The sequence below is a fragment of the Netta rufina genome (genome assembly GCF_964035555.1).
Source record: "Netta rufina genome assembly, chromosome: 16".
Taxonomy (NCBI): domain Eukaryota; kingdom Metazoa; phylum Chordata; class Aves; order Anseriformes; family Anatidae; genus Netta; species Netta rufina.
The window spans coordinates 13,765,863-14,013,069 of NC_140140.1; the positions used below are offsets into that span (position 1 = coordinate 13,765,863).

General features: G+C 41.9%; 9 protein-coding genes across 10 annotated transcripts; 5 read left to right on the plus strand and 4 right to left on the minus strand.

Annotated features, from left to right (window-relative positions):
• Nucleotides 1-48,176: 48,176 nt before the first annotated feature.
• Nucleotides 48,177-52,035, plus strand: MRGBP (MRG domain binding protein; the record flags this gene model as incomplete). Its single annotated transcript, XM_084296625.1, has 5 exons — nucleotides 48,177-48,429; nucleotides 48,901-49,022; nucleotides 49,591-49,672; nucleotides 50,446-50,520; nucleotides 51,306-52,035. 5 exons carry the CDS (start codon nucleotides 48,177-48,179, stop codon nucleotides 51,494-51,496), a joined length of 723 nt encoding a protein of 240 aa, XP_084152751.1. The 3' UTR covers nucleotides 51,497-52,035.
• A 776-nt stretch (nucleotides 52,036-52,811) lies between these two features.
• OGFR (opioid growth factor receptor) lies at nucleotides 52,812-64,544 on the plus strand. 2 transcript variants are annotated; one of them, XM_084296832.1, is made up of 9 exons: nucleotides 52,812-53,042; nucleotides 54,900-54,953; nucleotides 57,362-57,409; nucleotides 58,104-58,166; nucleotides 58,476-58,560; nucleotides 58,933-59,011; nucleotides 59,496-59,562; nucleotides 59,837-59,985; nucleotides 61,118-64,544. In XM_084296832.1, exons 1-9 carry the CDS (start codon nucleotides 52,821-52,823, stop codon nucleotides 62,469-62,471), a joined length of 2,121 nt encoding a protein of 706 aa, XP_084152958.1. In that variant the 5' UTR covers nucleotides 52,812-52,820; the 3' UTR covers nucleotides 62,472-64,544. The 2 variants fall into 2 exon arrangements, with proteins under 2 accessions (XP_084152958.1, XP_084152959.1); XM_084296833.1 differs by lacking the exon at nucleotides 54,900-54,953.
• A 1,748-nt stretch (nucleotides 64,545-66,292) lies between these two features.
• On the plus strand, nucleotides 66,293-101,481 carry COL9A3 (collagen type IX alpha 3 chain). The gene is made up of 32 exons (XM_084296566.1): nucleotides 66,293-66,397; nucleotides 67,621-67,689; nucleotides 70,954-70,989; nucleotides 71,478-71,549; nucleotides 72,334-72,387; nucleotides 76,268-76,303; nucleotides 77,591-77,614; nucleotides 78,145-78,198; nucleotides 78,862-78,915; nucleotides 80,017-80,058; nucleotides 81,459-81,515; nucleotides 83,006-83,059; nucleotides 83,527-83,580; nucleotides 84,103-84,156; nucleotides 84,922-84,975; nucleotides 86,066-86,119; nucleotides 86,946-86,999; nucleotides 87,302-87,355; nucleotides 88,015-88,068; nucleotides 88,757-88,801; nucleotides 89,246-89,299; nucleotides 89,689-89,742; nucleotides 92,377-92,430; nucleotides 93,140-93,211; nucleotides 95,023-95,058; nucleotides 95,858-95,902; nucleotides 96,508-96,540; nucleotides 96,755-96,901; nucleotides 97,310-97,364; nucleotides 98,213-98,395; nucleotides 98,670-98,747; nucleotides 100,774-101,481. The coding sequence occupies exons 1-32, from the start codon at nucleotides 66,332-66,334 to the stop codon at nucleotides 100,947-100,949; spliced, it is 2,028 nt and encodes a 675-aa protein (XP_084152692.1). The 5' UTR covers nucleotides 66,293-66,331; the 3' UTR covers nucleotides 100,950-101,481.
• Nucleotides 101,482-102,787: 1,306 nt separating this feature from the next.
• TCFL5 (transcription factor like 5) lies at nucleotides 102,788-107,855 on the minus strand (the record flags this gene model as incomplete). Its single annotated transcript, XM_084296381.1, has 6 exons — nucleotides 102,788-102,901; nucleotides 103,572-103,713; nucleotides 104,170-104,410; nucleotides 105,036-105,198; nucleotides 105,802-105,988; nucleotides 107,113-107,855. The coding sequence occupies 6 exons, from the start codon at nucleotides 107,853-107,855 to the stop codon at nucleotides 102,788-102,790; spliced, it is 1,590 nt and encodes a 529-aa protein (XP_084152507.1).
• Nucleotides 107,856-111,597: 3,742 nt separating this feature from the next.
• On the minus strand, nucleotides 111,598-130,608 carry LOC311215286 (death-inducer obliterator 1-like; the record flags this gene model as incomplete). Its single annotated transcript, XM_084296382.1, has 12 exons — nucleotides 111,598-114,716; nucleotides 117,784-117,979; nucleotides 118,613-118,702; nucleotides 119,729-119,882; nucleotides 120,416-120,959; nucleotides 121,088-121,251; nucleotides 121,812-121,918; nucleotides 122,133-122,249; nucleotides 122,912-123,071; nucleotides 123,972-124,425; nucleotides 130,123-130,401; nucleotides 130,515-130,608. The coding sequence occupies 12 exons, from the start codon at nucleotides 130,606-130,608 to the stop codon at nucleotides 111,598-111,600; spliced, it is 5,478 nt and encodes a 1,825-aa protein (XP_084152508.1).
• Nucleotides 130,609-133,368: 2,760 nt separating this feature from the next.
• Nucleotides 133,369-153,317, minus strand: LOC311215287 (death-inducer obliterator 1-like; the record flags this gene model as incomplete). Its single annotated transcript, XM_084296383.1, has 12 exons — nucleotides 133,369-136,487; nucleotides 139,555-139,750; nucleotides 140,384-140,473; nucleotides 141,501-141,654; nucleotides 142,187-142,730; nucleotides 142,859-143,022; nucleotides 143,583-143,689; nucleotides 143,904-144,020; nucleotides 144,683-144,842; nucleotides 145,743-146,196; nucleotides 152,832-153,110; nucleotides 153,224-153,317. The coding sequence occupies 12 exons, from the start codon at nucleotides 153,315-153,317 to the stop codon at nucleotides 133,369-133,371; spliced, it is 5,478 nt and encodes a 1,825-aa protein (XP_084152509.1).
• Nucleotides 153,318-154,295: 978 nt separating this feature from the next.
• On the minus strand, nucleotides 154,296-207,378 carry LOC311215459 (death-inducer obliterator 1-like). The gene is made up of 17 exons (XM_084296612.1): nucleotides 207,296-207,378; nucleotides 193,858-194,059; nucleotides 191,317-191,427; nucleotides 190,116-191,022; nucleotides 189,490-189,808; nucleotides 186,989-187,201; nucleotides 186,075-186,297; nucleotides 172,477-172,930; nucleotides 171,419-171,578; nucleotides 170,657-170,773; nucleotides 170,335-170,442; nucleotides 169,611-169,746; nucleotides 168,939-169,482; nucleotides 168,276-168,429; nucleotides 167,161-167,250; nucleotides 166,239-166,434; nucleotides 154,296-159,432 (listed from the first exon to the last, which is right to left on the minus strand). The coding sequence occupies exons 2-17, from the start codon at nucleotides 193,952-193,954 to the stop codon at nucleotides 156,077-156,079; spliced, it is 7,185 nt and encodes a 2,394-aa protein (XP_084152738.1). The 5' UTR covers nucleotides 193,955-194,059; nucleotides 207,296-207,378; the 3' UTR covers nucleotides 154,296-156,076.
• A 6,939-nt stretch (nucleotides 207,379-214,317) lies between these two features.
• GID8 (GID complex subunit 8 homolog) lies at nucleotides 214,318-221,935 on the plus strand. The gene is made up of 5 exons (XM_084296508.1): nucleotides 214,318-214,395; nucleotides 215,569-215,698; nucleotides 216,874-217,070; nucleotides 217,595-217,792; nucleotides 218,121-221,935. The coding sequence occupies exons 2-5, from the start codon at nucleotides 215,581-215,583 to the stop codon at nucleotides 218,292-218,294; spliced, it is 687 nt and encodes a 228-aa protein (XP_084152634.1). The 5' UTR covers nucleotides 214,318-214,395; nucleotides 215,569-215,580; the 3' UTR covers nucleotides 218,295-221,935.
• A 3,224-nt stretch (nucleotides 221,936-225,159) lies between these two features.
• On the plus strand, nucleotides 225,160-242,077 carry SLC17A9 (solute carrier family 17 member 9; the record flags this gene model as incomplete). The annotated part of the gene is made up of 13 exons (XM_084296385.1): nucleotides 225,160-225,266; nucleotides 232,608-232,805; nucleotides 234,333-234,472; nucleotides 235,102-235,201; nucleotides 235,945-236,075; nucleotides 236,827-236,923; nucleotides 237,714-237,810; nucleotides 239,945-240,032; nucleotides 240,330-240,364; nucleotides 240,878-240,993; nucleotides 241,351-241,406; nucleotides 241,795-241,824; nucleotides 241,914-242,077. 13 exons carry the CDS (start codon nucleotides 225,160-225,162, stop codon nucleotides 242,075-242,077), a joined length of 1,359 nt encoding a protein of 452 aa, XP_084152511.1.
• Between the last annotated feature and the right edge of the window lie 5,130 nt (nucleotides 242,078-247,207).

Here is a 247,207-nt window from a genome sequence, read left to right on the forward strand (position 1 = left end):
TGTTTCTCTATGAAATCCTGAAGAAATGGGAAGCAATATCCTCCACCTTTTTAACACAAAAATGTAAAACCACCCTGTAAAGCAGGAGCAGCCCGCTTTGTCTGCTTTCACGCTGCTGCTGCTCTGCTGTGCGCAGCTGACATGGGCGGTGTGGACATCTCAGCTTCATTGTAAGCTGACGTTACAAAAAAGAATGAGTGTGAATGTATAGCCTGGAAGATCTGCTTCAAGATCCCTTGACTCCTCACTTGTGAGTAACATCAGCACCTTGGATGCACTGTTTCGCCCTCCTTCATCCCAATAAAACGCAGCATGAAGACGGACACACCGTACTTTGCCACTGCATCAGCTTCAGTCACATTAAAGGCTGAACCAGTTAGCCTGGAGTTTCTTTGTTCCTTTCTTTACTCGTCCTTTCTCCCGTCTTTGGAAGCTATTTATTAGGAAAGATGTGTCTACCACAACTGCAGTGCAGCTTTCAGCCTCAGGCACTCAAACACACTGTAATTAATAAAGAGGTCTGATTGCTCTGCAACTCGTCACCGCTCCCCACCTATGTAATCTCCAAGGAAAGCATTCACATACAATTTTTTTCTCACAGATGTCTGAGGATTGAGCAGTGTCTGCACTAGGTCACATAGGTCCATGGTTAGTCTCCCTGCCAGGGACAAACCTGCAGAATCCCAGAGCCAGAGCTACAAGGGAGGTTTGTAAAACTGCAGGGGAAGATGCTACAGGCAGGTGAAGGCCCACATGCACAACTGGTATAAATCAGTTTGTACCTACAAATACCCTTTGTGTTTTTAAGTGACCCACTCTAGCTTTGTTTGATTCTCGTTTCTAAGGCTTATTTTTATTTTTTTTTCTAAATATCATTTAGCAGGGGGAAAATAAAGCAGTTCATTATGTTAGCAGCTCCACAGCCAATCTTAAATGCCAGAGGCGCTGATCAGATTAAAAAAAGAAATCACATTTCATAGCTGATGTCTGGAAGGAACAAAGACTCCAGCCCTGATTTTGATTGAATACAGGATGATATCTCTTGCTCATTGTATATATTACAACTGCAAAGAAGGAGACTGTTTATCATGGCATGCTTCAGTGCTTTTTAATATACTGTTTATCATATAGAGCTCACTGGCATCCGCAAAGCACCCTTACAGATTTCACTTTGTATCTTAATAAGTTTTCATGGACTTTGGGAGACAAATACTCATTGTTTCCATGCTGCCACTCTTACTCCTTTCACATGCAGTCAAAACCAGCTCCTCACCAAAGCAAGGGGGATGTCCTTTACCAAACAACCACAGTCAGTTCAGTGGAAGAAAGACACGGGTCATTGTGCACCACCCCTTCTGGTGGCTGCTGTCACTGCTACAAAACCAGTGTGCATTTTGAGCACTAAGATTCAGACACATCTTTTTTTTTTTTGCAAGAAATAGGGTTCTTTGCAGTGCCCAGTAAAGGAGAAAAATATTAGAACTAACTGGTAGAAATCCCCCTCCCTTTGCCCTAGGGTGGTATTGATCTCTGCGTTCAGTCATAGAAGAAAACAATTTGAGAAAATATTTTGAAATCCGAAATTTGCCAATCTAGAACAAAACTTTTCATGGGAGTGGCTGAGCGGTGCTGGCAGTCACAGGAAACTTGCCAAAGAGCTGCCCTGACTCAGGGGTGCAGGAGTGGCCAAGGTGCACGGACACCCACGCCGGTGCTAGCACCACGGCGGGCCCGCACCCAGTGGGGAGCCCGATCAGACTGCTGACCTTCACTTGGCTTACAGGAATCTGTAAATTTGCACTTAGTGCATTAGAAATGCACTTTGCAGATGTTTATAGGGTATATACAGTGCTGCACTGAATGGCAGTCCTGCACTTCATCCTCGGTGGGCTCTCTTCTAATCCCTGGGCCACCCACTCATTCTATCACCAGCGATTTTACCTCCAGATCTGGTGCCAGGAGAGCTCTCAGACATCAGCCCCTACTGATTTTCTTTGTTATCAGCTGATTCCTGTGGAAGAAGGGCTGGCTTCTGCTGGGAGAGCTCTCAGCACCAAGCTTGAGAAAGAACAGGGCTAACTGTGAGGGGGAACTTTGCACCCCTGGTGAACAGGAAAGTCAAAGCTACTCATGGGTGAACACCAAACCAGAAATCACAAAGGGCTGTCTGTGCTCCACCCGCTGTTCTGGAAGGCAAACACAAAATCAGTGAACTTCTGCACAGGGAGACAAAGGCTGAAAAGTTTTCTGAAGGAAGATCTCATTTTGGCCCCCAGTTGAAACTCCTGCCGGCCCCAAAACTACCCATTTTTCAAAGCTCAGCTTTAAGGAAGATTTAAGCTGCTATTTCAGCTTAAGGTGTAGGATAAAAGGGACAAAGAATTCCAACTGTCATCAGAAGGCGTGGGAGAAATGAATATACAATGCAAATTCTATTTGCTTTCTGTGTCTTCACATACATCATGTCATCAAAAGGATTTGCAGACTTTTTCCGGAGAGGAGACAGTTGTGTTAGCAACACCACCATATAGCGAAAAACACTGGAAAAGGAAAAGGGGAAAAAACAACAACCAACATTCTGCTCCCATCTGATTTTCACATATTCACAAATCAGTCAAAAGCTTTTCTCTTCAAGCAGAATATCACTGCTACTTGTTTACAACAATTCACCCCCCCTTGCTATTCATTTTCCTCACAGATTGCCTCGGGGCTCAGGGTCTGCCCATTTTTTCTAACCAGCTCTCCAGGAGGCACCATAGGGTTTGCAGCTTGGTTGTCTTGCTCACCATGACAAGGCTGTTTGATGTACGAAGGGGCTGTGAGTCACAGCAAGACTTTGATGAGCCCAAAAGACTTCCTTAGCAGCTGGCACCAGAGTAATGGAGAATTAGGAGCTAGAGGACTGAAATGAAATAGAATGGGAAAGAAGTTTTGTTGGGGTAACAAACAATAAACCTGAGGATCTCGGATATTTATTTGAAACTGAGCCTGTTTCTTGGGAGGGATAAACTGGAGCTTCTCAGGAAGCTGTTCAATTGTGCCAAGACAAAGAAACCCAGACTGGGACAATGGTCAAAATGACCTGGAGGGGAAAGAGGGATGCTCTGCACCCAGTGCAGGGGCCTGAAGGCACGGCTTGGGTACCATCCCATTCACCTGCTCAGTGAAGCATTCCCTCACCCAGCATCACAGTAAAGCATTGAAGCAGTTACATTTGTTTACATCACCCTGCAAATGCCTGCTCCCAAAATTGCTGTTCTTTTTGGAGAGAGTTCCTTTTTTTTTTTCACTTCCCCAGGTGTTGTTACACCCCAAGGATGTTTAAATTGAGGATAATTTGTGTTTCTGTTCAGAGCGAATATCTGCTCTATAAAATAAATTGAGTCAATTTTACATTTTTACTCTTTGTGAGCAGAAATATTTCTGGCTTATTGGCATTACGGACAGATTTACTCCTACCTTTGTTTTCTTTAATATGGCTGTTACTTTAAACAGATTTAAATACTGAGACTAACAGCATACAGGTTTCAGATAAATCCGTTCACTGGTCAAGGCACAAAAGAGAAAATTTATTAATTAAATTAAGTGTTAGCTTCTATCATACTATTGCACCAGTAATAATGAATTGCAATCTACAGTACAATTCAATTCTAACCATAAATATTCATAGCAACAAGTCCTTATTTTCCCTTAGACTGTTCCGTGCTACTAGGAAATGTAATGTTTCAGAAGTCAAACGCTGAGAGCTCATCACAACCAGATATACCCAGAAAAACTGTGATGCAGAAAAGTGGATTTAATCTCAAACAAATCACGAAGTGGGGTGGAAGCAATACCTTACACTGGGAGTTAATGCATGAAATTTATGCATTAACACAGAAAGCAAATCTGAGACATCCAAAACTGGGATTGCACAGCCAGGATTAGGTGAAGAAACAGATTTACAGCCAGATATTCTAGCTCCATCATGGGGATCATGAGCAGCCCTGTGGGGATCTAAATTTTGCAGCTCATTTCGGAGCTGACTGGGGCAGACCCCACTCAGTTTCATTGCTCACAACAAGAGGAGAGGAAAAGGAAGAAAGGGTGTCTTATAAACCCTCTGACAAACGGGAAGACGAAGGTAATTCAGTTACTCTGCACAATGATGTCACCAAAAACGATGAAGAACTTAACTAGATAATTGTTTATCCTTTATTTTCATTGTTGATCCAAACCTAATACAATTATTTGTGCAGGTGATGTCGCAGTTGTGATTCACTGAGGGACTTCTTGTCCCTGCTAATTCAACACGACAGCTTTGTGGCAGCTGATGCTGAGAACAGCATCAGTTATCATATGAGGTTTCCCACTTCCCCTCGTATTCATTATTTTAGTAAACACCACGTCTGGTCCTCTTTTCTATCTCGTAATTGCCATGCACAAACCATTATCATGGCACCTGGGACTTCCTCAGGATGGACAGATCATCCTGATCACCCCACCCTCGCAGACCTACGAAGCTGCCAAAGCACCAGCGCGTCCCAGAAGCCACTTGAGCCTGAAGGCCAGGGCACGGATCATGGCAGACCCTCAGAGGCCCAAAGGAACTGATTCCCAAACACAGGATGCAAAATATCCGCCAGCAATCAGGGCTGTGGGCTGCCTCTTCTCACAAACTCCTCCACTCCTGCTGCCTGCAGGTGCTGGAATAAACTTGCTCAGATATTGCACTGGAGCTTGGAGACAGAGCAGCGGGAAGGGAGGAGGTGTGGGGGCGGATGAAGGGGAAGGATTTTTTTTTTCTCTTTGCAAACATCCAGTTTCACCACTGACAAGTCTGACAGATGGAAGCCAATTAAAAGCAAAAAAGCCCTGCTTGTAGGTGCTGCGAACTTCCTCAGTTCTCACCACCCCTTTGGAGAAATCACTGGGTGCTGACACAGGGCCAGTGAGCCACAGCAGCCTCGCCTCCCCAGTGTCACCTCTTGCTTACACAGGGACTCTGCCGAGGTCCTTGTCAGCTAATGGGGTAAGGTGGTCGCAGCCCCTCTGCTCGCACACCTGATGGGAGCACACATCAGCAACTCTGCTGCCCACCGCCACTGGAATGGGGCTGCAGAAAGGCTGCTTGCAGCCTCTCGTTCCCCTTTTCCCTTGGGACACTAACGAAGTACCTCCGAAGGATCTAAGCTATTCCAGCCAGGAATTCACCAAAGACACGGACCAGCCCATTAATACGGGTCATTTGACTTCAGAATTTCATTTTCTAGCCCATGGTCAAAAGGATCCAAGTGACAATGTCTGTGTCAGAAAGGCAAGCCCTGTCAGTTTGTCACCAGAGAGCCTTGACATCAGAGCAGAAGATGAGTCCTTTCCCTTCCAGTGTCAAGTCTGGATTTAAACACACATATTCCTGGCAATCCACATCAAAGATTCTGAGCAGCTCATAGAAGCAGTATTACCACAATCAACAGCAACAAAGAAAGAAGCCACCGGCTGGCCCACAAGAGAGATCTCACCTCAGTGAAGCAGTCTGGACTCAAGCACAGGAGGCTTCTTCTCTCCCTCCCATGGCGTTGTCACAAGCTCGTAGGGTTTACTTAGGGTTTGTTCAGGGATGCTCACCTGGGCCTCTGAGGATGTTGCTCGCTCATCCTTGCCCACATGTGAGCCCATGAGAGATCTCATGCTGTGACACCTTTCAGAAGGTCTCCGCCTTAATGAGAACCACTTCTTCTCTGCAAGGAGCCACCATGGCCTGGTGACTGCAGCCAACATCCATCACCCCGGGCAGAGTTGGATTCTTATCATGCTCCCGCCTCGCTGCGGTACAAAACTCATTAATGCAACCTGCATTCATCACTGCCCATTACATGGAGGGTTGACATTTCGAAATGCCCAGCAAATCACACCGCAAGGTCCCCTAACCCCAGCTTACTCATTCCTTCCCTTTAAAAGGATCTGCAGGGTAATGACTGACACAAGGTCTTATTCACCAACGTCTCTTCATCTGCACTCACCAATTTTTATCCCGTTGCCTTCCTCACAGGGCTTTCAGAAAGCCAAACTGATTTTATTGCATGTGACAGGAGATGACAGTGCCTTATAATAATTGCTTATTTTTTCCATCCCGAAAACTATATAATGCAGCAACCTCAAGCTCACTGATGAGCAAAAGGATACCTTCCTAAGCCACAGGCTGTAATGTCAGCAGCTATAGCTCTACTTCCACTCATTATGTCCCACATACAGTGGATGACCCAGGAGGTTAGCACTGACATTCAAATTATGTTATGATTCAATTATTCCCCATATGGGCAACAAAGGAGAAATTAGGATAGCAGCAAAAACACACTGGAGAGCATCTCCCCACTGAAGATGTCCTCCTAAGATAGGGAATGAGGAAAGTGGCTTGCTCTAACTTGTTATTCTGATTTATTCCTGGAGATGGGCTGTTAACTAATGGATAATGCCAACAGGGGAATCTCCTCCATGGCCAAGGAAAAGCCTGCCTTTGTGAGACTCCAAGTTACTGTTGCTGAAAAGTTATCTGAGGCCAAAGAGAAGAATTCCACCTACAACATCTGCCTCTCTAAGATGGGCATCATTTACCAGCAGTGCAGGTAATAGAGGAGCTGGTTCCCTATGTGTGTGAGTTGTGTGCCCAATTACTTCAACTGTGTTGATCAGGCACTTAGCTGCACCGCAGCTCCCAGGAATTTCTGCAGTTCATGCTCCAAGCACAGCATAAATTGGTGGAAATGTTGTTAGAAGGAAGAAAGTCAGGCAGTGGAGACTAGAGTCAGAGCAGGAAGCATTATCACTCATGAGCTCTGCCTTTTGCACAAAGCCACTGGTACTGAGCTGCTGGTATCATAAAAGAACGCTCACATACTTCATTTCTTCCCTTCATCCCCATCATTCTCCAGTGACTCTCAGCTTGCTCCAGCCATTTTTTACTCTAACAGTAATGAAGTATATGCTATTTTCATTATCCTTCAATTTGCAGCACATTCTAATAGCACTCCTGGAACCTGACACGGAGCAGGCTCCTGCCATTTGAGAGCAAGAAATGGTTAAGGGGTCTCCAGCTGGTCCTCAGAGACAGTTCCCTGGCATAGCGCAGCCAAAATGCCAGAAACAAGGAAATAAAATTGTATTAGGAACACGGAAATCCTTCCTGCAACCTGTGGTAGCAAGCTCCAAGGAGACCATGAGACACTTTCACACGTGCACACACTGCAACAAGCCCTGTGGTGTGTACTCATACAGGCATTCTGTGGTATCATGGTACAGGTTTCACACATTTTTCAATAAATGTGCATGGTTCTTGCAAATGCACAGGGCAGATTGCCCTTCTGACCTGTGGCCCATGCCAGAGCTTTGGGCTCTTGGTGCTGCCCATTCTTTGCTTGAGATGGTAGAATTTCAGCTCAATTTCAGAAAGCTGAGCTGTGATGTTTTCTTCTCATGACAGCATTCTGCATCTGTCTGGTAAGAGTAAACCAGAGCAGAAGAGATGGGAGAAGTTTCTTAAATTTCAGCTGATTCTAGGTGAACTCATTCAGCAAGACATTTTATGATGCTGCATGTGAAGGACACTGCATGAAATTCATTGCACTATGTTTAATTAGCCCTCTGTCTCTTTTTCAGGTCTGCTACACACGTATTTCCTTTCTTTCTGTTCAACTATTTGACATTATTCTCTTTCAACTCCATTTCTCATTTAGCATTGTAGCTAATTCTGTTGCTGGCTTTTTACTTAGGGAAGTGGAACTGATGCAATTTGCAGAGGAAACAAAACCTCTTCGTGCTGCAACATGTATTTCTGCTGGTAGTCACCAGACACAGACTCTTTCTGCCTCTCCCTGTACACACCAAAGAGCTAAAACTACAGACTGCATTGTATGAAGGAGGACTGCTGCCTACCTTAGGTCTATGCAAATCCCACCTCCTTGGCAGTATTTTAAAACCAGAAGCTGAAGCCGGCAGTCTTCTATCAAAGTAAGTACAGCAGAATCAACACCTTTGGATAAAGAATATGTCTGATTAATTTTCAGTTAAACACCACACGGGGTGAAGCTGTGTTAATCTGACTGTTTGGGCACTGTATCCACGTTTGATTTAGTAGAGGTTCCTATTCCTGTGCTGGAGGGATTACTCTTGTCAATACTCATTTCTCATCTTTCTGTCATCTCCTTAAGCAGACAGAGATACCCTGGCATTAGCAGAAGCAGAAAGAAGCAACAGCATTAACAGAAATGTAACAGATCCAGAACCTGCTCTAGAAACTACTGGCAGCAGAAGGAGCAGAGGAGGAATAATCCAATGAGCATTGGCTAATTAAGGGGTTTGGATGAGCACGCTAGGTGGCTGATGAGATGATGTATGCTCTGCAGCCACGGATAATAATGCATTAACTTCAACCATCATGGCTAGCATGGTTAGCAAGCATATCCAAGCATCTATTACAGTGTCCCTGGAAGCAGCCCAACCTGCAGCCATCATCGTTGGATGATGGTGACATTGAAAACAGAGAGCAATATGCTGCCTAATGAACCGAGAGCAAGAACACGGCACCTGTGCAGCTTTGTTTTGTGTCCACGATGACAAAGAGTTCGGCTCCCCTCCAAGTTCCCACTCTGAAAAATTCACTTTAATGGGACCTCGCCTCTTTCTCCCTCCTTTTCGTTGTGCTAGACTTTCTTTGTGATGTAGATACTGCCATAACAACCAGCTGAAGCAATTTTCAGTGAGATGGGATCTAAAGCCAAGCTTCCAAAGTTAGAAATGGAGATGAGAGATTTTGAATTACCTTTCCCAGAATCTTAACTTTGATGTGTACAGGTACACAAGTGTACTTGTCAGTGAAAAAGAGAAGTGAGTCAAGGCAGCAGTACATTAAGTTGTATTAATGCTCTCTTTTCTTTGCCAATAAGAATTAAAGCTTCAGGGCAAAGGTCTGTGCTTCACCTGATTTTATTATGTGTCCAGGATTTAATTGTGAGCATCCTTTATCAGCTCTGTTCATTCCCTTCATCAGACTCCAGACACACACAGAAGAACACGAATTAGCTTTCCCCTGTTATTTCAGCGGTTCTTTACAAAGCACCGGTTTTCAGGGCAGCATCAATGGTTGCCGAGATGCCAGAGACCTGCTTAAATGAAGCTGAACAAAAACGTCCATCTAGTTAAAAAATTCCATATTGTAGCCATATTAAATAAGAGGATGTTGTGGCTGAAAGAAGAGCAAGTCCTAACATCACGGGGTAGTACAGTGAGGATTTAAGCACAGGAGGATTTAAACACGGGATCTGCTACTGAGAAGTCAGTCTGGGGAAATGATTGCCTATTTTGTTTACCCACTTTTGCCTACAGATCTTTATTTTTGCCTATTTATCACAGTGAGCTCCATTATGTACTTCCTTAGCCTCCCTGTTTTGCTGCCTATACACTATCCAATTGCTCTGTTGTGGTTGTTTCTTTTTTCTCTCTGTAGCCTTACAATCCCCTTTCTGGAGTTCTTATCATGGGCTGGAAACAAATGATAGTGACAACAAGATTTTGTAACACACAATTATGTAATGAGCTCCTTTCCCCGCACCATTTCAAGCATATTAATTCCGAAGTGAAGCCTCAAAATAGCACTACTGCTACAAGTTCATACTGAAAACCGAGGCCAGACACACAAGGAGTCTTTACTAACGACTCCCCGTAAGTGTTAGCAATGACAGCCTAAACTTTATGTGCTACAAACATTATTGTGAGAGACCAGCTTGTCATTTTGGGTCAGAGCCAGCTGAACTCAAAGGATGATTTCCTATCACCACTGAGAGGCACAGGGCATGAACCTCCTCTCCAGGAAGCCTGTTCTGTTGTTTGAGCACCATCATGGTACAGAAATTTTTCCTGGTATTTAGTCTGAACCTCCCCTGGCACAGTTTTGGGCCATTCCCACGTGTCCTATCCTAAATAAACTAAAAGATTTCATAGTTTGTGGGTTTCCACTTATGCTAGCAGCAATATGTTATAGAAAGTTCTCACGTAATATTCTTCCCTGGCTATAGTTTTGTCCCTGGATGATAAATTGTTTTCAGATAGGTTCACAAGACACAACTCTATTATAGATGCTCTGTGCATGTTTCCTGATGGCTGTTGCTACTTCTTTAAACTCCTTGAAGAAGTGCATTTTCCATTAAGTGTATTGATTTATATTTTTCAAAAGCCATATATTTAAAGGAAAAGGGCAAAAGAAGTTCGCTTTTTAAAAATAATGAAAAAGAAAAAGAAGCAGAAAATAATAGAAAATTACAGAACTTGAAGAATGTTGGAGTGATTTTCTGAGAAGGGAAGAGAGAAAATCTGTTCCAGAGCAAGCTCGGGTAGGTGGGAGCAATCACCCCTGCGTGAAATTAGCCAGTGTTTTATTTATATTAAAGATCTGTCAGAGATTTGTCTATTCATTTGAAACCTGGTTTCTGCTCAGCCCTTGAAAAACTGACCGTGCATTTGCATGACCTAATTGGCACAGAAAAATGTTCACCTTGGTCATGCAAGAGATGTTGCCAGCTGGACTACAGTATACATGGTCTCGGCTCACCTGATAATCAGAGACTCCTGCACGCTGAGAGGATCCTGACCTTACACTGCTCTTCCACCATGCTCTGCCAGCTTCAGGGCTTGGCTATTGCATTTCTTCTAAATGTTGGATGTTCAAACAGTTCCTCGGCTGCTGCTGTTTTATTGGAGTGCTGGAAACTAAACTGCACAGCTCTGGTACAGGAGGGATCAAGCCCTGTACTGTCAAGACGCTCACATCTTAGTTTGTGTATCACTGATCTGCACTTGCATTTTTCATGCTGTGATGATCATGCATAGAAACAAATGTAAGCATAAAACCCCTGGCACTCATCTAGAGAATCCAGTTTGGGTCAACAATGTGGTACAAGGTATGTAATGTATAAAATCCCCTGGATCCTAGTTAGAAAAGGCTCTCCCTACTACTCCCTCTATTTCATGTATATCTTTGGTTTTCACAGCCTCTTCCTTCTCAATGACACCAATAGTTTCTCTCATTTCTGGTTGGTAATCTGACTGTAATAAAACCTTTCATGCTGTTATTAATCTCTCATGTGGAACAATGCTACCAGACTTACCAAGCCTGTTTCAAGAGCCTTTGAAAGCAATTCTCTTGTTGAATCTGGTCCCATAGAGCAGGCTTCAAATATGAGAGCAAAATGTCAAGTTCCTGTTAATATGCATACAGACTTACTGCAAATGGTCTATACTGATGTTAGCTATGTGGTTACCAACTGCTATTATATTAATGGCACCTGCAGCTACTTCAGCTTCAGTTATATTTATTAAAGAGCACAGGCACAAAGCCAAAAGAATTGATTGCTGAATGCTATGGAAGACTTGCTTCATTTCACAAAGGTCCTCGGACATAATTATAAAGAGGCAGGTTGGCTGTAGTGGCAGATTGCATCAGGGCAATAGGCTGCCCTTTGCAATTTCTCTCATCTGTTAGTCCTGTCTCCCTGGGTTCTTGCCTCTCCCAGATTTGTACTGACATCTGCAGCAGGAGCTGCTCAACCCCTGAGCTTTCTGCCATTCACCTTCTTCTTCTGACACGAATTGGTTGAATTAGACAAATCTGGGGGAGAGTAGAGAGCAGGGAAGCAATTAGCAATTGACCCACTACAGCAATGAAACCATTTAAACTTAAGTAGCTGTGTGGAGGTGGCTGGAAGGAGATTGGTTTGTTTGTTTGTTTTTTTGTTGGTTGCTGTTGGTTTTTTAATACAGCTCCTTCTCCTTGCTCCTTTTTGGAAGGAAGATAAAGGTGAAGTGGGATATTCTTTTATTTCTGTGGTTTTGCTTTTCTCTGCATTTCAACAATGACAGCATGCGTGATATGCAGTAAGGGCAGAGATGTGCAAAATGATGTAAATGTGAAGAGAGGTCAAGCAAAAGTGTTCTTTGGAGGAAATGTAATCTCTCTGGGTTCTTGTACCTTTTTTTCAGCAACTTTGCTTGAGTCTTTTGGCTAAATGGCTGGGTCTCCTGGCACTGGTTTTCTTCCCCACTACTGGGGGGATGTTTTTCTAGGAGTAGATTGTTTCTTGGCTCTGTTCAATGTAAAGCTAGCGTCTCTCTCAGAGATCAAAGCACTGCTGTTGGCTTTGCAGAGACTTGAAATACATATAAGCTGTGGAAGTATGATGTATCTTTCCTGGCACACCTAATTAATAAGAAAAGCTAAAGTAATTCTGATGCTATGGACATCTACTTGCTGGTAGGAGTTATTGCCTGCCAGGATTATTTAGATTACGATAGTGCTGAGAGACAACTGAGTGCCTCTGGGTTTGATGTTGGTCTACGCTGGACAGTCCCTTGCCTACATTTGGAACATCTGCATTTCCTTGTCCCCGAGATACAGAGATCCAGGAGCATCAGATCCAACTTTCATTTTATTTTCATCACGATGACAGGCAGGTGGTTTTTCTGCCACCGTCTGAAGATAAGTCAATTTTTATCTGAAGTGTCAGCATAACTTTTATTGAGACTTCACAGTGAATATCCTATTGTTTAGGCAGTGTCATTGTTTCTAGAGAAGGAGTGATTGTCAGTGCTGCTGTGGACTGGCATTTTCTCTGGATTTGAATTGAGTGAAAAGTCTAAATTAACAGCTTGCTATAAAAATGGAGAGATTGCAGCAGCTGTCATAAATCTGTCTCTGAGAAGAAAAGTGAGATTTGCTGCTGATTTGCAGATGGTAGATCTGGGTCTCACACCAGTGTACAGTATGCCAAATGGAGCCATGCTGAGGTCCAATGAATTAAACAGCTGTAACAGCCTTGGTAAGAGGATACCAATCTTCTACTGCAACCCTAAAATAACCAGCCAAACTATTTCCACCTTGCTGTTTCTTATGGCTTGTGGTCCTTATTCTTAGGAGGAAGAACAGGCTGAAAGATGACTGTTTGTGTAGCTCTAAGAGGGTGCTTGGAACAATTCCCCAGATGCAGTGAATCACTTCTTCCTGGCTCCTCTGTCAGAAGACCAAGGCAGATGAGGGGGAAATCCCCCACTGTAGAGGGATGTAATGGTGCCATAGCAATAAGGACTTGCAATGATCTGCATGACAGGGAGCAGAAAGATGCCAAAACCAAGGGATCTCTAACTATGAGCACCCTGGGGAGCCAGGGGTAATGCAGGCCTGTCCCAGAGATACGGTGTGGAGACTAAATTCAGTGGGATGTGTCAGAATGGAAGAGAGAGGCAAGGCCAGTGCAGCACCCAGATTTCCAGATAGAGTTTTGCCCTGCTAGAACTTTATGCCTAGAGGAAAAGGCAATATGGGATTGAAGGAGCCATTGACAGAGTTTGGAAAACAGAAAAGCCAGGTGATATGTCAATGTTTTTCTACCAGGCCTACAACGTAGGTACATTTTGCTCTTCTTGCCCGCAATACAAGTTTGTTATTTCCTCTGCATGAGGGGAAAAAGAGTAAAAAGACAGAAATGCTGTTCTGCTGTTGTAGCCCATCTCATAAGACATCTCATCGGATGTGATAGCTGAGAGTGAAAGTGGGTCACTCTGCTACAGCAAGTGGCTTTAATTAAACTTCTTGGCAGGATCCACAAAGAAGCTGTGCTCACACCTCTCATTCAATCTTGTTTGGGTGACTGCCTAAGGCCACAAGATCTCTCCTTTCTCTCCTCTGCTGCCATCCTTCATGCCCTCTGACCCAGACAGCCCATTTTGATGTAAAAGAGGTAAAGAGAGAAGAAATTTATTGGGCTTGCTGGCAGAGGGCTGGGTTGGTGACATTTGGGGCTTCCCTTCTGAATGCCCTTCTTCCCTTGATGCCATCCTCATAGATGGCAGCGAAAGAGGGTGACACAGAAGCCAGCAGCTACCCAGCTGATACCAGCAGGTGCCAATATCAGTCCTGCAGGCCACAGACAGCCTCTGTGCATTGCCTTCGGAGCTTTTGGTGGAGAATGAGAGCTTTTAAACCAGCCCTCTGCAAGGTTTTCCAGGATGATGCATCCCGGTATGAACTAACTGAGCTGTGTCATGGTGCCTCCTACATCACGTTGTATTAGATTAAGCTCAGCTGCAGGACAGTGTCTTACACAGCATCACAGTGTATTAGCTTGAATTTGTACTTGGTGTGTGTGTGCATCATATGGTAATGGTTTGCTGTCAGCAACGGTTGTTTGAAAGAGGAAGACTATTAATACAGACATAATGAAAACAGAGAGAGTGGGAATAATTACATTTCCTAGTCCTTGTTATAGGTCTACTGGGGCTCAGGGAGTGGTGTGCACAGCCTGAACATGGCACGGAAGGATCAATTAGGGGAATTCAGGTTGAGGCAAATCTTTATTTCCACCAGAAGTTGGGACTGGGTGGACAACTTTTCTTCTTAAGTTAGGAAGGGCCCTAACTTTCTCCATGCAATGACACGCCACTGAGTAAATAACTATTCATGGTGATGCTCCTTGGAAATAGCCTTATTGAGAAGCTCTGTTCCTGCTAACAGACAAGCTTTTATTGGGATAATAGGAAGAACACGGTGTTTCTTGGTAAAGTTCTGAAGTTTCAACCACCTTATTTCTCCTGTGTCTCCTATGCTTCTCATCAGAGGAACAAAACTGGATTTAGTGCTTGATCATTGTCTGTGAGTCACCTGTAATTTAGGCATCACTGATATCAAGAGATATCAAGCATAAATGGACACAGAGGAAAAGCCAATGTGCAGCTGATATTTTTTTCAGAGATAATTTGCAATACTGAAAACAGGGCACAGCTGATTTTAAAGTTATCTCACTTGGAGAAGCAGCAAAAAAACATTAAACTCTGTCTTCTGCAGGTATATGTTCAACATGTATATATTCAGAAGACTCTGGAGGGGCTGAGAAAATACAACAGCTTTTTAGGATGCTACTTGTCAAGGGAGTCTTGTGGTAAGGATATTATAGTATGAGTTAGAACAATATGCTTTAGTCCCTGTCTGCAAGAAATGCTCCCTGAAACCTTTAATATCTCATTTGTTTTCCTCCTGTCTTCAAAATAAATAAAATAAGAAAAATCTTAATATTATTTCCTGATCTCCGAAGGGTACTATAATGATAAATGCATTCCTGCCTCTAAGGCACCAAACTAATGCCATGACTACAGCCATATTACAGCCAAGACAGATGTTCCATGCTTTGGCCCATCACTCACCCAAGGGGCACCAAGTCAATTTGTACCCTATAAATGGAAGTGGCAGTCGCACGATAAATTGCAGAGCTGTGGGAGATATGGATCTGTCATGTGTTTTCACCCCTGTCACCCAGCCTCTGACCACAAATCCATTTATTTCATCCTTCCCCATCTTCACAAGCTCCGACCTGCCAGCGTTTGACAACTGAATCTCAGCTTTGATGAGAAATATTTAGGAAACTGCTTTGTGATAGCTGCAGGAAGAGCACTATTCTAATTCAGCAGCGCTCAGATATCAGCGTAGCAGGGTGGGAAGTGTCTCCTTTCTTCTCTTTAACTCTGTCTAAATTATTGCTTTGCATCTAAGGAATATTCAAATGAAAACCCTGCAGTCATCAACAACCAATTTCATTTCCAGCGTAATGGAATAAGTTACCATGCATTGTCACTAAATGGAGGGGGAACATAATAGTTTAGAGAGAAATGTTTAAATGGAACTCAAGTAGCCTCAAATGGAATAATACAGCACAAAAAGATCATTGTGTCTGCCCCCATCAGCCACTATTTGTAGCAAGCACAGCATCAGCCATGCTACCCCAAGGCACCTGTCAGGATCAATGACATCTCTAATTAATCCAGCCAAGACTAAAGCAAAGGGAAGAAATCTCTGCATTCAATATTTTGTTTGAACGTTGTGTATGCCACAGAAATGAACTCTGGGGAGGGGAGCACAGGGAGGTATTTTGGCACCCAGACATCTGTCTGCGCTCCCTCTAACTCTGCACTACCCTTCCGAGTGCCTTGCAAGCCCCCCACGTGTCAAGTGACTGACATAGGAAATAGTTTTCTGCCCCACGGAGGGCATATTGATCTATCTTTATAAATCTCAGGCTGTCAGGTTCTAGTAATTGAAGAGTCTGAATAGTTACAAATGTTTTATCAGCACTTTGTTAAGGCCCCACCAAGCCTGGGGTGCTGCACCCTTCTCACGAGGATGTTTGTGTGTTCTCAGTACCCAGTCTCTGCTTCAGTTTCTCTGAAACCATCTAATGAAATACATTAATCTCTCAGTCCCTAGCTTTTGTTTTTCTTTATCTCCTTCACTTTGCACATCATATGAGAGGTGAGGCCACCAGAGGCTGAAATTTAATTTGGGTGGATCGTGCACCTAAACAGAGCTGATAAGCCAGAGTACTGGCAACGTTACCAGCCTGGAGACAATGCTGCAGATGGCTGCACAACCTTAGGTAGCCCAGATTGTTATTAAATATGATCTCAGAGCAGTTAATTCTTTAGGAAAGAGAAGTTTATCAGGCTCTATATTGACATTCCAATCTCCAGCAGTTAACAGAACAAGCATAAATTCATCTTCTGGCTGACTGGGCAACCCTCTGCTCCTCTCATGTTGACAGATCTCAGCTGAAGCACATTTTCAGTTTTCTTGGCAGATAAGTCAAGGTTTTTTGCCATCTGAGCTGTCTCAGTCCAAATTAATTCACTGCCACAAACATACATGCCCAGCTCAGGTCACTGGGCACATTATCTCTGTGCTGGGGAGCACACGCTAACCGACGGGTAAAAGGGGACATTTCATAACCCAGGGGACCCTACCGCACACCTCCAAAGTGAAAATGTGGTTCCCGTCCTGTCCAGCTGTTGGCACTGAAATCAAAGAGTTTTATTCAGTTTTGTTTAGGCACATGGGTATGTATTACACACTGACACACACGCATACATATGCAGGTGGTTGCTTTTGTGTGTGTGTTTGCCCACATCCACTCAAACCAACCTAAGGAGCAAACAGGGCACTGTATCAAAGTGATTGGATTATAAGAAAATGCTGTAAAGTACACCAAATTGAAAAAAAAATAAAATAAAATAAAAAATAAAAAATAGAGAGCAGTAGACAACATTCACTCAACAGATCTGGAGTCCCCAAATACCCTTCACTACTCCCAAGGGACTTTTTCATACGATGTTTGGAGTTGCTGATGATTTCTGATGGTTTCCTTGCAGGACCACAAGGGCTACGGATGGGCTCTGTGCTCCTGAGCCATGGGGTGAATGGTGCAGTCGAGACCTTTCAGGTTGCTCATATGGCTACAGACACTGAATGGACTACCAAGCGTACGGGGTAAATTGGAAATGGTCTGAGGGGCTTGAGGAGCTTCTCTGCTTCTAAACGTGATAATAACATCTTGCCAGAAGTAGCACCGTGTGCTGGGTTTAACAACACTATCTCAAAGAACCTCTTGCTACTGCCACTTCACACCTAGTTTTCACGTTGTACTGGGTCACTGTATGAAGCACGGCTCTCTTAGGCTCTTCAGTTTTCTGTGGTTTCTCACTATAGTACACAGGGAGGTATATCGCACCGCAGAGAGCTCGCACAGGAGGGGCAGATGGAGTTTCTCCTCAAGGGAACTGTCTGCTGTGTTTCTGCTGTGTTCACTGGAACTTTGTGCATGTTCTTGATAAATTAATGTCAGGGAATATACAAGGCAGGCATCAAACACTCCTCATCTTAATGGAAAGAACTTTAGAAAGCTGGGAATATTAGCTAGTCGCACAAGTGAAAAGGGCAGCGACTCCATCAGCGAACCCATTAATTATTATCACAGTCATTGTGTCTCCACTCTTCTGAGGAACCACTGCATAACACTACAGTAAAATCAAAATGCATGATAAAAGCAAGCTCTAGGCATGTTTATTGAGACTAAGTTTTTAAATTTGTATAGATCTGCCACCTCCAACACACAAAGTCCTTGTCTGCATCTCATTTCAATAAAACCCACACGATATGCAGTGATACCCATCCTGCACTACATGGGTGTCTGGCAACCACTTCAGCTGGTTCCATTTCTAAACACCTGGTGGCTGCAACAGCTTCATCTGCAGGACGCTTGGCTGGCTGCTTGATTGGGTTATTTTAACTTGTCATCCTGGTGAGATGAGGACAATCCCATCCTGCTACCACCATCTGTCTGAGGCTACAAGACCCGGTCAGCCGCTCTGCTTCTGACAGCACAGATTTGTGCAATTTGGTCAATTTGCATCTTTCCAGGCCTTGACTCTTCCAACCTTCCTCTCACCAGAACCTGAGCTCCAAGGCAGCACTTGTCTCTGGGCAGTATGCTCCCAGCATTATTCTCTGTGATCTTTTGTGCTTGCTGCAGATCTGGCAACTCCCAGTCCAGCTGAGAAGGGCTCTGGGGGTAGTTTCGGATGCCTCCAGGGAATAGCAAAATAACTGACCTTTGCATTACTTGCTGCTTGCACTGCATTCTCCATTAAGTCCCCTAGTGATAGGCACAGCACAAACATTTGCTGAGGGGCAGGATGCCCAGAAAACAGTTTGCAAGCTAAAGGCAGGTGGTAGATAGGAAGAGGGAATGCTCATTATCTTCATTTTGTGAGCAGAGAACTGGGGTTGGGAAATGGGGTCTATTATCCCATGCAAATTTAAGAATGAAGCTCATTCCTAAAATATTTCTCAAATACTAGCCAAGGGTCTTATTTGAAACCCATTTTCTGAGCCATGGTTGTGAAAGGATAATTGAAACACTACTGTTTTGGTAACTTCATCATTTTGGACCACATTCTGTTACCTTTCCCTACATCGGACAACATTTAGCTCTGTAAATCATCTCATTTAAACCCAGGCAGCTCTACACAAAGAGCAAATCACTAATCAGCTAGAGAGCAAAGACAGAATGTGGCCTTTAGAAGGGGATGGAATGAAAATGGGAAAACACAGGATCTCTAGAGAGTTTAAAGTGTCTGTCAAATACACACCAAAGCTCCAGTTAAGTGGGCTGTGGAAAGTTTAATCGGGTGGCATTATCCCAAACTGAATTCATTTGCTACTGTATAATGTTAATGAACCTCGGCTTCTCTTGCTGAAAATAGGGTATGAATGTGCATTATTTGGAGTGCATGCATTAGCCACCACTAGTTGCTTAATTAGTTTTTCAAAGGCTCTGTCTGAATGGAAATGTTATGGAATAATAAGTGATAAAGGACTCTCATTTTATTTAGTGCTCTTTCCTAATTTACGGGACATTAAAAGAATGGTAAAAAGAAATAATTTCTTCTCGTCACAGGTGTCCATGTTGTGGGCAAAAAGAAGTACGTATGTTTTCCATAAACAATCCAAAACTCTCAGATCCAGGCAAGTTCAGCTTAAAGAACTCCCTTTTCAAGGGACGATTTGCCTGCCAAAGAGGAGTGTATTTTTCATAAAGCTTTTGGAACCTGCCAGCCTCGCTGTAATCCACTTGACTGATGCTCCAATTCTCTTTAAAGAGCAGATCTGCATCTCAAGGACTTCAGATGCAAGGAAACAGTGAAATTCCAGGAACTGAGAGCCATCAGGGCACTGGCAAACGCATTGACATCCATGAAAAGAAACGGATCGGGAGCTACCCAGCATGCTTGCACAGTGAAAGAGGGCTGATTGATGGAAGCACAATGAGACCAGGGTTTTAAACAAAGACAGCGTCAAATTTCCTGTAGAAAATGGGAACCATTCTTGAAAGCAGTGGTTTTACTAGCAAAGATCTTTGAACTTTTTGAAGCCAGCTTATGTAGCTGTGCTCACAAAAGCAGAGACAGTCATTTACCTGAAACAGGAAACCCAGCCTCTCACCACGGAGCAGTCCCCTGACAAAGGCACTGAAAAACACACTTCTTCTTCCCTGACTCTGGTAGGAAAGCCCGTTATGTCCTTTATATCTGCAGGACAGGGAGAGGAGAGGGACAGATCCCCCTTATGTGGGCAAGCAGTGAATTCCCACCATCATCTTTCTCCTGGCCTTTGCTGAGGCCTCTGTGTTGCTTTGGGGTTTGCTGAGCAGGGAGCAAGGAGCAGTGAGCAAGTGCTGTTTTCTTTTCCAAAAAACCAGCCATGCTCTGCAGCCAACATCTGAGGGTGGAAGCCAAGAGAGAAATCTGAGCAGAGGCTGTGACGGCGTGGCCTGGAGTACGGGGACCCGATGTGCAGCGGGGCCTCTCCATGCATGGAAGCAGTGCTGGGCTGATCTTGATCACTTCAGAAAATGGTTTCACTAGACGAGTTCAAAATGCAGATGCCCATATGCTGGCTTTAATGTAGTTTGTAGTCGTTTTTGCTCTCCTCGGAAAATCAGAAGCGCAAGCTACACTCATGTAAAGGTTTCTCTGGATATCCACACGTCCCACTTTTACTGAGCCACACTTAAATCACTTGTTTAGCTAGATCAGGACAGCTTTCTGCACCATGCAGGCATTAAAAAGACCACTGGGCTCTGCTAAGCTCTGGCAGGAGGGCTGAGTTCCAGTTTTTAGCCATGCATGTGGCATGAACGGTTTTACCTGAAACTCTGCCAGGAAATCATCCATTCCTGGTGCTCCTTCTGTTAGGATTTTACAGGGATAGGGTGGGGTTATGTTCATCGCCTTGATGAAAAAGTTCAGATTAAACATTTTTAATATGATTTTTGGTATTTTCCAAAAAAAAAAGTTCCCATGCTGTGTCTCAGATTCATGAAAATTTGGATGGTACCTTGCAGAATAGCACAACGATCATCAGCTTCCTCTAATACAGCTTATGCCTTGATAATAAATGGCTTAATAAAATAGCAATAGTCATTTCTGTTTGTATGAACCACTTCTCTGCATGAGAGATGCTCAAGAACATCTCATAATAGCAATATGTGAAATGCAGATCCATCCCTTCTGGTATGTTGTTGCTGTCCTGTTCACATCCATTTCCTTCACCCTCATATACAACCTCTTTTACCTTCCCTTCCTTTGCCATCACTTTCTTATTATGAACCCCTTGTGAAGCAAACTGTTTTCACTGAACACATACAAAAACATGTAAATGTCTATGTTTATTCTCCACAATTGTGCCTCTACATAATTGTGCCATAATTGAGCCAGCTTTGCTTTTGCCTGTAAGAGATCCATTTGCACACAAAGGCTCTCTGTGTCTTAGCTATTTTCTTTGGCTTTATTGCTTTGAATAAAATGTAAACACCAAAGTCTCTGTGTGGTTGTGCTTTTCATTGCATCTCATTTCCATACGTCAGATTTGTTAGCTAGTCATACTCTGTGATTTATGGCATCAGAAAAAATTGAGACTAATCTGTCAGCCCTGTCACTGAAAAACCGACACGTTATAATGTCTGGAGAATTGCCCTTCATCAAACAATTAGTTAAATTGCAGTGTATTTAATTATTGGTGAACTTACTGGATACTGCAGCACAGAACAGTCAAAACCCCTTCAGAAATCATTTTCCTTGTAAAGCTGGTTCCGTGTGTCAGGATAATATTTGCCACTGCAAGCTTCTCACCCTAGTTGAGCAGAGTCTTTACTGTAGACAAGGATTGCTGTATTATTCGCAAACTTATTCACAAAACGCTGATGCCCTGCTAAACAGAAACAATATTTTTCTGAAAGCCTGGGATATATATTAAACCCCGAGGGTGACTAATGTAATTCCAGGCTGCACTGAAGATCATGAAGGGACAGTGAGGTTTACTCAGGTGCTCTTTCATTTTAACTAGAAATTAAATTTTTCAGGGGCCTAGAAACAATCTCTGACAAAAGCTTTATTAAAACTCTTGTGATTTTGTTGTTGTTGTTTGTTTGTTTCTCTCTTCCTGTGAAGGATTTCTTTACAAAGAACCTGCATTTCCCAACAAGAACAAACTTTGACCAGCCTCTGCTCACAATCATGTCCCAGATGTGTTTAAAGAAGCCAGTGGATGCCACAGGTGAAAAAAACAAAAAAACAAAACAAAACAAAACAAAACAAAAAATCTATAGCTCAATCTGTCACCCAGATGCAGAGCACCCTAAAATGCCCCAGCTATTCCAGAGTTAAGAGATGAATCACGGCCACCTAGGACTGGCAAAGAGGGAAACTGCCCCATTTAAGCATGAAGAGCCCTGCCACAGGCTTGCATGATTGCTTTCATGGTTAAAAAACAAGCCTTTTTGGCAGGTGACAGAAGGCATTGTTATTACTCCAGGCAGAAGCTCGTGGGCCTTTCAATCCTAATTTAGGACTTCAGCAGAAGACAGGAGAAAAGAGGTTGGAAACAGGAGGTAAAATGAAAATCCCTTCTTAAATTCAAGTGATTCATGTCTAACATATGATATAGGGTTTTCCTGGTTCCACCTGTCAAGTAAAATGCCAGTAGGTAGCATAAGACAGTAGACAGATGCTTTCTACCGGAGTGTAAAGACTGAGACCTGAGAGACACAGATTTAGGACCTGTGCACTTGTCTTCTTTTGCTACAAAATAGGGAATTACTGGCATAGGAAAAGTGGAATTGTCCAAAACCCAATTTGAGGGTGACCACGGTGGGTTGTGCTCTGCCAGCTATGACACCTGCTTCATACTAGTAAATAAGATTTTGTCATCTTCATATCAAAACTGGGTGTACTCTTAAACATGTATCAGCCAAACATAAACGGGTTAAATGCAAGGTAAATAGATGAAGATTCATGTCTGTGATATACCTGGAAATAAACAAGAGCAGATTTAATGTTCCTTGTGGCTTTAAACTCAATAGAGCTGTACTGTGGTACTGTGACTATAAAGCAGTCCTGGGTCAGAGTTTTTAGTGTAATGCCACGGTGGTAACCTAAGGGTTACCCCAAACATGGGGAATTTGTCTTGACAGAGGAATTCAGCTCCTTGAGATCAGGTTTGTTAGCTCCTGCTCAGGAACTCTTCTTTTCCAGAAAACAAATTTCATTTTCTAAAATATAACTGCCCTTCCTTTCTGGCATGTAATGTGGAGAAGGAAGGAAGCATACAGAAATTTCACTTAACAAACTTAAGAAGGCTGCTTTTTGGGGCTGCTCGTCCTCACTGGAATACCTCCAACTCCTCACTCAAGGCTCTTTTTGTCTCCTCGGTGGAACCATTATAGCAGTAATGATGTCCTGATGGATTAGACACAATTCTTCAATAATTAATGACAATTTCCCTCTGCAGCTTGGTCAGCAACCCACTAAATAGCACAAAACAAACAAGGTAACAACAACAAAATAGGTAACCGGTAGGTAATGCAGGGCAAGAGCTCTGAGCATCCTTGAATTTTGCCACGAACCTTTGAATTGCTGGTGTAGGAAGCCTGTTTAAAGCTGCATTTTTTAAATAGGTCATTAAAGACCATCAGGAAAGTAAGCTTAAAATCTTGCTCTCAATAACAAGTGCTGTAATTGACGTTCCTTGAGTGCAATATTCTGTAACAACTCTGTAGAGGCTTCACCACTGCAGTGCAGTACACACCGACACCATGTACAGATGGGGTAAGACTGACTGCCCGTCCCAAACACCTCCAGCAATCAGCTCACTGCTGCAGGGCTCTCGGTCGGTGGGAAGAGCTAAATCTCTCCTGAGGACGAGCTGCAGGGAAAGTCTCATGGTTAGGTTTAACCCAAACTGTGCTAGGGAAAAATCTTTCCATTTTTTTAGGAAATTTATGGTTAGGCTTCCAACTGAAGCACTGTTTACAGATACCTAAAGAGAATGTATCCCAAAATGTCCACACCATGGGAAAGGCAAAATGCAGTCATCCTGCCCATGTTGTCCTCATCTCCGTCGTTTCTGATCTCCTTTAACAGCCAGTGTACCAGGGGCTGACACGCAGATGAAGAGACACGATGTTGCTATTAGAGAGGCATTGCCTTATTAAATTATTAACGTACTGATGGTTTTTGGAATGCTATTAAGAAATTATTATTGGGAGATATCAGGATAAAATACTAGGAAAAAATTTCAGAAGCATCAGAAGCTGGTTCCTATAGACTTTGGTGATGCATTTTCACTCTTGTATTTAATTACTTGAAAATATTATTCCAACCTTTATCACAAAAACATCTAGATACATGGGATAACCAAGCACAGAGATGTATGGATCTATTACAGCAAAAGAAGATCAAATTATAGATGAACTAGAAGAAACTTGAAATATTTCATACCTGCCTTGCTATACCTGCACTAAAAACAAGGTGAAATGAGGCACGTGGTCCACTACTCCCACAGAGAGTGTGAAGTACAGGCCACGTGCAGATTAAAGAATATGTAATAAAGTGGATTAATTCAGTTTGGTAGGACCTGCAGAAATCTGTCTTGGAGTGTTTAAGGAAATGGCCAGGTATAAATATCTGACCACAGGTTATCTTATCTTTACCTTCAGTCTTTCCTTATATTATATTTATTATATCTATTATATTATATTCGTTATATAATGGAAGCAGAAGAAAATTACAAATACTGAAGTTATCAAATCCACATTGGGTAAATGCATCAAAAAAAGAGTTGAATTTGGGATTTTTTATATTCTGTTGGAACTTAAAACCTCATTCTTTATTTGTACAAAAGATCTGTACTCTGATCCTTTTCAATAGCAATCAAGAGTCTTCTAAACCAGGGAACAAACTCTGTGCTGAATGATAAATTCTGTTACCTCAGAGACGTGCGGGGCTGGAGAACAGTGCTGATTTGAGGTCTGCCTCAAATCCAAGAGTATTTAAACTTCTTATGTTGTGATCAAGTCCAGCCCCAGTTCAGGATTAAGGTTATGAAATGCTAAAATTATGTAATCAGAAATGACAGCAGCTGATAACGTACCAAGCTGTTAGGGAAAGAGTTCCAGCCAAGTCAGATGTGCCTTTATTTTAAATATTCTCCATGCAGAACTGAAAGATCTCTGATTGGGACAGGTGAGCACAACCAAAAACTGAAGATGCTAATCAAAAATAATAGGCTAGATCCTCAAGTACAGCTTGGCAAACCGCTGCTCTGAACAGAGTAAAATAGCAGAAAATGCAACTCATCTTGTGTGTGCGAATGTTGTCCCAAAGTCAGGGCACTCTCCATGACACCCAGCTTTCAGGGACACCCAGTGCCACAACAACCACACGGGCACAGGCAAAGCAATCTGTGGAAACATATTCTACTATTCTAAGGCTGCCTGCCCTTCTCCATCCTGGATCCTGTCCTGGAGCCACTCAGACAAACCAGCACATCTCCCAAAGAGCTTTTAGCATATTTTATTGCCCATAGATTACAGCTTTAGCTAGAAACTCTCACCTCGCCATCATTCTGTCCATGAGTGACCTGTTAATAGGACACGGTGGGTGACACACAGTCCCAGGCTTAGGCTGTTTAATGGGGGCTGCCAGGCAAGCCAAACCTGCAAGCTGTAGGAGGATGGCCATCAGCAGCACCTCACGTCCCACCTTGTCACTTAGGGGAACTTCAGAGCCTCAGTTCTCTCACATGTGTTCTAGGGGTCTTGTCAACCTCAGTGCCTTGCAATTTTTGCAGTACGACCACTAGAGCAGGCAGTTTGGCCACCCTTTACTAGTGGGTGAGAGATTTCCAATGGAGACAGTTACCTTTTTCCCTCTCATCTTCTCAAGTTCTCTTGTACGGCAGGTGCCTGCATTGCTATCTCATCAATAAGGAAATGGGATCACCGACTAGACCCTGATAAGAATGTCATGAGATTGTTCTGACAAAAAAATGATACCTCCAACACTCTGCTCAGACTTGGGATGCTGAGAACTTTGTAGGAGTTTAAACTGTAAGTGAAAACGTTGAGCACAGCCACCAGAAAGCTCCCTGGAGCTGCAGCCCCACGCAGCACTCGGTCATCTGCAGGTATTCTAATCAATCACAACTACAGAAAGTCTTGATCAGAATCTGAATTCCTCGATTCTAAGCGATACTCTGGCTGACAGCCTTCAAGCACAGGTGACAGAGAAGAGGCAGATCCATCTGCAGACAGACAGATGGACAGACAGACAGAGGGGAGCTGCTGCCCTTCCTGCTGAGGGTGGGCACCATTCATGAGCATGCTGCAGGAAGGCTCAACTGGTTTAAAACCTCCAGCCCAACGAGCACTGCGGAGTTCAGTGGGGGCTGGGAAAACTCCCCATGGAAATTAAGTAAGAATTTGAGCTGTCAAGTAAATTATATATTGGGGCAATGCCTCCAATTACTCCTGATTTAGCTAGTTACAAAGTAATCTGACTAGAACTGCATGACCTGACAATTTTCATAGTCTAAATTTAATTAGGCATAATTAGGAAAAGATGTCAGCTGGTAAGTATGATTTAAACATAGGTATCAGTTAAGCCCATTCTGAATAAGAAGAGGGCAGCTGATGTCAATCAGTCCTTTAATCTCTCCTTCACACTTGCTGTTTCCTCTCCATTATGCACTCATCTCTGCAGCACATTGAAATTTCATTCTCCAGTTCATCCAGTGTTTACTTTTCAAGTCTTGCCAGTTCTGCTGCAGCTAAATACATTCACAGGTTCTTGAGGCTGTCCTTAGTATAATCCTGTTGTGGACAGAAATGCTGGTTGGTAGGTGCCACCTCAAGATAAAAAAGGAGATGCTGTAAGGATCCCCCCCGGGGCAGGAGATGCAGGGACGGGCATCTCGTACAAGCCAAGAGGGCTAGAGGGGTTAATTTTTTGCTACTTCCCTGCCACCACCACTACCCCTTTAAAAAAATAAAATCACCCGAAGACTTTGGAAAGTTTCTCTTCTTCTGGTTGCTTGAGAAGTGCCTGCTATTGCCTGAGGTTAGTAAAACCAGAACAGAGCATTCTGCAAATGAGCTCAGGAAACTTTCCCCAGGACATCTCTCAATCCATCCTTTCCAAACCAGTGTTTTCAGCCTCCCCTTCTGTGGCTCTGCATTGACAAGATTTATGTGGCTTTCACTCGTCTTGGACAGATGAGCCTCTTTTGATCATTCATCACTGCTTTTCATTGAGTAGTGCGAGCAGCAGCAGTGCGTATCCTTGTGCTCGAAGAAATAATGCACTTTCCAGTCCTTCACGGTGTTAATTCACCAGATAAACTTAATGAATTCCCATAGGCACTCAAGGGTAGTCAATAGCAGCTTAGACAAAGGACGACTGTATAGAAAAGGACGTTTCTTGTGTTGAATCAATGGCTGCACTGTGCAGATAATATAAGTATTGCTTAGTTAGCCTTCAACAGTAATGAAGGTTCTCTTTTCTGCAAGCCAGCATCAGTGTTAGTACCTCCACAAAGAACCTCTGGGTTTTAGTTGTTGGGCTTTTTTGGTTTAGTTTTGGGGTTTGGGTTTGGTTTGGGTTTGGTTTGTTTCAGAAAAACTTAACAGAGTGGGTAGGCTGAATAAATATTGGCAGAAGTCAGTACAGAATGGAGTTTAGGATAAGTAAAGGTAAGGAAGAAGAAAATTACATTCTAAAGACATTCCGCCTCCTGTTTTCTGATGGGACTTGGTAATATTACAGTTCTGGACGCAGACACACATGGAACAGATTTGCTAACTACCTATGCTGGTGCCGAGTTTGCAGAAATTGTGCAATAGTATGAGTTAGCCTAGCCCCAGAAAAAAAAAAAAAAAAAAAAAAGCATGAAAAATGTATTCAAATTTATCTCCAAAAAATACTCCATAATCAGATTGGTATATCATTAATTCAGAAAGAAACTTAAGAACTGTTTTGATTTCAGTAGGGTTGCTCTTGACATACACCGCTGAAAGCAGTGTGTGGTGTTAAAACAGTCTAAGATACCTTTTTAAAGCTTCTGAAGGAATACCTTGTGTTTTGTAACATAAAAATTACACCTTCAGTGAACTTCTGAAATCCCTGATGGAGCCAAAAGACCTTATTTTCCCTCCATTTCTCCTAGTAGAATTACTTGCAATTTAGACTGATGAAGGAGATAAGAATTAATCTGCCCAGGTTGTATGCTCACGCTGGTCAAGATTTATTAAGTTAACTGTGGGTTGTTTGCAGGGGCCTGATTCCAGCCTCACCTCCCTGCATCTAGACCAGCAGAGCCAAGGTCAGAGGTGAGTTTGTCATATACCAGCAGAGCCAACACCAAGGTGAGTCCCAAGAAGAATTGCAGCACACCTGAAATGCAGCACAGGAATAGTTGTAATATTACCACGCTTTAGTGTGTTCTCCACGGACACACGGGAATTAAAATTTATGCAGAGGAAGCACTCAGTGGGACCATATTTCCTCTGAAAACGTTTCTCCCAGGAAGCCAAATCACATTTCTTTATTCAACCCAGACTAGTTACATTTGTATTTGCAAAATGAGTACCAATTTTTCCGTGATTTTTTGCTCCTCCAAGACAGATTTCTTATGGTGTGTCACGTTTCCATCGCAGGCACAAATTCCCCTCTCGGAATTGTTTCTGTTAAATACCACAGCCGTATGCACACAGTTCAGTTACTCATCTAACAGGGAAGCAGCATATGTATTATAAATCTTAAACATGCCATGCAAATATGCACGTTGGTCTGAAATTCAGGCCCCGTCTGTCCCAGGAATTTTAATGAAAACAAACAAAGGTGACCTACTTTAGCGCATCAGCTCTTCCCTGATAATAGATGGCTCCTGCAAGATTTTATTTTTGCTCTAGGTCAGAGTTTAATCTTCGTTACACAGGTGTGACGACGGATCTACTTAAGCAACTTCTGCAGCTATTGCATTGATCCCAATAAGATCTGGACTGTACGGACTTGCCCAATGTGTCAGAGTGGATTTGTGGTAGAGATGAAAAGAAAATCCATAAGTGCTGTGCACATCCTGCTGTTCTCCTCCTTACACAACACTTTGTTACATAAAGCCTATTTTTCTGGAAAAAAAAAAAAGAGGGGGGGAGGAGAAAGATGGAAAAAATAACATCGTTTTGATTGTAAGCCAGTTTTCTGTATCAAGATGGCAGCAGCGCGTAAAGCAAAGCAAGGTCTCCTTAAAACCATGTGACAAGGCTAATCAAAATAAACATCCAAAAAATAAAGAAATTAAGGGCGAGGTAGCAGACTGTGGGGAGAGCAGATGGTTATTTAAAATAACGGCAAAATTCGGCATGCCGAGTGCAACTATAGCTCTTGTCACAAAATATAGCTGTTAATGGCAAAGGAGAAGGGAGAAACATCATCAGGGTGTTTTGTGGAGCTGGAGAAAGCAGGAAGATGAAAAATATACGGGGAAAAGGGTATCTTCAGCCCTCTGCAAAATCTACCCCAAATATCAATGGCAGAGGCAGAGGAGACAGAAATGCAGTAGCTGGAAAGAACATCGCATTGATTGAATTTGTCATACAACATAAAAGGTCACAAGCCCAGGGATCAGACACTGAGCTAAAGGAGGAACTTTTGTCCCCCTAAGAACAGAAAAAATGCTGAATCTGTAGTTTACAGAAGCTTGAAACCCAGAAAAGAGGGTCCAGTCCCTGAGAAAGGAGCAGGGAAACCAACACTGCTCAGCTCAGCTATGATTCAGCTCCAGCCACTAGAACAGGTCCCATCGCCTTGCACAAATTCATGACTTGAACTTGAGCTCAAAGTCATGCATTTAGTCACGGGTTTTGCTAATCCTACCATTCTGCCTGAATTTTACTACGATAATGGGTTGTTGCCATGGGTCGGGGTTGCAGCAGAGACCCAGAATAGCTCAGCCCCTGTACCAGGGAGAGGTGTATCAGGTTATTTTATCTCATCCTGAGCTCTGAACAGCACGGGGCACAATCCTACCTGCCATCCCAAGTACTTCCAGGCGCTCTCCCACCTGCCACTCCAGCCCTGCAGCTCAGGCATTGCCCTGAGTTACGGTGCCAATGTAGATCGCCCCTTGCTTTTGCCAGGATACATAGCCAAGAGAGAGGCAGATTACTGCTAGGCTGCAAATCACATTAAATAATGAAATAAAAGCCAAAGCTGGGCCCATTTGCAGACAGACAGGGGCAGGAGCCAGTTCACAAACATCCTTTGCAGCCCCCAGCTTTGTATCCAGTGATCCACTAGCTGTTAGTCTCTGATTAGGAGCAGTACATTTCCTCGAAGAGGTTATTTCCATCTTAGAAGGGCCACCAGTCAGCTGAACATCCTCAGTTCATTTTGCAGGTACCATTCCCCGGGCTGTCTCCCTCAAAATTACGCTTGAAATATGCCTGGTTTAAAAAAAAAGAAAAAAAAAAAAAGAGAAAAAAAAAAGAAAGAAAAGAACAAACAATTTCCTCCTGCCGCAACTGTTATGACAAATTGAACCACACGAACAGAAACTTCCCCCTGCACAAACCAACCAGCTGACAACCGTGTGGGAAGGAGGGTGGGAACGGGAGGGGAAGCTGGCTGAAAGCACCCAAAAAAAAATCTTTTTCTGGGAAAAAATAAAAATAAAAATGAAACGTCTGCAGCGGCTGCTGGGGGAAGTGCTCTGGAATAAAAGCCTTCCTCTGCACATCTCAAATGATGGCACAGCACCAACCTGTCTGCTCTTGAAGTCCTGATCTTCCAATGCTCTGCAGTTGATAGGAGCCCTAGGTCTGAGCAGGAAGGCAAAGTTTATCTACATGACCATCTCTGGGCATGCCACAGCTCTCCTCGGACTCAGGAGGACATGACACTGCACTAGAAGGCCTTCCCCAGATCACCCTGCTCCCCTAGTCTCATACTTGTTGGCTCTGCCTAGGTTTTCCACGACGATCTCCGAGTCTTTCCTAGTGAAGTGTGAAAGGCTGTGGTACTCCAGTTCTGCAGCAGGGGCTCTGGGGAGGACGGTTGGCAGGCCTGTGTGATCTAACCCGCATTTCCACAGCAAAATTGGCAACTATCAATCTGAAAAAAAATGTATAATTAATAATCCTTAGATTTAAACTCCTATTTGTTTCATGCCAACTGGCCACTGCCAATGGTATTCCTCCATGCAGGCAGCTCGGTGGATGTGGGACACTTTCAAGAGCAGTGTATTCACCAGCATGTTGTTTCTGACATCCAAATTTCAATGCCTTGCAGGAATCTCAGCTAGACAGGGGGAAATGCTGCTTCCAAGAGAGAGGGACGTTGCCAGCCAGCTGCTAAGCAGCATCTCAGATGTCTCAGCTTCAATGGAAGGGATCGGGAAGCCTCTCCCTGCAGCTCCTCTCTGCCCTGGTACGTGCTATTTGCTGTTTGCCTGGTGGTATCTCTGCTAACTGAATTAATTAGTGACCCACTGGCATGGGGTGCAAGCAGGTTACTGCCACCCTACCCCCTGGTACCAGCCAGCTGAGCAATGATACCAGCTCAGCACAAGACATAGATGCTCTGCTAAGTCCACAGAAAATCCCCATTTCCTCCTGAGCCTCTACCTCTCAACCACTTTTTTACTGCGAATCCCCCTCAAAGACTGAATAATGAAAATAATAATCAAAAATCGCAGACAAATCACTGTTCAAACTCAGAAGTGAGCTGGCAGCATGTTGAGAGAATGGAAATCAGCCGGCTCTGCTCCGCGCTATTAAGTGTTTCTAGCACACCAGACACTTCAGGATCTTGGCACAGTGCGAAATAAATGCAGAGGAGCATCTTTTCTGTCTCTTGCAGAGGAGGGGGATGTAGAGGGACGTATTCTAAAGCCTCAAAAGCCAGGGATGACAGTGACATAGAGGATGCAGCTGTGGTCTATTTTCCAAGGCTGATGGGTTTCCATGGAGTTCCCACCACACATCATCTGCTGGTTTGTTGGTCATGGGTGGCAGCCACCCCTGCCTGGCCTCCTGGATGGAGGAAACCCTTCCAAGTGTGTATGTTTTAAAGATGTAGATAGAGCAACACAGCCCTTTCCCTGACACCTGTGCACTGATTTGTATCTCTCAAAAACGTGGAAACTGCCAGCTTGGATCCCCCCCAAGCCCATTTTGCTCCACTCTTTCTCCAACAGTGGCGGCACCAGATGCTTTGGAAGAAGGTGAGAAAAATGCCTGGAGTATTCCAGGCCCTCCGATCTGGGAAGGCATCATCTGCCTTACTGTCTGACTGTTCCTGTCCTTCCAGTTGGTTTCCTGCCCTAATAGAAATGGTTGTGTTTTCCAAGACTGTAAGACAGCTTTTCTAGGAGTTAATTCACAAATTGGGAAGAAAAAAAATAATCAAAAACACGTGTTTCCCGAGTTTTCCATTGAAAAGCTTCAGATCTGAAGCTTCAGATCTGTTCCATGAGGCTTCTCCTCACTCGGATATCATACTCAGTTTTTGTCTCACACAATTTTTGTATTAAAAAACACATTTAGCAGCTATCCCAGCAAGTGTTGCTCTGTAGAAAGGACAAAGGCGAAGGCTTACTGCCTGCCTAGAAACATCTGTCTATCCTGATAAACCACTGCAGCTGAATAGCAAATGTTCTTAAAGCATTTTTCTAATTCCTTTCCTCTAAGTGATCATCCTTGCAAAAATTAACTGTGTGGATGCTCACAGTATTTAAGGTCATGGTCTGCTCAAAGGTTTTTCTTTTATTTTTTTCTAAGGAGAAAGAGAAGTTTTGCTAAGATTCTCAGTCTCTGGTCACAGGACTTTATACCAGATCCTTCTGTGTTCTTATCCAGATAAATTATAACTAAATTTCCTCAAAGGTCATGCTTCTTTGAACTGGCTTTGTACACTCTTCTCATTTCTGAATTCTTTGATAAAATGCAACCATTTTATATCACCCATCATCAGCAAAGTATCTGAGCATTTCCCCCATAGAAACTGAGTGCAAATGCAAACTTCAGCCAATTCTTTGCATTTCTCGCACACTGGGGTAAGGCTTACTAGAGTACCTTTTTATTTATTTGTTTTCAATTTTATTTTTAGATATTACTATTTCTTCATTTAATATTGCTTGATTAAAAGGGATTCATTGAGTAGAAATGGGTTCCAGGGTTCTGACATGCAGGTGGGAAAAGGATGCTGGCAATCCAGAGCAGTATCCCAGAACCCCAGCTTGTTGGGGAGTTGGGTGTGTTTAGAAAGACCCAGGACAAAAAGGAATAAGGATTAGGAGAGCTGACAGAGACAGTATTAAATACACTCGCCGTCTCCTATGTGTCACAGGCAGATGCAGTAAGCCATCACTCTGCTGTTGGAAAAGCAGAACTATGGATGAATGTACATTTTACATAATAGACAATTTTCTAGTTCCTGCCAGGGCATTTGAGCAGAGGTTTTCAGTCTGTTTAATTCAGTTTTCCAAACATATCCTACCTCAGTGGTCTAATGAAACAAAATATTACAGCTTTATTGATTGCTGACGGCCTTGATATTCAGCATGGAAACTTCACTGCAGAATCAACTCACCAGATTTCATTACAGTCCTTCAGATTTAAATAATGGACACCCAGTGAGCTGCTATATTAGATTTACAAAACTTCTTGCACTTAGCAACCTTCTGAATAAGTTTCTTTGAAAATTAATTGGCAGTGTGATTAATTTTTTGTGCCTCTACTCCATACAATGATTCAAGCACCCATGTGGCTATGTAATGAAACATAGGATTAGGCTAACTATAGAAGCAGAACAGGAACAGTGACTGGCAATGTTTGCTTGGATTTTTTTTCCTCTGAAATTATAGTTCTTGCCAAGTTTTGCTACCCAAAAAATTATACATCTATGCCTCTTATACCCTAATAAGCGTTTGCTTTGAAAAACATCCAGACTTAAAGATTGAATTAATAAGTATAACCCCAGAAGATATAATGCAGGCTACTGCCATGTTTACAGGCTTTGATTTTCATCTGAAAAACAGAAAATCTCTCCATCTAAGGTTTGCTGTCTGCAGGCCCCTGGCTTGCTCAGTTAAGTACCACTCAGATTATGGGCAACCTTCAGTTTATTTTCAAACCTTCTGGTTTCAGGGAACCTGTGTGCTTAACAAAATATCTTGCCCTCTTAGACACTGCTCTTTCTTCTACCTAAAGGACTCAAAAAAAGAAGGAAATGACCAAATAAACTCCCCTCTCCAAATCAGCATGGGTTCCTCCTGCTCAGGGCCACATCACTCACCCATCCCAGTAACTATTAGGACCAAAATTAGCACGATTTTCTGAAGGGAAGTGCCCAAATTAGCAGGTACCTTACTGTGCCTGCTTTCAGAGAGAGACGCAAAAATGCCTGCTGCCATCTGGCTGGTAAATAAAACCACCTAATCTGCAGCCCCCTTCCTTGTAAACAGCACGATCAACAGTTCGCAGACATCTGTGGAAAGTCTTCAACAATTTCACTACAGTTTTGATCCCAAGGATGTGACGTGGCTGCTGCTTCTGGAATTCAGCATGCTGTGCTGATACCACCGTCAGCTGCCCGATGTATCACCAGCGTTTCTGTAGCAGCCCTTACTGCAGCATAAACGCAGATCCAAATCAGCAGTCTCAGACAACACAATAAAAACAAGGGATGTTAACTGCCCATTAAGCCTGATGAGCAGTACTTATCTTCCTGATTAAGGGAATAATCAAGTAGATTTGGATTTGATGATTTTTACAGGTTGCCTGCCAAAACCAGGCGTGTTATGTGAGCTCAGCAACTGTTGTTGTTGTCAGAGCCCAGGTGCCTGGCCTGAGCAAAGCCTCCTCCTTGTGTTTATCTCCAGGCACCTGAACTGGGAACACTTCTCCCATTCACCATCCTGCTGCCCGCCGGGATCCCCCTGCCACACTCACATAGGCACTGCAGGCATCACAGAGCTGCTGTCACCGATTGCACCCAGTACCATCCATTCAGATGTAAGAAAGCAAATGCAGAACCACTGCTGCCATGCCAGGGCTGTAGATTTGCCTACTGAGCCGGTTCCAGTGAAAAGCTGCTGCCATTAAAGCCTGCTATTTTCACAACACATCTCCAAACAGCACGATGTCATTTCCCTCTGTATACTGAACTTGTTACTCCGTGCTCCGTGTCTGTCTGATTCATGTGAACAGTGGTGTATGGTTTGTTAGCCATCGGAACAGAAAATGCAAAACCAATGTGCATGAGGCCTTTATAACCAAAACAGAAACACTATGTTCTTGGCAAAGGAAGCGAGGAGATGCAAGAATGAAAATGGGGGTTGTGGGAATACCTGAATCCTGCCTCACTTGAATACTTAGCACAGTATTAAAAAGGGCTGTTATGTGTTTTCTTCGGATTGCTCATCTATAAAAGACTGAGATGTTCTTTTCCATGAAGTATTTGAATCACATCTGTTATTATTCTGTTATGAGTTTTTAATTATTGCAATTTATTTTCAAATCCTGTAAGGAGACTTCATTGTCTACAACTTGTGATAAAAACTGGAGGTGTTTTAGAACAGACTTCCTACCAGTAACAGTCCAGCAGGATCAGAAACACGATCCATTGTGCTGGCACAATTTGTACCAAATAACACAACTCAGTATCCAGATCCAGCTCCTTCCAGTAGAGGTGTTCCTAAAACAAATCTCCAAGCAGGTTGTTCACCTTCTGGGGATGTTCATTTGGAAAATCCCTGTAGCTCTCAGATAAAGCAGTTACAAGAAGTTCTGATGCCCTTTTTGATACGGCACCACAGAGCAACAGGGAGAGCACAGCACCCGCTGTCCATTACCCAGTTCTGCTCAGAATGCAGGAAAAGGAGGGTGCAAGTGTCACCTCTGAACTTGAGAGAGCCCCCACGGCATCCGTCAGCCCGGCGAGGTGTGAGGAGCCTGTCTGCAGGCAGGCAGCACTCAGCACTGGAAAGCCTGCTGCTATAGAAACAATTGCACCTCTGGGGGCTGTTTCCAAATGACTGCTAATGCAATAAAGGACACTAAAAATAAGTGGTTTGTATGTAAAACAGCAGTCACAGGCAGTTCCACTTAAATGCTGTGAAGCCAAATATTTTCCAGTTATGATTATAGCCCGTAATGCCATTTCCTGAAGTACCTTACTGTGCTGCTGACACAAACGAAAGGTGAGCAGGGTAGTTCCAGCAAAGCCTGAAGTCCAGTGATTTGCTGGAAATCATTTATGCTGTGCGGTTCCCTGAATAGCCTGCTCTCCTTCCCAAGAAACCAGAGAGGAGCCCACCTCCAGTGTGACTTTGCTGCTCCTCTTCGTCTTGCTGTGCCCTTCCTCATGCAGCTCAGAGAAACACAATATTATTTTCTTAGTCATTCAGACAAGATTTCTGACAAATTTGGTCACAGACCTACAATTAAGAATGTGTGGGATTAATTATATACGAAAAGTTGTACATCGGGAGTAGGAGGCTTGGGGTATTATGGCAAGAAGAAAATCACAGAAAATCAGATAAATTGTTTTCATTACAGTAGGGAAGGATACCAGGTAATCATTATTTTTACTGCTCTTCATCAATGCCAAGAAGGTTGACACTAGCACCTCTCTTGCAGCTTCTATTTCCTCATGTAACCCTGCATATATTACAGAGCTGATGGACAAATTCACCCCTGCCATCTTAAACTAACCCAGAACCATTATTGCTGCTACTTCTAAAACTCAAACAACATTGCTTTTTTCCTGTCAAAGGTCCTTGGCTTTTTTTGGTCCTTGGCTCCAAAGCTCCTTGGCTTTTTGAGAAGCTAAAGAAAAATATGTACAGACTAAAATCTCAATCCAAGCTCCTTTTTGAAAGAATTTCTCTATTTTTAACATATTTTTGGGGCTTAGAAAGTTTCACTCCAAACTTTTTCAGCAATATAAGTGTTATCTCTGAGCTGGTATTTCTTCCTGGAGGTAGATTTAAGCATGAGGATTAACATCAAATCTTTCCTGATACTGAAGAAAGTTGAGTCCAAATTCAACCTGCATGACTAAAATCTATCCAAGCAAGAATATAAATCGAGTACAACTCCAGCAAACTAGGCATTTGGATTTAAACCCCTGATTACTCTTTGCACTTCAGTCTCATTCCTTAAGATCAGTGAACAATCATATTTGTGTATGTAAACCACACTGGATGGAGACTGACGACATGTAGAGAACCAAAACATTCAGGCTACAAAATACTACGCTCAATCATATACAGCGATAACAGAGGGAACAGGTACAGATAAATTCAAAGACATGCAATCGCTGTTACCAGTGCTAATTCCCCAGCCATGAGAGAAACGGAAAGGAAAGAAAATAAATGCTCCAAGAACTTTAAAATATACTGAATGTAAGGCGGTACAATGCAAGTATCCAACCACACATTATAATCACCAGGGCTGCACTTAAATTCTTGACCATTCTTAAAAGAAAACCACTTTTACATCATGAAGTCAGAGCTATGTATAATTACTTGTTAAATTACAATGAATTTTGAAAGAAGGCAGAAAATGTCACAACATAAAAAGACAAGTAATCAGTTTGCATTAAGCTTTGGTTGCCCTCATTCCCTAAGAGGACCTGAATTTGTAAGTCGTGTGAGCTCAGAAATCCATGTAACTACAGGGTCAAGCCATGTGGATTAGAGAGTTTTCATTCTGAAGCTGGATGCAAATGCACAAAAATGTAATTGATGATTCCGAGGAATATTCTGGTTTCTAGTTGTTGACACTAACAGAGCTCACAAAGCAGCAAAAAGACATCTGCTTCCATCAAACACCACCAGTTTGCCCTCTGAAGCTTGATCCCAGTTACTTTAGTTATAACCTTTCATTAACTGTCTAAGGAGAAAAACAAGTATAATATAGTATCTCTCGGCAGAAGACTCAATTCAAGAGTAAATTGAGGAAAAAAATCAGACTCGCAATGCAATAATAGTCATAATGAAAAGCTTCTTCCCTCAGCTGCCCTCTAGTTATAATAGGTCACGAAGTTTTAAAATTACATTAGCTTAAATGAACAGTGTTTTTTTGTTGTTGTTGGGTTTTTTTCAATGTAAACAGCAATTCTTATTCCAAACTGAAAAGAAAAAAAGCATTCTGTAAAACGAGTACCTCTGTGGCATGAACTGCACTGCCATGTAGATGCAGCACCTTTTTCTGTTTGCACCAGTGTGATTCACAGTAAATCCAGCGACTGCACTTAGTAGATTTAGTCCAATGTCATAATGCACAATACCATCATCATGTTTAATTGTCTGTTAAAAGTACTCCATGTTTGTAATGCAAGAGCAAAGGGAGCAGCATATATTGTATATTCATTGTTCCAATGAATTTGTGGGGTTTTTTTAATTTATTTTCTGGAACCATGTTTGTCGACAACATTTCTATTACTAGCCTGAAGATTATTTGCGCTAGAATCAAGAGTTTACAACATCTGTTGTCAGAATGAGTTTTATAAATTGGCCTGGAAGAGAAGTACAAAGCCACCTGATCAGCAATCCTGTCTAATAAAACTGATCAGAAGAGCACAGCTTTGCATGTGTCTGCCTTTGGTCACAGTGAGAGCAAATAGAAACCATTCTGAATTTGAACAATTTAGAAACAAGCCCATCAGGACACAGAAGTAAGTTATTATACCAAACTGAATGAAGGCAATACAAAATAAAATGAAAAATGAAAGCAGATTATTTTTCTTAACAATTCAGCTAAGTTGACCTAAGAAGAATTACTTTTTAAAAAATCAAAGTGGTGAATACAGCTTATTTTGTTCTTGGGTTCCTCTTCAACAACAGACTACAGATGTAGGGGCAAATTACTCAGTGCTCCCTAAAATTCCTGCCTACGTGGAAGATAAAGGACATTTCCGCATATGGGTGCACAGGCAACTACACACATTTTACCTGAAGATATTTTCTCAGGGTGGAAAGGTGCCCATTTCAACCCACCTTTATCAGGGAGAATATTCAGATGGAATTAATGAGACTCTCTGTCAATAGAAGTTAAATGAATGTAGCAGTAAGCCTCCTTATAACAATTTTAGAAACAGCTATACACAAAATGAGGAGAAACTGCCACTTTTCTTGCTGTGCCCATGTATGAAAGCCACTGCAGAACACCACAGCTGGACACTGCCAGAAAGGCAGTGACAGATCAAATGTTGTCCTACAGAAGCCTACAGCTCCTGAAGTGAGAATAACATCAAAATCACCTCTGAGGATGAAAGCCAGGCAGCTGTAACAGGACAGCAGTCATGTTAGTCCCAGGGCTAACTCATTTGTGTTCTATCACTGATGGAAATTCTTCCCTTACAAAAAACAATTATGAGAGCAGTTTAAAGGGGATCATTTAACAAAGGCAGTAAATTACCCAGCATTTTAAATTTGCCACAAATATTGTTTTTTCCACCCCTCATTTTAGATCTTTCTCCTTTTTGGCTATTCAACATTTGGCCTTCAGGCTAAGAAGTAAAACGAACAGCTGCAGAGCCAGATACAGGAAAAAAATGATAGCATGAGAAAGGCCAGCAAAAAAGGACATTTCTGAGAAATTCAGTCGATAAGCAGATTTGGTTGAAGGCTCTGGCACTCAGCAGAGCTGGATGATTTTGCACTGACCAAGGTCAGGTGGTTCTTCTAAGGTCACACAACTCTTCCTTTTAAAGCATCAAAAATCCACTGGCAGATGCAAGTCCTTTTCTAAACTTATCACAATTGTAAATATTTTCTAGTGGAGACTTAGTCATTCAATTGAAAAATTGTAGTGATTATGTTTAACATCACCAAAAGTAGGAAACACTTCAGGTAATGGCTTCCAGGGAGGGGAGATAAAACACTGGGAAGAAAGCCATCCTTTTCATCTTGTAAATATTTATCATCATTGCATGAGAAATTCAGAATTCTGTTGTGCAATGGTAATAGGACCCATTATAGTTCACCTGAGCCCCAAATTCCCTACTGTTAAAGCCAAATGGATTTATTTTTTATTTTCTTGAAGTACATTGTACTCTATTATGTAGCAAGATGTGCAGAGATTCCAAAAAAAAAGTTTCATCTGCTTCTAATGGTGAATAAAAAACTTAAAACTTTTGAAAGTCAGAAATTGATTGAATAATTCCCATCTCAGGAGTGTTAGTAAATCTAGGGCCTAATTTAGCATCTCTGAAGTTGCTGCAAACAATACATATATATATATATTTTTTAGGTTTTGATATATCTTAGCAGCAAAGAGTGCTGGAAAATGAGAGGTGTTCTGAAATACTTTGAATTAGTTCTGAATGTATAGTAACTTTGGCAAATATAAATGAAAGACATCAAATTTTCCTTCACGGGTATGCAGTCTCTCAAATACAAAGTGTGCAGATACCTGTTTCGAGGCACGTGACTTAACAAAACATCCCTCAACCAGAATGACATTAGCAGTTAGCAAATGCACTGATTTTGTGTGAAAGAAAGGTCGGCTTTGTCATTATCCTACCCAGACAGACAGAGGGACTTTGGCCAATATGAAAACTAGTCAGTGAAGGAAGATTAGGAAAAAGGAGATTTTTGTCCTCTCCAATTCTTTGCCCATACAGCAGCATCTCTTGTATGCTAAATGACCTCCAGGGCCTCAGATTTACAGCTAAATACAAAGTGGTTGGGGGAATCACAAAGCTCGATGTTGCCTAGGTAATTCTTAAATTACTTCTCTTCTCCAACTTTAAGAGGACAATATGTAGCAAACAGTAGGTCTTTATTCTCCATTCCTAATGGCTTCCTAAGGGCTGATCTAAAGTCTTCTGAAGCCAGGAGAAAGACTCTCACAGGCATCAGTACATTCTGTATCAGCAATTCCTTTGGACAGTGGAGGTCCTTTTCTAATGGGAATGTAAGAAAAGTGCGAGTAATTCACATCATCACCAGAGACAGTTTTAAGAATGGGATAAGAGCAAGAGATATTTGATTACTCTTACCTGAACTGGAGGATGAGTCAGTAGCACCAGGATGTGGAGGTGGGATCCAAAGCCAGCCTAAGCATTGTATGCACGTGAGTATCAGTCTCCCATGCCTCACATTATTGTTCCAATCTATAAAGAAATAGTTAGTGAGCTTTTAAAAGTATGCCCCCACACACACACATTGTAAAATCAAAGAGGTATTTTCTTTTATAAATTTCTCACATAGATAAACAATGAAGTTACCTACTATGAAAAAAAATGGGGCCTTCCTACCACTTAGAAAATTGCTTAAATGTGATACTTTACCTGTGATATTGTGTCAAGGAGCATAAAACCAGCGTGAATGGCTGAGGCAATTGAGAAATCCTAAATAGGAGAAGAAGCTCTGTCTCCTTCCAAAAAGCTTACTGTCGCAGCTTGCTGGGAAAAGCTGTCAAATGTGCTAACTGGCTTTGTCGCTAACATGATTATGCAAAGTAGATGATAGTAATAGTGCTACCCTGCCATCACTTACAATGACATCTGCTCTCTTTCAATTTTATGTAATTTTCATTGAATTTAGGTCCGCCAGGTTGCCCTGCCATAGAATTCATGTGAAAATGAGATCCTTATTCTAAGCAACTGATGCAGTTGAAGGAACATGAAGTGTTAAGACTGCTATCCATTATGCAAAGGAAGGAAGATTATTCCAAAAATGCAGAAAGATAAAATGGATTTAAATGTGCAAGTTTTCAGTTACTTCCATTCCTGACAAAAATTGAGGCTATTCTAAAGAAGAAGTCTGTAAATCACAGCTGGCCTCAGAATATTCTAACGTATGTGTTCAGATGGGAATTATGATATATATGTTATACCAGGCTTACAGACCTGATCCAGCAAAAAAAAAGAATTTGGTATGAATCTGAGTTGGAGTTTGGAGCTAATGCTCATTGCTGCTGGCTTTAAATAGCTAGGTATCCCCTACCTCAAAATAAATAATTGATAAAACAGGACCACTATCCATTTGAAGATGGACAAACTTAACATAACAAAACTGGACAAACTTATCACAACAAAGCAGTTGAGCACGTTGGTCAAGTCAGCATTTATCAATCCCCTACAAATCCTTCCAAGATCAAGGACAGAGTTTAATTACATAGTTCTTCTTGTAGTAGGTAACAGTGCAGAAGCTGGTTATTGAAATTTGGGGAGGGAAGTAGAAAACTACTGATCCAGTGAACAGGCTTGTACAATTAAGTCTCTCATGAAGGTAACATGCATAATTTGTCAAACTTCTTAAGCAATAGCTTATTGGCATCGTTGACATTTACATCAACTTATATCATCTACATACAGTTTATGAAATCACCGAGTTTTTGTATACAAGCAGCAATGCACTGCAATAAAGTTCTGATTTTGCCTGATGAATCAGAAAACAAAAATTCGATAAGTGTTTCACCCCATAACAAAACAAATTGCATGAATTATTACCGTGCTAATATTGTTAGTCACCCAAGGCCTTCCAGCCTTAGGAGGTGCCATGGCATCACAGGCACGTAGAGCCTGTGATAGCTGCAGGTTTCTTCTACCAATGACAACCAGAGAATGAATTCGATGACAGACTATCTTGGCTTTGAAAGATAGGATCTAAAACTGAACTCCTTGTATTTAAGTAATATTTTCATACAACGATTATCAATCACGACAATGTTGTCTGCAGCTTTTCTTTAAACCTGTTTATTTATTTGAGTTTTTTTTTTTCCCTTCCTGAGATGCCCCAGGCATGCACATGGTGTAAACTGACACTACATTGGCTGTGAAGATGGAAACACTTCCATGCTTCAAATCTAATCCAAGTACTTGAAATTATTGCTATGGTTTCTCTGGCATTTCTGTGCTGTTTTAGAAGGAAAGACTGACTTTGAAATATGTGCTGTAAATTGCAACAACAAAAAAGTAGGAGTTGCAGGCCTGCAATATAGTAACCAACTGCCTCATGTCTCCCCTTACAGACATCTCCTTAGCTGCAAAATAAGCAGGTACCAGAATACAGTCTTTAAGAAATTCCTCCTTTGTTGGTATCAATGGACTTTTTTTTCCCCCTTGACTAACACTTAAGTGTATCCTTTGCAGCTGGTCTGTTTTAGGATTCATAAAAGACCAGTGGATAATTGAAAATGGTGAAGAACTAAACTCAGACTTCAGGTAATTCCAAGTGAAGCTTCTCCTGATCCTGAGCAGTAGCGTCTGTCTGCTTGAAAGCAAGTTCTGACCTATGTTAAGAGCATCTCCTACCAACAGAAGGAATCTAATTCCTTCTCCATATGATGGACTTCACTCTATGCCCAGTGACAAACTTGGTTGAACAGGTAAGCTCTATCACTGGAAATGCTGATTCAGCCAGCATTCCCTTCTGTGAGCAGCTGTATTCTTCGCACATGACAATGAACCAAGAATTATACAGCTCTGGTTTGTTTCTGTAAATCAAACACAGGCTTGAAATTTTGGAATTGTCACAGAAATGGTTGTAAAACAAAATAGGAGAGAAGAGAGGCTTGTTTTCCATGACTAATGGGGAACAAAGATCCTGCTACCAGCAGTTTGTGGACTCTCTTGTTTCTGACACACTGGATCTAGAGACATTTCTACACATCAGACAGATTCAGACTTTCTTTGACAAACTGACTCATCCTTAATGGTGCTACTGACATTATCATTGCAAACCAAATTTCAAACTAACCCACAATTTCCACAGATTTCTGTAAGAATAGAATTGCCTGGCCTGCTGCAGCTAGTTTGTTCCTAATATGTTATTGTTTGCCAATACATATGATCCATTCCAGGAAGCACCCTTAAACATCACCCAGATGTTGTAACCTAACAGATGCTGCTGCAGGATACGTGTGAATAACCTCAAGTATTCAAAGTTGAAATGCAAAAAAGGGCCCTAGCATAATCCTCTAAATCCCTGACTTGAATATTTCCATCAAGGTTTGTATGTGCTTAAAGGAGTACGTGTACTTTGTGAAAATCTGCTGCCACCCTCCGCCACAGTGTAAGGCTGAGAAGGAAGTGCTGTTGTCATTTCATTGAGAGCTAGTCAGGTTCAGAGCTTGTCTGCAGCCCTTCTGAAGAATTTCTTTATGTTTATGCAAGCTCTTTTTTTTATTTTAAAAGTAGCAATTTTGTTTTGAAAGACGATTAAGAAATAAAGCCTCAGAGAAGAAAATGATGATCTGAACAATCCTGATCACAACAATGCAACTGTCAAGAAAGCGAATCCCTTGTAAATTTATACGGACCAGATGGGTCAGTGTGAGTTTGGTTTGGTGGACAATTTAGGCACTATCAGTAAAAATCACCCTCAATAAGGTGTGCCATGAAGTCTTCTGATGGTGGTTTGGGACAGCCAGGCATTCATGAACTGATTCTTGTGCTCACCTGGAATTGGCTCATTAAATTCATTGGTTCTTTTATGCTCCTTTGTAAGCCTGGGACATGATGTATTTATTAAACTGCAAAATCAGTAAGATGACTTTTCCTTTCCCATTCCCCACTCTGCACCGCAATGTTTTGAAGCGTAACAGCAGCACTAATGAACGCCTTTGTGCATGCTTTGAAACAATTATTTGCACTGTTTTCAATTTATTTTTCTAAGGCTTGCCATCTGATGCCCATCTAATACGCAGCCTCTCTCTGCTGGGAGAATGAGCACATCAGATCACAAGGGAAAAGTTCAGCTGAAGAACATATGTTTGAGCAAACTGAGTGTATCCTCCCGCTTCCCTCTTTTTTGCTGCTCCCCCCCTCATCTTATTTAGAATCAAATGCTGTATTTTTGCCCCTGTAAGAAGCCAGGCAGGCCCAGTCAGAGAGAGTACTCCCTGTTCCAGGTTCCTGTCTGAAACAATCAAACACACCTTTTTGCTAGGAACTTGGATAGCTGGAAGAAAGCTGGGGAGTGTCTCCTTGCCTCTTGTCTGGAAGAAGCAGTGCTGCTTCAAAGGGCTGTGTGACAGGACTCTAAGAACGCAGAGGCTTCTCATCTTTTTGGTTCTTCCTCCTTGACAGATTTCATGGGAGAAAAACAGATCTATTAAAAACTACCGTCACTGATTTATTAAAAGCTGTGTAAAAGGATCAAGTTCCAACTCCCTGTCCAGCTCTGTTAAAACAAAATTTGCCACAGATTTCAAACTGAAATGACAGATTTTGAAGGTACAGATAAAGGTTACAAATCAGATCAGAATTCTTTTCCAGAGGTCCTCATCAGTCAGTAAGGATATGATATTTGGAGATACTGAAATATGTCAAGGCACCGAGATAACTTATCTTGTAGGAGGGTTTACTGACCTCAGACTGATTTGGTGCAGGACTGGGCCCCAAGTGCATGTATTTCTGCATGTAAAAACCATGTGTGCAATGCAAATGGCATAATACTGTAGATACCTTCCCACTCTGCCAACAATTAAATACAGCTATGGCCAGTGACACACTCAACATTAGACAACAGTGACTTCTAAGCACGTACCTCAGCTTTAGCAGTGAGTCCTGTCCATGGTCTGGAGCAAGATGCAACATTTCTGCTTCTCAATTTCTGTAGAATAAAGCTGGCAATGCTCTTTAAGGCTCTCAGGAGGTTTCATTCACCTATGTGAGAAAAATTCCTTAGATTCTATACTAAAGATGTACTAAAAACAGCTAGCAAAGGTTAAGTAACTGGTTTTAATGCAAAATTGTGCAGATGATATTTGTTTTATAAATGTTCATGTGACATACCAAAAATTACCAAGTATTCTGAATGAAGTTTTTATTTTGTTACAGACTCTAACACATGGTGTTCCAAATTAATGACAGAAATAGTTGTAACCATATTGCTTATCCGAGAAATTTGATGCTTCTAGGAAGACTGTCAAAAGCTAGGCATATTTCTCACTCGTTCAGGCTTCAATGTCTTAAGAAACACCACATCGTCTCCCTGGGGGGCCACAACATGATCCAGAAAGGGCTGAGCACCCTTAGTTGACATAATACTCAGCCATGTCCCTAAGGCTGAGAACAGCCTAAACAATGGGAAGAAAAGGAGAAAAACTAAATTGTGCATGTCTCATATTGCTGATACCTAATTAAAAAGAAAAGCAAGATTTAAACCTGAACAAGAGGAGGGTAAAATTGTTAGAATCTAAAAAATCTGTTCAATTAGAGGAAAAAAATCATCTAAAATATAAAAAGAGAAAAATTTAACTTTGGTCCTAATCCATGTAGTGGCTGTTTGTGGCATAATTATATGCTTCCATATGTTTCCTAGAGGCATTGTAAGAAAAAAGGAAATTTAGACGCAGGCAAATATAATTATTTGTGATTGAAAGAAAATACCAACCAATTTATGCATATACTCTTCCTGTTGAATTAACATTATTCTACTGAATTAGATTATTTTCATATGCTATTGTACTTTCAGAGGTAGCCATATGTTTTTCACATTCGGTTTCACATGCTACTTTTTTTAATCATCAGAACTTAATGACATAAAAATTGCTATCTGAGCTGACACAGTTATTCCCTCTTGATGATAGTCTTTAAGTAGAAGCATGATGTGACAGATGAGAGTGCTGAAACTCTGTGTTTCACACAGACTTAAAAATAAAATATAAAAAAAAATCTTCCTGCAAAACTTTGAAAACTATTCTATGGGGAAACAAATTTTCTACTCTGTAATTTAGTTGCTTTTCTTTCTTCCTTCATTTTTCTAAACCTAGAAACGTGTATGAAAACAGGAATTTAGTTGTTCGGGAACTCATTTACTCCTGCTGTGCAGTCATCACAGGAAATCATAACCATCTCTTTTGATAGCAGATTAAGACTAGGTAGCAGCATAGACCAAATAAACATTGGAAGATTAAACAGGTCTGAGAGCCTTATTGGATTTAAGGCTGGATTTAATGGGAAAAGTATGCGGATTTGTATTTGAGATCAGCAAATTCTAGTCAATATATAAATTTTGCTCAAAATGAGGGAACTACTGTGAAGCCTAAGCCGTGTAAAGGCAGATTTATCACAACCAGGACACAAGTACAAAGCTAACAGCAGACAGAAAAAATATTTGTGGAGGATCCTGTACTCTTGATGTGAAAAGCCATTCCTGCAAGATCTCTGTCACTCTTAATTGAGCTCTCACAGAAACAGTCATTCTTGGAGAATTTCAGCAGTGTTTAAACCAGACTGGAGTGAGAGATTCTTCTCCATTTTGAGAGAGAAGCCTGAACCCAGGTAGAAACCAGAATTTGTATTCAGGCATGCATATCCAGCATCCTTACCACCAAACTTTCCAAGGCAGCACACGCGATGCTTTCGGTTTAACTCATTTCAAGTGTTTGCTTAATCTGTTTGAGGTATGAGCAACACATCAGGCCCCAAAGAATGACATGTGTTAGTTAATTATTTGAGTATCAACCGTACAGAAAGATTTCAATTTCAGAAAATTGCATTTTTGCCTTCCCACTTTTTATTATTTGGACAATTTGCATGAAGATAATGTGTTTTTGCCTGCGAGTTTCTGCCCCCACGGTTTTATTATTCACTTCGAACAAAACAGTTGTTCTTTACATTTGATGTCATTGTCATTTGCCATTGAAATCATTTTAATGCCACCAAAAGGATTACGATTTCAAGTGAGGAGTGAGCAATCGCACACTTGATCACCTGAGCAACCATGCCCGTATCCCCAATAATGCCTAAGAGGTCCAAAAATCAATCAAACAACCAAAAAATGTACTACAGAGAGAATGACACATTCTTTTTCTTCTCAGGTTACACATTTTTAATGCCTTAAATGACAGGCAAAGCAGGTTCTGTGTTGTTTCAACTCCTAAGGCAGAGTTACCTGTTCTGCATCAGTGCCAGGCTCACACGAAACGATGCTGCTGTAACAATGACGGGCATTTTGGGGTGCTGGAGCACCTTTCCCAAGAGAAATCTCCCATTTTGGCTGCAGCTTTGCTCCTGAGGATGGCGATCGCTGGGGTGGCCGAGGCCTTGCTGGTGGCAGGGCCGAGCCCCGGGCCCCTCTCCGACTTCTGGGCTTCCCCTTCCCCCTTGGGCTATTCCCAGCTCCCTGGGCTGGTTAATTTGGAGCCTCTTAGTGCACCTCTGCCTTCTCTTGAGCTTTCCTCATGTAAACGTGAAGTAAACGCAGTACCACTGCCTTAGGATTACTTCACACCCTAAACCAAAACCCCTCAGGGTTTTCACCCCTCAGAGGAACATCTCCGTGCCTTGCCTTCTCCCCCGGCTCTCCGCCTCCAAAACTAACCTAAAACCCCTCAAAAAACTCCCTTCTGTCCACTAAAAACCCCAAAGCGGGGCATTTCCCTTCCTCCCTCCGGCCGGCAGGAGCCGCTGCGGGCGGCGGGCGGCGGGGGAACGGCAGGGGGCGCCGGGGGCCCGGCGGCTGCGGCGCGGCCATGGGGGAGGCGGAGGGCGGCTCGGCCGCCGCTGTGGAGAAGCCGCCGCTGCCCTCGGCCGGCCCGGGGGCCGCCGCCGCCGTCGCGGCCGCCGCCGCCGCCGTCGCGGCCGCCGCCGCCGCGGCTGCCTCAGCCCCGGAGCCCGGCGTGCCCCCGGCAGCCGCGGCGGCGGCGGCGGAGGAGGCGGTGGTGGTGTGGAGCCCCGAAGTGGAGGTTTGCCTCTTCCACGCCATGCTGGGCCACAAGCCCGTAGGTGAGAGCTAGGCCGCGGTGAAGCCGCGGGCTCGAGTAGCGGCGGTGGCCGGGGAGGAGAGCAGGGCGGCGGGGATGGGCGGGGGGCGTGTGAGGGATCCCCCCTCTGGGGGTGGCACGGCCCCGGCCGCGCTGCGGTGCTGCCCCTAGTGGCCTCTCGGAGGCAGCCTCCCTTTCCCGGCCTTGGTGCCCTGTTTTTTGGGGGTTATTTTTTTCACGCAGCCTCACTAAAAGTTCTGTCCGCGTGGGGAAAGCGGTACCCAGCGAGGCGTTCTCAGCCCCTCCTCAGATAGCACCTCTAATGTAGGGTGAAAAAACGGCCGGGCAGGGCTGCCCACGTCACCTTTTCTGTGTGATTTCCCTGTAATGACATTTTATATGGTTGGTTGGTTGAGTTTTGGTGTATTTTTTTTAATTCTGTGTCACAAATAAGATTATTAGTAGCATTAACTGCACTGAACTCTCACCTCAGGTGTGAATCGCCATTTCCACATGATTTGTATCCGAGATAAGTTCAGTCAGAACATTGGGCGGCAGATTTCTTCCAAAGTGATTTGGGACCATCTGAGCACCATGTATGATATGCAGGCTCTTGTGAGTATAAAAGAGGGACATGGGCACACTCGTACCTCGTGTCATTCAGGAGTTTTGATAGGCCCTAATCACTGGACCTGACCAAACCTTCATGTTACTGAGAATTACGTGTTAGAGTGAGATGATGAAGTTTTTCTTGTATAAGAGTGTGTTAGGTGGAAAGCAGTAAAGCGTAAAGTGTTCTGTTTTTTTTTTTTTCCCTATACTGTGTTGTGACTTTTGGGAGTTTTTTTTTTTTTTATTGCCAACATGCTGATCCAGCAAACATTTACACAGGTACTTAATTTAAGTACCAAACAGGGAGGTATATGTGTTTTTATTAAGAATTTTCCAGGATCGGTTTACAGAAATGATCTCTCATGATTATGGTCTGGTGTCATGATCTCAATTATGTTGACCTTAATAATCAGTTTGACATCAGGAGCATCCTGATTCTCTAGTGTCTGAGTAACTTGTTAAGAATTATTTAGCTACTAATTGCACTTAAAATAGTTTGGGATTGCATTTCTGCATCCAAATTATTTATTTTACCAAAATCATTCATGAAAATCTTTCTTTTCTTTCTAAGCATGAATCTGAGATTCTTCCATTCCCTAATATAGAGAAGAATTTTGTTCTTCCTGATGAATTGATTCAAGAAGTGAGAGAAGGTAAGATGTGATAGCAGTCTCTTGCTTTCTGTTCTTCTCATCTTAGAACAAGTAGTTTAACGGAACTAACAAAAAAAGAACATAACATGCCAATACATGGCTATTCTTTCATTCTGGTGTATTAGGTGTATTCATGAAAAAGAGGTATTGAACAGATACAGCAATATCTCTTGAATTTGTGAACTGATGACAGAACAAAACTATCAGAGAAAGGATCACACTGCCTGTGTGGTTCATATTTCCCACCTATAAGCCTCTTTGATTCTCCACTGTAGGAGATAGGCCTTTGGTTAGATTCCATACAATATTTCTCCTATTCTTAAATATAATATAAATGGGATGTTAATATGGCACAAACTGGTTCTGCTTATACCATTTAGATTCAACTTCTCTTTCTGGGTGTAGGCAAAAGATATTTTAAACTACAGTGAAATGCTTCTCAATTATTAGGTGTAATAAACTTTATACTAAAAATGCAGTAGAGAATCATATCTAAGAATTGCAATAAGTTTTTCCTAATTAGCATTTTACTTTGTTCCTGTTATAATTTCAGTGGAACTTTTATGTTGTGTGACATGTGCCTTGCTCTTGGTATGGCTGGAGTGTTAGCTACATTTCTCTGTCACAGGACTGAAGAACATTTCTAAATTAATGCTGAATGTTGAACTGAATATTTGTATACATTGTGCACATATGCTGAGGCTACTAATCCAGAAAACCTACATGTGGTACCTCAAAATGATCTAACCATTGTGTACTGATCATTCCTGTAGGAAAAGTAATGATTGAAGAAGAAGTGAAAGAGGAAATCAAAGAAGAAATGGAAACACATGCAGGTCCAGAAGAAGGTAGATTTATATTTCTCTACTGTATAGTATGAGAAAAAACAACTACAAAAAAACTCTGAAAGAAAGTTAAGCCCAGTTTTAGCGAACATAAAGTAATCTGTGATAGGATCTCACGAGAGAAATTACTGCCTATAAATCAAAAAAAAACCACAAAAGGTTACAAGATGGTATGCTTAATTAGGAAGGAAGGAAAAGTGGTTGTTTTTTCTTCTTTTTTTCCATTTTATTTGCATTGTCTTGCTTCTTTTAAATGAAGCTTATTAAGATTTTGCATAGAATGAAGTCAAACATGAACAGTAGTGATCCTGCTATTACCATAACAGGCCAAGCCAACCGTTAACTATGTATTTTCATAATCTTTACATCACAGAAAAAGTGGTGTGTTAAGATTGAGTGTAATAAAAGATCTAAACACACATTTTAAAGGTATATTAAATTTCTTATTCTGGATGTTCAGGTGTGTTTGGTATCTATAATACCAAATGTAATTACCATTTCTGATTATAAATTTCATAGAATGGTCCTATGTTGTGTAAGTGTTCCTATTTAGTATTTTAAGTACTGTTTTATTTCACTTTTAGCCTGCCAGTATACATGCCTGTCTTTAAAGTAAATAATAAAAGCACGCTGTGCCTGTTGAAAAAGTGAGAATAATACTTGAAGTGTCTTTAAAGATGCTAAGAATTGATTGGCTTGAAAAGTTTTATGTAATATAAAGAAATATGATATCAGTTCTTGTTTACCTAGAAGTCTGATGTTGAATCATTACTTTGATTCTATTTCAGTTTTTGCACCCTCTGGAAGTTTAGGAAAAACAACTGAAAAGCCAAGCAGCAAAGAGAAAGAGAAAACTTCATCAGATTCTGGGTCCAAAGAAGGATCTGATAAAAGGAAGCGCAACAGAGTCACTGAAAAGGTCTTAAATGCAAACAGTAATCCTTCCAGTCCAAGTGCTGCAAAACGACGCAGAACATAAAGCTGTGAAAAGCAGAAGAAATTAACGATGGGACATTCAAAAACAAATAGCAGGATAGTCATTACGTCAACTTTTTCAGAAAGGAGAAGATACCTGAGCCAGGTACTCGAAGAATCTGCACATTGGCTTTATGCGTACAAGACTTTGCCAGTCTTTCCTGATTTGTTTGCTGGTTGGCACTGAGTAGCCGAGCGATGGCTACCTTCTCAGGGCGTTCAGGAAGGAAGCTGGCAGCGTTTAGTGGTTTATGCGTTTGTAACAGTTGCTGTGTTTGCATTTCCAACCAGAAGCACACACTGTCTCGGCGTAGTTCATGAAACAAGTGTCGGTCATAACACAGAGCCTCAATTCATGAGAAGTATGGGTTATTTCTGTAATTTTTGAATTGCTTGTTTTTTGCCTTTTTTATTGTTGTGAATATCACAGACCCTCTATGGGCTACGTTGTTTGGCCGTTTTAATTTATGCAAACATAGCGTTTGTATTAAATGTCTGAATTTGTTGGTTCAGTAAAACTAAAATACTTTTAAATACAGATAACTACTGTGTTGAAGTATTCTTTCACACTGTTTGCTGGAGAAATGTCAACTTTTACCTTTAGTGATGTAAATATTTTCTGTTTTTACAATTTTATATACTGTAAGTAGAGTGAAAACAATAATGCCCCTAGAGAGAATAATTAATGTGTCCTAAATAAAGCATCCAGCAGCATCACATGGTTTTGAAAGGGAGCAGTTGAGCTGTGCCTAAACCTGGGGGTGTTGCTTCATCCGTTTGTACTACAATAGTATAAAACCGGGGGGGTTTGTACTTTGTTATTTATTTTTAAAGCGGTTTTATAAAATGTTAAGTGGAATTGGTACTGCAAAGCATTAACCCTGTTCAACAATTTCATTTTTTACTGACGTTGTAACACTTACTTTTTATACGCTAGAACACTAGGATTGCAGTCGCTATTTTTGAGTGGTGCAAAGATGGACCGCGGTCACCAAAACGCCACGTGACCGGGCTGAAACACTACCAGATTTGTTCCACCGCGTTACCTGTTCGTTAATAAAAGGAATTCTCGCTTAATCTGTCCGCATTGCTTGCGCGGCGAGGAGCCCAGCACCCACCTCACCTAACGCGTCCCCAGGCCCCCCCGCAGTGCTGCCGGCTGTGAGGGGCAGGGCCGGGGCGGGCTTTAGCACCGCGATTCCTCCTCCTCTTCCTCCTCCTCCTCCTCTTTTCCTTTCCTCCTCCTCCTCTTCCTCGCCCCCCACGTGCTGGGCTTTGTGCCGGCCCCGCCGCCCCTTTCGCTTTCCCTTTCCCCGCCCCGCTCCCCCATGGCGGCCTGGCTCGGCTTCAGGCCGGAGGAGGCCGAGGCAGGGGCTGAGGCGCGCTCATGGCAGTACGACTCCACCTGGGAGGAGGACGACGACGACGAGGAGGAGGAGGAGAAGAAGGAGGAGGAAGAAGAAGAAGAGGAAAAAGAGACGGAGGAGGCTGGCGATGAAGACCGGCTGGAGGATGCGGAGGAGCCGGCGAAGGGCTCCGGGCAGGCCCAGGTGGGTCCCGGTGGGTTTGGGGGGGGTCGGCGGGTGCCACAGGGGGGGCTCGGAGGCCTCAGCCCCTCACAGCCCTTCCCTGCACCTGCCGAGCCCTCCCGCCGGGGTTTTTAGGTTATTTTCTCTTTAATATTCGAATTTCCAGTCAGCAACCGGAGCAGCTTAAACGGCTGGTAGGGAGCCGAAGGTGGTTTGGGTTGTGGTCGCCGTTCTGGCGCTGAGCAATTATTTTTAATTGCAGCTTCGTGCTGGGGAAGCAAATCTTCAGCCCCCCCCAAAAAAGATCCAGCCCGTTTGGAAACGAGCTCTGCAGGGAAAGGTTGTGAAGGCAGAGGTGTGCTGGGGCTCTGCAGCTGCTTCAGGTCTCAGCAGGCTGCGATGTGCTGGGTTCTCGTTTATTCTTTATGTCGTAAATACAAGTTCAGTGTCCTGGGGGGTGCCAGCCGGCTGACTGCACTTTGACTTTCAGACATCAGTGTTTTTCAGCAGCTCTTTGGTTTTAATCGTTTTTTGTTAGTATTCTACTCTTTCTACAGTGTCCTTGCCTACGCTCTTTCATGCCATCGAGAGCCATCACATCTGTTCACTTACAAAAATGAACTGTAAGGTTTTATTTCTTGTAGCCATTTTTTTTTTCCTAGGGAGCATGTTATAGAGCAGCTCTGAAAGTGTAAAAGATTCACTGGTGGTCTAAAAACTGCAGGTACGTGTGCAGTTGTGATGAAAAGTGCAAGCGCTTCTCCCACTGCCTTAAAATAGTGTTAATTTGATGTAAAAAGAACTTGTTAATTTTATCTAAAATTCCTAAACTTAGCATCAGTGTTCTGAGTGTCATCAACTTCTGCAACATGGCTTTGCAATTGCAAAACTTGTTCTCTGTTTTTTCAGTCTTCAGCTGAAACCCATTACTGTTCATTATTTTAACTCCTCCCCTTCAAGGAAAGCGAAACTTATCTTTTACTTTAGTTTTGTTTCAGTAAATCGTCCTCAGAATAGAAATAGGCAGATAAAGCTGTCTAATTAATATATTCTTAAAGGAGTTTAATACTGAACTTTAATCTTATTTTATAAACATTAAGTGAATAAAATAATCTCACTTATAAGAACATATATATATATATGTATATATATATATGGTAAACATAGTTTTCCAAACACCGGTGACTTCATACCATAACATGCCCTCTATACTTTGCAAACAAAACCAAAATGTTAATGCAGATGTATGTGTACATTTTCATGGGATTTACTGCAGGGAACATAGTTAGGCCTTAGCTATGTATGCGGATCTGTGAAAGGTCACAGATGTTTCAGATGGAATAGCTGTGGTACTACACAGAAAATCCTTGCTAGTTTCTATAAGTGACTTGCGTTGTTTGATGGCACACTGTCATTTTTCTTTTGTTCATGGTTAAAGCTCTGGTTTTGTGTACAAGCTCTAAAACCTCATAAGATGCCTCAAACTTTTAGATTATCCTTTTTGAATGTGTTTTGTTCTTCAGATTTTTTTTTTTCCTAGAGCAACTTCTGGACTATGACAACAGTAAAAAGCAAGGAGCATTTTTTTTACTCCAGTGAGTGGACTTTTCAAACTTTACGTTACGAAGAACGATGTTCTCCCTGAGACTTATGGAGTATTGCTCTGCATCTTTAAAGAGTTCTTCCTTCGGTGGTGAATGCGTAATCACCTTTATCTTTCAGTGCCTGATTTATTTTTTTTTTAAGGGGAGTGAGGCCGAGTACAAAAATATCTGCTATCAGTTGTGCATTTACAACCTGCCTAAGGCATGAATCAGTTTCCAACATAAGTTCCTACTTCTGCTTGTATTACACTAATTCTAATTCTTCTCCCCTCAGTCTAGCTGGTATGCTATATTCAAGAAGCTACTAAAGTGTTTTCTCAATAAGGAGGTTAGAGTTTTTTATTATTCTTTTTCACTACACACTTTCAAAGCCTTCTTCAAATTTTACTTCTGTGTTTGCATGTCACTTGTGCCTCTTGCAAATGCTCCAGATTTGCAATCTGAAATTCCTGCAAGTGTATCATTTCAGCTCTTTTGCATTCCGGTGCTTTTAGCTTCTTCTAAAATTAAGTATAGAAAATCTTGGGGTTTGTGCTCATTTTAAAAGTTTGCTTATTAGTCTGCTGTAGTGCACAGGGTTCATGCTCCATTGCTCAGAGCCACGTAACAAGCCCTGTAGTTCTGCCTTCTCCTAACTCTCCACCAACAAAAGGCTTCAATTGCTTCTCAAGGATTTTGTCTTCTTTCTTGTTCCTTTGTCTTGTTGATGCTTTGCGCATCCCCTTCAGTTGGAGTTGGTTTCTAGTTTCCAGCCAAATGCTGTCCATGTATTATTGTCCATGTTTCCAGCTGATTCTGTCCACTTACCCTCTCTAGCTTTATTCTCTGCTTTCCTCTCACTCTCCACAAAGCAGTGCAAGTTCTGATTGATGCGTGGCATTGCTGGAGAGGGAACCCCACCTAAAATTGCTTGACAGTGTTGTGAGAGAAATAAGGAGGTTGGATTTATGCATACAAGTTTGTCTCTCTAATCTGGAAAGAAAGGGCAAGTTATGTTTCTGTGTGGCTTGAATTGAAGTTTATAGAGACCCAGGAGCAACACCTCCATGGACAGATGAGGAAGTAAAGAGAGGAAAGACATCTTGATTGCTGTGCTCCAGCTTGCTTTCTTCCTGGATCTTCTTTCTAAGCCAAGTTAGATAGAAGTAACGCAATTTTGTAAGGTGCTGTTTCTGTATCTCTGCTTATTCTTCAGCAAACCACTCCTTTCTCAAAATTGGAGGCAGTTGATTGTCTTTCCCAGCTAACTGTGTTAAAGGACATCATTTTAAACTCTTAAGCATAAAGAATGTCTGTAAATTGATTCCCCTGTAATTGGTAGTAAAGTTCTCATTAATTTCACATGTATCAGGATTTCATCTGTGGATTTCAAAACCTACAATTAAAAGCATTGAATTTCGAAGTGCTAAATCCTAGTTTGTGCTTACACCTTGAACAAAAGATTAATACTGACGTTCTGGCTGAGCATATTTCTCAGTCTTGAGTTTGCAGCTGCATATTTATTTCTTTTTTCCAGCATTAACTGTGTAGCAAAGCTTTTTATACTTATGTGCATTTCTAACCATTGTATTGGCAGAACAGATCACAGGGATGGGCACTAGTGCATGGATTGCTAATCTTGTGTGGGCCGTGTGCCTTTGGGAAATGTACTGCAGTGTAGACAGGCGTTATTTTAAGACATTACAGGTTAATACATTTAAAAAAAATAAAAAATTGTTTTTCAAAATCTTGTCACCAAAATATGGGGGAATCATAGCATGTAAATAGATATTTAAAATGTAACTTTAGAAATTCTGTATTGATGACCTCCCTCTATAGATAAAGCTTTGATCTCTCTACTGCTGTGCATGCTTCATAAATTTTAACAGCAACAGGTGTGTTGAAGGGATGACTTCGTTACAAGGAGGTGTTACAAAATCTAATCCTGTTCCCACATTAATTAACAGAACCAGTGATCAGTGTTTGCTGTTCGATAGGAAGTGATTTTCTTTTTCACTTTTCTCTAGGCGAAGGAGGCTGAGAAGTATCCAATGAAGTTTAAAAACAATTCAGGAGATCATTTGCTGCTTCTTTCTTCTAAGTTTCTTAAAACACTGATTTTGCAAGATGGTGCACAGCTTATCCCTGTTTCACAACAACTGCTCCCAGTGTTGGCTGGTGCTGAACGCTGATTCTGGTGTGCTTTGCATTGGCAGGATACTTCTGTTCACAAGCAGCCTCGTTCATTTTGATAGCTCTGCCTTGACATTTCAGAATGCTTTTCAGTGGTTTTTCATGGTTTGAGACCAGATGGTTCAGCACATAGCAAGACTAAATCTGTATTGCTTATGAATTGTAACAAAATCTGAAGTAATCCACTTAAATATACCTAAACACACACATAATTCAGTTAAAATGGGTTTTAAGTGATGTCATGCTTGCAACTTTCACAAAGTTCAGAGGAAGAAAGGAAGCTGTTCTTTGTGATTTCAGTGTAGATGCTACAACTGAACTGAATCCACCATATCTGTGTAGTAAGGAGAACCTGATACCGAATTGTCAGGTGAATGTGGCTCTGCAGTTTTTTTTCTATAGGATTTTCAATTATGAATCATGTGAATTCAGCTGTAACTAGGTAAATCTGTCACTTGGCAACTAATAGGAATCATGCGAATTACTGCTCTGGGTATCTTCATCTGGTATATATTTATTTATTTGGTTTCAATGTGTTTCCTACTAAATGCTTTCTCTTTATAGGAGCAAGGAAGTTCAAATTTGTTACCGTTGTCTCATTTGGCTTTTCAGGTAGGCTTGGCATAAAGTTTTGTTACTTGGAGAGATGAGCAGTAATGAAGGTGATTGTTACGGGAATAAAATAAATATGTGATGTGACCATGTGGCTCTGTTACTGTTCACTGTCTAAATCATGATGCCACATCAGCAAGGCTGTTCTAGATGAGGAAGCAAAGATGAAGAAAGTTTCACTTTAATAGTGTCTAGAGGAAAAAGGAGTCTTGAATGATCTTTCTGCGTCTTGAATTCAACAACTTAAAGTATGATCTCTGTCGTGACTAAGGTATGTAGTGACTCAGAGACAAACAGATAAAGGTTTTTAAAAGACGAACTAAAACCTGATTTAACAAACAAAATGAGATTTTAACATTCAGAGACTTTCCAGCTGATTCTGACCATTTCTGTAGGAAAACCTGTCTGGGGTAAAAGATAAGCATAAAACGTGAAGACCCTGATTAATAAGACTGGAAATACAAACAAATATTTTGGTTCAAGGAGATGGTGTTAACTTCTTGTAATCCTAAATAGCCCTCAGGAATACAGGGGAACAACTATGGTAGAAACTGGCAGTTCTTGGGGTGCTGGGACAGCAGGGTGGAGGGTGCAGGGGAGGAGCACGCATGAGAGATGCTAAGTCTTTCCATTTATATTTTTTTTTTCAGAAGACAACTTTATTCTGGATGTCTGATCTGTCGCTTTTCTCTAGTTCTCAGGCAGGCGCAACTGGAATGCAGCAAGAGACTTGCAGAGATACAGGCATCGTTACCCGGTATGGACTAAATGATAATGCACCTCTCTTGTGGCTCTTCCTCATTGCATGCTAAGTTTAGGAACATGTTCTAGGTTTGAGGACACCCTCTTATCTTTACATCGACAGGCTCAGACCTTTAAAGGATTAGTTTGTGAGGGGGAAGGGATAATGTGCATGTGGGTGCATCAGAAACAAGCTGTTATTTCCCAAAACATTTAAAGGATTTAGCCTGTGCTGAGAACAAGAGGGAGGGAAAGTAAGAAGCATTGAAGTGAATACTGCGTTTGAAAACAATGCTACTTGTTGATTTCTTATTCTCATCTCCAGGGTTTGACAGAACCAGAAAATGAGGAGGAAGAACAGATGTGGAACTTGAGCTTTTACAAAAATGAAATTGTTTTTTTGCCTCAGGGTGAGTACCTTGCTTGATGACTGCTCAGTGCTGCTCTACTGCAGCTGTTTTAAGTTGGTGAAAGATTAGTGTGATCCATGTGGGACAACTATTTAAAAAAAAAAAAAAAAAAATACGTGCGCGCACACACCAAAAAAAATAAATCCCCTAAAAACGTTTTTGTTCCTGCTGTAAGTTCCTTAATTTTTGTTTGCTAGTACAATAGTAGCTGTTTTTTTTCCTGACTTCTCAGGATAGTTGTCTAGTAGAGAAGCTGATGTCTGTATACTGATGCCTGCTGATGGATAATGGGCCACCTTAGATGATGGGCTAGCTTTTAATTTTCATTTGGTGTTATTTCGTCTTGCCTCACTTTATTTTTTTTCTCTTCAGGTTTGCATATTGAAACTCTGCTTGAATTGTGGTGGGACAACTATGAAGTTCTGGAAGAAAACCATTCATACATACAGTGGTAAAGTGCCTGCATGAATATAATGCCTCTTTTAAGTCAGTTGTATGTGCATTGCTGAATTTGGCTTCCCAATAGACCAAGAGTTACTCTTGAGCTTTTGACTGAAACTTGTCAGGTTGTGGGTATTATTTTTATTTCATTTTTTTTCCCAAATTCTTTTGGAAGCAGTGCTCTGGAAATCCTGAAGACAGATTTCCAGTGCAGCTGTGACAATAGATCTCAGTTGTGAATGGTCTTTTGACGTACTACAGAACAAAATATTAAGGCAGTGAGAGATGCAAATAAGTATGTTGTTACAACCTGTGTGTACAATTATTTTATGTAATGGACTTGTCGTGAATTGAAGTACTTTCATGTCCATAAGTACATGAGCTCTCCAAGAGGCACCTGTGATAGCACAATTATTGGAAAGATTTAACAAAGTGGGTTCCCTGGGCTGAGTGTCACCTTTGATCACCTGGGCTGAAAACTTTTTTCCTCTTAGGCTATTCCCTTTACGTGAACATGGGATGAACTGGCGTGCCAAACCACTAACACTTCAAGAAATTGAGGTATTTAAAGCTTTTTAAAAATTTTTCCCTGAATGCCTTATATTTGAAGTCTAGCTTTTTTTCTTTTCCTTTACTTCCTTGGGGACCTAATGTGAACAGGGCTTGCTCAAGTGCTGTTAAGCAGTTGTCTGTCTTGTGTATGTCTGCCAGTTGCTAGCAGCAAATGAAGTGATGAGTGATATAATTAATCTGTGTTTAAAATTCAAAATGCCACTTAACGATGCAGGTAATTAGAGAGTTGCAGCTTGTACTCATTGGTTTCCCTTGTTTTCAGGCTTTTAAGAAGTCCACGGAAGTCATGGAAAGGTTTATACGCGCTTACCAGCTCATGTTGAGATTTTATGGAATAATTCTGACTAACCAGGAGACTGGAGAACTCAAGAGAGCAGAGAACTGGGCTGAAAGATTTCAAAACTTGAACCGGTGAGTCTCTGTTTATACTACTGGTCATTTACTACAGCCATGCACTTTTATGAGAAGAAAAAAAGTCAAAGTCAAGAAAATCTTCAACCTTTGGCAAATAGAGGCTTTTGTTGATATGAAGGCTGGCTAATTAATATATACTTAACTTGTCTCAGCCTAAGACTGTATGTTGTCACACTGTCACTTGATAAAGATGCAAGTACAATAAGTAAACCAGGTGAGACTGATTTTTCTTCTGAATTTGGTGCAACTGTTAACAGCAGGCATTTTTCTTGTTGGCTTCCTAAAGGATGAAATACAGGTTTGGAGATGCTGATATTGGCTCTGCAAGTACTTGTGTACTATAAAATCTATATTTTAAGCAGAAACTACTGGAAGAATTTTAAAGGTAGCAAAGATGCCTTTGTGTTAAGCATTTAAGCTACAAAATAGGAGTGTAACTGTGTGCTTCCCTGATTGTTTATAAAGCTGCCTTAAGCTGTGTGAAAAGCTTTGAATTCTTGGTTGAAAAGTGCCCTGCAAATCATTGGTAACATTATATTATTGCAGGGCTTATCATAGAGGTAGTGTTAACCTTTAATATTCCAGTATCTTTAGTGGTGTTAAAGTCTAAAAGGACTGGGTATACTCAGAAGAAAAATCAATTTTAAGCGTGTCAGGTATTTAAAAAAAAAAAAAAAAAAAAAAAAAAAAGCTGTTGTGTCTGGCTTAAGTCCTGAAGTCGTGAATCTCTGGCAGCATCTTTACATGGCTGTGTTCTTAAACTTCTGTACAGTCTTACCCTGTAGATCACCGTCAGGGACAGGATATTGGGCTGCATGGGCTTGTCTGTCTGACCCAATATGGGGGATTTATTTACCGGTGGATGATGCAGAATGTCAAAACATTTCCAAGCAGTTGAGGCATTTATTCCAAGCAGTCCCAGAAGGGCTAGGAAGGTACTGTTGAAGGTAGACAGCTGCAACAGATGCATTAAAATTAAGCCAGCCTGTCCTCCCATCTGTGCTGTGAAGTAGCCCTCTTACAGATCCCTGTCAACAGCACACAAAGCATTCTGCAGGTACCCCAGAGGTTCGTTATGACTCGAGGCTTATAAGGCTGTCACTTAACTTTGCTCATCTGTTTGTCTCAGGTTTAGCCACAACAATTTGCGGATCACTCGCATTCTGAAGTGCCTGGGGGAGATGGGATATGAACACTATCAAGTGCACTTGGTAAAGTTTTTCCTAACTGAAACTCTTGTTAAGGAGACGTTACCAAATGTCAAGAGAAGTGCCTTGGATTACTTTCTATTCACTGTCAGAAGCAAGCAGAAGAGAAGGGAACTAGTCCACTATGCTTGGCAGCACTACAGACCTCAAGACAGCTTTGTATGGGGGCCACATGACAAACTCTCAAAGTACAGACCCCGCTCTGCCAAGTCCCAGCTGCACCAAACAGTTGGAAGTAAAGAGGAAGAACCTGGTAGAAAACGTGATGATTCTGTGGAAAAGAGTCAGAACCCATCTCTAGAGGAAGCCCAGGAAGTGTTGCCTAAAGCGAATGAAGAGGACACGAGAGAGAGGTTAAGTGAGTGTGTTTCAGAGGGAGGAGATGGTGAAGATGAGAAGGAACCTTTGTTTACCCAGCAGGAAGAGAATGATTTCAGCAGTAAGGCTGAAGCACAGGGTACCGCAGAGAATGATTGTGCAAAGGAGAGCAAGAAGAGAAAACTGGATGCAAACGTGGCAGACAATATAAAGAGTGGACCATTGAAAAGCCCTCCTGATATTGAGAAAATTTCCCGTAATCTGGGTGAGTGTGCACTTGATGCAGAAATCTCCCCCTCAAGCTCCCTCCTGCAAACAGAAGAGGGTCAGGAAACACTGAAAGAAGACAATGTAAACGCCAAAGACTTAACAGTGCCAGAGACTGCTGATGCCACGGTAAAACGGAGGAAAGTGGATAAAAGAACACAAAGAAACAAAACATTCAACTTGGCCATAAACCTGAACATGGGGCTGCCTGCCCGCAGTGCCCAGTTGCATCCACCTGTTTCAAACGCAGAGGCTGAGGAGGAAAAAGCTGCTGAGAAAAAAATGACTGAGGAGGAGGTTAGTAAGAAGGATAGGGGTGACGCAAATGGTGGGGCTCCGAGCTGCCCAGCTGCTTCCATGCTCCCTAAGACTAGCTGGATGTCTCCGCCAAGTGATGGCTTGGAGTCAGGTGCAGAGCAAGTCACAGCAAAGAGTGACCAGCACCACTGTGATAGCGTGCTCCTGGGAAGGAAAAGTGAGGCAGATGGGATAGAACAGCATAAAAAGGCAGCAAATGCAAGTGAAGAAGAGGAAGCAAAAGCCACGAGCAAGAAACAAGTTCCAGGGAGTCTTGAACAGAATATGACAACTACTTGTCCTGAACAAGACAGTGCTGAGCTTGCAATACAGGAAACTGGTAGCTCTGAGCTGCATGCAGCAGAACCTGATGAAGAACAGGTAGCAGAGTGAGACCGGCACAGCAAACACTTGAGCAAGCAGTGATGACATTGCCCTAACTGCTGGGAGCCAGCTTTACTGATTTGTACACCACAGACACATGGAAAAATAAACTTTGTTTGGACTGATCTAGGCTAGACCCTGTGTCACTTTCACCCTTCCACACTTTTTTTTTTTATAAGTCATCTGTAGTGATTTCATTGAGAACGAGCTCTCGGTTACCCTAAACAGGAAAACTCTAAATGATTTGTCATCCTAAACAGGCTGTGTCCTGTTCCTGTTTTATATCTGATGTTCAGAACTATCGTGGAGCAACAGGGATTTTTGCACTTTGCTTTGGTTCTGGTATGTCCCTTTTTAAAGAAGAGGGAAATTAATCAGTTTCCTTGTTTGAACTAGGAAAGTATTTATTAAATATACAAACTTTACTGTAAGATAGCATGCCTGATTTGCCAGACCTTTCTATTACCGTGGCACTTCTTTATCATTTTGCATCATGTGGGAGTGTAGTTGCCTTTCCTCCTGTAAGAAAATAGGTTTGAGTTTAGACTGGGATAAAACGTAAGGCCATAATGTGTCTCTGACCAGTATTAACCTTTGAGTCCAGATACTGTCCTCCAGGGAGCAGAAACATTGGGTAACTCTTCCCTTGATCCTCAGCAGGAGTTGGCTTCTTAGTGCTTGTTAGATTTGTTAAGAATACAAGTTGTCTGCTGGTTTCTAAGAGAAACCTTCTGGCTTTGTGTAAAGCTGGCTGGAGCTCTTCTTCCCCATCTTTTTCCACCACCTTCAGGAGCTTGATAGTCTTCCACAGCTATTTATGCCCGCTGCTAGTTCAAAGGTCTTTCTTCCTCGATTGCTGAAACAGAATAAATATTTTGTCATTGCATCTCTTCAGATTTTGGTGTTGCTTTGAGATGACCTCTGGGGCTATCCTTCCTGCAGGCCTGCTGAGTGCAGCTAGCTGTCTCAAATCTCACCCGCTTCCTAGCTGTGGCAGGATCATTCTACCATTAATGATCAGCGTGTCAGACAGCGAGGGCACGTTCGAGTGCAGCATGTCTGCTAACCACTTGGGGCTTTGTTGTGGGCCGGTTAATTGAAGCTTTAATTGGTGGGGGTACGCTTGTCTGGTTTATTCATTTACAGCCCTTAAGAATTTACTTTCAGCCCTTGCCAGCTCCTTGCCTGCCTTAATGTTACTGACCTCTCTGCTAGCTGTTCTGCCTGACCTGTGCAGGATTCAACCGAGTCTGAAGGAGCACTGAACAATTTAGCACTTATGCTCCTGGAGATTTACAACAGAGGACGTGTTTCATGAAGCAGAGGAAACATTTTCAACAGCCAGAAGGTCTGGACTCGCGGTTTGCTCAGATTGTTTGTTTTAGTTTTGGGCTTTTCAGGTGCTGTTTGTTTTGTGTAGGGGATGGCTAAAGGCTTGCTTGCCTCATCAGAGAGCAGATGCAGTAGCCTGTGCAACGTCAGTGTCTCTCCTCTCTCTGCTACAGCTCTTCAGAAGTTCATCTTTCAAGGAGTTTGATCTGTGATTGGCCTTCCCTGACTGTAGGCCCTGGTGCAGCATGCCACATCCATGCGTGTGGGGATAAAAAAAAAAAAAAAAAAGTCTGCAGGCTTTTTATTTAATGCTCATGGTCACACACATGCTGGAAAAAGGCTTTAATGTTTTTTAAATAACTTTCTTATGAAAAGATGGTGTTAAATTGCCAATAAGAGTACACTTACCTACAGGTATAAATACTTGAAAATGTTGAGTGAGAATTCTTTAATAAAAGATGAGTAAAAAAAAAAATGATAATCATGGCTTTTGTACAGATTTATAGTAACTTTGTTATTTAATGAAGTTTTCAGTGTGAACGTATGCTCAGTCGGGGCATAGCTCATAAATCTGGTGTGGTGATGTGCAGTTTTTGTGTTTAATGGGGTTTCACTGTGAGCTCTAGGCTGGAGTGCTCAAAACGAGCTGTTCCCTGCTGTGGCCAGTTGAGTTTTGGCTGTAGATGTTTGCAGCGAGTTCCCGGGCTGTGTTCTCCAGCGCTCGGAGCTGTATGGCAGTGTTACATTAATGTCACCTATTAAAGCATGACTTCAATGCACACCAGTTTCCTTATGTTTTTTCACCTTCGAGGGCGGGACGTGACCATGGACCTGCTCTGCCTGCCCACCCTGTAGCTGCCTGCTGCTGCTGGGGCACCTCGAGCATTTCCAAGCACAGCTGGTAACACCGAGGTCTGGTGGGCTGCATTAACATTAACATTAACCTGCTCCTTATTCCACCTGGAGGTGGTGAGCAGCCCTCCTCCACGACCATAAAACACGGCTAGTGAGTGTTTGTAGGGAAAAGACACCTTTTCCCTTGCAGGCTCAGCTCACAGCAGCCCTCCGAGCCCTGGCTTACTACAAGCAAGGCACAACAACCAAAGGTGCGGGAGCACACATCAATTTGTGCTCATCGCTTCCTGCTGGGTCGTCACTTCAGTAACTCCTTTCAAAGCTGAAACCATCATCCTTCCCTCGTCTTGCTCAACAAAAGCATGTTGCCGCTGAGTGGAGCTGGGGAAGGTGATTTGCTTTGCCTTCCCTCTTGCTCTGCATGAAGCAGTTCCCGCAACCACTGCTCTCCCTCAGTGGGGTTTGTGGTGTCTAATAAAGCATTTTGATTTACTTTGAAGCCACATGAACACATACAGATGCACGTTCCCTTTCTGTCCCCAGCTGCCTGTTCCAGAAATTCTTGCAGAGCCTAGGTAAATGTTTGAGCTCTCTGTCCCCCATCAGAGCTGGTGGAATATTGGCTGCTGGGGAGCTGGACAGGCACTCAGTGTTTGCTCATACAAGCCTCCTGGCATAAGGATGTCAAACTGAAGTCCGGTACTTCATTTTTAAAGCTTTGCTTTTCCTTTTCTGCTCTCTTGCTAACCAAATGAGCTGCGTTATTTCAGTCCTGATGCGTATTTCCACTGTCTCCGCTTGCAAACTGCTTTGGATGAAGTTGTCTTTAACAGATGAAGTATGGAACTGTTTGTAGGAGGTGTTTCTTTGTTCTGTTTCAAATCCGCTAGCTGGTAACTGTCACGCTTCCTTCCTTGCAAATATTTCAAAGGCAATTCTTTCTTAGTTTCTTGCAGCTCCCAAGAATTTCTCCTTTTTTCTTCCTGCTCGCGTCTCTCTGATCATCTGTCCTCTGGTCAGGATTCATCGCTTCCTCAAGAAATCACCTTGGCTTTCTTTGGATCTCCATGGAGAGAAAAAGAACTGAAAAACAACCAAACAAAAAAAAATCACACACAGCAAAAAACCCCACAGATGTGAATACACTTCCAGTGCTAACAAAGCATCCTGCGAAGCAGTGAGTGCATTTAGCTGTAATTCATCTTGTACTTGTTACAGGTATATTAATTCCTCTGGTGAAATCGAGTAGCCTCAGGCGCTGGATGACTCTCCATCTGTTACTTTTTAATCTGCCCAGCACTGAGGCGGTGATGGGCTTTGAGAAATGCCCCAGCTGAGACTTAAAGAACGTATTTATGTCTCTAGCTGGAGCAGCTGAATTTTTCTCCTGTGCGTGTCTGCAAGTCCAGCCCTTCCTTAGGCTCCCTCCCTGCTTGCTGGGGCTGCCCAGCAGGGCATGAATGAGAGCCTCTCTTCTGAGGGACTGCTGCTCCCCCTCCTGCTCCCACCTCCTTGCAAAACCTCCTCTTGCCTCGGAGCTCAGCCCCTCTTGCCCGAGCTCCTGAGCTCTGCCCCTCCAGCTGGAGCCGCAGGTTTATCTGGAGGCGAGGACTTTCATTTGTAAGCTGAGACCCAGGAGGAGAGAAACCGTTTGGCTGCCCAGGAGTAACAGCGTGGGCACGATGACTGCATTCCCCACTCTTGGGCTCCTCGTCCTTTGTCAGCTATTAGCCACCACCTCAGCTCAGGTAAGAATTTTCTTTTACGTTTTATGCTCAGGAAACGAGTCCGAGGGAAAGATAAGTTGCAATGCGCATATGGTATAACTGCAGGATGAAATGTGGCAGTAGGCAGATTATTAATCTATTGGTTTATTTAAAATGTGCAAGTTGCTTGGCACTGTGTATGAAAACAGCTATTTTCATACCCACACAGATAGGCTTTTAGTTTTTATCCTTGTGTACAGAATCTGCTGCTTAAGTTTAAAAAGTACTGACCTCCTATTCAGGAGTGCTGTTACACGAGATAAAGCTTGGTGAAAGAGAGACCTGTTGGTGTAAGAGAAACAATTTTCTTTTATGATGAATAATGCGTTGCCAGCGAGACTAGGATGTCCTAATCTGGTCCTTCATGAGCCAGAGAATTTCTTATTCCTTCCCTCAATCAATTTTAAAACTTTATGAAATAGCATATTTAATTCTTATTCGCTTTATCCATGAAGCTATATTAAGCTTCCCTGAATGGTGTTAATGTTACTGCCTGGGGAAGTAGCTCCTCGGTGAGGTTTTTCGTTGTGCTAGTGAGGAATTTTTGCAGTCTGGCTTGGGAATTCAGAGCTGCCCTCATCTGCTGCGAGCAGAGCTGCTTCCACAATGGAACCTTTGTTCGCTAAAGCAACAGCAAGTTGCTCTCTGGAGCCCTCTCCATACAGAAGTCATTTGTTGGACCTTTATTTCCTTTCCCCCACATCAGACCTCCAAACTCCCAGATTTTCAAGTGACATCCTGCTCAGAGAGGAGATTTTCCCTTTCTCATTTTGTCTTGAGCAGTGTCTGGCTGGCTCCATCACCCTATCAGCCCATCAGACTGGGTCTCAATGCATTTTTAATGCCACACACTTTGTAGCTATTTTTCATGGACTTTGCCTTTCCTCCCCTGCCCAAAATAAAGCATTCCCATAGGCAGTGAGGACCGAAGCCTGAACAACCAAACTAGTTTGCTTCCCAGCAAGCAGGTCTTATTCCCAACACAGTAAATGTGCTGGGAATCCTGAGGATGTGCTCAGTCAAAAGGGTTTTCCAGAGAGCCTTGTTTGGGTCCTGAGCTCCTCCAAGTCCACCCAGGATGCTGGGGGGACCCTGCGGGATGGGGTGGCTGTGGGACTCAGCCATCGCTTTCTGATTTAGTCTGTATGTTTCTTCTGATGCAAAAACACTCTTCTCTTTCTCTTCACCCCCCCCAATCCTTCCAGAGAGTAGGACCACAAGGCCCTCCTGGACCCCGAGGACCCCCTGGACCATCTGGCAAGGACGGCATAGATGTGAGTGCCAGAGGGCAGGCTCAGCTGAGGGCGGGTGAGTGAGGGGTGGAGCAGAGCAGAGCGAGCTGAACAGAGAAGGGCTTCTTGTTCATCCGATCCCCAGCCTTTGGGCCATCCGGCACGGGTAGATGGACCTGGAGAACCAGCCCCACCTGCGAGAGACCTTGTTCTGCACGGGTCAGAACAGCGAACAGGGGTGCTGAGCGGCCTCAAAAGCTAATTTATGTTGACATAGAAGAGGCCAGAATCTGACTCATGCTTCCAGACACGAGAGGCCTATAGTGGCCCAAACAGCACATGAAACGTTTATTTCAGTGGGCAATTCCTTAGATGTACGTGTCCTGCGTAGGTAGAAGACTGTCCCACAGGAGATACTGGAGGGGAAAAAGAAAATTTCCATATTTCCATAGAAATTCTGTGCATCTGTTGGAGAAGAACTGTGTTGTGTTCTGTAGACGGCAATGGATAAGGGCATCAGATGAATCTTCAACATAACAAATACAAAAGAACAGATTTCCATTTTATTATTCAATTTGAGCAGTGCTTGTCTCTGTAAGCTGCTTATGGACTACATCAGGGTGTTTTTTTTTTAAGTTCATCCGAAGTAAATTTCTTGCACTTAGGCCTTTAGGCAGCCTTGAAAAATCCTATTCATTCCATGCAGGTCATTTTCTTTTGGATAAGAAGGTAAAAAAGATATATTAGCTCCCTGGTAAATGGTGAACAAGGAGGTTTTTTGTCCTCAGTGGTGAGCTTTCATGGTGGCTGTGTGAGCAAGGCTGGGCTGCAGGGAAAACCGCTGATTTGCAGCTATTCCCTCTGAAGTGTCCTTTCAACTGAAGGAGATATTTTTTCTGGAAATCTTACTCTGGTTTTGTAGTCGTTCAGATCTGGTACCTCAACAGCTTCTCTCCACTGTTTTTCATGATAAAAAGCCTAAGGGGGATACCCTGGAGGAGGGAAAAAGAGTCACATTCCCATTAAATGCAGGGAGCCTATGGAGTTACTGCAGCAGGACATCAGTGTGGCCAGCGGACTTCAGGACAGGGTGGCTGGTTTGGTATACCAAGAGAAAAAGAGGAATTATGGGAGGGATGAAGCTCTTCAGACTTCAGGTTGTGACCAACTTTTAGGTAACAGCAACTGGAAAGAAACAAATCCCCGTGATTGTGTTGTTCAGCAGCTCTTTTCTACAGAATATTTACATCTTATTCTGGAACTGCATCAATGTCACTTCTGACTGCTTTTGGAAACAGGAACCCAGGGAAATGTTGGTAATGTGAATCTACACCTTTTTATCCACTGCTAAAGCTTCGGAAAGCTCCCTGTGGGAAAGGATCAAATAACACCTAATTAACATGAAGAACCTACTCCTAATAAATCAAACTGCTGAGTAAAGTATTTAAGATTTGAAGTTTGGACTCCATGGGAGCTGTCTGCCATTTGAACAGACCCAAACTACATCCCTCCCACAGCTGTAGGTCAGTCCAGGTGCCCTGTTAGTGTGAGCTGTTCAGGGATGGTTCAAAGTTCACAGTTAGACCTGTAAGGAATTACACAGGAGAAGAGATTGAGAGCTGTGGCTAGTGTTGAGCACATTCAGGCAGCCTTCTTCATTGAGGGATACTGTTTTTCTGGCAGTACCTTCCAAAAAACTACACCATATAAAATCCAGCACTGAATGGAAAGGAACATGTGGAGCCCAAGCAATAATGTCAATTCTACCACTGCAAAGAATGAAACTATCAGTGGTGAGCCTTTTTTTTTTTTTTTTCAATCAAATTTTCTGGATCCTATCTATGCAAATTTTCTAAATTCTGTAACCAACTCCAGCTGGATTGTCTTCACAGATGGTTTTGAATGAATGCTGTGTGGGAAGAGTCACTGAATGGTCTCTGAGAGTGATAAATGCTGCCGAGGTGCTCAGCAGTCCCTTACCATGGGCCTTGAGACATTAAGTGGTGCATAACACGCAGCTGAATTATTCAGGAGCTCTCTGAACAAACCTTGGGTGAACCCCGTAGGAACAATTTCTAGAAGCTGCTGCTCTCATTCCTGCCTTTCAGTAGGAGCTGCAACATGAAATCTTTTATAATTATAGCCTTTAACATGCTTCACAAGCAAAATCTCTCCCTCCTAAGAATAGAAACAGCTTGTTGTGATCAAAAGAATTAGCGACGAGTTCCTGTGAATTATTTCTGAGAATGTAATTCTCCAAATTGCTAATAAGCAATTGTCACTTTTGAAAAATCAAGCTTTATTTTTTTTTTCCAGTTTTCATCTCCTGGCTTGACTTTAACACAAACTTGCTAAGAAAGAGTAAACTTCCTTCCCAAGCACCCAGGGGAACGCTTCCTTTTGCTGATGGTCTTTGCCTCTAATTCCCAGTGACGTGGCATTAGGGGTATAAACACTTATTAGGCTTTTGATTCATTTGACTGAAGTTCTGGGGCTCCTGCTGAGTGCTGCAGGGGTCCACGACAGCAGGATCAAGGTTTAAGATGGTCCCAAACAGCATTTGCTAATGCTGTGACCTCGCTGTATGGATTGCCATCACATCAGCGAGGAAAAATGCAAAGGGCTGGAAATGTAACGTGGTGAAGGAGGGGGAGAACCACGTATGCTGCAATTTCTAGCTGCCATCACAAGCCATTCATTGCAAAAGAAGTGCTCCTTTCATTTCCTTGGCAAGGCACCTTCCCATACCACGATCTTGATAGTTATTTATGGAAACCCTGTGGGTAATGGACAGCAAAAGAGATTTTTCATCAAGGCAGAGGACAACACTCCCTCTGTGCGGTGGCCCTCTGGTCTGAGCACTGATCAGTTACCTACGCCGTGTGTAAATCCTTGCCTGAGCAAATCAAGGCAGCCAGTCTTGTGGGGAGCCCACAGACTTCACAGTTGCCAACACAGTAAATGCAGAAACCTGCTATAAATTCCACGACTTTGCTTTCTGCCTTCTAACTTCTAATTATCAGCCCCCCAGTGGGGATGGTGTTATTTCTAGCCTGGCTCGGTTAGTAACTGGGGATGTGGGTCTCACTAATCTGCTATTGTGGATGTGGAAAAGGCAATCCAGGTTCATCCTGCTCTAGGAAGTGACAGGATTCAGAATATCACCTTTATCCCACTGAGTGTGGTAAAGCTTGGACTGGGCATGAAGGGGAGAAATTTTGTACAGTTGGGAGTACCGCGGTTGCAAGAAGTCATCAGAAAGGAGAGGATCATTGCTAACACTGACATCTTTTCTCTTTTGTTTAGGGCGAGCCGGGCCCTCCTGGTTTGCCAGGCCCACCAGTAAGTATTATCTGGTTGATATCATCGCATTCATCCTTTTAAAGAATAATACTGCACAAGAGCTAAGACTTAGTGGTTTGCTTTCCTCTTCAGCTACAGCAGAATTTCCATAACGGATAGGAGAAGAGGTACTCAGCACTGGTCCTGGGGACTTTTTTGGCATCGTTTTGAATCTGCTTTAGCTCCTCGATCTGTTGAGTGATACTGAAAGGTGTGCCATGCGCCACAGCTCTTTGCCTTGGGCCTTGTATCCCATCTCTTTCTACCCCTCTACTAGGAACAGCTTACGGGCAACAGTGTGTGTAAATGATCAATAGGGTTGCAGAGACCTAAGCCAAAGCACTGAAATGCATTTAGGATTTGGATATGGATTCATAACAAGTTTCACTTCTCTGGAGAAATTTTTCTATGTTATTTGGTGTAAAATTAATCAATATATGCCACCTTTCCATTGCTATGATATAAGAATTGCCTGTTTTCTGATTCAGGGGCCAAAGGGTGCACCAGGAAAGCCTGGAGCAGCTGGTGAAGCTGGATTGCCTGGCCTTCCTGGAGTAGATGTGAGTATTTTGTCATCTTCTCTTGGTGTAAATATTTCATATAGGCACAGATGTTATCCTAAAGTGTCTCATCAACTTTCTCTGTGTTTACTGGAGAAGCAAAGTGGGTACTAGGTCTACATGTCTTATGTATCAGGAGAAATGTTAAGAGTTGAAAGCATCTCTAGATTTAAATAAGCAGTGTGAGAACAATTATGTGATATATAACTGCTAGGACGGCACTGTTACAATGAAATATTGCAGTTCTTCAGAGGTACACTGTGCAGGTCTGTAGAAACATGGGTTTTTGATGGTGTTTTTGGAGCAAAACTATTGAGCCTCATTTTAGAAATGCAGTCTTGCTTATAGGTTTGAGGCTCGCTGGTCACTGCCCTGGGTTTTTCCCTGAGGATCTGGACATGTGACTGCACACAGTGAAATTTTCACAGCTTACTAACTTACTGGCATGGTAACTGAGTATGGGTGAGATTTTTGTACACTTTCTTTAGTACACAGGCTGGGAGGAAGCATTTAGGCAGCTTCCACAGCTAAGCTGAAGGACAGCAGCTCAATAAACTCCAGTAACAAGAGCACTTAGTAGTGTTGATCCACACTTAAAATGAGTAGGGAAAGGTACAGATAATTTGCTTCTAGTCCTCTCCCTTGTGCTTAATTACAGAGAGAAATAAAGTGGTTAGGCTTAGCTGAGAGCTTGGCATACGGGTGATTTGTGATAGTGACAGGGATTTGCTACAGCTCTTATTACTGTGCTTCTCCACCTTGACATTTTCTTTCATTTCCACAGGGTTTAACGGGAACTGATGGCCCACCTGGCCCAAATGGGCCTCCGGGAGACCGTGTGAGTACCACAGTAGATCTCAAGTCTCTTTAAATGAAACATTGTCATTGCCTGTGTTGATGACTTCTAATTCCTTTGTGAATTGGTGACTTTTAGGTGTTGATGACAGTGGCTTCTTTATCTGTAAACCCTCACAGAATGCTTGGACCCTTGAAATGAAGCCCCGGGTGGCTTTTCTCTAGGCAGGGCGTGATAGCCATCTTCCTTTCATGTGGTTTTGAATGTGCTTGGATAGCCTCGGTGGAAATACTGATGCAGAACAGCTCTTGTGGTATTTTGAGCATCTAAAAATTTCCTTGAAGTAGTTGATAGACTTAATTAAAAGTTTACCAAAGTGAAGCTATTCTGGCCTTTATTTTCAGTCTGAGTATGCAGCTCTGTTATGATTATAATTACTGCTGCTGTGTATTACTGTTTAAACTTCTACCTTTCATTAATTCTGGGGCTGTTGATATGGTTGACATTTTTAGTCGCTTTGGCACAGACTTCCCTAGCCAGCATAGCAAGAAGAGGTTTTGCTTGCTTCCTGCACATTACAGCTCTGCTGAGGGAACACCACAGAGATAAACTGCCTGCCTGTCCTTCAGATCATCTAAAGATGTCCTTCAGATCATCTACAATTGGACATTACAAGGAGGACACTTAGGCCTCCGTTATGACACTGAGAACAAAACCTAAGTGAGCCATTCAGCACACGTGTTATCTAGCATGGCTATCTGCTTGTCTCCCAACTCAGGGAGATAAGGATTGCATCCAGTGCTGGTCCACCATCCTCTCATCCTCTTGAACTTGGGGCTGTAGTGATGGGCTGACAAAATCTCTCTCTCTCTTTTTTTTTTTTTTTTTTTTTTTTCCCCAGGGGAGTCACCCAAAGTTCAAAACTGTGAAATTATCTCATTTAGTTGAAGGAATGTGTGGTAGAGCCACGTTTCTTTGATATGCTGCTTCCTTTCCCATGTGCAAGGCTGTTTGCTTGGCCACTGGGGAAGTCAAACCCAAATGTCTTGGTCACAGCTCTTAGCCTCCACCCATCAGCACTGCACTGAAAACCATCCCCTGCACTTCTCCTTAGGCCTACCTTTCTTCCCAGAGATCCAGGGCTGCCAGACCCCGATGCCTCAGACTGCCTGTGGCAAGAGTCCAGTATCTTCTGGGAACTGATCTTTGATTTTTGAAACAGAATGATTTGGGACCACACGCAGAAAACTGAGGAGTTTTGTGCTCGTTTCATGTTCGGTGGTAATAATTGCCCGTGCCCACTTTAGCACACAAACTCCTAGTTTGCAGGGTAATGGAGCAGATAATTTCTGGGTACAAGAACTTCCTCTTCAACTCTTTAGTGAAAGCACACAAACGCTGCTTTAGCACACAGAGTTAATGTAGCTGTGTGCTCTGATTTGACATGCTTTCCCTTGTCCTGTAACTCAATCTGTCAGCATGGGGCAAATTTGGGACTTGTCATTTATGGGAGCTTTTCAAGGTCAACGGTCCATCTGGAAAATTATTTTAATTGGTCTAATAAAAGCCTGGAAAAAGAAAAGAAGCTCTAAAAGCTCTAGCACTCTAAAAGGGCAGCATCATTATCCTGAGTGACTTTCTTCTGCCCAAGTTTAAGAACATATTTAGGTCTTGCAGGAATTGCTGAAATAAGCAGGTGTCTACTGACTGTTGTGGGATTGAATTCACACTTAACGCTATGACTTCTTCTGATAAGTATTTCTGAACTGGAGACAGAAAGAGACAGAAGGTATTTGGCATATGGAAGTGGGCTCCTAGAAGACAGGGTTTAGTAATATATTATTGCTAAGCATTTTCCTTCCTATGCATGCCACGCTTCAGTCCGTCAGTGATTCATGACTGTCCAGGGACAAAGTATTGTGCAGCTGGCATAACAAAATGGCTTTAATCTTAAATATTCTTGTCGTTCACAGCATGCATTAGCTTTTCTCGTGGTGCTGTTTACAGACTGAGCAGATCAGGCCTATTTGTTTTTTTTTAGTGTTTTGTTTTGTTTGCAATTAAAAAATACTTCATTTTCAGCCAGGAATGAGCTAGGTTTTAACCTCGCTGCTAGATCCTGATGGCTTTCATTGGAAAGTTTTCAAAAGCCATTTTGAAGTTTGATGCTTTACACTAAGAACAATGAGGCAAACATCAACAAATCAGTGGCTTTCAAAGCAACTGACAGTGCTGGTGCTCTAAAATCCCATAATTGCTCATATTTATTTATGAACTCATAATGCCATATTAATCAAGTATTTCCTGTGCTCAATCGTTGTATATTCATAAAACATATTAAAGTGGAAAATTATGGTAAGACTGTTTTCTAATCAGAAGAGAAAGAACATTGTTATCAGGAGAATGAGTTGAGTCAGACTGTTATTAAAATAGAGGTGTAAATTAGAGAGTTTCTCATTGAAACTTAATGGAGTCACAGCAGCTTGCTCGGGGACGCAGTGATCTGTTATTGTAGCAAAACTTTTCACTGCTGAATGTTCCACCCTACGACCTAAAATATATCAAAATTAAGGAGAGCAAAGTGCCAACACTTGGCGCTTTGGGTACGCTGCCAACCTTTTGGCACGTGGGCCAAAGCGAAAGGGAGAAATGCAGCTCTTTTGGGGTGGGGAGTGCAGGATTAGGGTGTAAACCAGTAGGTGCTGGGAATTCTGTGTTTTTACAGGAAGAGATCTCAGCTTGTCCTGTAGGCATCGGCGGTTATAAAGACTTCAGCCTAAAGATAAAAGTGACTGGAAGAAAAACCAGAGTAACTCGCAGCAAGAAAAATGAATGAGCTGACATTCTGAACAGAGTTGATTTTTATTGGATTATCGTTCTTTCCCCACGAGACTATTCTTAATGAGGCAGTTGGGTCCTCGGTATCTTTCTCGTTAGATTTAACAAGGGAAAACGTTTCTAATCTCATTTGGTGTGCACAACACTAGGAAAGGGCTGGAGTCGTCACTGGAATCGGCAACTTTCCAGCTCTGCCCATCTGCCTGGCTCTTGTGGCCCTAGGGATAGATAGAATTTATTTCCAGCTCAGGAAATCATGCTCAGGATGTTTTGGTAGAGCATTTTGAGAACTTTTAGGAAACAAGTTTGGTCATTCCAGCTGGTAAGAGGCTGAGAAAGGCTTTATGGTGCAACAAAGGGATTAAGGAGTTCTGGCTGGTTTATTGTCTTTGGTTAAGCAGGAATTTAGCAATTTCAGGATTTACTTAATTCTAGTCTAAGACTTAAGAACATCAAACTCTAGTCAAGCTAAAGAGAGAAAATACAAATGGGAAAAGGAGATCTGAGATTTGCCAAGGAAATTAAGTGAAAAGGCAGAAGCTGCCAAGACTGAAGGGAAATGTATGAATTAATAAAATTCACTAGAACAAATCCAAATCTTGCAAATAATTCCAGATAATTCAGTCACTGTATCTACATCATGAAAGTACTATGAATGGGAATATTTCCAATTAATTAAATTCATTTTATGAATGTTTAGATATTCATGGAGGCTCATCTGAGGCCTGCTGCAACTTGCAGAGGTGTCTATTTAGTCTTCTAGGAGCAGCTCGTGTTGTAAGCCCTATTCTATCTTGTCCCGCAAACAGCGAAGCAAGTTGTTGGGGCCAGTTTGGAGCATCCATCCCTACTATTTTACAATGTTCTTCCATCAAGTAATTAATTGGGAATGACAGAATCATGATCCATAAGTTTCTGTCCTTATATTATTTAATGCAGCTGAGCATCTCCAGTTGTGTACTGTTTGTATGAGACACTGCTGGAGCTTCCAAGCAGAGCAGACACTGATGTCTTATCAAATGGAAGCTTCAGTTTTATTTCTGATTGACCTGCTAATTTGCAGTCTGTGGTTTTGTTCCTGTAGGGTGCATTAGGACCTGCTGGGCCACCTGGACAAGCTGTAAGTAACTCCTGGAACTGCATTTGTAGAGGTGGTGTGTGGGACCATGCCTGAACCTGCACCGAGAGAAGATGGGAAGCCTATCCCAAACAAAGAGATCAAAGCCTGAATGAGTGAAAATACTGTTTAAGTATTTAAATATGTATGCTTGAGCTGCTCTGGTAACACAGAGTCTGCTCTTAGTCTCTGAGATGCTATAAAGCAACCTAGCTTGAGATAAAGACTCACATATCAAACCTTCCTTCTATTAGCTGATGTCTTTTGTGCTGTGTAAGAAAAAGGAATAGACTGTTTTGTATATTAAGCTATTTGGCTGCAGAGACATTACTAGCCATTCTGTGCTCATTTTGAAATCCATGTTGCTTTGTTAAACATCTCATTAGCTATTGGCAAGTCACATTTAGTCTTTGATGTCTGTATTGATGGAATAATAGAATACCATGTTAGGTTCATAATGACCAGAACGGATGTCTCTGTAAAGAAAGCCCCTCTTAAATCCTTTCCATCAAATTGAACGATAACTGAATATCCACATTCAACATCAAGCCTAGGGATTTCTGAATACAACTGCTCTGATAAATCTTTTTTTAGTGTTGCATCTAAAAAGATCTTCAATTAATGCTAAACAAGCTGACAGTCTTCTCCAACAATTATTAACACCCTTGTTTCTTCATGAAGCTGAGCTCAGTTGCAGAGCTTGCTGTACTGATTTAAATACTCACATTCCTCTGCTGCCATGAGCAGATGTCACCACATCTTGTTTCTTGCTAGTATAAATGTGCTCTCCAGGCAGAGGAACAGAGCAGGAGGGAGAGCCTCACAAGTCCTTCACCAGCGTGGTGCCATGGCACGTCCAGGCATCTATTCTGTTAGAAGCCTGGCCACGGCTGACTCGGCAGCCCGCTTCCTTGTCACCACGCATGGGTCTTGCATTGCACGACTTCTGGGGGTGTCAGCTGAGATGAGGTCTCAGGAAACAAAAAAATGCGTGAAAACGGGAAAAGCAGATAAATGTCTGTGTCCCACTATCATGCCACCATATGTGGCTTTCTTTATAGATGTCTCATAGGTAACGAGGATGTAAAGGGAATACAAATTATTAGAGGTAACAAAAGGATACATTAAGACTTTAGCTATGCTCTGATTGCAAATTACATTAATTGGGGGGCAAGAGAGTGCTATGAAATCTGAAGGGAAAAAAATAAGAAGCATTTTCTGAGATGCTGCTTTTCTTCCTGTATGTTCAGTTTCTAAGTGATCTTTTACTGTTTCAAATATCCTTTCCAGGGTAAAGGACTACCAGGACCTCCAGTAAGTAATGAGTCTATTTTAAAAAAAAAAGATATTTAAATTACTATACTAGCTTTATTGGATACTCTGATTTTATTTTATTTTATTTTTTAATCTGAATGTTACAAACCCATCCCAGGTCTTGGGTCCCTTTCTTCTGCTGGGCAGCAGGATATGAAGTCATGCACATTGGCAGCCTTGTGGGCTTGTTATATGTACTTTAACCCCAAGGCAGCTGGCCACTGATGTTAATTCAAGGCAGAGCAGCCTTGTTATTGCTGGAAGTGGCCTTTTCTGGAGCAGCTTTTGTTCTGCTGGGGTGTCTCAGAGCTGCCCTGAGTCAGTGGGGATAGATGCTGGCAATGCATGACAATGACAATAGCATGTCCCATGGAAAGGTGGAGTAAAAAGAAAGATGTGCATTGGCAAACCAGTTGTCTGGGTGCGGGCTCCTCTGGGGGATTAAAAAAATGGATACAGCCAGACTGTTTGCTGGGCTTTGGCAGCAGTGAGGTCGCCAATGGTGTAAGGCTTTTTTCTCTGTTCAACAGGGGCCTCCAGGACCCAGTGGGCTTCCAGGTGGAAATGGATTTCGGGGTCCTCCTGTGAGTTTCTTCCACTGTTTGATCCCCATTCACTGAACATACTGCAAACACAGAGGAATAAGGTTCATTTCAGGTTACTTCCACTGATCTGGAAGCATGAAGCACAAGGCATTGCAAGCTCTGCATATGCCCACGGGCGATGCTATTCCTTGTACGAGCTTGTGCGGTGTCACTCCAGTCAACCAGTGCCGTGCCAAAGACACGCAGCTGCTTGCAGCCCTGTCTTCTTTTATCAACGATGAGTAACAGCAAAAGAGCAGCCAATGTCATGAGAACAGAGGTCAGTCACCACTGCTGTGTGCTTTCAGCATCCTCAGTAAGAAGCTGTTGAGCAGAATGGGTCTGGTCTGAGGGAACCCATTCTGCAGAAGGATACCATCATTTTTGTATGCTCACAGCTCCACTGGAGAGGTACAGAGACAGTAGAAGCTGGGATGTAGGTACACAATATGCTCTTCCGTCCTCCTCTGTATACTTCTATTTGCTATTCTCTTCACAGCTGTGAAAGCCTCTGCAGACTAAAGGGTACAATTTAGTCCAATTAGAAATAGCTTGCCTCACATTCACAAATACGCAGTGGTATTTGGTAGCTATCCTTCCTCTTCTTTCACATTTTTATCTAAATGTTTAAGAAAATAAATGCTTTCTCTTTTTCTTTTTTAGGGTCCTTATGGTCTTCCAGGATTCCCAGGGCCTCCTGGACCACCCGGACCTCCCGTAAGTTGAGATTTACAAATAAATATGAGAAACTTGCCATGGGGAATCCAAAATTTTCACCTTGCTGCCAGCACGTGTGTGTTTCGTTTGCTGAAATTGCCACAAGCACTCCCTCTCCGGGCCAAGTTTCAGCAGTCTCTAAACACTGAGCCTCAAGGAGAGTACTGATACTTCACTGGCTGCACTTCGGTGTGTGGGTTATCCCCTGTTTATTATTTGTTCTGTAAGGGGTGGAGGAACCCAGTGATGTCCAGGCTTTATGGCATAGGGAGATCATAGGATAGCATTTTCATTCTCTCAAGTAAAATTTATATGGTTGCTTGGATCATTATGGGATTTATCTTTACCTCCTTTCAAAATATCAGGTCCTGGGACCACATTTAATGTAGTGACCTATTCCACACTCTCAAAAGGTCATGTATCTGCCAGTTTAGTACTATCTAAGCCTAGATAGCTTGTAAATTGCTATCCTAGAGCGGTATTGTGTAGTCCCACTGTGCTGATGATGCTGGGCTCTGGACAGACATTCAGCCATCTGGGCAGCATTTGTAGCCTAGTTTCCCATGTCCTTCAGAGGACAAACAGGGAAATATTTATTGCTGGCATGTCCCTTAGAGGTAACTTGTGTGCCTGAGACATCCCTGACTGGGAGCCCCTGCTACACGTACAGACTCCACCAGGAGCCTGTAGGTGTGTTCATAGGTGTTTTCTTGCAGTGCCTTACTAAGGGGTCTGGAAAATAGCAAATTTCTGTTTTGGATTTCCAGGAGTTTCTTTGGAGGGCCAAATAGGATCAGGAGGGTTTGCCCCCAAACCCAAAGGAGGGCCAGGCACAGCTGCTCTCCTCAAATTGTTGGCATGAGGCTCAAGGATCTTTCCCAAGCTCATCTGTGCATTTCCAGGGGATAGTTCATGTCTGACCATTTTGAGGACCAGTGCAGCTCATAACAGTTCTGGGACTGCATTTTACACCACATGGCTAGGTACCTGCCTTGTGCTGATTCAGCTGATCTGGGTTTGCAAACTGCATTTTCTAGAGATAATATTTCTTCCTTGTGGTTGTCTAGATATATTTAAAAGACCACATTTTATGAATTTCAGGGCCTTCCAGGCATCTTTCCTGATGGCGGTGGGGACATCCAGGTAGGCTTTTCTTTATGTAACATGAGAATATTTTTTGTTATAATCCCTGATGTGGCTTTTCATTGACATACTTGGGTGAAGGTCAGAGCTCTTAACGTGCACTGTTCAGCCCCGCAGACAAGGGTCTAAACTGCCATATCACAGGATGCAGAAGTGTTGCATGAGTAGGTGTTTGCAAGACTGAAATGTCCTTTCAAGAAGGTAGCCATGCTAGTGCTGAATTTTTGCTTGATCTTTGCTTTCCGGTTTGCTTCCTAAAGTGCAGGTTTTGCGTACATTCTGCATCTACAAAACAACTTTAGCAGTTGGCAAGTGACAACAGCTTTTCACGCATCTGTTTCCAATCCTGCTTTGCAAGAGAAAAGGTCATGCGTGTGGCACTGTTTATTTCCATGGATGGTGGCACTGGGTTCCTGTGGGCATATGCTTTGTTTAGACTTCCTTCCTTATGAGAATGTCTTGATTCCTTTCTTCCAAGGGAGAGAAGGGAGCGTTAAGTCCATGAACGATGGAAATGACATTTCCAGATTTCGCAGCTGTTGTTGTGACAGCATCTTTGGTTTTCTAATTGGCGTGCCCCAAAAAAACTCAGAGTTGGTTTAGGCTACCTTATGGCAAGTCACATGAAAGTTAATAGAAAATGATACCACTTCTGCAATTTTATTTTATGTTACCCTGTGGAATATACTAGAAAATTAAATTCTTGCTACAGACATGTAGCCTGAAGTTTTATTAAAAGAAAAAAATAAACAAGTGAAAGAAAAGCTGCAGAAGAAAATCTTGTTCCCTATTTATTCCGTTTTTAGAGTATGGCCTTTGGAACCCCCATTAAATTTCCTTGCATGCTCTGATTTGTTTCTAGTTAAATTAGAGCTCCCACCAGGGGCTCAACCAGCCCTAGACATTTGCAGACACCAGTATCTTGGTACTTGGGTTAATTTTCTATAGGTCCCCTTCTGATTAGCTCTAATGCTTGCCCTTGTTTTGGTTAGGTGAGTGACCTCATGGAAATCAATAGGGGTCAATGTGTGCACAGAATTAAATGTGTTCCTGATGATTTGCAAGGTACCCATCCAGCTTTACTGGGGAATTCTTGGCCTGTGGACAACTGTCAGCCTTCAGAATTTCTCACTGTCCATGCAAGCATGCTCAAAGTGAAGCTGACCAAGCATAAATCATGATTTTTTGGGTTATGAGGGGCCTGAGGACCTGTTTAGGATCCCCTTACCATAGGGAAATGCCAGTGAATATGTTATCCTATGAATGAATTAGTGGATTTAGAGCCAAAACCCACTAATATTTGTTTCCAGACATGGCCTTTTCCCTTCTTAGCAACAAAACCAGCTTCCATGGATGCACTGTGTGTATTTGACAAACCAGATTGCTTCTGTTTCTTGCAGTGCCCAGCCCTGTGCCCACCGGGTCCTCCAGGTCCTCCGGGAATGCCAGGGTTCAAGGTAAGAAAAATGCCATCTGCAGATACAAGGGTCTACCTCCCAAAATAAATGGGATAAAATTATATTATCAAATATATCTCCTGGGATAAAATTATTTTACATGCTGTACATGTCTCCTGTAGACTCCACACCTCTCCAAACCAGCCATGCATTTGCTTGGTTTTATGGTGTCAAAGCAGAAAACCCCTAAAGCAGCCGGGTGTGTAGCAAGAGGATGAGGGCGCCTGATCCTGTCCTTTTTTCATGCTGTTCCCTCACTCATAACAATAGCTGCTCTGCCACCAAAATAAATCCTGCAAAGTGCCAAGGCCCAACAAGTTTGTGAGTGCTCTTCCTTCAGCAAGAGGTTTTATATCCTCAAAGTACCTGCGTGTGCTTACAGGATGAGTTGTTTTGTGGCTCCATCCACTGCAGGACCACAAGCCTTTGTTAGACATGGGTTATGACTACTGATTTGGACTACTGACATTCATTCCTAAAAATTAAATTTACTGTAGCAAGATATAACTTATATGATTAAGTAAAACCTAGTTGTCATTTTATACCCAGTGTAGCACCAGTCAGCTTTCTGTTGTTTGATTCCAGTACATAAATTCCAGCCCTCAGGAAACCTCACTCAGCACTTAAACCTCTCTTTTCTGCACCCTGTGTCATGATTCCTATGAATTCCGTACAGCAGATACACTCCAGCTGAAGTAGTAGTTACTAGGGTTTTTTATCGGGTTTTAGCAGAAGTTAGAACACCTGGGACTTAGTCTCAATTCCCCGTGAACTGAGCTTTTGAATGTCTGTTTGGCCTCTTCGTTGAGTCATTGATTTCATTAGAAGCACACAACGTTTAGAGTATAACTATTCAAAATTCATAGCTTATGAAATGGAAAAAAATATGTGAAACTCTCCAATTATGATGCAAATGATGCACAGGACCTCCTGCACAGTGAGGAATAACATCTACTGTGGCTGAAATTAGTCTGGGTCTCTCCCAACAATAATAGGAAGGGAGCCAAGAAGCAAATTGAATCTGGGCTTATATAAAAGATTTCAGTGGGACGTAGATTTCATTGCAAGCCTGATGATGCCAACATTAAAGATGCCTTTAACAAAAAGAGAGGCTAAAGATGCAGAACACGATTTTCAGAAATGTCGCAGCCCCATTTTCAAAAGTGATAGAAACTGGGTTCTGGAGGCTGACCTGTAATTGAGGATTGCATCCAGAGACCTGACCCTATTCTCAAGGCATTGCATTCTTGAAAACCAAATCTGGGTATTTTCTGAAACAAGATAAATTCAGACCCACTTATATTTAAAGGGATGAACAGGAATGGTGCGTGACTAGAATTGACCTTGATTCACATATTTACAGCACGTATATAGATTATTTTCCTAGTCCTTTATGTCATGTGGGTTTAGGTCTTGCAGTTATCTAACAAAATCTAAATTTTGAGACAAGTCTGTACTGGCACGTGGATAATCTGAGCTCTTATTTCTAGGGACACACTGGTCACAAAGGAGAACCTGGTGAGATAGGAAAAGAAGGAGAGAAGGTAAACTTCAATCTAAGGGGTGGGGGGACTTTTCTCTTTAAAAGCACCGTACTAAATGGTTTCTTCAGAAGACAGGGAGATGTAAGGCACTTGGCTGAACTGGGAAGGGAAGCTGTGACTAAAATGTACTTGCTTCCATTGCTCTGCATGTATGTCTGTGTGCTAATGCTTCAAGAACATTCCCATTAATGATAATGTTAAGATCAGTTCAACAAGTTAACTCCTATTGTTTCATATGCAGTGGTGTCAGCTCAGGAAAAAAACCCTGCATTAATCACTCAGGTAAATTCCTGACTGATCCAGTGTTCTTGCACGTAGAAGAAATTGCATATCATGTAGAAGAAAAAACTGAAGCAGAAATCTGGGTGGGAGGGAGCTCAAGAAGGAATAAGATGAGAAGGAACCTGGCTTCAGGTTGGCAGGCTGATGCTGTTTCTCTTCTTGTCTAATTAATTTTTCTCTCACAGGGCAACCCTGGCCCTCCAGGTCCTCCAGGCATTCCTGGCAGTGTTGGCCTGCAGGTAACACCTATTTTAAGACTGGTTCCCATGACCTTTTTGCTATGAAATTGAATGCTGCCATCGATCATTTTGCATTGCACAAACAACTCTTGCCTCTCCATTAAAACAGATGTGAAATTTGTTGCTGATGAAAGCATAAAATCATAGTAGATTCGCTGAGCTTTAATTCATGTCTTGCTTTTGCCACGTCACCTCAGACAAAACATCTGAACAATAGCCACTGTCTTGGTACTCTGGTAGAGCCCTGGACACTTTTGGTTGGGTCTGAGGCTGAGCTCTGGGTTGGCTTGACAGCCTGGCAAGTGGGCTTGAGAGAACAGGAATGCTGAAAGCATGTTCACGTGGAGTATCTCACCAGTGTCACTTGCTCCAAGATCATCAGTGAAGGGGGAAAACTGAGCTTTCTGCTACACCTCCATGTGTCATAAGGTTTTGTGTGTTGATGAGTAGCTGTATCATTCTGTTCCACCATTTTGTGTTATAACAGTGATTATGTTTTAACTGATTTGTTTTCTTAATTAGGGCCCAAGAGGACTAAGAGGCCTCCCTGGCCCAATGGGTCCAGCTGGTGACAGGGTAAGAAAAACTTTCTTCTTATTTCTCTCCCTCCACCACCAATTTGTCCTGTCCAGATGGCAGGTGTCCATTTGTCCTGAATGAAGAGCATTGGGGAACTTGTAGAGATGCAAAGTTCAGTCTCTTTCCTGCACACCCACTAAACAAAACAACCATCCAAAGGCAGGATGAGTCTACAGACCTGAGGAATTGACAGGGTCAAGCCCACTATTGATTTAAACATTCAGATAAGGACAACATTCTGTCCTTGCAGGACTGACAGTGCTAAAGAATCTTGAAAAAAAAAGAAAAGAGAAATATATCATGAATGTTTCACTTTTTGTTTTGTCTCTTTACAACCAAAAGCCAAAGAACTGATGTACAAAGATTTTCAGGACATGGAAAGCCTCATCAGTGAGAACAGGGTCAATCTCTGTCTCATTATGGTTCTGGACATTTGCCAGGTTCCCTTGACCATTGGTCTAGAGACTGAATGGTTTTGAGTTTGATAAAGTCGTGCATTTATTTAGGAACAAGTGTGTTAGCAAGATATCAAGCCTGTGAATGATATCAGTGTATTGCAGACATAATGGTGGGGAGATCCAGAGTAAAAACCTGCTTGTTCAGAGGGGGATCTTTTTGCAGGACTGTATTACAAACTATCAAGAAATATGGGCCATCTTTCCAGGGTTTTGTGTGCTTTCTTAGACTGCGGTATAAGGTAGGGATACTGTTACCTTACCCTCTGCCAACACCAGCCTTACAGTGATGTATTATTCTTCGCAGGGTGACATTGGATTCAGAGGGCCACCTGGAATCCCAGGACCTCCAGGGAAAGCTGTATGTATCTGCTTTGCGGCCCCACCTTCCACAACCAAAGCCTAAGTTGATCCTTCCTGCACTAAACCCTTCACTGCCAATGAACAGGAAGAATATATACCAGTTCCATCAGATTATTGCTGTCACATTTCCCCCCCCCCCCCCAGTTAAAGCAGTGATATTTCACCTGACCCAGATTTCATGATGTCTTTCCACTTTCCCCATGCTAATTCTGCTAGAATAAGTTCACCACATTTCCATTGCTCTCTTTTCTTCCCTGAGCATCAGCAGCTGCAGAAGAGTAGTGAGGAAGAATCAGTAAGAATTATCCTGAGTTTACCCCCTTTGGGCCTGGTCCATGCCTAGGTACCCACAGCTCACAAGAACTTTTGCCACAGCCAGAATTAGTCAGTTGTGTATTAAAGATGCAGTCCTCATCCTTTTGCAAAGCTCTGGGAGGAAGCACAAGAGAACACAATCTGTAGACTTACCTATGGTTAGACCCCGGTACCCTCCTTAGAGTGCCCAAATACTGGCTGCAGCTCCAGAATTATGGCCTAAGAACATTTACCACTGGCCTGTCACCTAGTTTTTCTTCAGCACGGATAATGTGACATCCACTTCACACCAGTCACCTTCACCTATTTATAGCAGCCAACGCTGCAATCTGTATTGACCCAAAAGCAGTATCACCCCCTGGGGACCGTTCCCTAGTCTTGGCAATTATGGAGGAAATTCATCTGAACTGAAAGAAAATGAGGAGCTTACTGTCCATTGAACATTTAATTACAACAGGCAGAATCTAGACAGCAAACGTGAAAGTTTTTCTCCTGCCCTGTTTCTGGTAAAAGAAAATGCTTCAGTAATTGAAGGGGAAGATGGTCTCTGCCCTGTGGGATTGCTTGCAAGGCCGTTGCTGCAATTCATCTGAGTGTCAGGAATTACAGAGTGTAACTGAGAAAGTGTAGCCGAGCTCCTAGGGGAATGTGTTCGATCACTCTTCTGCTTGTGCCAGCAAACAGCACAAAAAACTTCATCATGTACACTCTTGAAACATTTGTCTTTGTCGCTGTGATGAAGATGCTTGATGGCTTTTCCCCTTTTGTCCTAGGGAGACCAAGGAAACAAAGGACCTCAAGGATTCAGAGGACCCAAAGGTGACACTGTAAGTGCAGTAAAACATCCGTCTGCTGCAGTGTTGGATGTGGCATTCAAAGCAGTCTGTCTGGCACTTCCTTATGACTTGTCCCCCTTATTTTGTTGTGTTTTTTTTTTTTTAGCACTTTGCAGTGTCCGTTCTTAAAGCATGATAAAATTTGAAAACTTGTTATTGGCTGAGAAGTTGGTGCAGGGAGATGATGTTGGCAGGGGCTAACTGGAGTCATAGCTAGGAGATTGTTTTGTGCTCAGTGTTTTGTGTTTTCTGATATTTTATCTCTCTGTAAACAGGGACTAATTTTTCTTATGTATCCTTCTAAAGTACTGGGGGCACTTTAAACAGGAAAAATTAAATAGTGGTAATAATATTCCTACATGTATTACATTTGTAAAATGAATTGTTATTTTTCTTCAAAATAGAAGATCCTTTAATTCATTCTTTTAGTTGGCTGATATTTAATCTTAGATATTTCCTCTCAAGAACAGCCTGGGTAAAAGAGATGAAAGTATTCCTCGCAGAAATGAGATATTTAAGTCTTACTAAACATGTCTAAGCAGTAAGATGCCTAAGTGCTTCTTACAGCCCTGAGCACAGAGATCAGATCTTTCATCCCCATCACTAGAAACAATCAAGAATTTTCCCAGGTGCCGCAGCCCCACCAGGGCTCGGTTTTCTGGTGCGTGCTGAAGGAACCACTGTACTTATATGAACAGGACAGGGGACTGTGCAAAGTGAATGAAATGTCCCTGAGGAGTTTGAGTATTATTTTTGTCTACTGATTGTTCGTAAGGGTTGTGTCCTGGATAACACAAGCTTTATTGTTGATTTCTAGGGTAGACCTGGACCAAAAGGAAACCCAGGGGCACGTGGACTCATAGGAGAACCTGTAAGTCAATTAAGCAGGATGTAAATCTCACTCTCTTGCTTGCAGATGACAAGATAAAACATGATAGGAGAAATCTTGCATCATAAAGTCTTTGTTATCAAGGTTCTGCTCCATGGGTCTATGTAACCTTCAGAATAATCCTGACTGGAATGAGCTCTAGGTGCACTGCTCTTAATGAAAAATTTCCCCATTTCCCAGTACAATTGGAGATGGACCCAGTGCCAAAGCTTCTTTTTTTGTGAATGTGTTTTGCAAACCAGTATCTGCCTTGTAACCTTAACCTGCGTTGTGTATGGTTGCAGGGCATACCAGGCAAGGATGGACGGGATGGAGCTCCTGGACTCGATGGTGAGAAGGTTTGTAAAATCCTACTTACACACTGTGCAGGAAAGGTTTCTGTTAATGTCCCATGTGAGTTGCAAAGCTTCTGATGCTTGTCAAGAAAAAACACTGCTGGAAAGCTTTTGCTTCTAGAGAGTTTTCCAACAGTGTAACTAGTGAAGAAGAGTGAAGTTGCTTATACTAATTAATCCCAAGGAAATTCCCTAAAGAAAGAAGATGCACATATGGGCCACAAACATATGATCTAAACTCAGTTTTGCCCCTATACTTCATGGTTCCCATTGGCTGACTTTGGGCCTTCAGAGATGCCTTTCAGAGCTGTCTGCAGAGGCATCTGTTTATTTTAATTGCCTGTAGACAAAGTGCTGTCAGGTACTAGTTGCCTGGTTTTTGAACAGCGATCCCACAGGAACGTGCACCATGTGCTGCAGAGGAATGAAAGTTCTGGGATTATTGAGGCTGGGAGCTGCGAGGGGACTTGGGAAACACCTGAGAGCTCTGAGCACCCAACAGCCTTTGTGTCCAGTGGGTGTCCACCTCCTGTAGGCACAACAGGTCCTGCACATACAGGGAGGGAGGAGATTACAAATGTCTCTATAGGAATCTGTCCCCTGCCTGTGTCAGACCACTTTCCAGTAGCAGAGGGTCCCTGCTAACCTCTCGATATCCACAGGGTGATGCAGCTCGCATGGGTGCTCCTGGAGAGAAGGGGCCAAACGGACTTCCTGTGAGTATGGCACCTCGATGGTCATCTTTTCAAAGGGCCCCTTTTAAACCAAGAGGAAATGTGCATTCCCCACCATACGGATGGGGAGCAGTGTACAAGACAGGATGGAAAAATCTGGAGTAGCATCAAATAGTAATACCCTGGCTTCTGGCCACTCTGGGCCAATTTAAAATCTAAGTCTGAATGGGATTTTCTCTTTCCCGTCCCAGTGATGTGCATCCCTTACTCAGGGAGATAAAATCTGGGGCACAAGTGACCATGATTCAAGAGTATGCTGAGCTCTGCCCCTGACTTACTTGTGCTTATTGGCAAAATATTTAATGTCTCTTATCTTTCAACTATTTAAACAGAGGTAAAGTATTCCTTTCTTTCTGTCTTACAGAATATTTTGAACACCCCTCAAGGGAGGTTTCCACTGTGGAGAATGTTATTGCTGTTGTTTTATTTGTATATTCCTCCTCTTTGCTCTGATTGTCAAGGAGCAATGTATGTAGAGCAGCTAGGACAGTGAACAAGACGAAAATTGAAGGCATCATTTTCATGGTGAAAGCTGCAGAAATGTAAATCCTCCATTGCTTCAAGCAAATATTGCTTCTTGTGTGTCAAGTCAGACCAGAATAACAAATTTAATAACTTTACTTCTTCTGACACTGCTTTTTTATTTTTTCTTTCATTTTTTTTCTTTCAGGGACTGCCTGGAAGAGCAGGTATTAAAGGCTCAAAGGGTGAACCAGTAAGTGAATGTCTCTAATGATGGGTTCTGGTGGGGAAGCCATTAGCCTGTCACAGCAAGGGGGATCGGAGCCCACAGGAATACCAGGAACCTTGCGTAAAGGTGACACAGCAATGACTTAAATGGGCACCCTAAACGTGGCTCCAAAAGAGCATCCCTGTCTCACTGGACCACATCAGCCTGAGATGGGGTATGGTTGCACTGTCCTGGAGCTCACAGCCCTCCCTGGCCACTGGTCCCAGGACAGGACATACTGGTCACCTATTCTTTAAATGCCCGTTGTTTAATTTTCTCTTCTTGTCCTGAAACTGTAAAAGCTTAAAGTTTTTCTTGTTTCCTGACTCACATTTTAACTTCTCTGTTTTCCAGCTTGTTGCCGTAGGTAGAACAGAAATGAATCTCTGAAGCTGTTCCCTAACAGAGTGTTTGCTTTCTCCTCTGCAGGGCAGTCCTGGAGAGATGGGAGAGGCAGGTCCCTCTGGAGAGCCAGGCATCCCTGTACGTATCCCCATCGCTTACATTTATCATGAGCTCGGCTCAGTGTTCTAAAGCAAACTGTGAAGCTGGAGCTGACACACTGCTGCTCTGCAGAAAGAAAGCTTTTAGTGACAAGAAAGGTGCTGTGCTGCTTATAACCCATGCAGGTCCATGGTGATGGGCACTCGCAGGCAGTTTTATGCTTGCAAGGAGCTACCCAGCACGCGTGGTCACCTCCATGCACAGATGATCACTGAGCACTGAGATCAAAGCCCACCAAGGCAGGTGGTGTAACCTACTGGATTGAAATAATTGGGATCCAAGATTTCACGTTGAGGCTCTTCAATGGGATGGGGAAGGTGGATTTGCTGCTCCCAAATGACATGTCTGACTTTGGTGTTGGTTGACAGGGCGATGTCGGTATTCCTGGTGAGAGAGGTCTGCCGGGACCCAGAGGAGCAACTGTAAGTACAACGCTGCTTGTAAACCAAACAGATACTAAAGGAGCCACATTCTCTAATTGTATTGTCCCTGGGGACTTTCAGCAGCAGAGGAATTATGATCCTGTAAAAGGGTCAGATTCTGCTCTTGCTGACAGCCCTGTGCAAATGCAAAGCGATTCCTTCAATTTCCTTTGGCAAAGAAAGCTGAAGCTGCCCAAGCAGTTAGTGAGGAGAGACTGAGCAGTGAGCAGATCCCTGATTAAACAGTGATAATGAAGTTCAGCCTGAGCTGAATGCCAGTTGCTAATGAAGCAAAACTGTTAAGCTATTTCAATGTACGTAGCCACCAACATATGAAATCTGTCCCATTCCTGTATCACTTTCCTTGGAGCAGTAGAGGTGTATGGCAAAACCAAAACCCATGCAAGCACTGGAAAGCCTGCAAATTGCCACCCTGAATGACAGGAACTTAAAACATGTTAAAAAGTTGGTAGACCTGCTGGGAATCTTTTGCCAGAAAAGCACATAGCTGCAAAGCTTTTCACAACTGCTTGAAAACACCCCGAAGCTCTCAAACATACGGTGCAAAGCCAAAACAGTTTTCAGGTGGGAATCTGCTCACACATTTCATCACCCACCCCCAATACTGCAGCAGCTTTATCTTGCTGAGAGCCTGTAGGTGTGAGCCACTAGGAAACCAACCCATGTACAGCTCTAGCAGTTTTTGTGTTTACTCTCTGAACTGACAGCTTTGTGAAACTTCTGGGCTAGAAACCAGTGTGGTCCTCAATGGAGCATTTTGTTCCCACATTCATTGCGTTTCTTGCATCAACCCAGAGCTAAAGAAATAAAAAGCCACGGAAGTTGCAATGTAAACCTGAAAATAACTGCATGGCTGCCTGTTGTGTCCCATCTGAACAGCAAGGATCATAAAAAAGTGATATAAGGATGACAAAAACTTGATTTTGTTCATAATACTGAGGATTCGAGGGTACTATTTATTTTCTCATTCCCCATCTAGTGCTGCCATTGTGGTTGGACCTGACCTTCTAGTGGTTTTGTTGGGCTTTTTTTTTATTTTATTTTCATTCATTAATCTCATTTTGAAATCCAGAAGCCTACAGCAGGTCTAACGTGATTTCTGGTATGTGCCACTTGAAAGAAATTGAACAGTATAATGATTTATGGTTTGTGAGCAGTTGCTCTTTAGATGGCCAGGGAGAGGGAAAAAATCAGCCTTAGAAATAAACTCAATTAATAATGTTTGCTTTTATGTTGGCAATTTTTCATCAAAATCACCAGCCCCACACAAGGTATTGGATTGTTATAGCTAAAGAACAAATGCAATTGAGCTGATTACGTTGTTGCAGGCTTCTGACATGGATGCAATAGCATTTGAGCCATGCTTCTTTCTAATTTCTGATTTGTGTTGGTAGAGTTCTAATTTATACGAAATGTCGTTAAGCATAGGCTGTTCTAAGAGAAACACAGGATTTGTCCAGTGTTGTGTTAAGACTGTCTGGCTCAGAAGAATTTGAATCTGTCACAGCAAATCAAGGGTTTCTTCCCATTCAGAGGCTGTCAGATTTTATCCGGTACCACAACTTTAAAGCAGGAGTACAAGAGAGTCATTTCTGACATAATTTAATGTAACTGTCTTAGAGCTCTGTCTATAATTCTTAAAGTTTGTCTTTAAACTACAAGCAGAAAACAGAAGCAGCCACAGACATACCTGAGCAGTTGTCTGGCTCATTGAAGATGATGCTGTGCTGTTCCAGCAGATGGGCTCCTTCTGGACAAACCCTGTTTCTGTTTTTTGTACAAGGCTACAACCACAGTTGGTCTCAAGACCCAGGCAGGGATAAGGGCAACTGGTTTAGGTTGTACATCGAGTCACACATCACAAGAGGATTTCCTCTTCCTCTTGGTGATGACCAGAAAAAAAAATTATGTGAAACACTGGGTGTTCAGATACCAGTGTGAATTTGTAGGGCTAACAATCAGGGAAAAAATACTTAGGGAAAAAATACCGATGCCATTTTGCACAGGGCACACCTTTGCTGCAATCCAGTAGAAGGCTGGGTTCTTGGGTACAGTGGACAGGTTGTGCTGACTGATCCTCCATCTGCAGCAGCCAGTTTGGAATTGATTTGTGTCCCTTCACACAGCAGAGATGGCTGTGAAATGGTCCGAGCAAGTGGATGCAATTGTCATTTTTCATGTCTAAGTGCATGCAGCCCGTTTTACAGCAGTTCCTTACAGAACTGGATCGACCAAAAGCAGAACATTGGGATAGCAGATCCCCTTTAATGTATATTGTTTGTGCTCTGTCGTGCCTACATCTTTTGCTGACACTGATCTGTACTATTCAGGTGTATGGTATGTTCCTAATCATTAGCATATATATAGACAAGCATTTTTATTTGGTAACAAAATCATATTTTTACTAACAGCATTATTTTTATTTAGTAAAATATAAATTTCAGTTCACACCAACACCACTGTAATGGCTGTATCAGTAACACCACTGGGAAGAGTGTTCTGCAGTACATCACAGCATGCTTTCTGTCTCTTAGAAGTGAGCCAATTTAACTGCACAATTGACACATCTGGCCCTGAATGGCTCCTTACCAAAGCTTATCCTTCTCTTTGCAGGGCCCACTTGGTCTCCAAGGCCCGATAGGAGCTCCTGGTGTCCGAGGCTTCCAGGTTGGTATGCTGATCAGGGTAATTTCACATGCATCCCATTCTGGTGGGCTGCTGCTTTCTGCAAACATCTGGCAAGGCAATTATTTGGTGGCAACAGCTGATGGGAAGAAATGTCTCACCTTGCCAGGACCAGGTTACCACCTTCGTAACATGTGCAGTAGAAAGAACACGACCAGATAAGCTGCCTGCTGGAACCAGTGATATTTAGTATTTTTATATAAGAACGGTTTGAGCTTGATCTATATGAGGACACCTTACTTTCTTCTCCACCTGGACACCCTCAGCCTGTATTTCTTCAGTGAACTCCTTTCCCCCTCTGCTGCTCTGGGGGCTCTATTTCCTCAAGTCCTCTCCAAGGCAGTGTTCACAACCACTCTCCATTCCCCTGTGAACAGACTGAGAAATGATGCATGGTGCTTGCGTCTGGGAGCATCTCGATCAGGGGTTACAGGTGTGAAGTTACCAGCAGAAGGCTGGAGCACCTTGTCAGTGTGGTCAACCAGTTGCAAACGCATGGTGGGGCAGAAGTCAAAGTTGTACCAACCATGCAAGCGGTCCCTAGGTCCTGGGGAATCAAGGAGAGGGGAGAACTGAGACAAACAACCCTTTCAGACCTTTTATTGGTACTGCTGAACTCAGGGAGGTCAAGACGTTCAGGGTTTCCTGTCACTTTAAGCTCTAACTCTCTTCTTTGTTGTTTTCCTAACAGGGTCCTAAAGGTGCCAGTGGGGAACCTGGCCTTCCTGGTCCAACTGGAATTCGGGGAGAGTTTGGTGACAGGGTAAGGAGAAGATAATATCTGTACCTAATTCCTGTGTGGGTGATGTGAAATCAGAGCATAACAGGGCCCCAGACATGATGTAGCTGGCGTCATTACATCAAGCACAAGTAGACTTGGTAAAAGGCTGGTCCACTGGGGGCATCCCAGCCCACCCTTTAACTGCTGAATGCCCAAGGCAGACCAAGATGGCAGGGAACAGAATTCATGCATCCCCTCTTTTGTCTCACTTCATATTCCTGTCCTTGTTTCCAATTAAGCTCAGGAACTCCCACTATTTTTAGACAGGATGGATTGCTTAAAAGAGACTCTGGAATCCTATCCTAGCCAGAAAAGACAATTGTTTTTTCTGCTCTGTGTGCTTATTTCACCAACGACTAGCTCCACATGGACATATGAGAGCTGATTCATGCGTTTTTGTTTTTCAGATGCTTGATTAGGGTTTCTGGATTTTTTTAAATTACGTTTTGCTCAGAGATTTTGTTCTAAACAGCAACACACCTGGGCCCCACACCTCAGAATAAATCTAACTTTTTATTTAAATGAATTCATTCTCATTTAAAAGAAGCCAGCAGAGCAGAGTGAATGGCATTTGTTCAGGACTTGCAGGAGAACAGTAGCTGTGTGTTCGTCAGCAGCCTTGACTCCAGCTTTAAGGTGAAGTTTCTGTGTAAACGATCACTGCGGCACCACGGGGATTTCACAAAGACCCTTCTGTGCAGGCTCCGGGCAGGTTTAAAAAAGCCCCTTAGTCGGAGGGACTGTGAGCCTAGAAGTGTAAAACAGGAGGGTCATTGTGGAGCCGTGGGGTCCTGCCCAAATTCATAGCTTTGCTGTGGTGAAAAATGTGTGTTCAGAGGGTCAGAGGCCCCTGCACAGAGCTGCCAGTTATCCAGAAAGCTGCTTCGAGCACAGGGAGAGAAAGTTTTATGCCTAAAAAAAGGGGGGGCCAGGAGCAAATAAAAATCTAGGCTTTATTTCTGGCTCTGAAGTTAAATGTAATTACTCTAAGATGTAATTCTTCATTGTTTCTTAAGCCCCCAGTTCTTTAACAGTTTTCCCCAGGAAAACATGCTGCAGCAAGTTAGGATAACCCCAGAAAACATAATATGAATGTTCTCAATATAAAATGAATGTTCTCATTTATTTCATACCATGAGTAAATTCACTTTCCTTCTGACATCATCCAGTGTGGAAGGCAGAGATCAGTCACCCACCAGCACCATTCGGGACCTCACTTTTTAATATGCAGATTTGTAAAGTTGCTATTTCAGTCGTGATAGCAAGATGACAATGATGAAAAACAGAAGGGCAGAAGAAAAACGGAATTCCTGCCCCAGGATGGATAAGAAAGATTAGTTTTGTGAAACGGGTGTAAAAGACTATGATGTAAAACACAGAATTAATTTTAGCTTAATTTAGGAAACAGAGGAAGATGGTATGAAAAAAGGTCAGTGTGGATAACCCACGCTAGGCAGAGGGGAGCAGTGCATTGCCAAAACACTTCAGGAAGGGCCTGGTAGGATGAGGACTCGGGGAGGAGAGGAGCACCAGGCCTGAGTGGGATCCTGCCTGGGCTGCGGTGGGATGAGGCTGAGGACCTGCCCTACAGCACGCACTGGTGACTGCAGAGTGCGCTACAAGGCTAACAGGGATGCTCACGATCCCTTTATTTCTGAGAAGTATGAATGAGATTTGATCCCTCCTACTTCAGTTAGCAGGCTCCTTCCCAGCCCCTTGCTGTGTGAATGAATGTGTGAAGGGTGAGGAGAAAAGCACTTTGAGCTCATTTGTCGTCTTTTACTTATTCTCAGGGCCCTACCGGTGTTACTGGTCCCAAAGGTAACCAGGTAAGTGTAGCTGATCTTTGTGATGAATTTCATGCTGCAGTCAACAGAGACATTCAAACCATAGCTGAGGTGCAGCCTTTGAGACCACAGCCTGCTTTTCCTTCCTTCAAACTAAAGTATTCAGGAGCAGACACCAATAAAACACTTTTTGTTCTATTTTTTTGATGCTGGCAAGAGAGATATAGTCTGTTCTGATGGAGACATAAGAAAGTGCAGCGATAAAAATGCTGGACTCTTGTTTATTTTGTAACCACAAGGCACGCCGTATATAAGCTCCTCACGTTAGTGTTCCTCCTGAGTTAAGTTTGGAAGCTCAGCTTTTCACCAGGGCTGTTCCTGTGACTAATGGAGAGGATTTGTCCTAGCCTCGGAGCTTGGCAGGCTAATAGACTAATTTAATCTTTTATTTTGTGCTGCTTAGCTTCCACAGCTGGATCCTTCTCAGTGATGAGCTTTTGAGACAGTTTTCATCAAATGTATAGCTTATGTCTGACGTTGTTTTAGCAATGCCTGATGTTGTTTTTGCAGAAAACAAGTGCTTTGCCAACAAGCGTTGCGTGTTTTGTTTACCAGCTTCAGTGCCTGTGAGGTCTGTTGTGTTGCTAAGGCAAAGACCAAGCTGACCTCTGTTTGTCTTGAAATAACTTCCTCTCTAAAGCCATATAGTCGCCATAACGATGTTCATCATCTGCTCTAATTGCCGTGTAATAAGGAGAGTGCAGTGGTTTGTGTTGCCTCCACTGACGCCTGACTTGCACGCGCTGCTGTCACCACGTTAATTCTTTCATCTCCCTTTCAGGGCATTGCTGGAGCAGACGGCCTCCCAGGTGACAAAGGAGAACTGGTAGGTGTCCTTGCATTGAATTCTCAAATAATAGAGGGGTCTGGAGAACCGTGGCTCAAGAACCAATAAGATCAGTTAGAATTAACCATCCAAGAGCTCCAACCACCATTATCAGACCACTGACTGCAAAAAGAAGGCAACCCAACCCTGTGGGTCCCTTTCAACTCGGGATATTCTATGATTTTATGATTTTTCCAGCCATAATATTCTGGGCACGTGTCAGCTCCCCTGGTCCCTTCAGGAGGAACTGGCTGGGTAGCCAGACGGTGTGGCCTTCGCCGAGCTGCGGCATGTCAGCACTTTTTGTCATTTTGCTCCTCAAAGCCACAGGGCGCCGTGGGCACTGCTCTGTCCCTGGGAGGTTTTGTCCATCTGGAGAAGTGGCCAGGCTGCGTTCAGTGCTGCCACCCAGGGCAGCCTGTTAGTGTCAGGGTGCCGGGTCCAGTCGTGTAAGGGCTGGATCAGGCCTCCTGGCCCCTTTGCTAGGGACCAACACGTGTGTAACATCGTCACTGCTTCCTGCATCTTGCAGAGCGGGAGATTTGAGTTTGGATGCATGTTTTCTGCAGGATTGTTCTTTCATATCTCCCTTTCCTTTCTAACAGGGTCCCTATGGTCCCCCCGGCCAAAAAGGAGAGGTATGTATCAGGCCTTGCAGACTTGTGCCCAGTAACATTTGTTTATAAACATGGTTATTGTATCTTTCCATGATGTATCTCCACAAACTATCTTCTAAACACACATGGTCAGCCTGATCAGTTAGACAGACTTGAAGAAAGGCTTAATTAATCCCCGTGAGAAAATAATGGACCATGTCTCGTGTTGCGTTGTTTTTCTTCTTCTTTATTACAGCCAGGAAAAAGAGGAGAACTTGGTCCCAAAGGTGTCCAGGGACCTAACGGGACAGCTGGAGTTCCAGGGATTCCAGGACACCCAGGGCCCATGGGCCATCAGGGGGAGCAAGGCGTTCCTGGCATCACGGGAAAACCTGGGCCTCCTGTAAGTATTGTTTTGTGTTATTTGCATCCATTGGAAGGGGCTGCAAGTCACAGTGGTCATTGCAAAAGTGAATTAGAAGTTTAAATATACAATTCCTAACCAGTACTTCAAATGTTAGGCTTCTGTCTCAGTCCAGAGCATGTTTAATTACTCAGGAAAGGCCAAGTAAGCCTCAGATTAAATATCTGGCCTTAAACATTAAAATTAATTTCTGCCATTAATGTTGTGACAAAGCTCCTAAATTGAAGCCATCATCTTTTGAAGAGGAGGAACAAAAACTCATCTTCATGCAGGATCCTACGCTTCTTATTGAGCTGCTGGAAATGAGTTTCATGTCCTGAAGCTTCTGGCAGTGATAATTATCAACAATGTGCTTTTTATAAGGCAACATTCTTCTGTTAATTGCAGGGCAAAGAGGCCAGTGAACAACATATAAGAGAACTCTGCGGGGAGATGATAAATGGTGAGTATTACTGGGAGAAAACTCACTTCAATTACCATATTTAGCTGAAGATGAGGAGATCCCAAACATAAGACAGCTGCTGAGATCTGTTATTTTTTCTACTTTAATTAGGAAAAATGTGCTGATGTTTAATGTAGAGAAATTATTCAGGAGGTCACCATTTGTCTGGGTTGTCTCATTATTCTGAAATTAGTGTTTTTTAAATGATTCATCAGGGCAATACACAAAGCATGCTGAAAGAATCTTTGACAGAGCTGGCAGTACACGTGGGCAAGTGTGTCCCCCAGCCTGCATCGTTCTGCGCTTCAGCTCCTACCTCCTCCTTCCAGCTTGCCTCTCCCTGGCACACTGTGCCTCCCTGGAGCAGGCACCAGGCAGGTGCCAGCTCCCAAGAAGAGGCCTTCTTTCTTTGAACTAAATGTATTTCTTTTAGAGATTACGTTCAGCATTGCTTGTTTCAGAAAATTTGTTTTGAGTATTTTTTTCCAGAACACTCATTATCTTTTTAAGTGGTTTAGGAACCAGGAAAATATTAATGGCTTAAAACACCTAGAGATTTCTGACCAAAATCTCCCTCAGTGGATATTAAAATGTTACAGATGAGCTGACAGGACAGATTCTGCAGTGTTTAGTTGCTTCCTGCCAGAAGCTCCAAGTGTGGAGGAGTGGCAGGGGGCAAGATCTGCACAAGCGTGCAGCTCTGCTTTGTTGCCAGATACCCAGTTCTCAACTGCTCCCTCAATTAAGCACATTTGAGGGTAAATGATAATTAGCTGAGCAAAGGGTGAAAATGTTGGACATGCAGTTTTTAATTTAGGTGTGTTTTGGTTTTTTTTTTCCTTTTTCAGATCAAATTGCCCAGTTAGCTGCTAACCTGAGGAAGCCCTTGTCTCCAGGAATGACGGGTCGGCCTGGCCCGGCTGGGCCCCCCGGTCCTCCTGGGGCTACGGGAAGCGTTGGGCATCCCGGTGCTCGTGGGCCTCCTGGCTATAGGGGGCCAACAGGAGAGCTCGGGGATCCTGGTCCCAGAGGTAAGTGAGGCTGAACCAAGCCCTTTCTCTTTGATGCCCACTGAAACAAAATGACAAACTTGTACTGATTGCAGCAGTGGAGAGGAATGAATCAGGCCTTTGGCAGCCTGAGTTCTGGAGGGCAGTTCTGCTCGCACCTTTTAGGATGCAATGCGAGCAGAGATCTTAGTAGTATCCTGAGGATTTTGAGTTCCTCTTCATCTTTTCCCTCCCTGTCCTCAGATCTGGCTGCTGTATACAACTCTTTGCTGAAATTGTCTGTTTGTGATTAAAGGTGACACTGGTGAAAAGGGAGATAAAGGACCCGTTGGACAAGGTATCGATGGACCCGACGGCGATCAAGGACTTCAAGGTAAGGCTGTGCAAATAATTTAATGAACCATAACTAAAGTAAAGGCAAAAGAACAGGTCTGCATGTTTTTGGCACTATGTTGTAGTCCCTTTGTCCATGTAACGGTTACAGTAGGGTTGTTTTCCTCTGGGTACAGCAGGTGCACACAATTTGAACAGTGGAATTTAACTAGTACATCCCCTCTCTGCACCATTCCCATCTAGTCCTAAATGTTTTGGAGAATGTTTTAGAAAAAAGGCAGCTGGGACAACCAGACTCCTCATTTGTTCTTGGTTCCTTCCACTAATGGCTGTGAAAGGTCAGGAGCTTTTATAGATTTGAAGGTCAGGACCTTTCAGAACTACTCTCAAGTGGTTGCCAGTATCAGCAGGTTATTATTGTCAGTGGTACTTCATACATAATAATCACTTAGCTGATATACTACTTATCATCTGGTTTAAAGGTGTGTAACACCAGCGAGGTTCTGGCTTCAGATTAGAATCATTCCTGCTGCCTGTTTCCTGCACTCTGGGTCTAGAGGGACATTTGTCTTTGCAATGCTCTGATACAGACTGCCTGCAGTGAAAACAGCATGCAGGACTAGCAGCTATAGTCCTGCAAAACTGAATTCATGTCTCTGGCTTAAACAAGTTCTGCAGAGAAATCAGGGATGTTACTTCATTTTGCGAGAAATAAATATAACTTCTTAGTCTACAGCTGTAGAGTACAGTGGTGTTACTGCTCTGTATTTGGCTATAGTCCCATAAATCCTTTATCAGAGGACTCAAAGATTCATTTCTGCAAATTAATGAATATCTATTAGAAAGTTTGAAAGTATATTTTTTATTTTGCTTGCCTATTAAAGCAGTTTTTCTAATTGTGATTACATCTTCGCAATGAATAAGTTACAAGCACCAAAACCAGGCTCTGCATCCATATACTTTCATAAAAACAGAATATATATATTCATTTCTCTCAGATTTTTCCATAGAATAATTGCATTAATACATAAATATCTTCTTTTCCAAAGCGAGTAAAAAGATGCTATTTTTATATATTAGATATTGAGAGCATTTGTCCTATTCATGAAATGTAAGATGTAGTATAAGAATAGTAGATGCAATTAAGGAAAACAGTCAGGCACCATTTCTTTATCGCAATTAAGATGAGAATGCAGGTTTATAGATCATCTGTTCATATAGCTGTCCTTCGAGGAAACAGAATCTTATTTTACAGTATTGAAAAAAGTTTCAGTAGCTTCTTGTTATAGAAATAACTTGTCAAAAAAAAAGAATAGCCCAAGTTTGCCCAAAGCAAAAATAGTTTTTGCCAATAAACAAAGTGTATTTCACCCTAAGAAAATTTTTGAAATTAGACACAGGTATACAGGAAGTTACTTATCTGTAGTACCAAGGAGGTTCTGTACCATCACTCACTACTCTCCTTCCCTTATTCAGAGTCTTAATTATGATTAGACTTTGAGAGGTGCAATGAACTGAAGCAGCAAAATGCCACTGCCTCCTACTAGGGACTGGGAAGTAGGGATAGACACGAGCGCTCCTATTGGCACAGTCAGCAAGCTGTGAGCTCGCACAGCGGGAGCATCCCTTGAGCTAACTTTTCAGAGACCCTGCAAAATAATTCTGATTACAAATTAACCATTGTCATTCATGAAGTCACACACTAAGGTAAACACACTGGTCAGCAAAAGTCAAAACAGACACATGCAGTGACAAAAGTGCAATGCTAAACATCTGCCTTCAGCTGTACTCAGGTAATTCCAGTAAACCAAAAGATACCCTGAAAAAATCCAACACATGTACTCCAGATTCAGGCCAAATTTATTCAACACCTTGCACTCAACAGGCTGTAACAAGTCTGATAAACAGACACTCCAAGTATATTAAGAACTCTAAAAGTAATATATATTTATACTACTTTTACATATGTATATATAAGTTTATATAGTTATATATGTATGTATATATCTTTTTTTAGATGAAAGGCAGGAAATATTTCATTTAATGTTTTTCCCCTTCTTGTTTAGGACTTCCTGGTGTACCTGGAATTAGTAAAAATGGTCGTGACGGTGCTCAGGGTGAACCCGGTCTTCCAGGGGATCCTGGTACTCCTGGTGCTATTGGGGCTCAGGGAACTCCAGGAATATGCGACACATCGGCTTGCATGGGAGCTGTTGGAGCATCAACTTCCAAAAAATCATAAAACAGTACAAGAAGTGGAGAAGTGACTGAATATTTAAATAAAGAGTGCATTGTAAGAAAACAGAATCTTCCTAGTGATAAATGGACAGATGTTCCTTCTATTATATTAAGTGGAGACTTTGACACAGTCATTCAGTTCTATGAAAAAGAAAGCATCAGATGACAACTGTAATTAAAGATGCTTTATGAGTATTTTTTCCTCCCCCGATTATTTTCCAGAATTTTTATTGCTAAACAACCTCACCTTCCCTTTCTCCCTTTGCTGAAGAGACCTGCGAGAGGAAGCATTCCTTTCCACCATCATCTCCCTAGCTGTCCTAAAGATCACCATGGCTATTCTGCATAAAAGTTTGAGCCTTGGCAATTGAATTCTTGGTGCTGCTCCTACTGACTTCAGTTACACAGGTTTGTGCACTACGTCTGCACCATTAAGGTATTCAAGCACCTGGCTGCTACTTACATCAGTGGCAGTTAGGCATTTAAATAGCCAGTATTTGAATATCTTAATATTCTGGGCAAAGAACATAGCTTATGGATACGCTGTCTGTTTTCAGACTGCATCTCACATAGCAAATACTAAGCCCTTGCAATCAAATTCTGCAAAAGGTGCAATGTATATATTTTAACTTACAGGGGAGAGCTTTTGTACATTTCCATATAATAATAAAGGAAGTTAAGTAACAGCATTTTCACGACCTCTACGTAAGCTATTTGCACAGTAATTGTGAATAAAACCCCAAATAAGAAAGGATGCTCTTCTAAAGTTCAGCCAAAAAAAACAACAACTGTATGAACTGTTGTAAAAATAAAAGGAGATTTTTTTTTAACCTTTTCTTTGTGCTGTTATAAGTGTCGTTATACACATCAAATGCTCAGATGAACTCTATATTACAAAACTGGTTTTACTAGGACTGTTTGGAAATAAAATGCTGCAAAATTGTCAATATCCGTGATTTAAAATAGTATTTATTTTGAGATCTTTTTGTACTTTAAAACCTGCTGGCATCATCTATTATCACCAAAATTAATAAAGCCACTTTCAGCTCACACAATAGTCTATCTCTGCCCTAAATGCTGAAGCTTATGAACAATAGAGACATATTAATCTTTAAATACTAAAATAGTTTGTGCATTTAATAATCTGCTGGTTACAATGTGCCATTTTTGGACTTACCAGTACAAGAAACTGCTGGGCAGTTGTGTGAGAGGCATTAAAGTAATGCACCACTATAAAAACAATGGTAATAGCTTTACATTACTCTTTGGAGTGATGAATGTTAAATTATGCATGGCAAACATGAACCCCATAATAGCAGCACAGTTGTAACTATGCACTTACTCGATTAACCAACATAACCTTTAAACTTTTAATCAGAAAAAAAAGGGCATTATAATATGGTACCTTTAATTCCTTTTTACATTTAAAGAATACATTTGCCTCTAGTCATTAAAATAACAGAATAGGTTGATGTTCTACAAGTCCTAACTGTACTGTATCAGCTTAAAAAAAATAAAGGAAGAAGAGCACAACCACAAACAGAAAAAGAGCAAAAAGAGAAAAATAAGGCATCACGACAATTTCTTATTGCCTCTAGTCCCAAAGCCCCTTTAACAGAACACTGATTTATATTGCTGGCAGTCAATTTTCATTTCCATTTTGAATGAAGACTGTTTTCTGTTAAGCTCTATTTATGCATTTTTACAAGTTATATTTTGAAAGTCACTCCTGGAGCATATCAAATTCATCACAATCAGATGAATCCCAGCATGTAAACAGGAAAAAAAAAAACGGGGGTCACTTATTTATCCACGCTTTCCATACAGTTCAAAGCAGTCAGTTCAAGCTACTTGGTCTCCATGCATGTTTTCCTGCAGTGGACACGTTACAAACGAGTCTGAACTTGCTATTTTTAGTCTCCTGCCTGTTTTACCACAGAACACAGTCTCAAATTCCTAAAAATCAAAATAATAAAAAATAATTATGCTTAACGTAAGTATTTACTTGAGACGTATGTTTTTGTTTCACTAGTGTCTTGAAAAGACCCAGATACACCTTCTTTGCTGAGCAGCTATGCCAGTATCTTGACAAGGTTTTCCTATACACACTCCAGCTACTCTCTTAAGATACTTGGCAGAGGCAGAATTACTCATGGGCTGCAAGTACTGCAGTAGGAACATGAAATCTTATAGTGCATATAACCCTTTCCTACTCTCATCCATTCTGAGATACCATGGGTATTCAGCTCCCGAACCCCACCATGTAGCTACCTGTTCATGCAAGCTAGCTAGATGATATCTCTGTGAACAAAAGGGGAATAGAGAAAAAGGGAGGGGCGAAAAAAAGAAAGGACTCAAGACCCTAATTCTACAACGTCCAGACAGCACAATTCCTGAGCGTGACACTAGCTAAAAAATAATCAAATTTGAAAACCCTGAGGACACCACACTACTGTACTGAAACTGTTCTGAGGGCGGCTGGTCAAAAACAAACCAAAAAGGAGAGCTCAATGATCCTTCACAAATAGCATCCAACAGAAGCATCCCATATACTATGAGCTACATTACAATAACTTTAAAATGCTTCACAGTTCTATCAATAACAAAAAAGAAACTGGATTCGAACCTGTTTCAGCGAATCGCCGTGCTTTTCCTGAATGTACTTGAGAAATGCCGTTGTCCATTGTAATGTTGTTGCTTTATCAGTATCAGCGGTACAGAATGGAACCAGCAGATTCAGTTCATCACAGCAAATCCGGATTCTGCGCCTAAAGACAAATACAAGAGGTTATCATCCAGATGGGAGAGAAGGAAGGAAAAAAATAAAAAATAAAGAAGGAAGACTACTCGCATCTGCTACAAGCCACAAACTTTGGGGACTGCATTTTGTTCTATTTTAATCTAGCTATCTTTTGTTCACTACAAACTTTACATTTGTAAATTAGTCATGTTATGTGCATGTTAGTTTCCTTATCATTCTAGAGCTGGTTAAATGTTTTAAAATACCCTTTTTGTTTATAGAGCAAAAAAACAACAAAGCAGCCCACAATTAAACATAATTTTTCTTTCCTCTGACACCAAACCCTCACCACTTGCATTGCTTTTTCTTGTGAGTAAAACAAATGTGTCAGATTTACCTCTACCTCTGGATAAAGATGGGAGTATTACAGTATCAGTATTTTAGCCTTCAAAAACTTTGTATTGCAGCCTCTCATAGAAATTACCTTCTGTCTCTCTCCATGCGGTTATGTCTTTCTCTTCGCTGAGCAACTCCTTCCTGTGTACCACTCTGCACCTGCACGCTTGGGTTGGACTGTGCTGACTGCCAGGAGCCCTGTGCAGGCGCAGCGCTCTGGCTATCACACATATTTTGAATGTCACTAAGAGGTTTGCGATCTACGTTTGCTTCCAGTGGGCTTACTCGGCTGCAACTTCTTTTGCTTAGTGCTTGCTTGCATAACGTGTCTTCTTTGCAAAACAAAGAGGAAAAGACCCCATTGAAAACCCTCCTATTGATCATGGAAAATATTGATCATTGAAGATTTATTTTTTTGTTTTATGTGGAATAATCTCCGAAGCTTTATGGCTAACCTAGACTGCCTCTTACAGTAACACGTGTCCTATGCCCCAAGGCACTGCTTGCTGTTCCAAAATCCACCTAGCTTCTGTTTTCTCAGCCAACCTCCTGAGATCATGCCTGCCTTTGGATTAGCACCTAAAGAAGTAATTTAACTGTTCTTTAGTTGGGTAACTGGATCTGTTATATCAACTTTGGGGCCAAAAATGCAGAAAGAATCCAATTACATACTCTAGGCCAAGCCTTTCAGAGATACTTTAGAGCCTCAAGTTTTCTCATTTCAAGCTAGAAGTGCTACACAATTTTGGAAGTATAGCTAAAATTACAGGTGTTGAACTTTTTTGGGTGGGGAGAAATCTAGTTCCATATTGCCTACAGTACATTTCAGACAAAGACCACAGCACATGTGAATAACTACAATCACATTAAACGTGGAAAATACACAAATTCGGGAAAAAAAATACAGATTTGGAGGACAGAGAAACCTAAGTATAAAGAAGACAAATGTTTTACCTCCAACTTTAATCCAAACTTCCTCAGGCAAAGCTTTATTCATAGCACCTACTGTCTGCTTTGTGGATTCAATTTCCTGATGGTAACAGAAAGAAAACGTTCTGGGTATCCCAAGGTCCTGATGTTTGGCAGCTTCCAAGATAGTGCAAGATGTTCCAGAGGTCTGTGAAAACCAAAAATGAAATATTTAGAGGATTACATAAAAAGGAGAATTTTGATATCTTCATGTGAATTTCTTAAGTTTTAGCTTCCTGATTCAATGGCGTATGAGAAATCTCAATTACTTCTGCATGGGATTTTAACAGAATGATTTATTTTTTTTAATACAACTCTGAGATTTCCTGAGTGCCATACTATCATTCTTGCTTCAGAGCTTACTGTGAGTTTGTGGAAAAAAAAAAAAAGTATTTTTCTATTTTTTTTATTTAAAAAAAAAGTACTTTTTAAACATCTTCTCCTCTTGAATAAGTGAAGCCAATATACTAAAATAAAATCTTTCTCTTAAGAAATCTAATGGCCTACTGATTAATATCCAATGCACACTTACAAATGACACTACCACACAATGGCTTGAATTACTTTAGATATCATTACAGATTAACACATTAATAAATTAATTAAATTATAGATCATACTACTCGTGCCTATTGAAACCAAGGCACACTTTAACACAAGACTTTAGAAGTCTATGACATTCAAAAGATTAACACTATTAGCATTGGAAATCAGGAGAGTACAACCAGTGCAGAATATATTATCTACCTACCTGTGCTTGTGAAGGATTAGCACTCCCAGAAGCAGAACACGTGTTCATAGTAAACAATGGATACGTGAACTGTAAAGAAGGTGCGGTAGGTACGGTCTTATTTTTCACCAATGTAGCACACTTGTTTTGATGCTGATGAAGAGGAACACCTATCAGTTCTGTTGGCTGTCGAATCAATGTTACTAAACTTAAAAAACAAACAAACAAACAAACAAAAAAAACATACAAGACTGATTACTTGAAAAACAAGGTGCATAGAAAAGTTTATAGCTACACATGGTCTAGTAACTATCACCTAGAACCCACTTCCATTTACTGTAAAAAGAAATCATTACTGCTGTTGTATCTCCTACCTCACCGACAAAAAAAAATAAAATCAGCTGACAAGGCATTTTATTCTGTGCAAGGTATCTTATTCTGCTTTATGGCTCAATAAAACACTTTATCAGCACACTAATACAGTTACAGGGCAGTATTATTGCTGGAAATTTTTCCTCACAGTGAGGCCTCCAAGTTATATCATTAATTATAACAACCAACTTCTCCTCGTTTTATTAGGATCAAAAGCTACCTTGCTTTCAACAAGGTGCAAGTTAAAGTAGGTCATGTTCTTCTCTCGCCTCTATTTATGATACGTGTTGTTATCAAGAATAAAGTTGTAAATTAACTAATTTTGTAACCACATTCTGAGGGGCCTGGAGAACAAGTCCTACGAGGAGCGGCTGAGGGAGCTGGACTTGTTCAGCCTGGAGAAGAGGAGGCTCAGGGGCGACCTTATCGTTCTTTATAGGTACCTCAAGGGAGGCTGTAGCGAGGTGGGGGTTGGCCTGTTCTCCCACATGCCTGGTGACAGGACGAGGGGGAATGGGCTTAAGTTGAGCCAGGGGAGTTTTAGGTTAGATGTTAGGAAGAACTTCTTCACTGAAAGGTTTGTGAGGCACTGGAACAGGCTGCCCAGGGAAGTGGTGGAGTCACCATCCCTGGAAGTCTTCAAAAGACGTTTAGATGTAGAGCTTAGGGAAATGGTTTAGTGGAGGGCTGTTAGCGTTAGGTCAGAGGTTGGACTCGATGATCTTGAGGTCTCTTCCAACCTAGAAAATTCTGTGATTCTGTGATTTATGCAATATAGGGAAGGAAGCAGTCAGAGGTCAGTGGAGTTGCAGCCACGTGTGACTGGCACAGTTTACAAAAGCCCAACTCATCAGCTCGTGTATTAAAGAAGTACTGAAGTACTTTTAGTTAGAAAAACAGTTTTCAACTCTATGAAAATACGTATCTTAATAACATAAGCTAAAATTAATTACAACACACTTGTTAAGAGTTACTCCAGATTCTTGGGGTTCTTGGCATCTGGGGTTTTCTGTCTGGATGCTGTTGAATCTGTCTTCCAATCGAACTCTGACTGCAGATTTAGATCTAGACTCTGACGGCAGTGCCGAATTTTCGACAGGAATGTTTTCTTTATTCGTCCCAACAGAACTGTCACCATGTTTAACCTTTACTAAACTGTGTCCTGCGACTTCTGCAGAGCTACTACCCTTGGGCGTTTTATCTGCTTGGTTCGCAGGGGGGTTGGACTCACTGAGTAACATCATTCTGAGCTCCTGGAAGTCAACGTGGCCCACACACGGGTTTGAACTTAGCAAATTGCCGTCGGGGGGTAATGCTGACTGGCAGATAACCGGGAAAACCGCCCGGCTCCCAGAGCTGTTTGAGGAACACCCATCCTGACCGGGGTTCGCCGAGGCCTGGGGCAGAGGCAGCTCTGCAGAGCTGCCAGCTAAGAAAGCAGAACCGACCCTGGCTTCTACTTCACCTTCAGCAGCTTGTCCCTCCGCATGTGAGTAAAGTATGTGCTGGAGCTGGGTGTACTCTATTTCTGTCATCTCCACCAGGCTGAGGTCTGTGGTGGTAAAGCTAAGGTTTTGCTCACCAAAGGCAACGTTGCTTGAGCCTCCAGGTCCGCCAGCAGCCGGAGCGGGCTGGGGAGCGCTGGCCGTGCTGGGAGGACTGGAGGTCCGAGGCTCCTCTGGGGCCGATCCTGATCCTGACATGCCTACAGCGCGCCTAACCAGTTACCAACACCTTTTTCAAACGCTAAACCGTAAAACCCGTAAAAATTATCAATAACAGCCATAAAAAAAAAAAAAAAAAAGCAATAATAGCAATACATAAACGTAATACAGATTCTGTAACTCCAGTACCACGAGGACTCAAGGCTCCAGCTCCGAGCACCCCCAGCTCCAGACACCGCTGCTCACGGGAGGGATTTCACCTGCCAGCACCCGGGGGGGCTCCGGGCTGCCTGCTCGCCCGCAGCCCCCTCACAGCAGCCCCCGCTCCGGGACCCTTGGGGGACGCCAAGAGACGGGCTCCGGCTGAGGACAGCCGGGGGGAGCCCCTCGGTGGAGGGACGGAGAGGGGTCGAGGAACCCCCGGGCTCGGTCCAGGAGGGTCCCCGCCGCCCCCTCAGCCCACCCTAGCGCTGAGGGGACCGAAGGCTCCCCCGGGGCAGCTCCAAGCCCACCCGGCCGACCAAAGAGCCGCCGCCAACCGCCCCTCAACCGCCGCCCTCCCGGCGCCTGCGCCCTGAGGGCGGCTTCGCCAACCGCCATGAGGCGGCGGCTCGGCCCCTCGCTGTCCTGCCGGGCACCATCGGGCTCCGAGCCCCGCAGGGACGGGTGCTGAGCCCTCCTTGCTGGTCCCGGCTTCGAGGGCTTTGCGTTTTGTTTCAGTTTAGGCTGTGGAGAAAGTGGCGGGGTGGGCGCGCAGAGCGCGGTCTGTGAGGGAACGGCGAGGGGAAGGCAGGGGAGTGCTGAGGGGAGAAAGGGCTGCAAAGGTTTTAAGGTTTTTTTTTTTTGTTCGTTTTTGTTTTTCTGCGTCAAGCCTCCCCATTCAATGCGAACGGTGCAGGAATGCATTGCCTAACACGAGTCGGAGAACGTCAAAGCCTTCGCTGAGGGAACCGCAGCTGCAGAGCAGGCGGCGGAGCTCAGCTGCTGAGCACAACGAAGCTCGCTCATTTCGGCGGCTGTGTGGCCTCAGCCGCTCCCGGTGCCTAAAAATAAAGCCAAAATAAAGCCAAAATAAAAATAAAATTATTAAAAAAAAAAAAGAAAGAGAGAAAGAGAGAAAGAGAGAAAGAAAGAAAAAAAAAGCCGTATGGGAGCTCAGCGGCCCCAGCTGGGGCTACACACACGGCCCCGGGGCTGCCTCAGCTGCCCACCCGCGCACCAGCCATCACGAGGGGAAATCGTGGGAGAAAAAAGCCACGATGTTTTGAAATTAACACGTGTGTTTTGTTTCTTTGTCGCAGGATGCTCTCTCCTCCCTTTCTGCCTTTCTCCCCCCCCCCCCCCCCCCCCCCCCGAGGAGCACGTCTCCGCAGCACTGGAGGCAGGAGCCTGCTACACGCAGGTACGGTGGAGGTAAACGCCTTGGTAATGCACCTGTGTGTAAAAACTTTTCTGATGTAAACCGACTCAAAAGCCCCTTTCCAGTCTTCCGAAGTTGTCAAGTGGTATTACTGCATCATGCCATGAAAATGAGCGAGGTGCATTTACGGTTCCTTAATGGTGAACAGATTCTCCAAACTAATCTGTGATAAAAGAGTGTTTCCTATAAGGAAAAAGAAAACTTTCACCCATCTATTTCACAACAATGAAAGGTCCGGGAATCTAGTATTTCCATAGCTCAAAGCCAAAATAAATTACTTAATTATTCATTTCTCCAGATCTTTTTGGTGTAAAATCTGAAAGTAACTCAAACAACAAAATCTTCCGAATAAATTAGGGCACGTGTTAGAACTGAGAGAAAAAATCACAAGAACAGACTTTCATATGTTTTTCAGAACACCTACAAGTAAGTATCAGTTGGGCGTGGTGGCATCGTGTGAAATATCTTTTGTTAAACAGATGGAAATGAAACTTGTGTGCCATCAGCCTCTTGTGGTGGCATGTTGAGAAGCTAGTTAGAAAATAATACACATGTACAGATTTAAGAAATGGACAACGTTTCACTGTAGATGTTTATTCTACTTATCGTAACAAAAACCTGTGAAGTCCCATATTTTAATGTACAGTGATATATTTTGTCATATAAAATACAATTTACAGAAATTTCTATCAAGTAAACCTAAACAAACACACTTGCTTTTTGCATACTTTTATGTGTCTTTAAATTAGAAACATCTCATTAAGAAAAATCTTACGCCATAGTAGATGTTTGCATTTAATACCGCCTCTTTGCATTTTAACATTTTGTCTACAGGTTCAGAATACAGACGATCATTTCAACCAGCAAATCCTCGATGTATAAGGACTTGTAAGACGCACCAATGTGAACTGTAAAATCTGTAGTGAGATACATGACATACTTGCTACTTGTAATGTAGACTTCAAGATGCAAATGTTTATAGGAATCTAATTTTACATTTGCAAAACTATTTTATAAAAATATCAAAATACTTCTGCAGCTGTAATTTACATGGTCAAAATGTAAACCAGCAGGGTTTTCTTTATTTCATTCTTTAGAGTTACATACTTGAAGAATACATGAAAAGTAGCAGAGTAATGTATTTCACAGTGAAAAATTTCCCTCTTGAATCACATTAAGTATTACCAATCTTCTTTTCAAACTTAGTGCAGTTTTATACCTTTTTCAGTGGACAGTCTTATATACACTACCAGCATAAGCAGGGTCTGACAACAGTGACAATTTTTTTTTTTTTTTTTTTTTTTTAGGAGAAAAACACTTTTAGACTGGAAAGTACAGGAAAATGGAGACATTTCTTAAACTTCCAGCAAAGTTCTGCGGAAAGAAAACCCAAGAAATGCTCCACATAATTAATTTCAATCGAAGAAATAAATTCAATGGCCCATTTAATAAACTTCTTTTATTTAACAAACTTCTTTTTCTTTCCTTTGGTATACCAATTCATTTGTAGTCTTAGCTCTTTGCCAATAGATGTCTGATTTTTAAAATTTTTTGCTGGTTATAAAGGTGCTACTTTTATATACTCTTTAATTGCAGGTTTGTAAAAATGTGAAATTAAAAACCCCTCATCCACATGAAAAACTAGGTACGGTTTGTTTCGTTGTTGTACACTTAACAGATGGATTTCAAAACACAAAATACCTGTATATAAAAAGGAAGATAGTGCACTTTAAGCTTATAACATTCCGTTTTCAAATCCTCCATCCAATAATCAGTAACACTGTTCTTCTGCAGCCTTCTCCTAAATACGCATGACCCTTCCATTGTAAAATAAACAAGACAGCAATATTTGACTCCTTTTTTAAAGCGTGTGCTGTAAGAACAACTTTGACACCAAAATATCACATACATGAGATGTAAAGGTATGGCTCCTAAGGTCTTGATTAAATTCTCTTATAAAATTACAATTCAAGTTACTGGAAAACATAACCTTATAATTTTAAAAAGCAATATGCTCTTCTTAGACTTTTTCCATTTCTGTACTGTAAATGGAAATTTTAAGATAAAGATGCAAGTAGAAAAAACAAAATCTCAGAACAGGTAACGCTGTGAATTTTTATAAGAAAAGCATTATGCACAAAATGCAGCAAGTGAAAGTCCAGTATGTTCTTGCCTTTTACCTACCTGAATATTTTCATTCACAGTTGTTCAAAAATTGCTAATTTGTCAGTACATTTTGTAAGGCTAGATTTACAACAGCATTTTTGTAAAGGTGAGAATATACAGTATATACTGAAGACATTGACTCAGTCCTTGCAGTGTTGTATATTATCTATGGGAAATATAACAGCAGTTATAGTTCTATGACTGATTAGTGGAAGATGAAGCTTCTGCTTCTGTTGGTTTCTGACCTTCCTTAGGTGTTTCTGGCTTCATCTCTTTACCGATCTCCCTACTTTGACTCTGATCTTTCCGATCTTTTCCTCTTTCACGATCTTGATCTCTGTCTCGATCTCTTTCTTTCTCCCTGCTTCGATCCCGGTCTCGGTCTCTGTCACGATCGCTGTCTCTGCTTCTTGATCGTTCTCTGTCACGTCTCCTGTAGGTGTTGTCTCTGTGTCTCTCCCAGTCCCTGTCTCTGTTCCAGTTTCTGCCACGGTCTCTTTCCCAAGGTCTGCCATGTTCTCGATCCCTTCGTCTTTCCTCAAAGGGTCTGCTTTGTCGATTATCTGCTTGCTGAGGCTCTGGCTGATCTAAAACCTTGTCTTTATTTCCTCCTTCGTATCTCTCTCTCTGTCTCCCTTCAAATGTCTGGCCTCTAAATTCAAGATTTTTGCCTTCTCGGAAGTCAGATCCTGACCACTGTCCTTCTGACTCAGGCCCTTGCCCAGGAATACCAGAAAGAGGTGCAGACGGCCCAGCTTCCTCCCACATCTCCTTTCTGTGGCCTGGTGGATGACTGGGAAGGTCCAGGAGTGGTCTTGGGGTTGGCTTCATGTTTTGTGGCGACTGACCTTGGAAATGAAATCTGGAAGGGGGAGGTTTGTTTTGTTCTGGAAACATTGGAGGTGTGGCTCCTCTTGGTCCTCCAAACTGAAGCGGAGCTGGACCTCTCTGGTTGGCAAACCTGGGTGGTGGACTCCCTCCTCTCCGTTCTTCAAATGGCTGTGGCAAAAGTCCTCGTGGGCCGGGTATATGGTTTGGAGCCGGACCTCTTTGCCCTTCAAATTGATTTGGGTGAGGCCCTCTTGGTCCCCCAAAATGACTAGGGGCTGGACCTCTAGGCCCTCCGAACTGCGGACCTCCTCTCTGTCCTTTAAACTGAGCTGGTGGGGGTCGCCTTTGACCTCCAAAAGGAAAAGGCGAAGGTCCTCTGTTTCCCATGAACTGAGGTTGATCAGGGCCTTCAAACTGTCCCGGAGGCCTGATCATCTCGTTATATTGGGAATCTGAGAATTCCCTTTGTTCCATGTGAGGCTCCCTATGATCTTCAAACTGAGATGGTGACATTCCTCTTGGAACACCGTGATAAGACGGAGCAGGGCCCCTGTTATCACCAAACAGAGACGGTGGTCCATGCTGTGTAGAAAACAAGGAAGGAATGGGACCCTTTTGACTTCCAAATCTTCCAGGGGCAGATCCTCTTTGTCCATCGTTATTTGGAGAACCATGCTCTTCTGAGAACTGTGGCGCTGGGCCTCTAAAATTAGGTCCATGAGGTCCTCCGGGTGCGTTGAGCATCAGTGGTGCTGGAGGTCCTCCCTTCTGCCCAGACAAAGGAAACGGACCTCCAGCTCGGTTCTCCTCAAAGTGCTGTGGGAGAGGTCCACCCTCACCCTGAACTGGTGGAGATTCAGTTTGTTCTACAAATTGATGAGGCTGAGGGTTTCTCTGTTCTTCGTATTGCACCACAGAAAGACCCCTGTCTGGTTCAAAGTGACCAGGTCCCTTTTCCTGAGAAGTAAACATTGGATTTGCCTCATTTGACCAGGATGCTTTGTGCATATCTTGCAAAGACTGACCGTCATTAGATGTGGAGAAATTAGGCTGAAAAGACGTACTTGGAGGTGTCGGAAGCAGCACTTTACGTAAAGGCTTGGATGTAGAAGGTTCTGCAGAAACTGCTTGACTCACATTTTCCAAAGTAACTTGAACAGTATTTTCAAATTTGCTATTAGGTGCCTCTTCCTGCAGCACTGCAGGAGCCTTTTCACTGGAAACCCAATTATCACCACCGTAACTAAGCTGAGTAGCAGGAATTAAAGTTTTATCTTCCTTACCAAGTGAAGTCTGCAAAGTGTTTGGAAAACTCTCTTGAGGGTCACAGCTCTGGTTTAAAACTTGTTCTTGCTGATTGGAAGGTAAATCTACTTTTTGCGCAGCCTGTTGGTCCTGATGGAACAATTCAGTCTTTAGTAGGGAAGATTTTGGTGGAGGTGACATTAAAGCATCAGACACCGAGAAGTGAGCCATTGAAACACCAACAGCTGCTCGTTGTTGTCTGAGGGCTTCTTCTTGCTCTTCTATTTGTCGTTTCGTCTCTTCTATTTGTCTGTCTAATTCTTCTAACATTTTTTGCTGTTCCACCAAGGATGAAGACACAAATAAATCTGGCACATACAAAGCAGGTGTTTCCACAGAAGTGTTTTTAGTATCTGTATACATTTTGTTAGGTAAATTATCAACAGTAACTTTTGATTCCAAGATAGATTCCAAGATAGTTTTGTCTTCCGGATCATAGGCCTCAACCTCTAGTTCTGCTGTGTTACTGGGCTTCTCCACACTATACAGTTTTTTGCTTTCACCAGTCTGCATTTCAAAAGCTTTCTCTGGATCATATTCTTCTTCGGGACCATATGGCCTGTCATCCTCCTCATCTTCTATAGCTTTGTCTTTTGACATCTGTCCGAACTGTTGTACAATGGGATCTAGCAAAGGAACAGCTGACACACCTCCATCCACAGCTGCTTGAGCTTCCTGATTTGAAGACTGGACAGTTTCAGTCTCTTTAGCAAGAGGTTCAAAAGTCTTCTTTTTACCAAAAAGTATCTGGAGGATGTGCTCAAGAGGTGTGGCAGTTTTTGAGGATGAAGAATGTGTAGCAGTAGCACTTGTAGAAGCAGTAGCTGAAACTGGTGGCGTTACGGTACTTGTGGTTCCACTCTTAATTGAGGACAGTATTACTGAAGGTGTAACTGATGAGGTTTCTGGAACGGGAAGTGGGGGTGGAGGTGGAGGAAATCCAGGTGGTGTTGTACTTACAGCTGAATCTCCCGAATACAGTGTGTATTTTGGAGTTTTCTTTTCTTGTGAAGAGGCTACTGGCCCCTTAGAGTACAGCGATGTTTCTGTTCCCTTTTGCACCTGAATTCGGCTGCGCTTTTCCTCTATTTTGACTGTATCCATGCTAGTAGCAAGACGCTTCCCTTTCTGACAGATAACCAATCCAAGAATTAAATTCGGACGTGAAGACTCCAGACCTGAAAGGAAACACAAAGATTGTATATGTAAAAAACTACTATTTTTTATCTGTGTTTTCAATAGGAACTTATCATTTTATATAATGGCAGCTATGAGAGTCATAACAGTAACAGTTCTTCTAAATTTCACGCAGTGACATTAATTCATAAGCATATGTATCTATATTTATTTACTATTTATATAAATTTGTATACAGTAACTAAAAAATATTTTAATTCTTTCCCTTGATATTCTTTAATAATGCAGTAACAGGTATGATTACTGAAAGATGTCCTTGCAAATGTCTCTAATGTTCAAAAATTAAAGTTTTCCTATTTTTGTATTATTACTTTCTACTTATTGTTGTCCACTTCCCCCCCAATCAAATATTGCCTTTCAAAATACTTTGCAAATACCTTATATACACAGAGATACTGATAAGTGAGAAAACCTGGACAAGCAATCTAACTTTCTGTAGGGCTATGTTGGAATTGAAGAACCAGAAATAAAGAGAAAAAAACTAATGCTATTAAAACAAACAAACAAACAAACAAACAACAACAACAAAATACAAACACTTCACTTTCTGTTACAAAGAAAGCACAAGGCATTGTTAAACTTAATAATTACATTTCTGTTCTAATCTGTGCTAAAATACCGGACTGACATTTACACCATTCCGTCAAGGTGACTTTTAACACTGTTGTAGAATTGAGTTTGATGCCACAGACCCTTCCCTAAGTAAGAAATGTGAGCAGAATTACTCCATTGTGAGAGGGCAGGGACGGCAAGATGTACAACAAAAGGAGGCAGGACAGGAACTAAACAAGTAATTATCTTTGGTGAATCTAAGATTATTTGGAAAGGATCAAAAATCCTTGATTCACCCAATTAAAAACTCCTTTCAACCCATTGCCTAAAAGCAATCCTAGCAATTCTGATCACTATAGTTTACTACCCCAGATGAAATTACATTAATACATAACATCAGGGCATAGCTCAAAAGACAGCTTACTTGGGAAGACTGTGTAAACTCTGAAGAGACTCAATAGTTAGGTATGATTCACTCTGAGTGACTGCTTTACATTTTTTCTTTATCAGCATGTGAGTAATGACTCCACATTTGGTCAGCATTGACCCGTGCAGAGTATCTCTCAAATCTGTGTTCACCCTAAAACTCCTCATAAGCATTCACTGTTCTTCTGTCATTAACGTATTGGTTATCTGCTCTTCTGCAGAGACCTGTGATTTATCCAACTAGTCACAACATGCATCTCAAACACTGAATAATTGAAACGAGCAGGTTTCAAAAATCTATTGGACTGTGTATCTAAAATTAACAGTAAAAAAAGATAAAAAAACTGTTCTGAATCCCTGTAAGAGACAGAGATCATCGCTAATAAAAGGACAGCCTATGTTTGCTCAAGAATGCAAGTAGGGGAAGATCACTTAAATGCTTCCCTAGAGCAGGTTAAAAGCACAGCGGAAGACTGCAGACGTAGTCAATTCAATGGCAAACTCATTCTTATATGTTACTGTCCAGAAAGGAATGTAGTTCATTTATTCGGGCTGGAAAATCTAGCCCACAGTTTAGGACTCTGTCTGCCTCCCTGTGCCAAGTGTTAACACTTACATGTTCTTGTTTTTTGGTTATGAAACAGGAATAATAGTTTTTGCCTACTTTTCAAGAACTGGGTAAATTAAAGACTACCAGGTGCTTACATTCAGCTTATAGAGACTACATGATGACTTGAGGTAGCAACAAGCCTGCCTTTTTAGCTGTAGCCTGAAAACAATGACGTAGACTGTGCACTGTTCAGGGATGGATAAGACAGGCTCAGAGTGTATGAGAAAAATCTTGTCCAAGAACACAAAGCAAGCGCCCTTTGCAATTTCATGCAGGAAAGAAGAGTATTTTCCTAGCATTACATTGCTTGTTGGTGGTGCTTTTTTGTTATTGTTTTTTAAGTTGCATGCCATTAACATGTGAAAACCTGGCCAGGCAGAACACTCATCTGTTTATGAATATAAGCCCTGAGAATGCTTTATTGAGTTTAGTCCTAAACTTGTATTTGGGTAGTAGAGGACAGTCAGCTTGTCAGAAAGGTCAGCTCCTTACGTGTTTTAATGTGTAATTATTTTGCACTGTTTAGTATTTTGCAATCCGTCCTTACAACAATGAAGTTTTGCCTTCATTGTAACCTGTAGCTCTTAAGCTCCTCAACCTGTTACTCTATATGAAAAAAGGTACTTATTTGGAAACTAAGCATATGCACCGCCTCCATCCTCAGATGAAGATGACTTCAAATTTTGTAATATAAAGGTGTTTCACGTCTGAATTCGTTCTCATTTCTTCTGTTTCCATGTTCAACGCACAAAGATGGAGCAAATTCAAGCCATACATTACTGCTGATAACTAACTAAAAATAGAAGATTGTAATATATACCAACCTATACCACCTACTGTCTGCCACCTACGCAAAAGGAATTTGCCTACTCCCAGGCAAAACCAATGTTCTGAAGTCAGGGATTTGTCTGGAACTCGATCCAGGTAGCACAGAATATTTCAGACCCCGTGTACATGCATATTGCATGCACAGCGTAATACATACCATGAGATAACAACAACGTAGTGAAACATAAACGTTACCTTTGTCTTCACAAATTTCTTGACTGCTCCGTGGGATAAGAGTCTCCTACGTGATTTAGGGGACAGCACATGGCTTGTAGGGACCTAAAACTTGGTGGATTTATGGGTTGTTGAAAGTAGGGTCGGTTTAATGTTCTGATAATGTTTGCTTGTTTGTCTCAATATAGTGGCTGTTCTATGTACTCCATTTTATGGGTAAACAAATCCTCCTAACAGCAGATATTTATCTTGTTGGAAAGGCTATGTGAGTTTCAGACCATGTCACCTTGAGATGATTGACTTTGCAATTTTTTCCTATACGCATACTTTTAAAATGTTTTTATAAAATTATATTTTTTTAATTATGCTTACATTAAACATTCAAAACCAATTGGACTCTGATTTACTCGTTTTGTAATTTTACCTAGCAGTTAACCTCCCCTAAATTTTGTGCTTACCTGGTCCCTCAAAGGGCAAGAGTTTGGAAGGAATTGGGTCCTTAGAACTCAGTGGGATCAGGTAGAGATCCTTGACATGTCTTTTGTTATTAGTTACAACACCAAAACGACCACGACTGCTAAAATAGGAGTAGAGAGAGATATAGACAAGTTCTTCTTCTTCTGTGGCAGGATGGAAACGAATCAAACACAATTTCTGAAATACAAAAGCAAAGTGGAAAAATTCAACCTGTAACATATCAGCAAATAAAATCATAAAAGTACTCAACTATTGTTTTCCAACACAATACTCAAGATTTAAGAAAATACTGTCATTCAATCGGTAATATTAAACCAGAATTAATTTTGTCATTTTCAGAAATACCAACTATTTACGTATCTCACATCAAGCTACACCTCTTTAGGTTCAGAATATTCAAATAATTATGAAAGAACTGGAAAATTCTTAGATTATGTTTGCATACTGTGCTTCATTTTTACTAAATCCATAAGGGTTTAAGTAGTAAAACTTATTACATACACTTACTAATAATTTCCTCGTCTTTTAAAATTGAATTTCTATTTTCAGTAACTGAATAAATAGATGGTTTATATTCAGTCATTAAAAAACAATAGGTTGTATGAATGTTTAACTACTACACAGGGGAAAGATGATTGGCAGCTCAACAGGCAAACCAGTTTCTTCAATAAATCAAAAATTTCAATGGAATAAGTGGTAGCAGTAGTTTTCTAGGTATGATCAACATCAATATAAATTAGTAAAAAGGAAATTCTATTAAAAGCTGCTGTATATTTCTTCCTGGTTTTCCAAAGGATTTTAAGTAAATACCTTAGAAAGTGAATATTTGAGTTTGCCAACATAATCCCAGACCGTCTTCGGTGAGATCCTCCCACCAATATGAATCGTGTCTGGTAAATCCTAAACAAGAAGCATTACATGGTCGTATAAGAAAAGGAAAGAGAGGCTACAGTTTCGAACCAGCACAGATTGCCCCATCCCAGTAGCTTAGGCGATAATGCAGTACTATATTTTACTAAACTTGCACATATACATTCCTAATTTCAGATGGGCTATTTCCAAAATGCAAGGCGTTCATTATAGCATATTACTGGAAGGCTGGCAGTACACACAAAACAGAAAAAGCACTGCCTGACGAAGATAGCAGTGGAAGGTCAAATACTTTTGTATGCCTATCAGCCGATTATATTTGTTAGCTTTGCTTTTACAGGGAACCTGTTATATGTAGTATAGCTTTTATCTACACTTTCAATTTATCTGAAATTTTTGCACCCATATGAATTCTAGTTAGCTTCCTGTCATGATGACATGAAACCTATTTTAGCAAAAGCAACAAGAGAGCCACCAACCCTCCTAAGAAAAGACCTAAACCACATGCCTGAAACCCCCAGTCACAACAAATACACTTCTTCAGAGAAGTTAAATAACTGCTCAGTTGTTTCATCACAAGCTGTCATACTACCTAATTAGTTGAATGTACACCCTCCCAAAATATAAAAGCAGTTGCATCAAAGTTAATCAAAGGATGATATTTTTAATAAATGGCCAAACTTTTCTAATAGATCACATCAGTGATCCATCTGTTTGTGAGCAGAACAAGGCATCTATTTCAAAACACTTGCTCTAGAACTTCTCGTCAAAAACTGATCTTGAAATCAAGCTATTATTCTATGTTAGATACTAACATATATATAAACATATTAACAGACGTGAGAATTCTTCACAAATATGTGAGGAATTTTTTTTAAAAGGCTCTCTCTCCTTCCCCCCGCCTCGGGCTACTGTTCCTATTACTAAAGGAGATTACTAAAGGGATGCATTTTTTTTTTGTTACACTTCCAATATAACAACATACGCAGTGACCCCAGCCTTTCTAACAACAGGAACTGCAATATAATCTAAACGCATAAACATGTCAGTGCTAACCTCACTAAGATAATCAAAGCACCCGGAGACAGGATATGCTTTAGTGACAAATTTGCCCACACTCTGCATATTAATAAATCCTTTCCAAATGGTGTTGAGGCGAGAGAGGAAGAGAGAAGTATCGCTGCCTTGAGGTGAGCGTGGCTCGGCAACACTGCAAAACAAATCCAAAAGAGAAACGTTATAGAGCACAGTAAGAACGCTTCCTTCTTCTTCTTTTCTTCCCACCTTTTATTGATCAATTACTTGCTTTTTTTTTAAATAAAGTAACAGAAGCCTTAGTAAGTGCTTTGTTAATGTTTTCCACTTTCATCCAATATAGGATGAAAGTCTGGAGCAGCTTTAAACCAACCCTCACAAACACTTAATATATTTGAATGCACGTGCAGATTTAAAGTCAAATATCTTGCAAGTTTTATTTCTTCAAATATCTTGCAAGTTTTAATTCTTCAACACATTGAAGAATTTTTACTGTCAATATATAACGATGCTCAGAAAATTTTACCAACTAGAGAAGGTAAACAAGGAGATGATGAATTAAAAATTTAAAGTTCAGGTAATCGGATTTAAAGTTGAACACGCCTTTTGATTATTGGCAGGGGAGGGTAAGAAGCAAAGGGGGACAAACAAACTGAACATAGCGAGACTAAAGATTCAGTGGCTTAGCTTACTATTAAATATACACACCTGATATTGGGTGACTGATGAACAGCTAAGTATCTTGGATCTGGTGAGGACGATGGTTTTGTCAATATTGATTTGGGGACAGTCATAACTGGTTTTGACATTTCCTGCTTTGTCTCCCCTGTTGAAACTTTATCAGATGCAGTACCAGAGCGCAGGGCTGTCGTCGTAGTACCAGAGGAGGCGCTCATTGCTGTTCTAGAGTCTCGGCCAGAAACTGTTACAGTTGTGACAACTGCACCAGTGCAAGAGGCAGGAAAAGTCGAAGGTTCTTCAGATGAAGAATCTGTGTTGTTATGGCCTTGGGTTGTAGGAATGTAAGTTCTTTCTAAGCTCGACTGGGAAACTGCTTCTGCTGCAGGTCCAACTTCGGTTTCCTCTGTGTTTTCAGAGGCTGCCTCTTTAGCAGGCTCCGCTGCTGCTGATGGTGCAGAACTTTCATATTTTGGCTGAACTTCTGGTTTAGATTTTGACTCTGCTTTTTTAGCAGAAGCCATTAATTTTATCTTCTTCGGTGGTAGTTCATCTTCAGATGCTGAAATCTGACCTACAAAATTAATTTTCAAGTGTTTTTGATTACTTTTTAACAATGAAAAGGTCTGAAGAGAAAAACAAGTAAGCAAGCAATGCTCTTAACAATTCTTTTACTTCAGACAAAGTCAACACAGTAGATACCTGTACAGATTTTGCAGTTCAGGTCAAAAAGATGGGCTCGATGTTGATTTGTTGTATCCTTCAACACACTGCTAAAAACATCTAGAGAAGGAGCACTATTTACATTTTGTACAGTTCGGGTTGACTTCTGCTTCTCCTGGAAGTGAACAAACACAGAAAACATTCTGGTTGATTGCTAAATTCAATCATAAAAAAAATACTTTTGAAACCGTTAATTCCAGTTCTTTAAAAAGATATTAAGGGCTGTGCAGAACTACTGCTCTGAGCAGCACTTATAAAAAGATAGAATTTTGAAATATTCTTCCCCTTTTGTCGTTTGTTCAAGAATATCATGTCAAACAGAGTTCTCAAATAGTATTTGTCCTCATTTCATTTCATGTAATTCTGAAGTAGATACTATCACATTAACTGCTTCCTGAGAATACGGAATTGTAATACTGATTACATTTTTTGGGGGGAAAACAATTGGCTAAGATTTTGCTGTAAACTGAGACAAAGGTCTGAAAAACACGCATCATCTGATATTTTAGAAGCACATGCTTATATATATGCCTGATACTAGGCTGTTGCATTCCTTCAAACCAAAAGGAAAATGCTCATAGCACACCTACTAGGTGATATTCTTACAGCTCATTGAAACAACCTGCATTTCTGATACAAAATTTGAGGCTCTAGTTAGCATTTATCTCCCTTGGCACCTCCACGCTAAAGCAATAGCTAATACTTAGAATCAGACACCGGGGGAGAATCTTCCATATTTACATCTGGCACTTGTTCCCGTTTTACAGCTGCTTTCTTGATCTCGTGTGATTTGGTTCTTGACTCTAACATCTGAGAGAAACAAAAACACTTTAGTAAGAAGTCTGCATACTGATTTTATAATTTTATTTTGTATTTTCTTATCAGTTGGCTAGTGGAAGAGAAACAGCTTACGTTATTCATATTTCATTAGGAAGAAAACCATATATTAATTATGGGTGGTAAGGGCTGGTGAAGTTACTGTTAGTTCATATCTAAGGACACACTGGAGAATTGTATTGCTTACCGCTTTGGCTGGTTTCTCTTTCCACACAGACAGTTCTTTAGATGAAAGTTCTTCGGGTTTCATTCTCACTAGTTTTGACAGTGAGATTTCTTCACGAAGAACACGATGAAAAAGTCCCTAAAAAAAACAAACCACACTTTGTTGCCATGCTGAATAGCTTAAGCAACTAACATGATTTGCAGTGCTGAACTGTCAAAACCCTTTCAGGTTTCTTAATTCCCTATTAAAAATGCCAGTTAATCTTAAGAAAACTTAGAATGGTGCAGCAACCAGAAACTAATGATGAAATCATCATGAAGTATGAATTTTCCATATTACCATAAAATATACTATCAATTCTACTGAACAGGAATTTCGAGAGATGAACTGCCACTCCCGTTTCTTATCTATAGTAGAATTTTTTTTAAAAAATTACGTTGTCTAGTCACTATTTCCATCTGCACCAGCTTCTTTTTCCTTTAAAAGATAAATTATCATGTACACAAGTAGTATCCCATACAAACTACAGAACGTCACAGAAGAAAACATTTTTTTTTTCTAAGAATGCCACTCAATAAACAAATATTTCACTACAAAGGCCAATCTTAATAAATACACGCGATCCAACTGGACTTCCATTCCAACTGGATTATTTAATATTTGAATGGCTTTAAAACAATTTTTTGTAGCATAATTCATAAGTCTCTCTCTTGAAACTACATATTGAGGATAGATTTTGATGTATTATTTAAAAAACAGAATATATTTCAGTACGTTTACTGTATAAGTAAATTCCAAACCTGATTTTTTGGGTCCTTGAGATTGAACATGATGCTACGGTATTTACTCTTGTATCGGTTGTCCGTAACTTGAAACAAATTAAACATCTCCTTTTCAATATTGAGTGCTACTTTCCCGACTTCACTCTCTGTCATGACCAGATCATCACTATCATTGACTCTGTTAAAAACAAGAAAGGGTATGCGCATTTACGTTAGGCACGAATTCTTCAGGCAGCATTCATAAAAACTAAATTTTCAGAGGAAGGAGTTAACCACGCTTTTATTCAGTCAGAGAGGACTTCCTTAAAACACATTTCAAAGCCAAAGTCTATCTCAGGACCTCAAAATGTCAACTATGGCAACCTTTTGCTACTGTCTACAGAAGACCACGGAAGACAGCCTTAATGAACTCAAGTCAGGTCGGTCCTTACAAATACTCCTACTCATGACACTGTAATTAGTTTTTTGTTGTTGTTTTTTGTCAGGAGCTAGTGAGGGAGCTAAAACACTTCAGTTTTAATCTTAGACCCTCCACTGTGAACAGCATTTCTACTTCAGAGACACTACCAGAGCACAGTGGCCTAAGCCTTGACAGCTGACAAGAGCTTTAATATTTGTGGGACAATGTTTCAGCTTTTTTTTTAAAAAAAAAAAAAAAAAAAAAATGAAATACAGTTGCTAACTTTGGGAGAAGAAGGAACCTCTGCCTCAGCAAGCCCTACACTATGCTTCGTACAACCCCTACATCTCCAAACACCACCATTGCCAGATATCAGCTTCAGGTCACCTGCATTATAAACATTTCTATGTTGTGATTTAATTCTTCAACTGTCATTGTCTCTCACTACAAATGGGATAGTGACGTTTTTTTTAAAGGCTTTTTCACATGCCCAATTATTTGACATCAGATTTTTTATTTTTAATAAAACTCTAATGCTAAAAATACTTGTAGTAATTTCTAGCACAAATTAAATCCCTTAGTATCACTTAGCAAGAAAGAAACAAAGCTCTGCAGGCTAACCCTTTGCTTCTAGTTGTAGCTTCCTATATAAAATAAGTGCTTTGAATTCCCACCCACCTCTTCCATAAAATTTCTTTTAGGGACTGACGAATATTTTGTCGAATCTGTGAGTTGGGCTGCGACTGGATAGGGCTAGCTTGTGTTTTTGCTTGACTACTTCCAGATGCAGTAGAAACGGAAGACAGCGAAGGCCTTTTGAGTCCTCCAGCCAAACTGGATGCAGCTGTTTTTTTGGAAACTGGCGAGTCATGAGAAAAAGCTGCTTGTTTTGAAGGAACGCCGCCTGTTGAAGGCCATGGTTTCTTGGGAATTACACCTTTGAAACTCCCAGCAGGTTTCAGTGTCTGCTTCATTAGTGATGTGCTAGAGAAGGATGGGGACTTCTTTGTTGGAAGATTTTTAGTGAGGGAAGATGCATGTTTCTCCACCATAGATGCTGAAGCAATAGCTTTCTTTGATGCCCCTATAAACTCTGTCGCTTTATCTTTCTTTCTCTTCTCTTCCTTTTGAGCTGTTAAAACAAAGAAGAAAATGCAGTATTAAATACTTAACATTGTAACTTCCTGTTTATGAAGACCAGCTGTCAATCTATAAGGAAGTCTGTGAAATACCTCTGGAGAACTACCAAGTATATAATTTAAGCCATTCATTTTTAAAGCCTTTTTAAAAGCCTTTTTAAAAAATGTGTAAAAGTTGACTTTTTTAAGAAGAAATTTGCCTTTGATCCTGCAGAGAGCACTTCTCAGAGACTGTCTGAAGAGTTTAAAAGAGTTGCATTTTGGTTGTAAAGGTTGAAAATCTTAGTCACAAGCTATGCAAGAAATTTGAAAAAAAAAAAAGACACCACCTTCAAAGATTCCTGAGTTGGACTTCATGATTAAGCTTCAAAAAACAAAACAAAACAAAACAACAACAACAACAAAAAAAAACACATTTTCACAAAGTCTTTAAAAAAAAAAAGCAACACAACCCATATCTCACATTTAAGCAGAAATCCTCACTCCAAACTTTCTACTTTAAGGAGCAAGCAAAGAGAGTCAAGTTAAACAACAAATCAATTGCTTAAAATTTTAAACGTACATTCAAGCCATTTGGTTGCTAGTATGAGTATCACACTGTCGCTATAAACTATCAGATCTTCTCATTTACTTCCCAGTTCAACTCTAGATTTAATACTATAATATTTAATAATTGAATATTAAAACCATTGCTCAAACTGCGGCTATTTAATTCCCACCAAGTATTCCATTCACAATATCCAAAACTGCCATTTAATGTTTTTTCTAACATCAATATATTGACAATACACATAATGCACAAGAAAATTTACAAATTACAAGCGAAGGCTCCATATACTGAAGTTATAATTGCACAGGACTTTAAAAACAAGCATTTCTGTAGGTTGCATTTCACCTGTCCACATTTTGGCACTGACGGGAACAATTCAGCAAAACATAATAAGCCAAAACACATTCTCCATCCAGCAAACGCAATGTGCTCCACTTCAGTTTGCCAGAAGCATCGTTTACAGATCAGAGTTACCGTGGGCAGAGTTACCGTGACACATTCATTGTGACAGCACAAAGGTTCCGAGGGAAACCAAGAAACAACTCCTGAGATGAAGTTGTTCTGATTAGGAAAGCTAAAGTTACTTCCCCAAAAGTCTTTTTTCTCCTCCTAAATCTGCATTTGACTACTGACCAGTTAGTGACTTCTTTATTTTTTTAATTATTATCTGATGTTTTCAGCTAGCAAGGTTTTGTAATCAGAATTAGTCCCACAGCCCCGTCTGCAGAGAGCTATGTGCTTCCCGGGAAGGATGCAGAAATTTAACTTCGGTTAATTTCACCACAAACCGAACGGACCCTTTTGGTCTTCCATACCTGCTACAGTGAGAGCAGACATTATCAGCAAGGGTCTAACAACCGATTTCCCTCAGACTTGAGGGGGACAAAGGTAGGGAGCACCCTTCTGAAGCCCAGTTCAAGAAATCCCCTAACAGCATAAAGCTTGAATAGAAATACACCTCAGAAAGGGGAAGATTTGGATTACCTAAGAAACAATGCAACTACTCATTTCTGAGTGAAACAGCCTTCCCACCTTTGCCTGTCGTTAAATTCTGTTAGACGCTGAGCATTTGTAGTAGGCACCTCCAGCAGCACGCAAGCTTGTAACGAGCTGCACTACACTGCCTCTTACTGCCAGCATGTTTCACCACCAATACACAAGCTGGTGGTTAAGATGAACCATAAAACCGATGCTGTACCTGAATTTTCATAAGGCTAGGCAGAGAAGCGGGTGCTAAACGTTGCCTGGAATACAAAGTGAAGTGGAGGATGCGGAAGCACTAGCTATGTGGATCCACTGTGAGTGGATGCCTTGCCAAAGGTTTCTGAGTGAAAATTATCTGAAGTGTAAGATGAAACACACTACATTAAATCATTCCAAAGAGCGTGAAGATCTTACTATAGATTAAACTTCTTGTTCACCCACTGTTCCCGTACTTTTCCCTAGGGACTGGTCTCAAGTACTGACAAACTGAACACAAACCCAGGGGGATGTTGAGCTGGACTCACACTGACTTCTCTTCTGTTTCTATTATCTCCCAAAGCCTACCCCACAAACCTTACACTATCTGTCAGCAGGCATTGAGCTATCCCAGGAAGGAGAACAGGGATCAGAAACTATCAGTGACATTTTCAGTTTGGTCAATGAGGCACCTGGAACTTAATACACTGAGGTAAAAAGCTGAACTACTTTGAATTAACAGTCTCGAAAAGCTAGAAGATGAATATCCAAAATATGCGTACGATAAGGTTGTGAGAATTTCTCTACTTCTGGTTCCTGGTTTATCTTCTGCCCAGACTTGTCTCTTCAGGCCGGTGGGACAGCGCACCTCTGTCTCACTACGGAGCAGCAGGACAGCACAGCTCAGGGTTCAAAATGACCACAGTACAATTCGGTCCTCGGTGCTATGATTTTAGTTCTTTTGGGTCGCAGCAGAAGTACAAAACATGAAATACTAAGCTTACATTCCACACTTATAGTTTGATCATCTGTTCAAATTAGTTAACAAGCACGCTGATAGAACTAAGAACAGCAGTTAAGATATTGTGTATATAAAAAATATATCCATGCCCCAAACCTTCCTGTGTTTCAATGGCAATATCACAGTAAAACTATATACACATAAAATAAAGAAATAAATAAATGGCACTAGCACAAAGGTAGATTGAAGTTCCCAGGGTTGATAGGCAGCAGCATCAGTACAGGTTCAAGAAGAAAGATGCACAAGCATCCTTTATTCTGACAGTTCACGTCATGGCTATTTTGAAATGTTTCTACAGTAGAGCACATAACTCAATGCTTCTTTAGCCAACAGAAAATGTGCAGATATTTCAGCCTCGTGGAAGTCTAACAATCTCACAAACTAAAATACTACTTTATAATTACAACTGCCTACCTAACTACTTGATGGCAGGGATTCTGCATGTAGTAAAAGATACCTACACTACATAGGCTATTCGGTGCTTCAGAACACCTGTGAAGTACTTTCTCAAATCTGCAGGACACCTCACTACATTTGAAGGATAGTGAAGTGGTGTGTGTGTTTTGACAAAGTATCGAAGGTACTTACATCCTACATATGTTAACAACCTTTGACAGAGGTACCTCATCTTAAAAAAAAAAAAAAAGAAAAAGAAAACACCCTCATATCTTTAAGTGATGCCTCCTAGAAGCACAAGATCAGGCAATTCCTAAATATCGCAAGTCAGGTAGGCGGGGCAGGAGGCCGGCGTGGCTGACCAGGAACATTCTAATGGAGATTAGGAGGAAACAGAGAGTGTTTCGCTACTGGAAGGAGGGCCAGGTGTCATGGAAAGAATACAGGGATGCTGTTCGTGTTTGTAGGGAGAAAGTTCGTGTGGCCAAAGCACACCTAGAGTTGAAGCTGGCTGTGTCTGTGAGAGAAAATAAAAAGGTTTTTTTTAGATATGTGAATGGAAAAAGGAGAACTAAAGAATACATAGGGCTGCTCCTTGATAGGGAAGGTCTCCTCACAGACAATGACATAGGCAAAGCAGAGACGCTTAACGCCTTCTTTGCCTCTGTCTTCAATGCCGATGATGGGCTTCGGGACCCAGGGTGCCCTGAGCTGGAGGGCTGGGACAGTGGGGATGACAAACTCCCAACCGACCCTGAACGTGTGCGGGATTTGCTACTCCACCTGGATCCCTACAAGTCCATGGGTCCAGATGGGATTCATCGCCGGGTGCTGAAAGAGCTGGCGGATGTCATCGCGGAACCTCTCTCAATTATTTTTCAACGATCCTGGGAATTTGGAGAGGTCCCGGTAGACTGGAAGCTGGCAAATGTTGTGCCGATTTTCAAGAAGGGTCAGAAAGAAGACCCTAGCAATTACAGGCCTGTCAGTCTCACGTCAGTGCCTGGTAAAATCATGGAGAAGATGGTTCTCAAACTTATTGAGGCGCACCTGGGGGACAAAGCAGTCATTGGTCCCAGCCAGCATGGGTTTGTGAAGGGTAGGTCCTGCCTAACTAACCTGATTTCCTTTTATGATAAGATCACCCGTATGGTGGACCAAGGGAAACCAGCTGATGTGATTTTTTCGGACTTCAGCAAGGCTTTTGACACGGTTTCCCATAGGATCCTACTGGACAAAATGTCCACCACACAGCTAAATAAAAACATCATACGATGGGTGAGCAATTGGCTAACGGGCAGGGCCCAAAGGGTTATGGTAAATGGGGCTGCGTCAGGCTGGCGGGTGGTCACCAGTGGGGTCCCTCAAGGCTCCATTTTAGGGCCGGTACTTTTCAATATTTTTATAAACGATCTGGATGTAGGAATAGAAGGTATTTTGAGCAAGTTTGCTGATGACACCAAACTTGGAGGAGTTGTGGACTCGAATGAGGGCGGAAAGGCCTTGCAGAGGGATCTGGACAGGTTGGAGAGCTGGGCGATCACCAACCACATGAAGTTCAATAAGAGCAAGTGCCAGGTCCTGCACCTGGGACGGGGAAACCCTGGCTGCACGTACAGACTGGGCGATGAGACGCTGGAGAGCAGCCTAGAAGAGAGGGATCTGGGGGTCGTGGTAGACAGCAAGTTGAATACGAGCCAGCAGTGTGCCCTGGCAGCCAGGAGGGCCAACCGTGTCCTGGGGTGCATCAAGCACGGCATCGCTAGTAGGTCAAGGGAGGTGATTGTCCCGCTCTACTCTGCGCTGGTGCGGCCTCACCTCGAGTACTGTGTGCAGTTCTGGGCACCACACTATAAAAAGGACATGAAACTGTTGGAAAGTGTCCAGAGGAGGGCTACGAAGATGGTGAAAGGCCTGGAGGGGAAGACGTACGAAGAACGGCTGAGGTCACTGGGCCTGTTCAGCCTGGAGAAGAGGAGGCTGAGGGGAGACCTCATCACAGTCTACAACTTCCTCGTAAGGGGGTGTCGAGAGGCAGGAGACCTTTTCTCCATTAACGCCAGTGACAGGACCCGCAGGAACAGGGTTAAGCTGAGGCAGGGGAAATTTAGGCTTGACATCAGGAGGGGGTTCTTCACAGAGAGGGTGGTTGCACACTGGAACAGGCTCCCCAGGGAAGTGGTCACTGCACCGAGCCTGTCTGAATTTAAGAAGAGATTGGACTGTGCACTTAGTCACATGGTCTGAACTTTTGGGTAGACCTGTGCGGTGTCAAGAGTTGGACTTGATGATCCTTAAGGGTCCCTTCCAACTCAGGATATTCTATTCTATGATTCTATGATATCCCATTTTGACTATGACAAAATGGATCGGCCCTGACAGATTTTTTGGTTTACTGACAGGATTAGTGTTCTGCCAGACAATCCAGCTGCACCAACTCACGCTGTCCTTGCACAGGTCTTGTATCCAATGCACAGGAGGGCAGGAGCACACAGCAGAGCACAGGGGAAGTAGCATGACTGCCTCTTCTGGCAGCAGCTCACCAGTCCATTGCCTCAGCTGCAAGGCAAGCATGCCCCCAGCTTGCACCATCTTCTGATGGGCGCTGTTTCTGGTGCGTGTTTGGAAAAGTTACCAGAAGTGAGTACTCTTCTCAGAGAGCAGTATACCAACATAGGAGGGTCCCACGCCGGCCCTTCAGCCCACCCTAGCGCTGAGGGGACCGAAGGCTCCCCGGGGCAGCTCCAACCCCGCAAGGCCTACCGAAGAGCCGCCGCCAACCGCCCCTCAACCGCCGCCCTCCCGGCGCCTGCGGCCTGAGGGCGGCTTCGCCAACCGCCATGAGGCGGCGGCTCGGCCCCTCGCCGTCCTGCCGGGCACCATCGGGCTCCGAGCCCTGCAGGGACGGGTGCTGAGCCCTCCTTGCTGGTCCCGGCTTCGAGGGCTTTGCGTTTTGTTTCAGTTTAGGCTGTGGAGAAAGCGGCGGGATGGACGTGGAGAGCGCAGTCCGTGAGGGAACGGCAAGGGGAAGGCAGGGGAGTGCTGAGGGGAGGAAAGGCTGCAAATGTTTTAAGTTTATTGTTTGTTTTTTTTTGCTTTTTTCCGCGTCAAGCCTCCCCATTCAATGCGAACGGTGCAGGAATGCATCGCCTAACACGAGTCGGAGAACGTCAAAGCCTTCGCTGAGGGAACCGCAGCTGCAGAGCAGGCGGCGGAGCTCAGCTGCTGAGCACAACGAGGCTCGCTCATTTCGGCGGCTGTGTGGCCTCAGCCGCTCCCGGTGCCTAAAAATAAAGCCAAAATAAAGCCAAAATAAAAATAAAATTATTAAAAAAAAAAAAAAGAAAGAAAGAAAGAAAGAAAAAAAAAGCCGTATGGGAGCTCAGTGGCCCCAGCTGGGGCTACACACACGGCCCCGGGGCTGCCTCAGCTGCCCACCCGCGCACCAGCCATCAGGAGGGGAAATCGTGGGAGAAAAAAGCCAGGATGTTTTGAAATTAACACGTGTGTTTTGTTTCTTTGTCGCAGGATGCTCTCTCCTCCCTTTCTGCCTTTCTCCCCCCCCCCCCCCCCCCCGAGGAGCACGTCTCCGCAGCACTGGAGGCAGGAGCCTGCTACACGCAGGTACGGTGGAGGTAAACGCCTTGGTAATGCACCTGTGTGTAAAAACTTTTCTGATGTAAACCGACTCAAAAGCCCCTTTCCAGTCTTCCGAAGTTGTCAAGTGGTATTACTGCATCATGCCATGAAAATGAGCGAGGTGCATTTACGGTTCCTTAATGGTGAACAGATTCTCCAAACTAATCTGTGATAAAAGAGTGTTTCCTATAAGGAAAAAGAAAACTTTCACCCATCTATTTCACAACAATGAAAGGTCCGGGAATCTAGTATTTCCATAGCTCAAAGCCAAAATAAATTACTTAATTATTCATTTCTCCAGATCTTTTTGGTGTAAAATCTGAAAGTAACTCAAACAACAAAATCTTCCGAATAAATTAGGGCACGTGTTAGAACTGAGAGAAAAAATCACAAGAACAGACTTTCACATGTTTTTCAGAACACCTACAAGTAAGTATCAGTTGGGCGTGGTGGCATCGTGTAAAATATCTTTTGTTAAACAGATGGAAATGAAACTTGTGTGCCATCAGCCTCTTGTGGTGGCATGTTGAGAAGTAGCAAAGCTAGTTAGAAAATAATACACATGTACAGATTTAAGAAATGGACAACGTTTCACTGTAGATGTTTATTCTACTTATCGTAACAAAAACCTGTGAAGTCCCATATTTTAATGTACAGTGATATATTTTGTCATATAAAATACAATTTACAGAAATTTCTATCAAGTAAACCTAAACAAACACACTTGCTTTTTGCATACTTTTATGTGTCTTTAAATTAGAAACATCTCATTAAGAAAAATCTTACGCCATAGTAGATGTTTGCATTTAATACCGCCTCTTTGCATTTTAACATTTTGTCTACAGGTTCAGAATACAGACGATCATTTCAACCAGCAAATCCTCGATGTATAAGGACTTGTAAGATGCACCAATGTGAACTGTAAAATCTGTAGTGAGATACATGACACACTTGCTACTTGTAATGTAGACTTCAAGATGCAAATGTTTATAGGAATCTAATTTTACATTTGCAAAACTATTTTATAAAAATATCAAAATATTTCTGCAGCTGTAATTTACGTGGTCAAAATGTAAACCAGCAGAGTTTTCTTTATTTCATTCTTTAGAGTTACATACTTGAAGAATACATGAAAAGTAGCAGAGTAATGTATTTCACAGTGAAAAATTTCCCTCTTGAATCACATTAAGTATTACCAATCTTCTTTTCAAACTTAGTGCAGTTTTATACCTTTTTCAGTGGACAGTCTTATATACACTACCAGCATAAGCAGGGTCTGACAACAGTGACAATTTTTTTTTTTTTTTTTTTTTTAGGAGAAAAACACTTTTAGACTGGAAAGTACAGGAAAATGGAGACATTTCTTAAATTTCCAGCAAAGTTCTGCCGAAAGAAAACCCAAGAAATGCTCCACATAATTAATTTCAATCGAAGAAATAAATTCAATGGCCCATTTAATAAACTTCTTTTATTTAACAAACTTCTTTTTCTTTCCTTTGGTATACCAATTCATTTGTAGTCTTAGCTCTTTGCCAATAGATGTCTGATTTTTAAAATTTTTTGCTGGTTATAAAGGTGCTACTTTTATATACTCTTTAATTGCAGGTTTGTAAAAATGTGAAATTAAAAACCCCTCATCCACATGAAAAACTAGGTACGGTTTGTTTCGTTGTTGTACACTTAACAGATGGATTTCAAAACACAAAATACCTGTATATAAAAAGGAAGATAGTGCACTTTAAGCTTATAACATTCCGTTTTCAAATCCTCCATCCAATAATCAGTAACACTGTTCTTCTGCAGCCTTCTCCTAAATACGCATGACCCTTCCATTGTAAAATAAACAAGACAGCAATATTTGACTCCTTTTTTAAAGCGTGTGCTGTAAGAACAACTTTGACACCAAAATATCACATACATGAGATGTAAAGGTATGGCTCCTAAGGTCTTGATTAAATTCTCTTATAAAATTACAATTCAAGTTACTGGAAAACATAACCTTATAATTTTAAAAAGCAATATGCTCTTCTTAGACTTTTTCCATTTCTGTACTGTAAATGGAAATTTTAAGATAAAGATGCAAGTAGAAAAAACAAAATCTCAGAACAGGTAACGCTGTGAATTTTTATAAGAAAAGCATTATGCACAAAATGCAGCAAGTGAAAGTCCAGTATGTTCTTGCCTTTTACCTACCTGAATATTTTCATTCACAGTTGTTCAAAAATTGCTAATTTGTCAGTACATTTTGTAAGGCTAGATTTACAACAGCATTTTTGTAAAGGTGAGAATATACAGTATATACTGAAGACATTGACTCAGTCCTTGCAGTGTTGTATATTATCTATGGGAAATATAACAGCAGTTATAGTTCTATGACTGATTAGTGGAAGATGAAGCTTCTGCTTCTGTTGGTTTCTGACCTTCCTTAGGTGTTTCTGGCTTCATCTCTTTACCGATCTCCCTACTTTGACTCTGATCTTTCCGATCTTTTCCTCTTTCACGATCTTGATCTCTGTCTCGATCTCTTTCTTTCTCCCTGCTTCGATCCCGGTCTCGGTCTCTGTCACGATCGCTGTCTCTGCTTCTTGATCGTTCTCTGTCACGTCTCCTGTAGGTGTTGTCTCTGTGTCTCTCCCAGTCCCTGTCTCTGTTCCAGTTTCTGCCACGGTCTCTTTCCCAAGGTCTGCCATGTTCTCGATCCCTTCGTCTTTCCTCAAAGGGTCTGCTTTGTCGATTATCTGCTTGCTGAGGCTCTGGCTGATCTAAAACCTTGTCTTTATTTCCTCCTTCGTATCTCTCTCTCTGTCTCCCTTCAAATGTCTGGCCTCTAAATTCAAGATTTTTGCCTTCTCGGAAGTCAGATCCTGACCACTGTCCTTCTGACTCAGGCCCTTGCCCAGGAATACCAGAAAGAGGTGCAGACGGCCCAGCTTCCTCCCACATCTCCTTTCTGTGGCCTGGTGGATGACTGGGAAGGTCCAGGAGTGGTCTTGGGGTTGGCTTCATGTTTTGTGGCGACTGACCTTGGAAATGAAATCTGGAAGGGGGAGGTTTGTTTTGTTCTGGAAACATTGGAGGTGTGGCTCCTCTTGGTCCTCCAAACTGAAGCGGAGCTGGACCTCTCTGGTTGGCAAACCTGGGTGGTGGACTCCCTCCTCTCCGTTCTTCAAATGGCTGTGGCAAAAGTCCTCGTGGGCCGGGTATATGGTTTGGAGCCGGACCTCTTTGCCCTTCAAATTGATTTGGGTGAGGCCCTCTTGGTCCCCCAAAATGACTAGGGGCTGGACCTCTAGGCCCTCCGAACTGCGGACCTCCTCTCTGTCCTTTAAACTGAGCTGGTGGGGGTCGCCTTTGACCTCCAAAAGGAAAAGGCGAAGGTCCTCTGTTTCCCATGAACTGAGGTTGATCAGGGCCTTCAAACTGTCCCGGAGGCCTGATCATCTCGTTATATTGGGAATCTGAGAATTCCCTTTGTTCCATGTGAGGCTCCCTATGATCTTCAAACTGAGATGGTGACATTCCTCTTGGAACACCGTGATAAGACGGAGCAGGGCCCCTGTTATCACCAAACAGAGACGGTGGTCCATGCTGTGTAGAAAACAAGGAAGGAATGGGACCCTTTTGACTTCCAAATCTTCCAGGGGCAGATCCTCTTTGTCCATCGTTATTTGGAGAACCATGCTCTTCTGAGAACTGTGGCGCTGGGCCTCTAAAATTAGGTCCATGAGGTCCTCCGGGTGCGTTGAGCATCAGTGGTGCTGGAGGTCCTCCCTTCTGCCCAGACAAAGGAAACGGACCTCCAGCTCGGTTCTCCTCAAAGTGCTGTGGGAGAGGTCCACCCTCACCCTGAACTGGTGGAGATTCAGTTTGTTCTACAAATTGATGAGGCTGAGGGTTTCTCTGTTCTTCGTATTGCACCACAGAAAGACCCCTGTCTGGTTCAAAGTGACCAGGTCCCTTTTCCTGAGAAGTAAACATTGGATTTGCCTCATTTGACCAGGATGCTTTGTGCATATCTTGCAAAGACTGACCGTCATTAGATGTGGAGAAATTAGGCTGAAAAGACGTACTTGGAGGTGTCGGAAGCAGCACTTTACGTAAAGGCTTGGATGTAGAAGGTTCTGCAGAAACTGCTTGACTCACATTTTCCAAAGTAACTTGAACAGTATTTTCAAATTTGCTATTAGGTGCCTCTTCCTGCAGCACTGCAGGAGCCTTTTCACTGGAAACCCAATTATCACCACCGTAACTAAGCTGAGTAGCAGGAATTAAAGTTTTATCTTCCTTACCAAGTGAAGTCTGCAAAGTGTTTGGAAAACTCTCTTGAGGGTCACAGCTCTGGTTTAAAACTTGTTCTTGCTGATTGGAAGGTAAATCTACTTTTTGCGCAGCCTGTTGGTCCTGATGGAACAATTCAGTCTTTAGTAGGGAAGATTTTGGTGGAGGTGACATTAAAGCATCAGACACCGAGAAGTGAGCCATTGAAACACCAACAGCTGCTCGTTGTTGTCTGAGGGCTTCTTCTTGCTCCTCTATTTGTCGTTTCTGCTCTTCTATTTGTCTGTCTAATTCTTCTAACATTTTTTGCTGTTCCACCAAGGATGAAGACACAAATAAATCTGGCACATACAAAGCAGGTGTTTCCACAGAAGTGTTTTTAGTATCTGTATACATTTTGTTAGGTAAATTATCAACAGTAACTTTTGATTCCAAGATAGATTCCAAGATAGTTTTGTCTTCCGGATCATAGGCCTCAACCTCTAGTTCTGCTGTGTTACTGGGCTTCTCCACACTATACAGTTTTTTGCTTTCACCAGTCTGCATTTCAAAAGCTTTCTCTGGATCATATTCTTCTTCGGAATCGTATGGCCTGTCATCCTCCTCATCTTCTATAGCTTTGTCTTTTGACATCTGTCCGAACTGTTGTACAATGGGATCTAGCAAAGGAACAGCTGACACACCTCCATCCACAGCTGCTTGAGCTTCCTGATTTGAAGACTGGACAGTTTCAGTCTCTTTAGCAAGAGGTTCAAAAGTCTTCTTTTTACCAAAAAGTATCTGGAGGATGTGCTCAAGAGGTGTGGCAGTTTTTGAGGATGAAGAATGTGTAGCAGTAGCACTTGTAGAAGCAGTAGCTGAAACTGGTGGCGTTACGGTACTTGTGGTTCCACTCTTAATCGAGGACAGTATTACTGAAGGTGTAACTGATGAGGTTTCTGGAACGGGAAGTGGGGGTGGAGGTGGAGGAAATCCAGGTGGTGTTGTACTTACAGCTGAATCTCCCGAATACAGTGTGTATTTCGGAGTTTTCTTTTCTTGTGAAGAAGCTGCTGGCCCCTTAGAGTACAGCGATGTTTCTGTTCCCTTTTGCACCTGAATTCGGCTGCGCTTTTCCTCTATTTTGACTGTATCCATGCTAGTAGCAAGACGCTTCCCTTTCTGACAGATAACCAATCCAAGAATTAAATTCGGACGTGAAGACTCCAGACCTGAAAGGAAACACAAAGATTGTATATGTAAAAAACTACTATTTTTTATCTGTGTTTTCAATAGGAACTTATCATTTTATATAATGGCAGCTATGAGAGTCATAACAGTAACAGTTCTTCTAAATTTCACGCAGTGACATTAATTCATAAGCATATGTATCTATATTTATTTACTATTTATATAAATTTGTATACAGTAACTAAAAAATATTTTAATTCTTTCCCTTGATATTCTTTAATAATGCAGTAACAGGTATGATTACTGAAAGATGTCCTTGCAAATGTCTCTAATGTTCAAAAATTAAAGTTTTCCTATTTTTGTATTATTACTTTCTACTTATTGTTGTCCACTTCCCCCCCAATCAAATATTGCCTTTCAAAATACTTTGCAAATACCTTATATACACAGAGATACTGATAAGTGAGAAAACCTGGACAAGCAATCTAACTTTCTGTAGGGCTATGTTGGAATTGAAGAACCAGAAATAAAGAGAAAAAAACTAATGCTATTAAAACAAACAAACAAACAAACAAACAACAACAACAAAATACAAACACTTCACTTTCTGTTACAAAGAAAGCACAAGGCATTGTTAAACTTAATAATTACATTTCTGTTCTAATCTGTGCTAAAATACCGGACTGACATTTACACCATTCCATCAAGGTGACTTTTAACACTGTTGTAGAATTGAGTTTGATGCCACAGACCCTTCCCTAAGTAAGAAATGTGAGCAGAATTACTCCATTGTGAGAGGGCAGGGACGGCAAGATGTACAACAAAAGGAGGCAGGACAGGAACTAAACAAGTAATTATCTTTGGTGAATCTAAGATTATTTGGAAAGGATCAAAAATCCTTGATTCACCCAATTAAAAACTCCTTTCAACCCATTGCCTAAAAGCAATCCTAGCAATTCTGATCACTATAGTTTACTACCCCAGATGAAATTACATTAATACATAACATCAGGGCATAGCTCAAAAGACAGCTTACTTGGGAAGACTGTGTAAACTCTGAAGAGACTCAATAGTTAGGTATGATTCACTCTGAGTGACTGCTTTACATTTTTTCTTTATCAGCATGTGAGTAATGACTCCACATTTGGTCAGCATTGACCCGTGCAGAGTATCTCTCAAATCTGTGTTCACCCTAAAACTCCTCATAAGCATTCACTGTTCTTCTGTCATTAACGTATTGGTTATCTGCTCTTCTGCAGAGACCTGTGATTTATCCAACTAGTCACAACATGCATCTCAAACACTGAATAATTGAAACGAGCAGGTTTCAAAAATCTATTGGACTGTGTATCTAAAATTAACAGTAAAAAAAGATAAAAAAACTGTTCTGAATCCCTGTAAGAGACAGAGATCATCGCTAATAAAAGGACAGCCTATGTTTGCTCAAGAATGCAAGTAGGGGAAGATCACTTAAATGCTTCCCTAGAGCAGGTTAAAAGCACAGCGGAAGACTGCAGACGTAGCCAATTCAATGGCAAACTCATTCTTATATGTTACTGTCCAGAAAGGAATGTAGTTCATTTATTCGGGCTGGAAAATCTAGCCCACAGTTTAGGACTCTGTCTGCCTCCCTGTGCCAAGTGTTAACACTTACATGTTCTTGTTTTTTGGTTATGAAACAGGAATAATAGTTTTTGCCTACTTTTCAAGAACTGGGTAAATTAAAGACTACCAGGTGCTTACATTCAGCTTATAGAGACTACATGATGACTTGAGGTAGCAACAAGCCTGCCTTTTTAGCTGTAGCCTGAAAACAATGACGTAGACTGTGCACTGTTCAGGGATGGATAAGACAGGCTCAGAGTGTATGAGAAAAATCTTGTCCAAGAACACAAAGCAAGCGCCCTTTGCAATTTCATGCAGGAAAGAAGAGTATTTTCCTAGCATTACATTGCTTGTTGGTGGTGCTTTTTTGTTATTATTTTTTAAGTTGCATGCCATTAACATGTGAAAACCTGGCCAGGCAGAACACTCATCTGTTTATGAATATAAGCCCTGAGAATGCTTTATTGAGTTTAGTCCTAAACTTGTATTTGGGTAGTAGAGGACAGTCAGCTTGTCAGAAAGGTCAGCTCCTTACGTGTTTTAATGTGTAATTATTTTGCACTGTTTAGTATTTTGCAATCCGTCCTTACAACAATGAAGTTTTGCCTTCATTGTAACCTGTAGCTCTTAAGCTCCTCAACCTGTTACTCTATATGAAAAAAGGTACTTATTTGGAAACTAAGCATATGCACCGCCTCCATCCTCAGATGAAGATGACTTCAAATTTTGTAATATAAAGGTGTTTCACGTCTGAATTCGTTCTCATTTCTTCTGTTTCCATGTTCAACGCACAAAGATGGAGCAAATTCAAGCCATACATTACTGCTGATAACTAACTAAAAATAGAAGATTGTAATATATACCAACCTATACCACCTACTGTCTGCCACCTACGCAAAAGGAATTTGCCTACTCCCAGGCAAAACCAATGTTCTGAAGTCAGGGATTTGTCTGGAACTCGATCCAGGTAGCACAGAATATTTCAGACCCCGTGTACATGCATATTGCATGCACAGCGTAATACATACCATGAGATAACAACAACGTAGTGAAACATAAACGTTACCTTTGTCTTCACAAATTTCTTGACTGCTCCGTGGGATAAGAGTCTCCTACGTGATTTAGGGGACAGCACATGGCTTGTAGGGACCTAAAACTTGGTGGATTTATGGGTTGTTGAAAGTAGGGTCGGTTTAATGTTCTGATAATGTTTGCTTGTTTGTCTCAATATAGTGGCTGTTCTATGTACTCCATTTTATGGGTAAACAAATCCTCCTAACAGCAGATATTTATCTTGTTGGAAAGGCTATGTGAGTTTCAGACCATGTCACCTTGAGATGATTGACTTTGCAATTTTTTCCTATACGCATACTTTTAAAATGTTTTTATAAAATTATATTTTTTTAATTATGCTTACATTAAACATTCAAAACCAATTGGACTCTGATTTACTCGTTTTGTAATTTTACCTAGCAGTTAACCTCCCCTAAATTTTGTGCTTACCTGGTCCCTCAAAGGGCAAGAGTTTGGAAGGAATTGGGTCCTTAGAACTCAGTGGGATCAGGTAGAGATCCTTGACATGTCTTTTGTTATTAGTTACAACACCAAAACGACCACGACTGCTAAAATAGGAGTAGAGAGAGATATAGACAAGTTCTTCTTCTTCTGTGGCAGGATGGAAACGAATCAAACACAATTTCTGAAATACAAAAGCAAAGTGGAAAAATTCAACCTGTAACATATCAGCAAATAAAATCATAAAAGTACTCAACTATTGTTTTCCAACACAATACTCAAGATTTAAGAAAATACTGTCATTCAATCGGTAATATTAAACCAGAATTAATTTTGTCATTTTCAGAAATACCAACTATTTACGTATCTCACATCAAGCTACACCTCTTTAGGTTCAGAATATTCAAATAATTATGAAAGAACTGGAAAATTCTTAGATTATGTTTGCATACTGTGCTTCATTTTTACTAAATCCATAAGGGTTTAAGTAGTAAAACTTATTACATACACTTACTAATAATTTCCTCGTCTTTTAAAATTGAATTTCTATTTTCAGTAACTGAATAAATAGATGGTTTATATTCAGTCATTAAAAAACAATAGGTTGTATGAATGTTTAACTACTACACAGGGGAAAGATGATTGGCAGCTCAACAGGCAAACCAGTTTCTTCAATAAATCAAAAATTTCAATGGAATAAGTGGTAGCAGTAGTTTTCTAGGTATGATCAACATCAATATAAATTAGTAAAAAGGAAATTCTATTAAAAGCTGCTGTATATTTCTTCCTGGTTTTCCAAAGGATTTTAAGTAAATACCTTAGAAAGTGAATATTTGAGTTTGCCAACATAATCCCAGACCGTCTTCGGTGAGATCCTCCCACCAATATGAATCGTGTCTGGTAAATCCTAAACAAGAAGCATTACATGGTCGTATAAGAAAAGGAAAGAGAGGCTACAGTTTCGAACCAGCACAGATTGCCCCATCCCAGTAGCTTAGGCGATAATGCAGTACTATATTTTACTAAACTTGCACATATACATTCCTAATTTCAGATGGGCTATTTCCAAAATGCAAGGCGTTCATTATAGCATATTACTGGAAGGCTGGCAGTACACACAAAACAGAAAAAGCACTGCCTGACGAAGATAGCAGTGGAAGGTCAAATACTTTTGTATGCCTATCAGCCGATTATATTTGTTAGCTTTGCTTTTACAGGGAACCTGTTATATGTAGTATAGCTTTTATCTACACTTTCAATTTATCTGAAATTTTTGCACCCATATGAATTCTAGTTAGCTTCCTGTCATGATGACATGAAACCTATTTTAGCAAAAGCAACAAGAGAGCCACCAACCCTCCTAAGAAAAGACCTAAACCACACGCCTGAAACCCCCAGTCACAACAAATACACTTCTTCAGAGAAGTTAAATAACTGCTCAGTTGTTTCATCACAAGCTGTCATACTACCTAATTAGTTGAATGTACACCCTCCCAAAATATAAAAGCAGTTGCATCAAAGTTAATCAAAGGATGATATTTTTAATAAATGGCCAAACTTTTCTAATAGATCACATCAGTGATCCATCTGTTTGTGAGCAGAACAAGGCATCTATTTCAAAACACTTGCTCTAGAACTTCTCGTCAAAAACTGATCTTGAAATCAAGCTATTATTCTATGTTAGATACTAACATATATATAAACATATTAACAGACGTGAGAATTCTTCACAAATATGTGAGGAATTTTTTTTAAAAGGCTCTCTCTCCTTCCCCCCGCCTCGGGCTACTGTTCCTATTACTAAAGGAGATTACTAAAGGGATGCAATTTTTTTTTTGTTACACTTCCAATATAACAACATACGCAGTGACCCCAGCCTTTCTAACAACAGGAACTGCAATATAATCTAAACGCATAAACGTGTCAGTGCTAACCTCACTAAGATAATCAAAGCACCCGGAGACAGGATATGCTTTAGTGACAAATTTGCCCACACTCTGCATATTAATAAATCCTTTCCAAATGGTGTTGAGGCGAGAGAGGAAGAGAGAAGTATCGCTGCCTTGAGGTGAGCGTGGCTCGGCAACACTGCAAAACAAATCCAAAAGAGAAACGTTATAGAGCACAGTAAGAATGCTTCCTTCTTCTTCTTTTCTTCCCACCTTTTATTGATCAATTACTTGCTTTTTTTTAAATAAAGTAACAGAAGCCTTAGTAAGTGCTTTGTTAATGTTTTCCACTTTCATCCAATATAGGATGAAAGTCTGGAGCAGCTTTAAACCAACCCTCACAAACACTTAATATATTTGAATGCACGTGCAGATTTAAAGTCAAATATCTTGCAAGTTTTATTTCTTCAAATATCTTGCAAGTTTTAATTCTTCAACACATTGAAGAATTTTTACTGTCAATATATAACGATGCTCAGAAAATTTTACCAACTAGAGAAGGTAAACAAGGAGATGATGAATTAAAAATTTAAAGTTCAGGTAATCGGATTTAAAGTTGAACACGCCTTTTGATTATTGGCAGGGGAGGGTAAGAAGCAAAGGGGGACAAACAAACTGAACATAGTGAGACTAAAGATTCAGTGGCTTAGCTTACTATTAAATATACACACCTGATATTGGGTGACTGATGAACAGCTAAGTATCTTGGATCTGGTGAGGACGATGGTTTTGTCAATATTGATTTGGGGACAGTCATAACTGGTTTTGACATTTCCTGCTTTGTCTCCCCTGTTGAAACTTTATCAGATGCAGTACCAGAGCGCAGGGCTGTCGTCGTAGTACCAGAGGAGGCGCTCATTGCTGTTCTAGAGTCTCGGCCAGAAACTGTTACAGTTGTGACAACTGCACCAGTGCAAGAGGCAGGAAAAGTCGAAGGTTCTTCAGATGAAGAATCTGTGTTGTTATGGCCTTGGGTTGTAGGAATGTAAGTTCTTTCTAAGCTCGACTGGGAAACTGCTTCTGCTGCAGGTCCAACTTCGGTTTCCTCTGTGTTTTCAGAGGCTGCCTCTTTAGCAGGCTCCGCTGCTGCTGATGGTGCAGAACTTTCATATTTTGGCTGAACTTCTGGTTTAGATTTTGACTCTGCTTTTTTAGCAGAAGCCATTAATTTTATCTTCTTCGGTGGTAGTTCATCTTCAGATGCTGAAATCTGACCTACAAAATTAATTTTCAAGTGTTTTTGATTACTTTTTAACAATGAAAAGGTCTGAAGAGAAAAACAAGTAAGCAAGCAATGCTCTTAACAATTCTTTTACTTCAGACAAAGTCAACACAGTAGATACCTGTACAGATTTTGCAGTTCAGGTCAAAAAGATGGGCTCGATGTTGATTTGTTGTATCCTTCAACACACTGCTAAAAACATCTAGAGAAGGAGCACTATTTACATTTTGTACAGTTCGGGTTGACTTCTGCTTCTCCTGGAAGTGAACAAACACAGAAAACATTCTGGTTGATTGCTAAATTCAATCATAAAAAAAATACTTTTGAAACCGTTAATTCCAGTTCTTTAAAAAGATATTAAGGGCTGTGCAGAACTACTGCTCTGAGCAGCACTTATAAAAAGATAGAATTTTGAAATATTCTTCCCCTTTTGTCGTTTGTTCAAGAATATCATGTCAAACAGAGTTCTCAAATAGTATTTGTCCTCATTTCATTTCATGTAATTCTGAAGTAGATACTATCACATTAACTGCTTCCTGAGAATACGGAATTGTAATACTGATTACATTTTTTGGGGGGAAAACAATTGGCTAAGATTTTGCTGTAAACTGAGACAAAGGTCTGAAAAACACGCATCATCTGATATTTTAGAAGCACATGCTTATATATATGCCTGATACTAGGCTGTTGCATTCCTTCAAACCAAAAGGAAAATGCTCATAGCACACCTACTAGGTGATATTCTTACAGCTCATTGAAACAACCTGCATTTCTGATACAAAATTTGAGGCTCTAGTTAGCATTTATCTCCCTTGGCACCTCCACGCTAAAGCAATAGCTAATACTTAGAATCAGACACCGGGGGAGAATCTTCCATATTTACATCTGGCACTTGTTCCCGTTTTACAGCTGCTTTCTTGATCTCGTGTGATTTGGTTCTTGACTCTAACATCTGAGAGAAACAAAAACACTTTAGTAAGAAGTCTGCATACTGATTTTATAATTTTATTTTGTATTTTCTTATCAGTTGGCTAGTGGAAGAGAAACAGCTTACGTTATTCATATTTCATTAGGAAGAAAACCATATATTAATTATGGGTGGTAAGGGCTGGTGAAGTTACTGTTAGTTCATATCTAAGGACACACTGGAGAATTGTATTGCTTACCGCTTTGGCTGGTTTCTCTTTCCACACAGACAGTTCTTTAGATGAAAGTTCTTCGGGTTTCATTCTCACTAGTTTTGACAGTGAGATTTCTTCACGAAGAACACGATGAAAAAGTCCCTAAAAAAAACAAACCACACTTTGTTGCCATGCTGAATAGCTTAAGCAACTAACATGATTTGCAGTGCTGAACTGTCAAAACCCTTTCAGGTTTCTTAATTCCCTATTAAAAATGCCAGTTAATCTTAAGAAAACTTAGAATGGTGCAGCAACCAGAAACTAATGATGAAATCATCATGAAGTATGAATTTTCCATATTACCATAAAATATACTATCAATTCTACTGAACAGGAATTTCGAGAGATGAACTGCCACTCCCGTTTCTTATCTATAGTAGAATTTTTTTTAAAAAATTACGTTGTCTAGTCACTATTTCCATCTGCACCAGCTTCTTTTTCCTTTAAAAGATAAATTATCATGTACACAAGTAGTATCCCATACAAACTACAGAACGTCACAGAAGAAAACATTTTTTTTTTCTAAGAATGCCACTCAATAAACAAATATTTCACTACAAAGGCCAATCTTAATAAATACACGCGATCCAACTGGACTTCCATTCCAACTGGATTATTTAATATTTGAATGGCTTTAAAACAATTTTTTGTAGCATAATTCATAAGTCTCTCTCTTGAAACTACATATTGAGGATAGATTTTGATGTATTATTTAAAAAACAGAATATATTTCAGTACGTTTACTGTATAAGTAAATTCCAAACCTGATTTTTTGGGTCCTTGAGATTGAACATGATGCTACGGTATTTACTCTTGTATCGGTTGTCCGTAACTTGAAACAAATTAAACATCTCCTTTTCAATATTGAGTGCTACTTTCCCGACTTCACTCTCTGTCATGACCAGATCATCACTATCATTGACTCTGTTAAAAACAAGAAAGGGTATGCGCATTTATGTTAGGCAGGAATTCTTCAGGCAGCATTCATAAAAACTAAATTTTCAGAGGAAGGAGTTAACCACGCTTTTATTCACTCAGTGAGGACTTCCTAAAAACACATTTCAAAGCCAAAGTCTATCTCAGGACCTCAAAATGTCAACTATGGCAACCTTTTGCTACTGTCTACAGAAGACCACGGAAGACAGCCTTAATGAACTCAAGTCAGGTCAGTCCTTACAAATACTCCTACTCATGACACTGTAATTAGTTTTTTGTTGTTGTTTTTTTGTCAGGAGCTACTGAGGGAGCTAAAACACTTCAGTTTTAATCTTAGACCCTCCACTGTGAACAGCATTTCTATTTCAGAGACACTACCAGAGCACAGTGGCCTAAGCCTTGACAGCTGACAAGAGCTTTAATATTTGTGGGACAATGTTTCAGCTTTTTTTAAAAAAAAAAAAAAAAAAAAAAAATGAAATACAGTTGCTAACTTTGGGAGAAGAAGGAACCTCTGCCTCAGCAAGCCGTACACTATGCTTCGTACAACCCCTACATCTCCAAACACCACCACTGCCAGATATCAGCTTCAGGTCACCTGCATTATAAACATTTCTATGTTGTGATTTAATTCTTCAACTGTCATTGTCTCTCACTACAAATGGGATAGTGACGTTTTTTTAAAGGCTTTTTCACATGCCCAATTATTTGACATCAGACTTTTTATTTTTAATAAAACTCTAATGCTAAAAATACTTGTAGTAATTTCTAGCACAAATTAAATCCCTTAGTATCACTTAGCAAGAAAGAAACAAAGCTCTGCAGGCTAACCCTTTGCTTCTAGTTGTAGCTTCCTATATAAAATAAGTGCTTTGAATTCCCACCCACCTCTTCCATAAAATTTCTTTTAGGGACTGACGAATATTTTGTCGAATCTGCGAGTTGGGCTGCGACTGGATAGGGCTAGCTTGTGTTTTTGCTTGACTACTTCCAGATGCAGTAGAAACGGAAGACAGCGAAGGCCTTTTGAGTCCTCCAGCCAAACTGGATGCAGCTGTTTTTTTGGAAACTGGCGAGTCATGAGAAAAAGCTGCTTGTTTTGAAGGAACGCCGCCTGTTGAAGGCCATGGTTTCTTGGGAATTACACCTTTGAAACTCCCAGCAGGTTTCAGTGTCTGCTTCATTAGTGATGTGCTAGAATTGGAAGGGGACTTCTTTGTTGGAAGATTTTTAGTGAGGGAAGATGCATGTTTCTCCACCATAGATGCTGAAGCAATAGCTTTCTTTGATGCCCCTATAAACTCTGTCGCTTTATCTTTCTTTCTCTTCTCTTCCTTTTGAGCTGTTAAAACAAAGAAGAAAATGCAGTATTAAATACTTAACATTGTAACTTCCTGTTTATGAAGACCAGCTGTCAATCTATAAGGAAGTCTGTGAAATACCTCTGGAGAACTACCAAGTATATAATTTAAGCCATTCATTTTTAAAGCCTTTTTAAAAGCCTTTTTAAAAAATGTGTAAAAGTTGACTTTTTTAAGAAGAAATTTGCCTTTGATCCTGCAGAGAGCACTTCTCAGAGACTGTCTGAAGAGTTTAAAAGAGTTGCATTTTGGTTGTAAAGGTTGAAAATCTTAGTCACAAGCTATGCAAGAAATTTGAAAAAAAAAAAAGACACCACCTTCAAAGATTCCTGAGTTGGACTTCATGATTAAGCTTCAAAAAACAAAACAAAACAAAACAACAACAACAACAAAAAAAACACATTTTCACAAAGTCTTTAAAAAAAAAAAGCAACACAACCCATATCTCACATTTAAGCAGAAATCCTCACTCCAAACTTTCTACTTTAAGGAGCAAGCAAAGAGAGTCAAGTTAAACAACAAATCAATTGCTTAAAATTTTAAACGTACATTCAAGCCATTTGGTTGCTAGTATGAGTATCACACTGTCGCTATAAACTATCAGATCTTCTCATTTACTTCCCAGTTCAACTCTAGATTTAATACTATAATATTTAATAATTGAATATTAAAACCATTGCTCAAACTGCGGCTATTTAATTCCCACCAAGTATTCCATTCACAATATCCAAAACTGCCATTTAATGTTTTTTCTAACATCAATATATTGACAATACACATAATGCACAAGAAAATTTACAAATTACAAGCGAAGGCTCCATATACTGAAGTTATAATTGCACAGGACTTTAAAAACAAGCATTTCTGTAGGTTGCATTTCACCTGTCCACATTTTGGCACTGACGGGAACAATTCAGCAAAACATAATAAGCCAAAACACATTCTCCATCCAGCAAACGCAATGTGCTCCACTTCAGTTTGCCAGAAGCATCGTTTACAGATCAGAGTTACCGTGGGCAGAGTTACCGTGACACATTCATTGTGACAGCACAAAGGTTCCGAGGGAAACCAAGAAACAACTCCTGAGATGAAGTTGTTCTGATTAGGAAAGCTAAAGTTACTTCCCCAAAAGTCTTTTTTCTCCTCCTAAATCTGCATTTGACTACTGACCAGTTAGTGACTTCTTTATTTTTTTAATTATTATCTGATGTTTTCAGCTAGCAAGGTTTTGTAATCAGAATTAGTCCCACAGCCCCGTCTGCAGAGAGCTATGTGCTTCCCGGGAAGGATGCAGAAATTTAACTTCGGTTAATTTCACCACAAACCGAACGGACCCTTTTGGTCTTCCATACCTGCTACAGTGAGAGCAGACATTATCAGCAAGGGTCTAACAACCGATTTCCCTCAGACTTGAGGGGGACAAAGGTAGGGAGCACCCTTCTGAAGCCCAGTTCAAGAAATCCTCTAACAGCATAAAGCTTGAATAGAAATACACCTCAGAAAGGGGAAGATTTGGATTACCTAAGAAACAATGCAACTACTCATTTCTGAGTGAAACAGCCTTCCCACCTTTGCCTGTCGTTAAATTCTGTTAGACGCTGAGCATTTGTAGTAGGCACCTCCAGCAGCACGCAAGCTTGTAACGAGCTGCACTACACTGCCTCTTACTGCCAGCATGTTTCACCACCAATACACAAGCTGGTGGTTAAGATGAACCATAAAACCGATGCTGTACCTGAATTTTCATAAGGCTAGGCAGAGAAGCGGGTGCTAAACGTTGCCTGGAATACAAAGTGAAGTGGAGGATGCGGAAGCACTAGCTATGTGGATCCACTGTGAGTGGATGCCTTGCCAAAGGTTTCTGAGTGAAAATTATCTGAAGTGTAAGATGAAACACACTACATTAAATCATTCCAAAGAGCGTGAAGATCTTACTATAGATTAAACTTCTTGTTCACCCACTGTTCCCGTACTTTTCCCTAGGGACTGGTCTCAAGTACTGACAAACTGAACACAAACCCAGGGGGATGTTGAGCTGGACTCACACTGACTTCTCTTCTGTTTCTATTATCTCCCAAAGCCTACCCCACAAACCTTACACTATCTGTCAGCAGGCATTGAGCTATCCCAGGAAGGAGAACAGGGATCAGAAACTATCAGTGACATTTTCAGTTTGGTCAATGAGGCACCTGGAACTTAATACACTGAGGTAAAAAGCTGAACTACTTTGAATTAACAGTCTCGAAAAGCTAGAAGATGAATATCCAAAATATGCGTACGATAAGGTTGTGAGAATTTCTCTACTTCTGGTTCCTGGTTTATCTTCTGCCCAGACTTGTCTCTTCAGGCCGGTGGGACAGCGCACCTCTGTCTCACTACGGAGCAGCAGGACAGCACAGCTCAGGGTTCAAAATGACCACAGTACAATTCGGTCCTCGGTGCTATGATTTTAGTTCTTTTGGGTCGCAGCAGAAGTACAAAACATGAAATACTAAGCTTACATTCCACACTTATAGTTTGATCATCTGTTCAAATTAGTTAACAAGCACGCTGATAGAACTAAGAACAGCAGTTAAGATATTGTGTATATAAAAAATATATCCATGCCCCAAACCTTCCTGTGTTTCAATGGCAATATCACAGTAAAACTATATACACATAAAATAAAGAAATAAATAAATGGCACTAGCACAAAGGTAGATTGAAGTTCCCAGGGTTGATAGGCAGCAGCATCAGTACAGGTTCAAGAAGAAAGATGCACAAGCATCCTTTATTCTGACAGTTCACGTCATGGCTATTTTGAAATGTTTCTACAGTAGAGCACATAACTCAATGCTTCTTTAGCCAACAGAAAATGTGCAGATATTTCAGCCTCGTGGAAGTCTAACAATCTCACAAACTAAAATACTACTTTATAATTACAACTGCCTACCTAACTACTTGATGGCAGGGATTCTGCATGTAGTAAAAGATACCTACACTACATAGGCTATTCGGTGCTTCAGAACACCTGTGAAGTACTTTCTCAAATCTGCAGGACACCTCACTACATTTGAAGGATAGTGAAGTGGTGTGTGTGTTTTGACAAAGTATCGAAGGTACTTACATCCTACATATGTTAACAACCTTTGACAGAGGTACCTCATCTTAAAAAAAAAAAAAAAGAAAAAGAAAACACCCTCATATCTTTAAGTGATGCCTCCTAGAAGCACAAGATCAGGCAATTCCTAAATATCGCAAGTCAGGTAGGCGGGGCAGGAGGCCGGCGTGGCTGACCAGGAACAGTCTAATGGAGATTAGGCGGAAACAGAGAGTGTTTCGCTACTGGAAGGAGGGCCAGGTGTCATGGAAAGAATACAGGGATGCTGTTCGTGTTTGTAGGGAGAAAGTTCGTGTGGCCAAAGCACACCTGGAGTTGAAGCTGGCTGTGTCTGTGAGAGAAAATAAAAAGGTTTTTTTAGATATGTGAATGGAAAAAGGAGAACTAAAGAATACATAGGGCTGCTCCTTGATAGGGAAGGTCTCCTCACAGACAATGACATAGGCAAAGCAGAGACGCTTAACGCCTTCTTTGCCTCTGTCTTCAATGCCGATGATGGGCTTCGGGACCCAGGGTGCCCTGAGCTGGAGGGCTGGGACAGTGGGGATGACAAACTCCCAACCGACCCTGAACGTGTGCGGGATTTGCTACTCCACCTGGATCCCTACAAGTCCATGGGTCCAGATGGGATTCATCGCCGGGTGCTGAAAGAGCTGGCGGATGTCATCGCGGAACCTCTCTCAATTATTTTTCAACGATCCTGGGAATTTGGAGAGGTCCCGGTAGACTGGAAGCTGGCAAATGTTGTGCCGATTTTCAAGAAGGGTCAGAAAGAAGACCCTAGCAATTACAGGCCTGTCAGTCTCACGTCAGTGCCTGGTAAAATCATGGAGAAGATGGTTCTCAAACTTATTGAGGCGCACCTGGGGGACAAAGCAGTCATTGGTCCCAGCCAGCATGGGTTTGTGAAGGGTAGGTCCTGCCTAACTAACCTGATTTCCTTTTATGATAAGATCACCCGTATGGTGGACCAAGGGAAACCAGCTGATGTGATTTTTTCGGACTTCAGCAAGGCTTTTGACACGGTTTCCCATAGGATCCTACTGGACAAAATGTCCACCACACAGCTAAATAAAAACATCATACGATGGGTGAGCAATTGGCTAACGGGCAGGGCCCAAAGGGTTATGGTAAATGGGGCTGCGTCAGGCTGGCGGGTGGTCACCAGTGGGGTCCCTCAAGGCTCCATTTTAGGGCCGGTACTTTTCAATATTTTTATAAACGATCTGGATGTAGGAATAGAAGGTATTTTGAGCAAGTTTGCTGATGACACCAAACTTGGAGGAGTTGTGGACTCGAATGAGGGCGGAAAGGCCTTGCAGAGGGATCTGGACAGGTTGGAGAGCTGGGCGATCACCAACCACATGAAGTTCAATAAGAGCAAGTGCCAGGTCCTGCACCTGGGACGGGGAAACCCTGGCTGCACGTACAGACTGGGCGATGAGACGCTGGAGAGCAGCCTAGAAGAGAGGGATCTGGGGGTCGTGGTAGACAGCAAGTTGAATACGAGCCAGCAGTGTGCCCTGGCAGCCAGGAGGGCCAACCGTGTCCTGGGGTGCATCAAGCACGGCATCGCTAGTAGGTCAAGGGAGGTGATTGTCCCGCTCTACTCTGCGCTGGTGCGGCCTCACCTCGAGTACTGTGTGCAGTTCTGGGCACCACACTATAAAAAGGACATGAAACTGTTGGAAAGTGTCCAGAGGAGGGCTACGAAGATGGTGAAAGGCCTGGAGGGGAAGACGTACGAAGAACAGCTGAGGTCACTGGGCCTGTTCAGCCTGGAGAAGAGGAGGCTGAGGGGAGACCTCATCACAGTCTACAACTTCCTCGTAAGGGGGTGTCGAGAGGCAGGAGACCTTTTCTCCATTAACGCCAGTGACAGGACCCGCAGGAACAGGGTTAAGCTGAGGCAGGGGAAATTTAGGCTTGACATCAGGAGGGGGTTCTTCACAGAGAGGGTGGTTGCACACTGGAACAGGCTCCCCAGGGAAGTGGTCACTGCACCGAGCCTGTCTGAATTTAAGAAGAGATTGGACTGTGCACTTAGTCACATGGTCTGAACTTTTGGGTAGACCTGTGCGGTGTCAAGAGTTGGACTTGATGATCCTTAAGGGTCCCTTCCAACTCAGGATATTCTATTCTATGATTCTATGATATCCTATTTTGACTATGACAAAATGGATCGGCCCTGACAGATTTTTTGGTTTACTGACAGGATTAGTGTTCTGCCAGACAATCCAGCTGCACCAACTCACGCTGTCCTTGCACAGGTCTTGTATCCAATGCACAGGAGCGGCACGACAGCACAGCTCAGAGTTCAAAATGACCACAGTACAATTCGGTCCTCGGTGCTATGTTTTTAGTTCTTTTGGGTCGCAGCACAAGTACAAAACATGAAATACTAAGCTTACATTCCATACTTATAGTTTGATCATCTGTTCAAATTAGTTAACAAGCACGCTGATAGAACTAAGAACAGCAGTTAAGATATTGTGTATATAAAAAATATATCCGTGCCCCAAACCTTCCTGTGTTTCAATGGCAATATCACAGTAAAACTATATACACATAAAATAAAGAAATAAATAAATGGCACTAGCACAAAGGTAGATTGAAGTTCCCAGGGTTGATAGGCAGCAGCATCAGTACAGGTTCAAGAAGAAAGATGCACAAGCATCCTTTATTCTGACAGTTCACATCATGGCTATTTTGAAATGTTTCTACAGTAGAGCACATAACTCAATGCTTCTTTAGCCAACAGAAAATGTGCAGATATTTCAGCCTCGTGGAAGTCTAACAGTCTCACAAACTAAAATACTACTTTATAATTACAACTGCCTACCTAACTACTTGATGGCAGGGATTCGGCGTGTAGTAAAAGATACCTACACTACATAGGCTATTCGGTGCTTCAGAACACCTGTGAAGTACTTTCTCAAATCTGCAGGACACCTCACTACATTTGAAGGATAGTGAAGTGGTGTGTGTGTTTTGACAAAGTATCGAAGGTACTTACATCCTACATATGTTAACAACCTTTGACAGAGGTACCTCATCTTAAACAAAAAAAAAAAAAAAAAAAGAAAACAACCTCATATCCCATTTTGACTATGACAAAATGGATCGGCCCTGACAGATTTTTTGGTTTACTGACAGGATTAGTGTTCTGCCAGACAATCCAGCTGCACCAACTCACGCTGTCCTTGCACAGGTCTTGTATCCAATGCACAGGAGGGCAGGAGCACACAGCAGAGCACAGGGGAAGTAGCATGACTGCCTCTTCTGGCAGCAGCTCACCAGTCCATTGCCTCAGCTGCAAGGCAAGCATGCCCCCAGCTTGCACCATCTTCTGATGGGCGCTGTTTCTGGTGCGTGTTTGGAAAAGTTACCAGAAGTGAGTACTCTTTTCAGAGAGCAGTATACCAACATAGGAGGGTCCCCACCGGCCCTTCAGCCCACCCTAGAGCTGAGGGGACCGAAGGCTCCCCGGGGCAGCTCCAACCCCGCAAGGCCTACCGAAGAGCCGCCGCCAACCGCCCCTCAACCGCCGCCCTCCCGGCGCCTGCGGCCTGAGGGCGGCTTCGCCAACCGCCATGAGGCAGCGGCTCGGCCCCTCGCCGTCCTGCCGGGCACCATCGGGCTCCGAGCCCCGCAGGGACGGGTGCTGAGCCCTCCTTGCTGGTCCCGGCTTCGAGGGCTTTGCGTTTTGTTTCAGTTTAGGCTGTGGAGAAAGCGGCGGGATGGACGTGGAGAGCGCGGTCTGTGAGGGAACGGCGAGGGGAAGGCAGAGGAGTGCTGAGGGGAGGAAAGGCTGCAAATGTTTTAAGTTTATTGTTTGTTTTTTTTTGCTTTTTTCCGCGTCAAGCCTCCCCATTCAATGCGAACGGTGCAGGAATGCATCGCCTAACACGAGTCGGAGAACGTCAAAGCCTTCGCTGAGGGAACCGCAGCCGCAGAGCAGGCGGCGGAGCTCAGCTGCTGAGCACAACGAGGCTCGCTCATTTCGGCGGCTGTGTGGCCTCAGCCGCTCCCGGTGCCTAAAAATAAAGCCAAAATAAAGCCAAAATAAAAATAAAATTATAAAAAAAAAAAAAGAAAAAAAGAAAGAAAGAAAGAAAAAAAAAGCCGTATGGGAGCTCAGCGGCCCCAGCTGGGGCTACACACACGGCCCCGGGGCTGCCTCAGCTGCCCACCCGCGCACCAGCCATCACGAGGGGAAATCGTGGGAGAAAAAAGCCACGATGTTTTGAAATTAACACGTGTGTTTTGTTTCTTTGTCGCAGGATGCTCTCTCCTCCCTTTCTGCCTTTCTCCCCCCCCCCCCGAGGAGCACGTCTCCGCAGCACTGGAGGCAGGAGCCTGCTACACGCAGGTACGGTGGAGGTAAATGCCTTGGTAATGCACCTGTGTGTAAAAACTTTTCTGATGTAAACCGACTCAAAAGCCCCTTTCCAGTCTTCCGAAGTTGTCAAGTGGTATTACTGCATCATGCCATGAAAATGAGCGAGGTGCATTTACGGTTCCTTAATGGTGAACAGATTCTCCAAACTAATCTGTGATAAAAGAGTGTTTCCTATAAGGAAAAAGAAAACTTTCACCCATCTATTTCACAACAATGAAAGGTCCGGGAATCTAGTATTTCCATAGCTCAAAGCCAAAATAAATTACTTAATTATTCATTTCTCCAGATCTTTTTGGTGTAAAATCTGAAAGTAACTCAAACAACAAAATCTTCCGAATAAATTAGGGCACGTGTTAGAACTGAGAGAAAAAATCACAAGAACAGACTTTCACATGTTTTTCAGAACACCTACAAGTAAGTATCAGTTGGGCGTGGTGGCATCCTGTAAAATATCTTTTGTTAAACAGATGGAAATGAAACTTGTGTGCCATCAGCCTCTTGTGGTGGCATGTTGAGAAGTAGCAAAGCTAGTTAGAAAATAATACACATGTACAGATTTAAGAAATGGACAACGTTTCACTGTAGATGTTTATTCTACTTATCGTAACAAAAACCTGTGAAGTCCCATATTTTAATGTACAGTGATATATTTTGTCATATAAAATACAATTTACAGAAATTTCTATCAAGTAAACCTAAACAAACACACTTGCTTTTTGCATACTTTTATGTATGTCTTTAAATTAGAAACATCTCATTAAGAAAAATCTTACACCATAGTAGATGTTTGCATTTAATACCGCCTCTTTGCATTTTAACATTTTGTCTACAGGTTCAGAATACAGACGATCATTTCAACCAGCAAATCCTTGATGTATAAGGACTTGTAAGACACACCAATGTGAACTGTAAAATCTGTAGTGAGATACATGACATACTTGCTACTTGTAATGTAGACTTCAAGATGCAAATGTTTATAGGAATCTAATTTTACATTTGCAAAACTATTTTATAAAAATATCAAAATATTTCTGCAGCTGTAATTTACGTGGTCAAAATGTAAACCAGCAGAGTTTTCTTTATTTCATTCTTTAGAGTTACATACTTGAAGAATACATGAAAAGTAGCAGAGTAATGTATTTCACAGTGAAAAATTTCCCTCTTGAATCACATTAAGTATTACCAATCTTCTTTTCAAACTTAATGCAGTTTTATACCTTTTTCAGTGGACAGTCTTATATACACTACCAGCATAAGCAGGGTCTGACAACAGTGACACTTTTTTTTTTTTTTTTTTTTTTTTTTCAGGAGCAAAACACTTTTAGACTGGAAAGTACAGGAAAATGGAGACATTTCTTAAATTTCCAGCAAAGTTCTGCCGAAAGAAAACCCAAGAAATGCTCCACATAATTAATTTCAATCGAAGAAATAAATTCAATGGCCCATTTAATAAACTTATTTTATTTAACAAACTTCTTTTTCTTTCCTTTGGTATACCAATTCATTTGTAGTCTTAGCTCTTTGCCAATAGATGTCTGATTTTTTAATTTTTTTGCTGGTTATAAAGGTGCTACTTTTATATACTCTTTAATTGCAGGTTTGTAAAACTGTGAAATTAAAAACCCCTCATCCACATGAAAAACTAGGTACGGTTTGTTTCGTTGTTGTACACTTAGATGGATTTCAAAACACAAAATACCTGTATATAAAAAGGAAGATAGTGCACTTTAAGCTTATAACATTCCGTTTTCAAATCCTCCATCCAATAATCAGTAACACTGTTCTTCTGCAGCCTTCTCCTAAATACGCATGACCCTTCCATTGTAAAATAAACAAGACAGCAATATTTGACTCCTTTTTTAAAGCGTGTGCTGTAGGAACAACTTTGACACCAAAATATCACATACATGAGATGTAAAGGTATGGCTCCTAAGGTCTTGATTAAATTCTCTTATAAAATTACAATTCAAGTTACTGGAAAACATAACTTTATAATTTTAAAAAGCAATATGCTCTTCTTAGACTTTTTCCATTTCTGTACTGTAAATGGAAATTTTAAGATAAAGATGCAAGTAGAAAAAACAAAATCTCAGAACAGGTAACGCTGTGAATTTTTATAAGAAAAACATTATGCACAAAATGCAGCAAGTGAAAGTCCAGTATGTTCTTGCCTTTTACCTACTTGAATATTTTCATTCACAGTTGTTCAAAAATTGCTAATTTGTCAGTACATTTTGTAAGGCTAGATTTACAACAGCATTTTTGTAAAGGTGAGAATATACAGTATATACAGAAGACATTGACTCAGTCCTTGCAGTGTTGTATATTATCTATGGGAAATATAACAGCAGTTATAGTTCTATGACTGATTAGTGGAAGATGAAGCTTCTGCTTCTGTTGGTTTCTGACCTTCCTTAGGTGTTTCTGGCTTCATCTCTTTACTGATCTCCCTACTTTTACTCCGATCTTTCCGATCTTTTCCTCTTTCACGATCTCGATCTCTGTCTCGATCTCTTTCTTTCTCCCTGCTTCGATCCCGGTCTCGGTCTCTGTCACGATCTCTGTCTCTGCTTCTTGATCGTTCTCTGTCACGTCTCCTGTAGGATTCTCTCTCTCTGGTTCTTGCTCTCTCTCGGTCTCTGTTTCTTTCCCAGTCTTTACCTCGCTCCGAGTCTTTCTCTCTATCTTTGTTCTGGTTTCTGTCTCTGTTTTTATCCCATTCTTTGTCTCTGTGTCTCTCCCAGTCCCTGTCTCTGTTCCAGTTTCTGCCACGGTCTCTTTCCCAAGGTCTGCCATGTTCTCGATCCCTTCGTCTTTCCTCAAAGGGTCTGCTTTGTCGATTATCTGCTTGCTGAGGCTCTGGCTGATCTAAAACCTTGTCTTTATTTCCTCCTTCGTATCTCTCTCTCTGTCTCCCTTCAAATGTCTGGCCTCTAAATTCAAGATTTTTGCCTTCTCGGAAGTCAGATCCTGACCACTGTCCTTCTGACTCAGGCCCTTGCCCAGGAATACCAGAAAGAGGTGCAGACGGCCCAGCTTCCTCCCACATCTCCTTTCTGTGGCCTGGTGGATGACTGGGAAGGTCCAGGAGTGGTCTTGGGGTTGGCTTCATGTTTTGTGGCGACTGACCTTGGAAATGAAATCTGGAAGGGGGAGGTTCGTTTTGTTCTGGAAACATTGGAGGTGTGGCTCCTCTTGGTCCTCCAAACTGAAGCGGAGCTGGACCTCTCTGGTTGGCAAACCTGGGTGGTGGACTCCCTCCTCTCCGTTCTTCAAATGGCTGTGGCAAAAGTCCTCGTGGGCCGGGTATATGGTTTGGAGCCGGACCTCTTTGCCCTTCAAATTGATTTGGGTGAGGCCCTCTTGGTCCCCCAAAATGACTAGGGGCTGGACCTCTAGGCCCTCCGAACTGCGGACCTCCTCTCTGTCCTTTAAACTGAGCTGGTGGGGGTCGCCTTTGACCTCCAAAAGGAAAAGGCGAAGGTCCTCTGTTTCCCATGAACTGAGGTTGATCAGGGCCTTCAAACTGTCCCGGAGGCCTGATCATCTCATTATATTGGGAATCTGAGAATTCCCTTTGTTCCATGTGAGGCTCCCTATGATCTTCAAACTGAGATGGTGACATTCCTCTTGGAACACCGTGATAAGACGGAGCAGGGCCCCTGTTATCACCAAACAGAGACGGTGGTCCATGCTGTGTAGAAAACAAGGAAGGAATGGGACCCTTTTGACTTCCAAATCTTCCAGGGGCAGATCCTCTTTGTCCATCGTTATTTGGAGAACCATGCTCTTCTGAGAACTGTGGCGCTGGGCCTCTAAAATTAGGTCCATGAGGTCCTCCGGGTGCGTTGAGCATCAGTGGTGCTGGAGGTCCTCCTTTCTGCCCAGACAAAGGAAACGGACCTCCAGCTCGGTTCTCCTCAAAGTGCTGTGGGAGAGGTCCACCCTCACCCTGAACTGGTGGAGATTCAGTTTGTTCTACAAATTGATGAGGCTGAGGGTTTCTCTGTTCTTCATATTGCACCGCAGAAAGACCCCTGTCTGGTTCAAAGTGACCAGGTCCCTTTTCCTGAGAAGTAAACATTGGATTTGCCTCATTTGACCAGGATACTTTGTGCATATCTTGCAAAGACTGACCGTCATTAGATGTGGAGAAATTAGGCTGAAAAGACGTACTTGGAGGTGTCGGAAGCAGCACTTTACGTAAAGGCTTGGATGTAGAAGGTTCTGCAGAAACTGCTTGACTCACATTTTCCAAAGTAACTTGAACAGTATTTTCAAATTTGCTATTAGGTGCCTCTTTCTGCAGCACTGCAGGAGCCTTTTCACTGGAAACCCAATTATCACCACCGTAACTAAGCTGAGTAGCAGGAATTAAAGTTTTATCTTCCTTACCAAGTGAAGTCTGCAAAGCGTTTGGAAAACTCGCTTGAGGAATTTCTCTTGTGGATATCTCATTCTGTGCTGCCTGTGGCTTTATTCGAGACTCGGTGCCGTCATTAGTTTCTGTTGCCATTCTTCTGGCTTGTCGAGGGTCTCTATTCTGCCGTGGGTCAGAGATCTGGTTTAAAACTTGTGCTTGCTGATTGGAAGATGAAGGTAAATCTACTTTTTGCGCAGCCTGTTGGTCCTGATGGAACAATTCAGTCTTTAGTAGGGAAGATTTTGGTGGAGGTGACATTAAAGCATCAGACACTGAAAAATGAGCCATTGAAACACCAACAGCTGCTCGTTGTTGTCTGAGGGCTTCCTCTTGCTCCTCTAGTTGTCGTTTCTGCTCTTCTATTTGTTTGTTTAATTCTTCTAACATTTTTTGCTGTTCCACCAAGGATGAAGATGCAGATAAATCTGGCACATATGAAGCAGGCGTTTCCACAGAAGTGTTTTTAGTATCTGTATACATTTTGTTAGGTAAATCATCAACAGTAACTTTTGCTTCTTCCAAGATAGTTTCATCTTCCGGATCATAGGCCTCATCCTCTAGTTCTATTGTGTTACTGGGCTTCTCCACACTATACAGTTTTTCGCTTTCACCAGTCTGCATTTCAAAAGCTTTCTCTGGATCATATTCTTCTTCGGGATCATATGGCCTGTCATCCTCCTCATCTTCTATAGCTTTGTCTTTTGACATCTGTCCGAACTGTTGTACAATGGGATCTAGCAAAGGAACAGCTGACACACCTCCATCCACAGCTGCTTGAGCTTCCTGATTTGAAGACTGGACAGTTTCAGTCTCTTTAGCAAGAGGTTCAAAAGTCTTCTTTTTACCAAAAAGTGTCTGGAGGATGTGCTCAAGAGGTGTGGCAGTTTTTGAGGATGAAGAATGTGTAGCAGTAGCACTTGTAGAAGCAGTAGCTGAAACTGGTGGTGTTACAGTACTTGTGGTTCCACTCTTAATCGAGGACAGTATTTTTAATACTGAAGGTGTAACTGATGAGGTTTCTGGAACGGGAAGTGGGGGTGGAGGTGGAGGAGATCCAGGTGGTGTTGTACTTACAGCTGAATCTCCTGAATACAGTGTGTATTTTGGAGTTTTCTTTTCTTGTGAAGAAGCTGCTGGCCCCTTAGAGTACAGCGATGTTTCTGTTTCCTCTTGCACCTGAATTCGGCTGCGCTTTTCCTCTATTTTGTCTGTATCCGTGCTAGTAGCAAGACGCTTCCCTTTCTGACAGATAACCAATCCAAGAATTAAATTCGGACGTGAAGACTCCAGACCTGAAAGGAAACACAAAGATTGTATATGTAAAAAACTACTATTTTTTATCTGTGTTTTCAATAGGAACTTATCATTTTATATAATGGCAGCTATGAGAGTCATAACAGTAACAGTTCTTCTAAATTTCACGCAGTGACATTAATCCATAAGCATATGTATCTATATTTATTTACTATTTATATAAATTTGTATACAGTAACTAAAAAATATTTTAATTCTTTCCCTTGATATTCTTTAATAATGCAGTAACAGGTATGATTACTGAAAGATGTCCTTGCAAATGTCTCTAATGTTCAAAAATTAAAGTTTTCCTATTTTTGTATTATTACTTTCTACTTATTGTTGTCCACTTTCCCCCCAATCAAATATTGCCTTTCAAAATACTTTGCAAATACCTTATATACACAGAGATACTGATAAGTGAGAAAACCTGGACAAGCAATCTAACTTTCTGTTAGATTAACAGAAATTAGGCTAAACTGGAATTGAAGAACCAGAAATAAAGAGAAAAAAACTAATGCTATTAAAACAAACAAACAAACAAACAGCAACAACAAAATACAAACACTTCACTTTCTGTTACAAAGAAAGCATAAGGCATTGTTAAACTTAATAATTACATTTCTGTTCTAATCTGTGCTAAAATACCGGACTGACATTTACACCATTCCATCAAGGTGACTTTTAACACTGTTGTAGAATTGAGTTTGATGCCACAGACCCTTCCCTAAGTAAGAAATGTGAGCAGAATTACTCCATTGTGAAAGCTTCAGGCTTGAATCCCTGGAGAAGCATTCCCAGAAATGACCAGAAAGTTTCCCATAAAGAGGAAAAATGCAAACAGCTGAAGGTCCGTTTCACATTATTGTATTCCTTCCTTGTACATTCACATTTCCCACAGGCACTCGTGGAAGACAAATACAACCAGAATAAAGAGCAGGGAGTAAACCCTTTAACATACAGTCAGTGGCAAATGTAGAAAAAACATATAAAGAGAGGATTTTAACTTCTGGATTTAGTGACTTGAAATCCTCATTTGGGAGCCCTATTAATATTTGCATCCAGCTAGGAACCAGGAATATAGAAACGAAACTAACGGCAAAGTAAGAGATTTACCGTGGTTATATGATGAGGACTCGAAAACCTACACTGTCCCTTATATTCATGACCCTTAAGTAAGAGATTAAAAGAAGTGTAATATATGAATTTATGTATATCTTTATTTTCTTACTAAACAAAACCAACTGCTCACTAAGGAACAACTTATAAATAACTAATTTTTGCCACTGAAAACTTCTTGATACCAGCAAAAACCCAAACTTCCCATAGTTGCAGATAAATTCTATTTGCCATTACCAGTCATAAGTATGAACCTTTGCTGAAACAACTGAATTCAAAGTTTTAAGGGGGCTCCTAAATTTACTATCTGATGAGAAAATTACATCAGCTGTTTTTATTTGTATAGCTGAAATTATATTCACGTACGCTAAGAAAGAATTAAATGGGGTAAGCCTATTTCTTAAGTTAAATGTGAGGTTTCCACAGCAAGAGGATTATAACCAGGTAAGTCAAGACGATGACTTCTTCAACAAAGCTTCATTAAGCATAAATATTTCATTAAGCAGTAACCTGCCTAAATTCTGAAATTCTGTGTTCTTCTGACTGTGACTGGTAATAGTACAGCACATCTGTTTTAGCCACATAATGGAGAGAGCAGCAAAATCTGGTTACTCACTAGAAGGTCTTTGCAAAAAGACAGAAAAAATTGAGGCCAATGCAAAATCTACTTGAGGTTTCCTATCAGAAGCAGCTCTCATTTTAAGTATTTTGAAAAAAAAATAACACTGAAATTTGATTGAATGCATTCTAGTTCCACAGCTGATTTCAGATTACTTCAAAGTTCAGTGTTTGAGTTTTACATAGTTCTGTGGTTGAGAGGATGTTGGACATGCTGGTTTAAATAAACTTCTATTTTTCATTTAGTAGCACATATTATTTCCTACTTGTACATTTAAAACTCAGTGCCAAGTTTTTTCCTCCAGATATAGTATTTCAGTATTTTGTGTTGCCAATTTTCACTTTCTTCCATGGTTAGAAATATATATATATATACACACACAAATTATAAATGCATCAAGAAAATGACCTAGCTATACTAACCAAAACTAAGACTTGCTTATAATTTAGTTTGCTTATAATTTTATACAGATTGCCCTTGTGACAGGGCAGGGACGGCAAGATGTACAACAAAAGGAGGCAGGACAGGAACTAAACAAGTAATTATCTTTGGTGAATCTAAGATTATTTGGAAAGGATCAAAAATCCTTGATTCACCCAATTAAAAACTCCTTTCAACCCATTGCCTAAAAGCAATCCTAGCAATTCTGATCACTATAGTTTACTACCCCAGATGAAGTTACATTAATACATAACATCAGGGCATAGCTCAAAAGACAGCTTACTTGGGAAGACTGTGTACACTCTGAAGAGACTCAATAGTTAGGTATGATTCACTCTGAGTGACTGCTTTACATTTTTTCTTTATCAGCATGTGAGTAATGACTCCACATTTGGTCAGCATCAACCCATGCAGAGTATCTCTCAAATCTGTGTTCACCCTAAAACTCCTCATAAGCATTCACTGTTCTTCTATCTTTAATGTATTGGTTATCTGCTCTTCTGCAGAGACCTGTGATTTATCCAACTAGTCACAACATGCATCTCAAACACTGAATAATTGAAACGAGCAGGTTTCAAAAATCTATTGGACTGTGTATCTAAAATTAACAGCAAAAAGGTAAAAAATCAGTTCTGAATCCCTGTAAGAGACAGAGATCATCGCTAATAAAAACAGAGTAAAACTTAAACACACATTCAAGATAAATTCCAAAGCTAAATTAACAACGGTTGTAACTGAATCTGTTTACTTTGGTCAGAGAAAAAATCCATTAAATTTTTACATTTTGATACTGTAATTTTCAACAGATGCCTAACCCAGTTTCTAAACTCATTCAATCCAAAGCGATCACACAGTAAGTGCTTCTTTTAGATGGAAATATACAGCCAGACCAGCACTTCAAAGCTCAGTCCCATTCTATTTCCATATCCATAAATAGGTTTCAATATCCATAAATAGGTTAAGTGCCTAATTTTAGGTAATAACTAAATGAAAATGTTGGCTGCAGTCTCCAACTATTGCTCAATAACTATCTTCCAAAAGCAAGCATTTTAAGTGCTGCAAGCTATGTTAGTAGCTTTTGATGCTAATTTATTTATAAAATATTGTTAAATGCATTCTGCATTTGAAGACCACGATGGTTTTATCAAGTTACATCCTGTAATTAAATCTATTTAAACAAGATATATTAAATATTACTATGGGATTAATATATTTTTTTCGTTAAATACGTTTTTTTTCATGAAATCAGTTTTGCAGTATTGATCTACATAATGGCCACATATTGTCCCTACCATCTGCAGCTGCTAGGAAGTTAACTGTACCACTAAGGATACATCCCTAATTTCTGTACACTGATGGCAAAACTTAGGGAACAGACCTATGCCATACTTTTAACTGCAGAGACCAATACAAGCAAATCTGTAATCATTATCAACACGCCGTTTAAATACTTGTCCCAGTTAATTGTGAAAGCATGACTGAAAACTATCAAGTTGGTGTATCTCGATTCAGTGATAGAGATCACTCCCACCGCTGTAACACTGCCGCACATTACGGTACATTTGCTGAATGGGAGTGGCTGACATCAAAAATATGTTGTTCTACTACTGCTGCTTTCCATACTGGTATGAGTACTCTAAATAGCTTGAAGAGATTTCATGCCTTCATACTTAAAAACACTTCCAAGCTTAAACTAATGGAAGAGATACTGCGGCATGCCCTCTGCTGATACACTTTTTAAATTAAAATTCTTCTATTTTAAATATGTATGGTACCAGATACATTTCCAACATTGCCAATAAATCTCTCCATAAGTGCGTCTTCCTATTGCTAATAATGACTGATTATACCTTTTCATTTTTTTTTCAGTGTTTTCAGATCTACAGATGAAAGTGCTAAATAGTGTTGTGTGTATGTGAAACGAGACAAACAAATTCACATACAGTAAACTACCAGAAAAAAAAAAACAATGCTGAACATCCCACCAACAGATAATATCTGGTAATAAATATCTGAGGTGGTTTAAGTGAATAAATGTGAATATCCTTCCATGTTCCTCTATATTTGTATCACCCATGACAAAGTTTTGTAGATCTTCTAGGCACTACAGCAGGTCAGAGGTCCTCAGTTGTGTTCCAAATCCAGTCCATCAGAAAACAGGAGAGATTCATAATCCGTATGCACCTGATGGAGCTGGTTGATACAGCTGGAATATCTTCCAACTAGGATTTCTGGAGTGATGGGATTATTGTCCTCTTCCCTCCTCCCGCCCCCAGTCATATTTCTCAAAGTATCTTACACTGTCATGTTTTTTGAGTACTTGCTAAACTCTATTTGAAGGTACACAAATTTAAGGAGACAATGACCACTTTCCAAAAAATATCTTTATTGGGTATAAAAAACAGTAAATTCCATCAGATGTCAGTACCAAGTATGTATTACAAGTCTTTTACGCTGCGGTATTAATACATTCAAACACACACACGCACATAAGTAAACCAGCTTACCTGATTTTTTCCCCATATTCTCAGCTTGGTTTTCAGAATATGAACACAGCTTAGCACAACTGTGAGATAAAGACTTTCACAAAGGTTTCCAAGAAGAGTGTAGTGTAAGTGGGTCTTCCATTAATCTTTCAGATCGTATGGCCTCTCTGCCTTTGGAATTTTGCATCTATTTCTTTAATTCACTTTGTATTTCAATTCGAAAATCTGACTCATAAAATTTGCCTCCACAGACAATGCCTGCAAGTGTTTATACCTATGTTTCTTCTGGGCAATTACCTCCAGTTTTGAAAGAACTTTTCCTATTTACATTTTGTAAAAACCAGCCTGACATTCCTCATTTCTATACTAAAAAGTCTGTCTACTTTTGCCAGGCCTCCACTTTAAAAGCTTCATTTGAAATGAAATCCACAACAGAAATATAAAAGATAATGTACAAGGACAGCCTATGTTTGCTCAAGAATGCAAGGAGGGGAAGATCACTTAAATGCTTCCCTAGAGCAGGTTAAAAGCACAGCGGAAGACTGCAGACGTAGCCAATTCAATGGCAAACTCATTCTTATATGCTACTGTCCAGAAAGGAATGTAGTTCATTTATTCGGGCTGGAAAATCTAGCCCACAGTTTAGGACTCCGTCTGCCTCCCTGTGCCAAGTGTTAACACTTACATGTTCTTGTTTTTTGGTTATGAAACAGGAATAATAGTTTTTGCCTACTTTTCAAGAACTGGGTAAATTAAAGACTACCAGGTGCTTACATTCAGCTTATAGAGACTACATGATGACTTGAGGTAGCAACAAGCCTGCCTTTTTAGCTGTAGCCTGAAAACAATGACGTAGACTGTGCACTGTTCAGGGATGGATAAGACAGGCTCAGAGTGTATGAGAAAAATCTTGTCCAAGAACACAAAGCAAGCGCCCTTTGCAATTTCATGCAGGAAAGAAGAGTATTTTCCTAGCATTACATTCCTTGTTGGTGGTGCTTTTTTGTTATTGTTTTTTAAGTTGCATGCCATTAACATGTGAAAACCTGGCCAGGCAGAACACACATCTGTTTATGAATATAAACCCTGAGAATGCTTTATTGAGTTTAGTCCTAAACTTGTATTTGGGTAGTAGAGGACAGTCAGCTTGTCAGAAAGGTCAGCTCCTTACGTGTTTTAATGTGTAATTATTTTGCACTGTTTAGTATTTTGCAAACCGTCCTTACAACAATGAAGTTTTGCCTTCATTGTAACCTGTAGCTCTTAAGCTCCTCAACCTGTTACTCTATATGAAAAAAGGTACTTATTTGGAAACTAAGCATATGCACCGCCTCCATCCTCAGATGAAGATGACTTCAAATTTTGTAATATAAAGGTGTTTCACGTCTGAATTCATTCTCATTTCTTCTGTTTCCATGTTCAACGCACAAAGATGGAGCAAATTCAAGCCATACATTACTGCTGATAACTAACTAAAAATAGAAGATTGTAATATATACCAACCTATACCACCTACTGTCTGCCACCTACGCAAAAGGAATTTGCCTACTCCCAGGCAAAACCAATGTTCTGAAGTCAGGGATTTGTCTGGAACTCGATCCAGGTAGCACAGAATATTTCAGACCCCGTGTACATGCATATTGCATGCACAGCGTAATACATACCATGAGATAACAACAACGTAGTGAAACCATAAACGTTACCTTTGTCTTCACAGATTTCTTGACTGCTCCGTGGGATAAGAGTCTCCTATGTGATATAAGGGACAGCACATGGCTTGTAGGGACCTAAAACTTGGTGGATTTATGGGTTGTTGAAAGTAGGGTCGGTATAATGTTCTGGTAATGTTTGCTTGTTTGTCTCAATATAGTGGCTGTTCTATGTACTCCATTTTATGGGTAAACAAATCCTCCTAACAGCAGATATTTATCTTGTTGGAAAGGCTATGTGAGTTTCAGACCATGTCACCTTGAGATGATTGACTTTGCAATTTTTTCCTATATGCATACTTTTAAAATGTTTTTATAAAATTATATTTTTTTAATTATGCTTACATTAAACATTCAAAACCAATTGGACTCTGATTTACTCGTTTTGTAATTTTACCTAGCAGTTAACCTCCCCTAAATTTTGTGCTTACCTGGTCCCTCAAAGGGCAAGAGTTTGGAAGGAATTGGGTCCTTAGAACTCAGTGGGATCAGGTAGAGATCCTTGACATGTCTGTTGTTATTAGCTACAACACCAAAACGACCACGACTGCTAAAATAGGAGTAGAGAGAGATATAGGCAACTTCTTCTTCTTCTGTGGCAGGATGGAAACGAATCAAACACAATTCCTGAAATACAAAAGCAAAGTGGAAAAATTCAACGTGTAACGTATCAGCAAATAAAATCATAAAAGTACTCAACTATTTTTTTCCAACATAATACTCAAGGTTTAAGAATATATTGTCATTCAATTGGTAATATTAAATCAGAATTAATTTTGTCATTTTCAGAAATACCAACTATTTACGTATCTCACATCAAGCTACACCTCTTTAGGTTCAGAATATTCCAATAATTATGAAAGAACTGGAAAATTCTTAGATAATGTTTGCATACTGTGCTTCATTTTTACTAAATCCATAAGGGTTTAAGTAGTAAAACTTATTACATACACTTACTAATAATTTCCTAGTCTTTTAAATTAAATTTAATTTAATTTTCCTAGACTTTTAGGAAAAGTCTAGGAAAGACTTTAGAAATTTAATTTAAATTTCCTAGACTTTTTCCTAGTCTTATTGAATTTCTATCTTCAGTAACTGAATAAATAGATGGTTTATATTCAATCATTAAAAAACAATAGGTTGTATGAATGTTTAACTACTACACAGGGGAAAGACGATTGGCAGCTCAACAGGCAAACCAGTTTCTTCAATAAATCAAAAATTTCAATGGAATAAGTGGTAGCAGTAGTTTTCTAGGTATGATCAACATCAATATAAATTAGTAAAAAGGAAATTCTATCAAAAGCTGCTGTATGTTTCTTCCTGGTTTTCCAAAGGATTTTAAGTAAATACCTTAGAAAGTGAAGATTTGAGTTTGCCAACATAATCCCAGACTGTCTTCGGTGAGATCCTCCCACCAATATGAATCGTGTCTGGTAAATCCTAAACAAGAAGCATTACATGGTCGTATAAGAAAAGGAAAGAGAGGCTATAGTTTCGAACCAGCACAGATTGCCCCATCCCAGTAGCTTAGGCGATAATGCAGTACTATATTTTACTAAACTTGCACGTATACATTCCTAATTTCAGATGGGCTATTTCCAAAATGCAAGGCGTTCATTATAGCATATTACTGGAAGGCTGGCAGTACACACAAAACAGAAAAAGCACTGCCTGACGAAGATAGCAGTGGAAGGTCAAATACTTTTGTATGCCTATCAGCCGATTATATTTGTTAGCTTTGCTTTTACAGGGAACCTGTTATATGTAGTATAGCTTTTATCTACACTTTCAATTTATCTGAAATTTTTGCACCCATATGAATTCTAGTTAGCTTCCTGTCATGATGACATGAAACCTATTTTAGCAAAAGCAACAAGAGAGCCACCAACCCTCCTAAGAAAAGACCTAAACCACACGCCTGAAACCCCCAGTCACAACAAATACACTTCTTCAGAGAAGTTAAATAACTGCTCAGTTGTTTCATCACAAGCTGTCATACTACCTAATTAGTTGAATGTACACCCTCCCAAAATATAAAAGCAGTTGCATCAAAGTTAATCAAAGGATGATATTTTTAATAAATGGCCAAACTTTTCTAATAGATCACATCAGTGATCCATCTGTTTGTGAGCAGAACAAGGCATCTATTTCAAAACACTTGCTCTAGAACTTCTCGTCAAAAACTGATCTTGAAATCAAGCTATTATTCTATGTTAGATACTAACATATATATAAACATATTAACAGACATGAGAATTCTTCACAAATAATGAGGAATTTTTTTTAAAAGGCTCTCTCTCCTTCCCCCCGCCTCGGGCTACTGTTCCTATTACTAAAGGAGATTACTAAAGGGATGCAATTTTTTTTTGTTACACTTCCAATATAACAACATACGCAGTGACCCCAGCCTTTCTAACAACAGGAACTGCAATATATTCTAAACGCATAAACGTGTCAGTGCTAACCTCACTAAGATAATCAAAGCACCCGGAGACAGGATATGCTTTAGTGACAAATTTGGCCACACTCTGCATATTAATAAATCCTTTCCAAATGGTGTTGAGGCGAGAGAGGAAGAGAGAAGTATCGCCGTCTTGAGGTGAGCGTGGCTCGGCAACACTGCAAAACAAATCCAAAAGAGAAACGTTATAGAGCACAGTAAGAACGCTTCCTTCTTCTTCTTTTCTTCCCTCCTCTAATTGATCAATTACTTTATTATAAAAAAGCAAATAACAGAAGCCTTATTAAAGCTTTGTTAATGTTTTCCACTTTCATCCAATATAGGATGAAAGTCTGGAGCAGCTTTAAACCAACCCTCACAAACACTTAATATATTTGAATGCACGTGCAGATTTAAAGTCAAATATCTTGCAAGTTTTATTTATCTGTTAAAACACATTGAAGAATTTTTGCTGTCAATATATACTGATGCTCTGAAAATTTTACCAACTAGAGAAGGTAAACAAGGAGATGATGAATTAAAAATTTAAAGTTCAGGTAATCGGATTTAAAGTTGAACATGCCTTTTGATTATTGGCAGGGGAGGGTAAGAAGCAAAGGGGGACAAACAAACTGAACATAGCGAGACTAAAGATTCAGTGGCTTAGCTTACTATTAAATATACACACCTGATATTGGGTGACTGATGAACAGCTAAGTATCTTGGATCTGGTGAGGACGATGGTTTTGTCAATATTGATTTGGGGACAGTCATAACTGGTTTTGACATTTCCTGCTTTGTCTCCCCTGTTGAAACTTTATCAGATGCAGTACCAGAGCGCAGGGCTGTCGTCGTAGTACCAGAGGAACCGCTCATTGCTGTTCTAGGGTCTCGGCCAGAAACTGTTACAGTTGTGACAACTGCACCAGTGCAAGAGGCAGGAAAAGTCGAAGGTTCTTCAGATGAAGAATCTGTGTTGTTATGGCCTTGGGTTGTAGGAATGTAAGTTCTTTCTAAGCTCGACTGGGAAACTGCTTCTGCTGCAGGTCCAACTTCGGTTTCCTCTGTGTTTTCAGAGGCTGCCTCTTTAGCAGGCTCCGCTGCTGCTGATGGTGCAGAACTTTCATATTTCGGCTGAACTTCTGGTTTAGATTTTGACTCTGCTTTTTTAGCAGAAGCCATTAATTTTATCTTCTTCGGTGGTAGTTCATCTTCAGATGCTGAAATCTGACCTACAAAATTAATTTTCAAGTGTTTTTGATTACTGTTTAACAATGAAAAGGTCTGAAGAGAAAAACAAGTAAGCAAGCAATGCTCTTAACAATTCTTTTACTTCAGACTATGTCAACACTGTAGATACCTGTACAGATTTTGCAGTTCAGGTCAAAAAGATGGGCTCGATGTTGATTTGTTGTATCCTTCAACATACTGCTAAAAACGTCTAGAGAAGGAGCACTATTTACATTTTGTACAGCTCGGGTTGACTCCTGCTGCTCCTGGAAGTGAATGAACACAGAAAACATTCTGGTTGATTGCTAAATTCAATCATAAAAAAATACTTTTGAAACCGTTAATTACAGTTCTTTAAAAAGATATTAAGGGCTGTGCAGAACTACTGCTCTGAGCAGCACTTATAAAAAGATGGAATTTTGAAATATTCTTCCCCTTTTGTCGTTTGTTCAAGAATATCATGTCAAACAGAGTTCTCAAATAGTATTTGTCCTCATTTCATTTCATGTAATTCTGAAGTAGATACTATCACATTAACTGCTTCCTGAGAATACGGAATTGTAATACTGATTACATTTTTGGGGGGGAAAACAATTGGCTAAGATTTTGCTGTAAACTGAGACAAAGGTCTGAAAAACACGCATCATCTGATATTTTAGAAGCACATGCAATATATGCCTGATACTAGGCTGTTACATTCCTTCAAACCAAAAGGAAAATGCTCATAGCACACCTACTAGGTGATATTCTTACAGCTCATTGAAACAACCTGCATTTCTGATACAAAATTTGAGGCTCTAGTTAGCATTTATTTCCCTTGGCACCTCCACGCTAAAGCAATAGCTAATACTTACATCAGAATCAGACACCGGGGGAGAATCTTCCATATTTACATCTGGCACTTGTTCCCGTTTTACAGCTGCTTTCTTGATCTCGTGTGATTTGGTTCTTGACTCTAACATCTGAGAGAAACAAAAACACTTTAGTAAGAAGTCTGCATACTGATTTTATAATTTTATTTTGTATTTTCTTATCAGTTGGCTAGTGGAAGAGAAAAAGCTTACGTTATTCATATTTCATTAGGAAGAAAACCATATATGAATTATGGGTGGTAAGGGCTGGTGAAGTTACTGTTAGTTCATATCTAAGGACACACTGGAGAATTGTATTGCTTACCGCTTTGGCTGGTTTCTCTTTCCATACAGACAGTTCTTTAGATAAAAGTTCTTCGGGTTTCATTCTCACTAGTTTTGACAGTGAGATCTCTTCACGAAGAACACGATGAAAAAGTCCCTAAAAAAACAAACCACACTTTGTTGCCATGCTGAATAGCTTAAGCAACTAACATGATTTGCAGTACTGGACTGTCAAAACCCTTTCAGGTTTCTTAATTCCCTATTAAAAATGTAAGTTAATCTTAAGAAAACTTAGAATGGTGCAGCAACCAGAAACTAATGATGAAATCATCATGAAGTATGAATTTTCCACATTACCATAAAATATACTATCAATTCAACTGAACAGGAATTTCGAGAGATTAAATGCCACTCCTGTTTCTTATCTATAGTAGATTTTTTAAAAAAAAATTATGTTGTCTAGTCACTATTTCCATCTGCACCAGCTTCTTTTTCCTTTAAAAGATAAATTATCATGTACACAAGTAGTATCCCATATAAACTACAGAACGTCACAGAAGAAAACATTTTTTTTTTTCTAAGAATGCCATTCAATAAACAAATATTTCACTACAAAGGCCAATCTTAATAAATACACGCGATCCAACTGGACTATTTAATATTTGAATGGCTTTAAAACAATTTTTTATAGCATAATTCATAAGTCTCTCTCTTGAAACTACACATTGAGGATAGATTTTGATGTATTATTTAAAAAACAGAATATATTTCAGTACGTTTACTGTATAAGTAAATTCCAAACCTGATTTTTTGGGTCCTTGAGATTGAACATGATGCTACGGTATTTACTCTTGTATCGGTTGTCCGTAACTTGAAACAAATTAAACATCTCCTTTTCAATATTGAGTGCTACTTTCCCGACTTCACTCTCTGTCATGACCAGATCATCACTATCATTGACTCTGTTAAAAACAAGAAAGGGTATGCGCATTTACGTTAGGCACGAATTCTTCAGGCAGCATTCATAAAAACTAAATTTTCAGAGGAAGGAGTTAACCACGCTTTTATTCAGTCAGTGAGGACTTCCTTAAAACACATTTCAAAGCCAAAGTCTATCTCAGGACCTCAAAATGTCAACTATGGCAACCTTTTGCTACTGTCTACAGAAGACCACGGAAGACAGCCTTAACGAACTCAAGTCAGGTCGGTCCTTACAAATACTCCTACTCATGACACTGTAATTAGTTTTTTGTTGTTGTTTTTTGTCAGGAGCTAGTGAGGGAGCTAAAACACTTCAGTTTTAATCTTGACCCTCCACTGTGAACAGCATTTCTACTTCAGAGACACTACCAGAGCACAGTGGCCTAAGCCTTGACAGCTGACAAGAGCTTTAATATTTGTGGGACAATGTTTCAGCTTTTTTTTTAAAAAAAAAAAAAAAAAAAAAAAGAAATACAGTTGCTAACTTTGGGAGAAGAAGGAACCTCTGCCTCAGCAAGCCCTACACTATGCTTCGTACAACCCCTACATCTCCAAACACCACCATTGCCAGATATCAGCTTCAGGTCACCTGCATTATAAACATTTCTATGTTGTGATTTAATTCTTCAACTGTCATTGTCTCTCACTACAAATGGGATAGTGACGTTTTTTTAAAGGCTTTTTCACATGCCCAATTATTTGACATCAGATTTTTTATTTTTAATAAAGCTCTAATGCTAAAAATACTTGTAGTAATTTCTAGCACAAATTAAATCCCTTAGTATCACTTAGCAAGAAAGAAACAAAGCTCTGCAGGCTAACCCTTTGCTTCTAGTTGTAGCTTCCTATATAAAATAAGTGCTTTGAATTCCCACCCACCTCTTCCATAAAATTTCTTTTAGGGACCGACGAATATTTTGTCGAATCTGTGAGTTGGGCTGCGACTGGATAGGGCTAGCTTGTGTTTTTGCTTGACTACTTCCAGATGCAGTAGAAACGGAAGACAGCGAAGGCCTTTTGAGTCCTCCAGCCAAACTGGATGCAGCTGGTTTTTTGGAAACTGGCGAGTCATGAGAAAAAGCTGCTTGTTTTGAAGGAACGCCGCCTGTTGAAGTCCATGGTTTCTTGGGAATTACACCTTTGAAACTCCCAGCAGGTTTCAGTGTCTGCTTCATTAGTGATGTGCTAGAGAAGGATGGGGACTTCTTTGTTGGAAGATTTTTAGTGAGGGAAGATGCATGTTTCTCCACCATAGATGCTGAAGCAATAGCTTTCTTTGATGCCCCTATAAACTCTGTCGCTTTATCTTCGTTTCTCTTCTCTTCCTTTTGAGCTGTTAAAACAAAGAAGAAAATGCAGTATTAAATACTTAACATTGTAACTTCCTGTTTACGAAGACCAGTTGTCAACCTATAAGGAAGTCTGTGAAATACCTCTGGAGAACTACCAAGTATATAATTTAAGCCGTTCATTTTAAAGCCTTTTTAAAAAATGTGTAAAAGTTGACTTTTTTAAGAAGAAATTTGCCTTTGATCCTGCAGAGAGCACTTCTCAGAGACTGTCTGAAGAGTTTAAAAGAGTTGCATTTTGGTTGTAAAGGTTGAAAATCTTAGTCACAAGCTATGCAAGAAATTTGAAAAAAAAAAAAGACACCACCTTCAAAGATTCCTGAGTTGGACTTCATGATTAAGCTTCAAAAAAAAAAAACAAAAACAAAAACACATTTTCACAAAGTCTTTAAAAAAAAAAAGCAACACAACCCATATCTCACATTTAAGCAGAAATCCTCACTCCAAACTTTCTACTTTAAGGAGCAAGCAAAGAGAGTCAAGTTAAACAACAAATCAATTGCTTAAAATTTTAAACGTACATTCAAGCCATTTGGTTGCTAGTATGAGTATCACACTGTCGCTATAAACTATCAGATCTTCTCATTTACTTCCCAGTTCAACTCTAGATTTAATACTATAATATTTAATAATTGAATATTAAAACCATTGCTCAAACTGCGGCTATTTAATTCCCACCAAGTATTCCATTCACAATATCCAAAACTGCCATTTAATGTTTTTTCTAACATCAATATATTGACAATACACATAATGCACAAGAAAATTTACAAATTACAAGCGAAGGCTCCATATACTGAAGTTATAATTGCACAGGACTTTAAAAACAAGCATTTCTGTAGGTTGCATTTCACCTGTCCACATTTTGGCACTGATGGGAACAATTCAGCAAAACATAATAAGCCAAAACACATTCTCCATCCAGCAAACGCAATGTGCTCCACTTCAGTTTGCCAGAAGCATCGTTTACAGGAGATCAGAGTTACAGTGGGCTACCACTGACACATTTATTGTAACAGCACAAACAAAGGTTCCGAGTGAAACCAAGAAACAACTCCTGAGATGAAGTTGTTCTGATTAGGAAAGCTAAAGTTACTTCCCCAAAAGTCTTTTTTCTCCTCCTAAATCTGCATTTGACTACTGACCAGTTAGTGACTTCTTTATTTTTTAATTATTATCTGATGTTTTCAGCTAGCAAGGTTTTGTAATCAGAATTAGTCCCACAGCCCCGTCTGCAGAGAGCTATGTGCTTCCCGGGAAGGATGCAGAAATTTAACTTCGGTTAATTTCACCACAAACCGAACGGACCCTTTTGGTCTTCCATACCTGCTACAGTGAGAGCAGACATTATCAGGAAGGGTCTAACAACCGATTTCCCTCAGACTTGAGGGGGACAAAGGTAGGGAGCACCCTTCTGAAGCCCAGTTCAAGAAATCCTCTAACAGCATAAAGCTTGAATAGAAATACACCTCAGAAAGGGGAAGATTTGGATTACCTAAGAAACAATGCAACTACTCATTTCTGAGTGAAACAGCCTTCCCACCTTTGCCTGTCGTTAAATTCTGTTAGACGCTGAGCATTTGTAGTAGGCACCTCCAGCAGCACGCAAGCTTGTAACGAGCTGCACTACACTGCCTCTTACCGCCAGCATGTTTCACCACCAATACACAAGCTGGTGGTTAAGATGAACCATAAAACCGATGCTGTACCTGAATTTTCATAAGGCTAGGCAGAGAAGCGGGTGCTAAACGTTGCCTGGAATACAAAGTGAAGTGGAGGATGCGGAAGCACTAGCTATGTGGATCCACTGTGAGTGGATGCCTTGCCAAAGGTTTCTGAGTGAAAATTATCTGAAGTGTAAGATGAAACACACTACATTAAATCATTCCAAAGAGCGTGAAGATCTTACTATAGATTAAACTTCTTGTTCACCCACTGTTCCCGTACTTTTCCCTAGGGACTGGTCTCAAGTACTGACAAACTGAACACAAACCCAGGGGGATGTTGAGCTGGACTCACACTGACTTCTCTTCTGTTTCTATTATCTCCCAAAGCCTACCCCACAAACCTTACACTATCTGTCAGCAGGCATTGAGCTATCCCAGGAAGGAGAACAGGGATCAGAAACTATCAGTGACATTTTCAGTTTGGTCAATGAGGCACCTGGAACTTAATACACTGAGGTAAAAAGCTGAACTACTTTGAATTAACAGTCTCAAAAAGCTAGAAGATGAATATCCAAAATATGCGTACGATAAGGTTGTGAGAATTTCTCTACTTCTGGTTCCTGGTTTATCTTCTGCCCAGACTTGTCTCTTCAGGCCGGTGGGACAGCGCACCTCTGTCTCACTACGGAGCGGCAGGACAGCACAGCTCAGGGTTCAAAATGACCACAGTACAATTCGGTCCTCGGTGCTATGATTTTAGTTCTTTTGGGTCGCAGCACAAGTACAAAACATGAAATACTAAGCTTACATTCCACACTTATAGTTTGATCATCTGTTCAAATTAGTTAACAAGCACGCTGATAGAACTAAGAACAGCAGTTAAGATATTGTGTATGTAAAAAATATATCCGTGCCCCAAACCTTCCTGTGTTTCAATGGCAATATCACAGTAAAACTATATACACATAAAATAAAGAAATAAATAAATGGCACTAGCACAAAGGTAGATTGAAGTTCCCAGGGTTGATAGGCAGCAGCATCAGTACAGGTTCAAGAAGAAAGATGCACAAGCATCCTTTATTCTGACAGTTCACGTCATGGCTATTTTGAAATGTTTCTACAGTAGAGCACATAACTCAATGCTTCTTTAGCCAACAGAAAATGTGCAGATATTTCAGCCTCATGGAAGTCTAACAGTCTCACAAACTAAAATACTACTTTATAATTACAACTGCCTACCTAACTACTTGATGGCAGGGATTCTGCGTGTAGTAAAAGATACCTACACTACATAGGCTATTCGGTGCTTCAGAACACCTGTGAAGTACTTTCTCAAATCTGCAGGACACCTCACTACATTTGAAGGATAGTGAAGTGGTGTGTGTGTTTTGACAAAGTATCGAAGGTACTTACATCCTACATATGTTAACAACCTTTGACAGAGGTACCTCATCTTAAACAAAAAAAAAAAAAAAAGAAAACACCCTCATATCCCATTTTGACTATGACAAAATGGATCGGCCCTGGCAGATTTTTGGGTTTACTGACAGGATTAGTGTTCTGCCAGACAATCCAGCTGCACCAACTCACGCTGTCCTTGCACAGGTCTTGTATCCAATGCACAGGAGGGCAGGAGCACACAGCAGAGCACAGGGGAAGTAGCATGACTGCCTCTTCTGGCAGCAGCTCACCAGTCCATTGCCTCAGCTGCAAGGCAAGCATGCCCCCAGCTTGCACCATCTTCTGATGGGCGCTGTTTCTGGTGCGTGTTTGGAAAAGTTACCAGAAGTGAGTACTCTTTTCAGAGAGCAGTATACCAACATACGTGGAATTTAGTTTCTGCACCAATGTCACTGTCGCTCAGCAAACAGATGGGACACGCAACAAACGGGTATTCTCTCCAATCTTTGCCTTGCAGTTCACGAACAGCTTGAAGACGCAGTCAATGCCTACTACATACAGTGGTCGCTGTATTTCGTACAGTGATGTTTCCAGTTCTTTTTATCAGTAGCTCTAGCGTACGTATATTAAATGCCCTTAGCTGGTATTTTACCATAAAAGGATAAAGACGACTCCAGAACATCAGCCTATTCAGCCTAAGAGGAGTTTCACCACAGACAGATCAGTGCCAGAAGGAAGAATCCGGTGACTCTTCTACCCAGCACTTCTGAATCCCTGGGCTTGATGTTAGCAACAGTACTAAAACAAAACCAAACCCCCAATGGATTCCAGTTATCCCCATTTTGTCTTGTGGCCTGCTCAACAAGGACAGCAACAGGATTCTTACTGACTGAAGGGAGCTTGGGCTAAAAGACCGTGAGGTACAGATGGAGCTCGTGAGTCAGCTCAGTTCCAGAGTGAGACCCAGCGAATACTCAGGCAGGAAAAAAAAAGTACATTCTTTGTAGGGCTTAAGAAATAGCATTGCTATGGTATGCTCACTAAATAACAACTATAATCTCTCCCACTAGATGTCATCAGATACAGAAGCCCTCCCCTAAGGGAATTCCTGTTAAAGCTCAGCCAAATATTACAACATGTAGCTAAGAATGAAACTTCTCTAAGTGGTACAGAACTGCCACATTATCTGCTGCGTTACAGATGCATTACAGATGAACCAGCCGAAAGCCTGATGGTTGCTGAGGTAGAACTCAAGAATGATTTCCACAGTGTATCGCTGTTCAGTTGTGTGTGAAGGACTTGCAGGAAACACTTGCATGGTAATCCCTCACCTACACGGGGAGATTGCCTTTTGCACCACGCCACCAGAGAGTAAATTACCCAAAGGGAACTTTGTTTTTCCTTCTGATCTCTTCAGAATATTTCTACATAACATTTCCTTTCCACCTCAATCTCCAGAAAAGTAGCTTTGGAAAGCCACTTCAAAATACCTGTCACCCTATTCACGGCTTCTATTTACTTCTATTTAAGTTCTCATTTCTGATGGGTTATTTTGCTGGAGACACTAATTATTCCAGTTTTTAGACACTGGAAGTGTTCTATTCAGTTTTGCTTAAATTTACAATTATCTAGATTACAGTTCTTTAAAGAAATTCCATTTCTTGCTCAAGCTGTAAACTGTGCTTTAGATAAACCACAGGTAACTGTACTTGAAGAGCGTCTTGCTATGAGTCTGTAAGACTCAGATTTAAAAAACAACTTTGCAACGACAAAGTGTCACAAATAGTAGTTCAGAACACCATTAAGGAATTTTGTGAAATGTATCTTGCAGTCATGCAAGCTGATTGCTCGTTACAGAGTACTTATGAGAAGTTTCCTACAGAATTAAAAAAAAACATGGCATAATGCTGTTCGTACACTGAAACTATTGACGCTAGTATCTTATATTGTCGTAACATTTCACTGTTTCCTCTCTTTCCCTGCCCACACTGATCTGTTTTTTCTTCCCATGATAAAATTCCCTCAAGGAAGCGTAGGGAGGACGGGATGATGGGTGCATCTCGTTCAGCTCGCACAGAACTTTCCGGTTTCACAAAGCGGTGATGCAGGGGAGGACTTCACCAAGCCAGCACTTCAGGAGAGTCTTGCGGATCTGTGAGCCTTTACAGCCCCACAGCACAGAGGCTGCTGAAGCAGGCGTGGGTTCTACAGTTAATTTTAATTCTCCCCCCTTCCTCACCAAAATAAAAGAATTTTAGAAAAAGATTTAGAAAGCAGATGTATGCACTACACGCAAGTTCTTGGGGGCAGCAACAGTAAGAGAGCAGGTGGAGTTAACATTAAGCAATTGGACATTTTTTGTAAAATTCCACAATAATAAAACCTAAAAAGCAGCACACAGCTGTTTGTGATTCACGCTTTGAAGTGGATCACTTACTACATCTGAAAGGATTTGATGTCCTTTTGAAACAAAGTCAAATTACAGGGAGCAAAATTCACGATACTAGTGTAGCCTTGTAGGTGTTCAAATAGCAAAAATACCTATTAAAAGGTATTCTCGGAAAGCCTGTGTAAAGGCCAGCCAGGGCTGAGCAATTATGTATTTTGAGACAAGCTCATCTCTGAAGATATGAAACAGCACTGGCCTCAACAATAGCTTAAACACCTGATTGGGATACAGGTGTGAGCAGTGCACCAGAAGCAATAAACTGCTTAGGAATACACACACACACAAACAGTACTTTGAGCGTCACTCGGAAATTGGCCTGTGACTTGGTGCTGTGAAGTTTCGTATGGTCCTGCTGCTCCTTCTCACTCACAGGAGGCAGGCAGTAGCTGCACCAGCAGTTTTTCTGTAGAGTCCTTCCAGCATGCTGCAGCTGTCCCGTCTGATCATTACAGAAGGTGAGGGCAGCTCATTTTGACATGTATCCCAGAAGGGATGATCTCTTGGCTCAGAGATTAAAACACACTGCCCCAATTAATCAGTATCTGATTTTAGGAACAGCAAGTTTACCTTCGTAAAACTGCTGAAACGGGGTGGGCAGGACTCCTCAGCCAAATTTAGAACTGTTTTCCCAACAGCTTCTCTTTGCCACTTAGCCCAAGTCTTATAGGAACCTCTCTCACGACCCCTTTCTGCATGATTAGTGACAGAAATGATCTTTGCAGAGCAGAATTTAATCTCTCCACCCCAATGAAGTGGCAGTTACAGAACTTTAACCCCCCCATTGTTGTTTTTTTTTTTTTTGTTTTTTTTTTTTTCTTGAAGTGAAACTTTTAATGCATCAGCTAACTAAGTTGAAGAAAATACACGGGTGAGCTGGTGCTGTCGGTGTCAGTTACAAAGCACTCTTACAATGGAAGTTACTTACCAGTTCAGTGACGTTCCTCAAGAGCAGCCTTTGCAAAGCCACACTGCTGGGATGCATGCCTGCAATCTCAGAGCCTCAGAAACTTGTCGAAGAGTCAATCCTGTTAGGTGCCACTGAAGCACCCTCTTGTGGCACTGAGCATTCAGTGCCCAAGGCCGTGAAGGTGAGCTGTAGTTTGTAACCGCTTCTATTCCAGTTGTGCAATTGCTGCTCTCCTGAATTCTATTTTTGCCAGGCTTGTAATTTCTCTCAGAGATAGCTTAGCGTTAGTTCTAAGTCACTGAAAAGCGTTGAACTACTCTTAAACACGTTTCGGTGTTAGTTCTCACTGTTAAATGCCTCTGAAACAGTGTGGAGAAGTCTATCCGTTTCCACTTTCAGTACCAGATCAAACTTTATTACCCAACACTAATGTTGAAGAGGTGTGCCTCCTGCCCTGCTGGTTTTTTTTTTCCAAAAGCTTCTATCAGTTCTAATCTCCACAATGCGCAGTTCATAATTAAACTGATTCTGTACGCCAAGCCTCTATAAGCAGGCATACAAAGAAAGCAAGTCTGCCTTAAAAATTAATCGATTTGGGAAACTTTCGAGACAAGGGTCTCTTCTGTAGTCGTGATTTGTTGGCATTTGAGCCAACACTGTAGCTATGCTCATGCAAATCTGTAGTTTAGCCATGCAAAGCTTTGTTTTAATCTATATGAAATGACATTGATTCATCTTATCCACATTAGATGACTACAACTTCAACTATGCCACTCCTCAGGGAAAGAGAGGCACCGTCCGCTGTAAAGTAAGAAGAGGGCTCCGTATTTTCAAGAACCATTTACGGATTGGTAACATCACTCCTCGCAGGGATAGGCCATCTTCACGTTCCACGTTCGGTACAGATCAAACACAATGAACCACCAGCACCAAGATCAGCAGCAAAACTTGACTCCAAAGTGCAAGAGATCGCCTCAAAAAAAGCCTTTTATTTGGGGACTAGCATGGGAAGACCTTTTTCACTGGCTATGCCGTGAATTAAGTTCAAAGAGCTAAAGTAGTATTAGTAAAAGAAAGCAAAACAGCGGTAGAGGGTGGTGAGGTTTTTTTTAATCAAACTTTCATCACTTTCAGTTTTAGTGACAAGAGGTAGACCACCCTAATAGTCATAGTGCATCTGTAAGTTGTACCACGTTTCTTCCCCATCCCCAACCCTTCTTTTCTGTAACAGTTCCTCACTCTGAAACCAAGTATCCATGATGGCAAGCCTGCTGGCTTTCTGTCCTCCAAGCACCACAGGGGTGTCAGATGCTTGAAAGGCACAACAGGAAACATGCCAGCAGCAGGGACCAGCCTTCCTAACTTTGGATACATGGCAAAAATCTTCGCGTGGCACACAGCCACAGGACAGACGTAACATACCTGGTAGAGCTGAGAAGGGGAGCTCCAGTAGTTCACGGGCAGGAGTTGACAATCGCTCCCCAGGGATGCCACTGCTCCTTATTATAGGCTGAGTCCCAGGGGACGCTGGCTTCAGCAGCCGCTACTGGTCTGCCTCACTCCGTAGGCAGGGTTCAGATCAGCCAGCAGCTGCTCTGCCAGCACAGCCCCAGTTCGGTACTGGAGCAGTGGTACGACAGCTACTGCTGTTCTGTGATCTTGTCAAAGCCAACTCCAACATGAGTTTCTCAGTTCTGACAAATTCATCTCAAATATTCTGATCATTATTTGGTCCCTCAGCAGCCTTTCTAAAAAACTCCCCTAGTTATAAAGGGTTAAGCCTAGACCACATACACAGCAGCCTGGTGTACCAGAAAATCGCTACTAACATAAAATTAAGAGTCCTTTTTTATTCCCTTGGTACTGTTCAATAATTAATGCTTCTTAGAATGGGTCTACATCATAGAATAGATACAGCATTAAGTAAAGATACCTTGGCTTTCAAAGTGTTATTTCAAGTACTAGAAATCATTTAGTTGTAGTAATTTGGAACTTAGCATGCGCTAAGTTATCCTACAGGGGAGTGTTCCCACTGAAACAGAAGCATCAAGCTTAACAACCGTCAGTCCTTGCAATCAAACTGGCTCATGACTTAAGAACAGCTCCTCAGTTCAAGTAAAATACTTTTGTAATAGTTCAGCTGAACCAATACAAGTTTAACCACTCGCACTCGCTAAACTGAGGAGTCACAACTTAAGCCAGTACAAACTTGTCTGAAGGTAAGCATTAAACCAGCACCAGTCTGTGTGCAGAAATGGCCTTACTTTTTTCTTTCCACAGTAGTATTTACAGCTTTCTACCACCTGAGCCATAGTTCCTCTGGTCTTGAGTATACTACATTTTCCCCCTGTACTCTTTCTGGTCACATACATTCTTTCTTTCCAGTCTTGGTACTGTATTATAAAAATCACAGAAGGAAAAATACATGAATTACGTATGCTATAATCCTATCATTTTTGTACGCACATTACATTTTCTGATGATGGGCTCCTAGTATGAGTGCACTGCCATGCTTAAGTCTTCGTATTTTGTTGAAGGTATACACGAACAAAGCAGTCCGAGTGCCCTTTGAATGTGGGATCATTAATTATACAAGAAAACATCATTCAGATTATCAAAAGGTCTTAGACACAGAAAAAGCTGAACTGCACAAGAAATGAAGAAAATTGAAGGGGTAGCAAAACCCAAGACTGTATCACCAGAGGTAGGGCTCTCCAAACCGCACCTCCTCACTTCCAGCAGGTGGCAGCATTAAGCTGTCTCTCCCTAATTCACTGCTGTAAAACGGGGAGCACTGCAAATACTGTACTTTTATCTTCTTAATGGAACGCTTCCCCTTAAAGTCCCACTCATTAACAATGTTATCAAATACTAGTTCGAAATCAGACAATAGATGGCTATGAGCCCATACTGTTTAGCTGTTTACTTAAACAGAAGTTTGTGGCAACAAAAAGCTTTTTACTCAACCAGTTCTACCACAAGAACAGTAAGAAAAAAATACACATCAGATGTGTTTACCTAATAAAACCTGTTTACTCCCCTGTGCACTTAACTAGTTTTACCAATAAACACAGGTAGTTAAGATTTGCTTTAACACCTGACTTAATAGTCAGCTGATTATTTAAGTCTAACAGGATAAGCCTGCTAAATTTCAAACAGATTTCAAGCACAAACATGAATGCTTGGTGCTTATGACTGGCTAGTTTAAAAACTGTGATACTGCAAGCTCCTATCATCTTCCTCTCCTTCTAGATTCATTTTCTATCTTAAACTGGTGATGTATTTGCTGCTGCCTTCTATTTGACAGTTGAAAACTGAAAAACATAGGAAGTCTCTTCTCCAAGTGTTTTTCTATCAACCAGAAAACCTGAACTCAACTGCTTCAAACACACACAAACCTTTCCATCAACAAGCGGTCCAACCACTTATTTTTACAAGGGAAAAGGTGAATGTTTGAAGCATTCCCTTACCCACATGAAGAGCTTTCATTTGAAAGTTTTTTGAATTGCTACTGGAAGTTTTTCCTGCAGAAGTTTAATGCAGAATTTAGAAGCATTGCACACAACTTTTTTCTTTAAACCAATGCCTTGTGTGTGCATCCCACTCTTTGTATATAGCAGCCGAGAAACTTACTATTCTTCAATGGCATTTCCCAATCTGCCAGCACCGTGCTCTGCTTTGCAAAATCACTCAATAGCTTGCCAAAGCCTTTTCTTCTGGTTAATTGTAATTACAGCAGAAAGAAAGAGTTTTCCAACTCCTTCAGAATGTTTTTTTTAGTATTATAAAAAAAGCTATCGGAAATTGAGATGCATTCCCACCACATTTGAAACGTGAGATGCAATTCCCTCTCTAACAATCTTTTGCAAAATAAACACTAAGAGTGGTCTGTAAGACTTGACTGCACAATTTAAATATTAAGTATTCTGCCTTCTTTTAAAAATTGAGAGAAAAAAACAATTCATGTTTCCTGGAGATGTTGGGAAGGATTTGGATCCAGATGTCTTTCAAGTATTTCTTTGGTGAAGACACTGCAATCAGCCTTTGACACAGAAATGTGTTGCTATTAACTGCACAGTACTTGCACCTCTTTTTTTGAATGCAAAACAGAGCGGGTGAGAAAAAAAGGGGGCTTGGTGGTCAGGTGTGTATTTAAATATACTTGCTATATGCCCTCGCCACCAAGAACAATTTTAGAAATGAGGTGACTTTCTTCCTTCTCCAATTTAAAACTACTGTCTTATATAAGAACAACATTGTATCTGACAAGTACACAGTAGATGTATAAAATAAATGCATGCATGAAACATGATATACTGACTAATGGAAAAAGTATTCCAGAGTAATTTGGCAAATCATGTTAAGTTCACTTAACAAGGGCCTGAGGTCACATAAATAAGGATTTGCAGAGCATGGCTTTAAGTTCTGGGAACAGAGTCCATATTTAGAAATACTGTGTATGGAAGAATCCCACCCTTAGCCTCCTCTAAGTGAGCTTCAGTCCACTGAGTGAGCTTAGACACCAAAGATGTCTGAACTAGACAGTTTAAGTATCTTATATCATCAATGCTCAGAAGTAAGCAATTCTGAGCAGGGAGGCGCTGTTACAAGATTACTATCTAAAATAAATTGTTTCACCCACTGAAGGCGTTTCTCTTTTACCACTACCTTGGAGTTGTGGCTTTTAGATACTTGGTGAGATGACTCCCCCAGTTTCCATAATGCTGTAACTTCTATGTCTTGAACAGCAAATAAAAATTTGTTAAATATATCTTATAGAATACTCTTAAAGAAGATGCAATAGCAGCTTTTCAAGAAGATTATTATAGACCACACCTGTCCAATCGATGAGGCAGGAAAACCTTTTTACCCGAATACATACATAATTTACTTGGTAATTTAGTAGTGTGGTACAGAGTCCCCACATATCAGTGCAGCTTACCTTAATAACAGCAATCTGAAGTCCTTCCTTGCATTTGGTATGAGATCTTCATCACACGAACTAGGTTGTTTTCTATTAATTACTGAAGTCTAGCATAGACACAGATTTTTGCACTAATTTAAAAATTTAGTTAAGGTTGTCCAATTTTCTATTAAAATTGCTTAAATCTGTGCAACTTCCATGTTGTAAAATTTAAGAACCCTTTAAAAATTAAAAACCCCACCGATGTCTTTGCCTCAAATCCTGTACTCCTGTCTCCAAGGAAAATAAGCTATAGCAATAAGAGCATTTTAAGTGATACAGTTACACTGACATCTGTAATTATATATAGAAAGCGTGATAAAAATTTCACATGCAAAATAAGCCCTTGTAGTTTCGTTTAGATCTCTCTCCCCCACTAGTTCGATGCATTTAAAACGCTACAGTTTCCAATGATAAAGCTACAGTTTTTTTAGAAAAAAAGTTTTAAATGCAAAATTATAAAAATGTGTTTTAAGAGTTCATTATAGAAAGAGGCATAGGGCCTAAGTAGCCAATAAAACAAAACAATGCAGGGAATTTATAACCCTTTAAACTTTTCATTTGGGTAAATAAATTAAAACAGGTCTAGTGTAAGTATGGTATATGCTAGAGTAGTAAATTGAACAATATAAACACTGAGGGATCACCACCTACCTTAAAAACACACCTAGAAAATCTAATCTTAATGATAAGTATAATCTATGAATTTATCAGTTACTAGTGTTTAGTAACTGTTTATTTCTAGAAGTAAAATTGGCTCAAGTGTGGCTAAGAAAGCTGGGCGATCTGAAATTCTGAACTCATTCATCTTTGAGTGAGAAAATACTAGGTCATGTGTTTTGTAAACGTGAAATGTAAGATTTCATTTGACGTTTCATCACCGTGTCACAAAATACTTAGCTGGAGTCAATCAAAACACGTCATTATCAGAAAGACTTGTTCAGGATACAAAGCAGTATTTACTTACCTTTGTGTGTGTTACAAGGATGCTATTCAAAACCTGCAAAAATATGCAAGGCAATATTTCTGCCTAATACCCACTTAAGATGTGTTCTTGCGTGTGTGGATAATGTGTGAAGTATGATCATATAAATAGAAAGGAAAAAAAAAGTACTGCCTCCCCCCAAACTTAAAATTAAAGAATGGTCCTCAAATTATTTCATGTAAGGAAGAAAAGCAGCAGGAAGAGTTGGAGCATACTTGACAGTTAAAAGCTGTTTGCAGAAGTGTAAAGTATTGTTGGACACCACGTCGAAGATTTCATTCTCGGCACTAGCAATGAAAATGCAAGACCTGAGAGAAAGGTGCCAAATCTAAATCACAAAAATACAGTTCAAATTAGTACACTCAATTGCTGATTCAAGGTGCACACTGTGCAACCTTTTTTTAAAACTTCACACGAACGTAACAATACTTACCTTTTCCACATCATACACAGTTATTGTCTTTATGGGAAAAATTTAAAGCTTAAGCATGAAGTTTGCATCCACAAATCAGCTGGGTAGACTGACAGGCTCTTAACCATACAACTGTCATATGATACAAATGAAACTTCAACATGTGTTTCCCATTTACGTGCATCTGTGTGTGTGAATCTTTGAAGGTGGAGAAAAGACGTTTTGTACCATATTTAGCAAAAATAAAAATATCCTAAACTCCCTAGTCTTGCAGAGCCAAGAATGGATGGGTATTCAAAGAAAATGTAAATGATTATTCAGGAATATCCCTATGCGATACATACATTTGAACAACAGTGAAGATGAAATGGCAGCAGTCTTTTCAGGCTTTACAGCATTGTAATTATGATCGCTTGCCCAGGAAGGTGTGGTGTTTTCTACTGCTGGCTCTTTAGCATAAGGTTGAGTGTTTGCCTCAGTCTTGGTAGATGTCAAAACCTTCTTCACAGTCATCTCTCTTTTCTCGGGATATGGTCTCTTCTGGTTTGAAAGAGGTTTAGTACCTGTCTGTAGTGATTAGAAGAATCAATTACTAATGCTCACATATGTGTTTTTGCAAACAGTTACATATAGGTAAACAAATTTATTTTATAGTAAACTCCACTTGAAATTAAGCATTTTCACATTCTAGCTTTTAAAGCAAAACGTAACACATTGTACCTTCAGGAGCAGAGAAAGGTTAAAAAATTAAAACCTCAAAACAACTGTTTTCTCTCAATTTTTGTTTGAAAAACTACCAGTCATTCTGTAGTTGTTTCAAAAGGGAAAAGAGGCTCTAATTTCATCTTTTTGCTTTCCAAAACACAGATGTAATACAGTAACGTGTTGGCTTATGATTCACAGCGTTTCCAAATTACTGCCCCAAACCTAGTAATTTGGAATTAAATAAAAAAGAAAAAATAATTCGTAAAGTAAAATATTGTACTGCTTATATTTTATTAACTTTTTTTTTTTTAAAGCATGCTATCGTCTAGAAGGTCCTTTCAAGAAATCACCTCTAGCTAGGTTCTACTATTAAAATTTCAAGTGACAGGAGAACATTTTGTCAGAACAATGCTCTTTCCATAAGAGGCAAGAGAACTAGTAAGAAAGCTCTTCAATGCAGGACTTTGCAATTTTGTCTGTCTCAAATAGGAGAGCACAGAAATAAGCCACTGTGCTTCAGTACAACTGTTTCAGATAATGAACATAAGCTTACCTGCAGCTGAGATTTTGGCATGCTGGGTTTTTCAGATTTCGATTTGACCTTCTCTTTAGGTTTTGTTTTTGAATCTTTGCCTGCACTTAGAAACTTCATGGTGGCTGCAGCGTGTTTGAGAATGCAGTCATTGCTGCAGTACACAGAATCAGGCTGAGCCACATTAAAACAGCCAGGACCAATGCACTTTGATGCACCAGGAGTTTCAATCACCTACAGATTGAAGCAGAGCAAGTTCAAACTTCAAAAAGGAAGTGATAGAAAAATACCTTTCAAACAAGAAGAACTTACATATCATACGTGCAGACCACAGCTATTACTATCAGCGACCTGCACAATTGCAGCTTGTTCTTGAGACACCATAAACAACCCACACAAATGCAAGGATTTCACTCTGGCAACAGTGTTTTCAGACCGAGTTGTATTTTCAAGTGACTGTTTCACAACAGCAAACTAATGGAGGTTGATTTTCAGATCCCATAAGCACACAAAAGCTTTTTGCTGATCCTCAACACTGTGTGAGAAACCTCAATTACACAGAGCTGGTTTTCTCAAGAGCAAGGTTTCTAAAACACATTTTGCTTCTATACCACCAGCAGCTGCCCTCCACCAGGCACACATGCAGAGGGAAGCACTCTGCCTGGGCTGTACAGGTAATTCTTGCTCAAGAGGCTTACTAATGTTAATATTACCAGCCTGCAGCTGACAAACACAACCATTCTCCTACATAATTTTGCCATTGCCTAATACTTTTTTACACATTGAGAAATTCAGAGTCTGTATTTTCCTCTGCTTCACCACTACTCCCAATTTATCTTGAAATGTTATATACTAAGCAGTGAGTTCGTCTTCAATTTTAAGATTCAAATCATAAAACATTCCTTAAAAGCCAGAGTACATGAGCTCAAAGTCTAGAAATACTTAAGAACTCTTTAAGTTCCAACACACCACCTTCTATGTATTATGCCTTCAGCATCACTTGTTCTATCTTCTAGATTACTCAAAAATGTTATACAACTATGTTACACAATTGACCTAATACTCAAAACTGCTGGAGCTCTAGGCAGTCTCTCCCCTATCCACAAACTGCAATTTGTCATTATCAAAATGAGTATTTCAGCAATATTTTCAGAAAAAGCTAATTTTTATATAGGTTATTTTTTCTTCAGAAGTCAGTAAGACAGTGTTAATTTCGGTGATCTGAAAAAAGTTTGGGATTTTTCACACGAAACTGAAGATCATGCTTTAGAATACGTTTGCATCATGTATACACTTAATTGTGAGGCTTAAGAAAGAAGTATGAGTTCTTGTGCCCTAGGCAGCACCCAAACTTCAGGTAACTCAGCCATCACTCCTAATTTACTCAGGAGTAACAGAACTTATTAAAAACTTTTTGGAGAATGTGTTTCCCCCACATTTATCCTAAAATAGTAAATATTTATACATTAAGCTCACACTGTTCTGATGTATACATTAAGCTTATTGTGCTGATATCAGCAGTTCTGATTTTTAAACTGTTTTTTTCCCCCATAAACTTATTGTAGATGTTTGTACAACAGGAAGATTTCTCCAAAGATAATCCAGATACAACCTAACTTTAGATTTAGTCTGGATATGATGTCAAAATTCAAAGATTAAGCATCAAAGAACAAATTAATACAGAAAAAATATGAATAGCTATAGCATTCTGACAACAAATATATTAAGTGTTCCTCTCAATATACCTTGAAGAGCAAAGAAAAACGTCATTACTACAGTAGCTTCAGCAATACAAAGATGATGACTGCAGCACAAAGTTTTTAAATTTGTGTGTGTTGAGTTGAAGAAGCTTCTTTGCCTGTATTTTGAACTGGGCATGGAACTTACTATTACAAAATTTATGCTTATTTTATATTTTGTGCCAGAATTTGCAATCATTTGAAATACACATTTTATTACTCTTCCAAAAGGCAGTGTAAAACAATTCCCTACATACTAACAACTTGAAGCAGCATCAGGACTGAAAATATCAGAACTTCAAAGACTAATTGGAATTACAAAGGTTGGTATTAGCACAGTTGGTATTAACTCTAAGAGAGATGCTTGGCAATGTTAAGTAAAAACTTTCACTCTCGTTGGAAGATATCCAAAAGTATTTGAGATTTTAAAGATTGAATAAGCCAGTCCAAAATTCTGCTTTTTTCCATAAAAAAAGACCACCACATAATTTGATTTCTAAAAATATTCTTAAAAAATCAGAATACCATACAGAACGTAGTATGGCATTTCCTTACACCTACACAAAACTTTTAAATCGCCTACTTCAAAACACTCTTAATTTTAATTAGTTCCCACAGTGATAATCTATGGATGAATTTATACTGAACAGTAATATTTAGAGGGTTGTTCAGCTTTATATTTAGCTTTATAAAGAAAAATCAGATTTACTGCTATACAAGTTAAGCCACTGCCTCAAAGTACTCTGAGGAATATGAACAACAATGAACAATTACAATACTTACAGGTTGAAATATCTTGAGTTTTTTCTTCCCACTTGGATTTGAAGCTTTTTCAATCCTACCCTTGATCCCTTGGTCCTCAACAGACTTTTGTTCAACTGTTCCAATGCTTGTGAATTCTGTACCATCCACATTTATTTGACTTCCTTTATCTTCCTGCGGCTCTGTTTCTGAAATAGGCTCATCCTGCACCTGGAGAATGGTGCAGTTTGGACAGATGTAGTCCTCACCATTCCTCTCCAACAGCCGCCCTCGAGCCTCGGAGATACCCACACAGTCACCGTGAAACCATTCCTCACATCTATCGCAGCAAATCATAAACCTGAAAAGAACCAGGGAACAGTGAAACATAAGGAACTAATATGCCAATTAAAGTTTGACAAGTATTTTAACACAGATCTTTGCCATGCTAAGGTATCAGTACACTGTTTTGCTTCATTGTTCATTTGTTTTCATTAGTTGACCCCCTCCTAAATATTTCTCATAAACCACCCCCCAAATCTTCCAATGAACCCAAAAGCTCATTTTCATAAACCCAAAAAGCAAGCTATGGAATTTGGGTTATTTTCTCCAATCACAGAAGAACTCCAGCTACTCGCATTGCACTTTAAGTTGAAAATCTTGCCTACCTGTTGTTATGAGGCTGACGACAGATACAATACAGTGCATTGGGGTCATAAATCTCAGATTCTGGTTTTCCTTTGGGCAATTCTTCAAGTCCTTCGTCCGTAACCCCTTTTACTCCAACAGTAGGCTTTATCTCCTTCTCAACCTGAAGATCTTCAGTGTTTTCCTCAGACACAGTAACTTGACTTGCAACCTCAGTGCCATCTATAATCTCAGGCTCCTGTTTGACGGGTAATTCAGCTTTAACTTGATTTTCAGGCTGGACATCACCTGTTTCTGTAGGATCTTGCTCAGAAGGTCTTTTTCTCAGGCGGGTCTGTATATCGTTCAGTGTCAGTTGAGCAGGCTTTTGTTCAACACGTTTGTTTCTTAGTCGATTCTGCAGTTCCTTTAGTGTTAACCCATCACTGTCGCTATCAGAAGTATCCTCTTCCTCCTCCTCCTCTTCCTCCTCCTCCTCTTCATCTTTTGTGCGTCTGCTTTTAGAGCCTTTCTGATCCTTACTACTCCTAGTGACACTCCTCCGAGTCACAGGTTTCATATCAGAAGCACTCTCAATGCTATCTTCCGAAGCAGTTTCAGCATCTGTGGCTGGACAGGATGCGGGTTCACTTGAATCTTCCAAAGCAATAGGAGCATTCCTCCTTCCCCTGCGTCTTACTGTTGTAAGAAATTCTTCCACTCTTTCTGTTCGCTTGGGTTGTCGCCCACTACGCCTGAGGTTTAAGCCTTGTTGCTGCTGCTGCGGCTGTTGTTCACTGGAGTCCATATCAATATCTCCTGCACCTTCTCTCTTGGCAATTGTAGTTCTTCGAAAACCCCAGGTTTTCCTGAACTCTTTGCTTGTAGGTTTGATAGTTTTTTGTTCCTCCTCATTGCTTTGCTCACCTTTTTCATCCAAAGCTGATGCTAAAAACAAGGTAATAGTTATTGAATTTGTGGTGAGAGATGTTTTTCCTACACTTTTTATCCAACATAGTATTATTTTATTTGTGGTAATAAATACAAACACCTCCACCTCATTTTATCTGAAAACAGATAAAATACTTTGTTGTGCATATATATTGCAGCAGTGGCAAGTAAGCATATCACTGAATGCTGTGCCAAAATAATCCAACTGCCACAAACTAGTTATTTAAAAACGTATAGTACAGGATGGACAAATAAGCATATTTTTCTGTTGAATTTAAGATGAAATCTTACCAGGGGAACTGTTTTCCATGTTATCAGTATTAGATTCAGATTCCAATGACGCTGGCTGTAAACTTACAGCTTGTTCCATAGTACAGACACCACTCTCCCCACCCTGAAATGCTGAAGACAAACAATATACAAAGCTTAGATTCAAAAAGATTCATAGCCCAAGTAATTAAGTATTCTGACAAACTCATTAGTTTATTGTAAAGAGCAAGCAAAATATCTAACTTTCATTTCAAGCCACTAAAGTCACTGAATACTAACAAAAGTTCACTGAAATCCTTCAAAAAACAAAACTTTAAATATACGGGTTTGGACACTATACTGTCATGTTTTACTAAAGAGCCATTAGCATTTCTGGTATTTCTTTTTCTTTGAACAGTAAGAGCCAAGCAATTTATTTTGATTATCTTAAATCATCAATAAAATCAACTTTGTCAAGTTTAATGTGTGCACAGCATGTATGCTTTAACCCTAAACACATACTTTATTCAGTTGCTTTCATAATAGCTAAAAAAATATTTTTATATAGATTTGAACAAAAAAGTTACTGCAGAAGTATGCTATTGTACCTCTTACAAGATCAGAAAACAGATGCATCTGCACACTATTTTGTGGACGAATATTCAAATTCTCAAAAACTCCTTCATAGTACGAACCTGTTCTCTGGGGTTTGTCTGGGAAAAAAAACTTGTAGCAATTCCACTCCACAGGGGAGCACAGGAACTACATATGCACCAGTGCCAGAAGAACAAGACCATGAAGCAGAGCAAGGAGTTATCAAGACAGTGCAGACATGTTTCCTTTTTTTAAAGATGAGGTTGGTACTTGGTACCAATAACATTTTCTGCTAGAAAGGTGAGCTGATTGCTTACAGTAGGATAAAACACACAGTAGAAACAGCCAGCTTACAGAATTTCTAAGCTATCGCTGTTTAGAATCCAAAACTGATTATTCTTTGACTAAGTGTCAAAACAGGAGAAAAAAAAAGAACCGTCCCTATTGAAATAACTGTTTTACTAGGTCTGTATCTTACTTATTAAAGAGTTTAGCTGCTGTTTTGTTAAATTGTTTCAGAAACTCTGGTGGGCATTCAGGATAAAAGCAATATACTTTCCCCTCATTTCTCCTCTAACAAGGTTTACTGGCTAGAAAAAATGATAGAAAATAGAACAAAATAAAGATCTTCTCAAGCATTTCTCTGGGGAAAAAAAATAATTGAATGAAACCTGATAAACACTGCTCCATGATACTGTTATTTACAAAAAGGTTTTCAGCCTGTGTGTCATTCTACCAGAATGACACCCCCAAAAAATATCAAAGAACCTTCAACTATGACAGATGGAGCCACAGGAAGAGAAAAAGTCTGTGCTGACAACCAGGACCCATTTTCCTCAGAAGTCTCCCCCAGCATACTAGGAGACTGTCTTATCTGAGAAGACTTAAGCAAATGACTGAAATAAATACAGAATCTTAGGCTGCACTTCAAGTACTCAGTAATCATCTGGTTCAAACAGGTACTAAAGTCAGTATTACACCACAGGGCAATGTTTTAAATGAATTGCATGCCATGTAAATATGCTCTCCTAGAACTCAAAAACTATGTTTTGCTGTCACTACAATCACATTGCTCACGTAAGACTATAATATGCAGCAGTAAGTGCACCACAATTAAGTAGATAAACAAACAGTACTTTCAAAAACAATTACAAAAAAAAACTAACTCTTCCCCACGCATGTTTTTGGAGTGGTTATATGCGTCTTCCTGGCACAAGAATTATACAGGTTAGCCAAATGGAGACGTTAACATAATTCCTAAATAACAGTGGTTGCTGAAAGAATCAAAGCTATATATATTACAGCTACACCTTTCAGAGGCATTTTTTAGCAAGCTTTTCAATCTGCTTCCAAATATTGCAGTGTACCCTGGTGATAAATGCCTCCTTGTTTCACATATTGCATCAGCTGCATCACTGTTCTGCTGTATCACACATGATCCCTCTACAATGTAATTCCGATTTTCTATCATTACATTTAGTGTTAAAACAAGTATAACTATCAACGCTAAGCAAACAATTAAGCTAGAGAATTGTAAAAAACACTGATATTTAAAAAACGTAACTTAAATTGCAACTTCAAGTCATTTTAGTGACATACTATACATATAGCTGTAAAGACAGCAGATTCCAGAACATCATTTGGATTCCAGATCAAATTTGAACATTTCAGTTAGGATCAAAAATTACTATAGTACTACAGGCTTAAAATTAAAGAGCTGACATTGTTTCAATCCAATAGGAAATTCCATTAAATTCTCCAAAAAAAACATTAACTGTATTTGTTTTAAGGGCAACACAAAAATTATATTCACATAAGAAAAAGGCTGCAATGGAAGAGCAGAACATTAAATATTTAAAATCTACATCTTTGTTTACCTTGAAGATGAAGAAATGCTAAAAGCTACAGGCAGAGGTAATCCAATTTGAGATTTAAATTCCACATAAAATATAAAAAAATAAGTGTCTTCAGTGCCCTCTATATCTTTACCTGACACAGCATTAGAGGTTTGAACGGTTTCTCCCTTTTGAGACGAATGAAAAGGAGAGCCAGAGGAGGGCAGCAAAGGATCAGAGTCATTCAGCATTATCCTTCCAGCACATGCTGAATTTCCTGATTCAGAAGTGCCAGACTGAGTCTTTGAGCTGTCAGCAGGACCAAATAATGAAAATAGTCCTTTTCCTGCTGACACCTGGAAAAAAAGGAGACAAAATAAGACACCAATGTATTTATGAGCTTATCTTACCACTGTATACTTAAGCTTGGAATTGTTTTGTATCCATTACGTTATAAACCAACTTCTGTTATTTTGCCCTTTTGACAGTTTTCTATTTTCAGCAAGACACTGAACCAGGAATGAAAAGTGAAAGTAAAAAAAAAAAAAACCACCTCCACCACTTACCAACAGTTTAGACCTTTCAAACAAATTCAAAATGCAAGTGTCATCTCATCAATTCACTGTGAATCCATTAAGACTTTTATAACAGTAACAAACTGTATTCAGCAAATCTACTCCATTTCCAGTATTTAAAAGCATTCTTAATTAAATTTAGTAAGCATGTACAATGAAAATGCAGAAATGCTTTTAAACTACACTGGCATACCCAGGCTTACAGTAGGGAAGGCCTACCAGTCTGTACTAAATTTCATCACAGAAGACATACACAGCTTTGAGGACTTAAATCCAAGTGGCTACTCACTGGTTTTATATGGTGGGATAATAAAAAAACACGGCTGAGTATCTGAATTAAGGAATATTCCCTGTCACTGTCCCTTTCACTAAAAAGGGCTTGCAATACAGAGCATTTCAAAAGCTTTATTTCAAGAACAGATGATGACATTAGTATCTGAAACCTCCCCCCCCCCAAGAAAAAAAAAAATAAAAAATCAACCCTTGGGAAACATTTCAGAATCAAGGCACTTATTTAAAGTACCTGAACAAGACAAACTATTTGGACCGGGGGTCCCAATTCACATGTGAAATAGCAAACAAACATGAATCCTGACTGCTTGCTTCTGAGCACAAGGCTGAAAATCAGCAGGAAAACCCCCAAAAGTCTGCCCCATTAGCACAACACTGGAAAAAGAATTTGGGAGATTAATGGGATAAGAAAAGTCACTTTTGAATTGGTAAATTAGGTGGAGACAAAAGAACAGTAATAATGGACAGACTGTGTGTGCAATTAAAGATGCATGGAAACTGCCGTACTAGGTGTAGGAAGTCCCTGAAACATTTATCAATGTTTTGAAGCATTAAAAACAGATTTTGGTAATAATCTGCTGTTTAGAAACACTTCTTACTTTCTAAACAATGATAATCTCTAGGTATTCTCTATTGCCACATCACTGTCCCAAATACAGGGAGCAGGGAAAAGACCAACCCCACACTAGGTGTGATCTGTCATCAGTGGATCACTTATTTGATAAACAGTAAATCGCAATTTGCATGACTGTGGGAATGGAAATTTTGAAAAAAAATGACTATATAGATAAGTCTACATCAGCATTTCCCACCTCTGCACTTTCTCTGGAGAGGATTATACAGATTATATACATTCTTCACCTGTGCCAACCATTCCCACTCAAGGAGAAAAAGGAGGAAAAAAAATATACAAAAAAGAGAGCAGAATAACCTAATCTTACAGACCCTAGTACTGTATCTCATGTCATTGAATACCTGCTCTAATATGCATTTTGCTCCATTGTCTGAATCAGTGATTACATCCAAGGAGTCAGTCACTGATGGCTGAAGACAGTCTGAGTTAAAAGTGCCTTCTTCCACGCTGCTGCTCTGTAATAACCTTTCAATCTCCCTGTTCAGAATCTCCAACTCATCACACATCATGCAATTTTTAAGTGATATTCCTGAAGGAAGAGGGAAAGTCAGCTAATCACTCCTTGTTCAACACTTGTATTAAACTGAAAACAAACTGTGCTTCTTAAACATGCAGGAAGTGCATCCTGTTTGAATAACGTATCCAGTAACATACTACAGGAAGAATTGTCTAAAGAAAGGATGGATTTTGTAGTGCACAATGAAGCACTGGGGCATGCACAGCTACGTGCGCAACACGCTCTTTACAGTTAGGTCTGAGCCACAGAGCTGGTATTACTACAGCATTCCAGAAGTCAAATCAGCATCCTTTCTTCTCTGGAGCTATTCTGGCTCCTTGAACTCAATACATTTTTCAGTCTGATAGTCATACCCCACCCAGTGGCAAGGCTGCACAGTACACAGTTTTAATTTAGCATATTATTTTTAACATAACTGAAAACTTAAAATTCTATTCAAGAATGTGTTTTTGGGGGGAGGGTGGGGCATGGGGGGCAAAGTGGGGATATTATCTTATTACCTTTATTATCTACTATTACCTCTATTACCTAGAGGAAAAAATTCTAATAGAACTACAATTTCAAAATAATTTCAAATTTTGTAGGCATAAAATTTATTACACTTAACACACCAAAAATGCAGAAGACCCATATTTGCTATAAAATGCTTGTTTTCCTTTATTATTTAGTATCCCCATTTGGTCCAGATTATACTTATTTACTTATTATTTAGCTCCTGCAGAATTGCATCTTAAAAATGGGCTAAACACGCCTTTAAAAAGGCTGAAAAACAGAGTTTCTGAAAACAAAAGCACAAAGCCTTAACTCACAATTACATTTTTAAACATAACAAGCCTGTTGACAATGCTAAGTAAACGTTCTACAAACCATTTTCAAAAAATGTTTACTACAACATACAGAAACGTGGGAAGAGAAACAGGTATTTGACAGTTTCCAAATTTGGTATGACTTTCGTTTGTTCTCCATTTAAGCATTAAGTTGCAGTTGAGATTCTGACAAATGTAAGCTGAAGCAACAAAGTGGTTACCTGGATTTGAAGGAACTGAACATTCATGATAAACTTACTCTCTTCTTCCTCCTAATACAGCACATTAATCACATTCCTGAAACTGAATTCTAGCTGGAAACTGAAAATTGCTGTACTTCCCCCAAACAGACAATTCCTATCAACACCCTCCTGCCTTTCTGCCACATCTCCTTTAGAAAGGCTACTGTGTACCTTTGGAAATATTATAGACCATCATCTCTGAAAATGATTGTGCAGTACAACAAAACAACGTTGATAATAGACATATATGCTCTTAACTTGTTCAGAAATCCTCTCTTTTTGCTTAGGGTAACAACTTCTGTGATAAGCGATCTCCACTGTGAAAATATGTAAGATTAGAAGGCCAACTATAAAGCTGGAAAAACAAATCAATAATTACTTAAAAAGGAAATAGTTCTTTCCCCTTCATGGGGGGGTAGACTTCGTCAATGAAAGTCCCAGGTCTATTGATTTAAATGCTTACATAACACAACAGGTCCACATCAAACAAGGGATTCACACTGCACATTAAATCCACATTTATGGACTACAAAGAACAAGTGCAGCCCCAACATTAATTACATGAGCTACCACTTTCCTACTGCCTTCTCCTCTGCTCACAGTTCAGTGTTTTATGTCACGTGCACCCAACCCTCTTTACCACACAAAGCATCCACCCAAATTCTTCATCAATAGATTGGGTTTATTAATTCAGCAGAAAACTAACCAAAAGAGAACCAAAAGGATGAAAACTGAACACAGCTAGTGCAAAGACACACAAGAATAGGCATGGAGAACAAGAGCCCTTTAAGCAGCTGCATGCTGCATCAGCTCAGCCCATCTCACTCAACCTGTGCACACTGTCAGGCACTCAGCGAGAGCTCATCACATCTTATCCAGCAGCACTTTATTATCTGCTCTCTCAGCCAGCACTTCCTTTTCAAAATCCAATCAGTTTTAAGCTTGCAAACTGTAATGCAAGCATTCCAGTGAAAGGAAACAGTCACTTAGAATTGGAACAAAAAGGAGATGCCGAGTACCTTGAAAAAGGATATTCAGTCAAGAAAATATTTATGAAGGTTTTTCCTCCCCCATTATTTTACAGGTGAAGTGCTTCAGTACTGCCGAGTTGGGTTATTCAGCCTACATGGCTTGAAGAAATCCTAGGGAGTATCAGCAGCCAACCTAACAAGATTCCCAAATTCTGAATCCTGCCACTGCAACAGCACTCATTCACAGGCATGCAATACACCTACAAAAAGCATCTATCCTCCAAGGTCTTCATTAATCAACAATGGAAAAAAAAAAAAGGGGAAGCTTGTAATCTTGTTCTTTTTCTGTACATACGTTATCACTATCACTTTTAGACAAAACCTCATCAAAAGCATACCGCTATGTACTGCCATCTTTGTAACCCAACACTTTAGAAATCTCAAGTAAAAAAAAAAAAAAAAAAAAAAGGAAAGGATTTCTGTGCCAGTTACACAGACATATGCCAATACAGGATAACTGCAGGACAGGCAACTTGAAGGTACCTGCATCTGCTGAATGCTAACTTCATTAAGCCCTTTTTAAGATGCCTCAATACACCTTCATCTGATAATAACAGAGCAAAGCTTTTAAAGAACTGCTACATTCCCCCATCTTTTTGTCTTTCTATTTTTAGACAGAGGTCCATTCAACAAGTGACTTACACATTCAAATCAGTATCCCCACTTCATTTGCTCTAAAGAGGTAATAATCATTCAGTGGGTCCACAGACTGCATAAAGATCCTGGCTTTTTCAGAACTTATCATTTAATTGCATGATGAACTTCCTATGTCAATTAACTAGGAAGACCTCACTCTAAAAAAGGATATTGAAAGTCAGCTTAGTAATACCTTTAACATGAACTAAAAGCAACCAAAAGCAGTAGCCTTATTTCTCCTTCATCCAAGGATTTGTGCACAAGCAAAAACCCATGTCAAAATTCTGTGCAAATTCTTCAGGTTCAGCTTTTTTTTTTTTTGAGGATTTTTTATGAGAAAATAGTGATCTTTTTCTTCTCATTACTGCTAATCCTCATGATAGCTACAGTTAGAAGGCAAAATATATTGCACCTTATTCCATGTTTCTGGATGTGAGTGGTGCTCTTTAATACTCAGACAAAATGCTGCAATTTGCCCAAGTTCTCATGTCTAACAATTTACAGGCTACTCAAGCACCTTGCATGAATACTTCAGCCAAAGGAGGAATACCTGGCACCTATTAGTTCTCTCATCCCCCAACTTGCCTTAAAGAAAGTTCTATCTGACTTTAAGAGGTCTCAAACAACACACCCCTACGCAAGCAATGAAAGGAGGACTCGCTGCATACTCAAGACTCACCACTGACATTAGTACCTCCTGGAGGAGCTGATTTGGTCAGCCCTGTTACCTAACAGAGGGGGCTTCCTTCCACTGTAACGGGAAGAAGTTTTCTTTGTTTTGGTAAGTGGACTTAAGGTCCAGTTAATGTTTCAGATACATTAGGGATATTCAGTGGCCAGGGTCCAAAGACAGGCCAGAAATTTCAAACAATCAGAATCAATATAAGGTTCAGCTTTCTAAAAACCAAGTTAGTAAGAAGACAGAGTGCTTGCACCTGCAAAGAAATACAAAGCTTAATAAAGGTCTTACAATAGTTAAAATCTGTTAAACACTGTAGTTCATCAGTGACCAGTTTCAACTCCACATCCTGACACAAAACTAGTCTGGGCCATGATTTTAAAAATTAGCTTCAGCTAGAATGACTTGGAACTGGCCTTTGGTTATATTTGTTTCTTCAGAATTAGACGGCACTACATGCAAGGCATTTGGCTAGAACCAAAGAGCAAAATACTGGGTTTCTTAAATATCTAAGGATGCTATGAAATGGACAGAAAACATCCTCCCCAGAATGATGTAACAGTGCTTCCAACCACAGCTGAAGCCGTTTGCTCATTCTACTCCCTGTAAAATTGGCACAGATCTTGCCAAGGCCTCCTTTAAGCACTGAAAAATTCCTGTGAAGTGAGTGTGTCAGCATCACATGACAAAAATTTGATTAAGAACTCCACTAAGGACAACATTTATGATGCAAGTGAAAAAAAATGTTGGTATGGCTCAGTTGATGCTGCTCCTAGCTAGAAGCCTGATCCCATTAGAAAATGATTTTTGCATCCCCATTTGTCAAAGATGACATCTGGGAAAGCAGCACTCTTTCTACTTCACAGCAACAGAAATAATCCCTTGTATCAGCAAGCATCACAAAAGCAGCTCAGAGGAAGTCAGTAGGGCAAAACCTACTTTGTACATAAACGAGCAGTTTCATTCTGACCATGGGCAAAAGGTACAATCCTTTGACCCTTAGAACAGCAGGAACTAAGTTCTGCACTAGCACTGGTAAAAGCCACGTAGGCACAAGGCTGCAGCAGTCCCCTCCATCAGCTCTTTCCACAAAGATGCAGGAGCAGACTACTTAAATGAGAAGCAACAGAAAGCAGATCATGCAACTGAGACATGTCCCCACTCCTCTGAGGAGGGACTGCTTGGTTCAGGCCTATCTCAAGGCTGGCACAGAGTCCCTGATGTTTGCAGGTGTACATCAACATGCACAACCTGACAAAAATCACATCCACGCTAAGAGAGTTCAGACTGTACGGGGCACCAACTTCCTCCAGAAGTTCAACTTCTATACGGTATATTTATTGTCATTTAAAATGTAACCACTGCTTACAGATTCTATTTACAGTATCTTCCCTTCTGAAAGGGGGAAATCACCTTTCAAAGTGAAAGGGGAATGTTATGACAGAAGGGATACAATGAGAGCAAAGAGCAAGAAAAGCAGCAGTCAGAAGGCTTAAGTCCAGATGTGGAGAAACTGATGTGAGCTCAACCCCCCACCCCCAACTGATTTACTATTTGTTTGACTTCTCTAGACACACCGCAGTTCAAGGTGAAAGTCCAGACATCCCTGGTAAATACATTTTATGCCAGTAAAAACTTTACATTTGAAGGATCACGTTAAAAACACAGTTTGCATAACATTTCAGTGTTTTGCTGATTATTAGACCTAAGGGTATAAAAACCAAGCAGAGACAATGCTGCAACAACTGCAGCACTTATCTGTAAATGCCTTGCTGGCTAGTTAAGTCCTAAATTAGTTGTAAGACCGTAACAAGCCTACCACCTTATAAAACCACAGTACTAGCAACTTCAAAGTGGCAGCAAAGAGCCAATACATTATTTCCCATTAAAAAACTAACACATTAATATGCTTTGTAGTTTCAGTGATGCCAATTCAGTAACATGTAACTCAGTGATACAGCCCTGCTCCTTAGAAATACCCCATCCCAATTTAACGATTGTCTACTCTTTGTTAAGACTGCATGAAGTAGTAATCAATCGAGGCAAATACAAACGTTGTGCTATGCAGCCACCTTAGGACAAAGCATCACCAGGATCCGGGCACATTTACAAGACAGCAAGCACCATCAGTATGCAGTGCTGACGCCAGTTACCTGGTATGCTTTAGAATTTCAACATTAACTGCATTTTTATTTATTTTTTAATTTCCAAAGATGCAGAAAAAAGTGTTCTATTTTCTTCCAGATTTTTCTTCCAAGAAAAATGAGACTGAAAACATTTATAAATGTCAAAAGATCACTTTTTCTACTTAAAGACATTGAAGAAATATACCAGACTGACAACAAACTTCCCTAGCAAACCAAACCACCTGGCAGCTTACTTCTTGAAATAATCGAGAACATGGATTTGTTACAAGAAGTCAAAGAAATAGCTTCCTTTAAAAACAACCACATATATTCACATGGTCTTTGCTCTTGTAACACAGAAATTAACCTTTCCAAATTAAAACATCTTCAGTCACTCATTACACAAACCCTCTCTATTGTGTCTGAAATGAGTTTACACACCAGCATCCTTTGTGATTTGTAGCCTAAAAAGGCAACTCACTTACCTTATGTGAGCCTCACAGGAAGGCCGTGGCCACAGCCTCACCTGAGGGATAACTGCACACACAGGACACCAACCCTGCACACGGGCAGTGAACGTGGGACCTCCTGGAAGTGTTGAGTTTAGCATGTATGCACAGAATCCTATTACCATGCACAAACAGTGGACTCTGATGCACAGTAAGACTTAGAAAAGACAACGAGCAACTCCACGGTATAAAATAGCTACCCCAAGCAAAAATAAAGAGCATGAAGTAGCCGCCCAGTTTGTGCGACAAAATACACAGACTTCAGACTAGAAAATAATTTTCCCCAGCAAAATATTTTTAAAAAAAATCTTGTATCGGATTGTACCATACAGGATCAGACAGTAAGAAAAAAGGCGATAAAAAAAGAAGGTATGGACCACTCAGTAATGTGGCAGAACAAGGACAGAACCAAGCATTACAAGTTTATTTTATTCTGAGTAAGTAGCAAAAATATGCTTCTTTCAATCAAAGTGAAGTTCCCACAGCTGAGTTCTTAAACAGCAATTTCTCATAGAAATATTCAAGGTGCTTTAGCATGAGTCCACCTGGCAAGCATGACATTTTTATTTAAGAAAAGACTGTGCTCATATCAACACCACGGACTTTCACTGTCACATTGCACCAGTCAGGGTCGTTAAGGGGTACAGTCCCCAGTTAACAGAGCAGTGCTGGCATAAGCTCCTCTCACCAAGGTAATTACACCATCAAGATTGTACTTTTGCCTGGACTTTTTCTGTTTACAGGGTGGAGCAGCAGGTGTGCACCATCCTGGTGCAGTGCAGCTTTATCAAGGTGGCTGCCCACATAACATAAAAGCTCTACCAAGGCACCAGCCCAGCTCCTTCCACGTAAAGGAGCAGTTTATCTTGGGAAGAAGCAAGACTGAAAGTTGCCTCAGACTCCCTGAATGAACAAAGTTTCATTAGCAAACAGATCCAAACTTAGGGGCTTACACAAGAGTTTCTGCCAGCGTAGCTCTGTTAAGAGCTGGGGAAAGAATGGGAACCAGCCATGGTACTGACCGAACTTTAGTAACAGCCAAACCTGAACTTCACGCACTTCACACATTCCACATCTTCTGAACTGAAGGCCCATAATCACGTTTGATAAACAGAATTCATATTTAGTTTAGGATTTCTGTATTTAATGATACATGAACTAATTTTCAGAGGAAAGAAGTACAGGCACCACTGGTATTTTTTTTATTTTTTTTTATTTTTTACCCCAGAGCTTCCCGGGTGTTTGAAAGACTTGGCAGAGACTTTATTGGCTTACTACCAGACTTGAGCTTTTTTACTACTCCTATAATACTCTCTGAAGCCTTAGTTAACATTAATATGTGAAAGCTAATCCCATATCTGACCTAACAATTAAAGTTTACCCAAATAAAATAAAATACAATTGAATTCTTTGGTCGGGTTCTTCTCTCAGGCTCTGAGCAGTATGAACAGAAATAGCAAGTTTTGCTGATTAAGAACCACTGTAAGCACAGTCCACGTAACCACTGTAAGCACATGCAGTGTAGGTAACTTTGCTCTTTTTCTACTTTTACATAAAAAGGGAGGAACCTTTTTGTGGTCAAAAAGCTTAGATTCCAAGAAAAAAAATTAACAATTGCTATAAAAGAAACCTTCTAAAGGCCCCACCCAGTACAAGCCACATTTATACACTACGGTCCTAAATTAGGCAACAGAAACATCAATTATAAACTTTGACTATAATTGGGAATTAGTCACTATACAATAATCTTTACCATTTTTTTCCCCAACACCTTGAATAGAAATATTTTACAAATACACACAGCTTATCTGCCTAACGTTCAATTTCTGTTACAAAACTTGACCTCTTCAGCAGCGCTGAAAACTATTTTCAGCAACTGCAAAGGAACCCAAAAGCCTTGGGAAGGTGATTCACACAGCCTGACACTCATCCAGCAAAGTGCTGGAGAAATCAGTTCTTTACCGTGACTTAAGAACGCCGGGTTGTGAAAAGTGAACAGCAACAGTTTATTCAGGCCAAGCCTATCAACCTTACAGTTCAACTCTTCAACATCCTGTAGCTTGTTTATTTTAAAACACACAATAATGTGATTTTAGAACTAATTTCAGCATGAACGCTTATATCGTACTTTATATTTCCTCTTCTTCAAGAGTTTTACATGAACTAGTAGAGTTAGGCAGGCTTTTTGTCAAGTTGAAACTGTTACCACACGAACTAGATACACATCCTAAAACATCACACGTAAAAAATATTAGTTTACAAATTAATATCTGTATCCTCTGGCATGTCTAATTATTGTTGTCAGCAGAACTGAATGGACAGAAATAGACTCCGAACAACTGCAGGATTACAATTTCTGACCCTATCAGCACAGCTGTTGAAGAAAAATCCTGCATTTTTTTTTACACTTTTTAAAACTATTAATTTGTAATAAGTGAGCTAAAATACAGTATCTGAAACCAGTTATCAATTTCATTCTCATTCCATCAAAAAGGGTTCATTATATGAAACAAATTAATTTCTCCCTCAAAATTCAGTGAAACACAGTAATTACAGCATACTGATTATGTTATGATAAATGCACTAGACTGTTCTATTCCCAATTTTGGTTAGGGTTTACTATGAGAACACACAACACACATTTATGGTTTTGTGTCTTAACTCCCTAACTAGAATTTTTAAGATATTTCTTAGCCTCAAAGTCTAACAATTCTGTTGACACTATCCCTCGTAAAACCTGTGAAGCCCTCACTTATTTCAGAAGCTGTATTAGATGAAAACAATAGCAATATAACCTTTAAAGCTTAATTGACATTGGACTAATTATCACCCTAAGGAATGGGCTTGAGAGCACACAAGAAAGCAACCAGTTCTTGCATAAACTGAATAAAATTTACTGATATTAAAATCTTTTCCTTAAACTTTCTGCCATGGTCCTACTAGCTGAGCACTACAGGAGACACTAGGCAGAAACTGTGCACCAGAAAGTAAAACCAGTGCAGACACATTATTACTTCCGTCAACTGGAAACCATCTAATCTTACTCTCGCTGAGTACAGCCCTGTCTTCTTTCATTTCTATCACTTCAATTTCATAATCTTTTAACTTAATCCCTGTAATCCTTCCCCTTCCTCCCTCTGCTGAGTGTTTCTGGCTGAAGTTTCAAGCTGCACAGAATTAAAAACCCACAGTTAAAAGTTACAACTATAAAGATATAAACTGAAATGAAATAATACAATCTATTTCCAGAAAATCTCGGCAGTGAAGTAGGATTAAGTAGAACAAAGATTATCTTTTGTTGAGTACATCACACACTAGAAAACTTACTCAATCTCATTTACTATTTTGGGCTCATACTGTTCTATTAGCATTGCTTTTAAGAGGTTTTTGTTGTTGTTGTTTAGCTTTTTTAATTAAAAAAAAAAAAAAAAACATGAAAAGCACTCTCTGAAACATTCTTTGAGTTGTATGTATTTTATACATGATCGGTCTTAAAAATCCATAATTACTTCAGTGTACGTAAATTTGCAGCAGAATATAGATGTCCCTTTAAAAAGAAAAACAGGAAATATGGAAAAAATATTTAAACTCTAGTCTTGAAATCAACAGTTACTAGATTTGCAAGTCATGTGGTCTCAAAGTAGGTTGAAGGCTAACATGAGCCTTTATTCTTCTACCAAAGTGCATTAAAAAGCCTTTATGTGCAATATGTTTCTGGAACTGTGAAGGGAAATTTTTTAAGGCCGAACTCTGAGCAGCTATTTTGAGCATACTTCTATATTTATACCTATAGAAAGTTCCAAATGTCAAAGAACGATAACGAGCGGCTGGCATATATAATAGAAGTGGAGCACAACCCAAAATATCTATTACAATTAGCACAGTGCATGCTACACTTGTACAGAAACTACACATTGTCATTTTTCATTGACCAGCAAGTCAACTGCTTAAACAGCTATGAGGTTTTGTTAGTTTTGTTTGCAGAAGTTTCAACAAGAAGCAGTTGAAGCTATACCAAGTCAAGTTACCCCTTACAATAAAAACCTGGTGTAAAACAGATTAAAAACAATGAGAGTTCTCACAAAATTAAGGAAAATGTAGTTGAATATCAGCAGCCAAAGAACTTGTTTAAATGAGGCTGTGATGATTAAGGATTGAAAAAGAGCTACTTCTGGAGTCTCATATAAATTATCCAGGAAATTTAAAAAAAAAAAAAAAAAAAAAAAAGGAATTTGGGAATGCTAAACACATCCTTTTATATCAAATAAAAGGAATTGGCATTTTTGCCTCCCTGAAGTTCCTAGAAAAAGGAAGATGTGAGAGCCCATCCAAAACAAACAAACAAGAAGTTACACTGTTTTTAATTACTGAACATACAGCATGAAGAGTGTGACATATAAACACTTAGTAACATAAAGATTGTAATGTCCTTTCCAAGATAAAAATGGAAAGCTAAAGATCTTCTTCACCTGCTATATACAGCCCAGTATAGCTATCCCACCCAATAAAGCTATCACTTGGAGGTATAAAACAAAAACTATATATTTGTTTAAAACAAAATTTGGTCGCAATCAAAGATTTGCTTTGTGCAAGCCAAATAAGCAGCTCTAAAACACCATCACCTCCAAGAGACAGTATTTAAGTACATTGGGGGGGGGGGGTATGGAAGGGTGAAGGAAATAGTTACTGACGATTAATTTATTGAACATTTAAGCCGGGAACGATTACCAGCAGCTAAAGATCCAACCCCTTCTCTCCCCAAAAAACGAGCTAATCGCCAGAGCGTGACCAAACTCAACTTTTCTGGTGTAACTCACCGCTGGGGAGCACGCCTCCGTCCCCGGGAGCGCAGCAGCACCGCGGGCAGGCCGTTTCGGTCCCACCCTGCGGGCCGGGCCCCGGGCTGGTTGCGGGTTCCTGGAGCCCCCCCCTGCACCGTTCCCCCCCCCCAATAAAAAAAAAAATAAATAAATAAAAATAAAAAAAAAAAAAATAAAAAAACAGCCCGGGAGACGCCGAAAGAGAACGGGCCGGCGGCTGGATCGCTCGTGACGTCAGGAAGCAGCTTGCTGGCGTCAGCTTGGGTGTGACGTCGATCGCCTCAGCTCACCACCGTCCTCTGCTCTCCTGTCCTGACCCGTCCCGTCCCGTCCCCGTCCCCAGCGGGGCTGCCCCCTTTCCAGCCCTCTCCGCCCGGCCAAAGCCGTCCTCTGCGCCCCGGCCCGCCCGGAGCCTGATGAGGCGGCTGCGGGGGATTTTTTCGCTTCCCCACCACGCAGTCGCCGACCTCCTGTGGAAGCTGGCCGCGTCCCCGGCGTGCCTGAACCCGAAGAGACCGCACAGCCCCGCCGGGCCCCCCCCCTCAGCCCGGCCCGGCCCTCCCCGCCCGCCCGCCTCCATTTTCTCGCCGAGCCCCACAAGGCGCCGAGGCCTGAGGAGGCGCCCTCCCCTCCCTCCCCCTTTTCTTTTTCCCCCCCGCGGCTCCTCCGCTTCTTTTCTCCTCCCCGTCCCGGTGCTTTTTAGCCGCTGGCTCCCCTCTCACTCACCGCGGGGAAGGGACGGGGCTCTCGCTGCCACCGCCGCCGCTGAGGGACTCAGCCGCGCCGCGCCGCCATTTCCTCCTCGCAACTGCTCCGGAGCAATGGGCGGGGGCCGCGCTCCTCCCCCTCCTACCATAGACACCGACATGGCGGCCAGCCGCCGCGCCTCGCTTTGCGCACGGCTCCCGGAGGACTCCGGGCTCTCGCCGGCTCCGCCTCACGGCGAGGAGCTGGGCGGGAAAAGCGCAGCCTCAGCGCCTCCTTCCCTACATGTTTACTGTCCCCTTATCTTTCCACAGCCCCTGCCCCTCATATTGCCCGTCCTCTCAGCTCCAGGATGCTCTGGGGTAGCCCCCTTCTCCTCAGCAGAAAAGTGTTGTGGGGAGAACATGGCTGCTGCTTGTCCTCATCAAAAACAGCCGGTGTCTTACCTCATGGGAATGGAGGATTTGTGCCCTGTTAGTGAGGACCCCAGTGCCAGTGCAAAACCGCACTAAATAGTCTTGCTTACAGTGACTTGCACTGCAAGGTCAGCTCTGTGACAGAATTTGTGTGGCAGAGGAGTTGGTGCCTTGTAGACTCAACTGCTACCAGCAGCTGTGCTCATTCCAATGTATTTTCTTTTTTTTTTTCCCCTATATTCCATCTGCTAAATAAAATTAAATAGCAGCTGATACAGTAATGCCTACTCCTGGGTCCAGAGTTCCACACAGATTCATTCCACATTAAGTTCCACACCTCAAGTGCCATGGAAGTGCTCTCTGCAGTACCTCACCCACCACACAGAGGCTTCCCAATGAACATTCCTTTTAAAAGGACTACGCTCCTCAGAAGCTCTCCAGGAGACAAACTACTACAAACACTTAGAGTGCATTATCTCCACTTCATGTTTTTGTTCCTACTGCCAGCATCTGTGATATGAGCAACCAGAAATATCTGTAAGATTCCTGAGGGGTGCCAAGATTTAGAGCTTGCAACATAGACATCACATCTGAAGAGCCTTTGAGATAAAATGGAGGTGTGAGGTTTGGCTCTTTGCTCACAGTCCTCCACATTTTTCCTCATGGATTGGTAACCGTAGCTTCAGCTGTATTCCAGACAGGTGCAGCATTTACCAAGATGAATTAAGAAATGGAAAGATGAGAAAACAGGAAAATACATACTTAGCATTAATTCTATGAAATTAGTTTTCTATTGAATGATTTGATTACATTTTATAGAAGTCTACATTCTAGAGCACAATATGAGACTTCAGGGAGTAAAAACTCAGAATGATGATGGAAAAGCTACTATTAGCTTTTTTTTCCCTGACTTTTTTTTTCCTTTCCAGCCTCTCCTGCATCTGTAAAGCAGGGCAGTATTAATACTTACTTTACACAGGAGCACCAAGAGGTAAAAGAAACAGATTCCTGTACAGAAGCATAAGACACCATCATTAAAAGCAAGCAGTAGTTTAATTTTTGTTTGACAATTGCACAGTTACAATAAATGAAAGGCACAGAGAGAAATACCTTTTGATTTAGCAGATCAAGTTCCACCGTGACTTATGCCCTCAGAAAAGCTAACGGTATTATTAATGGTTAACTTTAGCATCCAGGAGTGCTCATAACAAGGACACACCAAGGGAAGGGGAACATGCAAAACAAGGAATTGCACACCAACAGTGAACAGAGGATGCCTGCAACAGCGAATTACAGAATCACAGAATCACAGAATCACACAGAATTTCTAGGTTGGAAGAGACCTCAAGGTCATCGAGTCCAACCTCTGACCTAACGCTAACAGCCCTCCACTAAACCATATCCCTAAGCTCTGCATCTAAACGTCTTTTGAAGACTTCCAGGGATGGTGACTCCACCACTTCCCTGGGCAGCCTGTTCCAATGTCTAACAACCCTTTCAGTGAAGAAGTTCTTCCTAACATCTAACCTAAAACTCCCCTGGCTCAACTTAAGCCCATTCCCCCTCGTCCTGTCACCAGGCACGTGGGAGAACAGGCCAACCCCCACCTCGCTACAGCAATTCAGCAATGAAAAGAGTATTAAAATCTTCTTAAACACATTTGGTAAGAGGCCTGTACTATCTTAATGTAATCATCTTGCCTGCAGTCAGTGAACACTAAAATACATCACACTTTCAACCCACAAAAAAAAAAAAAATACATCTTTGTGTTAAAGACTGCCTTTTAACTAAGACCATAGCAGAATATTTATCTTTCCTGACTGAACACCTCCTTTGCTTCAGTGGTATCCTCAGCACCTCAACTCTCTGCCTCATTTCCTTCCCTTCCCCATTCTTTTCCTGTATTAAAGCCTATTTTCCCTTAATTTAGGGAATTTACTCCTGGGTTACTGGTTTGAATCTGCATTGTCCTGGCAACACACAGAAACAGCTTTTTTGATGATCTGTGTAATTGAAGTTTTGTCTTAGTTTAGGCATCCCCCTACATAACATGATCATAGCTCCTAACTGGCTTGAACTGAAAACACCGCTGAGAAATCCTAGCAGAAAGATTAACGACAATCAATCAGCTTCTAAAATGGTCTAATAAGCACCTTATCTATCTCTCCTTCTTAAGCACAGGAAAAGCTTACACTAAGATGTCTACAAAACCCTCAGCACTAGTCTCCTTAAAACTTTTTTCCACTGCTTTCCAAAATCTTTTCTAGTATTAGGCACTCAACGCTCCGAGACTTTGTTCTGCAGCTAATACACCCATATTTGTTTATCCCTTGGGTTTCTCTAATTGCCATTTTACATTTAAATAAGAAAAAAAACTTCTTGTGCAGTATTTATATATTCTCAAAAGAGTATTTAGGCACTACCATAAAACTATTCTGAACAGGCACTAAGGCAGCATCTTCATGTTGCACAAGTACCTCCCCATATCTGGGTTCATATGGGGGGAAAAAAGCACAGGGATGTGACTTCTGCTCTCTCTCCTGCCTTGCTCTTCACCAAGACAGTTCCCTTTTTCAGTGTTTAGAAGGTCTAAAAGATGATACTTACTTTATGCTCACCCGTTCTCAGTTCTTCCTCAGTGAGTGTTCTGAGAGTCAGTTTCTAGAGCCAAGTAAAACCTTGAGATGGAGTTAGCTCAAGAAAAGTCTAAGGATAAAAGTAAACAAGCAAGTTATCATCCCTACTCTATCTCTGCTTGTTAACATATAATTTATTACTAAATCAGAAGAGACTGTTTTCATTGGCTGTGCTCCAGCTTTACCTTTTGATATGTGTGCAAAAAGGCCTGTGTTCCCAGATCCCAGCACATCAGCCAGTATAGATACAACAGGTAGCAAAGTACTTTATCCTCTGGGTGCTTGATTCTTCAAGGCTCCTGTGGAATCATTTTTTATAAAGACTAGAAAAAGAGAGAAGCACTTTACCATACGTTAATCATATTCACCATGAAAGCAATCCCCTCCTTTACCAAGATACAGAAACTTAGAGTCTGTCCTCTACCTAGAACTGGGGAGAGTGGGGGAACTTTCTTTCCCAGTGTGTTTTTTACAGGGATTTTAGTGACTTCTTCATGAATTAGTGATTTTGACTTATGGTTTACTCCACTTAACTCCAAATATCTGCCTCCAAAATACCTCTCTGAGAAGTTTATCAAATCACATAGAAGTCCTATAAAACACACTGAATTACTTTAGCAGATACTCAAGTTCCTTTTGTTCTCAATTTTGTAGTCTTTCCCCAAATTCCAAAATTCTATGTTATGATTGGCCTTATTACTATAGAATTCTTGTAGGACAGTGACATATGAAAGCCACGGAAATATTTCTAGAAAGCAAGATAGTTTGCTTGCATGCGTTGCAATCAAGCTTTGAAGGTACAAAAGCATTGATAAAGGTTTTCCCTAAGTAACAATTGTTTGGTTCCACCTTTGTAGAGAACGTGATGTTTTTAACAGATGTTAGGCTATAATACTAGGAAAAGGGGAAATGATATAGGAAACTTTTGCCCTGAATTGTTGCAGAGCAACAATTGTCTCCATCTTCCTACTCCTTTCTGACTTTTGTAAGGCTTAAAGAAAAGCCACGCAAGCCATACAGGATTTAGTATTTCCAAATCTTTGAATAATCTAGATTAAAGCACAGTGAACGTAAATACTTCTCTTCACTAAAGACAGCAGGAGGTATTATACACAAGATAATTAAACATTTATTCAGTGAAGTAAAAGTTTAAAATAAATTAAAACAGAAAGTAATCAGGCAGTTTTTTATCAGGAAAGAACTAACATAGAAGATGTTTTACCTAGGGTATGTTCAACCACCCCCAGACACAGTTTTCATCACACCTAAAACATTAGCAGGGAAAAATGGCCTGCATCAAGATGATTGAATAAGAGCTTCATAAATTATTGATAAACTTTGGATCTTACCACATCAGGCTAATGCTGCCTTGGAAAAAAAAAATCACTACAAATAGTAGTGTTCAGTATTACTTAACCACACAAAAACAACTGATGCTTTAGAAAGGTACTTGGTTTTCAGGCTCAGTAAGAAAATGCTTCAATAGTAACATTCAATGTTTCCTTGTTTCAGTGGAAAGTTTTCTCTAAGCAAGTGCTCAATCTCTAATCAGGTTTGACATTACCATAAAAATCATAGGAAAGGATAAAGAAGGAGAAGAGAATACATCTAGTCATGATATTCTGCAAATAGGTTACAAAGTTCTGCTGCAGTTAGTTGAATAACCTGACTTACTAAAAAAAATCAAGCATGCTGCCAAAAATCAGTTCACAAATATTTTAATTTACTTATTCAATATACTATTCTATTTTTTTGAAAGCAGTTAAAAGCTGTTCTTCATTCTTTACCTGTAAATAGCAGCTGTAGTAACAATTACACTCTGTCTCCTCTCTGCTTGGGGTGTTTCCCTCTATAGCAAACTCTGGAAACCCTTCTAAAGAGGGGCACCTTCCTCTTCTCTCTCCCTCTTAATGAGAATCTCCTGAGAAACTCCACCTTTTGGGGAGGAGCTGCCAAGACTCGGTGAATCTAAATAAGAGATCTTACAGGGTTCAGAAGCACAGGAAATAGAGTCTGAAGTTTTGTTGTTCCTTGTGAGTCAAATTGGGAGTGTTTTTAGAGTGATGCCTGAGGAAAAGCCCTCTCCAATCAATAGCAGTATTTACTATGCTGTAGCTTTCTTTGTCACGTAGCTAACAACTATTGGCATGAAGTACTTCATATTTGAGGTTTGCAAACTTTATGTTATTTGTAAATGTTGGTTTGTTTGAAGAAATCAGTTATAATAAGAAACTATTGATTAAACTGTAGAGATTCTCAATTTCAATGTAGGGGCAATTGTAATGGATGTGAGTTTTGGAAACTACATTTTATAGCAGAGTTACAACACCAAGAGTGGAAGATGAGTAATTATAGCCATATTCCTACTCCGTAAAAGTGAAATTCCATCTTCTCAAGAAGCTTCATTTGTAGTATTTAACACTCAAAAGTTGTAGCTCTTAATTCCAGTTTTCTATTTAAATATTGGTTGGCTGAATATGAAGCAGCAATATGCTCAGGTGGCCAAGAAGGCCAACAGCATCCTGGCTTGCATAAGAAGCAGTGTGGCCAGCAGGACTAGGGAGGTGATTGTCCCCCTGTATTTGGCTCTGGTGAGGCCGCACCTCGAGTACTGTGTTCAGTTTTGGGCCCCTCGCTACAAGAAGGACATTGAGGTGTTTGAGAGAGTCCAGAGAAGGGCAACAAAGCTGGTGAGGGGCCTGGAGAACAAGTCCTACGAGGAGCGGCTGAGGGAGCTGGGCTTGTTCAGCTTGGAGAAAAGGAGGCTCAGGGGCGACCTTATCGCTCTCTATAGGTACCTCAAAGGAGGCTGTAGCAAGGTGGGGTTGGTTTATTCTTCCACGTGCCTGGTGACAGGATGAGGGGGAATGGGCTAAAGTTGCGCCAGGGGAGTTTAGGTTGGATATTAGGAAGAACTTCTTTACTGAAAGGGTTGTGAGGCATTGGAATGGGCTGCCCAGGGCAGTGGTGGAGTCACCATTCCTGGAGGTCTTTAAAAGACATTTAGATGTAGAGCTTAGGGATATGGTTTAGTGGAGGACTGGTTAGTGTTAGGTTAGAGGTTGGACTTGGTGATCTTGGAGGTCTCTTCCCACCCAGACGATTCTGTGAAATATATAACTTGTAGCGTTTTAATGTCTTTTTCCATGGAGTGCCTTGATTCTCAAACTCTGTTGGATCTAGCTGCAGGGAGTTTATTAATTCTCCCAAGCAGCCAATATGAACTTTGACAGAGATTGTAAATCAGAGCCCTCAGCTACTATAGTTCACAGCCCAGCATTGCATCGTAACTGGAAATTGGTGGAGCTTTACATTAACATACCAGGCTGTGACCTGTACAAGACCCATTTCCATTTGAATTATCCTGGAAATCGTTAGGGCCAACTGGGCAGCAGTCAGGGCTCAAACAGTCAGCATGTGCCAGTCACAGCTCAAGAACAACTGTGCTGAAAAGGTTGCTGGTGTGATGCCCGCTGTGTCTGCATAGCAGTTCCTCGCACAGCACCAGAGCAGGGACACGATCAGTGACTTTTTAATGATTTGATGTTGCCGCCTCTGCCAGAGGCTGTAGCTACAGCTATGGTGTCCCTGTCCCACAGGGGCTGCAATGTGACAGGAATTAGAGTGTCTGAGAGGAAAAAGAGTGACAAAGCAGCTGGTGAAGGAAGCATGGAGCCTGCTGAGGGCAGGCAGGGAGCAGACGAGGCCTGGCCCCGCCGCCTCCACCGCGCTCACAGCGCGCTCGCTTCGCCCCCCTCAAAAGCTGCTTCAGGCGGCCGGCGGCCATCTTGTAACCGCGCTCAGCCGCCCGCCTCTATGGTAACCCTGGCGGACTCTCCCTCCCTCTCTATGGTACCGAGCCGCCCCACCTCGGCTCATCTCTATGATCCTACCACCCCGCCGGGCGTCTCTCTGGTTGCGCTCTCCCGCACCTCTCGGGGCGCTGATTGGCGGAGAGGGGGGGGAGTTCTCGCGAGAGAGCGCGAGTTCTCGCGAGAGAGCGCGGCGCGCGGCGCGGCCTGGCGGAGGCGGCGGCGGGGCCCGCGGTGGTGCCGGAGCGCGGCGCGCGGTAAGATGGCGGCGGCGGCTCCGCGCCTTCCCCCGGGCCCCTCAGCTCGGCGGGAGGCCGCGGGTGGGCGAGGGGGAGGCGCCGGGCTTGGAGCTGGCGAGGCCGGGAGCTCCGCTGGGCCGGGCCCTGGGAGGGCCGGGCCGCGGGGGGCAGCGCCGGGGTGGGTGTGGGATGAGGGAAAGGGGAGGCCGAGGGGCCCTGAGGGGACCCTGAGGGGGCTCTGAGGGGACGGGGCTGTGGCTGTGGCTGTGGGGGGATCTCGGAGCCGCGTTCTCCCGCTGTTTGGTTGTAGAGAGCGGGCCCAGGGGTGCTGTGCCGCTCCGGGGGCCTTTGGGTGCCACCTGGCGCTGTCCCGGGGGGGCGTTGGGGCTGCGGGGGCGGTTTGGGAGCAGGGGACCGTGTGGGGAAGGAGCCGGGCTGGGAGCGCGCCCTGCCGCTCCTGCCTGCCCGGGAGCCATCGGGTGCCTGTTGCTGTTGTTGTCGCCGCCTTCTCCTCCCCCTTTCGCCGCCCCTGTCGTAGTGGCTGGGAGGTAGAAATAGTGAAACGCCGGCTCGCGATTTAGAAAAGCGCTTTGGTTCCAAGTCTGGAAAACGTGGAGTCGAGAAAAATGCTAGGAGATAATTTATTGGTGTTGACGGGGTACTTTTGGGAACAGCCATGCTTAGTATAAGTTTTTCTGTTGTACGTTGGATAAATTACCGTGTGCTGTTTTATAGTCATGTAATATACATACCTAACTAGTTCAAGTTCTGTTGAAAACTTCAGAGTAAATGTATTTTACATAAGTTTTGCTTTAGAGGTTTGCTAGAAATTTTCTGTATAAACCATGGTTTATTAGTGCTACATCATGGCGTTGTGTGTCCTGCATAAAACTTATGTACAAGGTTTGTTTGGACTGGAATTAAGAGTAAGCACAAGAAAATGGTATTAAAATTTTGCGTTCTGGTGATGGATGAAAGCAGCCTTAGAAACTGACTCGTAGGTGTCAATGTGCAGGAAAATGGAGGAGAAAAATGTAAAAGTGGTTTGAGATAAAAGGATGTCTTTTGGATTGTTAATTTAAAAGATTTCATAAGAAAGATATAAAGACAGTAGTAGCACAGTGTTTGTATACATTAAACTTGCTTTTAATTGAATTGTGCTAAATGAAACGCTTTTTTTTTTCTTTATAGTAAGAGTCCAGGATGAGTTATGCAGAAAAACCTGATGAAATCACGAAAGATGAATGGATGGAAAAGCTTAATAACTTGCATATTCAGAGAGCAGACATGAACCGCCTTATCATGAACTACCTTGTGACAGGTAACAATGAGCAGTAGTGCTGGGAGGCTCTTAAATGCATGCTGTTTATTTTATCAGGACAGATTATTTTTGGTTAGAATAAGTTACTACATAGAGTGAAGTTAAGGACTTAAAAGTTTCAGTGACTGCTGTTGGTTTCTCTTAGTAGCATACAGCTGCTCACCTTAAGTGGACGCTGACTCAAATATACTAAATCAGAGACTTAGCAGATATCAAGCAATAGAAATTACACTTGTTAACCTTAATTCTTGTGCTGAAAGATTTTAAAAAAATATTTTTTGGAATTCTGTTAACAAAAATGACCCGCTTTTGTACGGTAACTTTTTTTTGTGCAATTAAAACAGTTCAAGACGTTGCTGTTGTTAAAAAGCACTTTAAAATCTGCACAGAACAGCCGTCAGAAGCAAACTTTAACTGTCTAGAAAGACTCTGAAAGAGCACTGTTCTCAAAATAGTTGAGTCCAAAAATACTAAGCCCTTCAGCACATAGCCTTACTTCATTCTTTAAGCAATCAAAAACTCTTGGAAGTTGTCCCTAGCAATTATGATGCATGCCATCAGAGTAAGCTATACCAGGGTGGAGGCATTTATATCTGATCTACACCCCTGTTTACGTTGGTGCATGGCTGGAGTTTCTGGGATGAGGGAAGAGCATCTTAGTGGCCCAGTAAAGTATGCTAAATCATTTCTGTGTGTATGAAAGCATAACTTAAGGTTTAGAATTGATGTTACAACTTTTTCTCATACTAACGCTGCATTTTTTTAGAAAAGCAAAATTGATCTTATTTTCCTGTCTGTTCTTAGTAAAATTGTATAAACGTGAATGGGATAGAGGGCGAAGCAAAACCACCCAAATCTTGAAAATGTGAGCCCATTTTGGAATAATTACACTGCTCTATTAAAGCTTTAAAGTTAAGAAGTATTGGAATACATCTGGCACACATCCTTAGAGAATGAGGGCACTTGAGTTAATGAACTAGGTGTGTACCGCTAGATGCGTGTTGGATTAGATACCTACATAAATAAAGATACAAAAAATAATTTTTCAGAAGTTCAGAATTCCTATTTAAATCACAAAAATACATGAGCAATACTGAAATCTTTCAATTTAAGCTGTTTTTTTTTTTAAGTTGTTTGATGAAACTGGTTTTATACGTAAAATGTTTCTATTTCAGAGGGCTTTAAGGAAGCGGCTGAGAAGTTTCGAATGGAGTCTGGAATTGAACCCAGTGTTGATTTAGAGACTCTTGATGAAAGAATAAAAATACGAGAAATGATATTGAAAGGACAGATTCAAGAAGCCATTGCATTAATAAACAGCCTCCATCCAGAATTGTTAGATACGAACAGATACCTTTACTTTCATTTGCAGGTAAGGACAGGTGGCAAACTTTAATTTTGTTTTAGAAGTTGCTGAAGGACTGGAAAAAGTAGTTTGACTTTTAGGACTATGTTAAGGGTTTGTGGCTGAATGTGGGTGCAGCTTAAACTGATTGTTCTTGGCATCATTTTGTAGCAGTGGGAAACTTTGTGGCGTGGTGCAGTAACTATCATATGCAATTAATTAGTAACATGAAAATACCTAACAGCCAGAATGGTCTGTGATCTACCAACCTCAGAATTATCACTAATCTGAATTTCTTGTAGTTCCTTTAGTAACATGTTTCCAAAACATATAACTTGAAAGCATCAAGTTACCTTTTCCAGTAGATTTTGTTAACAATTCAGTTGTTTCTCATCTTAACGCATTTAGAATTAACTTTAAACTGACAAATTATGTGTGAGCATTTGTCTCAAATTACATGCTAATGACTGAAGATTATGGTCTTGAAATACTGAGAACTGTGTATTTGTTTAGACAATATGCCTATGCTTCCTTTTTTTTTTTGTATGTAGCAACAGCACTTGATTGAATTGATTCGGCAGCGTGAGACAGAAGCAGCTCTAGAATTTGCTCAGACCCAATTAGCAGAGCAAGGCGAGGAGAGCCGGGAATGCCTGACAGAAATGGAGCGTACGTTGGCTTTGCTCGCCTTCGATAATCCCGAAGAATCGCCATTTGGAGACTTGCTGAACATGATGCAGCGACAGAAGGTAGTATTTTCTTGAAGCAAAGTTGATATCTTTTATTTGTTTTTGCTAAAAATGATGTCCAAATATTTTTGAAGTGTTTAGAAAAATGTACGTAGCAGCGTGCAAAAGAACAGAAGTATTTCTTAAGCAGGATTCACAAAACTGATGTTATTGTAATCAACTGTTTGGCTCTCTCCCTTATTTTCTCCAGGCTTTTAGCATATGGAGCTTTGTCGAGGCTGTGTTCTGAGGAACCAACGAGCCGTGTGTGACGTTATCAATGTCTGTGTGACATTACCAATGTTAATCGTAGGAAAACTACTGCTAAACTCCAGTATTTCTTTTCCAGGTTTGGAGTGAGGTTAATCAAGCTGTTCTAGACTATGAAAACCGTGAATCAACACCCAAGTTGGCAAAATTACTGAAACTACTACTGTGGGCTCAGAATGAGCTAGACCAGAAGAAGGTGAAATATCCCAAAATGACAGACCTCAGCAAGGGGACGATTGAAGAACCCAAGTAAAACGTGTGCAGATGGACATCAAACAATCATAGTACTGCACAGTATACATTTATATCAGTCTGTGACTGAAATATTTTTACTACAGTACAGCACTCAATTCAGATTTTTCAATGAACATCTAATTTGAAGGGAGAAAAGTCCCTTTTAAATGCTGCAAAAACTGCATTGAAAGGCGCTGTATCTCTGAAAGTCTGACTTAGGCTATGCACTATAATACATTTTTAAAAAACAAGTAAAGAAGACAGGAAAAATAGCATTTTTAAAAGTACAAAACACAAGCTTTCTAATTGGCTACTGATGCCTAGTTTAGTGGCCAGTGAGTTAATATGGAGTTATATTGGCAACTATTCAGTTACGTTTATCTGTCTCCTGTTTGAAATATGTATATAGAACAGTGAATATTTTCTACCTTTAAGTTATAGCCAGATATACATTCCCCTTAAAAGTAACTGGTCAAGTTTTCATCTATAAACTTTGCAGTAAGTTCAACCTTTTGCCTAGGAAATAGTGTACAAACTTGTAAATCTTAATTTAAGGACTTTTTTTTTCCTTGTTTCTGAATTTTTGGTGCTTTATATGGTGAGAGCTATGTTCATAATGGATCAGTGACCCATCTTTTTCATGAGGAGTATTGTTGGAAGTAAGTTCTTTCTTAATTTTCACAAATGACCAAAATGGCCCACAGAGGTGTTTGAGAGTTTTTCAGACAGGGACCTTTCCCCCGCTGTGTTGAATTTGCAGTTGTAGGCACTGCAGTGATTCCAGCAGGCTACCAAAGCTTTGACAGCCGCTGGATTTTTGTAAGCTAAAAGATGCGCTAGGAAATGAAGCAGGGGGAGAGATGCTCATTGAAGCCTCTGATGTATCATCTTGTGCAGGATCTGCCTTTATGCTTGCTGAATAAGAATCGTAGTTTTAGAGCTACTTGGGCTATTTTTATGCCTTGAGGGGAGCAGGGCTGTCTTTAAAGACCGAAGTTTCCATTTTCTCCATTCTTCCGTACCTTTCTGAAGAGATGCAGTTCATCTTCACCTGTATTACTTTGTTTACTGACTGTCCTCACTCCAGTTAGGATTATAGTTTTAACGTTTTACATGTGAAGTCCAGACTTTCAAGTCAACAAATTGTAATCTTCTGGGTATGGGATGTTCAGGTCGACTTAATTTTACAGCACTGTTCACTGGTATACAACCGGTGGTAGAAAGCACTAATCTTGCCAAATTGATCTCTAGATTTTTAGGTCCGTATATCAAGTTATTAAAGATTTGCTGAACAAAGACCGATCTGATGGGTGAAGCAGCTTAACATCACGAAACACTGGCAGTTGTCATACCAGTCCCATACTGTACATAATCTAGTCTAGTACCGTAGATATTACCCTGTAGAATGAAACTTAGTTTTCACTTAATTTTACTGGAATACTTATGCATTAAACTGTATAAAGCTTTGCAGATACACCTGATTTATGGAAACTAACAAAACCTGTTACTGATTGCATTACTGTGAACACTGTTTACTTGTGTAGCTATATTTTGTGGGGGGAAACCATTGTTTGTTAAGCGGCTATTAGAGATGCAGGGCACCAAGGTTAAGCTAGATGATGGATATAACAAAATGATTTGTTCCCATTTATTACTGATAGTTTCGTTCTGCACTTTTAAGGCATTTGTGGCATGGAGGTCTTGAAATTGACACACAACAAACAAGCTATCAGTTACCCCTCAACTACAACAGCAGTCTGGCTTTCCTTCACCCAGACTGGTTATTCTAACACCAAAATTTTAACAGTTGTATTCTCTCTCTCTCTCTTTTTTTTTTTATTTTTTTGGCTTTTTCCAGTCGGTTGATGTCTGAAAACCATGTATAACTTTTAGTTTGTGAGAAACTGTATGGTTAATGTAACTTTGTTTAATAACAAACTGCAGAAACAAAACTGGAATAGCTCTAATTTCTTCACATATAACTGATCAGCTTTTCCTCCATTCTGACACTCGTTTACTAAATGTCATCTAAAGCTTCTCCCGGATGAAGTGGAAAGTGGTGCGTTTTTGTGGCATGACTAGCATTTTTCTCCATGAGAAATGCAGTATTACAGTCCTGGTTGAGAAGTTCACTGTACTTCTAGAACGCTACATTAATTTCATATAGTATTTGGGCAGAGATTGAGCGTAGAGTACTTGAATTTTCACTAGCTTGTTTTTTTTCCATTAAAAATAAACATGTTTTTTAAGGAGTTTAATATAAAATTAGTATAGAACTATTTCACTTTGTTTTTATGAACATGCCACATTGATAAGCAGCTTTAATCTGTAAAGTTTTTGGTAACTGCAAGAAAATATTCGAAAGCTATGCATTTTAGAGAAAGCATAAAGGTAGTCATAATGGTACTTCTAAGGATCTTTATATTAGTGTATATAAAATAGTTTGCATATACAAATATAATATATAATCTGTTTGAAATATTCTTGAATGGTAGGGGCTGTGAAACATATTATAATTTATGGAAATATTGTACACAGTAAACAGACCTCTGTCAGTACACGAATGAACTTTTGTCATATGCATGAGAAATGTCTTATTTGGTGACTACTAATGAATGGGATTTTGTTAACCCATTTTTGTTAGATAACCACTTTAACAAATACTATTAAATGCCACTTTGATCAGTTTGCTTTAGTGTAAAAATACATATTTTGTTTCACTTAATTTAGAACTGAGAATACGAGACTAACTTTTGTATGAAGATTTGTTCCAAACACGAAGGTGGCAAACAAATCTGGTAATTAAATGTGGCACACTACACTCATTCTTCCCCCAGCCTTTCCTTTGTTGATAGAAAGTAAGATTTTTTTTTCGTTAATGCTATGAACATAACAAAGTTGGATTGTAAAATATTTTGTCTTATATGCCTCTGCAAAAAGACTTTATATCAAGTGTGTTTTGATTAGGCTACGAATCTCACTCCTTCTCCAAAACCTATCGCCTCCCTAATGACTGTCTCTTGGCTGTTACCATGTTTCTTTTCTGCCTGTCAAATCTAAGCTAAACTCTGGTTGCTTCTGTTGTACAATGGAGTGATTTGTAAAAGGCTGTGGATAATGGGTTTCCATGAAGATGAAGTACTGGCAGTACTTTCTGAGAAATACTTACTGAACCGTTTAATTTTATCTAGCTGGAAAACCTGGGGCTGTTGCGCAGAAACCTAACAGCAGAATTTTAAGTAAAGCATTTCCTCTCAAGACTTTTGAAGAGGCAAACATACAGAGCTTGAAACCAGGTGAAGTACCTCTCTCAGTCTTAAGATGATTTCATTGAAACACTTTCTGCTCCTTCCACCCGCACTAAAAGAAAAATTGAAATGAGTGTGGAGAGCACTTATGTAGCATTAAAAATCTGTGAAATGACCTGGAAATAATTCCGTCTCCTTTCCACTCCTTGTACATATAGGGGAAGCCATTACATTATTCTAGGGTGATTTTATTGTTTTTAATTTGTAAAATTTATGCTTTGTATGCTTGAATATAAGCTTAAAAGCATTACTTAAAAATTCCTTGACTAGTAGATGAGTGTTGCTCAACTTATTTCAAACCATTTTCTGTCCAAGTTCATTATGAAGCTTATTAAATTGAGTTGGAGTGTGATCCCTCTGTGTCTTATCTTCACGGGTTGCCAGGCCTCCTGTTGTCAGCAGCTGAAAGCATCCTTCGGATACTTCACTGAATATAAAATGATAACGAGGAATACATTGCCCTACATCTCCCTTTGCACTACAGAAAGTTGTGATGGGTTCTGACCTGCACTGTAGATCTCCATCTAGAAGCAACTGGTCAGTATTACTTCCTGCCATAAAGTTCTTAATGACAAGGGCACAGTAGAATTCACGAGCAAAGCTGTCTGTCCCCAGCCCTGCTTGTCAGGTAGTTCACATTACTTGCACAGCTGTATAGGGACAAAACCCAAAGCATACAAACAGGACCCTCACAAGGATTTGCATTTCACGATCAACATTTTAGCACTAGAACCTACTTCTTTTCTTTTTCTCTCCCCTCTGGCTTTCATATTATGAAATTGAGGACAAGGTTGGCCAAAGTACAGGTGGGCTACACACAGCTACCTTCAGGCACTTCAGAAGCAGAAAATCCTGTGCTTTTTTTATGCTCCATGTGCTAAGCTGGAATTCTGATAACATACTTCTACCTTACAACCACCTGGACGAATTTCTGCACGGGAGCTGCTGTTCGTTTAAAAAACATCTCCCTTTGTCAACTTCTCTCATATTCTGCTTATTTTTCAGCATGTAGCTGTCCGCAGCAATTTTGCAAATTTCTGTTGTTTGGCACTAGAAATCACCTGCATTTTCCTTGGATTGGGAATAAGTTATGTTAAAACTGCTCATACATAGCAGGGCTCTTTCAAGCTGCTTTCAGACCATTCTTTCAAGAAACAGTTGTCTTTTATGGAATGTGTAAACCTATTTCTCTTCTCATATCCTCTCAGAAATACATAACTGCATCGTGGTTTGTGCTCAACTTCATAAAATATCCACATAATACAGCCATTGTGTGGGTGAAGTTCAGCCATAGTAAATATCTGCTTGAATGCTAACCAAATAATCATTTGTTTGATTTAGTCTTTGGACAGATAAAGCTGAACGCAGAAAAAAACTAGGGGCGATTGTGTTCTTGAGTAAGATTATTTTCTGAAGTCAGCACGTGTCTAGTGCATTATTTCCATTTGCTATTTAATCAGCCTGATGGGAAGTTCGCTTCCAGAAAGTTATGAAGCAGTGAAAAGAATAACGTGTTTTTTTTTTACTTCTTAAACGTTTTATGTGCATGTGGTGGATGTTAGAAACTGGGTGTTAATTTTACACTCAAACACATTTTCTAACTCCAGCTATTTTTGAAAGTAAAATTAGATCTTTACATTAGAAACAAATTAGTCAGCCTTTTGATGGAATACATGATGTTGAGCAGAAGGGAGGAAGTGCAAGAGTACAAATACAGAAAACTTTGACACTCAGTTTCCAAATTCAATCATAATTTTAGCAAGTTAATAAGCCAACGTTGCAGTGTCAGTGTTGGATGTGTGTGCATCCTATTGAGATGTGACTTAACATAGTAACTCAAGTATGGGTACAAGATTTTATCTGTGATTACTGTATCCTGCCCAAAATCTCTTCTATTCTTTCTTGACCTTATTACCTACATTTCACTTCAGTACTTACATCAGCACTCATCTCCCCTCCTGCCTGGAATTAATTTAACTCTAAACATATATGCTACTTAAAACCACCCCAACAAAAGCAACAACTACATATACACCCCTTATAACAGATGGAACAATGGTTTTGATTTTTGGCTGCATTTTTCATGACTTGGCTCCCTCTTCTGGAAACAGACACAGTTAACAGAATGAATAAAAATACCTTCTTCGCATAGTTTCTAATTTCCTGTCCAAATAATTGAAGGAAAGCTTACAATTTGATGAAGCTTAAGCCCTGTGGTTACTCTGCACAGCACCCCCCAGTTTCCATTTGCCACAGTTGTCGGCATTGTTTGCTTTCTATAGGGGTTGGAGGCCTGTAAAACTATACGTGGCTATGCCATATGCCTTTTTGGGGAGACCTCTTTCCTTGGAGGAAGAAATGCTGAGGCAAAAAGCAGTGTGACTTTATGATTTTTGCGTTTGTCAGCCCTAAGGGCCTACTGATTCTGGAGTTGTTTCTGTGGAGTGTGAGGAGCCTTTTTCTGCTTCGTTCTGTGAGGTTTAGCTCAATAATGCTGTTACCTCTCCTGATCTAAGCTAACTGCTCTTCAGGGACTTGAAAAGCATTCCTCTTTGGAGAAGAATGAGTGAGTTAGCTAAACGCTGTTCTGCTGAAGTCTTAATTTTATTGAACATTTACAGGCTGCTGCTTTTCCTGGCTGCAGATGGGAGAAGCCAGCCGTGCACCTGTGCCCTGTACTTGTTAGCGTAACCCAGGAGCTTCAGTACCTTTTTCCCAAGGGCCATATTTGCCCTTGGCAGGCTGTGCGGGAGCTCCTTCTCCATCCTTCTACCAAAGTTTTGCCATGCCTGCATCCAAGCTGCTGTTGGCCACCTGTACAACATCTTAACAGAGCTCCACCTGCTCATTCATACTCCTGAAGTGACTCACGCCTCCTCTTGTTTTGGACTGGGATAATCATTATTTTAATCATCTATTTCCATAAAGGAGCCTGATTGCATCTCCGTGACGCTTACAGGAAGGCAGCGGCTCTGTCCGACAGAGTTAACCCAGGCTGCAACAACACCGATAACTATTCGTTTTCTCCCTAAATTTAGATGGGAAACCTTAAAAAGCAGAGACAGATGTTTCTGCTGGTAAACCTGAGAAAAACAAAAGCGAAAGCTGGAGGAGCAGGGGCTGTCCCCGCCACCACAAGCAGCATTGCAACTTTTGGGTACAGGAGGGACAGGAACATTTCATTTTATTGAACAGAGTAAAATATAATTTTACTTGGGCCATCTGTTACCCCATCACCACATTGCTGTGGGCATGCAATTCCACACCGGAGGGGGGGCAAAAATCCTTAAAAACTAACCCAAAAGGAGCCCAGCGAGCTGAGGGCTGCCCGGATCCGGGGGTGGGGATCGCGGGTTCGAGGCTGCCCCCGGTCCCCACGGGCCCCGGGGGGCGGTGGCGGTGCTGGCTCGGGGCCCGGCCCGGCCCGGCCCGGCGGGGAGGCGCCGACACGTGGCCGAGGCCCGGCGGGGGAAGGCCGGGAGGGAAGAACGAGAGAAGAGAAGGAGGAGGGAAGGAGAGGAGGAGGAGGCCGGCTCGGGGTGAGGCGGCGGGGCCGGAAGGCTCTGCCCTGCCCGCATGGCCGCGGGTGGCACCGCGGTGCCGTGTGGCGCCCAGCCCGGCTCCGGAGCCTCGCAGCGCCGCGGCATGAGGAAGGACGGCGCCGGGGACCCCTTTTGGCCAAGGTAAAGCTGCCTGAGGGGTGCTGCCCGTGGAAAAGCCGCCGCTGCTCGGCGGAGAAACCGCTTCGGGAGCCGCTCCGAGAGCCCCCCGGGGGCTGGGGTCCCGGTGGGCTGAACGCGGGGCTGTGTGTGTGTGTGTGGGGGGGGAGGCTAAAAATACGGAATAAATCTCCTCCTTTCGTTCCTGGCACGCCGGCAGTTATTTAAACACGCCGCTGGATGTACCGGGAGGGTTTTATCGGAGTGTTTCAGTCAGGATGTTTGTCCTGGCGATAGGAATTTGTGAAGATAAAAGTCCCGGCGGGGAGCTGGGCGGCAGCCTGACAGCACTAGCAAGCGAAGTCATTAAAATAATTAACGCCCCCGTTAAGCCCGAAGGGTCTGCTTTTAGAGTAGGGTGGTCCCATGCTTGCAGCGGGGCTGTGCTGACCCCAGGACAGTCACCCACTGCCCCGACGCCTGCTCCAACTCTTCTGGTCCTGGCAGGGCACCTGATCCTACAACCCTACAGTTTAACAATCCTACAATCCCACAGTTTAACAATCCTACAATCTAACAATCCTACAATCCTGCAGTCACAGATGGTGCAGAAATGCCCCGTGGCAGCTGGAAGTGATGCTTGGAGGCTTCTCCAAGCCGGGACCCCGATAGCCAGGGCTTCACCCCGCTGCCTCCCACGCTTTGGGGTTTTTTATAGGTTTGTCTTGATGCTGCTGTGGTGCCGAGCGAGGTGCTGTGCCCGGCAGGCTGCCTGTTCCCCTTTGCTTTGTGGACAGTGTGTCCCCATGGCGAGCCCATCATGGTGACAGCATCGAGGGGCAGCCACGGGGCTGGTGACATTGGTGCCAACACACAGGAACGTGTGGCCCAGGGGAGGATTTGTCCCTTCTGGCAGCAATCAGGGTGGTTGAGGTGGGTTGAGGTTTATTATCAACCCCCTCTTGCAGTGGTGGCACGTCTTGAGCTGCCTTCCCGAGGCAGGGTCCCAAGAATGCCAGGTAGGTCTCACAAGCAAACCTTTGGCACTCGTGTTGCTTAAAATTTTAAGATTCTACCCCCAAAGCAATTAAGAAAATCCCCTCTCTTTGTCGCCCTGTTCGTAACTTTTCCCTAAATATTCGTGAATTGGGAGTGGTGGGAGACAAAGAACCCCAAGCCAAATTTTCATGAAACAAAAATTTCTGCTTAGATGTCTTTTCCTGAGAAAAAAATAATTATACATTTTGCCAGAATGAACCTTCCAGCTTCCCAAATCTCTTCTAAAAGTGTGAACAACTATAACACTTCCCAAAACAAGAGACCGCTGATGAAACATTTACCAAGAAAGACATATTTTGAACCGATTCTGACCGTAGCGCTACAAGTAACCGAAAGAGTTCAGCCAACGTGAAGGAGCAGCAGGACGAGCGTAGCTCTAATCAGCTCGTTATCTTTATTGCAGTAATTCACAGAGGCAGAGAGCACGTCCCCGTCAGGCACGGCCGCACACACGCGTGGTTGCAGCCCTTGTTTGGGGAAGTTTTGTGGGTCTAAAGCCAACGAGACAGGGGAAGGGTAAGGGGAGCCCGCTGCCAGCTCATGCGAGCAGGTCGGGGGCCAGCTGCTGGTTGCAGAACGTGGCAGGTTGGGCGGTTTGAAATCGATTCGGTGGGCAGTTTTTGAACAACACATGCAAATAAAGAGCTGTCAACATTTCCAAGTAAGTAATAAGTTATTGCCGTGGAGGCAAGGCTTGATCGGGTGGGGGAAATGACACAGGTTCTCCTTTCATGCTCCAACAAAAGACATGCCAGGCAGCCTTCCAAGATCTGTCTGCACCGTCAGTGCAAGGAGAGATAAGCACTTATCTTGGTGGCAGGTTTATTTTTCCATATTTGTTCATCCCGCTTCTTCTTTTGTCCTCCCTTTTTTTCAGCTGGCTCTTCCTTCCTCTTCCACTGTTCTTGCCCTGTGATTTATCCTGCCTCTCCCGCTGCCCTTCCCAAACTTTTCTGCAGGTTTCCAGTGGCTCCGCGATCACACATCTGCTCTTTCTCTTCCAAGATCAACTCTCGGCAATTTCTGTTTGGGGCTTGAAAAATTGCTTGCACGTTTATTTAGCACATCTGGATGTTTAGATAGCACTTTCTGCCTGGAGATCTCACCATGCCAAGCGGGACCCCTTCGGCAGATGTGTGGGAGCACCTCTGGTTCAACAGGAGGGACGACCAAAGCACCCAGAAGAGAAATCGATGGCCAAAGGCTACACACAAAGCCCTGGGCAGATCCAGCAGTCAACGTGGAGACAACGCTTTGGATGGTGCCTCCAGGAGAGAAACAGAGCACAGAGAAGTCAGTGTGTCCTGGGAAGGAAATGGCTCCTGAAGCCACTCTGCATCTCCCAGCCTCTGGCTACACCTGAAGACAAGGGATTATTATAGCAGTTTCTTTAAGCTCCACAGATAAAAGGGCTTGTACCACTGGCCACATGCTGGCCTTCAGTCGCCTGACTGTGCTCTTTGCCCGGAGCCAGAGGTCACGTTGTTTTTCTGAGCTCAGTGCCCCAATCTTTTGTCAACACGATGCTGTGGCTTTAGTTGATTTTTTTTTTTTTTTTTTTTGTGGTTGGGTTTTTTAGTCATCCAAGCTCCTCACCCTGAATTTAAGCACGTATTTCATTTATGGCTGATCCGTGTATGTCCTCAGATCAGTGTGCAAAGCACGCGTGTGCTTTATTATTACATTTTCCCACCTCCTCCACCTGGGCTAAACAACTATTTCCAGCTCATGAGAGCTGCTGAAATCTAATTTCATCTTTGCTTTTGCCGAAAGCAAGAAATGAAGAGAGGGAATAAACTGAGAGCTGTGCTTGCTGAACACCACTTTGTTGCCATCTGTGGCTCTGCGGAAGAAGTTTGTGCACAGGAGGCTAACAGGAAATCAGCAGCTTTCCCAGTAAAAAAGCCCTGTGTCCTCCGTGCTGCTCTAGCTGGCTGCGAGCTGGCAGATTGGAAAAAAGACTCCTCTAAACCCGAAAGCTACTTTTGACAGCGAGAAATCACCAGCTTTGAGCCGGGCTGCAGCACGACAAAGTCAGCTTGAGGAGGGGAAAAAAAAGGGCTCTCTTGACAAGCGTGTTAGATTTTCAAGGGTAGGAGAAATTGTTAAGAAAAACAAAGAGAGAGAAGTGAGAGGATTGTCAAAGCAGGTTGAAAATAACTACCTTGGTATTATCTCCTTGTGCAGGAGTGTCTGCATGACTGCTGTGTCAGACCACGTCAGTCAGGCTGTAATTGTGGTGATTACTGTCAATTAAAGCAGGAGGCAGGTAAGCAGGGACAGAAGTATTTTATGGGGGAAAATGATGCTCATGTGGGGCTGGGAATGGGTCACGAGGAGGAAAATGCCCCTGGTCTGCAGCTGGTGGCCCCGTGGCATGGCTGGAAGCTCGGTGCCACTCCGTGGTCCCCATCCTGCTCCTCCTGGGGTTTGTGCAGGGATGGGTGCGTGCCTGCTGCAATGAACAAGGGGCTCCAGCACACGTATCCTCTGTGCATCTCCCACAGAGCCTCTTTGGGTCCTCGTCTGCAGGAGGAAACTGAGCCAGAAGGCTTCTGCACCTTCCAGTTCCAGCTCTGGGCAGCACCCACAAGCACTGGAGACGGCTTCCACCCAAAAGCTGTTGTTGGAGCAGACCGTTCGTGGTCTGCACAGCTCTCTTACTGCCTAAAAAAACACCTGGCAGTCCTGGCTTGTGCCTTGAGGGTGGCATGGAGCTGTGATCTGACTGATAGCCTCAGTGCCAGTGAGTCCATTTTAACAGTGACCTGCAGTGCCTGCAAACATGACTGCAGACCGAGGGAAAGGAGCAAGGCAAGGCAAGAGAAATAAAGTTGAATCAATATTTGCTCAGTGGCACCTACTGGAGAAATTCCTCCAGCAGGAAAACACCCTGCAAATAAAGATACCCTGTGCTGCTTCCTCTGCGGGATGTCCCAGGATTCCTTAAAAATCAATGTTAAACACTGCCCTAGGCTGGGGACCCGTTCTTGGTGGGATCCAGGTCCCACGTGAAGCACTGGATGCTTCAAAGCAAAGCTGTGACCATGACCACCCAGCGCCTGGGGCTGTGTTTGGGGGAGAACCCGGGCACACTGCTCGAACACAAGGCTGCTGCCATCCAAAAAGCCACCCAGGAACAGTCATTAGGACTCAATTATAGTTCTCGGTGCTAATTATAGCCCGTCTGGGTGGTGGTTGGAGCATTACAACATAGGAAGTGTTTTCTAGCTGCACGGCTGCGAGGAGGGTGCCGGCGGCGCGCTGAAGGGGACGCACCTGCAGGCGCCTGCTCCCTGCGAGAAGCAAGAAGGTGTGACGGGCCAGGAGAGCACGGCCGGGTGGTGAGGAGCTGCTGCAGACCTGCAACAACCTCTTGAGTCAGCGGGGTGGCTGCGGGCAGGCCGTGGAGCTTCATCCCCTGACGGTTTCAGAGGTGGCTGCCCCTCTCGCCGCGGTTTCTGCCCCGTGCAGCTGGGAGAAGCTCGGTCTGCGTGACTGCACCGCCACCTGCGACTTCCTTCTGCTTGGGTTTAGATGTGCCTGCCTCTGTCTCGGTTGGGTTATCATCAGCACAGGTTGTTGCTCCCTCATCAGGGATGCAATTTAGTTAAATTTGCTAATTCCGGTAAAGCTCCGCTTCTTGGGTGGCTGGTGTTAGCTACAAAACCTATTGTTCGGTTTGTCGTTACTCCTTAGCTCCTAAAGCAGTTTTAATTTTCCTCCTTTGCACTAGTCAAGGTTTCTTCTGGAACCTTTGCTGTTGTTGTTGTGCACCAAGCAGAACATTGACTCATCGGCAGGCTCTGTGATAACTGTAATTAGGAGAAAATGCGTTTACAAAGCTCTTTCCTCTGATGTAAGCACGTCCTTGTCCTTGCAGAGAAATAATTCTTGCCATGCTTGCAGGTGGGTGTGGGCAGCCAGTGATTACATTTGACACTCGTATTATTGGAGGGGATTTTCCTAGCTGGACGTGCTGCCTGCAGAGCGAGTGGCAGTCGGAAGCCCTCGGTAGAGTTCCTGCTTGTTTGGAACTGAAGTGTCTACTGATGCATATAAAAACACAGGAAAAGGGCATGAATTTATAGAACGGAGCAGTGATCAAGGAGAGCACCATGACCATGTCATGTTTTATATATCATACGCAGTGGTTTTGGAAAAAAGTGAGGCTCCTCCTGTGCCCCCTGCCCGCAGCTCCCCTGGACAGCGGCGTTACTGCCTGCGGGCTGCGCTTTCCCTTGCTGCAAACACCTCCGGGAGGGAACAGAGCTGAGCTGCACAGGCCTTTTTCTCTCTGTTTCATACGTTATGCAGCCTTCCAGGGGAAAAAATGCCAATCTTATATCCCATTAGAGTGCTGCCGTGCTCACCAGAAGAGCTGCTGGGAGAAGAAGCAGCGCCCAGCCCAGCTCCAGACACGGGGAAGCTCAGAAAAGTCCCCGTGTGCTTCAGGGGGAAAAGTACAGTTTGGAAAACACTTGGCAGCTAAATAACAGCAAACACACGCACATGGCAAGCATTTACTTGGTCACCTCAACTTCAAGAACTGAAATAAATGGGCGCTGTGCTGCTGTGGATAGCAGGGAGCTGAGCGCTCCGGGCTGGCAGCTGCACATGTCCGCGGGGCAGAGGCACTGGTTTGGCAGGCACAGTTGTGCATCTGATACCAGCCAGCCTTGGGAAATCCCTCCGAGGGCTCTGCCGAGCACCTTTTTTTAATTTCTAGCCCCACCTGCCCTGTGCCTCCCGTACCCAAACCGCTGTCCAGGCTCTCCTGGGCTGGCTCCGACACTCAGGAGCTGGAAGTTTTTGGGCTTTGCTGCAGCAAACTGAAGTCGGTCAGAGCCACAGCTCTTGGTGCTGGCTGGGCAACCAGCACAGAGCTTTCATCCGCAGGTGATAAAAACAAATCAAATTTTTTGTGCAGCAAATTAAAGCGTGCTCGTTGCGTGCCCTTCGAGCAGTGTAAGACCAGGAGGGCGTTTGTCAGCCAGTTCAGGTGACCGAGGCAGGTCAACCCTCGGTTCCTTGTTCTCCCAGCAAACATAAGTGAGGTTTTCTAGTTCCCGTGCTGTTTTGTACGTTTCTGTGTGCACAATAAGGACAGTTCCAACCTTTAAAGCTCTGCTGAAAGCTCCCAGTTCCTCCCGCCAGGAGCCGGCACGGAGCTGCTTGTCAGGAAACAGCAATAAATTCATTTCCAGCGGGCACAACTGCTCGGTGTGTTTTACTTCTCATTGTTCCTTTGTCTCCCTCCGTGCCGGGCCATTTGACACATTTATAAATGGGCTTGTGCTGTGTGGGATTAACCTACATTTATCCTAAACCCAGCGCAGAGGAATCAGCGCTCATTTCAATATAAAAGTGACCCAGGTTGTTCCCTGGGCAGACGGCGGGGATGTGTAGCAGGGTGGAAAGCACCGAGGTTAATGCCCGGTACAGTGAATTTCACAATCATCTCTGGAGCAGAGAGAGCCTGTTTGTTCAGGCCTCTGGGCACCAAATTAACCACATACAAACAATATCAATAGTTTATGTTCTCACTGAGCTGCTTTTTCATGAGCAGAGGGGGATGCAGCCTGCAGGACTTCACCTGCGCGTGGTGAAGGAAGAAATATTGCCAGCCTGGTCGTCTGCAGGAGCTCTCGTCCTGGGGCTGAGGATCACAGACCAAAACCAAGTGTTACTACGAGCACATCCTTACTAACATTATCCTGAACTTCTTGCCAGGCCAGGCTGGATGACTTCGCTCCTCGCCCTGGGCTGTTCAGCCCCACCACGTCCTGTCTCTCCCTAAAACTTGCCTCCACCTCTGTTATTTTTAAGAAGGGTGACATGTCACCTCCCCTGGGGAATGGGCAGGAATGCCAAGTGACAAATATTTGCTACCAAGACAGCGTGTCACGCACTGACCTTTCTTTTGTTACCCTTACCTTTTAAAGAACAGCTTCTAAAGCTTTTGTTTGGATAAAAAAGCTCAGCAAAGCAGGTTTCTGCCCTGCCTTCTCCTCCACCTACAGTCAGCAGTGCCTGAGCAGCCTGGTCCACCTGCAGCTTTTGGACACAGACACAATAATTTGGGATAAAAGTTAGCATAATTCTTGAAAGTCACCAACCAAACACATTTCCAAGTGTTTCTAAGCACTGTGCCCCAGGGGGATCGTGCTGACCTTTTTTTACCAGTCCAAACTCATTACAGCTTGCAAGCAAACCAGTCCCACCTGTAAAAGTGCTCGGTGGGCACCCATCTGCCTGGCAGCTCATCCTCTGGCCTTTTTCTCACCTTCTGCTCTCTCCCTGCAGGCCCACGTGCCGTGTGTGGATGGTGATGCTGCTGCTGGGGACGTGCCTGCTGTACTGCGCCCGCGTCACCGTGCCCATCTGCGCCGTCGCCCTGAGCGCTCATTTCGGCTGGGACAAGAAGCAGTCGGGCGTCGTGCTCAGCAGCTTCTTCTGGGGCTACTGCTTGACGCAGATCATCGGAGGACATATCAGTGACCAGTACTGGCATTGTCTTTTCCCCTGCTCGGGCTTTTTCAGTATCACCTAACTTGGTTTTGATCTCTCGGTTGACAGTGCCAGGTTTCACCCCGGGATGGTAACGGGGTGGAGGGTGAAGGCTAGGTGTGGGAGAAGCTTTATGGGTTTCTCTGTTGGCTTTGCCACAGCCCTCATTCAGGAAGTACAGCTGTGGTTTTCTCATTCCTGGGTCTTCAAACTGGTGCCATGCTTACAGTGCGGTGTGCGGGGAAGGACTTTGTACAGGAAAAACCCCCAGCAAACCCAGGGAGTGCCCACACAGTAATTACTACCTTGGCAGTTCCCACACTGCTGCCAGAAGAGGCCTTCGGTTATATTAATGGACACTTAGACCACCGAGGTTTCTTTTCACCTTTAACCGGTGAAGGGCACTGTTATACCAGCATATTTTTTCGGATGGAGGTGGTTTTTACCACTGGGTCAGTAACTGCAATAGAAGAGCAAACCCACAACCCTACACATGAAGCTGACAAAAGAAATAGTGGGTGTAAACTGGGCTTGATTTTAGGAAAGTGATGAATGCTGAGTTCTTGTGTGGTTCATAGCTGCTGCTTGCTGGGAGTCCATTAACAAACAGTTTAATCCCAGCTGTGTCCGACAGCCATTTGGAAGGTTTTATGGCTGCAGTCACTAGCCACAAGACATAAGATTTCCTTCTTGCAAGGACTACAGCTTTTCATTATTTGAAATAATCTATTCTGTCTTCATTTTCATTTCGGCACCTCCAGTGTTTCCACCCCACATTCTTGTGCAATCCTTTCCCAAACAAGCCCCTATCAGAGCTTCCATCATGTTTTGAATGCCTTTGGTCTATCACATCAATTAAAAAACAACTACCCCAGCTAGCTGTAAGGAAAGGTCTGGTTAATTAGCCACTCACATTCCTTTCCCCAGCCGCCCTCTCCTTGGTGAGGAGGGTTTTCCTGCGAAACCTTTCGTGAGAAGGGCATGCCTGGAAGGAGTGCGTTATCCATGCAGGGCACTCTGCAATTTTATTATGTTCCTTAATAGTCTGCAAGCAAATGCCAGCAAAAAAAATCCCCCAGCTGCTAACAGGAAGGAGTAGCTGATGCAGGAGAGCAGACGGATGAGAAAACACGGTCATTGTAAAAGAAAAGCAGAAGGGCAGCAGCAGCTTGGGTTTCCCCTGCACCAGGGAGAAGTGTTTGGGGTGGCTGTGTGCTGGTGCCTGGTGCTGGATGGGCAGCACCCACTGAGAGCTGTCCTGGTGGCTGACACGAGTCCTGCTCTGGGGCTGTCACCGGGCCCCTTCGTGGGGTCTCACGCTCTGTGGAGGTGGGAAGGGAGGGGGCCAGCTCTGATCCTGCTCCCTGCAGGGCTAAAACCTCCTTAAGAGGAGAAGAACAGGTTAGACGGACAATTCTCTCTTAAAAAACAGCTGAACTGGGAAGAATGCTTGAATTTTAGCTGGGGGCCTTTGCCCTTTATCCCACCACTCGTTTCTGATGCATGTTTTCTGTCTTCCAGAATAGGAGGTGAGAAAGTCCTCCTCCTCTCGGCATCAGCATGGGGCTTCCTGACAGTCATCACCCCGCTGCTCACGCACATCTCTTCTGCCCATCTCGTCTTCATGACCTGCTCCAGGTTCCTCATGGGGCTGCTGCAAGGTGAGACCCGGGTCCTGAGCATGCGTGTCTGCCCACGGGCTCCTTGCTCGGGGCTCAAATGTTCAGGTGCAAGACATTTGGTTTTCAGTGTGTGAATTCCTGCTGCGTGTTCGAGCAAGCTTCTGTCTCAAAGCTGCTTCTGCACCTGGAGCAGAAGCAAAAAAAACAAGTGTGGCATTTCTAAAGTCACCCACAAATCATTTCCCCATAGAAATCTCTCTGCCGAACATGGGCTGCCACAATAAGAAGCTACAGCTGCTGGCTTCTGAAATCAGATTTAGATTTTTCTGTGTTTTAAAACTCGTTGGAAGCGCTTGGTGAAAACTAGTCCTTGCCAAAACCTCTGGATAATTTGGGATGGTTTTCCTTTCCTCTTGCCAAATGGCAGCACTGGCACTGATGAACTTACAGCAGCAGTTTTGATGATGGAATGGGACTACAGAGAAGACAAAACCAAACCTTTCCTTGCGATGGGTTCCTTTATTCTATGTTACATCCCTGTTTTGAATCCACCCAAAGTCTCGTTGCTTTGTCTCGGTGTTTAGCTCTTGATGGATCTTTTAAATTTGCTTTGGGTTTGCTGGTGAGGGCCTGCCCTGACAGCCCCCTGCCTTCCTTCCCTTGCTCAGGGGTCTACTTCCCATCGCTGGCCAGCCTGCTGTCCCAGAGGGTCCGGGAGAGCGAGCGAGCCTTCACCTACAGCACGGTGGGGACCGGCTCACAGTTCGGGTAAGTTCAAAAGGCAGATGGCTTTGAGCAGCGAGTGACAATCTCAGGACATCACGGTGATGAAAGGACAGTAAATAGTTGGAGGCAAAACTTGCAGCCCAAAGTACAGGCAGGTTCCTGGGTCCTTGAGGATGCCGGTTGCAGCTGGGGAAGCCTCAGGCAGTTACTGTCTGTGCTCTCATGCACACGCTGCTGAAGACTTTGTGTTCTTTGAAATGCACGGTTTGCTCTTGCGTGTGTCAAGGATTTATGTGGTGTTTTTTTTTTTTTTTTCTTTCCTTCCGAGACAGACTTTGAAGAGTGTTTGCAATATTTAATTACTATGGGGAACAGCCTGATCCAGTAGGAAGAGCAGGGGTCAGCATGAGACTGCTCACCTGTCCTCCCTGACAGATGGCGATAATACAACTTTCCCTTCTCTTCTATTTCCATGAGAATTTCCTTTCTAAATGGAAGAGTTACTTAAAAGCCAAATAGAAATACCACTGCATTTAATGGCTTTGTTTTTATGGGGGTGGGAAACACAGGACTGTCTGCAGCCGAGAGCTCGGGGGCGAGGTGCTGAGCCTCCCCAGCTCAGGATCTGGCCTTGCTGGGACCAGAGCAGGTTGCAAAGCCACAGGGTGCAGCAGGTGGATGTGCAGCATCCACCCCAGGAAGCCTCCCCTATGGCTCTGTGCCATCTCAGTGTCTTTGGCCAGCCCTTGGCAGACCCAAGATCCAGCTTGTGGCTTCCCTTCCAGGACACTGGTGATCGGTGGTGCAGGATCTCTGCTCCTGGACTGGTACGGCTGGGAGAGCGTCTTCTACTTCTCTGGCTTGCTCACGTTGCTCTGGGTTTACTGCACCTGCAAGTACCTGCTGACAGAGAAAGGTAAATTCAACCTTATCCCTTGGGCTGCAGGGCTTGGGGTTTCCAAGGGCTCGCCTGGTTTTACACAGTGTATTTTGTTCGGGTATCTTGTATAATAAGCAGTGTCTGGCCGAAGATGCTGAACCCAGAAACAAGATTTTGAGCTTTTACATTGCTGTTTCAGTCCCACACTGGATTATGTTGCTGTTGAGAGTCGCCCTGACTCCTCAGTACTCTTAAGCACCAGTGAAAACACCAAGCGGAGCGTGATCTTCTAAGTGGATTAAGCTTAAACAGGGCGAGATACTTATTCCCAACTAAGAGCATCTATACACAGAGCTTTTAAAAAGCAGTTAATCCCAGTATCTCTTTCCAAATAACAGTCTGGGAGAAATTCCACACATGGGCAAACCATTACACCTGCCTACAGTGCTCTTAGTGCGCCTGTGGTATGTAGGGGCCCAGCTCATCTTGTGCCTGGTGCTGCCCTAAATCCAGACCTCGTCCCTGCCCCAAGAGATTTCTGTCCAGTTGTGATGAGAGATGCAACAGCTGGGAAGGTGGCTGGTTGGGGCTCTGTGTGGGTGCAGTGGAAGATGCTTGGTGAACATAAACAAAGTGTTCTCATGAGCATCCAGTGCTGGTTTTGCAAAAAAAAAAAAAAAGAGTTTGAAGGAGATTTGAGGTGCTTGTACAGGTCTTGCAGGGCTCCCTCCAGCTGCACAGAATATCGCTGATCAGAGCTTTCCTTTGTACGTTTCTTTCCCTGCAGAACTCACCATCCCCATAGAATATTTAACGAGAGGCCTCTCGATGTCCAAGCAGAGCAAAGTGCCCTGGAAGCAGCTGTTTACGAAGGCGCCCATATGGTAGGCAGCTGGAGCAGCCCCGGCCAGGCTGGGAGAGCTCCTCCACCCCGTGGCATTGCCACCTCTGCCTGCTTGCTTCTTTTGTGCTCGTTCTCTTATTTGGGAAATGCCACCACGTTTTCTAATCCCTCCTATGTAAATAAAGAACTGAAAGCATGAGCTTGATGAAAGGTGGGGTTTGTTCTGTCTGGGGGAATGCTAGGCTTAAATATTGCTGGCAAATCTTTCTCTTTTGGAAGCTGTTCCCTGGGTGAGTGTGATGCTCAGGGGCACCAGCATGGGCTGGGTTTGCATTGCTGGGTTTGCACTGGAATAGAGTTTTTTTAGGGAAATCTGCATTTTGCACTGAGGCTCATCCAAGCACAGCAGCAGGTTCCCAGGTGCTGCTAAAGACGGGGAGGAGGGTGATGGAACTGGCTGCCCTTTCCTGCCTTAAATAACTGTGGGACATCTGCTGATAACACAGCTTTAGAAAGCCCTAAATGACACCTCCTGCTGCGCTGGAGGGACTTTGGGGAAATACGCTCACACGGTCACAGCCGTGGTGAACCTGGCCTGAACCCACGGGCTGACGTCAGGCATCCGCCCTGGTGAGGGCAGCTGGGGAACGCGTGGTGCTGCGAGCCCAGAGCAGTAGTTATCTGTGAAAAAAATCTCAGGAAACAACAGCAGTGCTATAAGGGAGTTATTTATAGACCGGGAGCTGAAATACTGCGTTGCTAGAATGCCCCTTTCTCGCTCAGCGTGACCTGTCAGTGCTGATTATTCCCTCCCTGCTGTATTTTCTCAGGGCTGTCATCATTGCTCAGCTTTCTACATCCAGCACGTTTTTCACTCTCCTTTCCTGGCTGCCCACTTTCTTTAAGGAAACTTTCCCCGAGTCAAAGGTAAGAGTGGCTGAGACGTGGGAAGGGCTGGGGTGTGTGCAGAGGGGATGGTGCTGGGTGCCTGCCAAAGCAGGTGGGTTGGGGAGCAAGGGGAAGGCAGAGGGGGTTGGTGAGAGCAGGCTGGGAGGCAGGAGGAGGTGGAAGGCTTCCCTGCAGGGCCAGTAGGTGTTTCTCCATGCATACGTCTAGAGATGTGCACAAGCATCCTCCCTCCGGGTAGGCAGAGGCTGGTTTCTTATGGCTTGGTGAGGGATGCTGAAGTGAGGCAGACATGGGGCACCTTCCAGGCAGGGAAGAGAAGGGTTATGTCTGGTTTTCAGACTTTATTTATTTTATTTTATTTTATTTTATTTTATTTTATTTTATTTTATTTTATTTTATTTTATTTTATTTTATTTTATTTTATTTTATTTTATTTTATTCTTCTGAGGGAGGGACAATCTTCAAATGGCACGGAGCTCATTGCACTATGCCATTGTAAATGACCACCATCCCTGGGTTTTTAAGTTTTTATTTAACTATATTGACATCGTATAGCTCAGAGATACCAGCAATAAGTGATAATTACCATTAATAATGTGTACTTTAACAACACTATAAAAGCTTCTCTCCCCTCAGCACAAACAATGATCCCATTTTTCAGAAACCTAGGCAAGACTCATCTGGGCTGACAGCTACTATTTTTATCTTCTTATTCTCAGAAACTGAGCCATCCTTTTCCACAATGGCTCTGCTAGGGTTTTTTTGTAACTTCCAGAGCTGCTTACAAATGCCTTTTAACATTACATTTGTAAGGGGCTTTATGGCATGCTTGATATTTATTTTAAAATCGTGTATTAAACCAGTAAACATATTGTTGTGACAAGATCTGTGCACCTCTGGTAATATGCTTGGGTAGCAGTAATTTGCCATCTGTTAAGCCTTATATCATGGTCCTCTTATGTAAGATGCTCCACACAGTGCTCCTGCATCCAGTAATCGCTTCATGCATTTTAATAAAACGGGGCTTGACAATGCTCGATTTTAAGGGATTGATGATAATCCTTAGCGTGGTAAAACTATGTCACCTACTGGTCGGACACCCTTGCTGCAGGTGAGGTGCCTTCACCGCTCTGCAGTCTGCCACCTGCAGCCCACCTGGATGGAGGATTTTGGCGATGGGATGAGACAAGGGTGGCCCTGGTGTGTTGGGACGGATCGCTGGGTGACCCCAGGTGGCGTCACGAGATGCCACAGGCATTGCCCCACAAACCTGATGGGATAACATTTCCAAAAGTGACCGAGGACCAACATTTCAAAGGCGCTGAAAGATGCAGATGGGCCGTGCTGTGATTTCCAGGAGCAGTCGAAACAGGATTATTCAAAAGCAGGATTATCCAGCCCTCCCACGCATCCTGATGTGGCAAGAGAACAAGAGATGTGTACGTGGGGAGGTGGGCTCTGAGCAAAGGGAGCTTTAAATGGATGAGGGATGGGTTGATTCGACCCACTGAGATGAAGCCCGGCACCAGCACACACCAATTTCAGCTCCCCGTGGGATCTGGGCACCAAAACGCCTGTGAGCAGCTGTAATCCAGATGACCAGCAATCATCTGTGATTACAAATGCAGCAAGCTTGCTTAATTGAAAATAAACCGAAGTATGTTGTGACTGTAATGTTACCTAATCCTGGCATTAAAATCCAGCTACACTCCCCCAGCTTTGCAGTAACGCTGCTAATGAGGTTGAAGCTGCTCTTGGAAATTTTGCCAGCAGCTTTTCCGATGACCCCCGGGGCAGAGCAACATCCACAGCTTGCTTTCCAGAGCTCTGCAGCTCTCTGCCACATCACCTTGCTGAACACTAAACTTTGCCATGTTTAATCCCTCGCCTCTGAGCTTTCTGCCTCTGCCCTGAGGGTAGGGTCACGGAGACAGAAGGAAAGGCAGCACACCTACCACCTGCTGCAGCCCCGTGCTGTGCCTGATGGGCTGCAGGTTTTGGAGAGCTGCAGGCTGTAACTGAGAGCTTGTGGTGGGAAGGGGTTAGAGATCCTGTAAAAAGTCCTGATCCCTTCATTTTTTCCTTTCTACAGACATCTGCAAGTAAGCTGAGCTCTGACAGCAGCCCTCTCTTGACTTTTGCTCTCTTTCAGGGTTGGGTGTTTAACGTAGTCCCCTGGCTGGTTGCAATTCCAACGAGCTTGTTCAGTGGATTTCTGTCTGATCATTTAATTAACCAGGGTAAGAGCTCTTTTGGCTTTTCCTCAGCTCTGATTCTATACAGTGTGGGAACAGAACCTGGCTGGGAGGACTTGGGCTTGTTCAGGTGGAGAAGTCCCAGCAATAGGCAGCAGTCCTGATATGAAAATGGGGTAAGTACGACAGGGTCAAGGTCCCATCCACGTGCTTGGAGCTCCCTTTGATCTCACAGCATCCATCCAGAGATGAGCTGTGGCCATCTGAATTGCACTTCCCTGGGAGGAGCACAAGGAGACCTGTTGCTCTGTCTTTACGTGGGACTCTTCCTTTCTCTTCCAGGGTACAAAACCATCACCGTTCGGAAGTTCATGCAGGTAAGAGACCTCTGCTTGCCTGCTGCTGCTGAGAGGCAGATCAGATCACTTCCAGAGCTGGGTTGGTGGTTGCAGGGGGGAGGTTTTGTAGCTTTGCAGACAGACTTGACTGGTGTGTATGGGAAATGAAATGCAGAGGAAAACCCGACCAAGAAGCAGAGTGTGGACCCGCAGTTACGTTGTGCTTGGAGCTGTGTGAGTGCTCCAAGGAGCTCTTCCTCCACAGGCAGGGCCCAGCTGTACGCTGTCACTCCAAAGGGCCCTTTAGGTGCTGAGGGAAGAAGCAATGCAAGGCTGAGCAGAAATAGAAAAGCCAGGAGAGAGCACGATGAGAAAAGCCAGGGGAGAGCATGCCTCTGCCCACATCGTGTCCACCTGGGGGGAGCAAAGACCCAAAGAGAACCGTGCACACAAGCTCTTCACACTGTAAAAGGGCACAGTTTGCCTGCAAACGGGCTTGCTTTCTGCCTCACAGAAGATCCACTGCAGTATTTCATTTCCCCTTTCTTCAAGGTCATCGGCTCTGGTGTCTCCAGTGTTTTTGCTCTGTGCCTGGGCCAGACATCCAGCTTTTGCAAAGCCATAGTGTTCGCCTCGGCTTCTGTTGGACTCCAGACCTTTAACCACAGGTAACGAAGGCAGCAGTGAGCTGCAGCCCTCGGCTTTGTCACTCTGGGCTTGCAGTGCAGGCTGCCCCCAGTCTTACTGGGGTGCTAAACCTGGCATTTCCCGAGGAGGGGCTGGCCATGCTGCGAGCAGGGGCACGAAGCAGGAGGGGAATTGTGCTTTGACCCCTCTGAGTGCCTTGAACTGAACCCTTCTGGTTCTCTCCTGCATTGCCTCTTCCCTCCTCGTCTTCCCTTGCCAGTGCCATGGGTTGTCTGGGCTCCTTCCATTTGTGTGACAAGCTAAGCTCTGTGCAAACTATGAAAAACCAAATCGTGCTCCATTAAAACCAGTGTTTCCCCCTCTCTGTTTCTCACTAGTGGTATTTCAGTAAACGTGCAAGATTTGGCCCCCTCCTGTGCTGGCTTGCTGTTCGGTAAGGATTCCTCTGGGCTTGGGGCTGAGCTGGAGAGGTGCTGTGCGTGGGGACACACGGGGCTGGGTGTCAGGCTTTTAGCAGCCGTAGCTCTTCGGGACGGCTGCTCGGTGCTTGCAGCCTCAGCACCTTTCTATGTGTGCAGCTGCCTTCCCTGGGGCCAGGTGGCTGCACATGCTGCTGCTTCTTTTCTCCTACAACCACCTGGAGAAAGGGAAGGGGGTGAGGAGAAGTGGTGCTGGCCCTGCTACCAGCAAGGCCCTTTGCTGCCCCCCATATCAGGGGTTGGGTGGGAAGCCAGGTGAAGCTGCCTGCATCTTTGGGTTTCTAATACCCACTTTCCGTGAGACAAAGCAAAAGGAAAATTCCCTTTTTTTCCACTTTACAGGTGTTGGAAACACAGGTGGAGCCCTCCTAGGTAAGGCACCTTCCTTCAGCTCACCCTTGTGGGCAGGCAGGATGCGGCCCCACAGCCTGTGCGTTTCTCTCTCTTCCCCCTGTGCCCAGGAGTCATCTGTGTGTACTTGGCTGGCTACCTGATCGAAACGACGGGCTCCTGGACTTCTGTCTTCAACCTGGTGGCCGCTGTCAACAGCATCGGGCTCTGTGCGTTCCTGGTGTTTGGGGAGGCCCAGCGGGTGGACACGGACTCTGCCTACATTGACCTGTAGAGAGGAGTCCAGCAAGCAGAGGAAGGATAAGGGAGATCACATCCACGTGTCATTGTTGCACAAGTGCCAAAGAATGTTATTTTTTGTAGGCATTTAACAAAAAATACTGAGACCAAGTACTTAGTGGGTGTGAATGAAACCCACGCCAAAAAGAGTTCTAGAGTTCATTTTTTTTTTGCTCAGGGCAGGGCTGATGGCCTGTGGAGCCATCCAGCTCAACGTCTCCAGTGAGATTTTGGCCTTGGTTTGCCCCAGTCCCATTTCCAGTGGGCAGACACCCAGCTGGGCTGCCCTGCTCGGTGGGGCTGCAGTTTGCACTCCCAGCTTACTGATGGAGCTGCTTCACTGTGCGGAGCATCGCTGCCTCCATGCTCTGCCTCCCTGTGATCGCGTGGAGGACTGCCAGCTCGTGGACGGCCGCTCAACACATTTTTGTCTGAACTAACAGAAAGGAAGAACCCCAAAGAACATACCTCTGACCTTAACTGTCCCTCGCGTGCCTTCGTTTTGCAGCCCGTTCGGCAGGCGCAGCCCGGGTGCACAAGGGACTGGATTGTGAGACGAATCCAAGGCTTCCCTTCGGGGCAAGCGAGGATTTCTGGCTGGGTGCCTGCTGTGCACCGTGGGCAGGACGTTGCATCCATCCTGCAGACCACACCAGACCGCTCTCAGCAGCCCAAGGGCTCCCTCAGTGTCTGAGCCCGGTGGGATGCAGGACACCACGTGTTGTAGGGGCAGCCCAGGAATCCTCCAGGAGCCCTTTTGCCCCACGCTGTGAATGTAGAAGGATTGGTCATGCTCAGTGCTACGGGTCCGTGCTCCCAAACGCTCTCTGCTGCATCAGACGTGTCCTTCACGTGCTCTCAGAGGGCTGCGGGAGATTTTCCAAAGAGCCTGCAGTGGGCACCTTTTGTTTCTCCTTCAAGCATAAAGGGAATTTCTGCATCAGGGACACTTAGTACTGGGTGTGGATCCGTGCTGTTCCCCGTGTCAGGGGGAAATACGTGGCTGTTCACGCCTCTGAGCCTGAATGTCTTAAGTTATTTATAAATATTTTTAAATTTAACTACCAAATTCTATATTTTATGTACTTGAGGCCTGATTCTGCATGCTTATTTTCTGTGGTACTCCCACCGAAACCCACAGTATTTCCAGAGGGGAAGGATTTACCAGCCTACAGATTCTGGTTTTGTACGGTCTATTTTAAATGTGACATTTAATATTAAAGTAAGTCATTGCTTTTCCTCCCACCCCTTGCTTGCAGCCCAAGTTTTGGAGCTGAGAACAATTCAGCGCTGCTCGGTTAGCGAGGAGGGCACAGCCAGCATCACGGCTTTGGCTTTGCAGCTGCTGAAACTGCGCTCACCCTGCAGGAAAGCTGCAGATTCAGGTTCACCGTCCTTAAAAAAAATATAAAAATCCTGCTTGTCCTTTTGTTTGGGACAGCTTTCTTGGAAGATACCTTGCTGCTTCTGAATAGGTGGGCTGATAATGAAAATGTTTAACTGCAGAGACAATAATGGTGCCGCTAAGCTGAGCTGAGCTACTTATTGGGGGTATTAAGAGATAAAGATACAGCTGCCTGGTGTCTTCTCGAGGGAAAATAGCATCAGTGTGGTCTAAGTTAGGGCCAGAGAGATGAGTACTTTTTTTCTTCTTCTTTGCTTTTTTCCCTAAGAGGCCATTTGCTGCCATGGGTCCAGCCCTGTGGCTGGGGTGCTGCAGAGCCAGGATCCAGACACTGCTGGGAAGCTTAAAATCAGCAGGTAAAAGGGGAGGGTAAACGCAGACCAGGCTGGCCAGCCAGGCATCTCTGCCAGCCCTGTCCCTCCTCCAGCCTGAGCAGCTTGCTTGCATGACCTTTCCTGTAGCAACGTAGACAATTTTTTTTTTTTTTTAATAATTTGGCCATTCAGTGGTGCAGCTCAGGAGAACAAGGAGTGGATCCTGGTTCTTTTTTTTTTTTTTTTTTTTTTTTTTTCCCTGCTTGCACTGTTTCTCGTGGAAGAGTTGAATTCCATCAGTTTAAATCACATTCACGTGAGGCAGCTGGGCCACCCCTTGGATCTGCAGGCTGGGAGATGTGGAACTGAGATCATCAAAGGAAAGTCAAAGTCCCAAATGATCAAACCGATGATGCTGGCTGTGCCTTCCTTGTACAACAGCTAGAGCTTTGGTGGGTTGTCTGCATTATCTGTCTCTGTAAACTGGCCAATAAGCTGTAGATCTGATGCTCAAGTTTCATCACATTCATACAACGTCAGTGAAGTATTGAAACCCTTTTGCATATCTGTACGACTCTTAGTTTAAGCAGCCTTGCCAAAGCTTGCTGTCAGAGTTTTTTGTTACGGAAGGACCTAAAAAATAAAGGCAGCAAATCATTTGCACACTGATTTTGTGATTTTCCTTGAAAAATGAACGCAGAGGTGCTCATTCACATGGTCAAGTAAGAGACAGGCAGAGCTGGAGTGTGCTTAGTGAGACCGACTCCTCAGGAAGGAGAGGCTGGGCTGGGGGAGCAGCTGGGCTGGTGGATCTCCACAGCATCCTCACACACATGCTACAACTTTTTTTCTGGCTTATTTTGGAAAAATGACTGAAAAGCTGTCTCCAGCAGAGCTGTGTTTACTCCAGCATCAGGGGACACCGTCCGGTGTCAGTTGTTAGAGCAATAACACAGACGAAACCAGTCTTCTGCTGGGTGGGACATGCCCCGAAGACAGACCGCCTTCCACCTGGCGACCGAAAAAAAAACCCAAACTGCCAACTTTTCTCCATCCTCGCTGATAGGTTCGTGCGGATGCCAACAGAGGGAGCTGTTAGATTTGGGATGTGGCTGCCCAGAGCTGCACCTGGCCCTGGCACAGCTGGCACAGCCCGGCCGGGAGGGCAGCGAGTGGCCAAGGGCATCCCAGGACCACTGTGCCAGCCAGTGCCTGCCCCAAAGTGTGCCCGTGGGGTGCTGGGGCAGCTCACACGGGGGGAAAAAGCTTTTTAAAAAGGAGAAGTAGCCACTAAAGGAATTTTAAAACCCTACCTGTAGAGCCACACAGTCAAGGAAGGACCTTTGAGGACTACGGAGCCCGCTAATTTTATCCTCAGTGTGCTCAGGAAAAGTAGCGTGAAATTTAGTGCTACCAAAACAACGCTGAAGGTAATTTAGCAGGATGTTTGATCCCCAACCCTCCTTGTCCTTTTGCTCCCCTGCTTATAAATACATGAACAACCTCTGACAGACACTCTTTTAACCTGGGAAGCTCTCAGTAAGCAGAGACCACCCTAAAACCCTGCCCTGCTCCTCGTCACGGTGTCCTGCAACCGTGTGAAGCCGAGGGAATGGAGTGAGGGACAGGTACGGGCGAAAGGGTCTGGAAATCTGGGACTGTGCTTAAAGGCTGATTAATTACAGGTCCATTGTATGGCTGCTGAGGGGTAGAAGTGATGGGTCAGTTTATGTTTGAATCGTTGAGGGCATGCTCAATAGCTGGCACGAGCACAGAAAGAGCGCTGTTCTATTGCAGTTTGCGTAACACTAAATCAATAAACACGTTTAAGCAGATGGAAAGCAAAACACAAGGATAAATCAGCACTATTTGGAGAAGAAAAGAAAGAGCAAAGAGCACTTCTCGCTGGCACTTTTGCACTGAAAACCCAAGCAGATGCTCTCACAGCAGAGCCCCGATCCAACATCCACCTGCCAGCTCCCCGGGGCCGGGACGTGCCCCAAAGCCGTCCTGCAAAGGGCACGTCGCACCCTGCGCCCTCGCAAGCAAAATATCACCCTTTATTGCAGCCGTGACCTACTGCACGGCACGTACGGAGGAATTTTCCATTTCAAACTTTAATGCAATAATTAAGATGTCCATTAAGGTCTTTACAGTTTGACTGCTTGTAATTAAAAATGGGAGGGAGATGGCGAGGAGTTACAGTCGAGGACATCAAGCTCCTGCTGGCAGCTTTAAACTCTCTCCTTTCTACTTCTCTGTTTTGTTTCTTTCTTCAGAATCATTTTCCAGAACATCCCCTGCAGATTTTGAGGTGTCTCTGGGCATGGTGAACCTCGGGGATTGGACCCTTGGAGCTCCACCAGCAAAGATCCCAGGGATAACCAAAAATCCCAGCGTGATCGCCGGCCCCGGGAGCAGTAACAGGGTTTTATGCTTCAGTTGCCTTCCAGCTCCCCGCTCACACAGCTCACAGCACAGGATTAGCAGTGGGAAAGGTTTTAATGCAATAATGAAAAGGGGAGAGCCCCCCATATAAACCCACAGCTTCCAAAGTGCCTCTGCTCCTGGGAGGCCACAGTCCCGTCACCCAGTAATAGGATTTGGTGTCCTACAGCACCACTGAAATACTTGCAAAAATTTTGTTCTCAAATCACCAGATTTTTGCAAAGGCTTAACAAAAACTAATGATTTGATGGTGGGAGTAGCTGCCAGAAAAGCTTTGGCTGATCCCCTGAATCCTTTCCCAAATTGCTTTCCCTGCCATGTACAACCACCGCGTGCTGGTTCCCCGCTCGTGTTCCTCCAAATGCAGCGCTTGGTACAATCTCCTGGTGCTTTGGCATTAATTATTCTCTAATAAATTGTTTTTAATTTCAGCTCCAAAGGAAAGAAAAAAAAAATCCACTTCCATGGGAGACAACGGAAAGTACATGTGTAGCAATTATCTGTAGGGTTTTACACAAAGAATTAGAAAGCTACTCGCGCATGTCCTGCATCCTCATTAAAGGCAAGCGGTTTGCAGCTGACAGGGGATTCTCCTGTGCAACCATTTAGGCTCATTGCAGCTGTTAAATTCCTTTCATTTTTTTTTTCCTCCTTTCCTACCAAGTCTCATACAAAACCCACTAATTTATAACCTCTCCTGCGTACCTGGGTGAGGCGAACGCTTTCGTGGGACTCATCCTCTGCCCTTCAGAAGCACTGCTGTGCTCAGGGGAGGGAGGATTTGCCTTCTTTGGCACCCCAATCCCTGGTTATTTATTTATTCAGTAGAATAAGCATTCCAAACACATAGTGCCATCAGCAAGAACATCACCAGATATCAGAGAGGAGGTCTTCAGACGAGCAATTTATCATTATCTGTTTTATTTCTCTTTATTTCAGCCCATCACAAGTGCTCTTT

Bases quoted from the DNA above. Each gene is read 5' to 3' on its own strand.
- OGFR (XM_084296832.1), top strand. From the start codon at position 52,821: ATGGCGGCCTGGCTCGGCTTCAGGCCGGAGGAGGCCGAGGCAGGGGCT. The intron at 53,043-54,899 runs GTGGGTCCCGGT...TTCTCCCCTCAG, and splicing joins AGGGCTCCGGGCAGGCCCAG to TCTAGCTGGTATGCTATATT. The intron at 58,167-58,475 runs GTATGGACTAAA...TCTCATCTCCAG, and splicing joins GATACAGGCATCGTTACCCG to GGTTTGACAGAACCAGAAAA.
- COL9A3 (XM_084296566.1), top strand. From the start codon at position 66,332: ATGACTGCATTCCCCACTCTTGGGCTCCTCGTCCTTTGTCAGCTATTA. The intron at 80,059-81,458 runs GTAGGCTTTTCT...TGTTTCTTGCAG, and splicing joins ATGGCGGTGGGGACATCCAG to TGCCCAGCCCTGTGCCCACC. The intron at 89,300-89,688 runs GTACGTATCCCC...GTTGGTTGACAG, and splicing joins CTGGAGAGCCAGGCATCCCT to GGCGATGTCGGTATTCCTGG.
- LOC311215459 (XM_084296612.1), bottom strand. From the start codon at position 193,954: ATGCTGAATGACTCTGATCCTTTGCTGCCCTCCTCTGGCTCTCCTTTT. The intron at 172,931-186,074 runs GTATGTATCGCA...TTGTTTTAACAG, and splicing joins ATCTTCACTGTTGTTCAAAT to CTCAAAAGGAAGAGAAGAGA. The intron at 159,433-166,238 runs GTAAGCACAAAA...GTTTCCTTTCAG, and splicing joins CTTGCCCTTTGAGGGACCAG to GTCTGGAGTCTTCACGTCCG.
- GID8 (XM_084296508.1), top strand. From the start codon at position 215,581: ATGAGTTATGCAGAAAAACCTGATGAAATCACGAAAGATGAATGGATG. The intron at 215,699-216,873 runs GTAACAATGAGC...TTTCTATTTCAG, and splicing joins CATGAACTACCTTGTGACAG to AGGGCTTTAAGGAAGCGGCT. The intron at 217,071-217,594 runs GTAAGGACAGGT...TTTTGTATGTAG, and splicing joins ACCTTTACTTTCATTTGCAG to CAACAGCACTTGATTGAATT.